The following is a 288,358-nucleotide window of genomic DNA, read 5'->3' on the forward strand; positions in this document are numbered from 1 at the left end:
ATGTCGTCGTCACCTGCGTCGGGATCCATCCCGACGGGCCGGTCTTCATCCACGCCAAGGCCGTGGCTTAAGACCTCGATCAGCTCTTCCTCCGAGGTTGAAGCCGAATCTACGACGACGCCCTGCCCCCCCTTTTTCTTCCCCACCGGGGATTTCACGGGGGTCCTATCGATGGGCACAAAAGAGGACTCCCTCCGAGGTGGCAGGGAGACTGAGCCCCGAGGTAGCCACCACTGGTGTAGCCTCCACAGGCTGAGCCAGGGCCGCCGCGACAGTATCGATAGAGGGCTTGGCCGGATGGATTAAGGCCTTCACCACCTTAGGTGCGCTCACCGCCTTATCCTTGAGGGGGGGGGGGGGGGGACACTGCCTCGCTCCCCCTCCGATGGGGCCTTCGAGCTCGACCGGGGCCTCTCCAGGAGCTTCGCCGGGTGCTCGCCCTTCCTCTTACCCGACCCAGAGCGTTGGCTCGTGGCTGAAGGTGCCGGGGAGGGTGCGCCCTGCCTGGCGCCCGTAGAGCCCGACCGTTCGGCGCTCCCGGTGCCAGCGGACTCGCGGTGCTTGGCCTTGTGTTGGACCCCCGTCGCCGGGGCGTCCTCAAAGGTCTTAGAAGACCGCTCGGATTTCTTCCTCTTCTTCTCGCCTGACGGGCTCTTCCCTTCCAGCCAGTTGGCGAGGCGTTGGTGGCGGTCCTTCATGGTCCGCTCCGACATATTGCCGCAAAACGCACAGTCCTTCTCCACGTGCGTCTTGTCCTCATGTAAGCAGTAGAGACAAAAGGAGTGTTCGTCCTCCTTAAAGACGTTCTGCAGCTGGCATCCAGGGCAGACCCTGAACAGCTTTCCGGGCGTCGAGCTTCCCTTCTCCTGGGCCATGTCCGGGCCTGAGAAGCTTCTGGAGTCCTCCAAAACGTAGCTCGACGAAATCTTCACCCTTGAGGGGCGCAGACGAATCCGACACGGGTCCCCGTTGATCGGATGAAGAGTCGGTGGAGCTTGAGGCTCTTTTGACCGGTAAAAACGAAGTTGAGAAAAAACGTGAAAAAAATAGCACTAACGCTCGAGAGCAATAGCACGAGGATCCCAACACATGAACGTGCGGTAAAAATCTGAAGATGGCTGCCAGAGGCGGTGCTTAGGTAGAGGGCAGTCATTGGCTGTTGTCAGTATGACGCAGAGACCAGTGATTGATTACTACTACGAAAGACAGATCAGAAACGAAACTGATACTGGTTTTTTCTTTACCAAGGATTCCCAGCCTGACGACGGGGAATATTCATGAGCATGTGAATCCATGCCAGACCCCATGCTGGAGAACCTGTGTCGGCAATGTCCAGCACCACTGATGGCATGGTCTGAAGCCACCTCTCCCTCCTGGAAGAGCGCGAGCGCCTCCATCCTCTGCCGTTGGGCAGGATCTCTAGAATCAGGCCCAGCTTGTACCACAGCTCCCTGTCGTACCAGGCCAGGATCACCAGTGTTGGCAGCCTTGATGGTGGATGCCGGTGTAAATAACCTTCCACCCCATGGCGTCAAGCGTTTGACGATCCCTTCCTTGCGGCTGGCGGTCGCCAAAACCAGAGTCTGGCGAGGTTTCTCCAGCCTATCCTGTTTGGTCAGGACTATGCAAGAATTCTTTCAAGAGGGCCAGGCCTTCCTCCCACACGTTCAGGAGGGGCACTGCCATGTTGGTGGTCTTGGCCTTGCGCCGCTGGTACAGGAAAGCCTCCTTGGTTTCCTCAGGCGTAAACTGGAAAAGTTGAGGCTTTGTCGACCTTGGAATGAAGCATCCCCACCTCATCTGGTGGGGAAGCTCTGTTGTGGAGCCCCGCCTGCTGTGACAATGTCGTGGCAGTATCCGTCCCCTTGTTCACTGGGGGTGTGTGGGTTGGTAGGACACCTGGCGTGGGTATTGATACGGGGCATCGGATGACGCTTCCTCTTTAGATGGAGGCTGATCTGGGGTTGCCAGGACCAGGGCCTGCAGCATCCTTTTCTTGATTTCTGACACCAAGGTGAGTAGGGTCAAAAGGATGTCCAGGGATACAGCTCTCAGCTGAGCTGGTATGGTCGGAATACTAGGCCCCGTGCAGCCTGAGTTGCTGTGTGCAGGGACTCCTTGTCATCTGAGGATGAAACTTCCATGGCCTGTGGTCGGCCCCGGACTTATCACCCCCCTTTTTTGCACCCTGAGGGGTTGGGGCTCAGACTACATCCTTCTCCGGCGTGCCAGCAGTCTTTGCCACCGCCCCAGCTGAGGCCTCCTGCCTCAGAGGCAGGGACACCCTGGCCGCGGTAGGGACTACCTTCACAGGGTCTTCCTCTTGGGCCTTAGAGAAAGCAGCCGCCACCAGCTCAATCGTATATGAAGATTTCTCCTGCACGGCTTGGGTCTGGACAAGTTGGCCGCCTTTTCCTACGTCCTGGGCTTTGGGTTTCTCCTGCAGTTTAGCCGGGTTTGATGATTTCCTCTTAGAGGATGAGTTTGATCGCTGGCTGGCAATGGATAATGGACATGCCCCGCCCATCATGGGACCCACTTGTGTGGCAACCGTTATGGTACTGGACTTGCAGTGCTTGGCCTAGTCTTGGGCACCCTCAAAGGACTTAAAATACTGCTCCACGGACCAGCCAGTCCTGGGTGAGGCATGAACCTGCTTGAGCACTAGGCAGAGGCCTTGGCATTTAGACATGCAGCCAGTCTACAATCCATCGTTTACTTGAAGAAGCCAAGGCAGATCTCGCACTCTTGTGGTCCGGATGAAGACAGTAGCACTGAAGGGCTTTGTCCTCCACAAATACGTTCTGTAGTTCGCATCGGGTGCAGAGCTTGAAAAGGGATCTTCCTTCAGTCATGGCCAGAGGTGCAGGGTAGGCTGCTTGCCTTCTGGAAACTGCGAAGAAACTTTGCCAATCTTTGCCCTTGCGGGCTGCTGAAATTCACTGAAACTGATCCCCGCTGTTGGCAGATGGAGCAGAGTACATGGCTCTTTGACAAAAATAGAAACATTTTCTGTCAAAAACCACAAAACTGTAGAAGCAGCACACGGAGGAAAACTCGAGGAGTCCCAACACTTGCACGTGCAGTAAAAATCTGAAGATGGCTGCCAGATGAGGGGCTTAGGGAGAGGATTGTCATTGGGTGGGGCAGTATGTACAGTGATAGGTTTAAGGACAAATACAGTTTGTAAGTGAAACTTCTCTTTTACTGAGGATTCTCAGCCTGACAGGGAATATTCACGAGCATGTGAATGCATGGCAGACCCCATGCTGGAAAAGTATAGGTTACCTTAGACTACTAGGCCAAGTGCAAACCTGGGCCCCCTGCACATCCAGTCTAAATGCAGATTTTGACCACTCTTAACTGGTCTGAATGCCGACTATAGCGCAGATCTCAGCTTTTAGGCCACCCTGCACACTTATGCAATGTGCAGAATTATTGTTATCTTAGGCAGTCGGCTGAATGTAAGCTTTGGTCATCTTGCCCACTTGGGCGAGATGGGAACTTTGGCTCGACAATTATGCCGTACATTTGTGCTACCTTTCAATCCACCGGCTAATTTTCAAACTTTGGCTATCTTATCTTAGACCAGCAGCTAGCTGCAAGCGGAGGCTACCTTAGACAATTTGTAAGATTCAAGTTTTGGCGACCTTACACGCCTAGTTTAAGTGTAAAACCTGGATATCTTGGACATTTGGCCAAATAGGAGTTTAGGTTGCGTTGTTCCCTTAGGCTAGTTGCAAGCTTTGGCTGTCTTTACCACTAAGCGAGATGCAAGCTTTGGCTATCCTAGATAATTTGTCAAGTGCAAACGTCGGCTACCCTACACACCCAGATATGGACACAAAATAGGAGTGTCCCACACCACAGGGTGGAAGGCAAAATAGATCTCAATGGATCTGAACACGAAAGTGTTCACACAATTACGTGAAAGCTGAATGTTTACCTCGCAATCTGGGGGTAAAAAACCAGGATCTGGCTGTGTCATACAATTATGCTAAATATGAAAAATTGGCAGTCTCACAACCAGGAGGAGTATGCGTATGGCTAACTAATATCAATGGGGTAGATGTAGCACCAACACAGATGGGCTACATGAGGATCTATGTTATAGTAGTTAAGTGGTGGGGCTTTACTGGAGTACAGTAATGGCTGTACTACCCTGCATGGATGGAGAGGGTGGCATGGGTGGTGGGGAAGCTGAGGCAATGCTTGGCCTGGCTTCATCAAGTGTGCATGTAGATCCAATCTGCTCACAGGAAACTCAAACTTTGTCTTGGTTATGGGAGAAGCACCAACAAGTACATGTGATGCCTGAGGTACACTGCACATTGAGGCTATGGGTTCAGTCTCCTTTCAAGGGGCAAAACATTACAGTGTGCCAAGAACACAAACAGAACGCATCACAAATTCAAACGCAAACAAAAAGAAAACCCAACTTGGACAACCATTAACATGGACATCTGCATAGTTGAGACAAGAAATCCAATGACCTCTGCTTCAATTTGATGCAACATTAACTACAAGTGTGCTCAAACTTTTAAAACAAATTACCTAGAATGATTTACGACAGCAAGAAGTGGAGAGTTAATTATCTGGCAGAATAAGTCACTGAGATCAGGGACATTTAATAAACATTTTATTTACATTTTATACGCCAATATGAAATACAGGAACAAAGGCTTCTCCTTTTGAATAATTGAGAAATCTTTAAGGACCATAATCTTCCTGGGTGTGAAACATGGAAACAATGGTGCAAGGCTAGAGCAGTACCGTGATGCCACAATTAAAGGAGAATAGTGGGAGTTCTTGGAAGATTCTCCTGGACCTGCAAAATAAGGGAGACCATTGTTTAGGGTGAATCAAATGGTGTACTCAGCAATCAACAGTGCAGGCAACGTTTTGGCAATGCAGAAATTATCCAATTAAAGTTCATGCAGACATCTTGGGGGAAAGAAAAGTTGGATACGATATACAGGGCTAATCTTTACCACAATACAGGGTACTAAAATACAGCCTTTAGTGCTAAAATTATTAAATGAAAAAGCTCCCCAGAATAACTCCCAATGGCTAGAGTAAATAAAAAGCTATGGCTAGATTGAATTAAAAGCCTCCTATTTACACTTCGATGTGGTCCAATTCTGGAGACTCCGTTAAACCCAACCCTTTATTTTCAATTATTTATTTCCATGCATCCTATCGGCAGCAGTGGCAGGCTGCAATAAAAGAAAACCTGCAAATTTTAGTCTTATGGTTCGTTACCAACTAGTTTGTCTTTCACTACACACTGGTTAAGTATAGCTGTGCTTTCAGACAATGGGTCTTCCTATAAATCCACATTCATCCTCACAGCGCTTCAAGGCCATACCAATGGCAGCAGGCGCTATACAAATGGCACCCAACATATCATCCGTTAAGCTGCTAATGGAGATATGCATAGCATAATGTGCAAACTGTGGTTAATAAACATCCAAAGCAACTTATGATAGCCAAGAACAAAACTCAGGTAGGGGTTTTAAAGCCATGTGACTAAAAGAAGATTCTAAAAGTGAAAACATGTTTTGCCAAGACAATTCTCAATTACTGAGAGCACTTGCCATATATTTTCATCATATAACCAAGAGCACATTTATTAGTTATTGTCAACACTTTCAGAAAAGTCATGCCACTTGTCAGGAAATGGGCATCCCAGGGGGTAAGCAAGGCTACTACCGCCTTCCTCGCCCACATCGAATAACCTCTTTGGCCTTGCGGTTGCCCTCGGTTGTTGCAGGATCCAACTGAGCACACTCTTCCTGGGAAGATGTTGCTGTGCTTGAAGCGCACCAACTCACTTACCTTTGGCCGGGACCAAAGGGAGAGTCGATTCAAGGCCCCACAAGTCAGGGAATCTCAGGCCATGCATCTGTCCCAGTGGTGGAAGCCTAAGCATTGCAAACAGTATGGCTCCATACACCAGTAGCAGAACCATGTCCAATTGCTAGAGTATTGAGACAAGAAGCTTTTCCCCCCAGACACTGATGACATTCTCCTCTTCTAATAGTTGCGAGAAACCTAGGGGTATTCTCCCATGTAGACTCTGAAAATCTTCTATTCAGGGGGCATGGGGTGGGACCTTGCTTTTGGATCCCTACCCTGGGGGTGGATGAGCAGGGGTGTGGGAGATCAGCTGGGTAGGGGAGACCAGAGTTGCCCTCAGAATACCCTAGGAGAGATGCAGTATTCCAACAGGATGATAGGTGAAGAGATCACAGAAGCCTTTATGGGTTAGGCAGGTCCCATTATCCCTAACCCAAGAGAGACAAACCAATTATTACAGAGCAACCCCAGGAAAAGGGTAAAGCAAGGTATGAAAGACAATCTCAATTCCAACGCTGATCATGGGAATGGTTATACAGGCCCGGGCTTGCATTTCTGGGTGGGTAACAAAAGGTGGTAATTTAATAGAAAGAATCACCTTTGGTCTACCAAACTAGACGAAGGAGGTCTCCCCCTATCCTTTACACGGCACTTTGTAATATATGCTGTAAAGGTCACTTCCCAGTCTCACCCCATCTCCCCCTTGCCATTTCCAACAAATACTGAGACGAGGAGGCAACTTAGATCATGAAAGGTTAGCCATAGGAATAACATGGGGAAATAAGGGAAACATACCCTAGAAAGAACGCTAGTTGTCCCACTAAGTCAGGCAGGGTCAAGCATTTACACCAGACTCCACTTGACTTTCTCACACTATAAAAAAGGTGTGGTCTCACAGATGGATGAGAGCTGGTAATGCATACTGGACCAGAGAAGCCACAAAGCAGGGAGCTGCAGGAAGGAGGAGATTGGAGGAGAGCAGCGTACTGCAACGCTGGCCTGGTGTTTGAGAGGCTGTAGCAGGGCTGGGGAGCTGTGTCTCAAGAGTGAGCCAGGCAGCTCAGACCCTGTTGGCAGTGTCCGTGCAATTGCTCGTTCCCTTGGTCCATGTGGCAGGCCCAAGGGCGTCTGAGGGGCAGTTGAGACCCTGACCTCGACCAAAAGCATCCCGGCGAGACCACTCGCCAGTGCTATGGTACCCGGCGAGTTTCGCATGAGGGACAAACTCAGGAGCGTTCAGGTTGCTGGAGCGGAAAAGGGAGGAAGAAAGCAAGAATTGTAAAGCGGCAAAGTGGAAAGCAAGGATAGTTTTAAGAAACAGAAAGGAGAAAGCGTGCTAGAGGCACATGAGTAAAGATACATTAGCGGCTCAGATTAAAAGGAGAGTGAACAACCTAGAAAGAAGGAAACTAGTGCAGGTGTGCACAGAAGAGTGAAAGAAGTGTGCAAGAGGCCAGATAGGAAGACAGTGCAAGTGTGCACGTAAAAGGGAAAGGACTACATTAAAGTGGTGCAGGAAGTACCTGAAGATGCAAAGTATAAAGGAAAGCAAGCATACGAAATAAAGGAGGGGCAAAGGATAAGAGTGGTTGTGCTTAAGAAAAGCAAGAGTCTAGAGTTTTCGAAAGCCTACGATTCTACTCCAAAGGCTGTATTTAAGGAAAATGCACATCCTGTCCAGCTGAACTTTTGTTTGGAACTAGAGGGGCCTAAGCTTGGGGAAGGGCACCCCGAGAAACCTAAAAAGGAACTCATTTTGTTTTAAATTGAGGAAGGGGCCCAAGCTTGGGGGGAAAGGAACCCCGAGAGGACTACCAAAGGAATCAAAGTGCAACCTGATAAAGCTGACTGTTTGAAAGCTGGAAGGGGCCCGATCTTGGGGAAGGGAACCCTAAGAGGATGAACCAAGTTGGAGACATTGGTTTTCTTAATAGTGTTGAAAGGATTGAAGCTTGGGGAAGGGAACCCCAAGGACCTCAGACACTGAAGGTATTTGAAATCACTTCTAGGGCCCTGTGGATAAGGTCTTACGAACAGCCCTTTTGATTGAACTTGCATTAACCAAATTGAATCTGGTGAGAAGACCACCTGAAACCAACTTCGGTTTACCACTTTTTGTTGAACTGTTTTCCTTTTTAAAAGGCTTCCCCATCACATTTTTGTGTAGAGTGAGTGCAAGCATAGGTTTAGACACTAATTTTGGCCTAGTAGACAGCGACGGCCATTAGAAACATCAGTTAAGGGAACCATCCCTTTAGAGTTCAAGCTAGTCGGGCATTACACCAACCCAGGAACCTTAGTAAATAAATGTTTTTAAAAAACTAACACCTTTGTGTCTGTCTCTCGTGACACCACGTCTGAAAAAGTAGAGGTCCTCTGGTTCCACTCTGGAGGGAAAGTCATCCATCATACCCTCAATCTGCATCCTTGGCAGAGTCAGTAGATACTGAAGAGCAATCAAGCACAGAAATTACGACTCAACTTGTGAACCAACTTGCTCAGAAAAGGATGAAAGGCATACAGAAAAGGCTAGAGAATTAATTTCACCTGGAACGTGTTGAAATGCTAGGAACATGTTCCGCTTGAGTGCCTGTTAGGGAGAATTTAGGGAGAATTCTCATTTCTGTGCCAATTCCCTTCAACCTTAGAGACTCGCAGCTCTTTTGCTGGACTTTAGGACTCATTTTAAAACTAGATGAGCCCTTTTCACACACTCGCGTTACCTGATTTGGATTATGCGTTTCCTTTGTTTTTGGAGTCTGACAAACTCCATAGGCATCTACTTTGTGTATGGCAACAGCACCTTCAGTGCAGTGTCACACATACGTATCCTAACGTTTAAATACCTTTCCTTGTGTCAACTACTGTTCCCAAGAATAGTTAAGTGAAATTGACTCTAGTTACCTTTTTACAGTGCTGGTGTTACCTAGTAGCCCCTTATCCTAATCATGCAATTATGTTACCTCACTACTTTAAATGGCTGGTGCCAGTGGTTTAATTTTCCTACCATTGTGTTTATCTACTGCAGGCTGAATCCTCGGCTGCAATATAGCACCCATGGGTGACCATTGTGTCAAAATGGCCTGGTCGTTTCCCCCCCCAGTTTGTGAGGTCTTTCTTGGGTTTTACTCTGCGCATCAAGACAGGTTTGAGCCCTTTGTTTTGCCATTGGCAGGGTTCAGTACTGAAACCCACCTCTGGCTCCAGTGTCTGGAAGGGCAGGAAGTGAGGGCGGTTCCTGAAACGCCCATGTCCTTCGTCTTTAGGAATGCCTGAAGGTACCCAGTCCTGTTTGGCTGGCTAGTTGACCTTTCAGGCCAGCCACCCTGCTGTTAGATTTGTCGCTGTTAGCCTGTTTTGATCTAAATAGTACACCCTAGATACTACTGTTCTACACTGCCAGTCTCAAATACCTAGAAATTGCTACTGCTAGCCTGTCTTGCCTCCAGATAGTGCGCCTTAGATACTACTGTATTGTTTCTGCCTGTCGCACACACTCAGAAATTGTTCCACTTAGCAGAATCTTGGTGCACTATTTAGATGTGAAAACAGGCTATCTTGATTCTTCTGGTCACATCTACTAAGAAATCATTCTGCTAGTGTTTCACATCAAGATAGCAGACCTTCGATACCTAGATATTACTGTGTTATATTCCAGTCCAAAACAACGTGAATTATTCGGGTTTAGCCTGTTTCTGATCCTATAAACACCTCTGACGGGGCAGTGTGATTTACCTACCCAAGCTACAGAATTAAACTGCTTCCACTCGTTCCCCCTACACAAGTGCCACCTGAGCTTGTACTGTAATTTACTTGCTTATGTCCTAGGCGGCAATTCATATAGCCCTCCACCCTAACCCAAACTCTTTAGCCCTCTCACTGGCAGTGTCCAGATCCCAGTCACAGGTTGTACATCCAGGGCCCTTAACCACCAATAATTCTTCAATCCCTAGCTTCCCACCATCGGATGGAGTCCCCAGCCTCCCCCTTACCCCCCCCCCCCATCTCATCGCTCAGCCCTCACGGCTCCTTGCCTGGCCTCCTGGCCTCTAGCACCAACCTTCAAGACTCCCCCCCTCTACCTCCCCTGAGCACAACACTAGACACATCACACCCCGACGCCGCTCACCCACTCTCCTACCGCCATCCCAAATCTAACTAAAACAGAGGCGATTGCCGGCGCGCCAACCACCTCCTTCCTCAGATGCCTATTCCCCACCCCCCTTCCCACCCTAATTCATCTTTCACCCTCCCTCTGACACCTATTGAAAACTGATATCCCTCGCCGTGACACTTCAACCCCTAAGCCAGGTGAGCCCTCTGGCACTGCAAACAGCACAAATCCACCTCTTCCTCCTCTCCTTCCAAGGAACATCCCTCCCTCCGTTCCACTGCCCCTTGTCCGTCCTCCTAAACCCATTGCAGAACTCGCCTTGCACGCCCACCCCCCTCTACCAACCACCTCCTCCCCCTTAACCACTTCATAACCCCACCAACAATCTACACCCTTCATATCCCTTCCCCTCACTGAATGCAGCACGTGTTCTCACACCCCTATAGCATCAAAACCCTCGAAATGCAGAAAGACTGGTCCTCTTCCTTGAATCTCTACTCACCCATCCTGCCAATCTTCACCTCCACTACCTCCTCACACTCCCCATTGCCCTGCTCCCACCCACTCCGACTTCTCATGCACACCAAAATCGGTCTCCTTCCACACAATTCCTAACCCCCTAAACCACCTCACACCCACCGACCATCTCTCCACTCGCCCGCTTCCCCCCGCTACTCTCCACACCCCTCATCCACCACCTCTTCCCAGCCTCCTCCGACATAACCCCATCTCCCGTCACTCTTAATCCACTGGTACCCCTGGCCTTCTCCCTAACCCACCCCAGCCTGTCTCAGCGAGCCAGAATGCTCCACCCTCATCCTCCTCCCATCCAATCTCATAATTCCACCCAGATTACCTCCACTAAGAAAACATCTCCTCATGAAGTCAACTGCATCCTTTTTAATGCTCGCTCTGTAGCAAGAAACAGACCGCATATTCCACCTCCTGTCCTCAGATAAGCCCGGCCTCGTCTATCACCGAAACCTGGTTCTCCGACTGTGCCCCTGTTGCACATGAAGCCTTCCCCCCGGCTACTCAATCATCCCCCTCAATAGACCCTCCAGAGGCGGAGTGACAGTCCTCTTCAATCCTGTCTCACTCATTGAATCTCAGACTTGCATTCCCTCATGTGAATCCATTCTATTTAAACTCTCGCGAGCTTCCTACTCCTCTACAGACGCCTGGTTATGACAGACATTTCACCAACAACCTGATTCTGTAGCCACCATTCAAGTAAATCACCCATCCCTCACACTCTTTGGAGATTTCAATATCTGGTTGGGCATCCCCACCAACCCCATGACTCATCCACTGGTCGAGAGTCGTGATGCCCTCAAGCATCTGGACCAACCACTTGGTCATCCACTTCATCATCACCCCTTCCTCTGCAGCCCCCCCCCCCCGGCCTCCTCTCCAAGACTTCAAATGCTGAACAAAGTGAAGATCCTTCCTGACCTTGCCAAAACCCTACTTCTTAAATCCCCTATAACGACTCCTCCAGCCAGAGCCTTAACCATTGACTTATTCGACTCTTGGCTCAACGACTCACTAAGTCCTCACACCCTTGCGCCCTGCATCCTCTTGCAATATACCATTCCCCAAATGGTTCACATCCCACATGAGGAACACCAAAAGACAAACAACAACGCAAATGGTGCGCATCTAAAACAGATTTCAGCAGATCCATGTTCGCCTTGCAGCATCGCAACTACAAAGCTTAAGTCCAAAAGGCCAAAAGAGCCTATTACAAACAACGAATTCTAAACTGTAGCAACTGCAGCAAAGAAATCTACAGACTCATATCAGAATTAAAACCCACTTGCACCTCCACCCAATCCTCCCCATCTCAATCACTCTGCGACTCCCTCTCCCTACACTTCTACACCACCGCTCTTGACAGGACAACCTACCTTAACAAAATGTCCCTCTCCCCCATCCTACCAACCCAACAACCCCCACCGCCAGAGGTATTGCTAGGGGGGAGGTTTAGGGGGGCTATAGCCCCGAGTCCTTTGGTTGTAGCCCTGGATGCAAACTCCGGGTCTACAGCCAAAAGGCTAGCTAGCCCAAAGTAGCCCCGGATCTTTCCCTAGCAACACCCCTGCCCATCACCCAGACCCCCAACTCCCCCACCTTCAAACCCATCTCCAGGGACTAGTTTCTTGACCCATCTGCCAGCAAAACCGCCTGGCTGCCCCGCCTCTGTCCTAAAATAAACTCTTATACCTGCACAAGAGAACATGCAAGAGCCATTCTAAATGACTCCCTCACCTCTGGCATCTTCCCTGATGCCTTCAAAATTGTGCAAGTCAAACCTCTTCTAAAAAAGCCATCCCTCTACCCCCTTCACCCCAAAAACTACAGACCCATCTCGAACAGCAGATTCCTTGCAAAACTCGGAACAAACAGCATACTCCCAGCTCAACGTCTTTCTAGAAGCCAACAACCTCCTCAGCCCCACACAATCAGGCTTCAGACCACGACATGGAACTGAAACCACTCCGACCTCGATATGGGGTGATCTTAAGGTCACTGTAGACTCTGAAGGATGCTCTGCACTAACTCTCCTTGATCCCTCTGCGGCCTTTGATACAGTTAACCACTCAACCCTCCTCGACTGTCTCCACGCCCTTTGAATCCATGGAATTGCTCTCAAGTGGATCGCCTCCTCCCACATTTATCTCAGCTGCTTGCTCGGTTAACAAGGCGCATGCCCTTCTGCTCTTCCGTTTAACCTCTATATTACCACGCTTCCTGGAATATTTTGCATGCACAACATCGTGCTACAACTACGCTGACGATACCCAAATCATCCTAAGAATCCCCAATTCAGGTATCAACACCCAGCCCGACCTCGAAGCCAGTCTTTGAGATATTGACCGATGGATGACAAACCAGCTCTTAAACCCCACTAAAACCGAAATCATGGTGTGCGGCAACACTGCCCTTCATCTCCCTCACATGGCCCCCGTCCCTGGGCCAAGCCCCCATCCCCTCCGACAGTAAAAACCTAGGCTGCACTATGGACTCTGGCCTAACCCTCTCCCGTCCAATCAACATGGTCAAAATGCTGTCACTACCATCTCAAACTCATCTTTCCCTACCTCCTTCCCAAGCAGACTTGCCGCATTTATGTCTATTGTAATGTTGAGAAGGGACTATGCCAACTCTCTATACCTAGGGGTTTAAGATGGTAAGCCAGGGCTCTAAGAGCGCAAAACGCTGCTGCTAAACTGCTCCTTGCCCTGGGTCCAAGAGACCACATCTCCAGCTCTCTGAACCCTCCACTGTCTCCCAGTCGGACGAAGGGCCACTTTCAAGACCCTGTTCATCATTCACTGTGCAGTGCACAAGACCAGCCCATTATACCTGCAAGTAAAGATAAAAACATACCTCCCATCCCGCACGTTAAGATCAAGCTCTGCCCTCCTAGTGATTCCAACCTCAAACTCGTCAGGATAGGAGGATCCACCTTCTTAACCTTGGCCCCAACTCTCTGGAACTCGCTGCCCCCACATATTCGACACACCCAAGACTACATGACATTCCGCAAAGCTCTAAAAACCTCACAACACCAACCACAATCTCCTGATGCGATTGAATCCTTAGCAACGACTAATGCTCAATGAAACTCCCAACACGGTCCATCAAAACGCTCATTAATTTGGGTATTAGGCACCCGCATGCCTAAAACACAGACTTATGATCTCCTTAGATCATATCTCCACGCAATATTCACATATCCATGCCAGTATCCCTACTGCCTACTCACCACATTTGACCATCAACATAGCCTCCATCAACTCCCTGCCCGCCTCAGGTACACTTCACAGCACTGTGATGTCCCCAAGTATTACCACCCCCCTATGCCTTCCTGTGTTGTCACTGGGTGCCCCTTCCCCCTCAGGTTCCCTATGATGTCCCTTTCCTTCTCCTCCCACATCTGAGGTCTCTAAAAAGTCAAATTTCCGACTGCACCTCAGAGGTCATCTACCTTTCCTCTCCTTCCCCCAGAAGCCCATGGTATCCCAAGCTCTGGTTCACTCTAGCTTGGACTATTGTAACAGCCTCTTTCTAAATCTACCTGCCTCTACTCTCAGCAACTAATCCAGAACAGGACTGCAAGACTTGTCCTTGGCCTCAAGCCCTGGGATTGTATCTCTTCAGCTCTGAAATCTCTCAATTGGCTCGCAGTGGATGCAAGGATTACATTCAAAACCCTCTGCATTGTCCACAAGGCTTTCTGGGGCCTGGGTCCAAAATACCTCCCCTCTCGAGCTCTTCACTCCTCTACTTCCAACTCCCTCAGGGTCAGTCGTTTTTCAAAGAAACTAGCTGGGGTAGATCTCCGTCTTTGGCAGGGGCCTCCCTCTGGAACAGCCTCCCTGCCACTCAAACTTGAGAACCATCTCCGGTTCCAGAAGCACCTCAAGACCTTCCTCTTTTCTTTTGCCTTCGCTCCCCCCTGCTGATCTGTTATCTCTTGGCACTGTGCACCTGCACCTGGCCACCCTCTGTCCTCCGGGCCCCAGGTACCTGCTCACCCTGCAACCCTCCCGCACTGCCTCCGGGCCACCCCTTGCACTGGGGTCTTTATCTGTACCCATACAGCCCCCCCCCCTTTCTTCCTGCACTTATCAGACCTACCCTGTCTGCTGTCTTAAACCTAGCATTTGCAAATTGCTGGCTGCACTACCACGGTTTGTTGCCTTTATTATTAATCTGTTTCTCCTCTGCTTTGCACTTTCCACTTCTCCTTCCATGCACTTTTCCCATCCCCCTCTCGCATGCACTTTTCCCCTCCCCTCTCCCATGCACTTGCGCGTTCTCAACGTCACTGGGCCTAGTAAGATCGCTGTTTTAATCTCCCCTGTTCCCTTGCCTTGTCGCATTCTGAAACACTTGTGTATGAGCGCGATAGAAATAAAATATCAGTGTCGCTCTATGCCCCATCCCCTCCTGTCCACTGTTTCCGCTGTGTGCCCCCCCCCTCTAGTCCCCTGTGATGTTGCGGTGTACCCCTCTGGTCCCGTGTTCTCGCTGTAGGGCCACCCCCTTCTAGTTCCTGTGATGTCCATGTGCCCCCCAGCCCCTTTGGTCCTTCGTGTTGTCACTGTATCCCCTGCCGTCTGGCTCCCAGTGTGTACCCCTCTGGTCCCCTAAGTGGTCGACGTATACCCAAACCCCTCTAGCTCCGCGATATTGCTATGTGCCCCAGCGGTCCCCCATGCTGTTGCTGTGTACCCCTGCCCTCTTGTTCCCTGAGATGATGCCGTGTGCCCCTCTTCCTGTCGCTGTAAGCCCAGCCCCCTCTAATCCCTGTGTGCCCCTACCCCCTCAGTTTCCATGTTATTGCTGTGTAACTCCAGCCCCCTCTGCATACCCCTCTGGCCCCCCCCGTTGCTGTAAGCCCATCCCCCTCTAGTCCCCGTGTGCCCCTACCCCTCGAGTCCCCTGTTATCGCTGCATACCCCCACCCTTCTGGTCCGCCTCAATATCACTGTACCCACAAACCCTTAGGTCCCCATGTTCCACTGTGGACCCTGACCCCCCCCCTCCCCCCCCCATCCCTGGTTCCCATCTTGTCACTGCGCCCCCAATCCCCTGGTCCACTGTGCCCAGCCCCTTGGCTCCCCGCGATGTTGCTATGCGCCCCCAGCTCCCCACCTGGTCCCCTAAGATATTGCTGAGTATGCTCTCATGTCCCATGTTGTATACCCCCAGCCCCTCTAGTCTTGTGGTCTCTGTACCCTCCAACCCCTGCATGCTGTTGCAGTTTGTCCCTACCCCTACCCCAACCCCCCAGTGTACCCAGCCCCTCCGATCCTAATCTACTGTTCCCTGGCATACCCTCCTGGCTGTGCTTTAGCACTTTCACTAACTGGGTGTCTCTATACATAGTGCAGCAGCTAGTTTTCACATTCGTTCTGTTCACGGCCTATGGGAGTGTCTTTGCATTCTCCCTCATTCCCTCCCTTGTCATCGAGCGCTTTCAAAAGCGCATTGTGCTTATGCACTGTGTGGATGAACCATCATATTATATCATATCACTATGCCCATTCTCTACTCTACACCATCACACAATTAGAGTACAGCTATACCGTTCGATCAATTAGCGGGTGCGAAGCATTGCACCTGAAACTGGTGTTCTCCCCCAACAACTCCCTAAATCTAGTAGTCATTTACAGACCACCGGCGATGGTTTCGGATTTCTGAACAGAACTCTGCTCACACTTAAACACCCTAAGATCCGTTAATGTGTCCACAGTTATGGGAGACTTTCACCTCTGGCGAGGGAACAAGAAGGATAAAGGAGCCATTGCTTTGGAAAAAGCGCTGAACAACCTTGACTTTAAAGTTTACAATGAGGATCCCACCACTCCTCAGGGAAACCAGTTAGACTGGCTGTGTGGATATACTGTATCCCTGCAAGATTGTACAACCACGCCCTGCATTTGGAGCGACCACTATCTGGTATCTGCTAATCTAAAACTGCCAATACACGTAATTCAACATAATCCCCATATCCAAGTAATTAATAGAAACTTTAAAAATCTAAACAGGGCTCAGCTTAAGTCATGCACTGATTAAATACTGTGCTTTCAGGATCACGATTCGTGCACAACTCTTAGACAAATACAATAAGCATGTTCTTGAGCTGGTGGAGGCAGAGGCCCCTCAAATCTAAATTAGCTAGAAAAAACAACTGCCAAAAATGGTTTACTACAGACCTCCACACATTAAAAAAGCAAAAACGAACTCTGGAGAGGAAATGGATCCTAGATAAATCAATGGATAGTAAAAATAATTGGAAAATAAAGGACAAGGAATACAGAGACAAAAATCAAGTCAGCCAAGGCCAACTTCTTTAATTTAGAGATTGAACATGCTGACAACAAGACTAGTAAACTGACATACTGAAGAGTATTGAAAAACCTGCTAGTCTCACACCCCCGTTTACGCCCACAGAGGAGGATTGTAATACTGTCTCTAATGCTTTTCAAGCTAAAACAGAGAAAGCGCGACAAATTATCATCAAGGCTAGAACCTCTGTTAATCAGGATACACAATCTATAGAAGTAGAGGCAACCATTAGAGAACAGCTATTCAAATTTGAATCCATTACAGAAGCAGAATTATTAGAGGTGCTGAACAATATGAAACCCACCACTTGTGCAGAAAACATTTTACCACCTAGCATTATTCTCCAAAGACATTTTTGCCCCCATTCTCCTGAGAAAATTGAATGCTTCGTTTCAGGAGGGTGTAGTGCCTAAGGTCACCATCACCCCTCTTGTAAAAAAAAGCCGGCCTGGATCCTAAGGACCCAGCTAACCTGCGCCCAATAAACTCCAATTTTGTTCTTAAATTATTGGACAAGGTAGCAACGCAGCAAGTACAGTATTTTGTAGAGAATCAGGAGGCCTTGCACCAGCAACAATCAGGCTTCAGAGCGTCCCATAGTACTGAAACAGCCATGCTGGACCTACAGAATCAGATGCTGAGCCCGTTAGATAAAAACAAGTTAGGGATGCCGATGCTTCTCGATCCAAGCGCCGCTTTCGATCTGGTAGATCATCAACTCCTCATTAAGGCACTCGGAGAGAATGTGGGTTGCGCCGAAGGAGCCATTGACTGGTTATTGTCATTTCTATCGAACCGCCAAGCCAGAGTCCATTGGGGCAGCACCTTCTCTGTTCCCTGTAACATCCTCTTCGGAGTGCCCCAAGGGGCCAGTCTGTCACCAATGCTGTTTAACATATATATGCGCACTTTGTGCAGCATTTTGGTGAAAGCTGGTGTGTCGTTTACGAATTACGCAGACACCCAGCTTATTTTGGAACTGGGGGTAGCCATCACGCCGCTGACAGCAAAGTGATTGCAAGGGTTCATAAGACAATAGACTGGATACAGGCTAATTGGATGTGCCTGAATGATTCAAAAACCGAACTGATGCCGTTTGGTTCCAGTCATCAGTTGGCTAATCTAGGGGCAGAGTATAAATCTTTCCAAATCAAGAAAGCCGTCATTTTGGTGGCCCCTAAAGTGAAAACCTTGGGCAGGATGGTTAACTCTGCGGTTGATTCTCATGCCCAGACCAGCTATCTCCAAAAAAATACGGCTTATCATCTTAGGCTAATGAGATATATCAAGCCTTTCCTTAATGAATGCAACCTGACCACCATAGCCAGAGCCATTATCCTGTCATGGCTCGACTATGGCAATGCACCGTCAGGGGCCTTGTCTAAGGACGTATCTAGATGTCAGGTTATCCAGAATAACGCGGTTAGGTTAGTCAACAATCTGAAGAAGAAAGACCATGTCACCTCCGATAGGATTTCCCGTCATTGGCTTAGAGTAGAGGAACATATAAAGTTCAAGGCCCTCTCCTTGGTCCACAAGTGCCTTTATGGTAAAGCACCAGAGTATTTGGAAAAACAGTCTAGTTCTCTACACTCCCAGGAGAAGATTACGCTCGGAAGGAAAGTGTCTGTTGGTTGTACCCAAGTTCAAGCTGAAATCTGGGTTGGGTAGATCTTTTCTGGTGCTGGCACCCAAATTGTGGAATAGCCTCCCTGATTCTCTGAGATCAGAAGCAAACCACCTTGTATTTAGGAAACGGATGAAGACACCTCTTCAGATAAGCTTTGGGATGCTAGTGGCTGTTGGATCTTCCGAGCCAACAGCTCATGTCATAGTACGCCTGTCCTCTTTATTCTGTGTCGTAATGTTCAAGCGCCTTGATGCCCTCAGGCTACTGGCGCTTTACAAAAATACATACATAAAATACACATACAATTCGGCCTAGCTGCTCACATACGAACACTACCCACTAATGAAAAACGCGGCTATATCCCCATGACAAACCGGCCTAGCTGCAAGCATCCTACAGGCCTAATGCAGCCAGAACCCAGCCTGTGTCCACCCAGCAGACTGCACACATTCAACTGATAACATCACAACCAGACCTAATGCTAGGATGCACCCACCATCAGGCAATTACATCAGCTGCACACAACTGTGCACCCAACGACACTCAACTGACCTGCAGTCCCCGAGGGCGTTCAACCTACCAGCGCTTTGAGGTCATACCAATGATAGAGTGCTATACAAAAGCCAAACAATTGAAACCCGCCTCTGGCTCCTGTGTGTCTGGAAGGGCAGGAAGTGAGAAAGGTTCCCGAAACTCCCCTGTCCTTTTTCTTTAGGAACACCTGAATGTACCCAGTCCTGTTTGGCTGGCTAGCTGCCCTTTCAGGCCAGCCACCCTGCTGTTTGACTGACAGCTAGGGTGTGCATGAATGGGAAAAAACCTGCTTAAAAAAGGTCAGGGTTATGGGACTAGAGGCAGAGTCAACCACTGGGAAGAACACCAACGAAGAAACTGTGACCAAAGGTTGATGCATCCTCCTGGACCTATGAATTGCCCGGTCAAGCACTGCTGCTGTGCTGAAACTCCTTTTTCTGATCAACAAGAGAAGCTCCAGAAGGGGAGACTTCCCTTGGGTTAGTGGGACCAACTAACCCAACGATTAACTCCACTAGACCAGCTTCCCAGACTGGCTGTACTGCTTTGCTGCTGTAGGAACTGAGTGCCAGGGGTCGAGAAATCTGTAGTAGAGTGCAATGTCTGCAATCTGGCCAGGAACCTCCAAAAATAGGATGGCCAGAGCTCGAGTCGCCTCTGAGTGCAGGACTCCATGAGTGAAGGAAGCCCAACTGGTGCCCAAGATTTACAGAGCGCTGAAACAGAAGTTATGCTGATCTAGATTGCTCCCTCTTGTCCCCACAACTGAGGTCCAGGAACCCATTATCTGCATCACTGCAACTAGTCAGAAGCCAGCGGGACCACTCTTCTAACCAAAAGGTACTGTTCCGACTTGGGGTACTTACCTCAGTGTCTTTAGCTTTGCACTTCGAAGTAGAGACTTGCAGTAGCGACTTTGCTAGAGTGGATTTCAGCTCTACCCGTAACAAGCCTAACAGCTTGTGGCGGCCCTACAGTGATTTTTCTTCAACAAACACTAACTTTGTGCAAGACTTATCCAAGTGCCTCAGCTCATTAGATTGGGCTCCAATTGACTTTAGATGTCCTCGCTCCCTGCAGACTCTTCAAGTCCATTTGACTGATATTTACTGTCCCTCAGACGTGATAACTTGGTTGTAAACTATTTTTGCTGGGAAAGCTTTTTGACTAGACTCATCGGAAGATTTAAGTGTGCACATGCTCTGAGAACCTGTTTAACCCATTTCCTTAACCGTTCCCTTCTACAAGCCTCAGAATCTACAAAGTGTACTAGGGATATATAAATGCCATTACTATCCTAGTTATTGAAGTCACCTCAGGGTCTAGGAAGTGTGAAATATCTACTAGCTTTGTGTCGATTCTGGAAAAGTATTTTAAAGTACATTTGATTGTTACATATATTGTCCTTTTTAAAGAATGCTCATTTAAAAAACTGATGTTAAATTAATAACTATTTAGAACTAAAACCTTGAGTGCAAGTGGTACTTGTATTTGCGAATTCTATTGCTACAGCTCACATTTACCCCTCTTGAGATAAGCCTGGCTGCACAGTCACACTACCAACTTGTGTAGTACAGGCCTATACCAAAAGGTGGATTACCCAATACCAAGAGGACAAGTGTTGTGCAGTCTCCCTCATCAATTCTTGCCCAACAGCGCCCATTTCCACATTGTTTGGGCTAGCCTGGACAGACCTCACTGCTTGTTCACGGCTTTCACTGTTTGACCTGTTAGATGCACCTGAACGGTTAGTAGGGCCTGGAGTACTGCTAGTAGCTCCAAAATATTGATGCAATTTTGGGCTGTGACCTGTGTCCACAGGCCATGCACTATGTGGTGACAGTAACTGGCTCCCCGTCCAGAGAGTGAGGCGTCAAGGGTTTTCCCATTGAGAGATGATCATTCCACTGACCGATTGCCCGAGACCACTGTTTTCACTACCCACACTTGCATTGGGCGCATGTGCAACTGTGTGCAGCACCAGGTAAATGCATGAAGCCATCATCAAGAGCATGTGCATTGCTTTGCGTAGTTATTTGGCGACCGGCCAGATATTGAATTATTTGCAGCAGTAGGTTTTATACTCTTTCCTTTGAGGGGAAGACTTGCCCCTCTTCCGTTTTTATGATCGCTTCTAGGAACTGTTTGGTTTTGTGTGGAACAAGACTATTTTTTCTCGTTGATTCAGAATCCCAATTGGAACAGAAGATTGTCGTTGGCAATTTTACTTGCAATTTTTCTTTTGGTGAAAACTTTTATATTTTCCAATAAAACATAACAGGAACAATAGGTAACAAAAGTTCTAACATTAGTATTTACAGAAAGTACAAACCATCAAGTAGTTAAATGAGTAATTCATAAACTATAATTATCCAATGAGCATATAAACATAACAATGCTCATTGTCGTCGACCCTCTATCACAATTGGTAAATTTGTATTAGATCTAAAAAATAGAGGGAAACATGAAAGAATGAAAAAACTAAGCAGCCTACATAAAAGACACCCCACACTCAGCATGCCTTACATTTGTAATTACCCACATGAACACGCAGCTGTCGGAGGTCATCCACTAAACCCACTTCTATGCAACATACAAATTAAAGGGCGACCACATATCCAAATAAACTCTTCCCGATTTCCCCTATAATACATATACTTATCAAAATCTGATAAATGCATATCATTGACCCAATCTTCCATCTGCGGCTTTTTCCTAGGTTTCCACAATCGCAAAATTTGTTTCACTGCCACTATAAAAGCCTTATTAATCCAACACCTATACCATCTAGCAGTCATATCTTCCTCTATCTGATAAAAGAATGGTTGACAAGGGTGTGCTCAGAAAGCATAGACAATACTGTAGCCAACCGATCTAACATCCCTCCAGAAACTCATTGATCTTGAGCAATTCCACATCGTGACCCATAGTCCCTCTTTCCCAAACCCCCAGCATCTCATTATCTAGGAGACAAAATCCATACATACGCACAGGTGTCCAATACAGAGCACCCAGAATTTTCTGATGAACTATGCGCAACTAAGTTCAAATCCAATTTACTCCTATAACCCGCATGTAGTATCTTCCTCCATTAGTCTTCTGAAATTGGGCACTGCAACTCATTTTTTTTCAGTCTATCACATGACTTAACATCATTATCTTCTGGAGGCATTAGGTTGACGTAAGTAGATACTGTGCATGGAAAGGATTTCAGTACTTCATAAGACAGGTTCAGTTCCGAGTGAACCGACAACATTCCTAGCCTTTGACAGAGAAGTATCTTAACTTCGTTATACCTAGCCAACTCGCTCATTCCCAAACCAAACTTCATCTGCAACGCTAAAAAGGGAACCATCCGCCCATCCTGTATAACATCCTCTACCCTTAAAATACCTTTAACATTGCAACTACTCCAATATAGAGTTTTGTTTGCCAGCTGAAGACTAGGATTACCCCAAATTGAACCCTTGGAATGCAAATAAATCTTCTGATCATTATCAAAGAAACTAAAGTCCTACTTGTTGCATTTAATTTGCAATGTAATTTGTCTTGATGAAATTCTTTCCATCAAGTAACTATTGTACAATTCCAACATGTGAAATATCTCTCAATTGTAAGCCAAATTGGCTCAACTATCTGTGGATACCATATAATGAGCAGCCTTTTTTTAAATGAAGCCCCTATGGTACTTAACCAGATCGAGGTAACCAAATCCTGTATTTTACGCAACATAATATATTAAGGAATTTGGCTTTCACCTTCTCACCCCATAGAAAACTCTGAAATGCATTATAAATCCTTTTTAATAATTTCTTAGTAAAAGGGAAGTAATTGGATTAAACACTTTTGGCAATAAAGTCATTTTTAAATGGCATTAACCTTAGCCCAAATTCCCAGATTCAAACTCTTCCATTTTCTGATATATCTAATTAGGTCACTAATCAACATTCAACCCAACAATTCCTTTCAAGTCCCTGGCGAGGTATACCCCTAAATACTATTTTTAAATCAGACCATTTACAGTTAAAATCCTCAAAATCACCCCTCATACATCTCTCTGAAGTTTACTTTGTGAACAGAAAGTTTACCTACTCTTTCAAAACTCATCAGGGAACTACTCCCCTCCCTCGAATTTGATAATATAAATACCATGACATCAGCATATGACAAGACTGATTTGTGTCCCCAAACATTAGTCCCTGGATACCATTATCCCTACATATATATGCAAGAAAGGATTCTAAAGCCAAGTTAAACAAGAACGGCGACAGGGGGCATCCCTGCCTTATACCCCTCTCCAATTTAAACGAAGCGGAAGCCTCATTGTTCACCCAAATTCCAGCTGTCACATCACCATGAAGACATCTGATAGCTTGCAAGAAATGAAACCCAAATCCTAACTTTTGCATCGTGAACTCCAAAAATGCCCAATTCACTCTGCCAAAGGCTTTCTCCGCATCAATAAATACAAGTACTGTTTCCTGAAGCACATCCCTTGGTAATCCCAAAATCTCAATAATGGTCCCCATAGTCATACCCAGACCTATTCCTCATAAAACCTACTTGCTATTCGTGTATTAAGCCCCCAATATATTTATCCAACCTATTAGCTAATTAGAGACATTTTTAGCATGTCAACAAATACATTTCATTTCAATATGATATATGGGTTTGTACTTTTTAGTATAAAAATAAACACTTTGTTTAACTACATTTCAATAAGTATATAATTCGAAGCATACTTTTACAATCCAACGAACCCCCCTTAGACACACTAAACCACTTTCAGTAAATGCAAACAATAACATTTTGAAAACATAACCACCACTCCCATCAGAAGTCATATACACACACACACACACACCAATAAAAAGAGCAAAGAAGAAAGATGAGAACATTTTAATATCCACATTAAGTAAAAAAGTGGGTCTAATTACCACACTTCTGATCCTTTCCTGGTTTCGGAATCAGCGTTTCAAGTGCTTGCCGCATTAATCAGCAAAATGGTTCCTTTGCAGATTAAATCATTGAACAGATCACACATAATGGGAGCTAGCATATCCCCAAACGATCTATAAAACTGACGGCAGCCCCTCCAAACCTGGTGACTTGCCAACATCAAGTTGTTCGATGGCTTTGAAAATCTTCATTTCAAATTTTGAATCTAATGCCTGTGCATCTTCAGTTTTTAATTTGTAAAGGTCCTATTTGCTTAAAAAAAAAGTCTAGTTCTGAATCTAATGGAAAGGTATCTTCCGTGTAAATCGCTTTGTAATTGCAAATTTGAAGCGGCTTCCCTGTCAGACAAGGGTACACTGGGGTTTATTCTCTGCACAAGTGCACAGCCACTACTGCTATGGAGCAGAGGCTATGCCGAAAGGTAGCACCTTGAATTGTTAGTGCTGATTTTCTATAAGCGCAGGCATTTTCTGTGCGCTGGGAACATTGAAATATGAACGTATGCATCTTTCATGTCCAAAGTTGCCAGTCCCCCCCCCACCCCCCCGTTTTAGCAGTGGGATTAATTACTGTAGCGTAGTAAAAATTTCTGAGGCTTGACATGTGTTTGTAGGGCGCAGGATTAGGACAGGGAGCATTGTAAGGTTTTTCTTTGGCACAAGGAAGTACATTGAAGAGATACCCTTGTTTACCTGGTTTGCTGGGACGATTTCTATGGCGTCCTTTAGTAGTAGTGCTTTGACCTCTTCCAGCAGAATGTGCTGTTCCTCTTGTGTAGTTTGTCTTTGGGGTGGCGTTTGTGTGAGTTCTATGGAACAGCTTTCCACCACGGTGTAAAGTAACCACTAGTCTGATGAGATTCCCCTCCCATGCGTGAGCAAAATGCAAAGTGGGGCCTGGAGCTGGTGGTCATTGCTTTGGGGGAATTGGAGCCTCTGGAGGAGGATCTCTGCCTCTACTTCTGAACCTTCTGTGGCCCCCTTTGAAAATGTTGGTAGGATTGCCCCTGCGAGGAACCCCAAGATGAAGTCTGCCTGCCCGGGTTGTAGTTGGAGGACTGCTGGGAGTTCTGTCATTTAAAACGGCGTGCATTAAATACGCCTCTCTGCAAAAGCTAAAGGCGCTCTTTTCCTTGTGGTGGTCACCACGAGAGAGTGGGGCTTTAGTTGTCCCGATATACTATGGGTCTGACAGGGCCGGTCTAATGATCTCATCAATGCAAGGGTTGACTGCCCTCATGTTGGGGTCAAGTAAAGAAGGCTGAACATGCCTTTGTATAGATCAGAGCAGTGGCATGAACTGTGCTGCAGATCTCTTATCCCTGTGGAGGTCCTCTAAGTCCTTGTCAACTTGTGCCTCCTGGGTATATGTTCTACAGCTTTTCTGCAGCTTTCAGGGACCCTCACGCGGGAAACCGGAAACAGTTGGGTCCCGAGCGCCCTCTGTCACTAAAGACGCTGACAATCGCTGGAGGCTCCCTCAACGTCCATGGTGGCCTCAGCCTGCATGGCGGGCTCAACGTAAAAGGTCCCTGTCCTTTAGTGTCTTGGGGCGAAACAGTTTGCAGGACTAGCAATGTTTTCGGGAATAGTTCCTAGGAAGGCAGAGATTACACACCCTGTGCGAGTCCTTCCAGGGAAACCTCCCGTTACAGTAAGGACAACATTTAAACGGCATGTTTCACATAGTCTGGAAAGATGGCAGTTCGATGTAAAAGGAAGAACAGGGAAGGAACAAGTTACTTACTTGTAACTATTGTTCTCCAGCATGGGTCTGCCATGGATTCACATGCTCATGAATATTCCCCCTCAGGCTGGGAATCCTCGGTAAAGAAATAAAATCAGTTTCACTTCTGAACTGTCTTTCTCCCAACAAACCAATCACTGGTCTGAGTCGTACTGCCCCCGCCAATGATTGTCCTCTACCTAAGCCCCTCTGGCAGCCATCTTCAGATTTTCAGATTTGGTAGCACGTAAAGTGGCAGTAGGACCAAAGAGAAGAGCCGCAGAGGGGGTAGGCGGAAGGTGAATCCATGCCAGACCCATGCTGGAGAACAATAGTTACAGGTAAGTAACTGGTTCCTTCTCCAGCATGGGGTCTGGCATGGATTCACATGCTCATGAATAAAAAAAAAATACATAGCAGTACACATGCACAACCACGGGCGGTGGCAAGGCTCAACATAAAGCAGCTCTTACCGGCTCACCTTCAAGCAAACTGGTTGCGCAGCACTGCTTGGCCGACTCTGGACTCTTCCCTGGAATCCCCGTCGATGCAGTAGAACTTTGTCGACCTCCACATAGTAGCCCTGCAGATGTCCAGTAGGGGCACAGCAGATATGAATGCTGTAATTGCAGCGATCGCTCTGGTCGAGTGGCCTCTCGGACGGCCAGGCAACGGTCAGTTTGCCAACCATTGACAATGGGTGATGCAGCCAGAGAACCACCTGGAATTGGAAGCCTTGGAGAGGGCCTTCCCATGGTTCACAGGGCCAAAGTTCACAAAAAGTTGCGACGTCTTCCGAAAACTCTTCGTGTGGTCCACCTAGAACTTCAGCGCTCTAGCCACATCCAGCGAGTGCAAAGTCCTCTCAGCTGGCAACAAAGGCGTCGGGAAGAATACAGGTAACACCAATGGCTTGTTTCGATGAAAGTCCGACAGCACCTTGGGCATGGGGGGGGGAGGGTGCGTCCGCAGGACCACCCTCATCTTGTGGAATGTCAATCGATGCGACCATAAGGACGATCGTCCGGGAGACCAGGTGTAGCGGCAGATAGCCACCAGATGAACTTTGATGGAAGCATGGGCCAGTCCTGCCTTGGCCAACGAGAAAAACAGAAGCACCTGCGGAGCACGGCACCAAACGGCAAACCTCTTCCACTTGTGCCCGTAGCATTTGAGATTAGACGAAGCTCTGGCCTTGGCGAGCACCTCCTTACAATCCGCTGGGAGACCATAGCCCCCAAACTCTAATGCTGCAGGAGCCAGGACTTCAGGTTCAGCGATCCTGGGTCGTGGTGCAGGATCACGCCTCCTTCCCTGGTGAGATCTGCGACCGCCGGAAGCTTGACTGGAGGGGACGCCGACAGGTCCAGAAAGTCTATGTACCATATCTGTCTCGGCCACGCTGGTGCGAAGAAGCTCATCCTGCTGTGGGACCTTCTGAGTTGATGGACTAGTCGAAGCAACGGAGGGAACGCACACATAAAACAGGCCGTCCCAGGGGAAAGAATGCGTCCCCTATGCTCCCCGGCTGGGGATACCCGCTGGTGAACCTCCGGCACCTGGTGTTTGTTGCTGTCGCAAACAGATCGAGCTGGGGAATTGCCCTATCTGCGGAACAGGTGATCCACTTCGTCCTGCCGAAGTTCCCACTCGTGGCACGAGCGCAGCTCCCTGCTGAGAGTCGACAACTGTTCTTCACTCCTGCCAGATCAAACGCGAGTAGGAACATCCCGTGGGCTACGGCCCAGTGCCAAAGGTCCTGCGCCTCTTTGGAGAGCGACGGGGATATGGTTCGTGCTGCTTCTGGTAGTAGAACATCGTGGTGATGTTGTCCGTGACTACCTGTACCACCTTGCCCTTGAGGGACAGAAGAAATGACTTGAGGGCCCAAAACACTGCCCGTAGCTCCAACACGATGTGTAACGTCTTCTCCGGTAGCCACAGGCCTCTTGCATGAAGGCTTTTGGTGTGCACTCCCCATCCTTCCGGGGAGGTGTCCGTCGTGACCGTCTGATGAGGTGGGGGTCTGGAAATCCACGCGCACTCCCACCATCGTATCACTCGATGGAAACCCTTGTCGAAGTGGGATCTGGTCCTCGAAGCTCCAGACACTTATCAAACAGGCGTCGAAGTACTCCTGCAGCAGATGCATCCGTAGCCTGCACAGCCGATGAGGTATATTCATGAAGACATCATGCCGAGTAGTGTCTTGATGGACCTCACACATGCAAACTTCAGGGCCAAAAGCAGTCGTACCTTGCCCAAGATGGCCACTATCCTTTCCTCCGACGGAGACGCAAGGCACAACACTGTTGAGTCAGGATCCCAGAAACCACGCATCCTGCGATGTGGAGTGAAGCAGGACTTCAATCCTTCACCGAGAACCCCAGCTCCGTCAGGAGTTGGCCAGGCTTCGCCATGTGTTCGACAGCGATGTCCTTTGAGCTTGCGCGGATGAGCCAGTAGTCCAGGTAAGGGTACAAGTGGATCCCTCGTAGGCGCAGCCACCAGTGCCAGGCACTTGGTGAACACTCTTGGCACCGACTTTAGTCACAAGGGAAGGGTCTTGAACTGGTAGTATTGTCCTTGAACCACGAAGTGCAGATACTTGCGGTGGCCCTTGTGTATGAAGATGTGAAGAGAGGCATCTTCCAAGTCCAGCGACGACAGAAAATCCACCTCTTCCAGCGGTCCTAGCACATGCTGAAGAGTCACCATCTGAAACTTATGAGACTATTTGTTCAGGCGGCGGAGGACCAGGATGGGCCTCCAACCGCTGGTCTTTTTGACAAGGAAGTAACTGGAGTACGCTCCGGAGCCTCTTTGGGACAAGCTCCATCGCACCCTTTCTTAGCATGGCCCGCACCTCCAGCAGCTTGCCACCAATGGTATACGGGGGACACTTTGTTCGATCTAGGATGTGTCCGTGGGCGAGAGGGTCCAGCACCCAACGGTCCGTGGAGATGGTCTTCCACGCGCTGACTAAGTTAGTCAGCCGGCCTCCCACCAGGGTACATGGGTGGGGGCCCGAATTCACAGCTGCTTCAGTCCAGTTTTGACATTGAAGCGCCACCATGGGAATCTTGGCGATGACAACATCCACCTCCAGACTTGGCGAGGGCCCTGTAGGTCTCCTGGGCCGACGGCAGGATGAATCACCTCCTCTGAATCCTTTAGAAGAACCATGGGATTTTCCTACAGAAGTCTGAAAGGACAGCCGTCGGTGGAGCTTGCCCAAAGCACAAGCAGCCTCAATGTCCGCCTTCATGGCCTGAAGAGACTCGTCCACAGTCTTCCCGAACAAATTGTCCCTGTTGAAGGGCAGGGACAATACCCTTGACTGAACATCCTGGAGGAAATTAGTGGCCCGCAGCCAGCCCCACCGAAGGCAAATGCCAATGCCCATTTGGCAGAATCCAGGGTCGGCAATGTCCATGGCCACCTTGCCTTCCTGTAGGATCTCCAATGCCTCCTCCCACTGGTCATTGGAAAGGTAGTCCAGGAGCAGGGGCCATCTTGAACCAAAGTTCTGTCGTAACTAGCCACGATTGCGAGGGCGTTAGCGGCCTTGATGGTCGTCGCTGCCGACGTGATAACTCTTTCCCCACGGCTGGGACTAAGCACTTGGGCGCAGAGTCCGGCACCCTGCATTTCTTCTTATAACAGTCTCTTTGCTGGAGCCGATGAAGGGTTCTTCATGAGGGACAGCCCCTCATCCCAAATGTCATCCAACAGCAGGATCTTCAGCACAGTGTTACTCTTCGCCTCCGATATAGAAACCTTCTCCTCCGGGACAAGCTGGAATAGCTCTGAGGCACTGATCTCGTCGGGCAGTGAAGATCTGGCAGGCAGCGATGGGAGATTCCCCCAACCCGCTGCCGTCCGTGCCAGTGCCTGTCATGGCCGTGTCAGGAGAGGGCGGCGAAGGGTGGAACGGAGAGGGCAAGGGAGGGCTAAACTCTCCTCTTGGATGGTGGTTCTTCCGATGGCTCTGGCGGCGCGGGTGGGGCCACTGGCATAAGAGGCATCCTTGTCCGGATATCCAAGCACAGGGTATGCAGAGCAGTAAGAATGTCAGATATCCCCAGGTGGCTGTTGAGGTGGTGGCGGCAATGGAGACCAGGGCGTTTGCGGCTTAGGTTTTTCCTCCACGTCATCACTGCCCTGCTGCTCCTAGTCATCACCTTCGTTGTCACCTTGGTAGTCGCCTTCGTGGGGAACCCTCCCGTAGGGCCTGCTGAACGAACCATCCCTCCTGGAGGATCAGGAGGTTGGTGAGCTCCTCCTCTGAGCTGTCCGTGCCATGAAGGGTTACCGTGACCCGCACCCCACCCCTTCTCTGAGACCAAGGCAGACAGTTTTGGGGAAATGGGCATCACCTTCTCCGGCGTCTTTTCGATGGGCTGGAAAGAGCATTCCCTCCTGGCAGGCAGGGATACCTTCGCCTTTGGGGCCATACCCTGTGGTAACGGCCACTGCCACCTTTGCGAGGGATGCCACCACTCCTTCAATCGATGGTCGGGCCTTCAGTCTTGGCACAGTCCTTCACCTTGGAGGTGGGAGTTGGGGGTAGGGTCGGGGCACCACTCCCCCTTGGCTTTCTCTGCTGGGCCTTCTCCAAGAGCTTGATGGTCCGACTTCCTCTTCGAAGATCCCGAGCGTTGGCTCGTGGTCGAAGGCGCTGGAGATTCTGTACTCTCCCTGAGGCAGTGGGCTTGCAGTGCTTAGCCTTATGTTGGGCCCCTGTGGGAAGGGCGCCCTCCAAGGTTTTAGAAGAATGCTCACCCTTCTTCTGGGCAGGGGAGCATGCTGCCGGGACTCGCCCAGAGCAGGGGCCTTGGCCTGCAACTACAGCCACTCATTGAGGCAATTGCGCTGATCGGTCCATGTGCGGGGCGCCATCTCCGGACAAGCCGCACAGTCATCCTCCAAGTACGTTGTGTCCAAGTGCAGGCAGTTAAGGCACAGGTAATGTCCGTTGTCCGAAAAGACATTATGTAGGTTGCAGCCGGGGCAAACCATGGAGATGCGCAGAGTCAGTCTTCTCATCCATCATGTCCACACGGGTTAGACCTTGAAGAAACTTATGAATTCTCCAAGAAGAAACTCTACGAAAAATCGCCCTTGAGAGGCACTGAATAATTCATAAACGGTTCCAGTTAATCTAAAGATGGATCTATGGAGCTTGAGGCTCTTCTCTTGATCCTACTGCCACTCTACGTGCTACCAAATCTGGAGATGGCTGCCAGAGGAGGGGTTTAGGTAGAGGGCAGTCATTGGCTGTGGCAGTATGACCCAGAGATCAGTGATTGTTAGGAGAAACAGTTCAGAAGTGAAACAGATCTCTTTACCAAGGATTCCCAGCCTGACAACAGGTAATGGATTGACATGAGCATGTCAATCCATGCCAGTCCCCATGCTGGAGAAATAGGCATTCTCTACCTCCCCCACTCTCCGTACTGCGCAGGGCTGAGCCCCTAGGGGCCTAGGTAGGCCACAGACAAAAATAATTCTTGACAGGGGAGTAGTTGTCAACAAATGCTCCTTTCCTCAAAATCCATCGCCGGATATCTCGCGGTATACGGACGTCAAAAGGACAGAAAGTCTACATTTCAACTTGGTATAGGTAAAGGCATTAGCCAGAAGAAGGAATTAGTTTTTTTTCCAGACAGATCTAGTTGGACGCAAGTTGCAATCTGAGGGACCTAGACGCGTGAAGCACCATAGGTACAGAAGACGTCAGACTAGGGATTACTATTACGCCTGTCTATGTAAATTTTTGACTTTCGAAAACAAAATCTGAAACTCAAGCGGCTACCACTAGATGCCAGCCTATGCCAAGCATGTGATCTAAGCAGATATATCTTCAGAGATGGAAACCCTACCTTTAAAGTTCAGACCCAAGATAAATGGAGCCTTGTGCTCAATGTTCGATGCGTAAAGTTCAAACTACTTCATAGGGAGCAGGAATAAGGGAAGAGTTGGGAGAGGATCTGCTACAGTGAACAAAGCGGTTCCGGAATTGGAGGGCTTTAGGAATCCGATACTACCCAAGCCAATGACTGAGTTTGAATGAACAAAGGGCAACTGGTAAGGGACTTCACTACTCACCGCAATGGTCCGTTTTGGTCCAAACTTGGCAGGTCTAGAGGGGGGTCGTCAAAGGTTCGATTTCCCACCCACGGTTCAGCTTCCAGATGCACAGGAGCTGCAGGTGCGGATACAGGTCTTGTTTGGAACAGGATCTGTAACTCGATTCGGATGAAGAATGAACAAGACCAATGCAGCAGGTCTGTGGTAAAGCCGCCCGCCTTCAGCGACAGTCAGTGACACCCAACTCTCAGTATGATACAGCCTCTCATCTCACGACCCAAAAGTGCTGGGGTGGCAGAAGGGCGCTTTGTTGAATAAGCTGGGATTTCCCCAAGGTCTCTGGTCGAAACAGCGACACTCCTGCATGGCAACCAAGGATTGAACCAAACGGGCTCACTTGCAGTGTTAGCAGGAAAGTGATTGGTCCTACCACTCAAAGGGTTCGAAGCACCTTCACAAGTCCGAGTATCTAGCGCAAAGCAGGGCTCATCCTGAACAGTGGGATTTGGGCATCTCTCAGGATCCTCCTTTGTTCTGTTTGGCTCTTCTTTGGATACTTTGTTCCATCTGCAGGTCAGTTCTGACCTGTTCCTGATCTGCTGGAATGAATGCAGGAACCGAGTGCTTGCAGCCAGCCCACCAATGGAAAGATTTTCTCCATGCATGCACACCAGCAGTGGTCCCATTAGGGACCACGGGGCTCTCACACACCAATAGTCTGGATTGGGACCAGAAAATCCCACCCTACTTCCGGGGTACCCACACGCTGACTTGCAGGGACCAGCAAAAGAAGCCACTTTCATGGGCAACTGTGGGGGGATGGTCAAGGGACAAAAAGTCCACAGGAACAGACAAGACCTTCTGGCACAGCCATGTTAGACACTAGCCACAGTCATGAGCCAAACGCGATAAGACTCAGAATAAAGTTACACAAATTCAAGAAAAGGCTACTGCTGCCACCAGTCTGTTCCAAGGCATGTTCACAATCACCAACAATTCCTTATAGGGTTTCTAGGGCCATAAAACAGACCCCATTGCGCAGTACTGTAAAATATTGTGTGCAACCATAACAAATTACCAACATGTGGACAACGAAGTTGAAAGACGAAGAGAAACAAAGTTTCTCAGTATGGACTGCCTGAAGGACGCGTCAGTTGCCCCATAAGGAACAAGTTACTTACCTGTAACTGTTCTCCAGCATGGGTCTGGCATGGATTCACATGCTCATGAATATTCCCCGTCAGGCCGGGAATCCTCGGTATAGAAAAAATAAAATCAGTATCAGTTTCGTTTCTGATCTGTATTTCTTAGTAGTAACCAATCACTGGTCTCTGGTCATACTGCCCCCAGCCAATGATTGCTTTCTCCCTAAGCCCCGCCTCCGGCAGCCATCCTCAGATTTGGTAGCACGTAAAGTGGCAGTATGACCAAGTGAAGAGCCGCAGAGGGGTAGGAGAGAGGGTTCGCATGTGAATCCATGCCAGACACATGCTGGAGAACAACAGTTATAGGTAAGTAACTTGTTCCTTCTCCAGCATGGGGTCTGGCATGGATTCACATGCTCATGAATAAGAGAATACATAGCAGTACACACATGCACAACCACGGGAGGTGGCAACAGGATCAACATTAAGCAATACAACAACGCAACATTAAACAACTCTTGCCTCCTCACCAGGCTCACCTTAGGCGAACAGGTTGCGCAGCACTGCTTGGCCGACCCTGGACTCCTCCCTGGAGTCCCGATCGACGCAGTAGAATCTTGTGAAGGTGTGCGTCGACCTCCACGTCGCAGCCCTGCAGATGTCCAGCAGGGGCACACCAGACAGGAACGCTGTGGTAGCAGCGACCGCTCTGTCGAATGGGCTCTCGGACAGCCGGGCAGCTGTCGGTTTGCCAACCGGTGACAGTGCATGATGCAGCCGGAGAGCCATCTGGAAATGGAAGTCTTCGAGAGAGCCTTCCCTTGATTCACAGTCCCAGAGTTCACAAACAGTTTTGACATCTTCCGAAAACTCTTCGTGCGGTCCACGTAGAACTTCAGCGCTCTAGCTACATCCAACGTGTGCAAAGTCCTCTCAGCCGGCGACGAAGGCGACGGGAAGAAAACTGGCGAAACACCAAGGGCTCGTTGAGGTGGAAGTCAAGACGGCACCTTGGGCATAAAGGATGGGTGTGTCCTCAGCACCACCCTCGTGTCATGAAAAGTCAAGTATGGAGGCTTGCAAGATAGGGCCTGGATCTCTCCCACTGGTCGTGCGGAGGTGATGGCCACGAGGAAAGCAGTCTTCCATGACAGGAACTTCAAAGGCGCCGAATGCATAGGCTCGAATGGGGCCCCCATGAGCTTGGTCAGCACCACATTAAACTCCCACGCCGGGGCAGGAGCCTTCACCGGCGGGAATGATCGGAATAGTCCCTTCATGAATTCTTTCACCAGGCGATGAGACCACAAGGACGCCCGTCCCGTCATCCTGGTATATCGGGATATTGCAGCCAGATGTCTTTTGATGGAGGCGTGAGCCAGTCCAGCTTTGGCCAGCGACAGTAGGTACGGCAGTACTTGAGGGGCCGTAACCCGCAGAGGGTTAATCTTCTGTGCACGACACCAGACAGAGAACCTCTTCCATTTATGTCCGTAGCACGAGAGTTGACGCCCTGGCCTTTGCAAGAATCTCTGCAGTCAGCCGGGATGTCGTACCCTCCAAACTCTAGTGCTGCAGGAGCCAGTCCTGCAAGTTCAGCGACTCCAGGTCGTGGTGAAGAATGGCGCCTCCTTCTCTGGAGAGAAGGTCTGCGTCCGTCGGCAGCTTGACTGGTGGGGACGTTGACAAGTCCAAAAGGTCCGGGAACCAGATCTGCCTCGGCCACGCCGGTGCGAGGATCATCCTGCACCGGGACCTCTTGAGCTGGTTGATGAGCCGGGGCAGTGGAGGGAACGCATAAAGAAATAGGCCGTCCCAGGGGAACGAGAAAGCTTCGCCCATGGTCCTCGGCTGGGGGAACCTGCTGGCAAACCTACGGCACTTGGAATTCGTAGAGTTCGATTTGGGGTTAGCCCCATCGTCGGAAGAGTCGATCCACTTGTTCCTGGCGTAGTTCCCACTCTTGGCACAAGCGCAGCTCCCTTCTGCGTCAGCGATAGTGTTTTTTTATTCCTGCCCGATGAGGAGGCACCAGAAACATCCCTTGGGCGACGGCCCAATGCCACAGATCCTGGGCTTCCTTGGACAGGGCCGGGGACCTGGTTCCGCCCTGCTTCCGGATATAGAACATCATGGTGGTGTTGTCGGTGAAGATCCTCACCACCTTGCCCTTGAGGGACGGAAGAAAGGACCCGAGGGCCCAGAAGACCGCGCGGAGCTCCAAGATGTTGATGTGGAGACTTCTCCGGGAGCCAAAGGCCTCTCGCGTGAAGATCTCCGGAGTGTGCTCCCCAACCTTCCAGGGAGGCGTCCGTCGTCAGTCACCTGGTGAGCTGGGGTCCGAAAGTCCGTGCCCGCTGACAGATGGGAGCGGGTACCCCACCACCGGATCGCCTGACGGAACGTCTTATTGAGGGATCCTGTCCTCGAAGCTGCCCGTCGACTGGATCCAGCGGGCGTCGAGGAACTCCTGTAAGGGTCTCATCCGAAGCCTGCAAAGGCGCACCACATAAATGCAGGACGACATCCCGAGGAGGGACTTGATAGATCTTACCCTGGCCATGTCCGTGGCCAGCAGACGCTGCACCTTGCCCAGAATGGTCCTGGTCCTTTCCTCCGACGGCGAGGCCAGCCGCGCCACTGTATCGAGCTTGGCTCCCAGAAACAAGGCAACTTGAGACGGAACCAGGTAGGATTTTGGAAAGATGGAGAATCCCAGGTCCGTAAGCAGCTGGACGGTCTTCACAGTGTGCTCCACGGCGAGCTCCCTTGTCCTTGCCCGGATGAGCCAGTCGTCCAGGTAGGGGTAGACGTGGATCCCCTGTAGGCGCAGCCGCTCCGCCACCGGTGCGAGGCACTTGGTGAACCACCCTGAGTGCCGACTTCAATCCGAACGGGAGGGCCTTGAACTGGTAGTGCCGCCCTTGGACCACGAACCTGAGGACCTTTCGGAGTCTTTTTAGAATAGGGATGTGGAAGTACGTCCAACGACGACAGGAAATCGCCCTCCTCCAGCTGTCCCAGCACATGCTGGAGGGTGACCATATGGAACTTCTGTGCCTTGATGTACTTGTTCAGTTGTCGTAGGTCCAGGATGGGGTGCCATCCTCCCGTCTTTTTTACGAGGAAGTACCTTGAGTAAACTCCGGAGCCCCAAAGCCTCTTTGGGACGAGCTCGATGGCACCCTTCTTGAGCATCGCCCTTACTTCCAACAGTAGTTGAGGGACGTGATTTTCCTTCCTGGCCACGGGTGGAACGCGAGGGCACTTCTGAAACTCGAGGGCGTGCCCTTGGGCCAGGGCGTCCAGCACCCAACAGTCGGTGGAGATGGACTCCCTCACGCTGACGAACCTCGCCAGCCAGCCTCCCACCAGGGTGCTTCGGCGGGGGCCCAACCCCACGGTCGGTTCAATCTTGTTTGGAAGCCTCCTTGACCTTGTCGACGGGCACCACCTGACTTGCCGCGTCCCCTGTAGGCTTCCTGGGACGAAGATCTTGCCACTTGGCGGTAAGTGGAGGAGCCACTGCCGGATCCTTTGGAGGCACCTGGTCTGCCTCCGGACCTCCGAAAGGAAGGCAGTCGTTGTTGGAGCACTCCCAGTGCCCGGGCAGTCTGTCTTGATGGCCTGAAGGGACTCATCAACCGCCTTCCCAAACAGGTTGTTCCCGTCGAAGGGCATGTCCAAAACCTTGGTTTGTACGTCCTGGCGGAAGTCCGTGGCCTTGAGCCATCCTCGTCGTCTCAAGCAAACGCCATTGCCCAACTGACGGAAACCGGTGTCGGCGATGTCCGTTGCCACCGTGATGGCGTGGAACCAAGCAATCTCCCCCTCCTGTAGGATTTCAAGGGCCTCAGCCCTTTTGGCGTCCGGAAGGAAGTCTAACAGAGGGGCCATTTTGAAACAACTCCCTGTCGTAGCGGGCTACGATAGCCAGGGCATTGGCCGCCTTGATAGTCGTCGCTGCGGATGAGCTGATCCGTCGTCCCATCGTGTCCAACTTCCTGCCCTCGCTGTCCGGCGGGGAAGTTGATGTCGAGGCCGATCCCCCCCCCCCCCCCCAGCTTTCTTCTTTGCCGCCACCGAGACGACCGAATCCGGGGTAGGTTGTGCCCGAAGGCACAAGGGGGCAGCGTCGGGGACCCGGTACTTCTTCTCGTACCAGTCCCTCTTTGCCGGCGCCGTGGCAGGGTTCTTGAGGAGGGCGAGCCCCTCATCCCAGATGTCGGCAAGGAGAGTTTTCTTTTAGCCTCGCGCAGTTGGTAAAGGAACCCTTTCTTCTGGGCAGAGCTGAAAAAAACTCAGATGCCCTGGAAATCATGGCATGAAAGGATCCAATCTCGTCGGGCGGGGACGCCCGAGCAGGGGGGGGGGGGCGACGGGGGACACGTCCCGTCGTCGCCTCCGTCATCTGTACCTGTCGTAGCTGTGTCCGTGCCTGTATCATCCACTTGGATAGGACACCGGGGGGGGGCGGGGGGGGAGGCAGAGCAGGCCGCAGAGATGGGAGAGGTGGCGTAGGATGCATCCTCCTTATGCGGTGGACTCGACGAAGGTCCTGGCTCCGGTTCCCCCGTGGCTCAGGTACCTCCGTCGGGGGAAGGGGCAACCTTGTCCTCATCTCCGAGCATAAGGACTGAATCGCTGACAAAATGGCCACCGAGGTGTCCTGCGGCGCCGGAAACGACGGGCGCAAGGGCTCTTGAGGAGCCTTGTCGGCGACACCGTCGCTCTCGTCATCGCCCTCGTCAGGATCCCTCCCGATGGGCTGGGCCTCTTCCACGACTTCGATGAGCTCATCTTCAGAGGTCGTGTCCGTATCCACAATGGCCACCAGCCCCTGCCTCACATTTTCCAACACGGACTTCGTGGGGGTCTTCTCAATGGGCCTGAAAGACGACTCCCTCCGCGGTGGCAGGGAGATTCTGGGTCCTGAGGGCGCCTCCACTGGTGTAGCCTCCACAGGCTGAGCCAGGGCCACGGCGACATACTCAATCGAGGTCTTAGCAGGGTGAATTAAGGCCATCGTCACCTTCTGGACGCCTGGGGCCTTCACCTTGGGGGGAGGGTCCGCGCCTCGCTCCCCCTCTGCCGGAATCTTTGAGATCGACCGGGGCCTCTCCAGAAGCTTCGCCGGGTTCTCAGACTTCCTCTTACCTGAGCTAGAACGTTGGCTCGTGGTTGATGGCTCCCGGTGCCCGCGGACTCGCGGTGCTTAGCCTTTTGTTGGGCCCCCCCATCGCCGGGGCACCCTCACAGGACTTAGAAGACCGCTCGGACTTTCTTCTTCTCGCCCGACGGGCTCTTCGCTTCCAGCCAGTTGGCGAGACGGAGGTGGCGATCCTTCATGGTCCGCTCCGACATGTTCCCACAAAACGCACAGTCCTTCTCCTTGTGCGTCTTGTCCTCATGGAGACGAGAGGCATAATGAATGCTCGTCCTCCTTGAAAACATTCTGAAGCTGGCATCCAGGGCAGGTCTTGAACAGCTTCCCGGGCATCGAGCTTCCTTTCTCCTGGGCCATGTCCGGGGTAGGCCTTGGAACTTCTGGAATCCTCTAAAAGCGCAACTCGACGAAATCTTCACCCTTAAGGGGCGTAGAAAACTCCAAAACGGATCCCCGTTGATCGGATGTAGAACCGGTGGAGCTTGAGGCTCTATTTAACTGAAAAATGAGAAAAAACTCCTGAAAAAGCGCGAAAACGCAGCAAAAGCTCGAGAGCTACAGCACGAGGACTCCCAACACTTGAACGTGCGGTAAAAATCTGAGGATGGCTGCCGGAGGCGGGGCTTATGGAGAGGGCAGTCATTGGCTGGGGGCAGTATGACCCAGAGACCAGTGATTGGTTACTACTAAGAAAGACAGATCAGAAACGAAACTGATACTGATTTTTTTCTATACCGAGGATTCCCGGCCTGACGGGGAATATTCATGAGCATGCGAATCCATGCCAGACCCCAAGCTGGAGAACAAGAGGTTGAGTGCAGTTGACGGCTGTGCTCCAATAAAAAGTCAGGTTAGGATACAAAAACAAATGCAAACGGTTTGGGGGTCCATGGACTATGGAGGAAAGGTTGCTTTTAGGGACATCTCCTTTCTAACCACGTAAACACATTGGACCAGGAAATAAGCGCAAGATCATGAAAAGGAAAAAAAAAACGGAAAGACTGGTGTTCAGACTGATTTTCTATACTCTGGCCTGGTGTACAGATGTATAGAAGGCCAACCTATATTGTGGCAGGGACAACTGGGACGCTGTAGCCAAACCAGTTTAGGTAGCAGCAACAGGCAGTTTAGGTTACGTTTTTCAACGGTATGGAGCGTGAGAGGTCCACGAGGTCACACAATGGGAATCACAAATTACATTTAGTGTTTTGACCAATAAATAACTTTAATACATCCTATCTATGAAATATGACTACTAGCAAGTATAGTTATCACACCACTATTATACATACACATCTATACATCACTTATAGGGCATAATACTCATCAAAAACTCCTGCAAGGGAAAGGTTATGCACTCAAGGTCCACAGATTATCCCAAACTAAAATTGTGCAGCCCCAAGTTGTATGGGACGGTTACCCCAATAGTTCAGGTTAAAGTGCCACAGAATCTTTAATGCAGGAAAATGCAGGTAGGGTCTCTGGGGGGGTCCAGTTAAGGGTTTAGCTCCAACTTTCAGAGGTCTTGTGCAGGCAAGTTATGGCAAAGCCAAAATTGTTAGAATAAAGGTTCATTATAAACCCACTGACTGAGTATAGGGGTAGATTTGAAGCGCTGTAACTTAGCCCCCGTACTCCGATTCTTCCCCGACATAGCAGGACAAAGGAATTTTGCCCTGACGTTGCTTTACCCAACGAAAGTCATTCCTAGATTCCCTGGGGTTGCAGGTTCGAGCTGATCTGTTGGCGTCTTTCACTGTTGCAAGGACTCTCGATGGAAGAATGCAGCAAAACACGATGCAGGACCACTCAGGACTGGACTTGGGTCAGGTAAGCAATTTCGGATGGTGGTCAGCGCAGTACGGCGATGCAGACACCCAGCCATCGGAATTTTCCTCCCATCTCGGGTCCTCTCGATGCTAGGACACCGACATTTCACAGAAGTCAGTCTCGTAGGCTAAGCGGAGGAACACACATCCCTCCAGTAGCCCACCAAAAGCTTTTCCTTTCCGCATGCATGGGAAGTCCTTAGAAGGCTTGTCCTGGCCTCTCAGGTCAGGAAGAAGGCTAAAGAACAAGTGAAACATCTCGTGGCATGGCCATGTTTGACCAGTAGCCACAGTTAGGCGGTAAGCGTGGTCAGGCTAAAACGAAAATTCCCAAAAAGTCACTGCTGCCAACAGCCCATCCTTTTAGCACACCTAGAGTAACCATAAATCCTAGGGCAAAACAAAAATGTACCCCATTTTACTGCAGTGCAAGCTGTATTATACAATGATAAAGTTACTACAAGTGATACAAAAGTAACCGAAAGTATTAACAGTAACATGACGAAGGAGAACAATATTTCCCAGTACCGACAGCCATAAGAACAAGTCAGTTTCCCATGACACATGAGCAAATGTTAGTGTGGTAAAGCTTAATTGCACTGCAAATAGAGCAGGTCCGAATCAATAAAAGCAAAAAGTTTGGGGGTTCCATAAAGATGGAAGGATAGATGCAGTAAAGCGAAATCTTTCACAACTGGTAGACATGCAGAAGATTTGGAAGGAACTAGTTACTTACCTTTAACTGTTCTCCAGCATGGGTCTGGCATGGATTCACATGCTCATGAATATTCTCCCCCCCCCCCCCAATCAGGCTGGAAATCGTCGGTAAAAGAAAAATATCAATTTAATTTCTGAACTGTCTTTCTCCTAACAGCTCTGGGTCATACTGCCCCTAGCCAGTGACGGCCTTCTACCCAAGCTCCTCTGGCAGCCATCTTCAGATTTGGGAGCACGTAAAGTGGCAGTGGGACAAAGAGCCGCAGAGGGGTAGGTGGGAGGGTTTGCATGACTCCATGCCAGACCCATGCTGGAGAACAACAGTCTTCTCCAGCATGGGGTCTGACATGGATTCACATGCTCATTAATACATAGCAGTACACACATGCACAGCCACGGCAGGTGGCAAGGCTCAACATAAGCATCTTCCCTCCTCACCAAGCTCACCTTTAAGCAAACTAGTTGCGCAGCACTGCTTGGCCAACTCTGGACTCCTCCCTGGAATCCGTGTCGAAGCAGTAGAACTTTGTGAAGTTGCGAGTCGACCTCCACATCTCAGCCCTGCAGATGTCCAGCAGGGGCACACCAGACAGGAATGCCATAGCAGTGATCGCTCCGGTAGTGTGGGCTCGCGGATGGACAGGCAGCGGTCGGTTTGCCAACCGGTGACAGTGGGCGATACAGCAGTGGGTGATCCAGCCCCCTGGAAATGGAAGTCTTGGACCGGGCCTTCCCATGGTGCACAGGACCAAAGTTCACAAAGAGCTGAGAGGTTTTCCAGAAAATAGTTGTGCAGGCCACAACTTCAGCGCTCTAGCCACATCCAGCATGTGCAACGTTCTTTCAGCCGGCGAAGGCGGCTTCAGAAAAAACACCAAGGGCTCATTTAGATGAAAGTCCAACGGCACCTTGGGCATGAAGGAGGGGTGCATCCTCAGCACCACCCTCGTCTCGTGAAAAGTCAAGTAAGGCGGTTCACAGGAGAGGGCCTAGATATCCCCCACTCGTCGTGCACAGGTGATGGCCATCAGAAAAGCTGTTTTCCACAACAGAACTGAGTGGTGCAAAATGCATAGGCTCGAATGGAGGATCCATGAGCCTAGTAAGCACCACATTGAGCTCACACGCCGGGGCCGTAGCCTCCACCGGAGGGAACGAGCAAAATAGTCCCTTGACAAATTCTTTTTAGATATATATTTTTTTAACGCGCCAGAGGGCATCCAGGCGCCAAAGACTGGGTGGGAAAAGCACAAGGAGAGCAATTTTATTCATTTTTCAGACAAAGCGGTTTTCAGCTGCTTTCTAAAAGCCAGGTGATAAGTGTTGCAGCAGGGCATTCCAGCCCCGTGATGCCTGCACATGAAAAGCACAGCCATATCCACGAGCCTGCTTTATGCGATCTACTGCCAACAGACAGGCCTTAGAGTAATAGATTTCCTTTGGGTTGGTAAACCTTTAATCTAGCCTTAAGATAGGCTGGGCACTACCAAAGACTTCTGGCAGATGGACAGCAGCTTAAACTGGATCTGCACCAATACTGGCAACCAGTGAAGCTTCTTTCGTGCAGCCAATGTTGCTTCAGAACGCTTCATCTGGTATATAATGCGGGCCGCATCCTTTTGGATCTTTTGCAATTTTTGAATGCGTCTTGTTAGTACCTCCCAACAGGGTATTGCAGTAGTCTACACAAGGGAGTATCAACACTCTAACAGGTTTTACACGGTTTTCTATAAACTAGTGGGGAGGCTTGCCGTAGCACCTTAAGATGGTAGTTGGTGCCAGCTACTACATGGACATCCCTGTCCAAACTGTCTTCCAGGTAAGTACCCAAGGTCTTTACCTTATGCACAACCATAATCTGGCTGCCAAAGATTTCAAAGCTAGTGTACAAGAGACCCAGTCTCTCTGGCGTGCCGGGGGCCGAAAAAAGTTCGGTCTTGCTGTGTTCAGAAAAAGCCAGTTTGTTGACATCCAGCTCTTAATGTTCTGGTACACTGATGCCAGCATCAGTTGATCCTTTTCGTAATCCCCACTGATCTCCAAGGTTATGCTGATGACTGTTGATTCCAAACATAATGGGAAAATATAAATATTGAACAAAGGAAAAAGGGAGTCCCCCTGGGGCGCAGTTGATGGTTTTTGCTTCAGACAGACTATCAACCCGGTGAACTTGTGAATGGCGGCCCTGCAAGAAAGACTTGAGCCATCTTAGCGCCTCAAGGAGAGGCCCTCCACGGTAGCCATCCAGTCCAGGAGAATACCACGGTCTGGCAAGTCAAAGACTGTTGATCAGTCCAACAACATGAGCAGCAGCCCCAACTTGCTTTGTTCCAGCTTAGAGAGCATATGGGTCTGTAAGTCGAGCAGTGCGCTTCCGGTGCAGTGAAAGCACAGCTTTTTTTATGTAGAACACCAGATCCCAAGACATAAGAGTGGAGCTGTAAGATGGTGACCTTATCAATTAAGGTAAGGAAGAAAAGTGTTTGTGATCGGCCCAAGATTGGTTCCATTATTAGGTTCCAAGCCCCTCAACGGCGTGGGCCAGTCCCGATTTGGCCAACGATAGCAATATGGAAGCATCTGAGGAACCTTGACCCTCAGTGGGTCGATCTTCTGGGAACGACAAATAGCAAATCTCTTCAGCTCGAGTACGTAGCATTTCAACACAGACTATGCTCTAGCCTTGGCAAGAACTTCCTTGTAGTCTGCCGGGAGATCATAGCCACGGAATTCTAGCACTGCAGGAGACAAGCCTTCAGGTTGAGACCCTGGATCGTGGTGAAGAATGGCACCTCCTTTCCGGGCAAGATCCGCGATCACCAGCAGCTTGACTGGTGATGCCGCAGACATGCTGCAAAGGTCCGGGTACCATATCTGCCTTGGCCATGCCGGTGCGTCGAGGATCATCTGGCACAGACACGGTTTGAGTATATGGATGACTCGAAATATGAACGTCAACGGAGGGAGCGCATATAGAAAGGCCTTCCCAAGGTAATGAGAATGCATCCCCCACGCTCCCCGGCTGGGGAAACATGCTCGAAAAACTTCTGCCACTTGGTGATTGCCGCCGTCGCAAACAAGTCGATCTGGGGATTGCCCCATTTGCGGAACAGATTCTCCACTAGGTCCTGCCGAATCTCCCACTCATGGCATGAGCGACATTCCCTGCTCAGAGAGTCGGCGACTGTTCTTTGCTCCGGCCAGATGAAACTGGATGATGAGCATCACCTGAGCGACTAAGTCCTATGCTTCTTTGGAGAGCGCTAGGGACCTGTGCGCCCCTGCTTTCCGTTGTAAAACTTTGTGGTGGTATTGCCGGTAAAGACCGACACCACCTTGCCCCTGAGGGACGGCAGGAACGATCTGAGGGCCCAAACGCCCGTAGCTCCAGCAGGTTGATGTGCAACATCTTTTCCCTGCAACAGCCACAAGCCTCTGGTGTGAAGACCTCTGGTGTGGGCTCCCCATCCCTCCAGGGAGGTGTCCTTCGTTACAGTCTCCTGATGTGGTGGGGCCTGGAAATTCACGCCTCCGGTCAGATGAGAGCGCACGTCCAACCATCTTATCGCCTGACGGAACCCCTCGTCGAGCACCATCTTGCCTGGAAGCTTACGGACTCTTGAATTCAACAGGCGTCAAGGAACTCCTGCAGTGGCCGCATCTGTAGCCTGTAGAGGCGGATGAGGTAAATGCATATCATGCTGAGCAGAGACTTGATGGCCCTCACCGTGGCGATCTTCAGAGCGAGCAGCCTTGCACCTTGCCCAGCATAGCCGCCACTCTCTACTCAGACGGTGACGCCAGGCATGACACAGTTGAGCCGGGATCGCAGTAACAGCGCGTCCTGAGATGGAGTAAAGCAAGACTTTGCATAATTCACCGAGAACCTCAGATACATCAGTAGGCGTATGGTCCTTATTGTGTGGTCGACGGAGATGCTCTTTGAGCTGGCCCGGATGAGCCAGTCCAAGTAAGGGGAGACGCTGCCACAAGCACCAGGCACTTGAAGACCTTTGGGGCAGACTTCAATCCAAAGGGAAGGGCCTTGAATTGGTAATGCTTCCCCTGGACGAAGCGCAGAAACTTGCGGTGTCCCTTGTGAATTGGGATGTGGCAGTATGCATCCTGCATGTCCGACGACGATAGAAAGGCTCCCTCTTCTAGCTGTCCGAGCATGTGCTGAAGAGCGACCATTCAAAACTTCTGGTACTTGATGTATTTGTTCAGTCATCGGAGGTAGAGAATGGGCCTCCAGCCCCTGGTCTTTCTCACGAGGAAGTACCTGGAGTACACTTGGAGCCCTGGAGCCGCTTTGGGACAAGCTCTCGCCCCCCCCCCCCCCTTTCCTTAACATGGCCCAAACATCCAGCAGCAGCTGAGGGATGTGGTTTTCCTGACGTGCCACAGGTGGTATTTGGGGACACTTCTGTTGAAACTCCAGGGTGTCGGTGGGTGAGAGCACCCAACGGTCAGTGGTGGTCTTCCACAGGCTGACAAGTTCGCCACGCCAGCCGGCGTGCATGGATGGGGGCCCAGAGATGGGCGGTTCTTTCTTGCCGGCGCCTGTCTGGGCCGAGGTACAGGAGGGCTGTCAGTACGAAGAGGAACTCTCGCCGTAACCCTTGGAAGAATGGGGAGACTGGCCTCCTGGGGATCCACAGGATGGCTGTAGCGTGCCCAGGGCACGTGCCATGCGCCTTGATGTCATGTAGAGCCTCATCTACAGCCTTCCCGAAGAGATTGTCTCCATCAAAGGACATGTCAAAAACCCTCATTTGGACGTCCTGTCAAACGCTGGTTGCTTTGAGCCAGCCACGACGGCTGCAAACACTGTTGCCCATCTGCCGGAATCCCACGTCTGATGTCCGTGGCCACTAGAGTAGTCCAACGCCATATCGCCTTCTTGCAGAATAACCAGCGCCTCTGACTGATTGTCGGGGAGGAAGTTCAGGATGGGAGCGATCTTGAACCACAGCTACGATAGCAAGGGCGTTTGCGGCCTTGAGGGTCGTCATTGCAGTGTCGATCACACGTCGTCCGATGGCATCTAACTTCTTCCCCTAACTGTCCGGAGGGGTGGTCGCTGCATAGGAAGAAGCGCCCGACAACTTCTTGGCCGCTGCCGAGACCAGTCTGGTGACGGTTGGGCCCGAAAGCACTTGGGGCACAGAGTCCGGCACCCTGTACTTTAAGGAGATCCCCTTTGCCGGGGCAGTAGAAGGGTTCTTCATGAGAGAAGCCTTCGTCCCGAATGCCATCCAAGAGTACAGGAGTGGGACCAAAGGAAGGTTTCTCTTCGTCTCATGGCGCTGGTACAAGAAGCCCTCCTCTGGAGCGAGATTGAAGAGCTCTGGAGATCATCGCATGAAACAAGCCTATCTTGTCAGGCGCAGAGTATCTGGGAGGCGGCGATGGGAGGTCCCCAAAGTCATGGTCATCAAAACTCAGAGCTAACAGATATTTCTCTTACATCACTCTGGTTACCCCTAGACTTCAACACTTGAAACCTGGGTGGACTGCTACAGAGGATAGATACAATAGCCATTCATATAAAGCATATTTTAATTTGTCCACCAATTAATTCAAATTTCTACAAAAATAATGCAGTATGTGCAGGTTAATCAGAAATTCATTCCACCAATACAAAGATTGAATCATAAAATCTACAATTCATCCTAAAAACAATGCTAAAAAGTGCAATGTGCTGCGTTCCACAATTATACTCGATTGTTTTATTCTCATACCTCCTAGCAAGAGTAATATTTTTGTGCAGGTATTGCACACTAGTCCTACTAGTGTTTCGTATGACTAATTACTAATTTTGGTTGGTTGCCATCATGTGCTGTTGTGCGAGACTGTATGCAGTTTGTTGTGCTTGGAGGAATGGATGTGTTGGGAGTATGAGCGGTGTATGCAGAGGTATGAGATTTTGGTAGGGTTGGTTAAAACTGAAACCCTCCCCCACTACTATTTACATTTTCGGTGTCCACTCCTCTTCAGAGCATGCGTTGTCAGTTCAGTCCCACCTACACGGGTTGGATCTGACGCAGCAGGGTCTGCTTTTCTTTTTTTTTCACCCCCTCTTCCCCCGTCACCCCCCTGCCCCCAAAGGCCATCATTACCAAACATGGGGAACAGGGAACACCCCCGCTCCCCAGGTTTGGAAGCGATTACCCAAATTGATAATTACCAAACAAATGGTACTGGCCGAATACAGCCACATTTACCATACGGTCAGTTAGAAACTATCAATTTGGGTACTACCGATATGACACATGCTAATCTTCACAATTGTGTGTGACGCAAGATTACAGGCCAAAGGACAAGCAAATAAAACATGTGGCCCTGCCACGTTTGGACACTTTCCAGTTAGTAGCCAAACGCAAGCTAATATGTGCATAGATGTGACATGCTAATTTTTACAACCCTGTCTAGGTGTGGTGCAAGCTGACAATTCTCTATAGATATGACGGAGGCTAATCTTCATAATTCTGTCTAGATAAGGACGCAAGCTAGTGTTACAGTTGTCCAGATACAAAAGCAATACAACTTTCACAATTCTGTCTAGATGTGACGCAATAAATTCTTCAGAGTGTGACACAAGGATAAACTTCAACTGGACAGAGTGTGAACGCCTACTTTGGAGGCACAACAGTAAGTGCAAAACTTCTAAATTCGAGGTATGTGGATAGAGTGAGAACAGTATGGGACACATTAAATAACATCACTGAACGTTGGTTTACAGCGGTGATAGGGGTATTCTTTACTAGCTGGCTGATTTTGGTATGCTATGTTGTGTAGGTAATGAGAGGCATGGCATTTTAGGAGTACAGTGATTGCTGTGCTCCCCACCCAGACCACACTTCTCTCGTCAGTCGCTGCTAGTTGATGGCTGGCTACTGGATTCTCGGGCAAACATGGTCTCAAGCTTTGCCTTGGGGCCCTTAGGGGCTGCCATAGAGGGTGTGGTTAAGAGCCTACCTCCTGGAGAGAAAACAGCCAATCACGCTGCGGGAGGGGGTGGGGGAGAGGTGACAGGTGCGGCAGAAAAAGAAATATCAGGCAGCAAAACTGGAATGGATGACAAAATGAGCGGGGAAAGCAGGGGCATGGAGAAGTGCAAGAGAGCAGGGCAAAAACTACAAAATGGAGGGGCGGCAGGAGCAAAAGTACAACACCTACCTGATCAAAGCTAGAACACTGGATTGAAAAGCTATGGTGAAATGGGGGTCTCTGTAGCCACGGGGCACTTACCCCCAAGTCTGCAGGCAGCAAGATTACGACTAACCCTGCCTCACCAACTGCAGCTTCTTTGCCCTTCAGCTTCGGACTCCGACTTGCAACTGTCTTGGGATCCCACCGTCTGTGGTTGTTGGAATTACAGCGCTTGCCAAAGTTCAAATTAAACTCCTCTGGAAAACAAAGCCACCTGCTGCAGAACTGCTAGGACCCAGTGCATTGCTTTACTCTTGGGAGCTGCTGGCAAGTCTTTTTTCACATCAACTGTCATCTCAAGACTCCTCTTCATAAACAAGGGTCTTGTGTGGCCTGAACTGCAGAAACTGCTTCCATGGACACTTTGCAGAAGAAAGACTAGCCAAAAATCACACTGGCCTAGATCAGAAGAACAAGTTACTTACCAAACTGGTAACGTTTTTCGATGGGATGTTCCTCCGACGTATTCCTCATCTTTGATGTTATCCATTCCAGCTAGCCGTCCTCGGAAAAATTTCAGTAGAGGGCGCTGCGACGTCCTAGAGTTGGTGTTCGACAGCCTCCGTATCGGCGCCGACGTCATCATGAGTATAGACTTGCGCAGCGTCCGTTGCTCAGTTCTGTTTTGAAGTTCAGATTTGCTTTGCATTAATTGGTTAGTAACCTTGAAGGAGAGTAATCTGCAACTACAAGGGAAGTTTTACTGCGGGGATGGGCGGGGCAATAAGGAATACATCACAGGAACATCCCATCGAAAGAACGTTACCAGTTTGGTAAGTAACTTGTTCTTCGAAGGGATTGTGTCCTCCGACATAATCCTCATCTTTGATAGACTACCATAGCAGTAGTGTAAAGAGGAGGTGGGGGTAAAGATGAAATATTTCCCTTTAAAGATGTACAGAATGCAACACAGGTTTCCCAAATCTCGTCTCCTGGCTAGAGGAGGAATCCAGGCTGTAAAATTTGGTAAAAGTATGTGCGGACGACCGTGTGGCAGCTGCACATATATCTTTAATTGGGACCCCTCTTTGGAGGGGCGAAGAGGTTGCGATACCCCTGGTTGAATGAGCCCCAAGATGTTCAGGGGGGGTTCTTTTCTTGCCAATTTGTAGCATTCCAGAATGGTTACAATGATCCATCTTGAAATGGTCCGTTTTGTGATTGGCAATCACAATTTGTGTCCTGTGTATCCCACAAACAATTGGTCTGCTTGCCTTATCCTAGCAAGTCTGCCAATATAAAAACTCAAGGCACGCCTTGGATCCACAGCCTGTGTAACCTCTCTCCCTGGGTGGGGAGGATGATAGAAGGTAAGGTTATTTTCTGAGTAATGTGGAATTCAGATACCACCTTTGGGAGAAAATTAGGCTTCACTTGTTAATTCGCTCACTCTTCTGGCGGAAGTTCGAGCCACTAGAAAAACTGTTTTAAAAGTGAGAAATCTTAATGAACAGGAATGAAGTGGTTCAAAAGGAGTACCCATCAGAAGAAAAGTTACTCTTACCTGGTAACGTTCTTTTGATGGGATGGTCCGACGACCTATTCCATAAGCATGACATGTAACCACCACAGCTATGCTGCTTCGGAAAATCTTCGGCGTCTGCGTAGATGTCGATACACCGCCCTTAAGGACCTCCTCCGACGGCCGACGTCACTGGATGTTACAAGTAGGACGCACGACGCCCACAGCGTCAGTTGTAGTTTTTTCCCCAGAACGTGTGGCACCAGTCTTCTGCCAGTCTGACACACAAAGCCTTGCGGAAACGTAAGCTGCAATCGCATAAGAAATTCTGTAGCGGGGAAGGCAGGGAGGGAGCGATATGGAATACGTCGGACCATCCCATCGAAAGAATGGGACCAGGTAAGAGTAACTTGTTCGAGGGGGATTGGGTCCTCCGACGTATTCCATATCTATGACAGACTCCCAAAGCAGTACCAATGCAAGGAGGTGGGAAAAGAATTTAGAAAACAGAAATTTAGAATGCGCAATCAAATTGCGGAGTAAAGGACCGCCTTGCCAAAGGCCAGATCCTGCCCCCGGATCGAATCGAGGGAGTAGTGACGTACAAAAGTATGTACCGAAGCCCAGGTGGCTGCATCACAGATGTTACGAATAGGAACACCCCTCTGTAGGGCAGTAGAGGCAGCCATACCCCTGGTAGAATGGGCCCGTAAGCCGACCGGTGGATCCTAACCCGCCAAGCGGTAACACTCAAGAGATAGCCAAAATAATCCAGTGAGAGACAGTCTGTTTCGTCAGAGCTTGTCCCAAACGCTTTCCAGCGTAACCAATGAAGAGTTGATCGTCCACTCTGACCCGGGACATGCGTGAAATATAAAAGCTTAACGCTCTCCTAGGATCAAGCCTACGGAGCCTCTCTTCCTTACCAGGATGTGGAGGAGGATAAAAACGCCAGAACCACCACCTTCTGGCCTAAATGAAATTCCGGCATCACCTTCGGAAGAAAGGAAGGACGAACTCTAAGGACAACCCTGTCCTTATGACACACAGTGAAGGGTGGCTTAACTGAAAGTGCCTGTAAGTAAGTCACTCTGCGAGCGGAAGTGACCGCAACCAGAAATACAGTTTGAAGAGTTAACAGTCTCAAAGGGCATGAATGCAAAGGCTCAAATGGAGCACCCATCGGGAACTTGAGAACAAGGTTCAAATCCCAACCAAGCACCTGGAAAGGTGATGGAGGAAACATTAGTGAGCCCTTTCAGAAACTGAGCAATTAAAGGAATTTTAAAATAGGAACACTTCAGACGAGCGCTTAAATATGGACAGCGCCGCCAGGTAACCTTTATCGGTAACCACTTGCAAGCCCCTGTGGGCCAAAGAAAGCAAAAAAGACAGAACCATGGGAATGTCACATGCAAAAGGATCCACATTCTTAACCCTGCACCAGTCGCAGAACTTACGGCAATGGTACAGGGACTTTGTTGCTGGCCGTCTGGCCGAGAGCAACACCTCCATCACTTCTTCAGGGAGGTCACAATCCTTATACCTCAACCTTTCAGAAACCAAGCGTGAAGGTTGAGGGATCTGACCTCTGGATGGAGAACCTGACCACCCTCCCGTGAGAGCAGATCATCTCGGTAGGGAAGACAACGTGGAGGGCAGCTGGACAAGTCGAGAAGGTCCGGGTACCGCGTCCTCTGGGCCCACGCCGGAGCAATGAGGATCATCAGGGAACCGAATCTCTGCAGTACTTGCGGGATGACGGGGACTGGAGGAAACACGTACAGAGGTGGGAATGACCACTCCACCACGAACAAGTCTCCTAAGGCTCCTTTTGGAGGAAATGCCCGCGAACAGAACCTCTCACTTCCGGTTGACACTGGAGGCGAAGAGATCCACTCGAGGGGTCCCCCCAAATGGCGAAGATCTCCAGAAGAATCTCCTGAGCCAACTCCCACTCGTGAGAGATCGCGGTCTGCCTGCTCAGAGCGTCCGCCGTCTCGTTTTCGTCTCCGGCCAGATGAACTGCCGAGCTGGATTGCCCAGAACCAGAGCTGCATCGCCTCCCTGCACAGAGGAAGTGACCCTACCCCCCCCCCTTTTTGTTGAGGTAGTGCATGGCCACAGTGTTGTCCGTCAGGATCACAACATTCTTCCCTCGCAGTCGGCAGAAAAGCCTTCAGGGCTAACCTGACGGCACTCAGCTCCAACAGACTGATATGGAGTCTGGACTCCAACGGAGACCAACGACCGCTGACTGTCAACTCGTTGGCATGAGCTCCCCATCCCGTGAGGGATGCGTCCGTCATGATCGTCACCTCCGGCCAGGGTAGCCAAAATGGAGCCCCCTTCATCAGATTGTCTTCAACGGCCCACCACAGAAGGTCCTGGTCGACTGAGGACGGCACCTGAACAGGGTCCGACATCCTGCCGGAGGACTGAGACCACTGGAGCTTGAGTGCCCATTGCAAAGATCTCATGCGCAACCTGGCCTCTGGCACCAGGAGAATGCAGGATGCCATGAGGCCGAGCAATCAAGAACTTGAACGCTGGGAGACTGAGCAAGCTGAAACTTGTGCACCATCTGCTGAATGTGATGAGCCCTCACCTGGGGAGGAAAACACTGCCCCAGGGACGTGTCGAGCACTGCTCCGATGTACTGGAGCCTCCGAGTTGGTGTCAAATGGGACTTCAAGGTGAGGTAAGCCCAGCTTGAGGGAGTGGCAGGTGACGGACAGATGATCCAGGACTTGCTCGGGAGAGCACGCCCTGATCAACCAATCATCCAGGTAGGGGTAGACGTGAATCCCCTTTCCTGAGGTGCGCTGCCACCACTACCATGAGATTGGTGAAGACCCTCGGGGCGGAGGTCAAACCGAACGGCACGACACAAAACTGTACTTCTTGTGCCTTGGATGTATCGGCACATGAAAATAAGCGTCTTTGAGGTCGAGAGACACCAACCAGTCCTGAAGTTGAAGGGCCTGGAGGACGAGAGAGTAACCATCTTGAACTTGTCCTTCCTGATGAGTTTGTTCAAACCGCGCAAGTCCATGATGGGTCTCAATCCCCAGTCTTTCTTGTAAATCAATAAATAAGGGGAATACCATCCCTTGTTTCTCTCCGCTACAGGCGTCAGTTCTATGGCGCCTTTCTCCAGCAGGAATTGAATTTCCTGCGCAAGGAGCGGATCCGGACTCTTCAGAGAGATTCCCCGGTGGATTGTCTAGAGGCCTCTGCCGGAAAGGAAGACAGTAGCCGTGGGTTATGATCTCCAGAACCCACACATCTGAAGTAATGGCGCGCCACTCTAGAAGATGCTGCGCCAGCCTTCCCCCAACCGGCGAACCATGGGACATGGCCTCATGACTGAGCTGAAGCGGCTGCGGCGTTGCCCAAGGGCAAAGCCCGAGCGGCCTTGGCACCTCGAGTACCTTATTTTCCACCTCTGGCACTCCTATGGTGGCCCCTTTGACTGGCAGCTCCTCTCGCTTCACCAAAGGAAGAGTAATAACGAAAGGAACCTCCCCTCCATTGCTGTCCCCTAGGACGAAAAGGCAGAGGTTGGCGAACTGCAGCGCCCAACGACTTCGCTTTGGAGGTCTGCAACCTCTCAAGGCTTTCGTCAGCCTTGCTGCCAAAAAGATGTTCCCCGTCAAAGGGCATGTTGAGGAGCCGGGCCTGCACATCAGGAGCAAACCCCGACTTCCGCACCCACGCAAACCTGCGTATCACGGTGCTCGCCGCCATGGACCGGCTGACGCAATCTGCCATGTCCAAACCCGACTGAACGGCCTCACATGGCATCCTTGCCATCCTGAACCATGGCAAGGAAACCATCCCGTTCGTCCCCTTCGGGAATATGTTCAGCAGCTAAGGAAACAGTTCCACAGAGTGTGCGTGAAATGTGACAAGGCACAAACTGAGTTGGCCGCCTGAAGCGCCATACCCCCTGAAGAAAACACTTTCTTCGCCCAGCCGTCAAAACGCTTGTCGTCCCCATCAGGAGGGATGGTAGGCTATGACGCCTGCTTTGCCGGGGCCGTAGCCGCCTGCACCACCAAACTCTCCAGAGTGGGGTGCTTGGTCAAGTAGCAGGGGTCGCTACTGGCTGGGCGTTATTTTCGCAGCAAAGACTAGCCCATTGTCGGGAGACTCTCCGGAGCAGTCCAAGCCGCTGCCACCCTCTGTAGAGCCATATGGAACGGCAGTACCGGGTCAGTTGGTGGACCTTGGTCGAGGATATCCTTAAGGTCATCCTGAAGAAAATCCCCTGGGGGAGCAGACCATCCCCCAAGTACTCGGTGACCCTGGACATAAGGCGCTGGTACGAGGAGTCGGCATGAGTGCCAGGCTCAGGCCTACAAAACTCCACCTCCGGAGAGGTGTCCAGCCCACTGGCATCGTGCAGGGACTGTCGCAGGTCCTCAATTTGGCTATGGCCAGAGAGAATCTCGTCCGGCACCGTATCCGGAACCATGCCATCAGAGCCCTCATCCACCTCTGAAATAAACTCAAGCTGGCGATAAGGCACAGAATGTGGAACAAAGCCATGCTTGACCTTTGCCAGAGCCTTTCTAGGTGGTTCCACAGAGCCCCGGGGAACCCCCGTCGAAACAGCCTCGAAAGGCATTGAGTGAATCGGCGTCGACACCGAATGCGGCGCCAACAGCATCGACACAGTCCTCGAGGCCGGAGCCCCGAGCGTGTCCCTCGACAGCCTGGGTGCCAATGGCGTTGACGACTTCTTCGGAGGCGGGGCCTCGAGTCAGTCGACTACCTCGGCGCCGCCTTCCTCCAAGACACCACAGGTGCAGACGGTCTCGAGTGCGTCGAGGACCGGGAACTGGAACGGGCATGACGAGAACAGTTCCCCTTGTCCAAGCGGGACCTCTCCCGCGAATAGTGCTGACCACCCGAGCCCGAAGGCGTGCAAGCGGTGTCTCTCAACCGATCACGACCGACCCCACTTGGAGGCGCGGACGGACCAGTGCCCTGGGATCGAGAATCACGAACATTTACTTCCCGAAGGAAGCCCATTCCCTCTGGCGTCGCATGCTTGGTGGGGTAAGCAACCTGCTGACAGGCGGAGTCCTCAGATGAGGAAGGCGACCGATGACGGCGCTTCCTGGAGTGCCTCGAAGAGGCAGAGGCGTGGCGGGACCGACTCCGGGACCGAGACCCACTGGAGAGTCGCCCCTCGAATCGTCCATCGAAAGCCCCACAGACATCGACTTCCGTGACTTGGACACCTTACCCACCGATAACTTCTTGCACTACCGCAAGGCTTTGGACGTGAGCGACTGGCATCCGACAAAGTCATCCGTGTCTTGGGCCTCCCCGAGGAACCAGAGGCACGCGTCGTGCGAGTCCATCACCTACATCTTGGACCCACAGTCCCCGCACTTCTTAGAGCCCGGACGCAGGGTGGAAGACGAGGTAGACCTCTTCACGAAGAATAAACTTCACAATACGAACAAGTTCGAAGAACCGAGAAAGAACAGAAACGCCAAAGAGTCGAGGCGCGCCGAGATCTCCGAAGCGAACACGTTCTGAGGCTACAGGCGTCGTGCATCCACCTTATAACATCCAGTGACGTCGGCCGTCGGAGGAGATCCTCGAGGGCGGCATATCGATGCAGGAGCCGAATATTTTCCGAAGCAGCACAGCTGTAGTGATTACATGTCAGAGGACCCAATCCCCTCGAAATTCTAATACTAGATTTAGGTCCCACAATGGGACTTGAAAAGGCTTTGGGGGATAAACATTAGTAAATCCTTTCAGAAATTGAATTATCAGGGGTATTTTGAAATATGAAGGCTCCTGCGCGGTACGCTTAAAGATACAGCGCTACGAGGTAGCCCTTGATCGTGCCAATTTGAGGACCTGAATTTGCTAAGTAAGGCAAGGAACAAGTTACTTACCTGTAACTGTTGTTCTCCAGCATGGGTCTGGCATGGATTCACATGCTCATGAATATTCCCCGTCGTCAGGCTGGGAATCCTCGGTAAAGAAAAAACCAGTATCAGTTTCGTTTCTGATCTGTCTTTCGTAGTAACAACCAATCACTGGTCTCTGCGTCATACTGACCACAGCCAATGACTGCCCTCTACCTAAGCACCGCCTCTGGCAGCCATCTTCAGATTTGGAAGCACGTGAAGTGGCAGTATGACCAAGTGAAGAGCCGCAGAGGGGTAGGCGGGAGGGTTCGCATGTGAATCCATGCCAGACCCATGCTGGAGAACAACAGTTACAGGTAAGTAACTTGTTCCTTCTCCAGCATGGGGTCTGGCATGGATTCACATGCTCATGAATAAAGAATACATAGCAGTACACACATGCACAACCACGGGAGGTGGCAACGGCTCAACATTAAGCAGTAGATCCAACTCAACATTAAGCATCTTACCTCCTCACCAGGCTCACCTCAGGCGAACAGGTTGCGCAGCACTACTTGGCCGACCCTGGACTCCTCCCTGGAATCCCGATCGACGCAGTAGAATTTCGTGAAGGTGTGCGTCGACCTCCACGTAGCAGCCCTGCATATGTACAGCAGGGGCACACCAGAAAGGAACGCCGTGGTAGCTGCGATCGCTCTGGTGGAATGGGCTCTCGGACGGCCAGGCAGCGGTCGGTTTGCCAACCGATGACAGTACATGATACAGCCGGAGAGCCATCTGGAAATGGAAGCCTTCGAGAGAGCCTTCCCCTGATTGACAGGTCCAAAGTTCACAAAGAGTTGTGACGTCTTCCGAAAACACTTCGTGCGGTCCACGTAGAACTTCAGCGCTCTAGCTACATCCAGCGAGTGCAAAGTCCTCTCAGCCGGCGACGAAGGCGACGGGAAGAACACAGGTAACACCAAGGGTTCGTTGAGATGGAAGTCCGACGGTACCTTGGGCATGAAGGAGGGGTGCGTCCTGAGCACTACCCTCGTGTCGTGAAAAGTCAAGTACGGGGCCTTGCATGAAAGGGCCTGGATCTCTCCCACCCGTCGTGCGGAGGTGATGGCCACAAGAAACGCTGTTTTCCACGACAGAAACTTCAACGGGGCCGAGTGCAGAGGCTCGAACGGAGGTCCCATGAGCTTGGTCAGCACCACGTTGAGCTCCCACGCCGGGGCCGGAGCCTTCACCGGCGGGAACGATCTGAACAGTCCCTTCATGAACTCTTTCACCAGACGATGAGACCACAAGGACATCCGGCCCGTGGTTCTGGTGTATCGGGAGATCGCAGCAAGATGAATCTTGATGGACGCGTGTGCCAGTCCAGCTTTGGCCAGCGTCGGCAGGTACGGCAGTACCTGGGGAGCCGTAATCCGTAGAGGGTTAATCTTCTGTGCGTGGCACCAGACAGAGAACCTCTTCCATTTGTGTCCGTAGCATTTAAGAGTCGAGGACGCCCTGGCCTTTGCAAGAACCTCTCTGCAGTCGGCCGGTATGTCGTATCCTCCAAACTCTAGCGCTGCAGGAGCCAGGCCTGCAAGTTCAGCGATTTCGGGTCGTGGTGGAGGATGGCGCCTCCTTCCCTGGAGAGAAGATCCGCGTCCACCGGCAGCTTGATTGGCGGGGACGCTGACAAGTCCAGAAGGTCCGGGAACCATATCTGCCTCGGCCACGCAGGTGCGACGAGGATCATCCTGCACCGTGACCTCTTGAGCTGGTTGACGAGCCGGATTAGCAGTGGCAAAGGAGGGAACGCGTAGAGGAACAGGCCCTCCCAGGGAAACGAGAAGGCATCGCCCATGCTCCTCGCCTGGGGAAACCTGCTGGCGAACCTCCGGCACTTGGAGTTCGTCGCCGTCGCGAACAGGTCGATCTGGGGTGTGCCCCACCGTCGGAAGAGGCGATCCACTAGATCCTGCCGTAGTTCCCACTCGTGGCACGAGCGCAGCTCCCTGCTGAGTGAGTCGGCGATGGTGTTTTTTATCCCTGCCAGATGAAACTGCACCAGAAACATCCTTTGGGCGACGGCCCAATGCCACAGGTCCTGCGCCTCCTTGGACAGCGCTGGGGACCTGGTTCCGCCCTGTTTCCTGATGTAAAACATGGTGGTGGCGTTGTCGGTGAAGATCCTCACCACCTTGCCCTTGAGGGACGGAAGGAAGGACCTGAGGGCCCAGAACACTGCACGGAGCTCCAGGACGTTGATATGGAGGGACTTCTCCGTCGGGAGCCAAAGGCCTCTCGCGTGCAGATTTTCGGTGTGCGCTCCCCACCCTTCCAGGGAGGCATCGGTGGTCACTGTCTCCTGGTGGTCTGGGGTCTGGAAGTCCATGCCCGCCGTCAGATGCGTGCGGTTGCCCCACCACCGGACCGCTCGGCGGAAACTCTCGTCGAGTGTGATCCTCTCCTCGAAGCTGCCCGTCGTTTGGATCCAGCGCGCGTCCAGGAACTCCTGCAACGGGCGCATCCGGAGCCTGCACATGGGAATGAGGTAGATGCAGGAAGACATCATTCCGAGGAGGGACTTGATGGACCTCACCTTGGCCGCGTCGGAAACCAACATCCGCTGTACCTTGCCCAGGATGGACCTGGTCCTTTCCTCCGACGGGGAGGCCAGAAGAGACACTGTCGAGCTTCGCTCCCAGAAACAGTGCGTTTTGCGCGGGTACCAGGTGAGACTTGGCGTAGTTCACGGAGAATCCCAGGTCCGTGAGAAGTCGGACGGTCCTTGCCGTGTGATCCAGGGCGAGCTCGCTCGTCTTGGCTCGGATGAGCCAGTCGTCCAGGTAGGGGTAGACGTGGATCCCCTCGCGGCGCAGCTGCGCCGCCACCGGTGCAAGGCACTTGGTGAATACCCTGGGGGCCGACCGTAGTCCGAAGGGGAGGGCTTTCCGTACCCGTCGCTGCCGTGTCAGTCCCCGTATCATCCCCTCGGGTGGACGGGGAGGAGGGCTGGAAGGGGCGCGACGGCTGAAAAGGAGGCGGAGGGTGGATCCTTTTCTTGGTAGGGGGAACACCAGAAGGTCCCGGTTCTGGGTCCCCCGACGGGAGAGGTTCCGTCGGCAACGGTAGTCTCGTCCTTATCTCTGAGCATAAGGACTGTATAGCCAACAAAATGGCCGCCGAGTTGTCTCGCGGCGCTGGCAGAGGGGAATCCGACGGGCGATCAGGGGCCCCGTCGGTACCCTCGATGATGTCGTCGTCACCTGCGTCGGGATCCATCCCGACGGGCCGGTCTTCTTCCACGCCGAGGCCGTGGCTTAAGACTTCGACCAGCTCCTCCTCTGAGGTTGAGGCCGAATCTACGACGACGCCCTGCCCCCCCTTTTTCTTCCCCACGGGGGATTTCACGGGGGCCCTATCGATGGGCACAAAAGAGGACTCCCTCCGAGGTGGCAGGGAGACTCTGAGCCCCGAGGTCGCCACCACTGGTGTAGCCCCCACAGGCTGAGCCAGGGCCGCCGCAACAGTTTCGATAGAGGGCTTGGCCGGATGGATTAAGGCCTTCACCACCTTAGGTGCGCTCACCGCCTTATCCTTGAGGGGGGGGGGGGGGGGGACACTGCCTTGCTCCCCCTCCGATGGGGCCTTCGAGCTCGACCGGGGCCTCTCCAGGAGCTTCGCCGGGTGCTCGGCCTTCCTCTTACCCGACCCAGAGCGTTGGCTCGTGGTTGATGGTGCCGGGGAGGGCACGCCCTGCCTGGCGCCCGTAGAGCCCGACCGTTCGGCGCTCCCGGTGCCAGCGGACTCGCGGTGCTTTGCCTTGTGTTGGACCCCCGTCGCCGGGGCGTCCTCAAAGGTCTTAGAAGACCGCTCGGATTTCTTCCTCTTCTTCTCGCCTGACGGGCTCTTCCCTTCCAGCCAGTTGGCGAGACGTTGATGGCGGTCCTTCATGGTCCGCTCCGACATGTTGCCGCAAAACGCACAGTCTTTCTCCACTTGCGTCTTGTCCTCATGTAAGCAGTAGAGACAAAAGGAGTGTTCGTCCTCCTTAAAGACGTTCTGCAGCTGGCATCCAGGGCAGACCCTGAACAGCTTTCCGGGCGTCGAGCATCCCTTCTCCTGGGCCATGTCCGGGCCTGAGAAACTTCTGGAGTCCTCCAAAAGCGTAGCTCGACGAAATCTTCACCCTTGAGGGGTGCAGACGAATCCGACACGGGTCCCCGTTGATCGGATGGAGAGTCGTGGAGCTTGAGGCTCTTTTGACCGAAAAAACGAAGTTTTTGAGAAAAAACGTGAAAAAAATAGCACTAACGCTCGAGAGCAATAGCACGAGGATCCCAACACATGAACGTGCGGTAAAAATCTGAAGATGGCTGCCAGAGGCGGTGCTTAGGTAGAGGGCAGACATTGGCTGTGGTCAGTATGACGCAGAGACCAGTGATTGGTTGTTACTACGAAAGACAGATCAGAAACGAAACTGATACTGGTTTTTTCTTTACCGAGGATTCCCAGCCTGACAACGGGGAATATTCATGAGCATGTGAATCCATGCCAGACCCCATGCTGGAGAAGAAAGAGAACACCATTTGTGTATTGCATGAAAAGGGTTCAATATTCTTTTCTCCACACCAGCTGCAAAATTTGTTCCAACGGCAGCGGTATAAAGTCTTTGTTGCTGGCCTTCTAGCCGAAAGCAACACCTCCATGACGTCATCCGAGATATCCCAATCCTTGCATCTCAACCTTTCAGAAATCAAGCGTGAAGGTTGAGGGTTCTGATGTTTGGCTGGAGAACCTGACCTCCTTTCTGCAAGAGAAGATCCTCTCTTTGGGGAAAACGAATCAGAGGACAGATTGACATGTCTAGAAGGTCCGGGTACCACTTTCTCCTGGCCCAATCCGGGGCAATTAGGATCATGGCTTTCCGAATCTTCTCAACCTCCTGATCATTTGAGGAATGGTAGGGACTGGAGGAAACGCGTACAGAAGTGGAAACTCCCAGTCCACTACGAACGCGTCCCCTAGACCGCCTCTTGGGGGAAATTCCCTTGAACAAAACTGATGGCACTTCCTGTTGATGCTGGTGGGGAACAGATCCACTTGAGGGGTTCCCCAAAGGGTGAAGATCTCTTGAAGGACTTCCCCGAGATAGCTCCCACTCGTGGAAGACTGTTCTCTGCCTGCTCAGAGCGTCCGCTGTCAAGTTTCTCTCTCCGGCTAGGTGAACTGCCGATAGAGAGATTCCTTCTTGAATTGCCCAAAACCAGAGCTGTATTTCCCCTCTGCACAGTGGTAGTGACCCTACGCCTCTTTTGCTGAGGTAGTGCATGGCCACTGTGTTCACGTCATTATCAGGACATTCTTTCCCTGTACTGATGGCAGAAAAGCTTTCAGCGCTAGTCTGATTGCTCTCAGCTCCAACAGGTTGATGTGTAGTCTGGACTCCAATGGAGACCAACGGCCCCTGATTGTCAAGTCGTTGGCATGGGCTCCCCACCCCGTGAGTGAGGCATCCGTGATTACCATCATCTCCGGCCATGGTTGCCAAAACTGTTCTCCTTTCAAGATGTTCTCCCGACAGGCCCACCACTAAAGGTCTCGAGCTACTCTGTCCGGGACTTGTAGGAGATCTGACTCTGAGAATTGCGACCATTGGGTCCTTAGTGCCCACTGGAGGGATCTCATTCTCAGGCAAGCCTCAGGCACTAGAAAGATGCAGGATGCCATGAGGCCTAGCAACCTCAAAAAGTCGAAGGCTGGTAGACGTTGGGCATTTTGAAACTTGATGACCATCTGTAGAATATCTTGAGCCCTCACCTCTGGTGGCGAGGCTTTTCCCAGGCAAGTGTCCAGGACTGCTCCAATGAACTGTAGTCTCTGATGGTATCATCTGTGACTTCTTTAAGTTGAGTGAGAAGCCCAGCTTGTGAAGGAAGTAGCAGACATAATCTAGCTGGATCGGCGCTTGTTCCGGAGATACTGCTCTGATCAACCAATCGTCCAACCTTCTCTCAGACTTGCAGCCACTACCGACATTAGCTTGGTAAAGACCCTCGGGCGGAGGTCAGCCCAAATGGCAGAACTCAAAATGGATAGAGAGTTGCCAATTACGAACCTCAGGTATTTCCTGTGTTTGAGATGGATTGGCACATGGAACTAAGCATCCTGAAGGTCTAGAGATACCAACCAGTCCTGAAGCTGGAGGGCCTGAAGGATCTGAGAAAGGGTTACCATCTTGAACTTGTCTTACCTGAGGAATTTGTTCAATTCTCGCAAGTCCAAGATGGGTCTCAGTCTGTCATTCTTTGGTACTAGGAAGTAGGAGGGGGGGGGGGGGACTACCGGTTCTATGGCACCCTTCTCTAGCAGGTCTAAAATCTCCTGCATAAGGAGCGGGTCTGGAAGCTTCAAAGAGTTGTTCCCTGGTGGATGACTGAGGAATGTGTAGGAAGGGCAGGCAGCAACCTTGGGCAACTGTCTCCAATGCCCAAGCATCTGACGTTATAGCCTGCCATTCTGCCAGATGTTTGAGTTAACCGGTCCTCTACTGGTGTCTTGTGAGGGGAGACCTCAGAGGGGTTTAGAAGCGGCTGACGCAGATGCTGAGGATAAGGTGGCACCTGCTGCTGCGGCTTTTGTACCTTTGACCCGTCCACCACGGGTGAATCGTTTCTGGCCCCTTTGAGCTGGCTGTCCTCTGTCTTTTCCGAATGCGGAGTAAAAGCGAAAGGACCTACCCCCTCCAGGAAGCTCCCGAGGGAAGATTTGGAGTCTGCCGGATTGCAGCCCCAAGGGATGTCGCTGCTGCCTTGGATGTCTAATCTCTCCAGGCTGTCATCAGCCTTCTTTCCAAATAAAGTGCCGTCAAAGGGCATGTTCAGAAGTCTGGCCTATACATCTGGAGCAAAACCAGACTTCGCAACCACGTAAATCTGCGGATTGTGGTACTTGCCGCCATGGCCCTGCTGATGCTGTCAGCAGAATCAATACCTGTTTGGAGGGACTCGCACATTGCAGCCTTTCCATCTTTGATTAACAATGCATCCCTTTCTTCTTCTGGGAGACATTCGGCTGCAGATGAAGCACACTCCCAAAGTGTGTGGCTGAATCTTGCTAGCGTGCAAGTGGCATTAAGTCGACTCAAGCGCCATGCTACATGCCGAAAATACTTTTTGACATGGCATCAAATCTTTTATCATCCCTGTCATGTGGAATAGGGTATTTGTTTTGTTTTATTCGTATTTATATAGCGCACAACAGCCCGAGGACATCGTGGAACTTGTTACAGTACAAAGCTTAGTTACATGGTCATTAGCAATATATACAGGTTGCAATATAGTAAGTCATTAGCAGTATGTTTACACAGGTTACAATATAGTTACATTTGTGTTATATTACAATATACATGGCAGAATTGGAGGAGGCAGTCCACTTCCTAGTTGAGGAGAGTGGCCTTGAGGTTGTTGCGGAAGACAGATGGAAGTTTCAGCTCCAAGGGTGGCAGGGAGTGAGTTCCAGAGTTTCGGTGCACTATAGGAGAAGCCTAGACCTCCCGCTGTGGCTCTCTATGCGTGGTATGTGTAGCTGGTTGGTGTACTGAGCTCTGGAGGGGCAAGTGGATGTGGTCCTTGATATTGCTTCAGATGGGTATGCTGGAGCGGTTTTGTTGATGCACCTGTGAGTGATGGTGAGGATTTTCAGAGTAATAAGGTCTTTGACCTGGAGCCACTGTGCTTCACGTCTGGCGTGGGATAGATGGTCTCTACTAGGGATGCTCATAGCGGCACGGAGGGCATTGTTTTGTGTGGTTTGCAGTCTGAATGTTTTTGGCGGAGGTGCCAGCTAGAAGGGCGTTGCAATAATGGGAGTTTGGCTCCTATAGTGGCTCTAGCTATGGCCAAGCAGTTGGGGGTGGATAAGTAGGGTTTAAATGGCATTGAGGAGTTTGGTGCTGAACGCTGATGCAGAGGCTATGGCGCTGACTTGTTTGTTCATCGATAGATTTGCATCAATGTGAACACCTAGAGTCTTGACAGAGGATGATAGAGATGGTTGAGTGGTCTGTGTGTAAGTTGTTGTATTGGGGGCTTAGTTTCGATAATGTGTTGGTCTGGCCCAGGATGAGAATTTCAGTCTTCTCCCCATTAAGACAGAGGCCATGGATTGCCATCCAAGCTTGGATAGTGGCATAGTTGTTGTGAGGTGCCGTGGCGTCTTGGTGATAAGAGTCCAGATAGGGGTAAAAGTACTTGTGTCATCTGCATAGTTTGTATATGGAACACCCATGGAGTCAAGTAGGCCGAAGAGGGGTTTTGTGAAGAAGTTAGAGGGTGGGTGCTGTACAAGATCCTTGGGGACAACGCAGTTTATAGTGGTAGGATCTGCGTTAGCTGTGTCGGAGTAGACCTTCATGGCTCTTCCTTCAAGGAAGGAAGTGACCCAGGATGCTGCTTGATTAGAGAAATGGGCTGCATGGGTGAGGTGGATGGTGAGTGTTTGGTGATCGTTTGGTGATCTACCAGGTCAAAAGCAGCTGATAGATCAAGGAGGAGCAAGGCAGGTTTGCCTTTGTCCACGATCTGTGAGATTTGATTTTTTTTGTTGGTCTAATAAGGCGGATTCTGTTCCATGCCTGACATGGAAGCCAGATTGTCTTTTGCCTAGTATGGAGTTCGCTTCTATGTATGATCTGGATGTGAGCTGCGTTGTCCAGGATTTTTAGGAGGAATGGGACTGTTATCGGTCTGTAGTTGTTGGGTTGCACTGGGTCAAGTGTGGCCTTTTTTTTAGAAGTGGCCACACCCAGGCTTCCTCGAGATTGTTTGGGACAGTTCCCGTTTGTAAAGATGCGTTAATGAAGGCAGTAATCAGGGGCGCTAGGTCAGTGGCGCATTCCTTGATTTTGGGAGGGCAAATGTCTGCTTTGCAGAGGGATGGTTTGAGGTTTTTGATGAGATTAAGGACCTCAGGTTCAGTGACGTTTCTGAAGGAGAATTGTGTGATTGAGATTACTACGCTTCTCTTGTGTAGGACGGTTGTTTTTTTTGGTTTGGGAGGACTTTGCAGTGGTTTTGGATTTTGTTCTGGAGGAGTTTTATTTTGTTGAGCATGGCGGACTGAATGCTGGCACACCAGGCTTTGTCTTTAGTTATCTCGTCAGCGGTAGCCAGAGGAGTGACTAATTCATTAAAGATTGTGAATAGTTCTTTAGCTTGGGAGTTGGGCTTTGAGGTATGCCGACTTCCCTGTTAGATGAAGTGGCAGCTTGTACAACCAAACTCTGGAGTGGGATGCTTGCTCAGATATTCAGGATCTGAAGCCGATACTCTGTATTTAGTAGAAAGTTTTACTGCAGGGATAACTTCAGGAGTTTCCCAATTAGCAGATATTTTTCTTTGCAGAGCAGTATGAAAAGTAATAAAAGTATCCTCCTGTGGACCTTTATCTAAAATATCAGTAAGATCATCCTGCTGAAAAGGTGCATGTGAGCCCACCCCATGAATTCGATTCTGGCCATCAGAATCCTATAAGGTGTCTCAGCATGCTCTTCAGGGTCTGGTTTAGCAAACTCTACTTCTGGAGAAGTATCTAAACCACTTGCCGCACGTAGAGACTCTTGAAGGTCTTTTAACCTGTTGTCCTCAGATTAATTCCTCTGGCATGGGTATAGTAGTCCTTTGTAAAGCAAAGGGTCTCATTGTCAGAATCCTCCCCTTCCTCATATATAGGACAAGGCTCTAAAATAGTCAGACCTAGGATATGGTTTAAAACCCCATTTCTAGGGCAGAAGGAGCTAAATTTGTTTTCACTGCCTGAGAAAGCTACGAGTTTGCCAACGTGGACGTTGTAGGCTTCGACAATCCTGAAAAAGGTGTCGAAAAAGTTTGCAAAGACCTCGATGCACTCGAGAGGATCGTAATCCTACTCGGCATAGTCGAGATTGTCGGTGGCATCCTTGACGTCGTGGTCGAAGCCTTCGACACAGTTGTAGGTTTGTTCTTTATCAGGGTCGACAGTGGCGTCGAAGACGGTGTCGATGAAACCGATTTATGCGTCGATGGATATTTCGACAAAGGTGTTGATGACGCCGATTTGTGAGTCGAAGGAATCTTAGCGACGTCGATGACGCGGTCTTATTGCTTTTACTCAAGGGTTCATGATGCTCTCGAGTACTTTCTCTCGCCGGGTTCAAGGACTCATAGCGTTTTGATTTTTCGGGTCCTTCATCCAGGGTATCACCTTTAGACATCTCGAGGGGGTCGAGGCCGCTTTCTCAAAGACGCTAAGCATCTTTTTACGGCATTCCTCCCACTTAGCCGGAGAGCTGTGTTTCGTGGGACAGGTGACCCTTTCTGGAGAAGTAGAGGAAGAAGAAGAGTTAGATCTAGGACACCTCTTAGAATGTTTTGTTCTCGAAGAGTGGTGGGAACCGTTTCGAGACCTTGAACGAGAAGGTTTCTCATGTCGACGAGGAAACTAATGTCTCGACTCAGCCGAAGAAACTTTCGAGGGAGTAGAAGTTTTAAAGTCCTTAACTCTTTCCAACTTCCCCCTATGCTCCTTCAAGGATTTCGCAGTCATGGACATACAGTCCTCGCATTCCGAACAGTGATGCTCCGATCCCAGGCACCACAAACAGATCCTGTGAGGATCTGTTAACGACATTTTCTTCCCAGTCACGACATTTTTTGAAACCGGCCCATGGAGTCGATGGTTCGGATTAAGAAGCCATTGTGTAATGGTAATCTTCGAAGAATAAGAAGGGTTTTCTGAAAAAGGGAACCAAGCGTTACGTTTCCGAGGCCCATGAAGCGCGGAAAAACAGAACTGAGCAACGGACACTGCGCAAGTTTATTTATACTCATGACGTCGGCGCCGATACAGAGGCTGTCGAGGGACACCGACTCGAAGGATGTCGATGCGCAACACCCTCTACTGAAAAAATAATTCAGAGGCCAGCAAGCTGGAATTGATCTCAATAAGGAATACGGAGGGCACAATCCCTTCGAAAAATGTTTCGAGTTCATTTCTTGGAAGAGTTTGAACTCACAACTCTCCTGACACTGTTGCTACTCGTTATAGTGCTAGTTCACTTAGTGCAAGTTCATCTCCTTCCTATAAAGGGGATATTTTTTAATAAAAACTGGATCTTCTAATTTGGCAAGTATGAAAAGTGGGTACTGTATCAGACAAGTACTCCACCTCCCGAGTTAGGCCTGGGCTGCTCTGCTACAATATCACCCAAAGAGCAAGGTGCGCTTGAGGGAATAAGCTTCAGGGAATTGCTGGTACCGCTAAATCAGGAAGACATGCCTAAAGACCCCTACTACAAGGCTTAAGGGAACTCGCCACAAAGAAAACACTGACAGCACGATTCAGCACTGCACCTCAATTACTCATCAGCTGCAGAAAGCCTGGGGCACTGGCGCCTTTCCAGACAGTGCAAATTCCTCACAGTAACTTACTGGCTTTAGATTTCCAAGGCACATTACACAGATTGGTTGCAGCACACTTAAAATGGTTGATTGTGCAGTGAACTTCTTTAAACTGGGTGTATTTGCATGCGCATTGCAGATATGATCCACTAAGTTTAACGATACACAGAAGGAGTGGTTTAGAAGATAGGAAAGGTGGTGTGGAGCAGAGATGCTTTCCTGAGTCCACTAGTTCAGACAAATCTGAACCACAGGGTTGAGGTTGTGTATGTGCCATTTATAAGGGTAGAACATTGCAAAGGCACAATGGGTGAACACCACTGAAAGATCTTAGATTAGAGGTCTTCAAAGTGTGGGGTATAGCCCTGCCGGGGGGCAAGAGTCCAGCATGATATGTAAATTATTGTTCATTTTTAAAAAGGAGGAAATGGGCAGGGGCAGCACACATGCTTGAACGGGAGCATAAAACTGTCTCAGCCACCAATTAAAAATTGGCCCGCAGTTGCAAAAGGATATTCATTCCTTAGTCACAGACTGTGTGAATAGTACCAAAGGGGGTGTTTTTTGTTATAAAGTAAGCAAATTGCGATATGGAACACATTACCTGGATTCACATACTCATGAATATTCCCCGTCAGCCTGGAAATCCTCGGTAAAGAAAAAAAATCAGTTTCACTTCTGAACTGTCTCTCCTAACAACCAATCACTGGCCTCTGGGTCATACTGCCCCAAGTCAATGACTGCCCTCTACCCGAGCCCCTCTGGGGGCCATCTTCAGATTTGGTAGCACATAAAGTGGCAGTAGGACCAAGAGAAGAGCCGCAGAGGGGTAGGCGGGAGGGTTGCATGTGAATCCATGTCAGACCAATGCTGGAGAACAGTTACAGGTAAGTAACTTGTTCCTTCTCCTGCATGGGGTCCTTCATGGATTCACATGCGAACCCTCCCGCCTACCCCTCTGCGGCTCTTCTCTTGGTCCTACTGCCACTTTACATGCTACCAAATCTGAAGACTAAGCAGAACACATTCACAATCAAGGCACAACATTAGGCATCTTACCTCACCAGGCTCACCTTCAAGCGAACAGGTTGCGCAGTACTGCTTGGCCGACTCTCGACTCCTCCCTGGAAACCCAGTCGACGCAGTATCTCGTGAAGGTGTGCATGCCCCCCCCCCCCCCCCCCATGTAGCAGCCCTGCAGGGGCACACCAGACAGGAACACGTAGTTGCAGTGATCGCTCTGGTGGAGTGGACTCGGACAGTCAGGCAACGGTCGGTTTGCCAACCGGTGGCAATGAGTGATGCAGCCGGAGAGCAACCTGGAAATGGAAGCCTTGGAGAGGGCCTTCCCTTGGTTCACAGGGCCAAAGTTAACAAACAGTTGTGACATCTTCCGAAAACTGTGTGGTCCACAGAGAACTACAGCGCTCTAGCCATATCCAGCGAGTGCAAAGTCCTCTCAGCCGGTGACGAAGAAATCGGAAAAAAATACAGTCAACACCAAGGGCTTGTTTAGATGGAAGTCTGACGGCACCTTGGGCACGAAAGAGGATTGCATCCGCAGCACTATCCTTGTCTTGTGGAATGTCAAGTAAGGTGGTTCACAAGAGGGCCTGGATTTTTCCCACTCGTCGTGCAGAGGTGATGGCTACAAGAAACGCTGTTTTCCACGACAAAAACGTCAGTGGCGCAGAATGCATAGGCTCAAATGGAGTACCCATGAGTCTAGTCAGCACCACATTGAGCTCCCGGGTCGGAGCCTTCAACTGCAGGAAAGAAAGGAAAAGTCCTTTGCTGAACTCCTTGACCAGGCGGTGGAACCATAACGACTTCCCCAGAGTTCTGGTGTAGCGGGAGATAGCCGCCAGATGAACCTTGGAGACATGAGTCAGCCCCGCTTTGGCCAGTGTTAGCAAATACGGCAGCACCTGCGGAGCCATAACAGCAACACAGGGAATGCATACAGAAAACAGGCCATCCCAGGAGAAAGAATGTGTTGCCCATGCACCCCTGCTGGGGAAACCTGCTAGCGAACCTCGGCACCTGGTGTTCGTCACTGTCGCAAACAGATCGATCTGGGGATTGTCCAAGACAGAACAGAAGATCCACTTGGTCCTGACGAAACTCCCACTCATGGCAAGAGCGAAGCTCCCTGCTGAGAGAGTCAGCGTTTGTGTTTTTCACTCCTGCCAGATTTAAGAGGAGTAACATGCCCTGGGCAACGGCCCAGTGCCATAGTTCCTGCACCTCTCTGGAGAGCGCTGGGTATCTGGTGCCCCTCCTGCTTCCGGATGTAGAACATCGTGGTGGTGGTGTCCGTGAAGACCCGTATCACCTTGCCCTTGAGGTACGGAAGGAAAGTCTTGAGGGCCCAAAACACTGCTTGTAGCTCCAGTACGTTGATATGCAATGGCTTCTCCTCCGGTAGCCACAGGCCTTTTGCGTGGAGACCTCCAGTGTGCACGCCCCTTCCTTCCATGGAGGCGTCCGTCGTGATGAGGTGGGGTCTGAAGTCTGCGCCTGCCGACAGATGTGCACGGGCTCCCCACCAACTTATCGTTCAACTGAACTCGTTCAGATCTTGTCCTCAAAGCTTCCCGATACTAGATCTGATGGGCATTTAGGAACTCTTGCAGTGGCGGCATCCGCAGCCTGCATAGCTGAATGAGGTATATGCATGACATGCCGAGAAAGGCCTTGATTTCACCCTTGCGGTCTTCAGTGTCAACAGCTGTTGTACCTTGCCCAGGATGGCCCCTATCCTCTCCTCCGACAGACATGACACTTGAGTCGAGACCACAGAAACAGTGTGTCTTGAGATGGCACCAAGCAAGACTTCGCATATTTCACTGAAAACCCCAGCTCCGTCAGCAGCTGGACAGTTTCCGCCATGTGAGTGACAGCAGTCTCCCTCGTTTTCGCTCGAATGAGCCAGTCCATGTAGGGTTAAACGTGGATCCTTCGTAGATGCAGCTCTGCCGCCACTGGCGCCAGGCACTTGGTCAAAACCCTTGGCGCTGAATTCAGTCCGAAGGGAAGGTTGAATCACAAAGCGTAGAAACTTGCGGTGTCCCTTGTGAATGGGGATGTGAAGGTAGGCAGCCTCCAAGTCCAATGACCATAGGAAATCCCCTTCCAGCTGTCCCAGCACGTGCTGAAGGGTGACCATCCAAAACTTTTGGGATCTGATGTACTTGTTCAGATGGCAGAGGTCCAGAATGTGTTTCAACCGCCCGTCTTCTTGACGAGGAAGTAGCAAGAGTACACTTTCTTCAGCATGGCCCGCACCTCCAGCAGAAGCTGAGGGACATAGTTTTCCTGCCTGGCCACTGTGGTATGCGAGGACATGTTGGAATTCCAGGGTGCGCCCGTGGGCCAGAGCGTCCAGCAGCCAATGGTCGGTGGAGATGGACTTCCACATGCTGACGAAGTTCGCCAGCCGGCCTCCCACCAGGGTGCGCATGTGGGGGCCTGACGACATGGCCGGTTCTATCTTGCTTCGTCGCGGAGGCACCGCCTTGGGGAACTTGGCGACGACGGTGCCCTCCTCCGGACTTGCTGCTGCCCCTGTAGGCCTCCTGGGCCGAACGTCGGGACTGTTGACGGTAGGACGATTAGCTTCCGCCAAAGCCTTTGAAGGAACCTTGGGATTTCCCTCCGGAGGTCCGAAAGGACAACTGTTGCAGCGTGCCCCAGGAACGAGCCGTCTCGGTGTCCGTCTTGATGGCCTGAAGGGACTTGTCCACTGTCTTTTCGAACAAATTATCCCCGAAGGGCATGTCCAATACCCTCGACTGCACCTCCTGGTGAAAGTTGATGGCCTTCAGCCATCCCCCGCCGCCAATCTATGTGGGCACTAATGGCATGGTCCAATACCACCTCGCCCTCTTGCAGGATCTCCAGCGCTTCCAATCTCTCATCGGGAAGGAAGTCCAAGAGGAGAGCTATTTTAAACCAGGGTGTCCCTGTCGTAGCATACCACGAGGGCGTTGGCTGCTTCGATAGTCGTTGCTGCTGATGTGATGACTCGTCGTCCCATGGCGTCCTTGCTGTCTGGGGAGGGGGTGGGGGAGGTCACTGATTTAGCCGAGCCAGAGGATTAGGTCCTCACCACCGCCAAGACTAAATCCAGGGCAGGACGGGACCTCCAACACTAGGTGCAGAGTCCAGCACCCTGTACTTTTCATACCGGTCCCTCTTTGCCAGGGCCGAGAACAGATTCTTCATAAGGGACAGCCCCTCGTCCCAAATGTCATCCAGAGGAAGCGACAGCACAGTCTTCCTCTGCCTCGCAGCGCTGGTACAGGAACCCCCCCCCTCTTCCTCAGGGGTCTGCTGAAACAGGTCCGAGGCCCTAGAGATCATGGCATGGAACGAGCCAATCTTGTCAGGCTCTGGGCAGCAGGTCTCCTAACCCGTCCGTGCCCATGGTCGCCGTGTCCGGGTCTGTATCCTCTCTCGGTGGAGTGGAGCAACGGGTGAAAAGGCAGTGGAGGGTGAATTCTACTCTTCTTGGTAGGGGGAGCACCTGATGGCCCACGGGATCTACCGGCGCAGTGTGATCCTCCGTCGGCAGAAGGGGCATCCTCATCTGAATCTCTGAAGGTGTGGAGTGCCTGTAGAATGTCCACCGAAATGTCAGTTGGGGTGGAGGTGGTTGATGTGGGAGCGATGGAGGCAGCGGTGTAGGGACCGCCAGCTCCTCTACAGCCTGCTCATCCTCGGTCTCGTCGCCACCCTCGATGTCTCCCTCGTCAGGGTCCCACCCTTAGGCCTTGGCCTCGATGAATTTCTCTGCCAAGATGGTCTGGCGAGTAGAAAACTCCTCAGAGGAGATATCCATGCCCTGCAGTGCTACTGTGCACTCGCCCCTCCCCCTTGTCGACCAGGGGAAGACAGTTTCAGGGAGATGATGGGCATCACCAACTCCGGCGTCTTCTCTATGGGCTGAAACAACAATTCCCTCCTGGCAGGCAGGGAAACTCTTGCCTTGGGGACTGTACCCTGCGAACCCCCATTAGCGGCCTTCACTAGGGATGCCACCACGCCTTCAATGGCAGGTTTCGCCGGGTGAATCTGGGCCTGCATGACCTTGGTTGAGCTAGGGGCCTTCACCTTGGGGGTCCGTCTGGGTGATCCAACTTACTCTTCGCTGAACCGGAGCGTTGGCTCGTGGTCGAAGTGTGCCGGAGATGCTGGGCCCACCGTGGCCGACCGTCGCAATGGTGCTCCCGGTGCCTGCAGACGCGGTGCTTGGCCTTATGTTGGGCCCCTGTCGCCGGGGCACCCACAAAGGTCTTAGAAGACCGCTCAGACTTCTTGTGGCTGGGTGAGGCATGCTGGTGGGACCCACCCATAGCATGGGCCTTGGCGTGGAGCAACTCGGGTGAGTCGCCTGCGCTGGTCCTTCATGGTACGGGTGGGGGGGGGGGGGGAGGATATCATATCCTGGCAAAATGCAGTCTTCCACGTGCGTTTGGTCTGAATGCAGGCAGCATAGGCACATGGAGTGCCCATCATCCAAGTAGATGCTCCGTAGGCCGCATCCTGGACAAATCCTGAACAGAGGTGTTGAGTCTTCCTTCTCTGCCATCACGCGGGATTAGGCCTTGAAGAAGCTTCTGGAATCCTCCAAGAGGAAACTAAATGAAAAATCGCCCTTGAGGGGCACTGAAGAATCCGAGAACGTGTCCCAGTTAACCAGATGATGGATCGATGGAGCTTGATGCTAGATTGACTGGAATAATAGAGTAGAACTCTAATCGCAGGACGTAGTAAAAGTCAGAGCTAAGCACGAGGACTGCCAACACTTGAATGTGCGGTAAAAGTCTGAAGCTGGCTGCTAGAAGAGGAGCTTAGGTAGAGGGTAGTCATTGGCTGGGGGCAGTATGACCCAGAGACCAGTGATTGGTTGTTAGGAAAAACAGTTAAATGAAACAAACAGATTCTGTTTACTGAGGATTCCCAGCCCAACGGGGAATATTCATGAGCATGTGAATCCATGCCAGACCACATGCTGGAGAAAGTCAATTTCACTTTACTGCTCTGGGAAACAGTAGTTTATCCCAGAGAAGGTATTTAAACCTCGGGAAGTCGGAAAGACTTCCCTGTGCCATTGCAATGAAAGGTGCTGTGTGACAACTGTAAAATATGGAGTTTGTTACACTACAGCCAAAAAGAAACTGGTAAAATCCACACAAAAATACGAGAGTGGGGAAAAAGGGTCACTCCAGGTTAAAAAAAATAATAAATCCAGCAAAGTTGCTGGGGGTCTGTAAGGGGGAGGGAATGAACTCCCCAACAGCCCTCCAGCTCCAACTGCAAACCGTTTTTTTTTCGTATTTTATTTTTTTAAGTATGCTCTAAAATGCTACATTTCAACCCATTATTTCTCCCCCAACCCTTCCCGCATTAGTTCGGGCTCCCTACTCTGTCGCTAATATCTGGTGGAAATATTTACGCTCCCCCACTTAAAAAATTGGGATAGTGTTGGGAGCAGGGTCTGGAGAGCCCAGGAACTGGGCAAGTAGTGGGATGTGGGAGTCCATAGACTGATGGGGTGGGGGCAGGTGTGAGAGCCCAGGGACTATACTGGGAGTAGGGTGCAGTGACAGCATGCATTTGGACTTGCTGTCCATTTGGCATTTTGTGAGGGGGGGGGGGGAGGTGCCCGGCCTGCCCACATTTTGCCCAGGCTTAAAAGTTTGAAGACCACTGTCTTAGATAAAGCACACATTGTCTAGGCAATTTTACAGATTGAACTGCAGTATCACTCCCAATTCCAAACCAGTTGGAAGGACCAGCAATTCAAGAGACTGGATGTGTAACCTGCCGAGTGTCCCATGGTGGGTGTGCAACTGGCAAAATGTCAATTAGGGACCCTACACAAACCCTCAAAGGTAGAGGCACTAGTAAAAGCATAAGTGGACACCTTGGGCATGCCCTGGGGATTATCTCAAGTCACAGTCCAGAAAAAACCTCCCGACTGAGGTACATCAACATCCCTGTGCCAGGTGCCTGCAGCAAAACCCTTGGTGTAATCTAGTGAAAGCACACATTCACCACTTCAGAATGAATGAAAATGTATAGAGCAAAAGACTGTGCCCAGGAGCGTTCTAGTCCCATGCACAAAGCACAGGAAATGATGGTCCACTTATGAAAAATTCCTGCCACACGGCAACTCGTTGCTTGCAAGTTTAAAGTATAAACACGGGTCACAGGGTACAATTGCAGCTACGTACTGAGCTCCAGCCCCACCTGGCAGACAAAACAAAAAAAATGACTGCCCGAATGTGCTGATTTTGGCAAAAACCCAAACATGGCCCTGTGCCATCTCATTCTAGGGTACAGTCTTCCACAATAGAATAGAGGAAGGTGCGTAAAGTGCAATTACCCCCCCCCACCACCCAAAGTCCCACATACAAAACTATTCCACTGAATGGTGCCAAAGGAGCCATAAAATGCAGAACTAAAAGATCATTCAAATATCAATGTAGAGGGTTTTCTTAATACTGTAGGCATGGGAAACTCCCCGTTGGCAACTGAACCAACCTATAATTAAGGGGGAGGTGGCGGGAAAACACATTTTAAAATATGGCATTGAGCATTTCACATCAGAGACCGTAGTGAACTTTGCAAATTGAAATTTGGGATGGTTATCCAACAGCAAACCACCTTTATGCGTGCCCATTTCACCAGTCCCAGCCAGATCCAGCCCAAGGAATGGGCATGGTCTGCTGTTGCATGGTCAGGCAGCAGTGCCTGCCTCTACAATACCAAGCAACATGGTTTTAAAGAGGGGCTGTGCTGTTTCCATGTACGAGGCTCACTGAACCTCCCTACAAGAAGTATCTGTCCTCTCTTCAGGCACACATCTTGTTGCAGTATGGTCACAACTACTGGTGTGAAACCTGGTGCTGTTTCGGGCCCGCTTTGCTAGTCTTGGCCAGTGTTTCTTTGCCCCCGGCCCTCGCCTTCTCTGGCACCTCCAATTCCCTCTCAGCCCGCCCCCGGACCCTGACTGGCTAGGCCGGGTCTCAATACACCTTGCCAGGGCAGCCCCGTGCAGCACTGTGGCAAAGGGCCGCAAGGCAAAGGACGGCTCCTACAAGAGGCGGCTCCAGTGTCTGCAGGTGTCAGCAGGGGAAGCCAGTGGGCAGCCGTCAACCAGCAACCACTAGTACGGTAGGAGTGGCCTGGGTGGAGAGTAGAGCAATTACTCTACCCTGGAAGCCCGGCCACTTAGCAAACTTACCTTCGGTGTCCAGACATTTGGTCGACCTAAAACTGGTCGAATGACATTTGGTCGACGCAATTTGGTCGAAAACCAAATGGTCGAATTTTTTTTGTTAATTATTTATTCTTCGGGTTTTCGTTTTTTACAAAAATGGGTTTTTAGAAAAAAGGGGGTTTGGGGGACCCCCCCCCAAAAAAAAAAAAATTCGACCATTTGGTTTTCGACCAAATTGGTTCGACCATTTGTCTGGTCGACCAATTTTTTTCGACCAAATGTCTGGTAACCCTTACCTACACCTGTACAATATTGCGATTACTTTCCTCTGCCTCCCTCTCTCCCACTATACAGGACTCAATCTAGCAGTGTTCACCTTATACACAAAGGCAGATCTGCTATACTTTGTACTCAAACTGCATTGTGAAACTTAGGCCACAACCGCGCAACAGTCAACTAGGCACCATGTCATCACAGGTCACAAAAATGCAGCTCCCTGGCGAACCACTAGCACGAGACCCCCTGCAGCCTTTCACCATCCCCATCACACAGCCCACCCTCCTTCCACAGTGCACCAGCTTGCATCCCTCACCACACCTAACCGCCCCAAACTGTCACCCCTCCCACCTGTAGATCCCACTTTGCGCAAATAAGAGCAGCAAGATAGAAAGATGGATTAGAGAACACCCTCCCTCCCCCACGGAACACAAGAGCATGCAGCAATACACCCATTACACTTCAACTGTGCCAGCAACCAACCCCTCCAACCCCCCCACCCCCGACACCTCCCGCTCATTCTCCCCAATCAACTACTCCCCACCCCCAACTCACACTACCCCAACCCTTCACGCAGCAAGAGAAGCCCTAGCCAATACCCCATCCACCAGAGAAGGAACAAGCTACGTAAATGTTCTCCATCATGGGTCTGGCATGGATTCACATATTTCCCCGTCAAGCAGGGAATCCTCGGTAAAGAAAGAAATCCGTTTCACTTCTGAACTGTCTCTCCTAACAACCAACCACTGGTCTCTGGGTCATACTGCCCCCAACCAATGACTGCCCTCTACCCAAGCCCCTCCTCTGCAGCCATCTTCATATTTGGTAGCACATAAAGTGGCAGTAGGACCAAGAGAAAAGCCGCAGAGGGGTAGGTGGGTGGGTTTGCATGTGAATCCATGCTGGAAAACAACAGTTACAGGTAAGTAACTTGCAACTTCTCCAGAATGGGGGGTCTGGCATGGATTCACATGCTCTTGAATAAATAATACATAGCAGTACACATGCACAACCTCGGGAGGTGGCGAGGTTCAACATTAAGCATCTTACCTCCTCACCAGGCTCACCTTCAAGCGAACAGGTTGCGCAACACTGCTTGGCCGACTCTGGACTCCTCCCTGTAATCCCGGTCGACGCAGTAGAATCTCGCGATGGGGTGTGTGTGTCAACCTCCACGTAGCATCCCTGCATATGTCCAGCAGGGGCACACCAAACGAACGTCCGTGGTTGCAGCAATCGCTCTGGCCGAGTGGGCTCTCAGACAGCCAGGCAACGGTCGGTTTGCCAACCGGTGACAATGGGTGATGCAGCCGGAGAGCCACCTGGAAATGGAAGCCTTCGAGAGGGCCTTCCCTTGGTTCACAGGGCCAAAGTTCACGAATGTTGGGAAAGATTTCATAATTGTATGTAATTTCCCCTCATGTGTACACCCCAAACTTTTTGCTGCTGTTTAGACACCATTGGCTGACTTTGCCAAAGAAGCACAGCCTTCAGCTGCACTCCTCTGGGCTTTCGCTCACTTTTTATGGGGAAACTGACATTCCTTTAAAACAGTAAGTACTGGGAGACTTTGGAAAAGGACCAAGGGAAACAATGTTGCAACTTTTCTGCAACATTTAACAAATACACAATGTACCTTCCAGTACACTGTACTTGGGTCTAGTCAATTTCCAAAGGCCCTAGAAACTCAGACTTTATGAACCGCGCAGATGTGTCATGGACAGGACTGGTGGCAGCTATCTTTTCGCATTATTTTTAACCCTTTCCTGCCATGTTTAGCACAAATAGCTGGCCTGGCTCCAAAATGGCCATGCCACGAGGTTCTTCGCCCTGTCCTTTGGCCATTTTACCCCTTCGCCTTCCCCAGGGCGAGTCGACCCGGGTCAGTACTCATGTGGTCATACACTTTTCCGTGAAACCCAATGCTTTCGTGGGCTTCTGCATGCCTTGGGTGTGCGCCTCCAGGATGTGGGCTGGAACGTCTGGTTCCAATACACATCCTGGGTGCCAGGGAGTCTGGAGTGCCATGAATGACTGGGACCACTGTGGTCCATGAATGGTCCACGTATGGTGTGTGAGCAGATCTCCCATTGGGTCCTCTCCGTTTTGGCGCGAAGGGAACTTTGGATAAGAGGAGGCTGGAACCACCACTACCATGTCGTTCCCCTGAGTTCTCACTGAACAAAAGATAGGATCCAAGTATCCTGCAACTACGAAGCAGAGTTGAGGAACAGCTGGTGACCCATTGGAAGGTTTGGCACCCTGAGCCCGCTGTTGTCCCGTGGGACCCCTCTGCATCTGATCGGTCTGCGAAGACGCTTTGACCCATTGGAATAGTGGGACCAACTATTCTCGGCACCTTCATCAAACCCTGCAAGTAAGCTTTCTCAGAAGTGTCCCTGGGCCAACCAGTGGACCGACCAGCTTACCCAGTTTCATTGAGGCCCTCTAAACTTGGTATACTGTTAGCTCTGTGCCCACAGGGCCCTGACACCGAATTTCGTACACTTCAGCATTCCCAGGTCTGAAGCGAGACGAGTGCACCAGGATTGGAGTGAACCCGCTAGGGCCCTTTTTTTTTTAAACACAAGTGGCCCCTGAGGGTCCCTCTCCTTTCTACTGCTAGTGTGAACTAGCGAATCCATCCTGCTCTCAAGAACTGCCTCCGCCTTCAAGTGGAGGTCCTCCCTGAATAGTGGGAACTTGTTCTTCATCGCCTCATCCACCTTCCTGAGCTGCTAGAGACCCTATATTACCAATTGGCACAACCGTGTGCACCTGCATTGAATGTACTATTGAGCACAAGGCTCCTCTCGCCGAAGGGCTTGGACTGCCTCTTAGTTAGGTGTCGTCGAAGGGGCCGAAAGCCTCATCTGCACTGCCCGTTTCCTTCCCATCTAGGTTGTCGACATTTTGTGCATTTAACCACAATTGTCTTGTAGATACATTGTATTGATAGTGATGTGTTGGTTCACTTAGTGTTACTGTGATTCTTTTGCTATGGTCTATGTTACAATGGCCTTGTAATAAATGTGTATTTTTGATGTAACACCTGTCTGGAGTAATTTGTAAGGGTCCTTGCTCTGTGTGCTCATTGAGGTCCTTCAGTCACCCTCACCCCTCCTGAGACTTCGACATGACCGCCCGCCATAGCTACCCAGATTGTCCGGCTTGTCCAGAGCTTACCCTGTTCCAAGAAACTAAGCTGGCCTTCTGAACCTCTGCCCCTCCAGGTCAGAGTTCAGAAATCCATCTTAAACAGTTGTGACGTCTTCCGAAAACTCTTCGTGCAGTCCACGTAGAACTTCAGCGCTCTAGCCACATCCAGCGAGTGCAAAGTCCTCTCAGCCGGCGAGGGGAAGAAAAGAGGTAACACCAAGGGCTCATTGAGAAGAAAGTCCGACGGCACCTTGGGCATGAAGGAGGTATGCGTCCATAGCACTACCCTCGTTTCGTGAAATGTCAAGTACAGGAGGTATACAGGACAGGGCCTGGATCTCTCCCACTCGTCGTGCGGAGGTTATAGCCACAAGAAACGCTGTCTTCCACAATAAGAATTTCAGTGGCGCTGAATGCATAGGCCCCAACGGAGGACCCATGAGCCTAGTCAGCCCCAGGTTGAGCTCCCACACTGGGGCCGGCGCCTATGCTGCCGGGAACAAACAGAAAAACAAACAAAAACAAACAGAAAATTCCTTTCATGAACTCCTTAACCAGGCGGTGCGACGACCACCCCGGAGTTCTGATGTAGCGGAGAGATAGCTGCCAGATGAATCTTGATGGAAGCATGCGCCAGTCCTGCTTTGGCCAGCGACAGCAAATACGGCAGCATCCGAGAGGCCATAATCCGTAGAGGGTCTACCTTCTGTGCACCGCACCAAACGGTGAACCTCTTCCACTTATGTCCGTAATATTTCGGTGTAGACGAAGCCCTGGCAAGTACCGCCTTGGAGTCCGCCAGGATCTCGTGTCCTCCAAACTCTAGTACTGCAGGATCCAGGCCCGCAAGTTCAGCGACCCTGGGTCGTGATGCAGGATCGCGCCTCCTTCTCTGGCAAGAAGATCTGCGACCGCTGGAAACTGAGGGGACGCTAACAAGTGCAGAAGGGCCATGTACCATATCTGCCTTGACCATACCTGTGCAACGAGGATCATCCTGCACCGGGACCGTCTGAGTTGATTGACGAGTCGCAGAAGCAACGGCAACGCTCCGGCTGGGGAAACCTGCTGGCGAACCTCCGGCACGTGGTGTTCGTCGACGTCGCAAACAGATCGATGTGGGAATTCCCCCATCGCCCGAACAGAAGATCCACTTGATCCTGCCGAAGCTCCCACTTGTGGCACAAGCGCAGCTCCCTGCTGAGGGAGTCAGCGATTAAGTTTTTCACTCCGCCAAATGAAACGGGACGAGGAAAAGCCCCTGGGCAACGGCCCAGTGCCACAGGTCGTGCGCCTCTGGAGAGCGCTGGGGATCATGTGCCCCCCCTGCTTTCGGATGTAGAACATTGTGGTAATGTTGTCCGTGAAGACCCGTACCACCTTGCTCTTGAGAGACGGAAGGAAGGAACAAGTTACTTACCTGTAACTGTTGTTCTCCAGCATGGGTCTGGCATGGATTCACATGCTCATGAATATTCCCCGTCGTCAGGCTGGGAATCCTCGGTAAAGAAAAAACCAGTATCAGTTTCGTTTCTGATCTGTCTTTCGTAGTAATAACCAATCACTGGTCTCTGCGTCATACTGACCACAGCCAATGACTGCCCTCTACCTAACCACCGCCTCTGGCAGCCATCTTCAGATTTGGAAGCACGTGAAGTGGCAGTATGACCAAGTGAAGAGCCGCAGAGGGGTAGGCGGGAGGGTTCGCATGTGAATCCATGCCAGACCCATGCTGGAGAACAACAGTTACAGGTAAGTAACTTGTTCCTTCTCCAGCATGGGGTCTGGCATGGATTCACATGCTCATGAATAAAGAATACATAGCAGTACACACATGCACAACCACGGGAGGTGGCAAAGGCTCAACATTAAGCATAGCATCAAACTCAACATTAAGCATCTTACCTCCTCACCAGGCTCACCTCAGGCGAACAGGTTGCGCAGCACTGCTTGGCCGACCCTGGACTCCGCCCTGGAATCCCGGTCGACGCAGTAGAATCTCGTGAAGGTGTGCGTCGACCTCCACGTAGCAGCCCTGCATATGTCCAGCAGGGGCACACCAGAAAGGAACGCCGTGGTAGCTGCGATCGCTCTGGTGGAATGGGCTCTCGGACGGCCGGGCAGCGGTCGGTTTGCCAACCGATGACAGTACATGATACAGCCGGAGAGCCATCTGGAAATGGAAGCCTTCGAGAGAGCCTTCCCCTGATTGACAGGTCCAAAGTTCACAAAGAGTTGTGACGTCTTCCGAAAACACTTCGTGCGGTCCACGTAGAACTTCAGCGCTCTAGCTACATCCAGCGAGTGCAAAGTCCTCTCAGCCGGCGACGAAGGCGACGGGAAGAATACAGGCAACACCAAGGGTTCGTTGAGATGGAAGTCCGACGGTACCTTGGGCATGAAGGAGGGGTGCGTCCTGAGCACTACCCTCGTGTCGTGGAAAGTCAAGTACGGGGCCTTGCAGGAAAGGGCCTGGATCTCTCCCACTCGTCGTGCGGAGGTGATGGCCACAAGAAAAGCAGTTTTCCACGATAGAAACTTCAACGGAGCCGAGTGCAGAGGCTCGAACGGAGGTCCCATGAGCTTGGTCAGCACCCCGTTGAGCTCCCACGCCGGGGCCGGAGCCTTCACCGGCGGGAACGATCTGAATAGTCCCTTCATGAACTCTTTCACCAGGCGATGAGACCACAAGGACGTCCGTCCCGTGGTTCTGGTGTATCTGGAGATCGCAGCAAGATGAATCTTGAGGGACCTTGCCCAAGATGGTCCTGGTCCTCTCCTCCGACGGGGAGGCCAGAAGGGACACTGTCGAGCCTCGCTCCGAGAAACAGTGCGACTTGCGCGGGCACCAGGTGGGATTTGGCGTAATTCACGAAGAATCCCAGGTCCGTGAGGAGTTGGACGGTCCTTGCAGTGTGAACCACGGCGAGTTCCCTCGTCTTGGCGCGGATGAGCCAGTCGTCCAGGTAGGGGTAGACATGGATCCCCTCGCGGCGCAGCTGCGCCGCCACCGGTGCGAGGCACTTGGTGAATACCCTGGGTGCCGACCGTAGTCCGAAGGGGAGGGCTCTGAACTGAATGTGGAAGTAGGCATCCTCCAAATCCAACGACGATAGGAAATCCCCTTCCTCCAGCTGGCCCAGGACGTGCTGGAGGGTGACCATCCGGAACTTCTGCGCCTTGATGAACTTGTTCAGACGTCGGAGGTCTGCCACGGGGGGGACACGCGGGCACCTTCTTTGAAACTCTAGCGCGTGGCCCCGGGCCAGGGCGTCCAGAACCCAACGGTCGGTGGAGATGGACTCCCACACGCTGACGAAGCCCGCCAGCCGTCCTCCCACCGGTGTGCTCCGGTGGGGGCCCGACCCCACAGCCGGTTCAATCCTGCTTGGACGCGGCCTTGCCGCCTTGACCTCCTGGGCGACGACGGCGGGGTCCGCTAGACTTGCCTCGTCCTCTGTAGGCCTCTTGCGACGACGAGCGGGCCGCTTGACGGTAGGAAGCGAAACCGCCGCCGGAACCTCTGGAGGCGCCCTTGCCTCCGCTGCTCCGAAAGGGCGTCCGACGTTGCTGCAGCACTCCGAGGGCCCGGGCCGTCTCAGTATCCGCCTTGATGGCCTGAGGTTGTTCCCGTCGAAGGGCATGTCCAGGACTCTGGTCTGGACGTCCTGCCGGAAATCCGTAGCTTTGAGCCATCCACGACGTCGAAGGCAAACGCCGTTGCCCAGCTGGCGGAATCCAGTGTCGGCGATGTCCGTCGCCACGGTGATGGCGTGGTCCGAGGCCACCTCACCTTCCTGCAGGATCTCCAGGGCCTCCGCCCTCTTGTCGTCCGGCAGAAAATCCAGCAGGGGAGCTATCTTGTACCAGAGCTCCCTGTCGTAGCGAGCCACGATAGCCAAGGCGTTGGCCGCTTTAATCGTCGTCGCTGCCGACGAGATGACTCTACGTCCCATAGCATCCAATTTCTTTCCCTCGCCGTCCGGCGGGGAAGTCGATGTGGAGGCCGCACCACCCCCCGCTTTCTTCCTGGCTGCCGCGGAGACGACGGAATCCGGGGTAGGCTGTGCCCGGAGGCACAGGGGGGCCGTGTCCGGGACCCGGTACTTCTTCTCGTACCGGTCTCTTCTAGCTGGCGTCGTGGAAGGGTTCTTGAGGAGGGAAAGGCCCTCATCCCAAATGTCGTCCAACAGAGGCACTGCGAGGACAGTCTTCCTCTTGGCCTTGCGCCGCTGATAAAGGAAGCCTTCCTTTTTCTTCTCCTCAGGGCAGAGTTGGAAAAGCTCGGAAGCCCTGGAGATCATGGAGTGGAAAGATCCGATCTCGTCGGGCGGAGAAGCCCTGGCGGGAGGCGACGACGGAATATCCTCGTCGTATGCCTCGTCGTCCGTACCCGTCGCTGCCGTGTCAGTCCCCGTATCATCCCCTCGGGTGGACGGGGGAGAGGGCTGGACGGGGCGCGACGGTTGAAAAGGAGGTGGTGGATGGATCCTTCTTTTCTTGGTAGGGGGAACACCAGAAGGTCCCGGTTCTGGATCCCCCGACGGGAAAGGTTCTTCCGTCGGTAACGGTAGTCTCGTCCTTATCTCGGAGCATAAGGACTGTATGGCCAACAAAATGGCCGCCGAGTTGTCTTGCGGCGCTGGCAGAGGGGAATCCGACGGGCGAGCAGGGGCCCCGTCGGTATCCTCGACGATGTCGTCGTCGTCACCTGCGTCGGGGTCCATTCCGACGGGCTGGCCTTCTTCCACGCCTAGGCCGTGGCTTAAGACCTCGATCAGCTCCTCTTCCGAGGTTGAGGCCGAATCTACGACGACGCCCTGCCCCCCCCTTCTTCCCCACGGGGGGTTTCACGGGGGTCCTATCGATGGGCACAAAAGAAGACTCCCTCCGAGGAGGCAGGGAGATTCTGGGCCCCGAGGTCGCCACCACTGGCGCAGCCTCCACAGGCTGAGCCAGGGCCGCCGCGACCGTTTCGATAGAGGGCTTGGTCGGATGGATCAAGGCCTTCACCACCTTAGGTGCGCTCACCGCCTTATCCTTGAGGGAGGGGGCACTGCCACGCTCCTCCTCTGCCTTAGAGCTCGACCGGGGCCTCTCCAGGAGTTTCGCCGGGTGCTCGGCCTTCCTCTTACCCGACCCAGAGCGTTGGCTCGTGGTTGACGGTGCCGGGGAGGGTGCGCCCTGCCTGGCGCCCGTAGAGCCCGACCGTTCGGCGCTCCCGGTGCCAGCGGACTCGCGGTGCTTAGCCTTATGTTGGGCCCCCGTCGCCGGGGCGCCCTCAAAGGTCTTAGAAGACCGCTCGGGTTTCTTCTTCTTCTCGCCAGACGGGCTCTTACCCTCCAGCCAGTTGGCGAGACGTTGATGGCGGTCCTTCATGGTCCGTTCCGACATGTTGCCGCAAAACGCACAGTCCTTCTCCACGTGCGTCTTGTCCTCATGAAGGCAGTAAAGGCAGAAAGAGTGTTCGTCCTCCTTAAAGACGTTCTGCAGCTGGCATCCAGGGCAGACCCTGAACAGCTTTCCGGGCGTCGAGCTTCCCTTCTCCTGGGCCATCTCCGAGACCGGGCCTGAGAAGCTTCTGGAGTCCTCCGAAGTGTAGCTCGACGAAATCTTCACCCTTGAGGGGCGCAGACGAATCCGACACGGGTCCCCGTTGATCGGATGTAGGATCGGTGGAGCTTGAGGCTCTTTTGACCGAAATTAATCGAGTTTTTGTGAAAAAACGCGAAAAAAATAGCACTAACGCTCGAGAGCAATAGCACGAGGATCCCAACACATGAACGTGCGGTAAAAATCTGAAGATGGCTGCCAGAGGCGGTGCTTAGGTAGAGGGCAGTCATTGGCTGTGGTCAGTATGACGCAGAGACCAGTGATTGGTTATTACTACGAAAGACAGATCAGAAACGAAACTGATACTGGTTTTTTCTTTACAGAGGATTCCCAGCCTGACGACGGGGAATATTCATGAGCATGTGAATCCATGCCAGACCCCATGCTGGAGAAAGACGAGAGCCCAAAACACTGCCTGTAGCCCCAGAATGTTGATACGCACCGACTTCTCCTCCGGTAGCCACAGGCCTCTTGCGTGGAGACCTCCGGTGTGTGAGGCCCTTCCTTCCAAGAAGGCATCAGTTGTAACCGTCTCCTGATATGGGGTCTGGAAGTCCGCGCCCGCCGACAGATGCGTGCGGGCCCCCCCCCCCCCCCGCCACTGTATTGCTCGACAGAAATTCTCGTTGCGATCTTGTGCGCGAAGCTTCCCGGTACCTGGATCCAACGAGCATCAAGGTACTCTTGCAGCGGCCGCATCCACAGCCTGCAGTCGAACAAGGTATATGCATGACGACATCGTGCCGAGAAGGGATTTGATGACCCTTGCGATTTTCAGGGTCAACAGCAGTTGTACCTTGCCCAGGTTGGCTGCTATCCTCTCCGACAGACACCAGGCACAACACAAGCCCCCAGAAACAGCGAGTCTTGCGATGGCACCAAGCAAGACTTTGCATAGTTCACTGAGAACCCAGCTCCATTAGCAGCTGGATGGTTTCCGCTGTGTGCAACGGCGATCTCCCTAGACTTCGCTCGGATGAACCAGTTGTCCAGGTAGCTGTAAACGTGGATCCCCTCAGACGCACTGCCAGGCACTGTGAAAACCCTTGGCACCAACTTTAATCCGAAGGGAAAGGCCTTTAACTGATAGTGTTGCCCTTGAACCACGAAGCACAGGAGCCTTCAGAGTCCCCTTGTGGATGGGTATGTGAAAGTAAGCATCCTCCAAGTCCAACGATGACAGGAAATCCCCTTCTTCCAGCTGTCCTAGCACGTGCTGAAGGGTGACCATCCGAAACTTCTGGGTTCTGATGTACTTGGTCAAGCGGCACAGTTCCAGGATGGCCCTCCAAACGCCCATCTTCTTGATGAGGAAGTACTGAGCGTACACTCGGAGCCCCAGTGCCTCTTCGGGAACGCCCTTCTTCAGCGTGGCCCACACCTCCAGCAGAAGCTGAGGGATGTGGTTTTCTTGCCTGGCCATGGGTGGTATGTGAGGACACTGTTGGAATTAGAGTGTCCGTGGGCCAGAGCTTCCAGCACCCAACGGTCGGTGGAGATGGTCTTCCACACGCTGACTAAGTTCACCAGCCGGACTCCCACCACGGTGCGCGGGTGAGGGCCCGACGTCATGGCCAGTTCAGTCCTGCTTCACCGTCGTGGCGCTGCCTTGGGGACCTTGGCGACAACAGCAACCTCCTACGGACTTGCTGCGGCCCTTGTAGGCCTCCTGGGTCGAAGAGCAGGACTGTTGATGGTAGGATGAAGAGAAGCCACCGAAATCTTTGGAGGAACCCTGGGACTTTCCTCTGGAGGTCCAAAAGGACGGCTGTCGCTGCTGAAGCGTGCCCAAAGCACACGCCGTCTCGGTATCCGCCTTGATGGCCTGAAGAGACTCGTCCACAGTCTTGCCGAATAGGTTGTCCAGTTAGTGGCCTTCAACCAACCCTGCCGAAGGCAACCGCTGTTGAGCATCTGGCAGATCCATGCGTAAGCGATGTCCGTGGCCACCGTGATAGCATGGCCCGATGCCACCTCGCCTTCCTGCAGGATCTCCAGCACTTCTGCTCTCTTGTTAGGAAGGGAGGGGAGCGATTTTGAACCAAAGCTCCCTGTCGCAACAAGCCACAATGGACGCCTTGATTGTTGTCGCTGCCGACGAGATGACTAGTCGTCCCATGGCGTCTAGCTTCTTTCCCTCGCTGTCCATGGGAGGGGGGATATGGGAAGAGGACATTGATGCAGACTTCTTCCTAGTCACTGTCGAGATCACCGAATCCGGTGAAGGCAGGAATCTCAAGCACTTGGGTGCAGAGTCCTGCTTCGTGTACTTTTTTCGTACTGGTCCCTCTTTGCCGAGGACGGGTTCTTCAGGAGGGACAGTCCCTAGTCCCAAATGTCACCCAACAGCGGATAGAAAGCGTTGAGCCTCTCGACACTGGTACAGGAAGCCTTCCTTTTCCTCAGGCCCTAGAGATCATGGCATGAATCGAACCAATCTAGTCGGGCAGGGAGGCTTTGGGCGGCGGGGACAGGAGATCCACTCTGCCGTCGTCCATACCAGTCGGCGCTGAATCCAGTTCCGTATCGTCCCTCAGCGGAGGGGAGGGGGCGATGATGGCAAGGAGGTGGAGAATGAACTCTTGGTCAGGGGGGGGGGTGGAACGGGGGGTCTCCTGCCGGTGACAGGGGCATCCTTGTCTGAATCTGAGCACAAAGCATGAAGGATGTCCACCAAAATGTCTGCTGGTGGCAGTGGCTGCAGCGGAAGCGATTGTAATAGTGGCGTAATGTCCTCCGGGTCCTCAACACCCTGCTCCTCGTCGGTTTCTTCGCCACTCTACACATCTGCATAGTCCGAGTCCCTCCTGTAGGCCCTGGCCTCGACAAACTTCTTATCCAATACGGCCTTAAGAGCAGAAAGATCCTCCTCGGAGGAGAGGTCTGTGCCCTGCAGGACTACTGTGCCCCCCCCCCCTTCTCGATCAGGTGAGATGGCTTCGGGGAAATGACGGGCATAGTCTTCACCGGTGTCTTCTCCACAGGCAGAAAAGATGATTCCTTCCTGGCAAGCATGGAAACTCTCAGCCTGGAGGCAGTCTCCTGTGAACCGCTTCCGATTGAAGGTGCCGGAGACGCTGCGCCCGACATGGCCGACGAGGAGCCCGCCTCAATGGCGCTCGCGGTCTTGCGGTGCTTTGCCTCATGTCGCTGGAGCACCCTCAAAGGTCTTAGAAGACCGCTCAGATTTCTTCTTGTGGCTGGGTGAGGCATGCTGCCGGGACTCACCCGCAGCAGGGGCCCTTTGTCTGGAGCCACTCAGTAAGCCGCTTGCGATGGTCTTTCATGGTGTGGGGACCATATCCTTGCAGAACGCACAGGCCTCCTCCACATGTATTTGGTCAGTATGCAGGCAGTAGAGGCACAGGGAGTGCCCATCGTCCAGAAACATTCTGTAGGCCGCATCCAGGGCAAATCCTGAACAAAGGTGTCGAGTCTCCTCCATCTTCAGCCCTGAAGATGGAGGTGCCAGTTTTAAGCCATGCCTTAAAACTGGCACGCTCCGAATCCACTGCTCCCTGTGAATACACCACTAGCAAACGCCCTCACATCAATCACAACTCTGGGGCCGGCAGCTCTCGCAGCGGTTTCGCCTGACACCACCACACATTGCTCAGCAACACTCCCAACCAACAGTACTCCAGGTAACAGCAGCTTTTGTTGTGGCACACCTGATCCATCAACCCACCCACAACTCCACTGGACAAGCAGTCCAGGTAAACCCGCAGCTTGTGCTTCGGCACACAACATTCTCATCGTGCCCCAGTCCGCTGGCCCACAAGAGACTAACGGAAATAAGTAGCCCAGAGTAGCTCACGCCCATCACCAAGTAATTCACTACCACTTAACCTGCATCGCTCATTCAGGGAAGCTTTCAACACTAGCAATCTCCCACTACAAAGTTATTACCAAATCTATGTACAACAAACCACCAATGTTACACTACAGGAAACCTTCTGTACTATAAACTGAAACCCATGGCACTGAAGCCTAGTCCCCCAGACCCCACGCAGGATTCCCGAATCTAGGTGTAGCCTCCTTTTGTTTATTATATTATGAGACCTAGGCCTCTTGCACATTATACGGGATTCTCAAATATAGGTGTAGCCTCCATCTTGGTTTACTGTATGAGTAAACCTACTGCATTGTGATACCCATGCCTCTCCCACTGTAAAGGAGTCTCAGATCTAGGCGTAGCCCACCCCCACCTGCGTTTACCATATGCCTAAACATACTGCACCGGGAAAAATAGGCCTTGCTCCCACTTGAAAGGATTCTGAAACCTAGGTGTAGCCTTCATCTCAGTTTAATATATGCAGATACCTGCTTCAGTATGAAAGCTACGCCCATTGCTTATAGGACTCAATTCTAGGCCTACGGTACGTACATCTTCACACCACTAGTGTGGACACAGGTATGTTCAAGCATCCATGCACAACAGAACATGGCTATGGCCAAGAACATCCGGTCTAGTTAACACATCCATCAGGCTGAAACACCCGACTTACCTCAACACCCATCACTAGCAAACAGCAACCACCACCTGAAAGGAAACCAGTATAGCTGGTTTCACACTCTAACCCAAAACAGCACCCACCCATGTGTCTTACCTCTTGGCTGCTTGGTCAAGCCTTGCCAGCCACCCAAGTCTTAGAACGGCAACATGCACACACGCATCTCCTAAGCTAAACTCCCTAGAATTTCCAACCAAATAGACTACGGTTACCAAGGGCGTTCCAACTGAGGGAAAAAGCACATTGAGGCCACACAAGCGTGGAAAGAGCGTTATATAAAATAACCAAATACAAAATAGGTAGGAAGGGGCGGGACTTCCTGCAGAGGCATTCGGCTGCTCCTCTACACTAGAAAAAAAAAATACGATTTACAGGAAGGTAGAAACATCTCAGTCACCTCAGCTGCCTCCAACATTCTGCAATAGGAGCTCCAACTTCTCCTGCCCAAACAATTTTGACCTGCTCACCCCTTCCAATCAAGGCACAGGTACATTGAAGAGACTCCCTTCTAATAAGCAGGCAGCACTTGATAATTGCACAATATGCATGCCAACACGTCACCAAGAGGAGCACAGCATTCAACCCCGATGTTTGTCCTGTTTTTGGTTGCCCCATGCAAATACTTTGTAAAATCGCCACAAAGTCAAAATAACTCCTGCCCCCTTTGTTGGAGAATGAGTGCAACTGTGCCCTCTGCCCCTAGGAGTTTATTATTCAGCCCACCCACTTTTTTAGGACGTTATCACTTCATTTTGTTATTTGAAGACGAACAAAATTGCTTACTCACTGCCTCAAGACCTCACATGTGAATACGCTGTATCGCATCATTATGTAATCTCTCATTTCTTTGACAATAACAATGCTTTGTAGCAAAAGCATATTGCTAGTATGGACAATATTGCCAACTGCAAAGTGTTTATGAAACCTCAGCAGCACAAAACAATTAACATGTTTTTGCAATGCCCAGTCAGAAGGTGTTCTCAAACCAAAGTTTCAAAAGGACCTTTCGCAAAAAATGTCTACCAATTACATCTGGGAAGAGATGTGCTCTTGAATTGGACTAGTCACGAGCAGCAGGTTTGCCACCAAGTGTGTGCTCTCGAGCAAAAAGCCTTATCGCACTAAACTATCTGTCAAAATTATTCTCCACTACACCGTTGCATATTAAAGACTCATTCTGTGGTATCATGTTCAGCATTACTGATGCCAATCTTTATGCAAATAAGGGGGACACGTCTTTTGCTGCACAGGACCCCACAAAACCTAGGGAGGGCCCTGCTCCCAGCACATAGAAACCGTACTTCGCCTCGAGCATTACTCTAACGTTAAATGTTCATAAATGCCCAGGTAGGTAAAGTGAGGCTGCTGTGCCTCGCGTACGTGCAGGGTGGGGGCAGGTTTACCCATGCCCAGTCACCACGATTGCACGCAAGTCTCCAGTTTATAGCCTGACTGTGCGAAGCTTGTAGTAAAAACCACAGGGATCTGGTGTGCCTGCATGAGACGCTCGAACGTTAAGGTTCGATGTCTGAGGAACTCAAACCAGAAGTTTCACGGGAAACTCGATGCTTATGCAAAAGCCATGCTTGAAGATTGAAGGCGCGTGCTCACTGCAGAAAGTAAAGCCTGGCATAGTTCTACACCGTCTATAGACTGCGTCAGCTTTTCTGCTGCTGCAGAATGCCGCATGGGCTGGAGACGGGGAGGGGCTACCTACCTACCACACGACTCGAGCGGAAGATGCTGCAGTGAGAGCGACAGACTAAGCTGTAAGCCACCTCAGTGGGGAGGGGCTTCAGCAAACGAATGATCTCAGCACATAATGGCCAGACACTCGGTGTTAAGTCACTCAGTCTCACGCAAAGCGCACCTGGAAAGGCAACCGTGCGCATCAAAAACTGCAATGCTGCAAATTACCATGCACAGCAAAACATGTAATGCGGACACACAAGCTGCTGGCCGTTTACCAACACGTGGGGGGGGAATAGCAACGAATTGGTGACGAACCAATACAACCCGAACAAGTAACACTTGTAGCAGCGTCGCCATATTTCGTGCATACAGAGATTGTTAGTCCATGAGGTTGCAGACTACTACACTTTGCCAGAAACGGGCCATTCTACAAGGTGGACTCCACTAAACCGTGTCACAGTTCGTCAATGACGAGTTCACAGCTCTAGCAAGCAGAGGTCCTATGGTTAAACTGTTTTTTTTTTGCCTAACGAAGACAACCGGCTTATTGTCAAGGTCTGTTGAAGCGTGACCAGTGTTCGAATACTTCTGCTCAGACAAAGATCGTACAAGCTGCAAACAGCAGAAACACGAGTGATGGAATTCGCCATCTCTCTCCCTCTAGTGCCACCGCATAAACTCGTCAACTGCGCACCGGTTAAATTTAGCCCAAGATGTCTGCCAATAGGATGAGTCTCATTGTATTCACAAACCATGAACAGGAGGGGCATTCTGCCAGCTTCCAGCGAGAACAAAGCCGCTTTCCAGTAACACTAGCATAATGCCCGGTTTTAGCAATCGCATCAATGCAGCCTTTTGTATACATAATCTACACTGTGGAATTCCCTCTTTGGGAGAACAAAGCTGCACAATCAGATGGAATCTACAACGTGCTGGGGTCTAGAGCAAGGCACGAAGCCGCAACCACACAACATCCCAGGGAACGGTAATGGACATTTTCACTTTACGGCGACTCGGTCCCATTGCTAGTGATGCATCATCAATCATAGGACTCTCGACATATATATGCCTCCATAATGTATGTCTCCAACAGTGGAATAACTTTGCTTATCATGTTTGGGGAGAGTGGTCCCATGACATCTAAATGAAAGGAGCCCCTGCCAAATGAGCGGGACAAAATGGGACACCACCCCTTAAAATTAAGCCCATGCCCTTCAACCAGAATAACGCACGACCAGTCAAATCAGGCGATAACATTTGCTATGTCTTGGATTCACACTGCTTGGCAGGACACAATATAGGAGCAAAAACAAACATTGCTGACTGAGCTTCTTGACCAGTGAACCTGCCTGGATCCGAGTCAAGGTCTTGTCCACTCCAGTACATTTTTGCCACGATTCGAAGCAAACAGTCTCTGCAACCCTCCAATGAGAGGCGTGATTGTGCATCTGCCACGCCTCAGACATTGCAGCGAGCCAGAGCCGATTCTTGGACAATTGAAAACTACTGTAGTATCAGTTGAATCCTACAAGGCTACACGATTTATGGAGCGTGAGCACTGAGCACAAGACTTCTGTGACGTTGCCATTTGGCAAAGGTGTGACAAACTGATGCAGTTACTATCTGAAAAGAAAAATCTGATCAGATTCCCCTTTCACAAGTTCCATGCCAAAACCATTGGCCACATCTGGACCCTGTTGCATCAGTACCCCGATATCGCAGCAGCTGCAATACCAGAGGGCACAGCTGGCCATTTGACAGCTGCAGTGACAGCATGCAGCACAGAGGCAGCATTTGCACCCCTGTACCAAAACTAGGCTTGTCATAAATAGCCCAGGATGGTCCGTTCAGCTGTGGAAGGTGTGTATTCTCGCCCGACAGGCCAAATGACTGGACAGAAACCTGAATGGCCATGTCTCTGAACTGTGTAGGTAAAGCCCTCCACTAGCAACAGCTGCCCAGAGCCCAGCCATCAAAGGAACACACCCATCCAAAGAGTAGCCTCACACCAGGTACCTGCATTTCTTAAGGCCTTTGATCCCAGTGGGAAGAGGAAGAGCAGTATGGAGGCCTTTGTACAGTGTAACAAGACTGTTGCTCTGCCGCCCACTCCTTCCTGTACCCATACTCTACCACATCTGGGTGAGGTCAGCAGGGGGCAGGCCCACTAAGGCAGGCTAGTTGATCCAATCACCTGTGGACATTTTCTTTTACAAAAAGAATGGGTCTCCCACTACTTTGATTCGCTGTGGAACACCTGAAAAGGATTCACCGGATCTCTTTTGGGAGAGTTGCATTTGTTAGGGAGAATTCTCAGAAATGTGCCAATTCCCTTTACCTTAGAGACCCCCAGCAACTTTGCTGGATTTTGAGGACATTATTTTTTAAAACTTTCCCCCCACTCTTTCATGTATTTTGATGCATTTTACTCTTGTGTTCTTTGATTATGGAGTTTAAGATAACTCCATAGGAATCTTTTCATGTGTGTTAAACAGCACCCTCAGTGCAGTGACATACCTAGTATCCCCCCGGGTCTACAAACTCATGTAGCAGTCAAATGCTACCCTTTCCTATCAAAATGGCTGGTGGAAGTGGGTTTACAACAAACTACCATGATTTTTCCGATCCGCGAACACCGGTAGCGTTAAATCGCAGGAGCTATGTTTTTCAAGATGGCATCTGAGCCTCCTTTGTTTAAACAGGTCCTGGTCTTTTCTCACCATTTCATTTTGGAAAGGTCCTTCTAGAATGTCTCTGCGTGCCAAACCAGGTTTGGTCCCTTTGTTCCTTCACCTTTGGCGGCTTCAGGACTGAAGACCGCCTCTGGTGACCGAGTGTCTGGGGTGGGCAGGAAGTGAGGGAGGTGCGCGAAACTCCCTGTGCTCTAATGCACTCTGACGTATTTGACTGGCTGACTGTCCAGCAAGGACAACCACCCTGCTGGGTGAGTGGAAGCTATGCTGGAATTAAAGGGAGAAAACTGTTTAAAAAGGTTAGTCTCTTGGACTGGAAAGCAGAGTCAACCCCTGGAACGAAAGAAACAGACTAGCTGGAAGAGGATGGCTGCTGCAACTCCTGGACCGTTGGTTTGCCCGATGAAGCTCTGCTGCAGGTCCCAATCGCCAAGTTCCTGAATAGAAACCCTTCAAGGACGACTGTTGGTAGGACCAATCAACTCGTAAGCCACCTGGATACCATTCTCGGAGCTGGTTAGGATTAAATAAGGGGGGGGGGGCGACACCAGCTTGTGTGCTTGACTACAGCTACTCGAACTGAAGTGACTCCATTTGGCTAACGTTTTCCAACGATCCCGTGCAGTAGTCCAACGCCCTCCCTCTTGTCCCCACGACTGAGGCTCAGGAACAGTGAGATCTGCAGGAACCAACGTCTCCAGCTGCATCTTTTGCTGCATCTTAAGCTACTGTGCCAACCCGATTGAGAGAACGCATCTCTCGTGGAACTTTCCCAACTTGCAAGCCTAATCAGCTTGTGACCCAACATATGATTCTTTTTCGTACAAACTACTTCTGAGAACTTTAGCAAAGACTTTACCGTTTACTACAAGAACTGCCCTTTCCTATCCAAGACACTGGCCGGTACGATAGCACAGCGAGTAGAGGGCTCGCTTTGACATCCGGGCAGAGCCTGCTGACGCAGGTTAGAATCCAGGCAGAGCCAAAATCAGCCTTTCATCCTCCCGAGGTCGATGAATGAGCACCACACACCATGGGTAATAAGCAGCGCTCAGATACCCGAAGGTTCGTAGTGCTATGTAAATGCTAATTTTTATTATTTTTAATTATTATTAGCCCATTGACTTTGGCCTAGGCCTATTCAACTGAATAAAGTCCTCTAGTGAAATGAAACTATTTGCACTGCCAAAGAAAGTATTAGTGAACTATTCTATTAACTTGTGCCTTTTTACTCCCATTTCAGGGGAGCCTAACTTACTCAGAAATGTATTGGTTTCGTATTGAAGTATTTATGTATAATATTATGTTGTCTCCTTCAAGTGAAGGTTTTCTAAATGACTAATAAATTAAGTGTTTTATCAAGAAACCTTGAGTGCAAGTGTCTACTTTAACCACTGTGATTGCAAGACCTCTGTGTAACATCCTTGTACTGCTCACATTCGCTCTTGAGATAAGCCTCTTCGCTACCACAAACTTTAGTACAGACTTACACCAAAGGTTAGTTTTGCTTACACCTGTAGTCCTAATTGTATGTGGTGGTCCCAGAGGGTACTGCATGCAATTCTGGCCAACAGTGGGACCAACTATTCTCGGCACCTTCATCAACCCTGCAAGTAAGCTCTCTTAGAAGTGTCCCTGGGCCAAACAGTGGGCTGACCAGCTTATGCAGACTCTTTGCCATGATAGTGTCGCTGTTCGAGTAGGCCCTTGAAAATTGGAACTTTGCTAGCTTTGTTCACGGCACTCACACTGAATATCATACAATTGGCGTTCCCAGGTCTGGAGTAAAGTTAGTGCGCCTGAACCGGAGTTGACAATGCATTACTTACCGTAAAAGGATTTCTGATGGTTGTATCTGCTTAGATTCACATGCTGTGCATAGTTCGACATCCAGTGGTCACTGCGGAGTATTGCTTTTTGTTTTTCGTAGTCGAAAAATGGGATGTCGACAAGGCGTGTCTGTAACACTATGCCTATAGTGACGTGCAGTGTACCCACAATCCCTCACGCGTCGAGGCCTCTCTGCATTTTTTCTTCCCTGAGGGAGCCTTATAGACGTGAGTACAGAAGAGATAAAAAGAGGTCTATGTTCCTTCCATCCGAGCGGGGAGGAAGGGTGGGCGCATGTGAATCTAAGCAGATACAACCATTAGAAATGCTTTTACGGTAAGTAATGCATTGTCTTCTGATGTTTGTTAATCTGCTTAGATTCACATGCTGTGCAAAGACTAGCGAGCAGTACCCGGAGTTGGAGGTGGGTTGTGAGAAGGAACAGTAGAGAAAATATGTCTTAATACTGCTTATCCCACCTGGGAATCAGATCTAAAGTGGGCATCTGGACAGTAGTGTTTTGTAAAGGTGTGTACAGAACTCCAGGTTCCCGCTTTGCAAATGGACTCAAGAGGGATATTTGCAATGAATGCTATGGAAGCCCCAGTGCTTCGAGTAGTGTGCTCTTGGCTTGAAGGGTAGTTCTCTCTTGCGAAGAGAGAAACAGGGTGATGCATTGTACGATCCATCTAGATATAGCGGATTTTGAAACTGCATCTCCTTCTCTTCCTGCTGCCACCGAAACAAAGAACTGATTAGTCTTTGAGTGGCCTAGTTCTTTCCATATAAAACATAACAGCCCTGCGCACATCCAGTGTATGCAGGCTTTTTTCTCCCAAGTTTAAAGGGTTTTGAAAGAACGTTGGTAGTTTTATAGATTGGTTCACATGGAACTTAGAAATGAATTTAGGTGCAAACCTAGGGTGTGTGCGTAGAACCACCTTATCTTTGTTAACTGTTACAAAGGGGTCTAGAATAGATGGCGCTTGTAGTTCACTTACTCTCCTGATGGAGGTGATAGCTATTAGAAAAGCAGTTTTAAGGGTGAGGTCCTTAAGCGTTGCTTTGTGCATGGGTTCAAAGGGTGAGCCCATGAGCCTGGTTAGTACCACAGTTAGGTCCCATCGGGTTAGCTATGGGAGGGTGTATTCTTTTAACTCCTTCCATGAAGGCTTTAATAACTGGGACTTTCCACCACAACACTTTAAGTTGATAAGTGGTGTACAACCTTAATAGAATTAAACACTAATCCTGAGTCCAGTAGGTGAGTCAGGTAGAGAACAATTTGTGTGGGAGAGCTGTCAACCGGGTTGATGCTCTTATTTCTACACCATATGACAAATCTTTTCCACTTGCTAGAGTAACTGACTAGTGTTCGGCTTTCTAGCTTCCTTGAGAATGTCCATGCATCTCTGCGGGAGTTGTAAATTACCAAATTCTATGATCCCAGGAGCCATGCAGCTAAGTTCATGTCTGTGGGCATGGGTGTAGTGTCTTGCCCTTGTCCTTTGACAGCATGTTGTACGGGCAGGGTAGTTTCACCGGTGAAGACAGACATCTCCATCAGGTGAGCGAACCATGGTTGCCTGGCCCACAAAGGGGCCACTAGTATCATGGTGACTGGTTCCTGGTGCATCTTGTGCACTATCCTGTTGAGAAGGGGAGTTGGGGGGGAAAAAAGCGTTAACAAATTTCCCTGACCATGGTATCGATAGACCGTTCCCCATGAATTGGTTCTGGGTGTACCTGGAGGCGTAATCTTGGCATTGGGAGTTCTCCAGAGTTGCGAACAGATCTATTTCTGGGAATCCCCATTGTGTGAAGACTTCAAAGATGATGTCTTCTTGTATCCGCCATTCGTACTCTGCAGAGGGAAGTCTCTGCTGAGTTTGTCTGCTAGCAGATTGAGTTCCCCTGGTACATGTTGTGACAACAGGAACATGCGTTTGAGAGCCCACTTCCAGATGTTCTGGGACAGCTTGGACACTCCTGGAGAGTGAGTGCCCCCTTGCTTGTTCAGATAGTACATGGCTATGGTGCTGTCTGTGAGGACCATCACTGTCTTCCCTTGCAAGTGTGCCTGAAAAGCCTTCAGTGCTTTGAAGACCGCTAACAGTTCCAGCAAGTTTATGTGTTTGGACGCTACTCTCGGAGTCCAGACTCCGTGAGCAGTCTGATGGGATAGGCGAGCCCCCCATCCTGTGAGGGATGCGTCTGGTCAGAGTGGCCTCTATTGCGGGGGTGGCCAATGGTTTCCCTATTACAAGGTTTTCCTTCGACCACCACCGTAGCAAGAGAACCAAGGCCTGCGAGACCACCACTAGATCGTCCCATTGTCCGCTGGCCTGACACCACTGGCTGTTGAGCCACTCTTGCATTGGGCGCAGTCACGCGTGAGGTACCAAATATATCCATGACGCCATCATTCTCAGCAAACTCATTGCTTTGCGCACCGTCACATCTCGACCAGCCACATATTGAGGGATCTGAAACAGTATATTTTGGACCCTCTCGGAGGGGAAGACGAGGCTGTCCTTGGTTCGAATTAGAGCCCCTAGGAATTGTTTGATCTGGCTGGGCTCTAGGCTAGACTTCTCGTTGATGGAGAAGCCCAGTTGGAACAAAAGGTCTACAGTCTTTTGGGTATTTAAGAAGCATGTCTCGTGTATGAGCCAATCGTCGAGGTAAGGGTATACTGGGATGGACAACCTGCGCAGGTGGGCCACTGCCAGTACTTTTGTGAATACCCTCAGCGCTGACGCTATGTCGAAGGGTAGCACCCTGAACTGGTAGTGTTCGCCCTCTATCATGAACTGGAGGTATTTTCTGTGCGCTGGCAACATTAAAATATGAAAGTATGCATCTTTCATGTCCAGTGTGGTCATGTAATCCCCATGGTTAAGTCCTTTAGGGTACAAGGAAGTACACTGAATAAATACCTTCAGTTACCTGTGATAGAGGCACAACCTCTATAGCTCCTTATTCTAGTAGCTGGTCCACTTCTTGAAGAAGGATGCCGAGGTGTTCTGGTGACAGGCGTAATCCCCTTGGAGGTCTGTACGTCGGGGAGCGGTTGAATTCTATACAGTATCCACGGGCTATGGTTGATAGTACCCAGCGGTCTGATGTTATTCCCTCCCATGCAGGAAGAAAGGATGTTAGCCGGCCCCCGACCGGCGATGCATGGGAGGGGATCCGAATCTTGGGGTCATTTGGTGTTGGTGGCTTGGGAACCTCTAGGGGTGGAACCCCGACCTCTTCCCTTGCCACGACGCGGTCCTCTCTGGGTGTATTGTCCACTGGTTTTTTGATTCGAGGACCAGTTGCCTGCAGAGTATTGCTGCTGTTGAGGTTGTATTTGGCCTCGAAAAAAGCGTCCGTTTCCATAACCTTGCTTGTTGGGAGGCCTTGCAATCTGATCTAGGGTCTTAATGGTGTCAAAATCCTTTTTGCAGTCTCTAGTGCGTCATCCACCGCTTTCCCAAAGAGGTTGGCATCCTCTATAGGTTTGTTAATGAGAGATGCTTGTGTTTTGGGTTTAAACCCCCGAATTACGTAGCCACACATGACGTTTGAGGAGGATTCCTTGGACTAGGGAACGGCTAGCCGTTTCTGCAGCATCTAGAGTATTCTTAATGATGCTCTGGTTGACTAAGGTTCCCTCAGTAACCGTGGCCAGAAGCCGAGTTCTTAGGGGTTCAGGTACCTCAATGTCTTTGCGTAGTTTGCTCCATTGGGCATCTGCATAACTTGCCAGTAAGGAGTTGTTGGCAATCCTGGTGGAAAAGGCTGCCAAGGCTGTAATCCTTTTACCTAGGGCATACAGCTTTTTACCTTCTTTATCTGGAGGTGCCTCGCTGGTTGATAGCGGGACCCCTGCCCTCTTTCTTGTATTTGTTACTACTAGGGAGTCCGGTACTGGGTGGCCACTGATGTATAACAGGTCCGACGGAGAAGGACTACATTTTTCTATCCTTGGGTTGACCCCTCTGACCAATGCGGGTGTAGATAGCGAAGGAATAATTTGTCTCTTTACTGAGGCAAGGAGGGGAATGGTTTGACTAACAGGGGGTTTCTCCTTGATGATCTTTTCCACAAAGTTCATGTCAGGAGAAATTTCCCCAGTCTCGATTTCAAAATGCGCTGCTGCTTTGCGTAATAGTGCATTAAAGGTAGGTTGATAGTCTATAGGTGACGTATTCCTGATTGGTGAGTCTTTGGGGGTGGGGGGGGGTTGACAGGTTTAGGGCGTCATGGTCTGTAGACACTGATGGGGACTGCCAGGGCTGTGAAGCACCTTCTTCTGGGTCTTCTTCAAAGCCCCCTCCCCCCCCCCCCCCCCATCACCCATGTTTGGGTCATCCTCGAAACCTTCCTGGTCCAGGTTTAGTTCTTGTTCGTTAAGAAGTCCTCATCTTCATGAAAGTGGGAGTCCTCTTCAGTGAGGTCATAACTCTACATCCCCTGTGGGGGGGCTGTCTAACCCCAACAGCCTAATAGCCCTAGGATCCTCCTGAGGCCCCTCTCTTGGGTGTGGGCAGGTATTGGGTAGACAAAATTCTCCATTTTGTCCATGCAAAACTGGAGTCTCTCCAAGGTCCAGTGTGGTAGCCCAGAGTGGTCGGGGGGATGGGAGGCTTTCTGCCTGTAAACGCTTTGACCTATCCCATAAAGTCGAAGATAAACTCCCATCGCCTTCTGAAAAGCCTTCTAGTAGGCTAGGAGTCCCTTTCGACGGAGGGGGCAGTTCCTGCCTTCCTTCTGTCCGTCCCTTTTGGCGTTTCCCTGGCCTAACGAGCGGTATTCGGTGTCTCCGCCGTCCGTCTCTGGCTATCGGTGGAAACAATACACGCCAGGCTCTCGACGACTAAATGGTCTGTCAAGGGTTCCTCTGGTCTCGACGTTACAGGCGTCGCGTCCTCTACGCCGATGGGCGCTCGCTGACGGGGCACATCGTCTGGCGGTTTAGTGATAGCGCCCTTATCTGGGGGTAGCCCAGTCGCTGGTCACGTCTGCAGTTGCGAGGGGGGCTTTGGACCCTTACGGTCCGTGGAGGACGCCGGTAGGACCTGCGTCTGTTGGCGCTAATGCTTTCTTCGTCGAGGAAGAGCCGTGGGCCGTGTGCTTATGTGAGTGCTTGTGTGCATCTGTGTCGCCGGGGTGTTCATCCCCCATAAGCAGGGCGTGAGCCGAGCTTGTCGGAGCCGGGGACAGACAAGGAGCATGACCGCTCCCTAGAGGGGTGTACAACCTCCGATGCGGAGGTCGGGTTATCACTTTCCTCGCCACTTCAGCGGTGGGTGAGGAATTGGACCTAGACATGGTGTAGGCTGCCCACCTCTTGACCCTGCGGTCCTTTAAAGTCTTAGGCTTAAGAAGCTTACAGGCCGCACAACCGTCTTCTTTGTGGTCAAGGGGTAAGCAACGGTTGCACCGTTTGTGCTGGTCTTTCCAGGTGAATTTGCCCTTGCAGCGCGGGCAAAACCTAAAGGGTGTCCTCTCCATAGCTGAGGGAACGGACAGACATGATAACCCCGAAGGAAAAGGTGGCGAAAGAGAAAGGCATTCTTAAAGAGAAGCAAGAAGTGTCCCATGACCCCACTCTCCCTACTGTTTGAGGCCGGCGAGGCCAGGCCACGTGTTCGGTGACACCAAAGGGTCTCCTCCATCGAAGGCACAGCCTTCGAAGATTGTCGGTGAATAACAGCTTTGTCCAAGGAGGAACCCCAACGTTAAAAAACGACCAAATGGTCGAGTGAATATTTGCAATGTCTCTCGAGGAGCTCCGCGTAAAGGCGACCAATATCTGGGCAGAAAAAAACAATCTGAGGGACCTCGACGCGTGAGGGATTGTGGGTACACTGCACATCACTATAGGGATAGCGTTACAGACACCTTGTCGACACCCCCTTTTTCGACTATAAAAAACAAAATGCAATACTCTGCAGTGACCACTGGATGTTGGACTATGCACAGCATGTGATTCTAAGCAGATTAACAAACATCAGAAACACTGTTACGGTGTCGCCCAGCCGTGGGGGGGGGGTGAACTTTGCAGGTGTGCTGCATTTGTGCCATGCTTGCCCCTGAAACCTGCTGCAGTGAACTGGCCTGATCCATCCACCAGGAGACGAGAAATTGCCACTATCCAGTTTGGGAATCACAGCTGCATCTTCGATGCTGAAAGCCGCAGTGCCTCCAAATTGCTGCATTTGAGCCTATAACCGAAGTGGACTCGACTGCCGAAGTTTGGTCTGGAGTGCACCAGGGGTCGGCGAGTAATTGCAACCCTAACCGGTGGCCCCCAGCACCTCCATCCATTTGTACGCACGAGTGACCCCCTCCTTTCCACTGCTAGTGCGAACTATTCCCAACTCTTGGAATCGACTCTGCCCTCAAGTGGAGGCCCTCCTCCAATAGTGGGAACCTATTCATCACCTCACCTACCTGAGCTACTACAGACCCCTGAAGAGACCCTGTTTTTCCCCATTTGAACTACCACGTGAGCCAGCAGTGCAAGTACAATTGAGCAATAGGCTCCACTCTACTTAGGGATTGGGCTGCATCTTAGTTAGGAGTGTGTTGGATGTAGAAGGGGCTAAAGACTTTTTGCACTGCCTGTTTCATCCCCTTTTAGGTTGTGGACACATTTCGTTCGTGCATTAACCCTTTAGACCCCATTGGTCTAAAAATTATGTATTTAGATAGGATTGTATTGGCTTAATAGTATTACTGTGATTTGAGTACTGAAATTCCAAAGGCCTTGAAATAAATGTATTTGTATTTTTAATCTATCTACACCTGACGGAGTGATTTGTAAGTGTCCTTTACTCTGTGCTCATTGAGGTCTTTCAGTCACCCTCACCCATCCTGTGACCTAGTCTTGACCACCGCCAAGCTACCTCGATTGGTCTGGCTTGTCCAGAAGGTTACACTGTTCCACAAAACTAGGCTGGCCTTCTGAACCTCTGCCCAGCAGGTCAGAGTTCAGAAATCAGTCTTAACAGCCACCACTCCTTCGTTGGAAGGTTTGGCCTTTGACAGATTAACCTGGGCCTTTGCAGCCTTGGTCGAGCCTGCGGCCTTCACTTTAGGGGGAGGGTCTGTGCCCTGCTCCCCCCTGGCCTTCTCCAGAGGGCCTGCCTGGGTCTTCTCCAAGAGCTTACCCGGATGGTCCAACTTCCTCTTCGAAGATCCTGAGCGTTGGCTCGTGGTTCAAGCCGTTGGAGATGCTGTACTCGCCCTGGCCGTCGAGGAGCCCGTTGCAACGGCGCTCCCGGTGACAGTGGACTCATGGTGCTTAGCCTTATGTTGGGCAACCGCGGGAGGAGCACCCTCAAAGTCCTTAGATGACTGCTCAACTTTCTTCTGGGCAAGCGAGGCATGCTGCCAGGACTCACCCAGAGCAGGGGCCTTGGCCTGCAGCCACTCATTGAGACCCATGCGCCGATCGCTCAGCGTGCAGGGCACCATATGACAAAACAGTCATCCTCCACATGTGTCAGATCAGAGTGTATGCAGTAGAGGCACATGGAATGCCCGCAGGCCGCAGCCTGGGCAAATCTTGAACAGGGGCGAGCCGAGGCCTTCTCATCCACCATGTCCACGCGACATAGGCCTTGAAGCAGCTTCTGGAATCCTCCAAGAAGCAAACTAGACAAAATTCGCCCTTCAGGGGCGCTGAAGAATCTGAAAAACAGGTCCCAGTTAATCAGAATGTAGATCGATGGAGCTCGAGGCTCGATTGGCCTAAAATAGAGCAAAACTAGAAAAAGCGCAAAACGCAGTAAAAGCCAGAGAGCTAAGCACGAGAAACGCCAACACTTGAACATGCGCTAAAAATCTGAAGATGGCTGCCAGAAGGGCAGTTAGAGGGCAGTCACTGGCTGGTTTCGGGGGGGGGGGGGGGGAGGGGGGCAGTATGATGTATGATCCAGAGATTGGCTGTTAGGAGAAAGATATTAAACTGATTTTTTCTACAGAGGATTCCCAGCCCGACGACGGGTAATATTCATGAGCATGTGAATCCATGCCAGACCCCATGCTGTAGAAGGAATACGTTACTTGTAAATATTGTTCTCCAGCATGTGTCTGGCATGGATACACGTGCTCATGAATATTCCATCAGGGCAGGAATCCTCAGTAAAAGAAAAGATTCACTTGCACTCTGTACTCTGGGTCATACTGCCCCGCAGCCAATGACAGTCCTCTCCCTAAGCCCCTCTGGCAGCCATTTTTAGATTTGGTAAGCACGTAAAGTGGCAGTATGACCAAGAAGAGCCACAGGAGGGAGGGTTCACATGTCAATCCCCATGATGGCGAACAATAGTTACAGGTTATTATCTAGTTCCTTCTCCAGCATGGATTCACATGCTCATAAATCAATACATAGCAGTACAATATTACACAACCACGGGAGCTTGCAAGTCTCAACAGAAGCAATCACCCTTACCCCCTGGAACAGGCTCACCTCAAGCTCAGGTTGCGCAGCACTGCTTACCCAACTCAAAACCCCTCCCTGGAATCCCTGTCGACACAGTAGAGGTGTGGACCTCCACATAGCATCCCTGCAGATGTCCAGCAGGGGGCACACCAGGCAGCAACGCTGTCGTAGCAGCGATCGCTCTGGTGGAGTGGGCTATTGGATGGCCGGGCAACAGTGTTTGCCAACCGATGACATGCGTGATGCAGGAGGAGAGCCACCTTGATAAGGCCTTCCCCATCGTTCACAGGACCAAAGTTCAAACATTTAAGAAGTCTTCTGAAATCTTGTGCCACATAGAACTTGCACCTTCCAGCGAGTGCAAGGCCCTTTCAGCCAGTGATAAAGGCTTGAGAAAAAAACTGGCAACACTAAAGGTTAACTGAGGTGGAATTTCGACAGAACCTTCAGCATAAACCAGAGGTGCATCCAGGATAGGGCCTTGATCTCACCTACCCTCCTGGAAGAGGTGATGGCTACAAGGAAAGCAGTCTGCCACAAGAGGAACGAGAGGAGCCTACTGCAAAGGCTCCAATGGAGCTCCCATGAGCCTTGTTAGCACCACGTGGAGTTCCCAGGGCAGGAGCCTTCACCTGCGGGAAAGATCGAAATTAGGAACTCCTTGACGAGACGGTGGGTGCAAAGATCTTCCTGGAGACCTGGTGTAGCGGGAGATTGCTGCCAGATGCACCTTGCTAGAGGCGTGCGCCAGTCCCAACTTGGCCAAGGACAACAAGTAAGGAAAAATCTGCGGGGCCGTGACCCTCAGAGGATGATCTTCTCAGACCGTCACCACGTATCGAAACGCTTGTCCTAAGACGATGCAATTTTGGGAAAAGATTTGTGAACGGTTGAGTCTGGTTCTGGACATTGCAATCCCCATGAGTGCATCTGCTCATTCTAGGAGAGATTTCCATGCTGGATGATATTGAATTTGTCAAGAAAACCTGGTTGCTGCATGCATGTATGATTGCGAAAAAGATGAGGTCCTGGAACTCGAGCCTTTCTTTTAATATTGATGAATGGGTGGAAGAGCTTCTTACTGTCTCGATGTAAGAGAAAGCCATTTATAAATGCAAAGATGAAATTGGACAATTGGGGATGTTTTCTTGATGTTTATGGATAATCTTGACCTTTCATTTGGGATTGTGTCCCCGATTCTGTGGATTTCTGTCATCGGTCATTGTTCATGGTTGTATAGATTATACTTCTGATGCTCTTGTATTTGCTGTATGAATTTTTGCCTTCTTCCCGTTTTGTTTCTTTCCTCATTTTCTTTTCCTTGCGTTTCTCTATTCTTTTCCCTTTAAAGAGTTGCTTAATAGTAGTTTATGATTTGTTGTTTTTTATACTGCTGTAGGGGAGGACTGGCCGCGAGGCCCTCCTCACCTGCAGCCTTCTCCCCAGGTGAGGACCATGACTCGGCGGCCGTTCCCTCATGCCACCCGGGCCCAGGTGGAGGAGGGGTCACCCGCCGACGACATTGCCCACACATATCCGTTCCCTACATATACCCAAATTCAGTTAGGCCTAGAAGCCATCTTGTTTAGCAAACATGGCGTGAGTTCAGCACACTGTAACGAGGCCCCCACCTTTGGAGGACCTTTCATGCATCTCTGCCGCCGCAGTAGCCCTGGTAGATCCGCTGCGAGCGCGTTCCCATGAGAAAGTCGGATATGAGCTAACCCGAGATGCTAACACTGTAACATTATTCTCATCCACAATGTAATATCGCACCCTGCATGACCTGGTCCGCGAGGCCGGGGTGACGGAAAAAAAAAAGCTGAAGCATCACTATCTGAAGAAAGTAGAAAATAATTCAAGTATTGGTATTAACGAACTACCTCGGTTTAAACAGATCATGTAAACTGTGAATAAACCATAAAGATGTAACGTTACATGATACCACCCTAGGTCTGGACTAGTGCTGCTACAACCACAGAGAAAGATGTCGACCAAATGTATAGCCTTTACTTACTCATATATGTTTTCTTAATCACCTAAAGCAGCGAGCATCAATTTCTGTAGGCCATAACCTAGAACGACCTCGTGTAACGTTTAATGTACATAAAATAATCACCTCATGTAGTAAATATAATGTTAGGTAACGAAAAGGTACTCGGACCGACTGTATTAAAGAAATGTGTAGCGAAATGGAAATATATATATGTGTGTTTAAATAACATCAAAATAAGGCGGAACGTTATAAAAGTTCTGCATTTAAAAGTTAGCAACGCACGAGGAAAAAACCTTTGTGAGTATATGCAAGGCCATTCTCCCTCCCACCCTGCCAAGCCTGCCAGATAAGGAAGCTAAGGCCTGTGCCGCGCTCCCTCACCTCCCCCAACCAAGCTGGAGCCGCTTCAGAGAGTCAGAGGCCCCGGTACCGCACCCAAGGCCACAGCCCACCACCTGTGTTATTTACAGCACGGTAATAAACCCACGTTTTGAATCCACTGATCTACCAGCACCCTCTCGTAAAGTCCACAACCCTCCCCCTAGACCACCCCAAGAACGACCCCCATCACTGGGACAAGACACAGAGACCCATTTATATAATAACTTCTAACGCGGCAGACAGGCATGTACCAGTCGGCTCAGGCCCCAAAACTCAGCCCCTCGACCTAAAATACCGGTCAATAGGACACAGGTAAATCTCACCCTAACCAACAATCACCGGACCTCTCAAGAGGTGCATTCCTCATGCGTTGCGTTTATTGTATAAGACAAACTGCCGAGCGATTTATTGATGAACTTAGATGTCGTTTCTTGAATAACTGCAGTGTGCATGGCCTAGGGCAAACGAGTCAGGAGAGGTATTCATCTTTGTCACAGGCTGCCCCAGCATACCAACACCGCTCGGATGACCTCAAGCTGGCCTGCCAGGCCCAACCCAACCCACGAGGCTGACCAGTGACGTCCTCACGCCAAGACCAACCACGCTGCAGCAACACCTATAGTTAGTCGACGCCACCCAATCCCAATTAACTTGTGCCCCCTATAGTGTGTAGGTTCTGATGACGTTTTTTGTATTAGAAATACGCCTGTCTTTGCTATTGTCAGACAGAGCGCTCTCGGAGGTTGCAGAGTTCTTTGCATGCCCTATTCTTTGGATAAACTCCCACTTACGCTCACCCGCACTCTGTCTTGGCCTTATTCCCACTACGGGAGAGTCCCTTATTGTGTCTCATTGCGGGGAGGATCGTGCTGAAATTGGGGGCGCTTCCTTTCACTGCTTACTTTTGCTGTTGATTACTGTTGTGAAAATAAGTTTTTGAACCCAGAGAAAAGTCCTAGACAGTCCAAATGTAAAAAGTAGCTTTAACCAGCTGTAAAAAAAAAAAATTCCCACTTGTGGCAGGAGCGCAACTCTCTGCTGAGGGAGTCAATGGTGTTAGACTCCCACCAGGTGAAAGGCGGATAAGGAACATCTCTTTGACGGCCCAGTGCCACAAGGCCTGCATCTCTTTGGAGAGCGTTGGGGATCAAGTGCCCCCCGCTTCCTGATATAGAACATTGTGGTGGTGCCAATTAAGATCCTCACCACCTTGCCCTTCAGGGACAGGAGGGACTTTAGGGCCCAGAACACTGCCCGCAGCTCCAGGATATTAATGTGGAGATCCTGCTCCTCCGGTAGCCACAGGCCTCTGGCGTGCAGCCGTCCGGTGTGGGCTCCCCCAGCCCTCCAGGGAAGCAACCGTGGCAACAGTCCGGGAATGGAGGGTTTTTAAATCCTGGACGATGTAGGAGTGTACGTCCCACCATCTCACCGCCCAAGAGAACTCCGAGCAGAATCTTGTCTGCGAAGCTTCCGGACACTTGTATCCATTGGGTGTTCAGAACTCCTGAAGAGGCTGCATCACCAACCTGCATAGCTATAAAAGATGCAAAGGCATCATGCTGAGCAACAACTTGATGGCCCGCACCGAGGCAGTCTTCAGTAACAAGACATTGAACTTTCCCCAGCACGGTCGCTATCCTCTCCTCGGAGGGTGGCGCTAGGCAGGAGACTGTGTTGAGCCTGGCTCCTACGAGCAGTGCTTTCTGCTGTGGTGTCAAGCAGGACTTTGGATAATTGACAGCGAACCCCAGATCTGTCAACAGCCAGATGGTCGCTGCGTGTGTCCAAAGGCTACCTCCCTTGAATTAGCCCGGATGAGCGAGTCGTCAAGGTACGGGTACATGTGTATCCCTTGTAAATGGGCGGCCACTGGTGCCAGGCACTTCGTGAACACCCTGTGAGCTGACTCGTAGGAACTTCCAATGCTTCCTGTGAATGGGGAAGTAGGCATCCTCCAGATCCGAAGTTTCCCTCCTCCAGTTGACCGAACACTTGCTGCAACGGGACCATCCTGAATTTTTGGGAATCGAGATGCTGCAGGTCTAGAATGGGCATCCAGCCCCCCAGTCTTTTTTGACCAAGTATATGGAGTAGACTACAGAGCCCTGGAGTAGTTCTAGGACTAGCTCGATCGCCCCTTTAGGATGGCCCTTACCTCCTGCAGGAGCTGAGGGATGTGCTGCTGCTGCCAGGCCACCCGAGGGATCCACGGACACTTTTGCTGAAACCCCATGGTATGTCTGTGGGCGAGAGCATCCAGCACCCATCTGTCGGTGGAGATCTCCCCCCATCCCTCCCCATCCCCCCCACCCTCGCTGACAAATCCCGCCTGCCGGCCTCCCACCAGGGTGCATGGGTGGGGGCCCCAGACGTCCTGGTCGTTTCAGTCCTGCTTCGGCACCTACGTTATGCATTGGAGGGTGACAACGACACCGACCACCTCCACCAAAAGCCTTGGAACGGCCTCTGTAGGCCTCCTGGGCCATATGACTAAGAGCCTCCACCAAAACCTTTTGCCAATCTGCCCGAAAGGAAGAGCGGTGCTGTGAAGTACCCAGGGCACGAGCCGTCTCTGTATCGGTCTTGATGGCCTGCAAGACTAGTCGACTGCTTTCCCGAAGAGCAGAAGATGTTATCCCTGAAAGGCATGTCCATCACCCTCATCTGGGCCTTCTAATGGAAATTGGTGGCCTTCATCCAGCCACGTCGAAGGGAGACACTGTTCCCCCACCACCAAGCCACCCCTGGCGAAAACCTGTGTCTGCGGTGTTCAGGGCCACTGATGGCATGGTCTGAAGAAACCACCCCCCGTCGCTCCCTACCACCTTGGAGGAGGAGCTTGAACCGATGGAGGCAGATGTTGATCACGCCCTGCTCATCGTGGACTCCACTTTCGCGCAACCCTGACGGAAACGGATTTGGGGTACTTGGCCTGGTCTTCGGCCCCCACAGATGGAGTACCCTCAAAGGACTACGAAGCCCACTCCTCGGACCGGCCAGTCCTGGGTGAGGCATGAACCTGCTTGGGGCAGAGGTCTTCACTCTTAGCCACGCTGCCAGTCTATGACAATGCTTCATCGTACTCAGAACCCGAGGAAGATCTCGCAATCCCCTTCTTTGTGGTCCGGGTGACGACAGTAAAGGCATTGAAGGAGTTTGTCCTCCACAAACATGTTTTGCAGGTCACAGCAGGAGCAAGAGTTTGAAAAGGAGACTCCCCTCCTTGTCCATGTGCCATGGTTGGAAGTGTGGAGTTGGCCTGATGGCCTTCTGGAAACTGATGAAACCTCAACGATCCTTGCTCTTGAGGGGCGCTGAAAGGCACAGACAAACGGATCCCACTGGTCGGTTGAGAAGAGCACACAGGCTCTGTTTTGACAAAAATAGGACTATATCCTCAACAAAAAAAATAAAGCACAAAAACTGTACAATGGCTCATGGAGCAAAACTCAGACTCAACACCTGGCTGTGCGGTAAACATTTGAAGATGTCTGCCAGAGGCTTAGGGAGAGGGCAGTCATTGGATGGGGGCAGTATGACTCAAGGAGAACTACAGGTTGTAAGTGAAACTGAAACCTTTTTTCTTTTACCGAGGATTCCCGGACGGATGACGGGGAAACCCCTACAAGAAAGACGATGCTAGGTGGAATAGAACGCGAGCAACAATCCCATGAGGACAATAGCAAACAAGCCTAACGCTACCAACAACCTTACCAACTCAGAAAGGACGCAGGGTGCTGGCATAGGTCGCAAGCAAACCGATCCGAATGTACTAGGTTGCAGCAACGACAAACTGGGATAAAGAGGTGGCCAAACACAGATGGAAACAAAGAGTAGCTGGTTTAGCATAATGAGAGATGAGACTACCTCATCATACTAAAACCTAATCACCGAAAGGAAGACAGCCTTCTGTAAATCACAAAAGAGACAGAATAGGAGTGTGCATTTCTCCCAACAAGGCAACTAAACCACTCCAAAAACGAAAAACCTCAACTCCTCACACACCTCACCCTCTTACCAAACAACCACACCTTAAAACCGCAGCAACCTGCACACACTTCACCACAACACCACACACATACACACCCGACTGACTCAGAACCGAATACCACACCAATATGCTTGGTGAATGGTGTTATCTGAACTGAAGCTGCCAACAGTACTTCTCAGCTCCCTTGCTCTTCTCCAAAAGTTGCCCTACTTACACGCCTAACCTACCCGCCCCCTGACCCCCTTTGTTTCAGATTCGCCAGACCACCAGGGTACCACTCAAAGGATATACAAACTGCATGATGCCTGATCAAACAAATCTATCAGACTGGCAAATGCACACATGCAGCCAGGCATTATTCACCATCAACCCTTAATGCTCCGCCTTTCCTTTATACATGCTGCTGAGATCAGTGAGACATTGACAGTCTTGCTGTGGCATCGCTGCACAGCAGAAACCACATCTTTTGAAACACAAAGTACTTCCGGGTGGAACCAATTTTGACATTACGGAAACATAAAAAGCATACAAACCATCTTTTGAAACTGCATTCGCTCATCAGCCCATCGTGCATGTTCGGGTAAATATGGCTCCTCCACGCTAAAAAGCTACCAACATGCAGTCTAATACACTCTGGGCAGTGCAAAGCCCTAAAAGGAGGACTCTTCACAGAAAACTAGAGACCAATCAGGAGGCAGCACAATAAAAAATAAAAAAAATTGCAAGCACAGTCCAGGCTGATTTTCTATACTCTGACCTGGGGGACAGATTTATAGAAAGCCAACCTATATAGTGACAGGGACAACTGTGGGAGCTGTAGCCAAACCAGTACACACAAGGGGAGCAACAATTTACACTTAAACAATGTGCTTAAAAATAGTTATTTTTGGCCATACACTATGAAAAATGTATCGGGATCACACAACACTAATAAAAGACACAGTCCGACCATAATACAGATTAGACCCCTGCAAAAGAAAGTATGAGAATGCATTACTTACCGTAAAAGCATTTCTGATGGTTGTATCTGCTTAGATTCACATGCTGTGCATAGGTCCGACATCCAGTGGTCACTGCGGAGTATTGCATTTTGTTTTTCGTAGTCGAAAAGGGGACGTCGACAAGGCGTGTCTGAAACACTATCCCTATAGTGACGTGCGTTGTACCCACAATCCCTCACGCGTCGAGGTCCCTCTGTTTGTATTTTTCTGCCCTGAGGGAGCCTTCTAGACGTGAGTACAGAAAAGAGAGAGATATATAAAGGAAGTCTATGTTCCTTCCATCCGAGCGGGGAGGAAGGGCGGGCGCATGTGAATCTAAGCAGATACAACCATCAGAAATGCTTTTACGGTAAGTAATGCATTCTCTTCTGATGTTTGTTAATCTGCTTAGAATCACATGCTGTGCATAGACTAGCGAGCAGTACCCGGAGTTGGCGGTGGGTTATGAGAAGGAACAGTAGAGAAAAGGTGTCGTAATACTGCCTGTCCCACCTGGGAGTCAGATCTAGAGTGTATCTAGACAGTAGTGTTTTGTAAAGGTGTGCACAGAACTCCAGGTAGCCGCTTTGCAGATGGACTCAAGGGGAACATTTGCAATGAATGCTATGGATGCCCCCGTGCCTCGAGTAGAGTGTGCTCTTGGCCTAAAGGGCAGTTCTCTCTTAGCAAGAGTATAGCAGAGAGTGATGCATTGAACAATCCATCTAGAAATAGTGGATTTTGAAACCGCATCTCCTTCTCTTCCTGCTGCCACCGAGACGAAGAACTGATTAGTCTTCCTCAGTGGTCTGGTTCTTTCCATGTAGAACATGACCGCTCTGCGTACATCTAGTGTGTGCAGAGTCCTTTCTCCCAAATTGGAAGGATTTTGAAAGAACGTTGGTAGTTCTATAGATTGGTTTACGTGGAATTTAGAAATAAATTTCGGAGCAAACCTAGGGTGAGTGCGTAGAACCACTTTATCTTTGTGAACTGTAACGAAGGGGTCTAGAATAGAAAGAGCCTGAAGTTCACTTACTCTCCTGATGGAGGCGATAGCTATTAAAAAAGCAGTCTTAAGCGTGAGGTGTTTAAGAGATGCTTTGTGCATGGGTTCGAATGGAGAGCCCATGAGTCTGGTAAGTACCACATTAAGGTCCCATCCGGGAGCTGGGTCAGCTATCGGGGGGTGTATTCTCTTTACTCCCTCCATGAAGGCCTTTATAACAGGGATCCTCCACCACGACACTTTGAGTTGGGAAGTGGTGTATGCAGAAAGTGCAGCTAGGTGGACTTTAATGGAGTTGACCTGATCCAATAGGTGGGTCAGGTATAGGACCACATGTGTGGGAGAGCAGTCAATAGGGTTGATGCTTTTACTCCTGCACCAGATGACAAATCTTTTCCACTTGCTAGAATAGCAGTGGCGAGTGTTCGGTTTTCTGGCTTCCCCGAGGATGTCCATGCATCTTTGCGGGAGTTGTAGATGTCCGAACTCTATGATCTCAGGAGCCAAGCTGCTAAGTTCATGTTCTGGGGGCATGGATGCAGAGTCCTGCCTTTGTCCTGAGACAGCATGTTGTACGGGCAGGGGAGTTTTACTGGGGGGGGATAGAGACATCTCCATCAAGTGAGCGAACCATGGTTGTCGTGCCCACATTGGGGCCACTAGTATCATGGTCACTTGTTCCTGGTGCATCTTGTGCACCACTCTGTTGAGAAGGGGAGTCGGGGGAAAAGCGTAAACAAATTTCCCTGACCATTGCATCGACAGACCGTTCCCCTTGGATTGGTTCTGGGGGTACCTGGAGGCGTAACTTAGGCATTGTGAGTTTTCCAGGGTTGCGAAGGAACAAGTTACTTACCTGTAACTGTTGTTCTCCAGCATGGGTCTGGCATGGATTCACATGCTCATGAATATTCCCCGTCGTCAGGCTGGGAATCCTCGGTAAAGAAAAAACCAGTATCAGTTTCGTTTCTGATCTGTCTTTCGTAGTAATAACCAATCACTGGTCTCTGCGTCATACTGACCACAGCCAATGACTGCCCTCCACCTAAGCACCGCCTCTGGCAGCCATCTTCAGATTTGGAAGCACGTGAAGTGGCAGTATGACCAAGTGAAGAGCCGCAGAGGGGTAGGCGGGAGGGTTCGCATGTGAATCCATGCCAGACCCATGCTGGAGAACAACAGTTACAGGTAAGTAACTTGTTCCTTCTCCAGCATGGGGTCTGGCATGGATTCACATGCTCATGAATAAAGAATACATAGCAGTATACACATGCACAACCACGGGAGGTGGCAAAGGCTCAACATTAAGCATAGCATCAAACTCAACATTAAGCATCTTACCTCCTCACCAGGCTCACCTCAGGCGAACAGGTTGCGCAGCACTGCTTGGCCGACCCTGGACTCCTCCCTGGAATCCCGATCGACGCAGTAGAACTTCGTGAAGGTGTGCGTCGACCTCCACGTAGCAGCCCTGCATATGTCCAGCAGGGGCACACCAGAAAGGAACGCCGTGGTAGCTGCGATCGCTCTGGTGGAATGGGCTCTCGGACGGCCGGGCAGAGGTCGGTTTGCCAACCGATGACAGTACATGATACAGCCGGAGAGCCATCTGGAAATGGAAGCCTTCGAGAGAGCCTTCCCCTGATTGACAGGTCCAAAGTTCACAAAGAGTTGTGACGTCTTCCGAAAACACTTCGTGCGGTCCACGTAGAACTTCAGCGCTCTAGCTACATCCAGCGAGTGCAAAGTCCTCTCAGCCGGCGACGAAGGCGACGGGAAGAATACAGGCAACACCAAGGGTTCGTTGAGATGGAAGTCCGACGGTACCTTGGGCATGAAGGAGGGGTGCGTCCTGAGCACTACCCTCGTGTCGTGGAAAGTCAAGTACGGGGCCTTGCAGGAAAGGGCCTGGATCTCTCCCACTCGTCGTGCGGAGGTGATGGCCACAAGAAAAGCAGTTTTCCACGATAGAAACTTCAACGGAGCCGAGTGCAGAGGCTCGAACGGAGGTCCCATGAGCTTGGTCAGCACCACGTTGAGCTCCCACGCCGGGGCCGGAGCCTTCACCGGCGGGAACGATCTGAACAGTCCCTTCATGAACTCTTTCACCAGGCGATGAGACCACAAGGACGTCCGCCCCGTGGTTCTGGTGTATCGGGAGATCGCAGCAAGATGAATCTTGATGGACGCGTGTGCCAGGCCAGCTTTGGCCAGCGTCAGCAGGTACGGCAGTACTTGGGGAGCCGTAATCCGTAGAGGGTTAATCTTCTGTGCGTGGCACCAGACAGAGAACCTCTTCCATTTGTGTCCGTAGCATTTAAGAGTCGAGGACGCCCTGGCCTTTGCAAGAACCTCTCTGCAGTCGGCCGGTATGTCGTATCCTCCAAACTCTAGCGCTGCAGGAGCCAGGCCTGCAAGTTCAGCGACTTCGGGTCGTGGTGGAGGATGGCGCCTCCTTCCCTGGAGAGTAGATCCGCGTCCGCCGGCAGCTTGATCGGCGGGGACGCTGACAAGTCCAGAAGGTCCGGGAACCATATCTGCCTCGGCCACGAGGGTGCGACGAGGATCATCCTGCACCGTGACCTCTTGAGCAGGTTGACTAGCCGGATTAGCAGAGGCAAGGGAGGGAACGCCTAGAGGAACAGGCCCTCCCAGGGGAACGAGAAAGCATCGCCCATGCTCCTCGTCTGGGGAAACCTGCTGGCGAACCTCCGGCACTTGGTGTTCGTCGCCGTCGCGAACAGGTAGATCTGGGGTGTGCCCCACCGTCGGAAGAGGCGATCCACCAGATCCTGCCGTAGTTCCCACTCGTGGCACGAGCGCAGCTCCCCGAGTGAGTCGGCGATGGTGTTTTTTATCCCTGCCAGATGAAACGGCACCAGAAAAATCCTTTGGGCGACGGCCCAATGCCACAGGTCCTGCGCCTCCTTGGACAGCGCTGGGGACCTGGTTCCGCCCTGTTTCCTGATGTAAAACATGGTGGTGGTGTTGTCGGTGAAGATCCTCACCACCTTGCCCTTGAGGGACGGAAGGAAAGACCTGAGGGCCCAAAACACTGCACGGAGCTCCAGGACGTTGATATGCAGGGACTTCTCCGTCGGGAGCCAGAGTCCCTTTGCGTGCAGATTTTCGGTGTGCGCTCCCCACCCTTCCAGGGAGGCATCCGTAGTCAGTCTCCTGGTGGGCTGGGGTCTGGAAGTCCATGCCCGCCGTCAGATGCGCGCGGGTGCCCCACCACCGTATCGCTCGTCGGAAGTTCTCGTCGAGCTTGATCCTTTCCTCGAAGCTGCCCGTCGTCTGGATCCAGCGCGCATCCAGGAATTCTTGCAACGGGCGCATCCGGAGCCTGCACAAGGGAATGAGGTAGATGCAGGAAGACATCATCCCGAGGAGGGACTTGATGGACCTCACTTTGGCCGCGTCGGCCACCAACATCCGTTGCACCTTGCCCAAGATGGTCCTGGTCCTCTCCTCCGACGGGGAGGCCAGAAGGGACACTGTGTCGAGCCTCGCTCCCAGAAACAGTGCGACTTGCGCGGGCACCAGGTGGGATTTGGCGTAGTTCACGGAGAATCCCAGGTCCGTGAGGAGTTGGACGGTCCTTGCCGTGTGAACCGCGGCGAGCTCCCTCGTCTTGGCGCGGATGAGCCAGTCGTCCAGGTAGGGGTAGACGTGGATCCCCTCGCGGCGCAGCTGCGCCGCCACCGGTGCGAGGCACTTGGTGAATACCCTGGGTGCCGACCGTAGTCCGAAGGGGAGGGCTCTGAACTGGTAATGACGCCCTTGGACCACGAACCTGAGGAATTTTCGGTGCCCCTTTAGGATGGGAATGTGGAAGTAGGCATCCTCCAAATCCAACGACGATAGGAAATCCCCTTCCTCCAGCTGGCCCAGGACGTGCTGGAGGGTGACCATCCGGAACTTCTGCGCCTTGATGAACTTGTTCAGACGTCGGAGGTCTAGGATGGGGCGCCATCCTCCCGTCTTCTTCTTCACGAGGAAGTATCTCGAGTAAACTCCGGAGCCCCGAAGCCTCTTTGGGACGATTTCGATGGCGCCCTTCCTGAGCATCGCCTTTACCTCCAGGAGAAGTTGAGGGACGTGAAGTTCTTTCCTGGCCACGGGGGGGACGCGCGGGCACCTTCTTTGAAACTCGAGCGTGTGGCCCCGGGCCAGGGCGTCCAGCACCCAACGGTCGGTGGAGATGGACTCCCACACGCTGACGAAGCCCGCCAGCCGGCCTCCCACCGGGGTGCTCCGGTGGGGGCCCGACCCCACAGCCGGTTCAATCCTGCTTGGACGCGGCCTTGCCGCCTTGACCTCCTGGGCGACGACGGCGGGGTCCGCTAGACTTGCCTCGTCCTCTGTAGGCCTCTTGCGACGACGAGCGGGCCGCTTGACGGTAGGAAGCGAAACCGCCGCCGGAACCTCTGGAGGCGCCCTTGCCTCCGCTGCTCCGAAAGGGCGTCCGACGTTGCTGCAGAACTCCGAGGGCCCGGGCCGTCTCAATATCCGCCTTGATGGCCTGAAGGGAATCGTCCACTGTCTTCCCAAACAGGTTGTTCCCGTCGAAGGGCATGTCCAGGACTCTGGTCTGGACGTCCTGCCGGAAGTCCGTAGCTTTGAGCCATCCACGACGTCGAAGGCAAACGCCGTTGCCCAGCTGGCGGAACCCAGTGTCGGCGATGTCAGTCGCCACGGTGATGACGTGGTCCGAGGCCACCTTACCTTCCTGCAGGATCTCCAGGGCCTCCGCCCTCTTGTCGTCCGGCAGAAAATCCAGCAGGGGAGCTATCTTGTACCAGAGCTCCCTGTCGTAGCGAGCCACGATAGCCAAGGCGTTGGCCGCTTTAATCGTCGTCGCTGCCGACGAGATGACTACGTCCCATAGCATCCAATTTCTTTCCCTCGCCGTCCGGCGGGGAAGTCGATGTGGAGGCCGCCCCCCCCCCCCGCTTTCTTCCTGGCTGCCGCGGAGACGACGGAATCCGGGGTAGGCTGCGCCCGGAGGCACAGGGGGGCCGTGTCCGGGACCCGGTACTTTTTCTCGTACCGGTCTCTTCTAGCTGGCGTCGTGGAAGGGTTCTTGAGGAGGGAAAGGCCCTCATCCCAAATGTCGTCCAACAGAGGCACTGCGAGGACCGTCTTCCTCTTGGCCTCGCGCCGCTGATAAAGGAAGCCTTCCTTTTTCTTCTCCTCAGGGCAGAGTTGGAAAAGCTCGGAAGCCCTGGAGATCATGGAGTGGAAAGATCCGATCTCGTCGGGCGGAGAAGCCCTGGCGGGAGGCGACGACGGAATATCCTCGTCGTATGCCTCGTCGTCCGTACCCGTCGCTGCCGTGTCAGTCCCCGTATCATCCCCTCGGGTGGACGGGGAGAAGGGCTGGACGGGGCGCGACGGTTGAAAAGGAGGTGGTGGATGGATCCTTCTTTTCTTGGTAGGGGGAACACCAGAAGGTCCCGGTTCAGGATCCCCCGACGGGAGAGGTTCCTCCGTCGGTAACGGTAGTCTCGTCCTTATCTCGGAGCATAAGGACTGTATGGCCAACAAAATGGCCGCCGAGTTGTCTTGCGGCGCTGGCAGAGGGGAATCCGACGGGCGAGCAGGGGCCCTGTCGGTATCCTCGACGATGTCGTCGTCACCTGCGTCGGGGTCCATTCCGACGGGCTGGCCTTCTTCCACGCCTAGGCCGTGGCTTAAGACCTCGATCAGCTCCTCTTCTGAGGTTGAGGCCGAATCTACGACGACGCCCTGCCCCCCCTTCTTCCCCACGGAGGGTTTCACGGGGGTCCTATCGATGGGCACAAAAGAAGACTCCCTCCGAGGAGGCAGGGAGATTCTGGGCCCCGAGGTCGCCACCACTGGCGCAGCCTCCACAGGCTGAGCCAGGGCCGCCGCGACCGTTTCGATAGAGGGCTTGGTCGGATGGATCAAGGCCTTCACCACCTTAGGTGCGCTCACCGCCTTATCCTTGAGGGAGGGGGCACTGCCACGCTCCTCCTCTGTCTTAGAGCTCGACCGGGGCCTCTCCAGGAGTTTCGCCGGGTGCTCGGCCTTCCTCTTACCCGACCCAGAGCGTTGGCTCGTGGTTGATGGTGCCGGGGAGGGTGCGCCCTGCCTGGCGCCCGTAGAGCCCGACCGTTCGGCGCTCCCGGTGCCAGCGGACTCGCGGTGCTTAGCCTTATGTTGGGCCCCCGTCGCCGGGGCGCCCTCAAAGGTCTTAGAAGACCGCTCGGATTTCTTCTTCTCGCCAGACGGGCTCTTACCCTCCAGCCAGTTGGCGAGACGTTGATGGCGGTCCTTCATGGTCCGTTCCGACATGTTGCCGCAAAACGCACAGTCCTTCTCCACGTGCGTCTTGTCCTCATGAAGGCAGTAAAGGCAGAAAGAGTGTTCGTCCTCCTTAAAGACGTTCTGCAGCTGGCATCCAGGGCAGACCCTGAACAGCTTTCCGGGCGTCGAGCTTCTTCTCCTGGGCCATCTCCGAGACCGGGCCTGAGAAGCTTCTGGAGTCCTCCGAAGTGTAGCTCGACGAAATCTTCACCCTTGAGGGGCGCAGACGAATCCGACACGGGTCCCCGTTGATCGGATGTAGGATCGGTGGAGCTTGAGGCTCTTTTGACCGAAAGAATCGGGTTTTGTGAAAAAAGCGCGAAAAATAGCACTAACGCTCGAGAGCAATAGCACGAGGATCCCAACACATGAACGTGCGGTGAAAATCTGAAGATGGCTGCCAGAGGCGGTGCTTAGGTGGAGGGCAGTCATTGGCTGTGGTCAGTATGACGCAGAGACCAGTGATTGGTTATTACTACTAAAGACAGATCAGAAACGAAACTGATACTGGTTTTTTCTTTACCGAGGATTCCCAGCCTGACGGGGAATATTCATGAGCATGTGAATCCATGCCAGACCCCATGCTGGAGAACAGGTCTATTTCTGGGAATCCCCATTGTGTGAAGACGTCGAAGACGATGTCTTCGTGCAGGCGCCATTCGTACTCTTCGGGCAGGGGGAAATCTCTGCTGAGACTGTCTGCCAGCAGATTGAGTTCCCCGGGTACATGTAGTGATAGTAGGAACATGTCCTGTTCGAGAGCCCACTTCCATATATTCTGGGCCAGCTTGGACAGGCCTGGAGAGTGGGTGCCCCCTTGCTTGTTGATGTAGTACATGGCTGTGGTGCTGTCTGTAAGGACCATTACTGTTTTGCCTTGTAGGTGTTCCTGGAAGGCTCTTAGCGCCTTGAACACAGCTAGTAGCTCCAGTAGATTTATGTGTTTGGATGCTACGTTCGGAGTCCACACTCCGTGAGCAGTCTGATGGGATAGGTGCGCCCCCCATCCTGTGAGGGATGCGTCTGTGGTTAGAGTGGCTTCCGCCGCGGGTGTGGCAAAGGGTTTCCCTTTTTCCATGTTTTCCTTTGTCCACCACCGTAGCGAGAGAACCAAGGCTTGCGAGACCACAACTAGATCCTCCCATAGTCCGCTGGCCTGACACCACTGGCTGTTGAGCCACTCTTGCATTGGGCGCATGCGCAGGCGCGCGTGAGGTACCAAATAAATACACGACGCCATCATTCCTAGCAAGCGCATTGCTTTGCGTACCGTCACCTCTCGACCGGTCACATATTGAGGGATTTGAAACAGCATGTTTTGGACCCTCTCTTTGGAGGGGAAGACGAGGCCGTCCTTTGTTTGAATTAGAGCCCCTAGGAATTGCTTGATTTGACTGGGGTCTAAACTGGACTTCTTTTCGTTGATGGAGAAGCCCAACTGGAACAAAAGGTCTACTGTCTTTTGGGTATTGGAGAAGCATGTTTCGTAAGAATCCCCTGTTATGAGCCAGTCGTCGAGGTAAGGGTAAACTGGGATGGACAACCTGCGCAGGTGGGCCGCTGCCACTGCCAGCACCTTCGTGAATACCCTTGGTGCTGATGCTATGCCGAAGGGTAGCACTTTGAACTGGTAGTGTTTGCCCTCTATCATGAACCGGAGGTATTTTCTGTGCGCTGGCAACATTAAAATATGAAAGTATGCATCTTTCATGTCCAATGTTGTCATGTAATCTCCCTGAGAAAGCAGTGGGATTACTTCCTGTAAGGTTACCATACGAAACTTTTGGGGTTTGATAAACTTGTTCGCTGGGCGCAGATCTAATACAGGGCGCATGGTTAGATCCTTTTTGGGTACAAGGAAGTACACTGAATAAATACCTTCCGTTACCTGAGATAGAGGCACGACCTCTATGGCTCCTTTTTCCAGCAGTTGTTGTACTTCTTGGAGAAGGATGGCAAGATGTTCCGGTGTCATGCGACGTCCCCTCGGGGGTCTGTAGGATGGGGAACTGTTGAATTCGATACAGTATCCGTGGGCTACGGTGGAAAGTACCCAACGGTCTGACGTTATCTCCTCCCATGCAGGAAGAAAGGATGTTATCCGGCCCCCGACCGGTGTTGCATGGGAGGGGACGCGAATCTTCGCGTCACTTGGAGTTGTTGGGGGCTTGGGAGCCTCTGGGGGTGGATCCCCGACCTCTCCCTTTACCCCGGCGTTGGCCTCTTTGGCTGTACTGCCCACTATTGGTCTGGTAATTGGTCTGGTAATTGGTGGCAGGGTATTGTTGATGCTGACATTGTTGTTGTTGGCGTTGGCCACGAAAAAAGCGTTTGTTGCCATAGCCGCGTCTGGCAGTGGGCTTAGAGATTTGGTCAAGAGTCTTGATAGTATCGAACTCTTTTTTAGCCATCTCTAGAGCTTCATCCACCGCTTTTCCGAAGAGGTTAGAGTCTTCCACAGGTTTATTTATTAAAGACGCCTGTGTCTCCGGTTTAAACCCTGAGTTGCGCAACCATACATGGCGTTTTAGGAGTATTCCCTGCACCAGGGAACGTCCCGCTGTTTCTGCCGCGTCCAGAGAGTTCTTTACAATGCTCTGGTTCACCTGGGTTCCTTCGCCAATAGTTGAAAGTAGGCGTGTACGTAAAGGCTCCGGTGCTTCCTCGGCGTCCTTGCGCAGTTTGGCCCACTGCGCGTCTGCATAGCTAGCAAGCAAAGAATTGTTGTTCGCAATTCTTGCTGAGAAGGCAGCCGAGGAAGTTACTCTTTTTGCAAGGGCATATAGCCTTTTGCCCTCCTTGTCAGGGGGTGCCTCACTGGTGGAAAGTGGTACCCCTGCCCTCTTTCTAGTATTAGATACTACTAGGGAATCCGGAATGGAATGTCCCCTAATGTAGAGCGGGTCTGAGGGAGAAGGAGTGAAAAGTTTTTCAATTCTCGGATTGACCCCTCTGATCAATGCGGGAGTGGCCAGCGAAGGGATGATTCTTCTCTTCACTGAAGCTAGGAGGGGAATGGTTTGGCTGACCGGGGGTTTCTCCTTAATTACTTTTTCCACAAAGTCTAATTCTGGAGAGAGCTCCCCAGTGTCCAGTTCGAAATGTGCTGCTGCTCTGCGCAACAGTGCATTGAAAGTGGGCTGATCGTCAATTGGAGACGTGTTCCTAACCGGTGAATTGTCAGGAGGATTTAGGTTTAGGACATCAGTGTCGGAATATACTGATGGGGATTGCCAGGGGTGCGAAGGTCCTTCTTCAGTGTCTTCTCGGAAGCCTTCTTCTATAATGTCTGGCCTGTCTCCCAGACATTCCTCCTGGTTCTGTCCTTCATCGTCCATGAAAACATCCTCCTCCTCCAAGTATTCTTCCTCCCCAGTGAGGTCGTATACGTTATGGAAGTCTGAGGCTGTGTCCACCTGGGGATCGACTAGCCTCGGATTTTTGGCCCTGGGGTCCTCCTGAGGCCCTTCTCTAGTCCTCTTGGGAGTTTGAGAGGTCTGGGTATTCATAAACCTTTCCATCCTCTCCATACAGAGGTGGAGTCTTTCCATGGTTTCATGGGGTACCCCAGAGCGGTCTGGCGGGGGAAAAATAGAGTCATCTAGCTGGAAATGGCTCGACCTCTCCCAAAGCGTCGAGGAAAGTGTCCCGTCGCCCTCCGAAAAACCTTCAGGTGTGCTGGGTGACCCCCCCCCCCCGACTGAAGGGGGTAGTCCCTGCCTTTCTTCGGGCTTTTTCGGCGTGTCTTTCGACTTATGCGTAGCGCTCGACGTGTTCTTCGGCGTACGCTTCTGGGCGTCGGCTACAGCGATCCTCGCCAAGCTTTCGGCGACTCGTTTGTCGGCGACTCGTTTGTCGGCGGAAGCTTGCGTTTGACGCTATGGGTGTCGAACGCTCTACGGCGGTATGCGCCTTCTGTTGATGCGCGCCGGCCGATGGTTTGGGGGCGGCGCCCTTATTTGCCGAAAGCCCAGTCGCTGGTCGCGGCTGCGGTTGCGGTTGCGAGAGGGGCTTCGAACCCGAACGGTCCGAGGAGGCCGCCGGTGGAACCTGCGTCTCCTTGGGCGCCGAAGCTCTTTTCGTTTTAGACGAAGAAGAGCCATGGGTTGTGTGCTTATGTGAGTCTTTGTGTGCGTCAGTGTCGCCGGGGTGTTCATCCCCATAAGCAGGGCGTGAGCCGAGCCCGTCGGGGCCGGGGACAGACGACGAAGCGCGCAAGCGCTCCTTAGAGGGGGTTTCGACTTCCGTAGTGGAGGTCGTGTTATCGCGTTCCTCGTCACTGTCGGTGGTAGCAGCGGCGGGTGAACCTTCGGCATCGCGTAGGCCGCCCACCTTTTAACCCTACGGTCTTTTAGAGTTTTAGGCTTAAGAAGCCGACAAGCCGCGCAACCTTCCTCCTTGTGATCGAGGGGCAAGCAGCGGTTACACCGTGAATGCTTGTCCTTCCAAGTGAATTTGCCTTTGCAAAGCGGGCAAAACCTAAAGGGTGTCCTCTCCATAGCCGAGGCAATAAATCGCGATAAGCACCCCAAGGGAAAGGAAGGGGAAAGGGAGAGGCATTCTCAGAAAAGACCCAGAGATGTCCCACGACCCCACTCTCCCTACTGTATATGGCCTGCGAGGCCAGGCCACGTGTTCGGCAGCGCCGAAGGATTTCCTCCGCTCGACCCTCCGTCGAAGATTTTGCTCGGCGGAGAACAGCTTACAACTGCGTCGAGGGAGGGATTATTAATATTATGTGAAAAAAACGACCAAAGGTCGAGGAGTTGCAATGTCTCTCGAGGAGCTCCGCGTGAAGGCGACCAGAAGCTGGGTGGAAAAAAACAATCTGAGGGACCTCGACGCGTGAGGGATTGTGGGTACAACGCACGTCACTATAGGGATAGTGTTTCAGACACGCCTTGTCGACGTCCCCTTTTCGACTACGAAAAACAAAATGCAATACTCCGCAGTGACCACTGGATGTCGGACCTATGCACAGCATGTGATTCTAAGCAGATTAACAAACATCAGAAATTAGTTTATGCACTACATATCCACAGAGAATGAGCCCTTCCCCCCATGTGGTCTGGGGCCTTCTTCCCAACAGTTCAGGCACAGTAAGTGAATATAATACATGTAACAGTCAAGATACAGCAAATGGGCCCGGCGGTTTATTCAAGAGCACAATAAGGGGTGAAGACAGGGGAGAACAGACAGACTATCTTCAGGCAGAGATGTGTTCAGATCGTGCAAGGGAGGGGTGGGGGTCAAAGCGCACCCAGTCGGTAGAGACTGGGGTTAAAAGCAGAGGGAGAAGCTCAGAGAGGGAGAAGGCGCGGGAAAGCGGACACAGGAGTCCCAATGCAAATGATCTCAGTTTTCCTGGCATTGAGGCAGAGGTCGTTTGCAGCAGACCGTGACTGAATAGCGGACAGTCCGGTATGAGTGAGGGGGAAGAGGCGGCTGAGGGTAGCCTAAAAGTTAGTTGCAGGTCATCTGCATAACACTGGAAATTAGAGGTGAAAGTGGCGATCACTTGTGCCAAGGTAGCCATTTAGAAGTTGGAGAACCGGGGGGATAGGTTTGATACCTGGGGAAGGCTGCAGATTGAAAGAGTGATAGTTGAGAGAAAGGCTCCAAGTTCCACCTGGGATGGGCAGTCAGAGAGAAGGGGTTAACACAACAGAGCCTGACCTGCGATTCCCAGGGTGTCATGAAGACGTGCAATCAGGATGTTGTGGTTAACTGTGTCAAAGGCAGAGGAGAGATCAAGGAGAATGAGGACAGAGGGAGTGTTGTCTTCATGGGTATTCAGAAGAGCAGTCTGTGCCTCTGGAAGCTCTAAATCCAGAGTGATGGTCATGAAAACCACCAATTGATTCAGTGTGGAGGTTCAGCTGAGAGATAGCGAACTTCTCCAGGAGTTTGCCAGTTAAGTTTATAAAAGTTTGCAAAACATTTAAAGGGGGTTCAGGGGTCATCCCCTCCCTGTACTACAGATTCTTCATAGGGCTTGGCAGGTCAATGGAAGGTCCGAGGTCGCTTCTCCAGTCAGCCTCAGCCCTCAATTCACAGGTGTTGCAGGTTCAAGCAGATCTGCGGTCAATGTCTTGGCTGGTGCAAAGACTTGCATGGAAGCATGCAGAAAAACATGATGCAGGACCCCTCTGCTTTGTCGAACGGCAGTCACTGCAGCACAAAGACACTCTCCCATGTCGCTGTCGGGCTTCCCCCTCCTAGATCTGGTCCACTTGACGCTGATCTCAGAACGGCAGTCTACAGCATAGCAGCCCAAACTAGACATGTTCAGCCATAGGGCAGTCCCGGGCACCCCCGAAGGCTCTTCACAGGGTACCGAGCAGATGTCAGGAATGGATGTTCCCTCCACTCAAAGGGTTGCAGCTCCCTCACAGTACTGCTGGACATCGACAGCAAGGCAGGGCTCTTCAAGGACAGCAGCAGACTTCGCCAGGCCTCCTTCAGATGGGTCACCAGTCACCTCACAGGTCTCACAGCTGGACAGAAGTCTTAGCTCCATCAGGTTTCTCCAGGATCTCTAGAGTGGGTGCAGAGGTCATCTTATCCCAATCCAGGTAAGAGCAGGTAAGAGCAGAAACTCCCACTAGCCAAATAGTAGAACTATCTCCCAACACACACCAGCAGTGGTGGTGGTCCAATCAGGACCACTGCCTGAACACTCATGTATCACTCAGACACACAAACCAGTTTGTGGATTGGGACCAGTCAGTCCCAGCCCACATCCTGCCAGCAAACACATAGCCCTCAAGTAGCCCACCAAAAGCCCTTGCTTTCCCATAGAAGTCCATATAAGAATTTTCCTGGTGTCAAATGCCAGGAGGAAGGCTAAACGACAAGATGGCCCAAGGAAAAGCGAAAAACCTTGTGGCATGACCAGCTTTGGTCACTAGCCACAGTTTGTATCCAAACACGTTAAGGCTAAAACGAAAAGCACCAAAATAAAAAAAACAAAAAAACATGTTTAAAAAAGGTCACTGCTGCAACCAGCTTGTCAATTTAGCACACCTAGAGTAACCAAAAATCCTCTGAGTGCTAGTCTAGTGCTTGATTATTGTAACATATTACTATTAGGAACTTTTAAAAAATACAATTACTCCAGAACAAAGCACTAAGAGCAGCACTAGGCATAAAAAAAGGGATCGCATCTCTCAACATAGGAGAAGCCCATTGGCTACCTATTCAAGCCAGGATACTCCACAAAGCTCTCACCCTCACCTCAAATGTGTCTCAGGCAACACCCCTAGCTACCTCAACAAAAGCTTAAGCATTAAAACAGATACCAGAACTCTTAGATTCCAATGCTAACACACAGCTACTCATCCCTCGTTTCAAGAACGCAAGATCAGGCAGCTCTAGTTTCCCAATAGCAGCCCCCAGAATCTGGAACTCACTACCAGGAATCATCAACGAGCCTTCCCTCAACAAATTTAAGAAGCTCCTCAAAGCGCTGCTATTTAACAAATACTAGCTCTCTATATATAGCTCTGGAGGATGTTAGCGAACGTGTAATTGTAACAATTGTTTTACTGATTGACCTCTTATTTACAAATGCATTACTTAAGTAACAAGACTGCAATAGTGTGAACAAGCGAATGCACTATGTAACAAAGTTATTGATTTGCCCTTGAAACCAGATTCAACAATTGGTATATTCTTGTAACCACTAAAATATACTGTAATCTACGCTGGGCGTACAACAAATGAAAAGTAGTAAGACTAAGGGAAACCTGTTTCCCAGTACCGACAACCTGAAACATGTCAGTTTACCCATAACAGATGGGCAGACTTCACTAAAACAGTAGGTCAGATTCAAAAATAAAAGGGAACATTAAAATGGAAGGAAAGGTGCAGTAAAGAGAAATCTTTACTAACATTCAACACCCTGCGCACAGAAAGCTCTTTGCCCGGATTACAGTTTTTAATTTCTCAAAACAGGGTTAAAAGTGACGTCGGATAAATCACGATCTAAACCCGGTTGTGTGCAAAAGATTAACCCCCGAGACCTGAGGTGGGACATTTTCATTTATATAGCACCTTTATTGCAAGCCATGCTCCTTCAAAGCATAGGGGCATACAGAAAAAGGCAAATAATGGGATAGTGCAATATACAATCTTCATGCCGCACAATCCTGTTAAGCCAAACCAATAAATAAAATTAATTCCAGCCAGATATTCACAATTGGATGAAAGTGAAGGGAGGGTGGGGGACCTTTACGGTCGGGAAGTCTGTTTCCATTGCTTTTGCGTAACCCATTGAAAGCAGTTTTAAGGGTTGGCTGATGGGGCGGTTTAGGTTTATCCAAAACTCCGATCTTTCTTTTAGTCGTTAGTTTTTGAGACGTTGCAAAAACGGTGCAATGGAAGAAGCCGGGCCTTCCGTCTTACTTTTTCAGTCAGAAATGTTTTCTCTCTTGATCCTTTGGTTCTGCTTCCAGGTAGTGTCAATTCTGGCCAGTTGAGACATTCAGGGGGCTAACTTACATTTTTACACTGTTGAAAATGCTAACAAATGCATAGATAAGAGTTGAGTATAGGTTGTCAATATGTATGACCTAAAACAAGGTTTGGGCCCTTGCGTACTTTAAAAATATTGTGCATTAGGTTTCCGGCATACAAATATGTTCATTGCATTTCTTTTCATGTTGCATACCAAACAAAAAGTTAAGATGGTATGGATTGTGCCCAAAACAGTCTGCTCCGCTCCATATGATCTAATCAGCAAAACTTGTTATTTACATTTACTGTCCCAAGGCAACATTTTGATAATCTGGCCCCCAGTAAGAACGTTTAATTGTTTAGCAACTTTCCCCTCCATATTCTATGGGCTTCCGAATTTGCTTTTATATGATGTTCTGACTTTATACAGTGAAGTGAAGTGAAACATTCAGCTTCACTAGACTAGCCTTTTGCCAATTGTTATGGGGAAACCAACTAGCCCTTCATCTATGTTCCTCCAAGTCTTTTGACTTGGTTGCCAGTATGGGTAACTTTATTGTACAATGCATCTTCTAAAGCAGTGCAATGGTGTTTTTGTATGACACAGATTTTTTGGTTACCCAAGATGTGCCCAAGTACTTGTATCAGTTAATTTCTACTGCATTTTTCTTTAGCCTGAACGCATTTGGCTACCAATAGTGGCTAGTGTTTCAACATCCACGTGCCACAAGGTTTTTCGTTTGTTCCTTGGCCATCTGGTCTGCTAGCCTTCTTCCTGCCTTTCCAGATCTGGAAAATTCCTTCTATGGCCATGCATTTCACCCGGGAAAAGCAATGGTTTTTGGAGGGATAGCGGATACCATGTAGGGTGGCTCCCAGGAACTGGGATGGGACTGTCTGGTCCAATCCACAAACTGGTGCCTGAATGTCTAGTGTGTATGCACAAGTCAGACCCACAGGGGTTAGGATGATTTCTGAACTGACCTGTTGGGCAGAGCTTCAGAAAGCCAGCCTAGTTTCTTGGAACAGGGTAACCTTCTGGACAAGCCAGACCAATCAAGGTAGCATTGGCGGCAGGGTGGGGGGGGGAACCCAATGAGCACAGTCAAGGACACTACAAATTATTCCATCAGGTGTATATCGAAAACACATACATTTATTAAAGGCCTTTTAAATCAAACACAAGCAAATATCAGCAGTAATACGTAAACCCACACACCACTACTCTAAAACATAAATAGTAACAATTGGCCTAAATAATGGCACACAGTAAAGGTCCACAACCTGTAAGGGAAAGAGGCATAAAGTGCGAATATACTTTAGGCAATCCTTCACTTATCAAATCCTAACTAAGAGGAAGTCCAGTCCCCAAGAGTGGAGTCTAGCGCTCAAAAGCACTTTGTGTAAACACATGCGATTGTGCGGTAGAGCAAAAAACAGGGTTTCTTGCAGGGGCTGTAGCGACTCAGGAAGGTGGGTGAGGCAGTGAAGAATAAGTTCCCACCCACTATTGAACAAGATCCAAGAGTTAGGACTAGGACAGTAGCACAGGCTACCTCGATAAAGCAGAGTGGCCCTCAGGGGATAAATGCGTAAAGATAAATGGATGCATCAGGGGCCACTGGTAAGGGTTTCAGGTGTACTCCTAATTCCAGACCTAGGGGGCCTCGGTGTACGAAACACAGCAGGACAGTGCCTTATACCCAGTGCTTACGATCAAAAGTGTCAACATCTAGACAATGGCGGTTCCAGAGCAAAAGTCCTGTGCAAATTGGTTAGTTCACTGGTTGGTCCAGGAACACTTCTGAGAAGGCTTGCTTTCAGGTTAAGGTGGAGAAGCCGTGAACAGTTGGTCCCACTATTCAAATGGGTCAAAGCGCCTTTGCAGACCTAAGTTTGATCAGAGGCAAAGGGGTCCTGTGGGACAACAGCGGGCTCAGGGTGCTAAACCTTCCAGCGGCTCACATCAGTTCCTCGACTTGGATTTTTAATAGGATGCTTGGATCCTATCCTAGGTTCAGTGAGAACTCCAGAGATCGACCTGGTATTGGTGTTTGGGCCTCTTATCCAGAATCTCCATTGCGCCAAAACGAAGAGACCTGCTCACATACAGCCATGCCAAACATCGACGGAGCACTGGGTCATTCCCAGCACACCAGACTCTGGGACCCAGGATGTTTATTGAAACTAGACAGTCCAGGCCACATCCTGGAGGCACACACAAGTCATGCAGAAGCCCACGAAAGCTTGGCATTTCGCAGGACAATGCATGACCAAATAAGGGTTTTCCCCGGGTCTGCTCGACCTGAGGAAGGCAAAAGGGACAAGATGGCCAAAGGACAGAACAAAAGACCTTGTGGAATGGCCATTTTGGGGCCAAGCCACTGTCCAGGGCCAAACGTGGTAAACGTGATATGGACCACAAGGGTTACAAATATATGAAAAATAACAGCTGCCACCAGCTCCAAGGCACATTTTTACTTCTGCCGGAAATTCCTTTGAGGGTGCCTAGAGCCTTTAGAAACAAAAGGAAGACTCCAGCGCACTGTACTGAAAGGTACAGTGTGCACTGGTAACAAGTTGCAGAAAAGTTGCAACAATGGGAAGGACTAAAGCAAACAGTCTCACAGTACTGACTGTCTTTATATGCCCATAGTGAGCGAAAACCAAGCGGGGTGCAGCAGAAGGCTGTACTCCACTGGCAAAAGTCAAGTTAGGCTTGTCAGACAACAGCAAAAAGTTGAGTGGTTCACAACAGGAGAGAAAATTACACAAAATTGAAATCTTTCCAAACAGTAGTCCATGATTGGACTACTGTTGGTGTGCATGTGAGCGGTAGATCTTGCCATTGGAGGGAGAGACTGATCACTCACCTGACTTTGGGATAAGAGGAGCCCTGCAACCATTCCAGCAGATCTGAAGAGGAGCCAAGTATCCTGTCATAGCAGTGAAGACTGGAAGACACGTGGACAATCCTTTAAGAGGCCTGGTGACCAGATCTTGCTGCAGCCCTGGTGGAGCGCAGTCTGGCTACTGATCAAAGAACCTAAACGGTGCTTTAACCCACAACTAGTCCTGGCGTCTTCTGGTAAACTAGCATGATGGAGCCCTCGGAAGTATCCATGGGCCACCCATTAGACTGACCAGCTTTTTAAAAAAAATGACTCATTCAGGGTTTTGGCCTGGAACTCCAGGGGTCTTCAGCGTGTCCAACAGGAGACGTGCCACCAGAATTTAAGCACCCTGCCATCAACTGGTCCCGAGAAATTAGGCTTCTTCGACTCGCCACACAATGCAACAGTGACCATCCCTGAAACTGACTTTCCTGCATCTGGTTGAGTGCCTAGAAGAGACCTGCCTCTGTTTGCTGCATTCATCCACATGAACAGGTTGCACCAGCTCCTTGCACCCACAGCTCCTGGGCACCTGCAACCAGAACCAAAGGCGGGGAAACTTACCTCAGGCAACCCACCAATGAAACGCCAAGTCTGAGGAGAAACCAGAGTACGGGTGGTAAATTGTAGGGATACTTACCTGCCCCCAACTTCACCCCCATCTCCACCCTTAAAAGTGTGAAACGTTTACAGCCGTTTAGCTTTGGCAACACTTGTTGCAGAAAGCTCTCAAAAAATGAGGTACAGTCTTATTTACCAATATAATTCTGGATGCATCTTCACAACCCCTCTCTAAATATGCCCCCCCCAAACTCCTAAAACTCTGGGAAAACTGAACCTTTGGGCACAAGGCCTCATACAATTTAGGGTTTGACTTCATAAGTTAGGATTTGCAATTCCTATGGACAGTTGGTGTTAATCCAATTAATTACCTTCCTTTTAAGGTATTGAGGGGGGGTGAGAATAATTATGGTGCACCAACTATAGGTTTCATTGTGTAATATTACTTATTACATTTTCCAGAGTGTTCTGAGCTTAAAACAAATCTAGTATTTGTATAACTAATCCATGGGGGGTTTCACTGTATGGTCTCATTGTGGACCCAGACACATGATATTTAGCCTTGGCATCTCTTCATGCTACTTTGATTGGTTTGGCTAACTCCCAGGCGTGGCTCCTTGTTCACTAAACAGCGGGCCTCCTAAACGTCAGTCCACCTGGTCAGAGTTAAGCAATGTATTTGGAATGATTTGTAGTGGTGTTGACTTTAAACCAAGATATGTTATTAAATGCTCTAGGATGGAAAGTACTAATGCACTGTTAGGTCAATTGTTTGCATCACTTCGAGGTAATGTTCATTATATGATTGCAGGAGATGAAAACTTGTGCTGCAGTCGAGGGGTTGCAAATATAAGCAGACTCAGGCAGTGAACCACAACAAATTACAGGGAAGATAAAAGTTTTGATCCCCACATTGTACCAAAATGAGGGGAGGTGCAGGGCATTAGGCCTCCAGACGGATTAACAAGATTTCTGACCAGCAATAGTTTAAGGTGGTTCTGAAAAGTGGCCTAGCCATTCGTCATGAGCATTTGTCAAACATAAAGCTACGAGCATTGCCATCTTCTAAAATCACAAACTGGCAGAAGACAAAGGGATTGGGAAAGGCTATGGTTTTACCTGAAAGCCGGGTTGTTTTATGCTTACTGCTTCACTCGATGTGCTGCTCGGTTCCCTTTTGCGGTGCAAATTTATCACCCAGTCCAGGCTTCTGGCATAATTTCTGGTGTGAAGGTACACTGTAGAGATCAGATGAAGGGAAAAAAATGTCATCAAGCCACAGTAGCAATGTGGAGCAGTGTGTGCTGCGCCGAAGCGATTCTGGAATGGATGGCGCCTGTTCAGGTTGGCCATTGACAGAATTTCACTAATTATATTCTACCAAAATTGCTTTTAAGCAAACCAGATAAAGCTTAGTGCGCGAGAACACCATACCTAGTTTGCGGAAACTTGGCATGGATTCTACAAAGAAGATAGCATGTTTACTTGGCTGGGCAGCACTTCAAGAGGCAAGGCTTTGCCACAGGGTGAGAAAATACCTAGATTCCAATTTCTTGCAGGTGCTGCAGAGGGGAACAATCTTCCTGTCCTTTAAACATTTTCATTAAGGGTGATCCTTGGTCTAGCTTATTTAACCACCCCACCTCCCCCAACTACCCACCCCCAAATGGTACAAAAACCGTTAACTCATGAGTGCCAGAGGGGAAGGAGTGGAAAATTAAGTTTGTACAGTGGCTCAATGTTTACTCACAATGTGTCTAGTTGAGAAGACTGGTGAAGCAGCAGGTGGATGTAGACGCATAGAGCGAGTCACAAGGGTGCCTGCAACAAGCCTGGAACTTTTCATCTCCTGTAAGTGATGCAGATTAATAACCCCCACACCCTCAATGGAGGGCAATTTGAAAGTTGATTTGGCACGCAAATGGGTCAAGCTTGTGTAGGCGCCAGCTCCGGCAAATTGATATCTTTGCAGTCGAAGCGAGGAGTTACTACAGTTCCTGACCAGATCAGCATGAAGGAAGAGGGGCTTGGGAGGTGGGGTGGTGGGGAGTGAACAGCAGTTGGACAGAGCGCTGGAAGCTGGCAATCGTTCAGGGAGGCTGCACTAGTTACCAGGCAGCTTTATAAAAATGCAACTCTTCTGTTCAAGTGTTAACCGTTCTTGTATTGGGAGTTAAACATTTACAAGACATGAAGCTCAACTTACCTCAGACTAAAGTTAGCGAGGTTGTCTCCATCTTGGCATCACTTTTCCTCCAAGAAACGATGTAGGTGGCTGGTTTGCTTTTCGTCGTGTTATCAGTTAGGAAATCACTGTTTGCAGCAGAAGGTACAAGAGAAGTCGAATTGAGGCACAGTAAGTAACACTTGGTCGCAGTGAGATTGGGGAACCCTTATAGTAAATAGTTTGACGTCCCACCTTTTATTTAAGTGATCATGCCCGCTCTACCCATTTATATCCCACATCAAGATCAAAGATGAACTAACAAATGACGTGACAAAGCAGGTCCATCGACCTTTCTTGACAAGGTGAAGGGCCAGGCATATAGTCCATCTACATTCCACACGCTTACGTTTGAGAACGCAAGATGGCAACATCCTAAGCATTCTGGGAAATGCAGGAGGTCTGTACAGTACACGATACTATCACCAAAGATAAGTAGGCAAAACCTACAATGTTAAAACTCCCATGTCGCATACTACACAAACAGGGAACAGACAATTGCTTCTAAGGATTACTTTAACGCAACATTAGTTGGTAAAACAGGGTACCAAAGTGTTCATTTAAAAGCAATTTAGATGGTTTAACATGTCCCAGGATGCATTTGGATCAACGACTGCCCAGATCCCCCCCTCCATCCTTTGCTAGACCAGTACTTTTAAAATACAAGCAGTCCCCTGCTTCTGTTTAAACGCCCTTCAAGCTTGAAAATGTAATCATACAGTAAACAAAAGTAAACTGTTCTTACCATAACCGCAGCGAGATCAATCTCGAAATAAGCGCATCCATAGAAATGGGTAAAGCATACCCAGTAACCATTAAAGACACCGTAAAAAACAAAACGACACAAACACCTGTGATTATGGGATAAGACTGCCACTCAGGGAATCTACTGAAAACAGGAGTGACCCTACACTTTCAGGATCCAGGAGTCCAGATCACCATTTCTCTGCAGCGTTCATGCTTTAAACTCAACAGTCTCTAATGTGAATCCATTAATACTCAACACCACTCAGTAAAAGTACATATATGCGTCAAATGTTATTGGATTCCAGCATCGAGACGTTTGTGGCCATTCATCACAGCATTCAATTTACAAACGGCCAATCCATAAGTGAAAAAGCCTCATCTGCACTCCAAAACCCAACAGACATGTCACTCAAAAGCCAGACAGAAAAGAGCACATTACGGCCTTCAGGGGCTGACAGATATGGTGGCAAAGGCTACACAGCTTCTGCCCTCGTGCATTAAGGTTGAAAGAATAGGGTGCCATCAGGGGAATGGATGAGGAAGTGTGATGTTATAGATCTATGCAAACTACACACCCAAATTGGAGGAGCAGTCAGATTTTACAGTCTACATGGTACCTGTAGTTATGATGCCTATCACATTTCTCAAAGTGCTTTCCAAAGCGGTTGTGCACCTAGAGCCACTGGTGTGTTCACCAACAGAATCATGGTCCCAGAGGCACCCATTTGGAGGCTGTGAAGAGAGCACCATAACCAATATAGTGGAAGGACAGTGCAAAGTGACAGTTTAAGTCATAGGCCCACAAAGGCCAATTCATACCTGTCTTCTACACAGCGTTCAGGACCAACACCTGCAAAAGCTTGGAAAAAGCCAGAATTGCACTTTTTGGAAATGGGGTAATACGGCTCAAGGGAAGTTAAGGATATAAAAACAGGCACGCGTTCCTAACCAATGAAGTGAACACATTTCCTTTCAAGTTTCATTATATAGCTCACCTGCAATCCGAAGTGGTCCGTGCAAACATGAGGAAACAACCAACCCAACCATTCACCACCCTCAAAACAGGATTACAATCCATAGTTCGGGATAAACATATACTATCAAAAACAGGAGAGCGAAAAGGAAAATAAAGCAAGCTGCTGGATGCAAGAATGGGGGAGAAAAAAAATAAAATTACCTTGTGGACCAGGTTTGTGGGCTGGTAGTCTTCCGGATGACTGCAAGATTTTATTGAGGTTTTTTGTGTTTTTTTTTACATTAAACCACATGGATATAGGGGTTTTGGGTTGGGGGCACAGAACTCTTAACCCCACTCTCATCAGGGATAGGATTGGATGCCTGCAATGTTGGCAAGAAGAGCAGTGGGTAGGGTTAGAACAAGGATACAAAATATTTTCCATTCAAAGCACATTTGGCCTGGGGAGGCAAAAACAGTAGGGTTAAAGGCAAACTTGAAACACAAGCAATCAAACCAATATGCATATTTTTCAAGAATAGTTTTAAAATAAAAAACTCCGGCGCAATTATGGCGTTTCTTCTGCTCTCAAGGTGCAAACCTACACTAGGTCATAAAAAGCATTTCAAACTATATACTAGAAATATAAACCAGCCACAATGAGAGAACATTAAGCAATAACAGATGTACAGAAGTAGGCGGGGTTACCTGCAGGTCAAACTTTATGCCTGGGAGGAGTGGCAGGATAGTTCTGACGATTTGTCTTAAGAGCAGCAAAGAAATCCTGAGCCAACAAGCAAAGTCAGGCCGTGCCAGACCCTGGTTCAACTTAAGTATAGATAAAAATGCACGGTCAGTTGGTTTCCCTTTTTGTTCCACAGATTAAATATGTGAGGGCTAGAGGGGTTGAGGAAATGATAATCTTGGTGTGAAGGGTTTCTTGAATAAGACCACTAAGGGGACCCAGGAAAGCTGTCTTTTGCCAAGGTCGACAGGTTTGCACAACAGAACCAAGGAGAGCTAAAGAGGGTTGGGAGTGCTTACTCAAGAAGGAAAAAAAACAACAAAAAAAAAAACACAAGAGACAGTACATAAGACAAGTTCTCTTTACAAAAATACCACGTGACGGGCTAGTGCTTCGCGGCCCCTTATCCTCACCCACGGCAGCACGCATACAAGCACAGAAAACCTGAAAATAAAAAGCATTAGAGTGAAAAGCAGTTTCAGACTCCCTGCCCACCTCCCTCCCTTTAGCCATATCCCACTGCTGAATAAATATCGGTCTACCAGGTAAGTGGTAAACGAGCAACAGCAAGAAATCCAGATGGACACCACCACCGCTTGGAATACTAGTATTGCCCCACCCAAGACAGAACCGACTGGCCAATCCAAGATCGAAATCCAAGCTTTCCGGTTGGGGCTAGGACGATAGCTACTGCCAACCCATACAATGGTCCACATAAAAAGAATGTTACACCAGTACAACCATCTAAGATTGGGACAAATTTAAAGCTTCCCTGGAGCCTATGCCACATGAACCTAATTTAGAAAATTAGCAGAACTCCTTCCAAAAGTAGGAGTCATCTCCACGGTTGGCCCAGTTCTCACTTCTCCATCAAGGGAAGAATGCCACATCAGCTTCCCACTCGGGTGTGAACCTCACCAATGTTGCTCACTGAAATATGGGCATCACCAGCTGCTGGACTGGACAGGAGATACTATTGCCCTAGAAAACTGAACACCACACACTCGATGCAGATATTCGGCAAAGACTAGAAAGGTCAATCCTAAAACTGGGAGTATCCCTTTCAAATACTGTACTGCCATCATAGATCCACCCATTGCTTACCCCTTAACGAGCACAACGATGCTCCCCACCAACCCAGAGGGAGAATATCAAACAACCCACAAGTCTAAATTTGAAACCCCTCCCCACCAAGGTTAGGAAGGCATCTTAACGCAAACCGAATTCCCATCCATGTATTCAATGAAGCTTTCCTCACCCAAATGATTCTAGCTCTGCCCAGCAAACAATCCACTTCAAACCACAAAAGCGCCTCCCCAAGCTACTCACCCATTCCGCCCATGTACTGCAGAGGTCTGGTAGACGGCAGATTCTAGCACCAATCCAGTCTTGCTTTCCAACTTCGTTGGCAATGCCAAGTGGACTCCCACTGGTTGCACAACACATCCTGATCTGAGTGAGTGAATAAGCTGCTTCCTTGAGGAGCTCTGCCTCCAATTTTGCAGGTTGTGGCTTCTCTTGTACCACTTACAGGAATCCAAGACGGTCCTTTTAGACTGACCAGGGTATGTACAAACCTGAACATGGCTGCCCTAACTAGAGGCTCACACCTAGAGGTGCAGCAAGACTTCCTTTCCGCATTTCATCTCATCACCAGATCTCAAGGTGAGAACAACCCCCACTAATTGAAACAGAACGTTTTCCCAACAGCCTCAACACTATTATGAGGTTGGGACTAGAGGTTGGGACTATGGGCTGCACACGAAGTCTCAAACATACTAGTACCCTCCCAGCCACAGTGCTTAGCCAAATGCCAATATGTTGATTGCTCACCAGCAACAATCAAACCATACATTCAACTTTAATAATTGCATTTAATGCTACCAAAAAATTCAATAGTTTCTTCCTTTATTACATTCTGTTTTTTTTAAATTAAAAAAAAATTCAGGAAACTGTACAGCAGGGTTTATGATTGGACCTTTGCCAGTTAACTGTTCCGTATGCCGCTTGAAGTCAGTCGCTCCTGTAGTGTCCATTGGGTTTCTCCTTTCATTTAAAAAAAGGTCCAGAGAAGGCTTTCCACAGCACAGGTGATGAGATGGCAGCAGTTTGTGGCGGAAATGAGCCGGCAGACAAGGCTCTTCATGTCCATAGTTTTCAACCGAGTGACCTGTTGGCTGAGGTAGAGCAGCACCCCCAACCCTCTTTTACAGAGACCCCTCCACCCCTATTCCCAACGATGGGAATCTCCTCACCCATGTGACTTTATTCTCAATGAATTCTCGAAGTGCTTTGAGCCATTTAATTGCTGGGGTAGGGATGGGACAAGCAATGGAAGGGGGCGTGGGGAGGGGAGAACTAGTAGAGCTAAGCGAAAGAGTATGGTAGAGTCAACATTGACATCTATAGGCAGCCGATAGCCAAGCTTTGAAATGAACCTTGTCCCCCTGTAAACAAACAGCCTTTCGTTCAGAATAAATGAGCTACACTGCGAAGTAAGGAACTGGGCTGCCCAAGTTACAGCCATGAACAAACGTTAGGGCAGGGTAACCAAGAACCCTACCCGCGTGTACACAATGCAAAGGAGCATTTCTGCTTGCGGTTTTGATGGTGGAAGCTGGTCTGGTACATTTTGGTCAATTAAAGGAACTCCTGTATTATGGATGGGAGACTAACTGCCAAGATTATTACACCTTAGTGTGAACTAAACAAGCGGGCTCTAGTGAGGAGTAGCAGGAAGCCTCTTTATCCTTACATAGGAGCGGTTCTTTGATAAACCTCACCTGTTGTCACAAAACTCCGCTCTGGTACCAAAAAAGAAGTGCATCGAGTTTTAAAAAAGCGTACAGCTTTGTGGATGTTAAAATGTTAAGTATCTGCGGACAGGGGCAGCCTTACAAGTTTCAAGCATAGGAATCAGATCTGGGCTTGCAAGTATATTAAAAAAACAACAAGGCATTTATATATTTATATAGAGAATGAGTCTAGAAGCTTAAAAAAAATAGACTAAACACTAACACATTTAGAGGCAATCCACAGCCAACTCGTCATTTTTCTGTCTGCTTCACATTTCATTAAACACTATTTTACAACCAAGCACACAACACAGTTTTAGCCCGAGGGTGGAAACCATTACATAAATCTACCAAATCTGATGGCAAAACCCACATTTTGTAAACTATTGACTTTGGGTGTACTAGGTCGAAGGTTGGCCCATCGCAAAAGCCAACGCTAGCCTCAAATAATTCATCACCAAGCACTTGTGGACAGGACCCTTGCGAATAAACACCCCACATTTTCAAAGCAATGTTTTATGGATGCATTTGAACAGACTGTTGTGCATCTCCTACGCAACGTGTCCACATGCAAATGGCAAATTAGTTTTTTTGGTGACCAGAAAAGGCAGGTTCGAGTGAAATCTCCTGACCCCGGTTTACCTGGGTAGTAACTGAAATAAATGCATTTGCATATTCCCAATCATACTGCTCTTCCCCACCACCTTCACATGGTAGGAAGTGTATGGTGTTGGGGAGGCTTTCTGAACCAAAACTGAAACATTAATATTAAAAAAAAAATATGAAGGCGACTCCTTCGGACAGGACAGAGCAACTCACAAGCCCATTTCGCAGAAGCAGGGTGAGCACAGTTTCTTTTGGCAATGTCCAATCGTAATTATTAAAAAAAAACAATTTTACACACATGTACATATATATATATTTATAGTGAGCACCCCTGCCCCCTGGAGGCGACAGAGCAACAGCCTGCAGAAGCAGGAGCACGGTAAATAAATACTGGAAAAGGACATTTTCAGCTTTGGTTGCAGATCTTGCTGATTAGCAACTATGCAGACGTGCCATAAGGAATTTAGTCGCTTCTCCCACCCGAGTAATGACAACGTGCTTGGCTGAAAAACTGTGTTGTGGCTTGGTATAATGAGGGGGTGGCTTTCCACCCACCCCGCTCACACTTACTCCACAAGGAGTTTCATCTCACTGGCTAGCAACTGGTTCATGTTGAACAGGCCACCAGAGAGCTTGGCAAGAGGGTCGCGTTCCGCCGTCTCCGGGTCGCTGTCGACAGAGCTGGAGCTGGCGCTCATGTTGTCGACAGCGTCGGGGGCGGCATTGGTCGAGGGACAGAGTTCAGGCTCGCTGGTCTCACTGGTGCTAGACACCACAGAGAGGAGGGACATCCGCCGTGTCAGCCTGCCAGGCAACAGAGAGATGGCGTAGTCCGCCACGACACCCGCCACGTCAAGATTACAGGCCTTGTCAAAGGCAATGAAACCTACATTTGCGTTGGCCTCGCAGACGCAGAAGGAGCCGTCCTCCTTCATGAGGAGGTCAATGCCGCACACATCCATGCCCAAGATGTTGGAGACCTGGATCGCCAAATGCTTGCCCTGTTCACTGAGCGAGCACATCATCCCCACACCTCCTGCAGAGAAAAGAAGGAATACGTTGGTGCCACCGTTTAAATTATGGATGGGGTGCAAAGCTCTTGAATGGCGCCCTTGGACAAATTCATTAATTTGGGAAAATGACACTAAGAGTTTAACATCTGAGGCTGCCTTATGCAAACCAAATACAAATGAGACCTACCAAGCGAGCAGTTACTCTGCATGCGGCCATCCGTCGAGCAGCGCAACATGGTGCCAATGACACGCCCCCCGATGACAATCACCCTCACGTCGCGACCATGAGACTCCTTCACATACTTCTGGAATAGGTATGGGGCCTCGTGCCGAATAAGATGGGTTAAATCAGCCAAGTGGTGCTTGTCACGGGCAAGAAAGACTGCTTTACCTACAAGGAAAGGGTGGATGTGATTGTGGGATTAGCTTTAAAAATAAAAAAATAAAAAAAACAGTACTGCTCAAAAGGTTTTAATACCGCCAGAAAACTTTAGAATAGGGACTTTAAATATCCTCTCCTAAAGTGGACAAATGAACAGCACTTTCTACCAGTATATCAGTAGACAGTATACATCTTGAAAATGAAGGTGTGTGGAAGGAGGGTCCTTGATTCATTACACTAAGATTAAGTAGGATGCATAAGCATCTTTGAGACCATAAACGTTTGAACAAGATTGTATACTGCATGCTCACCCCTATATGAGAAAAATGAAAAGACAGCACAAGCATTTATACACCCTGTCTACATCCATGAAGAAAGATTTTGAAATGAGGTTGCAGGAAAAAAAAAGTTCTAACAGAGGAAAGGTACATTTACATCAAGTTGCCCCTCCTTCCCATGCATCACAAACCTCTGTGCCCCCGTGTGTTCTTCACAACCATTGGAAACTCCAGCACCTCCGCCTCGTCAATCATCTTTGAAAAGTTCTCATGACCGCCTGCAGGAGCAAACCGTATTGATTAAATTCAAATCACATTGACAATCGACTAACAGAAGTGTAACTGCAGTGACAGTGTATACAAGTATGATTATTGGTTTCTTGCAACAAACCAAACACTCACTCTGCTCTATGAAGGCCAACAGGAGACCTGAAATCGATGAGGAAGGAGGCGATCCACCTATTGCATAAGAATCACTACATGTCCAGTCAACTGTTTTCTCCCCCCGATCCTACATTTTTCAGGCCAGCATTTTTAATTTCCTTTGCTCCTGGGGTTTAGGCATCCCTCACTTGATAACATTTCTAAACCAGTCTGCTTAATTTCTGCAATTGATAAATTGCCAGAACAAAAATGTGGCATCTGATGCCAAAAGGCACATTTAGATATAGTTCTGTTTAAAAAAAGTCAGTCTATACTTGAAATACTAGCAACGTCTTTGGTGAGACCACATTGAATCCAGTTTACATCCCAGATAGGCTCATGCCATGGTGTACACATGAGAACAAATATTTTTAGTCTGCAGCTCAGCAAGTGGTTATGGTGGTCTTCCTATATTCTGATGGCACGTTGTGTGGTAGGCTCTTTAGACCCTACCACAAAGGGCCTCAGCCTTCTAAAAGCTACTCACTGGACCACTCCAATTTGCAGATAAAAACCACACAATTTTACCGGTGGAAACTTGTTGGTGGAAATCTTGTCTAGAGTTTCACTCTCAACTTGGAGTAGTTAAATACCAAAAGCTATTTGATGCCACGATGTTTGTAGAAAACTGAACCTAGGCCACGATGTACCAAATGGCCATTTTCAAATTATCCAAGGTTATCGCCAGTCTACGGTGCTCCCTTCACTACCTTTAGAAGGTTCTGAAGCCTTGAATCTTTTCTCCCAACAATCAAGGATATCGAAATAGAAGTTGCCAGGAACTTTATCTATACTTTCCCTAGAAGGGATAGCAGACAGAAGGGTTCAGTGTCCTTTTGCTTTGAAGAAATCAATATGCTCCCGCTCCTCACTATGCAAAGACCAAAATATAACCCTGGATACTATTGCAGTCAAGTTGAATTTCGCACGCACACCATTTCACTTGCCCCATGGGTCTTTACATTTGCAGACCTGTTTACACTTTGATCAGTAGCTTCCAGCCGATAGCCGACCCTCCCATTGATGTCCAAGGTGCTGGAAAAGGTGACAAGCCAACAACGTTGGAACTTCTTCCAATACCATGGATTAGATTTACGGAACCTCTTTCAATACAGCCTCTAACCTAAATAGGGGGCCATGACCACTGTTGTCCAATAGGATCAAGACGTACCCAGATAGGCCTATGCTCCTCCTTATATTTTTCCATGGACCATTTGTCAATTGCCACTCGAATCCAGGCCTCCATGCTGGACTTCACTTTTAAAACACTAGCAGCAGATGGGAGTTGCCCCCCACCCCCACCAACTATATGACATACGCAGACATGCACATTTTTTCTTACGACGGATCAAAGGTGAAGGCGATGATTTTTCCAACAACCTCCGGTCCAACTCTAGAATGAACAATGCTTTCAGGTAAATGCATCTAAAACAGTAATCATGAAATCAAACCTTAGTTTTGCCACCCAAATTGGAGCAGACACAAAAAGTGGCTTCTTAGACATGCTCTTCCCTTCGTCCCGAATGAGCTGCAATGTTTTCGGCAATCTTAAGTCCAGGTTAAACTAAACGTACACCCTCAATGTGGGGAATCCTGCCCATCACATTCTTTGTCTGTGCAGAAGGGAGCAGTTTAAACCAGATTTCATCTGTCCTTAGAGATACCAGCTCCACTAACTGCCCCTTCATAGCAAAATACTTTAAAATCCGCTTTTCTAGGCGTGATACCATGGGTTAAAACTATTCCTGTTCCATCTAGTTGAGTGGATAGTTTCTGCTATGTGGACCAGTTCCCAGTCACACCTAGGAGGCATTTGTGTTTGCTCTGTACATTACAAGTAAGCAATTAAATTACAGGTGGAATTTCAGGGTGGGAGAGGCAGCAGTCAGGAAAACAGGCAGCCCCACATCCTGGCTTTCCTACGGGTCATTTTCTTGTAGTATTCCACGGTCTAACCTCGCAATGAAAAGCACCAGTATTTGAAAGCGTTAATAAGTGATTGGTTTATATACTGCATTCTGCTGCCCTTTGCATCGTCTTTTGGCGGGATGGGTGGGGTAAGCATGGACAAATGAGAAATCCAAAGTAAAACAATTAAATAATACAACGGGAAAGTTAGAATTTGTACTGAGCACAACACCACTGCAGTGGTCACAGTGCAGAGGATGGTGGCATACTGTGCCCTGCCACAGTAACCAGCCCACGGTTTGTGGTAGAAGAAAAGTGCAAATTGATAAATTAAACAGGATTAGGATAGAAAAACCAATTAGAAACTTCCAAGGAGTGATGTGCACTAAGACACTTCCGGTGCACTGCACTCTAGGTGGATTTATGCGCTGAAAGGGTTGCATGTGTCATGAATATCAAATCGAAAGCAGATAAGTGGAAATAAGTTGCGTGGTACTAGAATTAGAGTGCAGGTAGGTAGGAATACTCATGTTCTGGGCACATGCTTTTTTTGTAAAGGAAATATGGGTCTAGGGTGCTCAAGTTGGCAGTAACTAGAAGGGTGTCTGATGCAGACCAAGCCACAGCCGGCTGTGAGTGTTGCACTATCCCATTTTATGAGATCTCTACTTTTTACTGGCCCTCATCCCCCTTTAGTTTCCAGGATCCAAAGCATCGTTAAAGGATATTTATACCGTGCACCATCACCACCGTAGTGGTCCCTTGGCGGACCTGAAAGAAAGAGTAGGTTAGGGCATGTTAGTAGGACACATTTTAGAGAAAGAGCAAGGGAGCTGTGATGTTCTGTTGGCAGCTTCAGTTTGTTTAACACTGTTTGCTGAGCTTTTTCGTGTGGCATCCGGTCAGTCTGTCGTGTGCTGCATTTGTTGCAGCGTGGTGAAGTGCGAGCGGATTTAATTAGGGTTAGAGGTGTGCGAGCAGGGTGAGGTTTAGTAGGGTTGGTTATTGGCATGGTTGCCTGGAGAAACACAATCTTTTGAGCTTTAGACAGGATTTCTTCCTTAGTGATCTAGTTTCAGCATGACAAGGCTGTCTCATCTCTGTCCATATGTTGCGTTAGTTAATCTCTACAATTCTACATTTGCTCTTACTCCAGCCAGCCCCTACATCCCAGTCTGCGCCTGACGCAAGCTGGTCTTCCCAGATCTATCTAGTTTGTGGTCAGAGTAACTTCTACTAAAGCCCCCCTTTAACTCTTCAATAGATTGAGCTACCATAGGCCAAATAGCTTGATGGGACTTGTGCTTTTTAAGCACCCAATTTAAGCCCCATCATGATTTTATAACCCAACTGTGGTTTTGTAAGTAGGCTAGTGCGAGTTTAGTTTTGGCTTCACCAAGGGTGTAGCAGAATTCTGCATTAATAGCCTAATGTACCTTATCAAGTACCTGCTATCAGACTTTTGGTTTTGGGGTCATTAGTTTGGGGAAAAACATAGAATGGCTGTGGTGCTAAGACAAGACCCCAGATCCCTGTATGACAATGCATTACTTACCGTAAAGCATTTGATGGTTGTATCTGCTTAGATTCACATGCTGTGCATAGTCCGACATCCACGATCACTGCCGAGTATTGCATTTTTGTTTTTCATAGTCGAAAAGGGGACGTCGACAAGGAGCGTCTAACACTATCCCTATAGTGACGTGCAGTGTACCCACAATCCCTCACGCGTCTAGGTCCCCCCCGTTTGTATTTTATCTGCCCTGAGGAGGAGACTATTAGACGTGAGTGAGTACAGAAAAGAGATATAGAAGACAGTCTATGTTCCTTCCATCCGAGCGGGGAGGAAGGGTGGGCGCATGTGAATCTAAGCAGATACCATAAAAGCATTTCTGATGGTTGTAAGTAATGCATTGTCTTCTGATGTTTGCTAATCTGCTTAGAATCACATGCTGTGCATAGACTAGCGAGCAGTACCCGGAGTTGGAGGTGGGTTGTGAGAAGGAACAGTAGGAGAAAAGATGTCTTAATACTGCTTGTCCCACCTGGGAATCAGATCTAGAGTGGGCCTCTAGACAGTGTTTTGTAAAGGTGTGAACAGAACTCTGGGTTGCCGCTTTGCAAATGGACTCGACATTTGCAATAAAAGCTGTGGAAGCCCCGGTGCCATGAGTGGAGTGTGCTCTTGGCTTGAAGGGTAGTTCTCTCTTAGCAAGAGAGAAACAGAGTGATGCATTGTACAATCCATCTAGAAATAGTGGATTTCGAAACTGCATCTCCTTCTCTTCCTGCTGCCACCGAGACAAAGAACTGATTAGTCTTTCTCAATGGTCTAGTTCTTTCCATATAAAACATCACTGCTATGCGAACATCCAGTGTTTCACCTAAGTTTGAAGGATTCTGAAAGACCGTTGGTAGTTCTATTGACTGGTTGACATGGAATTTAGAGATACATTTTGGTGCAAACCTAGGATGTGTGCGTAGAACCACCTTATCCTTGTGAACTGTAACAAAGGGGTCTAGTACAGAGAGCGCTTGTAGTTCACTTACTCTCCTAATGGCGATGATAGCCTAAGAGTGAAGTCTTTAAGTGTTGCTTTGTGCATGGTTTCAAAGGGAGACCCCATGAGCCTGGTTAGTACCACATTTAGGTCCCATCCAGGAGCGGGGTTAGCTATGGGAGGGTGGATCCTCTTCACTCCTTCCATGAAGGCTTTAATAACTGGGACTTTCCACCATGACACTTTAAGTTGGGAAGTGGTCTATGCAGAAAGTGCTGCTAAATGGACTTTAATAGAGTTAAACACCAAGCCCGAGTCTAGTAGGTGAGTCAGGTACAGAACAATGTGTGGGAGAGCAGTCAACTGGGTTGATGCTCCTTCCCCTACACCACATGACAAATCATTTCCATTTGCTAGAATAACAGTGACAAGTGTTAGGCTTTCTAGCCTCCCTGAGAATGTCCATGCATCTCTGCGGGAGTTGTAAATGTCCAAATTCTATGATCTCAGGAGCCAGGCTGCTAAGTTCATGGTCTGAGGGCATGGATGTAGTGTCCTGCCCTTGTCCTGTGACAGCATGTACGGGCAGGGAAGTTTCCCTGGAGGGGATAGGGGCATCTCCATCAATGTGCGAACCAAGGCTGTCTGGCCCACATAGGGGCCACCAGTATCATGGTAACTTGTTCCTGGTGCATCTTGTTGAGAAGGGCAGTCGGGGGTGAGAGCGTAAACAAATTTCCCTGACCATGGTATCGATAGACCGTTCCCCTTGGATTGGTTCTGGGGGTACCTGGAGGCGTAATCTTAGCATTGTGAGTTCTCCAGAGTTGCGAACAGGTCTATTTCTGGGAATCCCCATTGTGTGAAGACGATGTCTTTGTGTAACCGCCATTCGTACTCTGAGGGCAGAGGGAAGTCTCTGCTGAGTTCGGCTGCTAGCAGATTTGAGTTCCCCTGGTACATGTGACAGTAGGAACATGTGTTTGAGAGCCCACTTCCAGATGTTCTGGGACAGCTTGGACAGTGCTGGAGAGCGAGTGCCCCCCCCCCTGCTTGTTGAGGTAGTACATGGCTGTGGTGCTGTCTGTGAGGACCATCAATGTCTTCCCTTGTCGGTGTGTCTGGAAGGCTTTCAGTGCCTTGAACACAGCTAGTAGCTCCAGTAAGTTTATGTGCTTGGATGTTACGCTCGGAGTCCAGACTCCGTGAGCAGTCTGATGGGATAGGTGAGGCCCCCCCCCCATCCTGTGAGGGATGCGTCTGTGGTCAGAGTGGCTTCCACTGCAGGGGTGGCGAATGGTTTCCCCATTACCAGGTTTTCCTTCGACCACCACCGTAGCGAGAGAACCAAGGCCTGCGAGACCACCACTAGATCGTCCCATTGTCCGCTGGCCTGACACCACTGGCTGTTGAGCCACTCTTGCATTGGGCGCATGCGCGCGTGAGGTACCAAATACATGAAGCCATCATTCCTAGTAAGCGCATTGCTTTGCGTACCGTCACCTCTCGACCGGCAACATATTGAGGGATTTGAAACAGCATGTTTTGGACCCTCATTGGAGGGGGAAGACGAGGCCGTCCTTTGTTTGAATTAGAGCTTCTAGGAATTGTTTGATCTGGCTAGGGGTCTAAGCTGGACTTCTTCTCGATGGAGAAGCCCAGTTGAAACGAAAGGTCTACAGTCTTTTGGGTATTTGCGAAGCATGTTTTGTAAGAATCCCCTGTTATGAGCCAATCGTTGAGGTAAGGGTATACTGGGATAGACAACCAGCGCAGGTGGGCCACTGCCAGTACTTTTGTGAATACTCTTGGCGCTGATGCTATTCTGAAGGGTAGCACTCTGAACTGGTAGTGTTTGCCCTCTATCATGAACTTGAGGCATTTCCTGTGCGCTGGCAACATTCAAATATGAAAGTATGCATCTTTACATGACAACACTGGACATGAATCTCCCTGAGAAAGCAGGGGGGGGGGGGGGGATTACCTCCTGTAGAGTCACCATACGAAACTTTTGAGGTTTGACAAATTGGTTTGCTGGGCGCAAATCTAGTACAGGGCGCATGGTTAAGTCCTTTTTGGGTACAAGGAAGTACACTGAATAAATACCTTCCGTTACCTGGGATAGAGGCACGACCTCTATGGCTCCTTTTTCTAGTAGTTGGTCCACTTCTTGAAGGATGGCGAGGTGTTCCGGTGACATGCGTCGTCCCCTCGGGGGTCTGTACGTAGGGGATCTGTTGAACTCTTTACAAAAGCCACGGGCTATGGTTGATAGTACCCAGCGGTCTGATGTTATACCCTCCCATGCTGGAAAAAAGGGTGTTAACCGGCCCCCGACCGGCGTAGCATGGGAGGGGACCCGAATCTTTGAGTCATTTGGTGTTGGTGGCTTGGGAACCTCTAGGGATGGGACCCAGACCCCTTACCTTACCACATTGTCCTCTTTGGTTATATTGTCCACTGGTGCCTTGGTTAGAGGACCAGTTATCTGCAGAATATTGTTGCTGCTGGTGGTGGCCTCGAAAAAACCGCTTATTGCCAAAACCACATTTGTTGGGAGGCCTTGAAATTTGATCTAGTGTCTTGATAGTGTCAAATTCTTTCTTCGCGGTTTCTAAAGCCTCATCCACCGCTTTACCAAAGAGGTTTGCATCTTCTATAGGTTTGTTAAGAGATGCTTGCGTCTCAGGTTTAAAGCCTGAATTACATAGCCATACATGGAGTTTCGTAGGATTCCTTGTACTAGGGAACGCCCAGCCATTTCTGCAGCATCCAGGGTATTCTTGATGATGCTTTGGTTGACTAAAGTCCCTTCAGTCACTGTGGCTAGAAGGAGTACGTAGGGGTTCCGGTACCTCCTCAGTGTCCTTCCGTAGTTTGCTCCATTGTGCATCTGCGTAACTTGCCAGCAAGGAATTATTGTTGGCAATTCTTGCGGAAAAGGCAGCTGAGGCTGTAATCCTCTTTCCCAGGGCATATCATTTTTTACCCTCTTTATCTGGTGGTGCCTCGCTAGTTGACAGCGGCACCCCTGCTCTCTTCCTTGTATTTGTCACCACTAAGGAGTCTGGTACAGAGTGGCCCCTGATGTATAAAAGGTCCGATGGAGGACTACATTTTTCTATCCTAGGGTTGACCCCTCTGATCAACACAGGAGTGGATAGTGAAGGAATAATTTGCCTCCTTACTGAGGCGTGGAGGGGAATGGTTTGGCTGACAGGGGGTTTCTCCTTAATGATTTTCGACAAAGTCTATGTCAGGAGAAGTTTCCCCGGTTTCGATCTCAAAATGCGTTGCTGCCTTAAGTGCATTAAAGGTTGGTTAATCATCTATAGGCCATGTATTCCTAATAGGCGAGTCTTTCGGAGGGGACAGGTTTATGGCTTCAGGGTCTGAAAACACTGACGGGGACTGCCAGGGCTGTGAGGCCCCTTCTTCTGGGTCTTCTCCGAAGCCCCCATCACCCATATCAGGGTGGTCTTCAAAACCTTCCTCCTGTAGGTTTTCTTCCCACTCATTGCCTAGGAATTCATCATCCTCCTGAAAGTGGGTGTCCTCTTCAGTGAGGTCATAAATCTACATTTTCTTGGGGTAGATCAAACAGCCTTGGGTACTTGGCCCTGGGATCCTCCCGAGGTCCCTCTCTTGATCTCTTAGGTGTTGGAAGGTTCCGAGTCTCCATAAACCTCTCCATCCTGTCCATACAGAACTGGAGTCTCTCTAGGGTTTTGTGAGGTACTCGGAACTGTCAGGGGGGGGGAAGGGAGGGCCTTCCGTTAGGAAACGCTTCGATCTATCCCATAACGTCGAAGAGATGTCTCCTTCGCCTTCAGAAAAGTCTTCCAGTAGGGTAGGAGCCCCTCTCGACGGAGCGGGAGGTTCCTTCCTTCCTTCTGGTCTTTTCGGCGTCTCCCGGGCCTTATGAGCGGTAACAGACGTATCTTTTGCCGTCCGTTTTAGGCTATCGGTGGAAATGATCCTTGCCAGGCTCTCGACAACTAAGCTGTCTGTCGAGGTATCTCCGGTGTCGCCGTTACAGGAGTCGTTTGCTCTACGCCGACGGGTGCTCTGGCGGTGCGCGTCTGGCGGTTTAGTGGTAGCGCCCTTATCAGGGGTTAGCCCGGTCGCTGGTTGCATATGCAGTTGCGAGGGGTGCTTCAGACTCTTACGGTCTGAGGAGGCCGCCGGTAGGACCTGCGTCTCCGTTGGCGCCAACGCCCTCTTCGACGAGGAAGAGCTACGGGTTATGTGTTTATGGGAGCGTTTTCTGGGTGCGTCCTTGTCGCCGGGGTGTTCATCCCCATAAGCAGGGCGTGAGCCGAGCTTGTCGGGCCAGGGACGGACGAGGAGCGTGAACGCTCCTTCGAGAGACCGAATCGGCCCTACTAGATCTCAAAATCCAACTAAATGACATCATGGACAAAGGCAAACCAGCACTCCTGCTAGACCTATCTGCCGCCTTTGACCTGGTCAATCATGATATTCTAGGCACGCAACTCAAAAATGAAGCCCACTTCTCGCCAGAAGCCATCTCCTGGGTCAAATCATTCCTCGAGGGTCGACTTATGAAAGTCTTTTCTGACTCTGCGAGCGCTACCCCCACCACTATCCACCGTGGCGTCACACAAGGGTCCTGCACTGCCCCCACCTTATACAACATCTTCACCCTCCCACTGTTCAATGACCTGGACCGTTGTCACATAGCCTACACCAACTATGCTGACGACACGCAAGTCCTGTTCCCTCTCACAGGGGTCTATGAACAAGGCGCAGCGGCATTAACCAAGATCTATACAGCCATCCAAACCTGGATGGCAGCCAACGGCCTCTGCTTAAAAGGGGACAAAACAGAGATCCTACTAGTTGGCACCAAAGAAACACTAAACAAACTCCCACTGCGGTACAAATCCTTTAATATAAGTAATTCCAGCATCACAGTCTCCACTGCAGTAAAAACGCTACGAGTATACCTTGACTCCACTCTCTCCATGACTCGGCAAGTCAATGCCATAGCCTCCTCTGCTGCACTTACCATGAAGGTAATCAACGCCGTTAAACCCTTCCTATCCACTGAAAACTGTCTGGCCGTAGCCAGACCCACATTAGGTACCAAATTGGACTACTGCAATGCTCTCTTCTTGGGCACGTCGGCACAAAACCTAAAAAAAAGAATGCAAGTCACACAAAACAATGCTCTAAGAGCAGCCCTAAGCATCCCTAAAAGGGAGCACATCTCCCAAGCCAGAAAAGAAGCCCACTGGTTACCAATAAAAGAACATACTATTCAAATCCATGGCCATCACCCACAGATGCCTCTCCGCCAAATCTTTCTGAAAGAAATCACCCTTAATACATCCACTAGACCCACTAGGTCACACATGACTAACCAGACCTATGTACCCAAATTCAAAAGAAGCAAAGCCGGAGGGTCTAGCTTTCAACACTTAGCACCCAAAAACTGGAACGCACTCCCCACCACTTTAAGGAACGAAAATTCATACCATGCCTTCCGCAGGCTACTCAAAGCCACAGTGTTTAACTAACCTCTCCACCCCACCTATCCTACTGTATTTTCACAACGGTATGTAAACACGCACAACTATGTAAATATGCAAATATCCTCTGCATTGTATCTATATATACACCATGTATGCCTGTAACAAGACTGCTTTCAGCGTCACGATACCCCTGGGCAAATGTGCGCTATACAAATCCAAAGAAATAAAAACATTTAAAAAAAAAAAAAAGGTCTGCGACATCCGAAACAGACGTGTTGTCACATTCCTCGTCACTTTCGGCGGCGGTTGATGAGTCAGACCTAGACATGGCGTAGGCCGCCCACCTTTTGACCCTAAGGTCTTTTAAAGTCTTCGGCTTAAGTAGCTGACAGGCCGCACGGCCGTCTTCTTTGTGGTCGAGAGGCAAGCAACGGTTACACCGTTTATGCTAGTCTATCCAGGTAAACGTGCCCTTACAACGCGGGCAAAGCCTAAAGGGTGTCCTCGCCATAGCCGAGGAACAGATCGCATGTGACAACCCAGAGGGAAAAGGGAAAGGCATTCTCAAAGAGAAACAATGTCCCACCACCCCACTCTCCCTACTCTCCCTAGTGTATTTGGCCATCGAGGCCAGGCCACATGTTCGGCGAACACCGAACAACCTCTTCCGTCAGAGATCTTGATCGGCGGTGAACAGCTTTGCAACGACGGAGGGGTGAAGAAATGAATAATTAAGGGCGACCAAAGGTCAAGTAAAATTTTTGCAATGTCTCTCGAGGAGCTCCGCGTATCAATATCTGGGCGGAAAAGAACAATGAGGGACCTCGACGCGTGAGGGATTGTGGGTACACTGCACGTCACTATAGGGATAGTAGTTCAGGAAACGCCTTGTCGACGTCCCCTTTTCGACTACGAAAAGCAAAATGCAATACTCCGCAGTGACCACTGGATGTCGGACTATGCACAGCATGTGAATCTAAGCAGATTATCAAACATCAGATAGTTATTTATCCTGGTTTAGATCAGTTCCTATCGTCAGACAGGCCAATACACCAACCGTGTGTGTGGACCTGGGTGTGTTGGTTTAAGGGCCAGTCCAATCGTCTTCAACTGTGCTGGCAGTTTTGGAGGTTACTGGCAAACTGATTTTTGCCATGAGGCTGCGCTGCTGCAATTTTAGGACGATACTGTATGGGCCCAGTGCCTTTACTCCAGCTTTCATTTTTGGCTTGACTTCCTTCCTATGCTGTCCTCACCAGGTTCTCACTGGATGGTCCTGATGTCCTTGGTATCTGGGCTGTTTTTTCACCATTTCCTTCAATGATACTCCTGCACCTTGGAAGATGCATTTTCCAAGAAGTGGGTCACCACTATCCCCTGGGCTAGTGTGGGCCATCCTGGCTAACCCCCACCATGGGACCATTTTCGGCTGACTGGCTACCCAGTTTGGCGAGTCATCTGGATGTTCACATGGTCTGGCTGTTCAGTCTTCCTAGTGCCTTCCTATTCCTCACTGGCGGCCAACCTCCTGGGAAAGGTCCAGATTTCTTTTGCCTCACCTGGGCTTTCGTTGGTTTGGGGTTGAAGTCCTTGGGTGACCAGCCCTTGTAACAACCTCCATAGTATTTTTACTTACTGTGTCAGTGGGAAGTAAGGATACAGGTCCCTATAGGTTTCTGCAGGTCCCCTACCACAATAGGCTTCCACTGGCAAATTCTGTTGTGCTTCCTTTCATCTCCTCGTACTGGAACTCTTCACAAGGGCTTCTTATGGCATCCATGGTATATAGTTTCTTCCTTCTTTGCACTTATACTGTAGGAATGCCGTTGCCCCACAACCAAGGCATTTGCTTAAGGTACCTGTACTTGACAGGTTCTTGGATCCTTGAAGTTTCAGGCCAAATAACTGGAATTTTAGCATGTACCATTATTTTGGAAGTTCTACATTGCACCCCTCTATTAGAAATAACTTGCTGGGTTTCAGGTCTTGTACCATTTCTCTGTTCGTTTCTAGGCATGATGATACCTTGGGGTCCGTTACTCCCAGACGTGAGATTATCTGTTGGGTTTAGAAAGTATCAACTCTGCCCACCCCATCTGTAATCCATGGTGTGCATTTGTACTGTATGATACCTATTCCAGCCAGACTATGCCGCCATCCTTTTCATTCCAAACGTTGTATCCTGAAAACATTGCAACAATGCCCCTGCCTCCCATTTGAGCTGAACGCTGCCAAAAACGTTTGCCTAGAGCCAGCATTTTATAAAAGTACACTTTTTTAAAATGGTACTATTAAAGTATTGTGAGTTTTCTATGTGACATTTTAGAGCCTGACCAGGACTTAAATGGATATTTTATGGTTTGAGTTCATTTTCTTCCAACACTTAACCATGTATTGTGACAACTACCAGGAAGTGGACAACATTAAGACAATCCCAGTTCAAACAGTATTGTTGGTTACCTGAACCTTTCGAATCATTGGTCAGTGCTTGGGCCTTGAGCAAGATATAAAAGCACATGAACATTTTTCATCCACAAGTGTCAACCACTAACACGTTTGTGAACTCTCAGGGAGCTGCTGGTTTAGACCAAAGGCAAGACCAGTATACATAGGGGTCCTTCTTTCCATGAACCTCTGGTACTGTTGATGTTCTTTTCGAATAGAATTTGAAAGCAATCTTTAAGATGTAATGATGCCTCCCAGTCGCCAGACTTTAAGCTGCCAGGAACTGTTACCATTCGAAACATGGCCACAATAAGTTCCAGGAATATTTACCAGCGCTTTCTGTGAAATGGTCCATGCCACCATAAGCACACTTCAAATTTGGTGCAACGCTGCAAAGCCAAAGGCTAGCCATGCACATTAAAAATCATTTGCCTTTTACTGCAAACAGTTTTTGCCAGCAAGGTTGAGCACCATGTAATTCGCCATTTCATAACTTAGATGTTGAGGGCCCTCTTCTCTTTCTTCAACCCAAAGACAAATGCATCTCCTACGTCTTAAAATTCTTAATCCTCCCAATTTAGAATATTGAATCCTGGTAAAACTGCAGCCACAATTCCACTTCTCAACTTTACGGGAGCATTAAAGCCTTCTTTCCCTAATTCTCCAAAGCATTTTACCACAGACACGGTTGAAGGTGTTAGACCGTTGCGCATTGGCCTCAAGGCTGCTGAGGAGAATTTCTTCTAAACAGTTTGCTCTACTTAAGGTTACTAAGGCGGTGCCTTTTGGCCAATAGAAATTTACTTGTGGAATCCACATAGTGATTTTTGCACTAAAACAGAGATCCAAAGACCACAAAACGATGTGTGTGGGACCTTACATGGTTTGTCTGCTGGAGAGATTCACATCTTGTATGCATTTAGAGTCGCCAAAAAACAATTTTGATGGCCAAACAGACCTCATCCGTATCATTGGACAGTTTTACATTTAGGGGCTATACTATGTCCAAGTCAGAAGGAAATGCTGTTGCTACAAGTGGAATTGGTTGGGCACTCTCCACCTCCCCTCCCTCCATGTCAGAGCCACTACGGACCAGACATACGGACCAGCATTCAGGGCCCAACAGGAGCCACTGTGTCTACAGGACAGCAACCCATCAATACGCACCAGGACCCCACAGGGGGCAACAGATTGCACACAATAGCCTTGATAAAGACCCACGGGTCGAAACACGTGTCGGCTGACAACCAGGGGACATAATTGCCCCAGATGTACTAGATGCATACCAACTGAATGTAGAACAACCCATCACTTGCCCAAATAAAAGCGAAAACTGTATCGCAATAACCAGTGTTAGAACTATTCTTGGAATCACTCAAGCAAGATAGCCAGGAGAACACTCTCCCTTCCTACTCAACAATTGGGGTGTTGGCTAAACCCCTACAGCTCCTGTGATCTTGCGACATACGAATCCTATCAGTACGCAAAAGGAACAATAGAGCTCAGCACAGGTCGCTTCCAAAACTAGAGCCAACCACGTTTCTACTTATTCTATGGCTAATTTCCCTATCTAGCGAGTCCCTCAGCAGCTTTGCTAGATTTCTGGAGTTTATTTCTTTCACTTGGTAAGAGTGTGAGCTTTTCCCCCACTCTTACCTGTGTTTTGCCATGTGTATTTCATCTGTTTTTGTGATTGTGGACTCTGGAGTACATCACTTCAGTAGCCCCACACTTGTGCGTTACACAGCACCTTCAGTGCAGTGACACAGGGTTGTCGTTTCGACTTTCAACTGACTCCATTTCTGGGGCTGACTACTGTCTCCCAGAAAAGGGTAAAGTTGCCATTAACTTTACTGAGTTAACCAGTGATCCAGTGCACCCCATCTTATATGGCGTATTGGAAAGGGTTAATTCTTAGCCCTTTTTATCTGTACCTCTTGGAGCATTGTTTTGCTCCCTTAACATTAGGACTTGGCTGGTGGCAGTGGCATCTACCCTAATTTTCCTACCGCGATTATATTACATAACGTGGTATTGTTTTAGGCTATTTTAGTAGCCTCGAACTTTAAACCTGCTAGCCCAAATACTTATTTCGGCTCCGGTTGGGTTTAATCACTATTTCTTTTTGTCAACATTCTTCTTGGGTCTTTCTTTGCGTGGCAAACCAGGTTTTCCCCCTGTTCGCTGACCTTTGGTGGGCTTCTGACCAGAAGCCCTCCTTTGGCGTCTGGATGTCTAGATGGGCTGAATGTGAGGGCGGGGTGTAGTCACCCGCTGCACAGGGTCTCCTTGGAGACCCAAGTTGCACTTTGTATTGAGTGGCTGAGGTGGTTGTCCGGGCTGGACAACCCCCCTGCTGAGTGATTGACAGCCAGGCTGTGTGAATGGGGGATTTTGGCATAAAAGGCAGGACTCTTGAGCTAGAAGGCAGAGTCGCCTCTGGAACTACAAGGAACCAAAGAAGCAGAGAAGACAGCTGCTGCAACCCCGAGTCCCAGTGAAGCCCTGGTGCAGTCCTGAGACATCTCCCCCTTCAACGACTAAGAAGATCCAGTCCGGAGTCTTCTTCCCTTGAGCCTAGTGGGATCAACCAGCTTGTCTATTCTTCAGACCGAGAATCCTCTCCTGGGTCGAAATCACTGCTGTGCTGTAGTGGTCCGGATAGCCATCAGAAGAGCCCTCTCCCGATTTAAAGGTGCGCACCTTTTATTCATTGTGGTCTTTCTCGCTGCTGCCGGCCTCATCGCTGGGTAGTGCAGATCGCTCCAGGCATCCTCCTTGTCCCCACGACTGAAGCCGCAGGAACCGTGAGTCTGCAGGAACAACTACCATGGCACCAGCTTTTGTTCAACAGAATAAGGTACTGTGCATACTTGGTCTTTCTCTCCGTCTGACCAGCTGGAATCAGGGCAAACCCTTTTCCTCCACAAACATTTGTTCTTTCTTCTCTCCTTCTAATCTTCACAACTCTTGGCATCTCAAATCTCAAACTGTTCACTGTGTGATCCTCGGCAACTGAGCATCTGCTCCATTGACACCGGCCCAGGCCTATCGACTGTAATCTGTATCTTTGAACTGGTCCTTGAGTCTCCTTCCCTTGAAAAAGTATTGCCTTTGATTTTTATCCACTTTTCCCTTGTTTTACATTCTTAAGTACAAAGTGTGTTTTAACTTTGAGCATTTCTATCCGCGGTTATGCTTTAGTATCGCAACACCGGTCTGTCAAATCCTAATGTACTTACCTTGAATTTACTGGCACAAGTGGAATTGGTTGTGTGTGGTGTATGTTTTCCAATCCATAGAAGTGAAGCGTTTTATAACAGATGGTTTAAAAATAAATTTACTTCTATTTTTTTACCTGAAACCATGAACCAGTGTTTGCTCGAGTCACAGTAATTGTGGTCCTTTGTGTAATCCCTGCTACTGCTCATATACTCGAGATAAGCCTGGCTGCTCCGCTACTGCTACCACTTTAACATAGTAGTACAAGCTTGTACCAAAGATGAACTTTTATTACCACTTGTAGTCTTAATTGTGTGTAGTGGTCCCCAAGGGCACTGCACAGGATTCTGCCTAACAACGATGGCCACTATAGCACATGGACCTTCTCCATACAGACACTTAAAAGCAATGTCTTTTCAGAGACGACTGTACCAAAAACTGAAGGACTAGTCTTTCCTGTGGTTTTTCTCAGTACAGGACACAATAGTAACTGGACTGGGTAGAGGAGAGCACCACTACAAGGGGTTTCAGTGTGAAGCAAACAGATCCTGCTAGAGCAATAGTTGGATCAACACTGAACCAGCAATAACGCTGAGGTAGCAGAGCTTTTACTCTGTACCCTAGGCACCATCAGGTTTTGAACTGTTTGCCCAGTACTAAGGCATCGACTTCTGCCCAGCAACCATCGGGCCAAGGTGTACTTGCGTTTTTTCACTAGGAGGTACACCATCTTTGCCCTCTGCCAAATGTTTTGTTGTTGCTGAAGCTGGATATCGAATATCAAAGATGAAGATGTTGGTGCTGGAGGCATGGGTAGGAATTAGCTAGTTTGGTTAAGTAGTCTATGGCAACCATAATCATATTTTCAGAGGGGCTGGGGGGATTGACAAAATCAGCTGAGACTGCAAAGGGAGTAGTGCAAAGGGAGTAGTGGGAAGGGGAAGATAGAACCAGGTTGGAAAGTTTTTTTTTTTGCATCCGACCGTTGCATTTTGACCGTTAAAACGCTGCCACAAAATCCAACATTCACCCTCATTTGCAGCCATCAAACGTACCTTAGATTTTGCTCAGAGGTGGCCTGGATTCTCTGGTGCATTGCTGCAGTGCTATGACAAAACAGTTAAGCAGGGGTCTTTGTAGTAGGTTTGGGACATATCATCCTGGACTACTTTAAGCACAGATAGAATTAGATGCAATGACTATGAAGGGTCTTTCCGGATTAGGTTATTGCGTAACTGGGCTGTAGAAAAGTGTTATGGCAGAGGAATAGAGTACCTGCTTGTAGCAACCCAGTAATCTTTGTATTTTTTGACAAAAACCAGGGATGAACTCCGATAGTTAGTGAAACCAAGAAATGGCTTGGGCCAAATTGGTACTGCAGTAACCTTTTCCGAGGTCCATGCTGGTTCCAGTGGCAGAAAGAATACATCCCAGATACAAGATGGTCGGATGAAAGACACGTTTTAGGTTTGGCCAACTAATGGTTCTCTGAAGTATCATGTTTTTCATGTTCCTCTTCGTACTTCGAAGCAGAGGGAGAGTTAGCCAACCCGAAGATCATTTGATCCTCGTACTGACTAAGGAGTGGGAAAGACCGGGTTCCATTCATCCCCAGCATGGACCGGGAACAGGTGATGGGCACCTGAGGCCCAACTTGGTGAACATTTTTGACTGTCATACTGGTGTAAGTGGTAGAGGGTATCTTTGCAGGACTTTACATTGTTCAAGTCCAGGTAATTCAAACCTCAGTTCAGTAGCATTTTTCTTGGGGACAGAACAATGAGGGACCAGCAGGGGACTGACCTAAAGCGCAGATGGGCTTGAAGATTTGTCATGCCAGGCATGTTTTTCCAGGGCAGAACATTTTTTTTTTACCTATATCCAAAGGGCAGCAGTGCTCCAGGGAGCTCTGCCTCTGGGCGATGCAACAGTAATTCTCAGTTGGAAAAAAAGTCACAATATTCATGATAGAGGTCTGGACTCACTGGGTAGTCTCTAGGTAAACTATGTAGCCACACAGTCTTGGCAGGGTTCAAAATTCAGATTTGATGAACCTGGAGCTAAAAACAGCTCCTGGGTGTCGGGCATCACCCAGTATGCAGGTGCTACCATTAGGGAACCAGGAGAGAGTACTTCACGCACTGCATGTCTAACTAGAAGCACACTAACATTTTGACCATTATGTATGATCCATTTTATTTCAGTGCCTTAGAATGTAAATAAAGAATTAGGATAAAATTCTAGGTTAATATCATATATGCATGTTTGTAAAATACTAATTTGACTGGGGGACAAAAGTACTTCCTGGTAACGGTTTTAAGTTAATCATGCTCTATAGTAGAAGCAGGAGCTTAATGGCCCCCAACTTGGTCTCGGGAGGATAGCTCAGGGGCAACGTGCTCGCCTTGGTAGCAAGACACGGAGCACCACAGGTTCGATTCCCGGGTCTGCGCTTAGAAACCTCTGGGTATTAAGCACGTTATAAATAACCCATCATATCATAACTTCAAACCCTACCTTGAAGACAATTGGCCACACAATATTCAGAACCTATGAACAAGGTACCAGATGTCCAGTTTAGAGAAGTGCTCAGGGTGCGAAGCTAAAGTAAGCCCAGAATAACTGGATAGTGAGCGGTCTTGGTGTGAAGATAAGGGTGAACCCGGACTAGACACCAATTCTTGTATAATCCCGGCAATTATGGCATTGTCCATCAACCCCATCCGCGGGACGAGAATGTTAAATAGTGTGGGGTATTCTGGTCTAAGCCCACTGATTGTCAATGTTCTCTACAGCATGGCAGTAAGGTGTTCATTAGCACCAGGTGTTCTTTTGAGGCACAATCCGTGCAGGGATCATTGGCACACCTATTCCTTTCTGTAAACTATAGTGAACCACAGGCTGTGTCCACTTGCATGGCTTCCGACCCTTCGGTAGTACAGGAAGCTCGGGGGGCACTGAATGATTTTCTTAGCCTAGGGTTGGATGGTTTATGCCTGCAAGCAGCCCTCTTTCTCAACAAGTTTGTGGGACGGTTTGAGGATTTGTGAAAACAAGGTCCCTGTGGGGAGCTGTAGGGACTGGCTGTGGCAAGCAATGTCACTGACTGCACCCACTGGTACAGGACTCTAGGACTCTGGCTCACACATAGTAAGGTTGTGAGTTTTACCCTTAAAGCACTACCTGAATATTTGACCTGGCCAAAAATCTGGCACTTCGGCCCCAAGGACACTTGGATCGACATTACTACTCTGGCTCTCAAAATCACAAATCTGAAAATTCTGAATTTGAAACGGGGAGCGAGGGACACCACCACTACCCCTTGTTCAGCATTACGGGAGTCGACATTTGTCTATGCCGAATGTGCTGTAAATGCGCATTTTTTTTTCTCCCGGCCTTAGCCTGCCATGGCAGTATGGAAAAAGTTACCTGTAACTGTTCCCCAGCATGGGTCTGGCATGGATTCACATGCTCATGAATATTCCCAGTCAGGCTGGGAATCCTCAAAAGAAAACCAGTTTCACTTTCATTTATATATGGTCTTTCTCCTATAAACCAATCACTGAGCTCTAGGTCATACTGCCCCCAGCCAATGACTGCCCCTCCTCTGGCAGCCATCTTCAGATTTTTTAGCACGTAAAGTGACAGTAAGATCAAAAAAAGCCACAGAGGGGCAGGAGGGAGGGTTTGTATGTGAATCCATGCCAGATCCATGCTGGAGAAGAACAAGTTACTTTCTTACCTGGTAACGTTCTTTCGATGGGATGTTACTCCGACGTATTCCACATCTTTGACATTATTCCGAAGCAGCACAGCTGTGGTAATCAATGTCAAAGATGTGGAATACGGAGGAACATCCCATCGAAAGAATGTTACCAGGTAAGAAAGTAACTTGTTCTGCGAGGGGATTGTGTCCTCTGACATATTCCACATCTTTGACCGACTCCCAAAGTAGTACCAACATAAGGAGGTGGGAAAATAATTTAGAAAATTTAGAATGCCCAATCACATTGCAGAATAGAGGACTGCCTTGCCAAAGGCCAAATCTTGCCCATGGATAGAGTCCAGGAAATAATGTTTCACAAAGTATGGACAGAGGCCCATGTGGCAGCTTCGCAAATTTGGCGAAGCGGAACACCCCTCTGTAGTGCAGTGCAGGCAGCCATACCACTAGTAGAATGGGCTTGTAAACCTACAGGAGGGTCCTTCCCCGCCAAACGATAACATTCAGAGATCGTCAAAATGATCCACCTAGACAAAATCTGCTTAGAAACAGCCTGACCTAAACTCCTTCCAGCGTAACCAATAAAGAGCTGATTGCCCACTCTGACCCGGGACATCTGTGAGAGATAGAAACTCAAAGCTCTCCTAGGATCCAACCTGTGGAGCCTCTCCTCTTCCTTACCAGGATGTGGAGGAGGATAGAATGCCGGAAGAATTATCTTCTGGCTCAGATGGAATTCCAACACAACCTTCTGAAGAAAATAAGGCCGTACCCAAGGACAACCCTGTCCTTATGGAACACAGTGAAGTATGGTTTGGCGGAAAGTGCCTGCAACTCACTCACTGTGTGCAGAAGTAACTGCAACTAAATGCAGTATTAAAGGACAACAGTCTCAAAAGACAAGAATTTAAGGGCTCAAACGGAGCTCCCATTAGGAACTTTAAAACCAAATTCAAATCCCATCCCGGCACCTGGAAAGGCGACAGTGGAAATACATGAGTTAGCCCTTTTAGAAACTGAGAAATCAAAGGGATTTTAAAATAAGCGCATTCCCCAGACGAGCGCTTAAATATGGACAGTGCTGCCAGGTACCCCTTAATGGTACCCACATTCAGGCCCTTGTGGGCTAAAGAAAGCAAAAAAAGACAAAACCAAAAGTAATGGAACATTGAAAAGGATCCACATTCTGTCCCCTGCACCAGTCGCAGAACTTCCTCCAACGGCAACGGTACAGGGATTTCGTTGAGGGCCTTCTGGCCAAAAGCAACACCTCCATCATGTCCACAATCCTAATATCTCAGCCTTTCAGATACCAAGCATGAAGGTTGAGAGACTTGACTTCTGGATGGCGAACTCCGCTCCCCTTCCTGTGAGAGCAGATCGTCTTGGTAGGGAAGACGATGTGGAGGGCAGATGGACATGTCTAGAAGGTCCGGGTACCACGCTCTGGCCCATGCCGGAGCAATGAGGATCATCCGGGAACCCAACCTCCGCAACACCTGCGGAATGACGGGGACTGGAGGGAACGCGTACAGCAGTGGGAAGGACCACTCCACTACGAACGCGTCTCCCAAGGCTCCTCTTGGAGGAAATTCCCGCAAGCAGAATCTTCGCACTTCCGGTTGACACTGGTGGCGAAGAGATCCACTTGTGGGGTTCCCAAAAGGGTGAAGATCTCCAAAAGAAATTCCTGAGCCAGCTCCCACTCATGAGACCGTGCTCTGCCTGCTCAGAGCATCCGCCGCTGGGTTTTCGTCTCGTGCCAGATGAAATGCCGAGATCTAAATTTCCTGCTGGATGGCCCAGAACCAGAGCTGCATCGCCTCTCTGCACAGTGAGAGTGACCCTACCCCCCCCTTTTTGTTGAGGTAGGGCATGGCCACTGTATTGTCCGTCATAATCAGGACATTCTCCCCCCTCCCCCCACAGATGGCAGAAAAGCCTTCAGGGCTAGCCTGACAGTCCGCAGCTCTAACAGATTGATGTGGAGTCTGGACTCCGGAGACCAACGACCGCTGGCTGTTAGCTCGTTGGCATGAGCTCCCCAACCCGTGAGGGATGCGTCCGTCACGATCGTCACCTCCGGCCATGGTTGCCAAAACAGAGCCCCTCTGAACAGATTTCCTTCAACGGCCCACCACAGAAGGTCGTGGGCGACAGAGGGCAGAATCTGAATGGGTCCGACATCCTGCCAGAGAACTGCAACCACTGCATCTTGAGTGCCCACTGCAGAGATCTCATCCACAGCCTAGCCTCTGGCACAAGTAGAATGCAGGATGCCATGAGGTCGAGCAATCACAAGAACTCTAATGCCAGGAGACTCTGGGCACGTTGAAATTTGTCCACCATCTGCAGAATGTGGTGAGCCCTCACCTGGGGAGGCGAACACTGCCCCAGGGATGTGTCTAGCACTGCTCCGATGTACTGGAGCCACTGGGTAGGTGTCAATTGGGACTTCAAGTTGAGGGAAAAGCCCAGCCTGTGAAGGGAGTGGCAGATGATCCAGGACTTGCTCGGGAGAGCGCACCCTGATCAACCAAACCTCCCAGTAGGGGTAGATGTGAATCCCTGCCCCCCTTTCGTGAGATACGCTGCCACCACCACCATTAGCTTGGTGAAGACCCAAGGGGCGGAGGTCAATCCGAACAGCAGGACCCAAAATTGAAAATGTGAGTCGCCAACCACGAACCTCGGGTACTTCCTGTGCTTGGGATGAATCGGAACATGAAAGTAAGCATCCTTGAGGTCGAAAGACACCAACCAGTCCTGAAGTTGATGGGCTTGAGGACTTGAGCGAGAGTAACCATCTTGAACTTGTCCTTCCTAAGGAGCTTGTTCAAACCATGCAAGTCCATGATGGGTCTCAATCCAGAGTCTTTTTTCGGGATAAAAAAAAAATATGGGGAATACCATCCCTTGTTCCTCTCCGCTATAGGCACCAGTTCTATGGCGCCTTTCTCCAGCAGGGATTTGATTTCCTGCGCAAGGAGCGGATCTGACCCTTCAAAGAGCTTCCCCGGTGGAGTGTCGCGAGGCCTCTGCCGGAAAGGAAGACCGTAGCCGTGGGCAATGATCTCCAGAACCCAGACAACAGGTCAGGAACCTCAGGAGGCACCTCTTCCTCAGACCCTTCCTCAGCCTCTGAAATGTACTCCAAGGGTTGGAACAAGTCCACCCTGTGAGGAGGAACAGAGTATGGGTTGAGTATAGGCCGCACAGACTTGCTGAGCGCCTTCCTAGGAGCCTCCACAGCTCTCCAGGGTACCTCTGGCAAAAATTCTACAAAAAGGCATCAAGGGCGCTGATGGGAGTGGTGTCGACCACTTCGAGTCCGGAGCCCTGAGTGCATCCTTTGACGGCCTTGGCACCGATGGCTTCCTCGGACCGGAGCCTCGAGAAATTCCCTCGACTGACATGGCGCCGATGCCTTCTTCTAGGGCCTCACAGGCTCCAGTCTCGACGGTGTCGAGGACCGGGAACTGGAGCGGGCACACTGGCGATCCTCCTTGTCCGACCGGGACCTCGAAGGTTCCCGGTGATTGCCCGAGCCAAAAGGCGTGCGAGAGGTGGCTCTAGAGCATTCCTTGCCGGCTTCTCTCAAAAGGCGCAGACGAAACGGTGCCCTGCGACTCAAAAATCGCCATCTCCTCCTTGCGGAAGGCATCCCATTCCGCCAGATATGAATGCTTGATGGGACAAGCAACCAGCCGTCTGGCTGAGTCCTCAGACAAGGAAGTTGACCAATGACGGTGCTTCTGTTCATGCTTCGAAGAGGCCAAGGAACGGTGGGACCCACTCCTGGAACAAGACCCCCTGGACTTATGCTGAGAGTCGCCCCTTGAATCGGCGGTCAAAAGTCCAGCGGACTTCGACTTGCGGGATTTGGAAACCCTACCCGCCGACAGCTTATTCTTGCGCTCCCGCAAGGCCTTTGACGTCAAAGACTGGCATTCGTCGCAGTAATCAGTGGCGTGGCTCTCACCGAGGCACCAGAGGCAGACGTCATGCGGGTCCGTCAGAGACATCTTGGAACCGCAGTCCCGACACTTCTTGAAGCCCAACTTCAGGGTAGCAGAAGACAGACATATTTTCGTTTAACGATATTCGAAGAACCGATTCACAAGAGAAAACCGAGGCGCGCTGAGATTTCAAAGTGAACACGTTCGCGGAAAAAACGGAACCGAGGCTACGGGCGACGTGCGTCCTACATATAATCTCTGGTGACGTCGGCCATCGGAGGAGGTCCTCAAGGGAGCGCAGCGACATCGACACAGGAAGCCTGCGCCGAAAAAGTTTCCCAAAGCAGCACAGCTGTGGTAATCCATGTCAAAGATTTGGAATACGCCGGAGGACACAATCCCTTCAAACAGTTACAGGTAATTAACTTGTTCCTTCTCCAGCATGGGGTCTGGCGTGGATTCACATGCTCATGAATAAAGAATACATAGCAGTACTTACATACACAACCACAGCAGGTGGCATGGCTCAACAGAAGCAATTACTCTCACCTCCTCACCTTCAAGTGAACAGGTTCCGTAGCACTGCTTGGTCAACTCTGGACTCCTCCCTGGAATCCCTGTCAACGCAGTAGAATTTTGAGAAGGTGTGCATAGACCGCCATGTAGCAGCCCTGCAGGCAGGGGCACGCCTTTGTCGCAGCGATCGCTATGGTAGAATTGATGGCCAGGCAGCAGTCGGTTTGCCAACCGGTGACCATGAGTGATGCAGCTGGAGCCACCTTGAGATGGAAGCCTTGGAGCAGGCCTTCACATGGTTCACAGAAAGCGGTTAAGTCCTCCGGAAACTTTGTGCGGGCCACATAATTTCAGCCTCAAGCCACATCCAGCGAGTGCAAAGTTCTTTCAGCCAGAAACGAAGGCGTTGGAAAAAACACAGGTAACGCCAAGGGCTTGAGATGAAATTCCAAGGGAACCCTGGGCATGAAGGAGGAGTGCGTCCGCAGCACCACAAGTCAAGTAAGGCGTAATGAACTTGAGCAGAGCTTGATCCATCGGCTCGAATGCCCCCTCCCCCCCCCTCCATGAGCCTAGTCAGCACCACGTCGATTTTCCACACAAGGGCAGGCAACTTCAACTGCGGGAACAAAAAGAACAGTCCTTTGATTAACTCCTTCACTAGGCGGTGCGACCATAAGAGTAGAGAAGACCATCCCGGAGACTTGGTGTAGCGGGAGATGGCCACCAGATGCACCTTGATCGTGCACCAGCCCAGACTTAGTCAACAAGTACAGAAGAACTTGGTGGGGCGGGGGGGGTTTAGAGGCTGTGACCACCAGAGGGTTAATCTTCTGCAACCGTCACCAAGTCGCGAAACGCTTCCAACACTTCAGAGTCTACGACGCCCTGGCTTTGGCGAGCAGGCAGCTCGTAACCACCGAAGTCTAATGCTGCAGCGACCAGACCTTCAGGTTCAGCAATCCTGGGTCGTGGTCTAGGATTGGGCCTCCTTCCCTGGTGAAAAGATCAGCGACCACTGGTAGCATGTCAGCATCCACTCTGTTCAAGCGGAGAAGGTCCAGGTACCAGATTTGCCTCGGCCACGCTGGCGCGACGAGGATCATTCTGCACCAGCACAGTCGATGACTTGCAGTAGCAGTGCCAACAGGAGGGGGTTGGGGGCTCCTACAACAGGCCTTTAAGGGAAGGAGAATGCGCCCCCCCCCCATGCTCTCCGGCTGGGGGAAACCTGCTGGCAAACCTCCGGCACTTGGTGTTCATTGCCGTCACAAACAGACCAATCTGGCGATTGCCCAACCTGAGGAAGGGGTTGTCCACTTGATGCTGCCGAACCTCCCACTCATGACAAGTGCGCAGCTCCCTGCTGAGGGAGTCAGCAACAGTGTTTTCACTCACGCCAGATGGAAAGGAATGAGCAACATCCTCTGGGCGACGGCACAGTGCCCCAATTCCTGCACCTCTCTGGAGGTCGCCAGGGGAATCTGGTGTCCCCCTGCTTCCAGATGTAAAACATTGTGGTGGTATAGTCCGTGAAGACACTCAAAACTTTGCCCTTGGACGAAGAAATTACTTGAAGGCCCAAAACACAGCCCGTAGTTCCACCATAGTTCCAAGACTTTGATGCGTAGCACCTTCTCCGGCAGCCTCTAGCGTGGAGACTTTTGGTGTGTGCTCTCCATCCATCCAGAGAAGCATCAGTCTTGACTGTCTCCTTGTACAGGGCCGCACGCAATGTCTGAGCGCACGCCCCACCACCTTATCGCTCGACAGAATTGAACATGATCCGGTCTTTAAAGCTTCCGGACTACAGGAGTGCAGGAATTCCTGGAGCAGTCGCACCCACAACCTGCAGAGCCAGATCAGGTAGACACAGGACGACATGCCGAGCAGTGACTTGATGGTCCTCACTCTGGCTATCTCCAGTGCCAACAGCCATTGCACCTTGCCCAACATGGCCACCATTCTATCCTCCGATGGAGCCACCAGGCAGGATACCGTGCTGAGCAGGCATAGTTCACCGAGAAACCCAGATCCGCCAGCAGCCAGGCAGTCCTCTGTGCGATCGACGGCGATGTCCCTTAACCTGGCCCGGATGAGCAAGTCATCAAGTTATGTGTACACATTAATTCCCTGTAGTCGCAGATGGGCCGCCACCAGAGCCAGGCACTTTGTAAAGACTCTGGGCACAGACTTCAGTCCGAAGGGGCGCACCTTTCACTGGTAGAGTTTCCCCTTGTACGACGAAGCACAGGAACTTGAAATGTTTTTTGTGAATGGGAACATGGAAGTACGCGTCCTCTCGATCTGACGACGACGACGACAGTCTGCCTCCTCCAGTTGGCAGAGCCATCCGGAATTTCTGGGACTGGATTTACTTTTATGCAAAACAGAGGGGGGGGGGGGGGTCTGGGAAACTACCAGCACAAACAGAGCCCATTGACTTGTTCTTGGGTGGATAGCCCCTGGGAGAGTATCAACCAAGTCTTTAGCTCACTGTTCTTTTGATTTACTTTTCTAGTCGTAGATCGAGATGGGCCTCCAGCGGACGGCCTTTCTTACTAGAAAGTATCTTGAGTAAACTCAAGGAGCCCCGGAGGTCGCTTTGGAACCAGCTCTATCGCCCCTTTTAACATGGCCAAACGTCTAGCAACAGCTGAGGGATGCGGTGTTCCTGCCAGGACACCGGTGGTATTCACAGGCACTTGGTTGAAACAAAGTGTGTCCCTGGGCAAGAGCATCCAGCACCCATCGATCGGTGGAGAGATATTCCCACATGCTGATGACGGTTGTCAGCCGGCCTCCCACCGGCACGCAGGGGCCAGACATCCCAGCCGGTTCTGTCCCGCTTTGAGGCCGGCACGCCCTGGGTGCCTTGACGGCAGTGGCCACCTCCAAAGGGCTTAGAACGATCCCTGTAGGCTACAGGGTCGTGGAATGGGAAGGTAGGGGGGGGGGGAATCAGGGGAGTAAGAGGAGGCTCCACCGCCAAAACTCGAAGCTTGACCCAACTTCTGTCCTGAGGGACGAAAGGACGGACGGGCTGTCTGTCGGTCTTGATGGCCTGAAGGGATTCATAGACTGCCTTGCCAAAAAGGTTGTCTCCAGCAAACGGCATGCCCAGGACCTAGTTTGGACCTCCTCCCTGAAGTTGGTGTGCTTCAGCCGGCCACGACGACTGAGGCAGACCCCGTTTCCCATCTGGCGGAACCCTGTGTCTGCAATGTCCAGGGCCACGGTGATTGCGTGGTCCAACGCCACCTCGCTATCCTGAAGGATCTCCATTGCCTCTACCCACTTGTCCTCAGGGAGAAAACCCAGGATCGGTGCCATCTTGTACCATAGCTCCTGGTCATACCTGGCTAGGATCGCAAGGCACAAATTCGTTTTCAAGCATTGATTAATAGTTTGCTAATGAAAATCATTTTGATTAGCAAACAGACCCATTTGATTAGCAATTTTGTTAATGTGATCCGAAATTATTTGTACCCAAGACACAAAATGAGCAACAATACAGCAGTTTTGCATACGGCTGAAATAAGACAGAGGAGTCGAGCCTTGCAAATTCTTTAAAATTCAGCTGGACCTGCAGGTCGGGTAACTAGTTTCCCTATTCAACCGAAGAGAAATGCACTCTAGCCATAGCAATGGGTGACAACAAATTCATTTAAAATGCTATTAGTGTACAATGGTGCATGTCACTACAAACCCGCTTTGTTTGGTACAATGATGCCACCCAGAGGCCAGCCATGCCCAGTGAAACTTTGACAGTAACTGCAAACAAAGTAAATGTTATATACATGTTTCAAACGTCTCTTGCAAATGCTACTGGTCTGTCATAAAATGTAAACAATATGCGAGTGGGCGAAGAGACTTTGCGAACCACAGCGGAGTGTCTACAAAATGTAAAAGGTTAGCTGCATGAATGGACACAAATAAATAGATATGTTAAAAAGGGCTCTAGAAACAGTTTTCCAGCTGTCTCCTGCAGGTGGGAATATATAATGCAGTCATAATCAAAGCAAAGCGAACTCTGGAAGCTAACTACAGTGTTTGGTATTTACTAGATCTGTAGATGTACATTTTTTATTATATTGGATGGAGCAATTGATCACTACTTTGCGTAAACATCTAGTTTGCTTTGTTTATTCATTATGTAAGAGGAAAGAAAGACGTAAGAGTGGATTGCTTAGCAGGCGGAGAACTAAGCAAACTAGATGGAATATCGTAGTTTGTGGTAATCTCAATTTCAGGGTAGCTGGTATAAAGCAACTGGGTGATAATAGAATGTCAAGGAGTAAAAAGGCTCTGAAAACAGTTTGGTCAGCTGGCTGCCGTAGGTGCTAACACAATGTAATCATAGAGCAAAGTGAGCTCTGGAGGATAACTACAGTGTGCGGTATTGCAGCAGATGTGTCTATGTACAGTCTGGGCGGTACTGTGGTTCATTTTTTGCATAAACATCTAGTTAGCCTTGTATGTTCATTATTTAATAGGAACAAAAGTAAGACTAAGCAGAGTAGTAGGTGTAGCAGGCAGAGAACTGGTCAAACTGGGTGGAATATTCTAATTTGCTGCCATCCACTTTCAGGGTAACTGCTATAAAACCGCTCATCGGATGAGCACAAGATGTATGCAACCTGCAGGTTACAGAACTAGGTTTGCCATCCAGTGCATTCGATCATGTGATCATGTACATTTTCAAAAGTGTTCACTCGTCAATATGATGCAATCAAGCATTATGTAACAACCTACATTTTAGGAATGGACTGCATGACCGTCTTATAAAAATAAGAAGTTGACACATACTGGTCTTTGCGAGGCAGCATATAGTAGCATCCGATTATTTCTGGATTGCAATTATATGAAAGAAAAATAAATTCTTGCCTAGCACTCCCACACATGCCTTGCCACAAAGAGTGGAGGAGACAATTACTGCTGCACTTACTCTTCTCACTTCAAGTCCTAATGAAGAGAAAGAGCACAGAAGGCAAGAGAAGTGGAGGGTGAGGTGTGCTTTCATTGAAGAGGGCAACTTAAAGAGCTATCTTTGCTACACAAGTGTCTAATTAGCAAATGGAGAGAATTGCATAGCAAATTGCTATGCAACAGCTTATTTTATGCCTTGGATCGCCAAGGCATTGGCCGCCTTGACCGTCATTGCAGCTGAATAAATAACCTTCCATCCCATGGCATCCAATTTCTCCCCCCCTTGTCGTCTGGGGGTCAGAGGTTGCCCAGAGTCAGGCGATGGTTGTGACCTCAGACATTTGTGTGCAAAGTCCAGCACCTGGTATCTCTTTTATAGCCAGTCCCTCTTTGCCGGGTCTGAAGAGGGGGTTCTTCACAGTGCCAGTACTTCAGCCCAGAGGTTGCCTCCCGGCACTGATACAGGAAGCCCGCCTACTCTGGGATGAGTTGGGAGAGTGACAAAGGCGATCATGGAGATCATGGAGTGGAAAGAGCCCACTTCCTCTGGCGAAGAAGCCCATGGGGGCGGAGAGAATCCACTGTTGCCGCCGGTATCGGTCATCACTGTGTCCATCCCTGTATCCCTAGAGGGGATGAGGGGCGCCCAATGAATGTTGGAGTGGAGTTGTAGGGTATTTCCTTTTCTCAGTGTCCACATCACTGGCGGTGCCGTTGGCATCTCCAACACCAGTGAATGGAGGGTCAAGAGAATATCCTGAGACGTCTCTGGAAGGTGCCTGGTGAACAGGGCCGCCCCCACTGAATCTCCGACATTCTTGTCACCACCACCACCTCGGGGATGGTGTGGACAGAAACTGTCTCTCGTCGGACAAAGAAATCAGTGCCCTGGAGCTCTTCCCCTCTTTGGGTCTGGGAGGAGGGGGGGGGGGGGTCAGCCTCGGGTTAAGGTCAGTGATACGCTTTTCTGGATTCCACTGGTCTGGCCAAAGCCTCCCACCAGCCACCCTGACCGCTACCGGGGTACCCTCTGGGTCAGCCCCTTCGCCTTCAAGAGGGCAGCAGCAACCATATCGATCGAAGAGTATGTCTTGGCCTGGATCACCGGGCCCTTACTGGCAGGTCAGACCTGCTTGGCCTTCTCTCGCAGTTTCCCCAGGGTCTACTTTCTTAGACAAAGAGCTGGAGCAATGGCTGGAGATGGAGATGAATGCACCCTGACCGTCGCGGGACCCGCTTTCGCAGCGAGCCAAACGGAAACAGACTTACAGTGCTTGGCCTCGTCTTTGACCCCACAGATGGGGCACCCTCAAAGGACTTGGAAGCCCGCTGTAGCCGGATGAAGCATGCCCTCGTGGACCACGCCGCCAGTCGTACGTGTCGATCCTTCATCGTGCACTTGGAAAAGACACAGCAGATCTTGCAGTCTTCTTCCTTGCCCGTGAAAATATCACAAAACCATAACTGGTGCAGAGCTTGAAGAGGGAAGACCCGTCCTCCGACATGACCCGGTGTGGTGTAGGCCTGATGGCCTTCCTGAAACTTCCAAGAAGAAACACAGGACTATTTTGCCCTTGAGGGGCAATAGGTCGAAAAACAGATCCCAGTTAACTGGATGAATAAACGATGGAGCACACCGGCTTAACAAAAATAGGGTTTTCCTATCCAAAAAAGTGCAAATACGCAGAAAGCTAAGAGCGAAACACAAGGACTCAACAATTGAACGTGCGGTAAAAATTTGAAAGATGGCACCAGAGGGGCTTAGGGAGAGGGCAGTCATCGGCTGGGTCAGTATGACCCAGAGCTCAGTGATTGGTTTATAGGAGAAAGTGTTAATAAATGAAAGTGAAACTCTTTTACTGAGGATTCCCAGCCTGACAACGGGAAATATTCATGAGCATGTGAATCCAATCCAGACTCTATGCTGGAGAAGTAATGTGTCGTCCGTCACATATCTGCAATCTGTGGCTCCCCAGGGGTTTTGGAGGACAACTTTCATGATTGCTCAACATTGACTCTGCAGAGTTTGTCAAACACACCTAGAGATGCCAACATTGCAGACTACTGGCCTACAGCGGGCATTCCCCACAAGCTCCTTGTGAGGGGCCGCAAGGGCCCTCCACACTCCCTCAGTAAGCTTGCAGCACAGGATGGCACAAATATCTCAAGCCACTCTAGTCTAGCAAGATGCAAGGAATTAAGTCATCTGGATTGGGTGACAGCAATCAGTTGAACTTACCTTCGACGTGACAAATAGACCTTTGAAGGAGATCTATCTCACCATTCAGAGACCTATATGAAGGTGTCAGCGCAAAGAGGCCACAGGTGCTCAGTCACCTCTCAACATATCTACATGCAACATGAAGGTGAGTTAGGTGATGCTATTGACGTCACTAGACAAATGCATTTACTTGATGAAGGTTTACTGGGCAGGCAAGTCCACCGAAATCTCCGTTGGAAAGTTGAAAAATGTGTCCAATGCAGAGGACATCTTCAATGTTGAGGTAGGTTGCTGCTGCTCCAGGGAGGCATAGAACGGCAGGACATTTTAAGCTTTACTCTCCGATGCCCAATTAAAAACCTGCCTGGACGGAAAGTTTCAAAAAGGAAACCGGTGCAAGCACCAGGAGCACATGCACGATAGGTCACCAAGGACATGGTTTTGGACAACCCCATTCCAGGCAAGACATCCCTTCTGCTCTTGATTCAGTCCTATGAACTTCCCAGGGACAACATCCCACAGATCTGTGGTAAAGAGGATGGGGTGGCACAGTGACAGGATTGGGTAGGGTAGGCAAGGCTGAAGAAAATCCTCACGAGGCAAGAAACCAATGACAAACTGAAAAAGTAAACTTAAAAATAATTTCCACAAGTACAACAAACTGAAAGTGTGTGCAGTGTGACCGGGTGAATCTCAAACCCAAATCAGCAAGCTTGGTTAATTTAAAAAGTACAGGCAGAGAGTTTATTACATGAAGTTAGGAATTGCTAAGTTAGCGCTCTATTTTTAGGAGGAAAATTAGTGCCATAGTGCCAATTGTATTCGCTTTTTTACAAGAATTAGAAATGCCAGGCAACAAATGAATACAGAAGAAAGATGGGCTGCCATCCTCAGTGGAAAGAACAAATATATATCCACAATTTCCCTATACCTCTCTAGCATCCGTGATCTCAATGGAAGAAAAGCCTGAATCACAGCAAGAGACAGGTTCTTTATTTTTTCCTCTTCTGTTTTCTCTCTCTCATACTATTTCACACTCAACTCACAATGATGGAAAAGTTTGTCATCAAACAAACATCAAAAAAATAAAAAGAAATGTTAGGCCCCAAATAAAGTCTACTCTTTACAGTATATAGACAGGCTAAGTCCATGAAAATTAAGAGCCCATGATTAGCTTCTACAATCCAGAGCACCATTAACACTGCACACTTGCCAGTGTGTGCACTGTGACTCCGAACTGCATCAACGGATTTCAGTCATGACCTGCAACCTAAAGCACTGCCATAAATGAGACCACTATGATTCAGTCACCTCCCCCTGCCCATTAGCAGCTCACCATACGAGAAGGTATCTGGTAGAGGAACCCCATGTCCAGCCAGCTCCTGGAAAGTCCAAAACTTGTTTATACAGTTGAGTATAGCCTGCGGTCGGTTCATCAGTCGGCAGCCCATCTTCTCCAAGTGCCGAAGGACTGTGATGTCGCTATCATTCTGAACCCAGGGCGTTGGCACACGTACCACGACAACTTGTGGGTATGCAGTAACAAGCTCACCATTGATCCGAAGACCTAAAAGAAAACAACGTGTAAACACTCAAAGCACTATTCCAGTCACACATACTGTCCCCAACAACCAGGAGAGGTATTTTTTATTTATTGGTTTACAGTTTTCATAAATCTTTACCATTGGGCATCATAACATGATAACATGCTAGATGCCAATACATTTAAACATGCAAGTTTCTCTAAAACAGTTTCTAAAAATATAGCTAATGCATATGATATGATAGTTTATCTAGCGCCTATACACTGTTTCAAAGCACTTCAAGGCAAAGGAGGGAACAAGGGGGAAAAATTACATTACAGGCCATGAACAACACAAATGTGAACCTGGCGACATTTTAGATTGTGTCTTAGGAGTTCAAGAGCTATGACAGATAGGAAGGAAATGGGGAAACAAACAGGAGACTACCGTACTAGGGCTGACGACATTTCTGGTAGAGCCAGAATATTACAAGAGGTGAGGGAGAGGGGAGGAGAAAGGAGGGAGAGGAACAAAACAAGCGACTATCAAATAGGGCTGGATGGGGGAGAACAAGTATGGGCGGGGTGTGAGGAGAAACAATTGTTACTATCATACTTGGTCCAAGTGCAAAGAAAAAGTAAGGGAGGGAGGAGAGTGGGGAGAAGGATGAGGCACAGAATAGTGAAAAGAGCAGAGAATCAGCGGGGAGAGCAAAAAACAGTTGGAGGTCAATAAAACAAGGTTGCAGGGAACAGAAAATGCAGGCAAGGATTAAAGAAGGCAATGGGCACAGCATGATTCAGGGCCAACATGAGTATGCGATCCAGCACGAGTTCAGAAGGTGAAGCAACAAGTCAATGTGTCCATAAAGTCAAATCAAAGCGTTGGCATCAGGTCAGAGGTGGTGAAAACCATAGCGAGTCAAGAGCACTACTGCAGTGAATTGGGGGGGGTGGAACTGGAGCGCGGGGTGGGGGGGACATAAGGGCCAGGGGCGGACCAGAGGGGGCGAGGGGTCCACAGGCATCATGGGCACCAGAGGGGGACCCAGAAAGGGGGTGTTCACACAAGCATCACAGGGGACCAGGGGGGTGACCACTAGGTCTCTCCCCTGCAGAAAGGGCCTCCCAGCAACCTTCAGTGTCTAAACCAAGCAATGCCACTAAATGATTACTCAGGTATACGGTTCTTAGACTTCCCAGTTCTGGGCAGAACAAGATCAAGTGATTAAGCGACTTCTTTCAAATCGCAAAGTCTGCATTTTGGATGTGGATTTAAGCCATATCTGTGAAGACTAGTATTGTTAAGAAGAATGTTAAACCGGAATCTCATTAACAATTGATCTTGGCAGGTAGGCTGGAGAGAGGTTATAGGCGCCTAACAAACTGTGCATCTTTGAGAGGTCTCTGTTTCAGTCTCTTGCCAGTCCCGAGTCTACACCATTTTCTTTACATAGCATGGGTTTTTTGACAGGGTTTCTTTCGAAGTACCGAGATCAGTCAAGATCGGGAGGCATGCTGGAGACCAGATATCTAATGGCCAGTCCATGTAACTTCCAGAGGTATTTAAAACATTGGGGTTTGGCATTTTGAGGGGCAAGATGAAGATTGTGTAATGCTAATCATTGGTAGGGTACTTGAACTGGAAAAGACAATTAAGAACTTAATTGTGGCACCAAACTTCAACCCGGCCACTCCCCTGCAATCTACACACTATCACAACAATTATGCCTTCCCTTCCCAGATACCCCCCCAAAAAAAAGGTGCCAAATTGAGAGCAAGGTGCTCTTTTAATTTGGAATAAAACAGCCCAACTCCAGACTGCTGGAATTTGATGCATTCGAATATCATCCATGACAGTTTTCAGCCTGAAGATAATGCCACGAATGACCCAAAAGGGGGGAAAAGGGAGAATGTCATGAGGGGAGGGACACACTTGTCTAGCCTGTGGGAAATTAAAGTGGCATTCAGGCGAACGTTGAGGCACCCATGGCACTTACTGAAAGTGCTAATGGACTTCAGCACTTAAAGCAGCGGGTGAGGAGAGAAATCGGTAAAACGCCCTTACTGTTAATGTTAAAGGACATTTGTACCGCGCACTATCACCACCGAAGTGCTCCCCAGGCGCTATGGCGGCTCTGAGAGCAGTGATGTGCTGTTGGCAGCCTCAGCCCGGTGGGTCAGTTGGCTGGGCTTGGGGTGTTTTACGGTCCGTTGTCGTGTGCTGTTGTGCAAGTCTATGTGTGGTTTGTTTTGTTGTTGTGAAGTTTGTGCGGATTGCTGCGTTTTAGGCTTGTGGTTGTGTTTGGATTTAGTTTGAGGGGTGTATTTAGACGAGGGATGGAATTGTTGGTTAGTTAGTTGGCATTGCTGTCCTTGCAATTGTGGGATTCCATCTAGGTGTGGTGAATGCTAACAGTCGCATTTCAATCTAGATTCGACGCAAGCTAGGTTCAGAATTCTAAGTGTGGTGCATGCTAAGAATCACATTTCTGAAAATTCCGTCGAAGTGTGGTATATGCTAACAATCATATTTCTATCTAGATGCGACGCGGGCTAAGCTTGAGAATTCCATCTAAGTGTGGCATATGCCAACCACCACATTTGTGTCTAGAGTAGGCACAGACTAAACTTGAGAATTCATCTAGGTGTGGCACATGTTAACAGTCACATTTCTATCTAGATGCGACGCAAGCTAGGTTCAGAATTCTAAGTGTGGTGCATGCTAAGAATCACATAGGCCAACAATCCCATTTCTGAAATTCCATCTAAGTGCGGCATATGCTAACAATCAAACAGAAATAAACGTTAAGGAGGATGCCTAAAGTCCTACAAACAGGGCTCCTTTTAAATATAGCTTCACCTTAAGGCAGCAGTCGCCAATTTTCTAAACCAGGGTGTGCCCACCTCAAAGTCAGGGAATATTTAATGCACAAGTGAGTACAAAAGATTCAATGTTAAAGTACTTTACCTCCGATGGAAATCTAGCCAGTTTTGAAGCACCGCTTGACTAAATTTCATCCATGCAGTCATGCTTGTTTATGGCAGATTGAGAGGCCCATGTAGCGGTCTTGGTAACGGCATCCCAGCAGTATTTGAGATGGGGACCACAAGCACTGAACCTTCGTGCCTTTGTCTTCCTCCCCCACCATAGGATTATGAGATTGCAGATTGAAATTCCCTTTTAGGACCCAATTCTATGTGGAGATCTGCCAGTTTGCTCCAAAGGAGAAGACAGCTAGAGACGATTGGCTCCAGGTTGAGGTCAGATCCATATGCATTTGCCCAATTTGTATCTTGGCATAAGGTACCAAGCATGCAGGAGCCCATAATCCCCACCAGTCTCTGAAACTACCACAAGGCTACTCTGTTGTGGTTGAATAAGAGCAAGTCAGCAGGAGCATGCCTCTCAGTGTCACAGAGTAAACACTTAATGAACCTCCGAATCAAAGGATGATTTCTTTGGTTACACAGACCCACCTGGAAGAGAAGAATGAACGGGGGGGGGGGGGTGAAGTGAAAGGTTCAGAAGGTAGAACCACCCCCTCCCCCAACCACCCCTTGCACCATAGGCACGATCTAGGTGGCATTGGAAGTTATCCCCCATCCCTCGTCCCTCCCAGCCCTCTCCACACCGACCTGTGCAAAGTGCCAGGGCAAGCACTTCTCCCAGAGTTTGTGTGCAGGCCATAGTTTTTAATTGAATTTTGGCCCAAATTGAAAGTTTCTACAGACGCCGGCACCATCTTGCCTCCTGCTACAGGCCTGGTGTTGAGTTTCCTTGTTCCCCCCCCCCCTCTCCAGACATCTCCCACAGCCCTCTCACCGCCCTTTGATTGGCCCCCTCTACTAAGAACACTTGGCAGGGAAGCCCCTATGCCTGTTGTAGCCTCCTTGAGGTCAGCTCCCAAAGCAGCAGGTCCAGACCGCGTTGGCCTGTATAAGCCTGTGAGACCTGCAGCAGTCAACTAGCAACTACTGACAAGGCAAGTGCAGTTGGTGCAGCCATTACTGCACCCCACTAAACTGGCCAACCCAATCTTATCTCATTGTATTCTCCATTAGCATATTAGTCTGATGCCTACAGCCTAGATTGTGTATAGTAGCCACATCTCCAATTTAGCCCACGGCTTTGGTAAACCATATGTTTTAAGTATTACTGCATCTACTGTTGTACCCCGGGCCATTCACCCTCTAGCCGGACGTCAAAAGCCCTTCTGTTGTACATCATTGTAGGCCTTTCTCCCGCTTTACAGGCATCCCACATCTAGGTGTTCCTACATCTGCTGCTCTGCCCATTTTAGGTCCAGGTATCCCAGATCTGAGAGTTACTGCATTTACGTTGCACAACCATTCTAGGCCCTTTCTATCCAGGCATCCCAAATCTTGGTCTTTCTAGATCCAAAATGGCCACAATGTAGTCAGCAATTTATGCCATCTAGACCAACTGTATTTGCAATGTCCTCGATGTGACCTCTCCTCCTTGACAGGCATCCCCAATCTAGGTGCTACCCCATTCTCTCCTAAATCGAGGACTCCCACCAGTAAAGCTAGGCATCAACGCCTTTACGATTTGACCACAATCCCAGGCCCATCCACTTACCAGGCACCCCCAAGCCAAGGACTGCTGCTTTGCCTCAAACGTCACCTGCACCAACCGCAGGTTTATCATCTACCTAGCACAACGCCACAATCTAGGTTGTCACCGCACCGTCAGCAGTGCCCCCATCCCAAACGCTCTTCAGCACTGCACACAAACCACGAGGTCTATCAACTAAACAGCTAGCTAGTCGCACGACCTGCCTCCTACATCAACCAAAGTACACCAAAGATGAACACAAAAGGAAAAATCACATTGGAGTTCTCCAAATGGCGAGGATATACTACTCCTGGTTCAACAACCACAACCAAAAGAAACACCAAAAACCAAACTGGAAACAATGGAAATAGCAGTAAACAAAACCTCGCAGATATACAAACCCTGGTTCAAACCAATAAAACAAACTCAGTAAACTTATATGCCACGACAGAAGGTGACAATGCAAGAGAAAACTAGAATAAAAATGGAACTACACCATGGCACCCCACCAATAAACAGACATCAGAAGGCACCCATAAGCATGAAAAACAAACTCCAAGAGCAGGGAAACATCGTTATATCCAACACCATATATTGTAATGGACCTCCAACCAGAACAATTCACAACCACCAACGATGCGATATGCAGAGAGGTCATCAAATAGATAATGCAATTTTTGACGAACCCAAGACATTGAGAACAAACAAATTTAAGAAGACCAATTAAATGTGGTTGGGAATGGGAATAGAAGTTTAAGGGGTGGGGGGAAATTTGATTAAAGGAGAGGGGGAATTCTTTTTTTTTGTTTGTTCAAAATTAATTTGTCTCTTTCGATAAAATCACATGTAACCGCTTGATGCTCCAGCAATATACCAGGACTGCACAGAACCAGAAACACCCAGTAGGAGCAAGAGGGATAAAAGATGTCGTCGCTCCACATCCCACCAAAACTCTAGGTCACCTACAGCCACAAGTTACAGAAGAGGAAACCGAGGAAGTCAGGAACCCAATACAACCTAGCAGATCTGCTCAATGACGAAACAGACCATACTGAGCAGAGAAGAAAACCTGCCAACAAGACCACCATATGAAGAATCCTGGGACAAGACAAAAACAAAATACACTGCAATCTAATCAACGCAAGATCAATGTTCAAACACGATTCACAGATCTACGATTGGGGAATAGACCTCTTGTCACAGAAACCTGGTTAGACAACTACAAAGACACTACACAGCTGCCTAGCTGCCAACTTCAAAAGCACACAGGTTAACAGAAAAGGAAAAAAGGAGGACTTGCAATAGCCTAATAAGACCACCTGCAAATAAAAACAGATGACTCACTGATCAGAAACTTCAAATCCCTCGTCCTTCACCCGAATGCTAACTCAAAAACAAACCTCACATTCTTACTCTTCTATAGACCAACAGACTTGTAGACACCTTCATAGAAGCCATCATGAACATAACCATCAAACACGACCACCTGGTAATCCTTGGGGACTTCAACATATGTTTTGAGGAAGATAAAGCAAACTCTCAAAAATCATTAATCAAGCAACTAGAAACAATGAAACTACACCAGATGGTAAAAAGGAGCAAGACACTTCACACAATCTTCTCTGCTGCGCTGCCAATACAAATACTACGCAGCGATCACCCCTTCATGCCATTCATGATCCGACTACCAGCTAAAGAATCCAAAGAGCCCCAAAAGCTTCCTGCGATCTGGAAAAGAAAATGGAATATCAAAGTAGTAACTTAAAGCAACTGGAATTCTCAAACCCTTCAGCCACAAGCCTGGACAGAACCAACCTTGAAGATCGGACCTAATTCAGAAATGGATCGTTGAAACAATAGACCGCCTCTCTGAAAAAACACTTAACCCCTTCACAAAAGAAAGCAGTGGCAAAATGGTTCACACTGCACTGCACTACAATAAAAAATAAAAAAAAATCATGGAGGAAAAACTACAACCAGGCAAAAAGAAAATTCGCAAAGCCAAAAAGAAAATCACAATAGCCACAAACACCCAAAAAAAAAAAAACTATCATAAATAAGATGAGAAACCCACCTGGATGCAAACACACCAGAACGTTCACAAAAACTGCAACGACCACATTAAAAACATCAATCACTGACATACATCGGTCATTCGGCCAGACAGCACCATGCCTCACCGACCCCGGAACCACAGAATAACCTGCAAAGCTTCACAGAAATATCAGTAGACATTTATCAAGATGGTGAAACTTGGCAATAAAGCAGGATCACCAATGGCCTGCCCACCAGACGTCTAAACCAATCCTCACACAAGGCATGCCATTTGAATACCACATAAACCTCCTCAAACAACCGCTCTCAACAGGGAGAGTAACGCGGTCTCTCAAATCTGCTTACATCAAACCACTGAAGTATACTATGGGTGAAGACCTCCAGACCGAGCGCAAACATCCCCTATGCGGCAAAACTGCTAGAAACCCATGTCTACGAACCAACACTGGAACGCGTAGAAATACACCAACTATTAGTTGGCTTCCGAGCTATGAGAGGGACGGAGACGACACTTCTCTCCATCTGGGATGACCTAAAGACCAACGAAGACTCCAACACAAACTCTGCAGTGATGATACTCTCCACAGTGTTTGACAGTCAAACAATATCTTCACAGATACACAGATACCGCACTACTCTGGATGAAATCGTTCCTATCTGAAAGATTTGAAACTATGGATAAAACCATTCAAATCTCTGCAGCAGGACAGCTGCAGAGTACTGCAAGGATGTCCTCCATCCCCACTACTCTTCCACATCTACTAGACCCCACTAATCAACATTGTTAAAGGCACAGCCTCACCTGCTACACCCAAATCATCTGCAAAAATCGAAGATGTACAAGGAGAACAACGCTAGTAGACGTCTGAAAGAACTCTACAATTGGATGAACACAAACCGCCTGAAACTCAACACGGCCAAGACAGAAATCTTGATCATATCTACAAACCAGGAAAGCCACCAATAAATCCCATGGCCACCAGAACTAGGAACAGCGCCAAAAACATTGAGATTCTACCTTCACTTGAGACATTTACGTTGTCATACATTTACTTCATGCCTTTACTGCCCTTGCATCTTCAAACTGTGAAGGTAGCAAAGCATATGGTTAAGGCTAGCTAAAGGTGTGGGTTGGGGTGGGGGGGGGGAGGGGGGAGTCAAGGTTGGGGGCCAAGGTGAGGCAGGGGTAGAGTGTGGGTAGGGGGGGGGGTGGAAGAGGGATACAGTGGGCCTTCCCCTTTTAATGAAGTGAATGCTAAGGGCAGTGATAGACAGGCTAAGTAAAGGTACATCCGAGCAAGCCCAGGAGAGGATGCTTAAAGAGCTTGGGGAGGACAGCCAGTCTTCACAACTAGTCCCACTTCATAAGTAGCAATCTGGTAATTATGGTTGAAAATACACTAGTCCCTACCAGAGAAATGTCAGCCATGTTTGACAGGGCACGATTCCATTCTTGGTGTTCTTGCCCAACGTGAAAGGTTTTTTTGCTCGATTCCTGTTTCTTTTCCTCCTAGTCAGGCTTAACCCAAAGCTTGACTGTGGCTCTTAAAGTGCTCTGCTTTAAGAGTCCTCATGACCGTGTCTGCCTAAGGTGCTCCATAACGTCCCAGAGAAGGTACCCCTTCTTAGTCACGTGGCTATGCTGGGTGGTGGCTTTTTAGCCTGTCTAATATAGCTCTACTGGATAAAATCCATGTTACTTGTCTGGGTCAGTTTTCATCCCCTCCATTGCCCAAAACAGAGGTTTCCTCATTTGCCTCCAAGACCCATGGGTCAGGACTGACCCATTCATCCAGTATGCAGCATGGTTCAAAATAGAGATTCAATCATCAGGAGCTAAAACCAGCTCCTGGTTGTCGGGCATCACCCTGTAGGCAGGAGGCAACGCAGGGGGACAAAGAGCTACCAGAGATGCACCTATAACTTTGTCCATTTTGTGTGAACCATTTTGTTTAAATGTGTTCCAATTGTTTATTAACAAAGGCAGTCACATTTACACGTTGAAGGCACCAGTTGGCACTAGGAGCCAAAAGGTAGCTCCTGCTAGATGTTGGTTTCAAGCTAAAAAGGCTACAGTATGCTAGAAACAGGAGCTAAATAGCGCCCGGCTCACCTCAATTTCATACCCTGCAAGAAGAGGCTTTGATCGCTGGATCCTGCATCCCAGGACTGGGGCTGTAGCCAACTGGAAACCAGTTCTGAACAGCATAAGCCAATGCCTCTCTGGGATAGTGTGGACTCACTTCCTTTGTGTGGGAGCCTTCAAGAATGTATGGGCGAGTTTGGAAGGCGTGTTTGGAGGGATAATCGCCCATTGGACATCAGGCAAACACCCAGGTTCATCTCTCATCTGGGAAGCTCCAGGGGCCTGGGCTGGCAAGGATCCTGCGACCACCCCACCAAATAGTGATTTTTATTTTACCATTACCCTGAGCAAACCACAAACAGTACCAAAGTCCAGAAGATTTAACTAAAATCCCTGGCCAAAGGGCTAACAACTGATCAGGGAGCATGCAATGGAAGATCCACCCATGTGCATTATCATATGAATGCTACTGTATTTGTAGATTTATTATTGTGAATAATTTGATCGTGGGTGCGTGTGAAACGGCACAAAAAACCAAAAGAACTAAGTGCAGAGTGTTACAGGGTGTGAACACAAAGGAGACAAGGGGACACAAGAAACATCCAACTTACAAAGATAGCGTTAGCCTACGGGGGCAAAGTGCTTAAAAACCTGCACTGTTTTTTGTGTATGTTTAAAATAAAAATGTTACAATTAATGAGCAACTTCATTTTATAATTTCATGTGTGTTTTGTATGCTTCAGTGCCCTGTTAGCAATAATCGTGGGAGATGAGGAATGGAGCAAAGTCAAGCTGCATGACGGAATGTAGAAGTAGGAAAAAGAAGCCAGTGACAGCTCTAATCCAGGAGCGAGAGGGTATATGGGTGAGAGGGAAAGGTTGGCTGGAAAGGAGCAAGTGTAAGTTGAAAGATGGGAGAGAACGGCGCTAAAGGGGAGAGAAATACAAGTACTGAAGACAAAAACAGCAATGCTACTTGGATCCTGTCCTTAACAAAAGCTCTGCAGTGGAGACACTGGGACTAAGGATGCTTAGGAGTCGGGCAAAGTTAGAGCACAGCAAAGTTTTGGCATGAGCAGGGTTTCTTTTCTGGCTATAAGCTCCTTCAGGGTCGAACAGTTACCGCTGTTCTTTACCCGCAGACACCCAACATGGACATCCAGGGAGCGATAACAATTGAAGCAGTGTGCCACATTACTGTAAAATGGCTTTCAAACAGGATGCAGGCAGTAGTCCATGCTCTCGACACAGGGGGGCTTTGCTGTAGAGGCGCGACCATGTGCCCCCAGTAGCCAATGTAGCTGCGCTGGAAAGGACCTCAAGACTGACCTGGCATTGGAAGGCTCAGATGCCTTCACTTTCAAGGCTTATTTCGTATGGTGGACAAATGTACAGAATGCTAACCTAGTTTAGTAACTAGGGACAACTCGGGAGCTGTAGCCAAACCAGTTTCAGGTAGCAAAGCAAGTGGCCAAGGCCAAGTCTCAGGAGGGGCGAGCCTGGTAAGAAGTCCCTCAATGAGTACACTGAAAAGTCAAGGAACACAATCAATCAGTTCTACAAATACTTATTGTAACACTAAGAAAAATGTCTACTAGTATGTAATATCACACAAGCATTACAAAGATAATCACTGGAGGAAGGCAAAATACATAACATACCCCTTCAAAGAAATAGTATTAGTATGCGGCTGAAAACATGTGCCCAGATACAATGCTAACTTTAAAAGTCCATCCCTAAGATGTATGTGGCCCTGTGCCCAAAAGTTCAAAGTTCGACACAATGAGTAAGGCTTCTGTGGAGTTCCACAGGGTAGTTATTATAGCTAATAAAAATGTGTCCCCCCCCCACTATCGGTATGCTTGCACAAGCAAGCAATGGTAAAGCCAAATTACTACAAGTTCCAAAACATTTAAAATTGAGTTATGGGGTTAAGGTAAGTACCGTTAAAATTGTTCTTAGGACTCACCATAATCTTATTTCTGATTGTATCCGCTTAGATTCACATGCTGTGCATATAGTCTGCTAAGTTTCCTGGGTGGGGAGTCCTACATTCTCATGAGAGGAGAGAACCATGGCTGTCGAGCCCACATTGGTGCCACCAGGATCAGCATGGCTTTATTTTTCCTGGTGAATCTTGTGAGCTCTTGTTGAGAAGGGGAATCTGGGATAAACGTAGGCAAATCTCCCAAACCACGTTATCCCGAGAACATTCCCTTTGGGGGGTATCTGGAGGCATAATCTGGGCATTGGGCAGTCTCCAGAGTTGCAAACAAAACCATGACTGGATGAGCCCGTAAAGACGTTGTGTAGGATATGTTCTTGCAAGTGCCTCTTGTGCTCTAAGGGTAGGTTCAGTCTCTGCTGACTAAGTCAGCCAGTAGATGGTGTTCACCTGGAACATGTGATAGTAGGAACATGTGTTTGAGTGCCCATTTCCAAATGTTCTGTGACAGTTTTGACAACCCTGGAGAGGGAGTGCCCCCGTTTATTCAGCTAGCAGATGGTGGTAGTGCCGTCTGTAAGGACTAGCACCGTCTTCCCCTGTAGGTGTTTGGAAGGCCTTTAGGGCTATGCATGCAGCAAGTAGTTCAAAAAAGATTGAGGTTTGGATCTTACCGATGGGAGGCCACATGCCATGCGCAGTCTGAGGTGTGCTCCCCAGACAGACATCTCGGAGGTGAGAGTGGCTTCTACTGCAGGGGGTGGTAAAGGATTTACGTTAGAAGGTTTTCCTTTGACCATTACTGCAGAGACTGAATGTGGGCTGTCGAGACAACCACTAGATCATCCCACTGGCCTGACACCAGTGGCTCAAGAGCCACTCCTGCATGGGGCGCATGCGTAGATGGGCGTGTGCAACCAGCAAGTAGCCGCATGGCTTTTCGTACGGTTATCCAGCGACTGGCTACATATTGAGGGATCTGCAACCATGTTTTGGACCCTCTTGGAGGGGAAGACTAGCCAGTCTTCTGTCCAAATTAGTGCTCCTAGAAACTTAATTGACTGGGAACTATAGCTATTTTTTCATTGAAATCCCAGATTGAAAAGACATACTGTCTTGAGTGTTAACACGTCTTGTACGTCTCCAGTTATGACTTAGTCAAGATGATATGGCTACACTGGAATGGATTGCCTGTGCAAGTGGGCCGTCGCCATTGCTAGTACCTTTGTAAACACCCTTGGAGCTGAGGCAATGCCGAAGGGGAGTACCTTGAACTGATAGTGAATGTCATCCATCTTGACCTAAAGTACTATGTTGGCCAAGCAACATTGAAATACGACAGTACGCATCTTTCATAGCCACGGTGGCCATGTAATCCACTGTTGTAGCAGTGGGGTTACTTCCTGTAGAATGGTCATCCTGAACTTTTGAGGTTTTGCCATTTGTGTGCAGGACGCAAATCTAAAAACAGGGCGCATGGTTAGATTTTCTTTTGGCTTAAGGAAGTATATTGAATACCACCGTTTACCTGAAGATCTGGGACGGCCTCGACCGCTGCCTTCTGCAGTAGGATCTTGAATTCTAGCAGGAAGTGTAGATTTTCAGGCGACTGTCTGCTCTTGAGTGGGTGATATCAGGGTGGTTGCAGGAATCCTATGCAATAACTGGCGCTGAAGGGTTTGAGGACCCACGGATCCAAGGTGATGCCCTCCCATGCATGGCCAAAAGATGTTAATTGCCCTCTACTGGGGAAACATGAACGGGGACCTGTACCACCAAGTCGTTTGTTGGCTAGGGGTTTCTGACCGCAGAGTTTCTTACCCTACCCTTTCCGTGCCAAAATCCCTGTTGAGGGGTTTGGAAACTGCTTTAAGTGCCCTGTCCAGTATACTAGACCCTTCTGTTCTGTAGTTCTATTGGGAGGAGCACGAAAAGGATTGCCCGCGAAAGGATTGTGGGCGACTGCCCATTAGACAAATTGCTTGGCTAAGATTTGGTTCAGCTACTTCAGCGTTTTGTGCCCTTTTTGCTGTTTCAAGGGTGTCAACCACCTTACCAAGAGGGCAGAAGAGAGTGCCACAGGCTCATTAATCAGAAGCCTGCGTTTCTGGTTTAAAGACAGTTTTTGGGCCATGCATGGCACTTTAACAGCGTTAACATGGGCCCTTCATCCAGTACCAGTGTCTGCTGAATCCACGTCACTTGACGCCCTTCAGTGACCACTGCCAACAGTTGTGTCCGAGTAGGCTCTTGGGACGTTTTGTTGGCCCCCTTGCACAAGCCCCCACTGAACATTGCTATAACTTGCCAGAAGTGCTGAACGCAGCTGAGGGGGCGATAAGTTTACCAAAAGAATAAAGGTTTGTACAGTCTTCGTCTGGAGGTGACGCGGCCAAGGATAGTGGTATCCCTACGCATTTGCTGGTGGTGGTTACAAACAAGGAGTCAGGAACAGCATGTCCTCTGATATATAGAGAGGGCATTGGACGAAACATCTTCTCAACTCTCTGGATGACAGCCCAAGTGTGTATCTAAAGAGGGGGCAAGGGGCTTAACGGAGGTCAGAAAAGGAATTGCCTGACATACTGTGTTTACGGATATCCTAACTAATCCGTGTCGGGTAGTGCTTTGTGTCAGAATCTGGAAATTGTCAGCAGCCTTCCTGAGTAGCATCCAGGAAAATATTGTCCTGGTCAGGTTTGTGGGCAGGGGTAGTGGACCTAGTTATCTGGAGACTGGATCGTTGACTTATCTGGGACACACAATTTCCTCATCTCGATCATCCTGGAAGATACACAGACATCTTGGGTAGACGTTGTCCAGGCGGAGAGGAAAACTGCACCAGTGCCTTGGGGACTTGCAAGGTATAGAACAAATATCCACAGGTCAACGCCCTATGCCACAAAGGGGATTCAAGGGGAGCGGGGTGGGTGGGGGACAAATAGCTGGAGCAGGATCCTGCTGCATGGCCTTCGGGGAGAAGAGGCTGGAGAATAATCCACAGACAAAGCAGAGACCTTGGGACAGAGCCCCGAGAACAGGCCATGAAAGGTTTGACATAGCTTTGGAAGGGCCTGTTTTGGCACCACAACGAGGAATGAAGATTTAGAGGAGGCACCCGGTAAGGTTGAAGTCTTAAGGACTTGTGCATGCTGCAATGGCAGGTGTGCAGCGGCCTTTGAACCACAAGGTTCAGTAGGCATTGAACTTTGATGGGCATCGATTGCTTCTTCTATGAATCCATCAAGTGAGGTCGGGGGGGGGGGATTTCTGTGCATTTAGGCTTAAGGGTATGGGTGTGTACTTGTCGCCAGGGTGTAGACTCCATCATATGGGAATCTGTTATCTCCACAGCTGCCAAACTCATCCGAGGTGACGGCACCGCAGGAGAGCATGGCATAGGCCACCCACCACTTGGTGCTCAAGTCTTTCAGGGTCTTGGGCCGAAAGAGCTTATAGGCCTTCCAATGCCGCTTGTCGTGGTCACGAGGGAGGCATTGATTGCACTCTTTGTGAAGGTTATTGAAAGGGTCCAAGGGTTATTAGCCATTACACAACAGGAAAATTCTAAAAGATGTTCGCGGCCAGAAGGAAGAAGCTGAGGAGCAGCGAAAAGGCATTCTCAAGAGAATAATCAAAAACGTGTCCCCCCACTATCCCTACTGTGAGGCTGGGCCTGAGAAGAAACCGCCGTCGAATCACCAGAGGCGTAGAAGCAAAACAGGAGCAGCCATTGAAACCATATTGGTAGCAATATAAAAGTAGACACGCTCAATAAGCGACCGACCTAAAAGGCAGGAAAAAAAAAAAAGTATCTGGTCGGACCTCGACACAGGAAGGATAAGGATTTTGGGTACACTGCACGTCACGTTAGGTGTTAGTCGCACCCATGTCAATGTACCTTTTCGATCTTCAAAAGAAATATGCAATACTTTGCAATTACCACTAGATGTCATACTATATGCACAGCATGCGATTCTAAACAGATGCAGGAGCATCAGACTTATTAAGCAGCCTTCTTCCCCGGGTGGTATAGGGCTTAAGCATAAACAAAGAGGCTGCTTTGCCATCTGCACACTTGGGTAGATTCATTACACTATCCAGCGAGCATGGTCCGTTTTGAGGCCAGGACGTTAGATCGGACCAGTCATTAAATATAATGGTTAGATTTTCTGAAATGTTATTTTCCAAATAGTGCATCAAGGCCTTAACATCCACGCATAAAGGATGGTGAACTCTGCTGAACAGTAAAGAGGGCAATGAAATAGTTAGGGGTGGGGCATTAAAGACCACCACATTATTGTGAAGCACATGTAAGGCACAAGACTACAAAAAGGACTTGGATCTCGCCAACCCTTTGAGCCAAAGTAATAGTACTGAAATGGTAATTCGACAGATGGTTATAAGTTCTGTATCTGAAATGGGTTCAAATAAGGCCCCCAAAATGACCAAGACAAAATTGATTTGCAATGGAGGATACATGACTAAATGTGACAGATCACCAGAAGAAAAAAAAATATTCCTCAGAAGGGTGTCTCCTGCAGGCAGGAATAGCTGCTAAATGAACCCAATATGGAGGTTTACTACAAAAGAGAGACAGCCAATAAAAGGAAATAAGGAAACGGTTGCAGTGTCATCAGGTCTGCCTTTGTCCAGGCACCACAGGAAGTTGTAGGGAGAGGAGGCAGAAGGGTATTATTGCCTCTCAGAACCTCCATAAAGTCAGGCAGAGGGGAGGGTTCAGTTGTCCGTATTGCATGCCCTCGATCTCTGCTGTTCAGTGTAATAACTGTAGAACGTGGTTAAACCGTTCTTTCCAGACAGATCAGTCGGTGCAGCCTCCGTGGCAGGAGATTAAAGAACCAATACTGGCAAGGCCAAGAGTGGGCAACTAGGATCATTGCAGTAAATTCCCTGAACTTTTGGATCCCACTTTAGGCAGACGAAAAGCATACAGAAATGCATTAACCAGTTAATTAAAAATGGAATCATTTGGCATTGAGAGTTGCAAGAACAGTATATTTCAGTGAAACCCAAAGCAGAAATGCCCCCTAGTAGTCTTCTAGAGGATCCAGATATGGGTCTGCCATATTGCTTAAATTAAAGCAGTTGTACATGTAGGCCATCTACAACCTTCATGTTCTGAAGGAAAGAAACCCCATAGAGCCAAGTGCCCATCCTGAGCTCCAACACCTTGCGACGTTGTAAGGTGGCACTTCACCGCTGCAGCGTTCAATGGATTTCTCCATAACCAGGGTCTGGGGAACAAGATTTCTAAATCAGTGCCCTTTAAGAGGATTACAATTATGAGCGTCCAGAAATCTGATACCACAGAGAACCAAATCACAATCCTATAAACTGGGATCACGGATTTCCTTCAGGAGCAAGTGAGGAGTCGTGTGAAGACTGACTTGCAGAATAATTAAACAGCATGAGGTTATTGACCACAGTAGGGACGTTTGGCTTGCAGATCCAGCATGGCTTCTCAGGTGGCACCTTTGAAATAGGCAAGTTACAAGTTTTCATCTTTGACAGAGCGACTAAATTGCTAAAACTGCTCCTAAAAATAATCTGGTTTGACTTGCAATCCTAGCTGGATGCACGCACTGTGTGAGCTCCAAAGGCGAGCCAGGGCTTCAGGCACAAAACTAATGGAAATAAAGTCTGGTTCCTCCCAATACTGGAAAAGTGGTATGAAGTGATTGGGCATTGCCTGGCCGAAAACTGGATCGCTGCGACAAATCCGTAGACACGGCTACGGACTGATGAATGGGTCCTGTGTACTCTCAGTGCGTGAAGGTGCGGAACAGGCATTGAGGTCGCTTCCTGCTGTAGTGGCGTGCAGACTCTCGTGAAGTCTACAACTCTGCTGGCATACGCCTGGAGAAGGGATCAGGAGCAGCCCCTCTGACCATCTCCCGGTCCACGGACTGCTCAAGGTTCTAGTGGGTGCAAGACACGGTCTTAAAATTAGAACGGACACCTCCACATAAAGTGAATGTCTTGCCGCTATATCGTCCACCTAATACCATGCCAGATTGAATAGCCTGGTCCTGTCCCAACTCAAGGGACCTGCCAAATGGTTTAAAATAGATTTTAATCTCTGGAAGGATCACCTAAAGATCTAGCAGCCAAGGAACTTGTTAGATTCATGAAGGCTATGGGCTACCTACAACACATAGATAAACCCACACACTCCAAGGGCCATATATTAAAAACATAAATAAATCAGCATTTTGTGCCTCTGGTCGGACCATACCTTCAAAACTGGATTAAGTTTACAAATCTGAAGAGGGTTAATTTGGAATCCGGGGGGGGGGGGGGGACACAGACTCAGGAAGACTCACCGTCCTTGAACGTGGCAGGCATGACAGACACCCTCTTGGATACCTTATCCAAAGCTATTGATGCAATAGCCCCTTTAAGAAATAGGAAGGTTACTGTCACACTAATAAGTGGTTTTCAAAGGAACTTAGACACCAAGAGTAGAAAAAGGAAAACCTTCAAATGGAGAAATTCGAAGGAGAAGATTTATCTGGGAATGGCAAATAGTTTTAAATTGGCAGTCATAAAAGCCAGCAAACAAAAACATGAAGCACGGATCCAAAACGCTCAACAAGATTGCAAGGACATTTTCGCAATCCTCAGAATTGGAGAAACCAGATCAAATATCAGTAATCTATAAAGATCAGGAGTGGTGTACTTCAATTCAAGAAGCTATGGTAACCAAGACAAAAAAATTAAAAATGATATCGAACAAACCCTGAATTCATGGCTTACAGATCATCTTATGGCCCCACAGGAAAAAATACCCACTATCTTGCAGTCTTATACTTCAGGAGCATCTCAGAAGAAGAAAGAAGAACTTTTGCACCATCTTCGCTAAACTCAAGCCATCCAAGGGGACCAGTTTCCAGCTATGGCTATTAAGGCCTGTTCTGAGCTCTTGATTGGCTCAATTACAAGGATCGTGAATACCTCGGAGTTCCCACATGATTGAAGGGTTCCTTGATCACACCCCTGCTAAAAAAACCTGATCTCGACCCTAAAATTGCCAATTACCAGCCGATCGCCAATTCTCCCTTAATTTGAAGATAATAGAGTGGCCCATGAACAACTTCTTTGCCACATAAAAGATGATCCTATCCTGAATGAAGGTCAGTAGAGTTTCAACCAGGTTTCAGTACCGAATCAGCGTTGCTGGAAAGTCCAACATGATGACTAATATTAATGAGGGCATAACAAAGTTGATATGATGGGACCAATCGCCCGCATTAAATTTAGTGGATCATCCTCTCCTCCTGGATAGACTGCAGAAGGTAGCACATTTTAGTGAGCAAGGGACTGGATGCAATCTCTCCTAGGGATGAGGACCATGCGGTTTTGTAGTAAGCAAGCGGAATCTGACCCCGTTTCAGTTAGTTATGGTGTTCCACAAGTGGCCTCACTTTCCCCCGGTCTTAAACAACCTCTTTACAGCCCCTTCCATTCACATGCTAGAAGAATGGAAATCTGCTTTTCAAACTATGTTGATGACTTGCAGTGTCTCATCCCCCTAAGAGGCATCTACAAGAAGGACGTCATAGCAGTGTCATTGGTATACGACCGTATATACAAGCAGCTGACATGAGTGGGATGGCGTTTAACCATGGCAAGACCATTGGCTCGAGACCTAGACTCGCCAAACTTGACTCCGTATGAATCTTTCCGCATTATGGACCATGACATTCCGACAAAGGGAAAAAAAGAAAAATTCTATGAGTGGCACTTGATCAGAAGTTGAGCATGTCTGCTCAGGTCAATAGCTTGGTATCAGCATTGGCCTATTATATTAGGCTTCTCTTGCACATTTGCCCAGTTTATCCCAAAAGGGCTGCAAAATGATGCTTGAGCTATTATCTCTGCAAAAATTGATTGTGGTTCCCCTTCTCATAGGGGTAGGAAACCTTCTCGTAGGGGTAGGAAAAACAGAACTCAAACTTGTGCAGAACAGCACCATCAGAGCAATCATAGGTTTTGTGTCGGAGGTGAAAAGAAAATTGCATTGGCTATCCATTGCAGAGGATAGAGTTTAGGTTGCTCACCATCACCTAGAAGTCTCTTAACGGATCTGTTACTGCTTACATTGCCAAAAGACAAAAAATAAAAAATAAGTGGTGCGCTCCCTTTGTTCAAACGGACCTGCAAATTCTGAAAACTTCACTGGCACTGGTTAAAAAGGGGTGCCTTCCCCAGCTAAATGGATTGCCCCGCCTTCAGTTCTGAGAAATTACCAGACACGAAAAACTCAGACACATGTATTCAAATAATGGGTATTGCTCAGACCGCTCTAATTTGAAAATTTGGTTTGTCTTCCATCAACGTGTTATGTAGGTACATGCAAAATAGGACTACTCTGCATGCATCAAGTGTAATCAATCTCTCCCCATGATCCAGGCTTTCATAAAAAGTGTTGGCTCAATTGACTCATTTCAAAATTAATTTTGGCGAAAACCTTGCGTTTATTCTCAAGAACACTTGTCCTGGTGCATGCCTACAATTGTAGCCTGTAGCTCGTTTGACCTCCTTGAGGAGAAGGCCATTAAAAAGTACTTGGCGTATCAGCCACCAGGGGCCGCACGGACGATGATCACCTCCGTGTGAGCTCCCAACCCACGGGCCCCAAAAGTGACCCAAGCCCCCACTTTTGCCCCCCCTCCCCCCGTGCCGAACAGCTGATTGAGCCATCAGAAATACCCCCCACCCTTCGAGCAGAAATCGGACCTCCCATCCAGTAGAAAAGTCAGTCTGAATGGGCCTCCCTCCCCCCCCACGCGGGCACCAGCTGAAGGCAGGCCGCGATCACACGCGGCCCGCGGTACTCTGTCCCTCTCTCCATTCCCCCTGTGGAGGGCGCGGATCCCGTGGTGACTTCCTGGACAGCCGCAGCCACACCACCGCTCCAGTGTGCTTCGGGGGCCGGACAGACGCCGTTTGCATGCGTTCCTGTGCGCACGCCCTGTGCGGCCGCCTGCGCCCCTCCAGATGCCAGCCCCACGCCGAACAGAGCCAGCCTGCGGAGCGGGTAAGTGTCCACCCCCCCACCCGGATCAGGTCCCATTTCCTTCCGAGGCGCTCCCTACCCTGGGCCTGAACTCGCAGCGCTGAATGTGGCGTGCAGACTATGCCCCCACCCCTCCGCTGCCACTGTGAATCAGGCGGCGCCGCACCCAGAGAGTGCACAGGCCCACGTAGGCCTTTCATCGGCTGCCTTCACCCACACAACGAGGGCCCCCAGGGCAGGCCAGCCACACGCCTGACCCTATCGGCACCCTCTTCCCGATACCCCCAGGGGACCCCATCCGACAAAGCACTAAGGGCCCACAGAGGGTGGCCCCAACGAAGCAGCGGGCCCAGAGCACTCCATATACGGACCACAACGCCGGTCCCCGCCCAACAGCAACTCCACGGACCACTAAAGCCACCCCCAGCACACTGTGTCCCACGCCCACCTCTCAGCTACGGGGGCATCACATAAAGTTGCCCCGGGGTTATCCCCACAGACATACCCACGGGGGCAGACTCATCAGATACCCCCGCGCAGAGACACGACTTACGCAAGAGAACGGCTCAGGAGGACCCATGCTCGGCTGACACCACCCCCCCCTCCCGGAGGTCAGCGATACCCTTACACCCAAGAAATCCCTCAGCCTCACCTCTCCCAACCAGAACTACCCACATAATCCCCTCGGAATCCATCACCCGAGGCCACAGTTCACACGGCAAAAAACTCAATCTTGCACCAAGGCTACGCAGAGGGTTGGGCCCCCACTTCTGGGGCGTGTGCCCTCCTCTGGAAAAGCACCAAGCTATTGCCCGACCAGGACACGGATAGGTGGACCAACAGAACGTAACGAAATACCCTGAAGTGCTCACCCCCCCACTCAGACTGAAGCCAAGACCCCCCCCTCACAGGGGCTTTACCTCACGCAACCCCCCCGGAGCCTCTGTACAGGCCTGCACCGATATCTGGCCTCCCTTGGCACAGCACCAGGCTCACCGACAGAAATTGACCTGGACGTAGGGTACAGCCCCTGGATCCAGGGCGTGTGCCTCCTCCCATCTAAGGACTTCTGATTCAAGGGACACCCTCCCGGCGTCCCACAACACAGCCCACGTGCCACGCAGCACAGCAGGGCAGAGGGTAGGGCCCCCACTCCTGGGGCGTGTGCCTCCTCACATGCAAGTACCTTATGAACGTTAAAAGCAAATTAGCCAGATACGCCTATACCCCGCTGCCTCGGGCCCCTGAACCAAGAACAATAATGTCACTAGATGCTTCGGAGACAGGAGCAGCAGCTAGCAAGGGAGACATCGCCACCCTTCTAAGTGAAATCCGGAACATGAGGGCCAACCTTGGCGGTAAAATGGACAAGATGACCCAGAGGGTGGATAATAAATATCGAGGAGCGGCTAGAGGGAGTCGAGAACAATCGAGCCTCAATCGACACCCTGGAAGCCTAAATAGAACTCAGAATATGAAACAGAAGAGGGAGGACGAAAGATTGATGATTTGGAAAATAGAGAGAAGAACAACGTATGTTTTTTTGGGAATCCGGAACAAGAATGAGAAACGGAAGACGACCTCAAACAAACAATACACAACATCGTCAATATTCTAACGGCAGACGAAGACATCGATGAACTTAAGACCGAGAGGATACGCGAGCTGGCGGCCCTCCAGGTGGCCCGCGATCAGTCCTTGCCAGATTCCACAGATCAGGACAGAACGAGGCTACTCGCTAAAACCAGGACCGGGGGCACCCTCACTCTTGGGGGGCCCAAATCATCTTCCAGGATCTATCCTCACTCACACTGGCCCTATGCCGTCTCTGTAGCCCCCTCTCGAGATGGCTCAAAGGTTCAAGGCACGAGATACAGATGGGGATATCCCTTTCCCCCCCCCCCCCCCCCTCGCGTTTGAACATGGTAGCAGGAAGATACTACTCCGCTCTGAGGAAGAAATCATTGCAGATCTCCTTGGGACGGCCCCGGGGAGGAAGCACAGGATGCCCCGGCACAGGAAAGATCGAGATGGGAACACCAGGGCCCGAGAAGGAAACAAGTAAAGGGATCCAGAAAGTACAGGCAACCCAACGACACGCCAAGTGACACTGTTCGCCCAAGTCCTGTATTCTTGCGATGTTCACTTCGAGAGTTCCTGCAAAGGACCTACTTATTTTCCGGATCTGGGCACTCTTGCCTGGAGCGCAAGCGCAAGCTGCCGACGAACGTCCGGAAACCGCATGTATCACCATATATGCTAGTTCACAGTATAAGTTGTTGTTGAACATAATGTTTGTTATACAGTTCCACATAAAGGGGGGGGAGGGGCGGGGGCTCAAAATGTTACGTCGATGAGTTGCTGACGGGGCCGTGCGGTTACATCCCTTGCTGGTGGTCCAATAGGCTGTTCACATCCAGTCCAACTCAGACGCCACTGCAATAAGACAGACCCTCAATGAAAGAGCGAAGAGCAACGAGACAAGACCGAGGGCAATGGGTATGATGTTCAATACCCTGAACGGGAGGGTAGGGAGGCAGAAAAATGGTACAGCCTCACTTCTTCATAGGCGCCCATTTGATCACTTCCTTCACGGCGCCCTTCCGCGATGAGCAACACAACATGATGAGCGAACACAAAGAGCACACCTCTGATCGACGGACATGACAATCGAAGTGACAATCATGGCACACTCAAAATTGGCACATTGAACGTCAAGGGATTGAATTCACACACCAAGAGATCACTAGTCTACAGAGTTTGAAAGAGCAAAACTTGACATCCTTTTTACAAGAAACCTGATATACCAAAGGAGAGGAGAGGAAAATTCTAGGCATCAAAGCTGGCATCGAATACTGGGGCTCCAGCCCCCTTAAGAAAGCCCGAGTCGGCATCTTAATCAACAGAGCAGTCTGGTTCAAACCCTTTAAAACCTGGGCTGATGTAAGTGGTAGAGCGCTCGTGCTGGTCAGTAAAATACAGGACACCATTCTTACGCTCGCATCCATATACGCACCAAACGCTGGTCAGTCCAGGTTCCTCCAAACAGTCCCCAAGATCATGATTGAAGCAGAAGGCGGAGTGATCCTGGGAGGAGACTTAAATTCATGGATGGATCCAGACCTAGATAGACAAGAAGGCAACCCACGTGCATCCCCCCAGCTGGACCTGGTCGCACACAGGTCACGGATATGATGGAGGCCTACAACCTCAAGGACGCATGGAGACACATGAACCCAAATTCAACAGGATTCACCTTCTACTCCGCACCACACGCAACAATGACCAGAATTGACTACATATACCACACCCCTCAAATCACTGAGGCTATGGCTGAATCCAACATATCTCCTGTAACATGGTCTGACCGCGACATGGTCACAGTTGACCGGATGGCCCTCCCCCAGAAGAGCTGTAAATGGCGATGCAACGAGACACTTTTCAAAGACCTGATTTTTCGGGATCAGCTGGAGCAGGACATCACTCACTACTTTGAACAAAATAACACAGGCGAGACCTCTAAACACGGTATGGGAGGCAGGTAAAGCCACCTGGAGAGGATTACTCATCAAAGAAGGGGCCACTAAGAAAAGAACGCCAACTCATAGAAAATAGGCTCCGAAAAGAAATTGCTCAACATCGCCCGATCCTCAGCCCCAATAGACTACAAAACATAGAACAAGCCAAGAGGGAAGAACTGCGGCAACTAAAAAACTGGTAGCGTTGTGTACAGAATCCAATGTCTAGCAGAAACAATACGAACATGGAGACAAGGAAGGGCCTTAATAGCCGCAAGACTCCGAGGGCAGCGCAAAGAGCGATGGGTCCCAACAATACACAACGGTGAAACATCCCATGGCCATCGTCCTCCCTATGTCCCGGAAGCCTTCGCCGACTACAAAAAGCTGTATACTTCCGATGCCACCCCTCACCCGGAGGCATCAACGAATATGGACAAAGGGTCCCGCCCGTCCCTCCCCCTGGACGTGGCAAAACCATAGACGCCCTGATCACGGGTGAGGAGATCAAAAGACTTCCGCGGGGAAAGCCCCTGGTAACGATGGCTACACAGCAGGCTTCTATAAAAGCTTTAAGGATGCCCTCCTTCCATTCCTCGTCAAGCTTTTTAATAATATACTTCAATCAGGCGTTGCGCCAGAAACCTTCTCAGAAGCATTAATAACCGTCATACCCAAGGAAGGCAAGGACCCAACCCTGTGCGCCTTCTGTCCAATTTCCCTCTTAAACATTGACACAAAGATTTAAACGAGTCCTCACTGCGCGCCTTGAATCTCACATGCTGGCGATAATCCTTAAGGACCAGGTGGGTTTCATCCTTGGGAGGCAAGGTGTGGACTCTACCCGGAAGACCCTCCACCTCATACACGTGGCTAGAAAAATGCCAAACATGCCCGCACTATTTTCGATCGATGCCAAGAAGGCATTCGACAGTCGAGTGGCACTTCCTAGAAGCCACACTGATGAAAATAGGCCTGGGACCTGCTCTCCGACGAGGGATCAAAGCAGTCTACACGGCACCACGTGTCTCGGTAGCAGTAAATTCCCAATACTCCCGCTGGTTCCCCCCCCTTAGTAGCGGAACGAGACAAGGATGCCCTCTCGGCAATTCTCTTCGCACTATCGCTGGAACACCTCGCCCACACACTCCGTGCAGACCCCGATGTAGAGAGACTACGAGTAAGTGGCAGAGAGTACAAACTGGCCCTGTAAGCAGAACATCCTACTTCAGGTACTAAATCCGATGTCACCGATTCACTGAGCGATTCGCCTGATAGAAGAGTATGGCACACTTTCAGGCTTCAAAATAATCAAATCGATCCTCTTCCCGCTCCAAGAACCCTCCCCGGACCACCAAGCGGACCTTGAGACCCTAGGATTAATCATCGGAGGCCCAACACTGAGATACCTGGGGGATCAACCTAACAAGAGATCTTGAACATCTTTACGAGGCAAACTTCCCCAAACTCCTCGACGCCCTCAAAGCGGACCTTACAAAATGGAAACCTCTTACGATCTCCTGGATGGGACGTCTGAATGCCATCAAGATGGTGAGCCTCCCACGTTTCTTGTACCCCTTCCAGGTCCTTCCCATCACAATCCCGGAACAATTCTTCAAACAAGTCAAGAAAGCCATATTAGATTTCCTTTGGAATGGGAAAAACCCAGAATATCAAATGAAACCCCGATACTACCAAAAGAGCAGGGGGGAGTAAGCCTACCGGACATAGAATAATACTACCAGGCGACCCAGCTTAGGATCCCGATTCCTCACCTACGTGACAGAAGAGACCTGCAATGGATCCAATTAGACAATGATAATCTGACCCCCGTTACCCTCGCTAAGTGGTTATGGGTCCCCAGACCAAAACTGACGAGAAGACTGCACAACCACACGATACTGGGGACGCTGTGGAACATATGGAAGGAAGGGAATGTCTGGAGTCACCACATGGCCCTCTCCTCTGAGCCATCTCTGGTCTCCCGGGATCAGAGAAGAGATCCCGGAACACGCCAGATACCAAGCCTGGTTCGACGCTGGACTTGAGAAGGCCAGCTGTGGAGAAACAAAATTAATTCTAATTACAGACCTTGAGGAAGCCCTCCAATTACACCCGATCCCGGTTTTTCTGTACCTCTGAAAGAAAGGCGTATTATCCAGGAATGAGTGGAAGGCCAAAACACGAAGGGGGCTCACGCCTTTCGAGACAATCTTGGACACGACCACCACAAATAAAGGCCTGATCGCACAGCACGCATGTACAGTGCTCTGATCTCAAAGGATCAACCCTCGAGTTCCCACCTGAAAGAGATGGGAGAAAGACTTCGATAGAGAATTTGACCAACAGGCCTGGGACAGAATTTGTGCAACTCCATCTAAAGTGTCAATAGCAGTTCAATATAAGCTACACGCAACAAAGCTACTCCACAGATGGCAGTATGACCCACAACGGCTTTCCAAAAATGTTCCAGTCCTCCAGCCCCAGGTGCTGGCGTCAATGTGGCATGGATGCAGATTACTAGCACATGTGGTGGGGCCGCCCCAAGGCCCACATCTACTGGCAGGAGGTCCTGGGATGGATCAAACAGCTAGACGGCATAGAAAGGGAACCGCCCCCCCCCCCTTCTGATCCTCTTCGGTCTGGAAGAGGAGGACGATGAGCTGATTAGAGTCAGAGGACTGGTATCCACCCTGCTATTGGCTGCTAGAGCGAGCATAGTCAGCAAATGGAAGTCTGTACATCTCCCGACTAAAATAAGACCGGATACAGATTGCAACAAACATCTACACAATGGAAAAAATTACGGCAGCACTCCATGACAAGGCCGCACGACATGAAGATGCCTGGTGCGACTTTGCCAACCAATACATTTTGGGCTCGGAACGACCCAACGCACCAGCAAAGTCTAGCAATATCCAGCCCTGGCCCGGATAGGACACCTCAGGATACGCCACCAATTTAACATGCCCGTCACAAACCTACACTATGCATCCAACGAACTTCAACCCAAACGTTGATCAGCGCCACACATGTCGCTCGCTACAAATTGCAACAAACGCCGAAGTACCGGCAGTTGTACGTGCAAGGTCAAGTGGTGGGTGGGAGGGGGGGGGTACGGGTTCAAAACGTCCCACCATGAGGAGGGGACGAGTATTCGATGTTAAAAGCCTACTCAAGTGGTAAGGAAAATGTGTCTTGGTGTTACTATGTGAATATAACATGTACCCACCTGTATGTTTAATACTGATGTTTAAAATAAGTAGTTGGCACGCCGGATGTTTTAGTGAACATTTTCGGTTTCGATCAAACCGTAGCAACAATAGTCTGCACAAATTATTTAAATGCCAGCTGCAAGTAAGACAAGCTATTGGCAGCTGTCCTTCGATGAAAGTTTTAACAACTGATACCTTCCATCATAAGGTTATGTTGCGATAGTATGGAGCAAGTACTATGACATGTACCTTCAGTGAATGAATTGAAAGCCAGTCCCAAAAGTCAAGTAGACGTGACATCTGACGCAGTTTATTTTACTAGGTGGATATCTTGTTCTCTACACCAAATCACGGACAGTTTGTTAAAATTATGCGTCAGGTTTGTGACCTCCCTGGGGATGGCCACACATCTTTGGAAGGTGCTTGCGGAGGCTAAGGCTACAGAAGAGCAGCTTTAAATATCCAAATGCTACAAAAGCCACACTGCCAAATGCATCTTTTGTGGATTTGGGCGGGCTACCAGCTGGATTATGGTGGGGGGAGCTTGCTTGGGGTTTTCACCACCACAAGTGGTAGGAGAGGAGGTAACACTTTATGTGCCCATTTTGGAGCAAGTACAACAGGAACGCTTGACAGATTCCATTTTCAGCCATACCCTGTAGCATAGTGCAAGGGACCCTCTTTGGGGAAGCTGCACAAAGCTGTGGCATTTTGCATTTGTAATGCAAGAATTAGGTTGAGTGCCCCACTTGGCAAAATTAGTCAAGGCCTCCTTGTACTGAGCTACCCACTAATGTGCTGGTGGGAATTATGAATGAGGAAGGATGGTAACTCTGCAGCACGCCTGGTCATATCCAAAAAAGATCATACTAAAGGGTTTGTCTAGTTATTGTATTAAAGGGAAGTCTGGGACATCTACTGAAGGACAGTTGGTCCAAACCCAATTACATAGCTAAGAATTATTCTGACAATTGTTAAAATGAACACATGAATATCTGAAAGAGACCATCTACGTTTGAAGGATTTCACTATTCCAAGTAGTGTTATGAATAACCCTTTGTAATGCACAATAAAGGTTTGATTGGATTCTCGTTTACTTTGAAGCTAAAATATTGTATATTGAAATTGGCTGGGTAGCCTTTTGGAGTGCAGCACTGCCCTTAGCATTTTGAGGCAAGCCTTTGGTTAATTTACCACCACGCCCAACAGAAACCACATCTCAACAACCAATACATTTCACAGTCCCTGTAAATGCAGTAAAGAACCACAGGCATGCAAGGCTTCCAGTGGCACAAAACTCTTAACACCTAGAAAGAGGCCAGCTCAGGATACTGCCCTTGTGCAGTCAACCCCAGAGTCCTGCATGTTCCCTCTCTTCACCAACCTAACCCACAGAGCACTGGAATACCAAGCAAGTGGCAGTGGAGAATGGTATAACATTTTGAGCAGTTACACACCTCCAGTTGAGCAGTTTCAAGCACAGGCAGCGTCTCGGTAGAGAGGGCTAGTCGGCCAAGAGGAAAATCTAGATCTTCAATGACCCACCAAACCGCTAGGCATCAGTTCTAGATTTAGTAAAGGGCTCAACCATCGAAAGACCTACTCAAGCGACATCAAGAGGCGGGGAAATCAGACTGCCTTGATGGCTGGAAGGATCTTGGGAAGTAGTGTGCCTGGTCATGAATAATTTTGCAGACTAAAAATCTTCAAGTCTGTAATCCGTGTAGCATTTTCATACCCAGAGTCCAGTGCTTTTTAAAGCATACATTGAGACCAACAGCAGTTTGTTAGCGAGGCTGGCAAAGCTGTTGTGAAATCCTGCACAGAATTCTCAGGAGATAGAAAGTAGACGATTGAATAAGGTTAGCGAAGGAACACCAAAGGTTGGGAGGTATGGGGAGGAGCATAACTAGAGGGAAAGCCACAGGGCCAAGGCATAGTCAATGTCTCATTCAAGCTTGGGTGGCTAGAAATGATAACCAGTTGTCAAACCCCAGGGCAAACTGCTTAAAACGGAAGGGGCAGTAATTCAGGCATTGTTGGGTGGGAGACAAAGTAGACAATTGCCCTGCTCCTCCAGTCTAAAAGGGGTAGAGGATACATTTGTACCCAGGATCAGTTACTTTGTAGCCCATGCACACCAGTCTGTAGTAAGATTTAATGATTACACAAGCTAGCAAATATAGATCCTGCACAAGGAAAATAAAAAATAAAAATTGACAGATGAGATCTCCAACTTCAGGAACATCCATCAGGGTGGATTCTTTGCATCAGCATGTTTGAAAAGCAAATTCAATTAATTGCGGATGGGAGGAGCTGCAAACAGATTCATGGGCTTCTGCCACACAATGCATCTGAGAGATTGGCTACAAGTCATGCAGAGCTTACCCATGCTTCTGAAGCACCGTTGAGATGAACGAAGTGCCAACTTTCACAATCAAGTGGTGCAAATACCAGAAAATAAGGTTTTAACATGATTCAGGATCTTGTTAGCAGAAATACTGGGACAGGCGGAAGAGGTCAGGAAAATTTGAGGGGTTGGTGGTGTGAGGAAAAACAGTAGGCAAGTAGCGACAGTCTGGTATTGTCTAATTGCATGCAAAGGCTCCCATCAGGGCTACATATTTTTAAAAAATTTGCAGTTAAATTGGTAAAAATGTTTGCAATATAAGAGAAACTTGAACCAGATTAAAATTCTAATTCGGTATAAGATTTGAACTTTCCATTATAACTCCTTGATCAATGGTTCAAATTGTTAGTGCGATCACATGAATGGTTTTAAATCCGGAAATTAAAAGATTCCAGCATGTATCCATGTCTTGGCGTTGGAAATCAGACATGGTGAAAGAAAGCTGTCCGTCTTTCGATGAGAGCTGTGCAGGTTGTTACCCAATGCTTTAAGTTTGTCTCTGAAGCGTTGAATGACAATGGCTCGAATTTCTGAGGCCCCCTCCTATGTTTTACTTCGTTTGTAGTTATCAAGTTCGATCGACTTCAAAGAATTGGTCTCTTGTGGACTTGTCCGGGCATTGATTCAAGTGTTCACAAGTGCTGCCCAGTCATCGAGATTCTGCAGAAATATGAGCTACTGGGTGATACTCGTTCGCCGACTCCAAGAGTTTTGATCTTGGAGCTTTTTTTTTTTGCATTGATGGGGTTCGTGGCCAGTATTTCAAGTGAGCGTCCCATTTCCCTCAATATGAGGCAAACGTTGGCTTGCCATTGTAGCAACATCAGAGTGGACGATGCCAATATTTCGCAGCATTTCAAGAATCTCGATGTGATTGGATGAAAGACATTTTGGATACAAAGCATTTGTTGATCAAACCGAATCTCTTCCATGTGACATATGAAGCAAGAGAAGACAAACCCAATTCACGCCGTATAATTGAGATGGAACAGATTGCAGGAGGTTTAAAACTATTTTCCAAAATAAACCCTCTAAGGATGGCCATGTTTTTTCAGGTATGTGCGGCATGGCATCTGCACCATATGTTATATGGGGAGGACTTTAACACGGTAGAATGAAAGGAACAACAAGTAAAACTTTCCATAGGTCAGATTTACTGCACGCGCCCGACTCAAGGCTTGTGTGGAAGCTTAGACGGCTGATCATTGGTGCTTCCGCTACTGTATCACTCCAAACTCAGATATTTAAAGGCCGTAACTTGTTCAATTTGCTCTTCCAAGTTTCCAAGGGTAAGCGTTCTTGCCTTTGTTAAGAGTTACCAAAAAAGATTTCAGTTTTGGATTTATCTCAAAGTTGTTGGCGGTGATGAACTGCTGTAAATTGTTTAATTGCTGTTGCAGCCCAACTGGAGTCTGGTCTACGAGTACAATATCATCTGATTACAGTAGTCGATTTAATGGAGCCCTGCCGATTGACCGGGAATTCTCACATGTGGATCAGGAGATTTCAAATCTACCATGCATGAAGAAGTTGAATACCGCAAACTCCATCAGGCAACCTTGCTTTACACCTCTGGCAGGGAAGATTTGATCTGATAGCAGACCATTGCGGTTCAAACGTACCCGCAATGATGCATTGCAATGCATGGCTTTTAAGGGTTCGGAAATAGAGGTCAGGCTATTTGCCAATGACAACTTTTTCCAGAGTTTGACGATCAATCTGGTCGAAGGCTTGCACCAGATCGATGAAAGCCATGAAACACTCTTTGTGGGTGCGGCTTTTTAAGGGGTTAATGATTATGTTAATGGCAGTACCAACCCCTCTAACAAAGCCTGTTTGTAGGGGATTGATTTTATTTATTTGTTGCACCCCATGTGCGAAAGTGTTCCAAAACGATTGCCCCATACATTTTCCCCGATCACGTCTAAAAGCGATGGGGCGATAGTTTGTTGGGTTGCCCCTACCGCCTTTTTTAAAAATGGGACAGATTGTTGCTTCTTTCCATTAAGCAAGTATTTGGTGAGAGTGATAAAATTATTTGTAACAGGGTGGGTAAAGTATGCCCGATCTCTTGTGTTGTCTTTTAACATGGCGTTAGTTAGCCCATCCAGACCACACGCTCAAGAGTTGAGCCACAAAATTTGGTGGATGATGTTTGACGCGCCTAGGTGGGGGAACCCAAGTGTGCGTTGTCTATTGTCAGTTGCTCCATTTTGCCCGTTTGATCTGGGGCTGTGTATAGGCCTTCAAAATGGCCTTGCCAATTCGAGGTGTCCAATAGGATTTAACTGTGTGACTAGTGGTTGACTTCTGGTAGATTTAATTAGGGCCCAGAAGTCTTGGGCATTTCTGCTGACTAGGACTTTCAACATATAGATTCCTCATCTTGTTGGTACATCAAGTGTCTCGTGGAAGAGAGCCAGTTTTTATAGTGGTTCTTGGTTTCACGCCATTTAGTATAGGCGATTGATTTGTTTTCTTGGCTATTCTGGCCATTTTTCTTAGTTTTTTCCTTCGATTTACCAATTCCCGATTATAAACGTGTGTATGTTTTGTTAGATTTTTGTCGGTAAGGTTCGAGAAGTGGAATGTAGTCAATCATGACTGGAGCGTCCTGCAAGTCTCCCACCAGGTGCGTGATGTTTTGTTGCACCAACTTTATTCTTGATCCATTATTACTTATGTAAATATTGTTTGGCATGTTTTCCGTATTTTGTTTGAAGAACCCAGCCATTCCACCCTTAACAGATAATCACTGTTTTTCGTTTTTATTATTTCAAATGATATGACGTGGGGTAGAAAAGTTTTGGAAACAAGTATGCAATCAATAGTGGAGGAGGGGCCCATGCCCCTCCTCCACTATTGCATTTGTTTGAAATAATCTTCAGTCTTTTCTCACCAGAACATTCCTGATGTGGTCAAACCCCTACCCACACCCCCACCCCCTTACTTCCCTTCAATTCTGTCTCACACCATGTCACTGCGACACCAGTTCCCTTTAGCGTCCGGTCAAATGTTCGAAAACAAAGGGGCGAATGACCTTTTGTTCGAAAGTAAAAGGATCTAAATGTTTTATTTATATATTTTTTTAGTTTAGAATGTAAGTTTTTTATAAAAAGACTGGGGGAACCCCCTCCCCCCCTAAAGAAAAAAAGGATCTTTTTTCGGTCCTTTGACTGTCGAGAAAAAGGCATTCGAGCTTTTTGTTTTCGAAACTTTGACTGAACCGTGCCCTTTCACTTCTGTGATCGGGAACCGACACTGCCTTGTCCGTTCCTTCCCCCCCCCCCCCCTTCGGCTTAGCTATGCGGGTGTCCCACGCAACCCCCCGCTCACTATACTATATAGTATGCGGGGTGTTGCGGGGACACCCCTGCAGCCTTTTTCTCTTTATTTTCGTTGGGACAGTTGCAGGGGTGTCCCCCGCAACCCTAGCTCACCATACTGTACAGTATAATGAGCGGGGCTGTTGCAGAGGACACCCCGGCCACTTTTTATTCTGGACTGCAGGACAGCTGCGGGGGAGACCCCCCTCACAGTATAGTAAGCAGAGGTTGGGGGTACACTCCCGCATCCCTAAACCGAATCCAGATGACCTACCCAACCAAAAGTCCGAAAGAAGGTACCACCAAATGTTCAACCTTCGTTCAGACTTTTGGTTGGGTAGGTCATCTGGATTCAGTCATTTTGGCCCGAAACCATTAACTACACTAGCATACACTCATACAGATACATGTAAAGACATAAAAACGGCAGCAACTATGCTACACCAAGAACCAACAACTGTCTCATTGCCACGGCACTTCCTTCGGTGCAATAATCTAGATGCAGAAGTAGAACACATCTCCGCCCCCACTTCAATTCTCCCACACCAGCTTCCTAATTTCATGGACAAACGCAACTACCAAGGGCTGGGAAATCTGAGGGTAACGGACTGAAACCCAGGAAGGTAAACTCAGCCACTCTTACTAGCAGGGCTTTTGTTTGTTAGTTATAGCGGCACATGGACAGTCCATTTACAATACATTCCCAGAATACACTGCACATAGCCTTGGGTGCATAAGTGAATCCTGTGGGTAAATAACATGACCACCTCCATATAATGTATGAGTCAAAAGGAACGGTGGAAGAGTAAAGCAGAGTCTGTGCACCCATGCCACAGATATTAACTACAATTGCCAAGGTACCTGGCAGAGCAATCCATCCTTACCCAAGTTGCTTTGTTCTATGGTTAACACAACCTCATCCATAACCATTGCACGAAACTCCAGCTCGTCGTCACAACAGCGTGCCTTCAGAGCCCGCAAGATCTCCTGCTGGGGGTAGTCTTCCATGATGCGACGATCAGTCAAGAACCAGATTTGAGGTGTGGAGCTGCACATCCTGGCTGCCTCAAGAACCTCCCCTATTTTCCCACAGAGGGTCAGCTGGAAAACAAGAGAATGCACATTAAAAACGAACAATCAGGCCATGCATATCATATCACCAAATTATTCCATTAAACCATAACAGAGGAGAGGGAGCAAAATCAAGAACAGCTCAAAGAGGTCTTCCACTGAAAATCCCAAAGCTTCAAATTACAAACAGTTGGGTACAAAAAGTCACTCCTAATTTTGCACATGACAATTGGAGGCCCGTGTACAAGGTTAAAGGATTCTTGGTTCCCAGCTACGTTGTGAGTTAACAGTGCTCACATAAATACAGCTAGAGTTGAAGTGTCATTAATAACAACCCTATTGAAGACAGTTTGTATGATACAGCTCCGAATTCACGGCAGAATTTAAACTATAGATACTGAGGCTGTCTAATACTCCATCAGGACACGCACCGGTCTCTACCATGCCAACTCTGCCCTTTCCTCTACTGGTCCCCCACTGGCATCACAGCCATTCAACAGTGAAAATAGTAATGGCCAGGCTCCACCTACTAGCCAGCGAAAGGGTATCCACACAAGCTAACAGCTGAACAATTCAAAATAGGTACATATCTACTCATGCATCTACTTGGACAATGCCTACATGTACATGATCATCAGATGTACTATTAAATGTTCCCCATATTAGGGGCAACCTCCTACTAAAAACTGACAACGCAGAGCCACTCTGAAAAGGAGCAGTTCTCTGTACTGCACTTCTGGTTGAAGTGACAATCAAAGAACTGCTTCAGGCAGCATAGGATGCCACATGTGAAATTCTCCATTAACGATGTCCCTGCATCCCAGGGTTGTCAAAGCCCACACGCAAAATTACTACCATGCATTTCCCACGCCAGACAAACTTGTGATCCCCCACCCCCGAAACCCTCTGTCAGATACGGGAACCCAGAAGAACTTTTACCAGTGAAATTGTTAACAGCACAATCTGCCATGCTTGGGATGCCAGAGATCACTCAAGACTGTCGACCTTGCCAAGGAAAGCGAAATAAGCGCGCCTGTACTTGCATCCGGAGTGGTTATGAAAGTCCACGCCTCCCAGAACCCAACAGAGTGCCCAGACAGCCTTTTCCCTTAAGTTGCCATTCCCGATCCTTGCTGTGCAAAGTCTACAACGAAGTGCGCTGGACAGTGGCGAAGTTAAAGACAATTGGACCCGTCTGCACAGAAGTGTAAGATGGTCATTAATATTCTGTTATGCATATGTTGCTCGATTGCTCCATAGGCCGTTTTGCCCCATGATACCATGTTACACCCACTAGAAATGAGTGTGCTGCTTGTTTATAGCACGATTTCTTTCCTCCTGTTGTATGAATGATGTTTTGGTACCCAATCTGCAACCTAGACTCACAACTAACTGATCTCACTACATACAGCCACTGAGGAATTCTACACATAAACCAAACAGAATTCCAGACAATCTCACGACCTTCATGGACACTTGGTAACACCAAGGACACCTAAAAAACGACTTTCCTTGGGTTGTTTGTGATGCATGACCAAACCTGTTCCCTTCCACCTCCAAAGCACCAAGAGACCATGACAAATGAAGGCAGCCAGGACACCAAGTGTAAACATCGCATCAAGCACCATACCACACTGTCACGGTGGAAAAAAAATAGTGCCAACTTTCTGCTGTACACCAGTGTTGGAATCTCAAGATGGCTAAAGCAGTGTTCTGACGTGCTCAGAGTAGAGTGAGCGTGAATAACAGGGTTTTGATAGCACGAAACGGTGAGATGGGGACAACAGTACCTCTTAGCACTGGACGTTTTATACCAGGTGACTCAAGTCGAACACCAAAGCCAAAAGGTTGCATGCTTGCAGAATTTTAAGCGATGGATTCAAAGTAACATTCATAGCAGAAAAACAGATGTGACCGAGGAAAACTGGTCAAGCAGCACATCAGTAGCGTGGGTGTGCATGATATATGGTTGGAAGAGGCTTTACCAGTTGGGTAAGCATGAGGCATATTTATTTGCTTTACACTTGGAGCAACAACGCTCCAGTTACAGCAACTGCAAGGAGCACCAATCAAACACAGCAAGAATTAATTACACTTCCAACACTATAGCCCAGTATCACACGATGTGCCTCAGCATGCTTAGCAGTAACTCCTAGCTACTCAAAAGTGAAAGCAGATTTCACAAACACTAGGCGAGGTTGTGCCAAACGAATCAAAACAAATCACATTTAGGGGGCAATTCATTCAATTCATGGAGGTCTTGTTTGGAGCTTAAACACAATCGAAGTATTAGTGGCCTACAAAGGAGGGGTGGTCACCTGCACCCAGCACAGATCAGTAGGCGGCTAGTGTGCGCAGAAAAGAAAAACTGATGGGGAAGCGGGCCGTCGAGTTAAGCGGTCAGGCAGGAAAAATGCAAACAAACTTATTGCGACAGTGGGGAATTTACTCAAACTTCATACTCTGGAACACACAGATAGGCATACATTGGAAAACACTACAGGGTAGAGACTGCCACTCCTTTGCAGTCCTCCCCCTTGCCCGCTCCCTTTGAGCCCTGTGTTTTAAATTAATGTTCTCTCCCGCACCCCCATTTCATCATTTCCCCCCACAACTCACCCGTCTAGCCTCCCTCCCCACACCCAGACCAGTGGGATAGACCCACACAGTATCACGTGGCCGGAATCACACAAGGTTACGAACTTCACATGAGCAGCATTGATTGGGCAGCTGGCTAAGTGCCACAAGGCAGGGGCAGCTCCCATTTCCCCCAAAAACCTAAAGCGACAACCAGAAGGTGGTATGGGCGAGGAGCACAGCCCCATCACTGTGCTCCGGAAAACCCTGCACTTACTACTACCTGCTCTTAACACTGCTACTCCAGCCCTCCCTTTTCGCCAGAGCAACAAGAAGCCATGTAAGTGGTAGGACTGCGTGGTACAAGACCAATATAACATGACTAACTGTAAGATTCACACCAATGGCTGTGGCAATCAGACCACAAGATCGCATTATAGTTTGGATACTCTCTCAAGGGCGAAGTTTCTCTTCACTGCCGGCCTCAGGTGAACTGTAAAAGTTCCATCTTATCCAGCAGGAGAATGGCGTAGCTGTCAAGCCAAGGCCTGGAGTAGCCACACTAGAGTATGGCTACAAGAGCCAAGTGGTCGTGGCAAACTGGAAACCACCCCCCCCCCAAAACCACAGGATTCCACCAATAAGGGGCGTGCTCTACCACTTATGTCAGAGCATTCAATGACAGTGAATAACCTGCTGCAGGATATAGAGTTGCCATACCACCACCAGGGAAGTGGGTATGCGTGCAGAGGGAATCTGCAATTGATGTGACAGACTAGCCATGTGGGGCACAGAGAAAGACTTGGAGGATAAACTTAAGACCGGGAATTCTGGCCCCGTCCACTTTTCCATCTCCATTTTTTTTTACTTTTGTTGTCCTGCCCACACTGCCTTCCATAGACCACCAAGTTACCTCTTCACGTCCTCATCCCACCTCCCTAACCCGTGAATGGTTGTTTCCTGCAAGAAACAAAACTGCCCCAACACCGAGGCTAGAGGGTCCCCTTCCATCTGCAAACCCGTGGGAGCAGATCATACTGCAGGCTCTACAGCCTGATTAGACCCTGTGAACACCCTACCCGCGCCAGTCCATATTTCACTCCATTTTTGTATGTCATGTTGTCTTATACCACACACTGTTACCACCACTGGGGCAGTCTCCCGGTGCTCACTTGACTCTGCAAGAAAGAGGCTGACAACAAGGAGAAACTGGCATCTGTTGGCTTGCAGATGGGTTGATTGCGTGCACTGGCTTGTTAATGTTAAAGGATACTTATACCATCACCACCGTAGTGGTCCCTTGGTAGACCTGAAAGTTTGGGGGGTGGGTTAGGGTGCGTTAGTAGGACAAGTTTGGAGAAAGAGCAAGGGCGTTGTGATGTGCTGTTGGCAGCTTCAGCTCTGTTAATACTGTGCGCAGAGCTTTTTGGTGTGCTATCCGGTCGGAATGCGCTGTGTGCTGTTGTATAAGGATGAGTGGTGTGTTGCGGTGTAGTGAAGGGCGTGCAGGTTGCTGTGGTTTTAAGAGGCAAGGTTGTGGTTAGAGTTTGAGAGGTGTACAAGGAGGGGTGAAGTTTTAATAGGGTTGGTTATTAGCATTGTTGTCTGAAGAAATGCACACTCATTGAGTCTCAAGATTTTAGAATAGTTTATTCCTTATAGTGATCCAATTTCAGCATGAGACAAGGCAGTCTATTTCTCTGTCCATATGTTGCGCTATTCAGTCTATACAATTCTATCATTGTTGTTACTCAGGCCAGCTCTTACAGCACTGTCTGTGCCTGATGCAAATGGTAATGGCCCAAAATGTTGCCCTCAAAATTACTTTTTTGACCCCCCCTTACACCATGTATTTATGTGGAGGTGGAGGCATGGGATATAAGAATGGGGTGCTGCAGGGTCCCCCCCACATGTATGGTGTAAGGGGGGGAGGGGCTAAAAAAGTAAAAAAAACAAAAAAGTCAGCATTTTCAGCCGTCTGATTTCCAAAGGTCATAGTGATCACATAGATCCATGCAAACTGCAAACTGGCCGTCGGATCTGTTGGGTTGTGACTTATGTCCATTGCTCTGTGTGCGACGCAGTAGAGTTCAGTCCTTTCAAGCATGTCTAGATTGACACATGGGAATCGCCATACCCATGTCTCAAGACAATTTTTGTAGCGTGTGTCGTTGTCCGTCCATCTCCAAGAATACTGCAGGTTTGTGTATGTGTATGTCAGTCTAGTGCATTCCATCTTCTACCAACTAGCTACGGTGTGGGTTTCTTAGTGTGGGGATAGTGGTATCGTTTTGGCTGGCAGGATAGCTTATATGGAGGGATTGGTTTGAGGATGGTGCTTTTGTGAGCGTGAGGTAGTTGAACAGTGGATGTACAGTTGCATTGGGTTGTGGTTTAAATGCTAAAAAGAATTTAAAATAAATGGGTCATGTGTCTGGGGACGCCTGGTAGTGGGTAAGGTCGATAGTTATGCCCGTTGTTATCAGCCTTGCTAGCTCTTGTTCTGAATTGTTGCTTTTGGTCTGTCCAGAACTGCACCAGTTTTTTTTTTTTCCTTCTCTTGCGGGTGGTCCCTTCAGTGTTCTGTATTGTCATGTGTTTATGGCAACTGGATCTCTTTGCATTCTCCGTTTTGTTGTTTCCTGGGTCTTGAAGAGCCAGGTTTTGAGTAGTTTCCTGAATTTTAGGTGGTCTTGTGTTTCTTATTTCTTTCGGGAGGTTGTTAGCTCTTTGTGTTATGCACACGATATGTTTGATTGGAAGCCAATGTAGCATTTTTGGGGCTGGTGTGATGTCTCTTCTAGATAGTTACAGGAGAATTCTGGCTGCTGCGTTTTGGATGCGTGGCAGTTTCTCCAGCAGGTATTCTGGCATTCCGAGGTAGAGGCTTGTTGGTGTAGTCTTAACATGAGGGTGACAATTGTCAATGTTTTGAGGGTGAGGGACAGAATGGTAGGATTCTTTTTGTTGAGGGGAGGAAGAAACATTTCTCAATTATTACGTTTACTTGTGGTGCTAATGTTAGTGTGTTGTCCATTAGGACTCCCAGGTTTTAACTAAGTTTGATGGAGTGGGCGCGGGTCCCAATTCTGTCGGCCAAAGTAGGTGTTCTCTTGGTTTTTGGATATATTCATGATTTCTGTCTTTTAGGTTGTTGGCCTTCATCCAGTCGTAGATTTCTTTGAGACATTCTCCTAGAGTTGCGTGTTCTTGTGCATCTTCGATTTGTAGACGAGTGTCTGCGTAGTTGTAGCACATAAGAATGCATTTTTTGAAGATTTGATATTCTGCTCCAATTTCCAGTGCTATGCAGATGACACCACATTTTCAGACTTCTCTCATCTCCAATTGCCTAACTGCCATTCAGGGTTGGTGTGTTGCCAACGATCTCTGCCTGAATGCCAGCAAAACTGAGATCCTCCTCATTGGTACACCTTCACCCACCTTTCCCCTCACTCTCTGGCTGGCCTCCCTTGGCCCTCCACCTGCGAGGCTAAGAACCTCAGGTCATCTTTGATTCCACGCTTTCCTTCTCTGCCCACAACTGAAGTCTCAAAAACTCAAACGTCCTACTGCATCTCCTTAGAGGTACTCTGCCTCGTTTCTCCTTCCTCCAGAAGCCCACTGTCTCCCGAGCCCTGGTTCTCTCTAGGTTGGACTATTGCAACAGCCTCTTTCTAAGTCTACCTGCCTCTACTCTCCGCAACTCATCTAGAACAGGACTGCAAGACTTTTCCATGGCCTCAAGCCCTGCAATCGTATCTCTTCACTGGCACCCAGTGGACTCAAAGGATTGCATTCAAAACCCTGCATTGTCAAGGCTTTCTGGGGCCTGAGTCCAAAATTCAGCTATCCCTTCGTAAATACCTCCCCTCTCAAGCTCTTCACTCCTCTACCTCCAACTCCCTCAGGGTCAGTCATTATTCAAAGAAACAAGGTGGGGTTCGGCTGGGGACTCCACTGGAACAGCCTCCCTGCCACTCTGAAACTTGAGCACCGGTTCCAGAAGCACCTCAAGACCTTCCTCTTTGCATCAGCCTTCGCCCCTCCTCTCCCATGCTGATCTCTTGGCACTGTGCACCTGGCCTACCCTCTGACTTCCGGACCCTGGTACCTGCTCACCCTGCCCTGAGGCAGTGCGGGTGATCTCCTCCACTGGGGTCCAGATCTATAACCATATAAGTCCACCCCCCCTTTTTCCTGCACTTATCAGACATACCCCGTCTGCTGCCTTAAACCCAGCACTTGCCAATTTGCTGGCTGCACTACCACTGTTTGTTGCCTTTCATTATTGATTTTAATACTGGTTGTCCTTTGCTCCGCACTCTCCAATTCTCCCCCTTCCGTGCACCTCCCTCCCACCCCCCCCCCATTTACCTCCCATGCACTTGCGCGTTCTCAGTGTCACTGGGCCTAGTAAGACAGTTGTTTTTTCTCCCTGGTTTCCCTCCCTTGTCGCGCTCTGAAACAAAGTGTGCGCAAGCGTGATACAAATGAAATATCTATCAATTAGCGAAGCCTGGTAGATGTTGAAATACAGTGGTGATAGTGAGGATCCTTGTTATGTTATGTTACTTTGCATTTACATAGCGCCTTATGTACCATTGGTATGATCTCAAGGCGCTGGTAGGTTGAACGCCCTTGGGAAGCGAAGTTCAAGTCAGTAGAGAGAAGAGAGTCATAAGGTGCGTGTGAGCACCGGATATGTGTGCAGCTGGTGTGGCATTCGTGTGATAGCTGCTTCTTAGCGGTAGGTGTGGTGGTTGAGAGATCAAGAGTATGTGTTTGTTCTAGCAGGTTGTTATCCAGACCGATTCTGGCTGCGTTAGGCCTGAGGAGAACGCCTAGTCTGGATGGATGGTGTGTAACCAGCTGTGTTTAGTTAGGGTGATGGGGAGTATGAGGCAAATGATGGAATGAGAACAGCTATACCGAATGGTGTCATAGTATCGCTGTGTTCTAGTTGAGTGGTGGTGTAAAGAAGAGTAAGCGTGGAGATGTGATATGGTGGTTTACCTTAAGGTGCTTGAGATCGAGCACACTCCAATAGTTCCATGCACTCCAATCATTTTTGTACAGTGTCCAATCCATGCCCTCTGTTAGGTGCATTCCATCCGTTGCATGCACTTGCTCAGTTCTATGTACACTATCAGTTCGATCAGTTCTATGTTTTCCTTCTGATCAATGCACTTCGTCCGATCTATGCATGTTATCCCTTCATCATCCGGTCTGCTCCTTTCATTCGTTCTACCAACGTTAACCTTTCTCCATGCATCATCCATCCACATGCTTGACCCGTTCCATACACCCCGTTTCACCAGTTCCATCCACATACGTCATCCGTTCGTCCACCTACATCCATTCCATACACCTCACCCATTTCGTCCACACACTTTTGCTCCACACTATACCCGCTCCACACCCATTCCATTATCGGCTCAACACCACACCGTACATCCATTCAACACCCTAAATCTGCTCAACACCCTACATCCGCTCCACACCCTACACCACGCTCTCATCCGCTCCATGCCCTCATTCATTCTGCACTCATCCGCTCCACCGACTTCATCCATTCATCCTGCATTATCTGTTCAGCCCATAGCACTTGTCGCACGCACTCTATCCGTCTCATGCACTCGAATCATCTATTCTATTCATTCCATTTATACCATGCACTTACATTCCATGCCATCTATCTGTGCACTCATCCTGTATTCATCTTTCCATCCTCTTCACTTTATTCCTCTCGTCCATTTTGTTCCTTTCGTCCATTGCAATAATTTCATTAATTTTAACCGCTTTACTGCTTTCATACCATTTATTCTTTTTATCCACTTCATTGCTTTGATCCACTTTACTCATGCTATGCTCTTTGTCCTTTTTAGTTTACATTAGAGGTTATTAGCTTTCAATTTCTCACTTAGATCTTGATGTTGGATTGTTATTTATTTTATGATATAGTAGTTTGGGTTAGTTGAATTGCTGTTATCCACTTTATTCCTCTCGTCCACCGATCCTCTTGTCCATTACATTTATTTTGTCCATTTCATTAATTTCAGCCACTTCTCATACAACTTATTCTTTTTATCCACTTCACAGCTTTGATCCTTTTTACTCATTCTATTTCGTTTGTCCTTTTTAGCTAACCTTAAAGGATTATTAGTTTTCAATGTATCGCCTGGATCACGACGCTGGATTGCCATTTATGATCTAGCATTTTGGGCAAATGTCATTGAGTTGCTGTTATCCAGTTTGAGTCGGTTTTAGGAGAAGAGCCAAGTTCTCAGTGATTTGCGGAAAGGCATGAGGTCTTCAGTGAGTCGGATGTGGAGTGGGAGCGTGTTCCACAGCGTGGGGGCCCAAGGCTGAGAATGATGATCCACCCAACCTGACAGTTTGTTTTTGGTACGATGTAGTTGTTAAATCGTGTAGCAGAGTTGAAGGGCTTTATCCTGACATTCTGTTCTGTCTGATGGGAATGATTTTATCCAGGGTAGTTAAGTCTTATACCCATTTCTTCTAATCTCTTGATGAGGGTGTCATGACTTACTGTGTCAAATGCTGCAGAGGTCGAGCAGAATCAGGACTGAGGTTGTGTTGGAGTCAGCGCTTGCCTTTAGGTCATGCCAGATGGATAGTAGTGCTGATTTTGTTCCTCTCGCGGGTCTGAAGCTGACTTGTTTTTCTACATGGTCTTTGTTTGTTTATTAATTTGTATAGCGCACCTGACCCAAGGGTATATGGGCGCTTAAGCTTCGAGTTACAGGCAAGGTAGGGCACAATTGTACAGTGATGAAGCAAAGGTATACTTGACAAGATAGCAATTAGTGCATAGACAATAATATTCTGACATAGTGCAAAATACATTCTTGCAGAGGGTATGCATTCAATCATGGTAGGTTAATTGTTGAGTAACCAGGTGATGACCTTAGTTCTGAAAGGCTGGAAGGTGGGTGTAGATTTGATATCCAGTGGAATGGTATTCCAAAGTTGTGAAGCCAGAGCTGGGAAGCTGGAACCACCAGCTCTTTTGAGGGAGAATTTGGGCACAGTCAGTTGTAGTGTATTAGAGGATCTAGTGGTTCTAGTGTTCTGTCTTAGTGTAAATTTGTTAGTGAGATAGGGAGGGGCAAGGCCGTTGAGTGCTTTATAGGTGAGGCAGATGGTTTTTAGATCTATTTTTTGTTGGATGGAGAGCCATTTGCATGCAATTCTGGTAGCCGAAATATGTTTCTCTTCTGGGAATATTCAGGGCGGCACGGAGTGCATTATTTTGTAGAACTTGCAATTTATTAATTACCGTTTTGTTGGCACCTACATAGAGACTATTGCAGTAATCTAGTTTAGATTGTATAAGTGCTCTGGCTAAGGTGAGGCAGTTGTTAGGGGAAATCAGCGGTCTACAGGCCATGATTAGTTTGCCCGTGTAGGCCGTGGCTGAGGCAGTCATATTAATTTGTTTGGCTAGATTAGTATTCGTGTCGAGGTAAAAACCAAGGGTTTTTACACTCTTGGCGATAGGGATGGTGTTGCCGTCAATGGTAAAGCTAGTGTAGCTGGGACTAAGTTTCCGAATGGTGTTGGGTGAGCCGACAAGGAGCAGTTCAGTCTTGTCATCATTCAGGCAGAGGCCATGTGTGGCCATCCATGCCTGAATGATGGAGAAGACTTCATTGATCCAAATGGCGTCCGAATTATAGTTGCCGGATAAGGTGAGGAGTATCTGGGTGTCATCTGCGTAGTTGGTGTAGGTGACACCCAGATGGTCCAGCTTGTCGAATAGGGGCTTTGTAAAAATGTTATACAAAGTAGGTGATACACAAGATCCTTGTGGGACACCCCAAGGAATAGGGATAGGGTCGGCAGCTGCTAGGGGTGAGAAGACCCACATGGTCCTATTGTCCTGGAAGGATTGGATCCATGAAAATTGCGGAGTGGGAGAAGTGTACTGCCGATGACAGATGGTTGCACAGGATCAAAGGCAGCGGATAGGTCAAGAAGAAGAAGGATGCCAGCTTTACCTTTATCTTTGAGGTCGTCTATCTGGCACTTGAGATCAACCAGGGCCGTTTCTGTCCCGTGTAGTGGACGAAAGCCGGACTGGCGAATTCCTAGTAAATGGTTAGTCTCGAGGTAATCCTGGATTTGTAGATAGGCCACTCTATCAAGAATTTTTAGTAAGAATGGGACAGTGGTGATGGGTCTGTAATTCGTGGGTATATCTGGGTCGAGGGTAGTTTTTTTTTAGTAGTGGTAGGACCCAGGATTGTTTCAGATTGCTGGGTACCGAGTTATCAGAGAATGACAGGTTTATTAATGTTGTAATGAACGGGGAGAGATCCCTTGCAGCATCTTTTATGATCTGTGCGGGACAGCTGTCCCCCTTGCAGTTCGAGGGTTTCAATGATGCTATAATTTTTTGTACTTCGGGTATGGATACCTTTTTGAAGGTAAACCCTGGGCTGGTGGCTGTAGGGGGGGGGCTGGAAGTCGAATCATAAGTGAGTTGTTGTTTATTGTCAATTTTAGACTGGAGCCCTGACATTTTGTTAACAAGGGCATTCTGGATCCCTGTGCACCATGGTTTATCTTTAGTGCAGCTATCCGTGGGAGGAATGGGGTTTTCTAATTCCTTTAGGATGTTAAAGAGCTCCTTTGAGCTGGAACTTGCCTGCGCGATCCTGGAGTTGAGCGATTCTTTCTTTGCGCGTATAATCTCATTTTTGTAGAGAGTGGAGATATTAGTGAGATTCGTTTTGTTAATTGCTGAGGGCGCTGATTTCCAAAGTGCTTCAAGTTTACTTTTTTGTTGCCGGAGGAGTTTAAGTTCTGGGGTGTACCATGTATTCAGGTGCGCTTTTGGTTTCCCTTTGCGCATTTTTAGTGGGGCAATAGTGTCAACTGCTTTGGCCATGGAATCATTATAGACGTTGACCAGTTGGTTCAGGTCAGTTGTGGCTGGTAGTGCGTTCAGAATAGGGGTCACCAAGGGTATTAAGGCTTCCGCTGTGATGTTACTCTTTTTCCTAGTTAGACAGGCTGGTGCAGTAACAGGTTTGTTATGCACTAGGTTACTAGTGTTAATGTCAAATGGGAGGAAATGATGATCAGTCCATACGAGCTGTATGGGATCCTTCATGGTAATGTTGCAGTTAAGGGCGGTTACCCAATCGAGGATTCTACCCTTCGAGTGGGTAGGTTTGGAGCAGAATTGTTGGAGGCCATGCTCCTCTAATGCTGTGGCCAGGGCAGTGGCTGGGGTGTCGAGGGGGTCATTAAACCCAAGATTGAAGTCTCCAAGTATAATCATTTGTGCTGAAAGTTTGGAGCTTTCAGCAACTAGTGAGGTGAAGTCTTCCTCAAATGAGCCTGGTGGGCCCGGGGGTCTGTAAATTAAATGCATCGTAATAGTGCTCTTAGGGGACGTTTGTAATTTGAATGTGAGATGTTCACATGATTTAAGTGGAGGAGACGAGGTAATATTAAGCGAGGACTTGAAAATGATAGCTACACCGCCTCCTCGTGCGTTGGGTCTATCTGCTCTGAGGATGGTATAGTTGTCCGGTATAGCTAGGGTGAGAGATGGACCTGCAGCATCATGCAACCAGGTTTCGGTAACAGCAAGGAAGTCCAAGTTGTTAGTTAGAATAATGTCGGCTACTTCTATGGAATGGGCGACTAGTGATCTAACATTTAGAAGAGCTCCTTTAGGAATGGAAAGGGTGGAATTGCTAGGTATTGCAGTGTGATTGATAGTCTTATTGGGTCGCTTAGCTAGGGGTATGCTAGTCTTATGGTGGGTTCTGGCACCAAGTCTCTTGTTCCGATCAATAGGGGTGAGGGTGGTGGTTCGAGAGACAGTAAGGTCAGCAGTTGTGGAGGTACTGGGGCTAAAGGTGGGGCTTGAAGTACTTATATTGGTAGGGTTCCTATGTTGCATCTGTACGGGTAAGGCCCAATGCTTGGGTTGTATGCAAGTGCTATGTTGGGTGTGTGTTTGATGTGTAGTTTGGCTGGTAGTTATGGTTGGGCACACTGGCTTGTTGCATGCGTACGGAGATGGTCTAATGCCTGGGATTGTTTGCTGTATGCAAACGTTGTGTTGGCGTGAGTTTGTGTAGTTGGCTAGCCCACGGGTGTGTATAGTACTGGTATGTTGGAGGGAAGCAGGATCGTTAGCATATTGGCTACCCTCAAATTTCTTCCAAGTGCAAGGCATAAATTAGTTTTCAAAAATTGATAAGAGTTTGCTAATCAAAATGCTTTTGATTAGCAGACCCCTTTGATTAACAATGTTGTACCAGTACTGTTAATGTTACCAGAGGTTATTTGTACCCAAGACATGAAATGAGCAATACAGCAGTTCTGTACCACTGAAATAAGACATTAGTGAGAAGAGTCAGGCCTTGCAAATTCTGTAAACTTCAGCTAGACCTGCAGGGCGGGTAGCTTAGTATTTTCCTATTCAACATAAGAGAAATGCACTTGACACATAGCAACGGACAACAAATTTAACATGTGATTTCTGTAAAATGGTGCAGACCCACTTAATGTTTGGCACACTGCTTCCACCAGAGGCCAGCCATGCACAGCGAAACTTGTATTAAGTTTCAAAACTTGTATAAAGTTTCAAACATCTCTTGTAAATGCTACTCGCCCTTTATAAAATCTACTCAACTGTGAGAAGACAGACACTGCGAGCCATAGGCGAGTGTCTAAAATGTAAAAGGTTAGCTGCATGAATGTTCACCAATAGATATGATAAAAAGGCTGTCTCCTGCTGCCTGCTGGTGGTAATATAAAATGCAATCAAAGCAAAGCGAACTACAATGTTTGGCATTGCAGTAAATCTGTGGATCTACAGACTGGATGAACTATTGAGCACTACTTTGCGTAAGCATTTAGTTTGCTTTGTGTATTCATTATGCAAGAGGAAAGAAAAGAGACTAAGCAGAGTGGATTGTGTAGCAGGCAGAGAACTGGCCAAACTAGGTAGGATATTGTAGTTTGCGGTCATCTCACTTTTAGGGTACCTGGTATAAAGCAACAGGGGGATGGAGTATGGGTGGGTTTGGTCATGGGCTGAGTATGCCACTTGCAGGTTACATAACTAGGTTTGCCATCAAAAAGATGTGATCATGTACCTTTTCAAAAGTTCACTATTTAACATGATGCATCCTTGCCAACAAAATGAAATATAGTTGACACTGACATTCAGATACACTAACCTAAACTGTACTCTGAAGCATTGAGATACATAATTTCAGTATTGATACTGTAAAAGACTGCTCATTTAACAACTTACATTTTAGGAATGAAATTGCATGTCTTTTTAAAAGAAAGTGGACAGATACTGGCCTTTGCCAGACAGGATATAGAAAGCTTAATAAAAGTATAATCCCAATAACTTGTGGTTTGCAATTATTTGAAAAATAAATTCTTGCCTAGCACTCCTACACATGCATTTGGCACTTAGGAGTGGGGGAGATTACTGCTGCATGTTCCCTCCATTAGCACCTGCAGTAAACAGTGAAGAGGGGGCAAGAGGACTGCAGGGCAAGCTGTGCTTTCACTGTGAAGAGGGCAACCTAAATGGCTAACTCTGCTACACAAGTGTTCATGTGATTAGCAAACCTACAGAATTGCATAGCAAATTGCTATCCGACACTGTTTATGCTATGCCTTGAAGTGTGTCTGCAGAGCTCATCTAGCCTCAACTCATTGGTAGCCTTCAATATTTCCAAGTGCAATAGAAGGGCCACCCCACCACCCCTCCAGCTCACACTAGCCACTCCCACAAATTTCTCAAAGTGCAAAAAGTTGGCTACTCCCACTAGCCCCTCTGTGCAGCAAGAATTACCAGACAAAGCGTGCTTCTGGGTCCTGCAAGATCATACCTCCAATGTGACGCATGGCTTATCTAAACATGTCTATCTAAATGCGACAACCACAAGCCAGTGCGCCCAACCACAATAAGGACCTACCAGCCAAACTATACATGAACCCCCCTCCTCCCCAATACAACAACCCAAACAACGGGCTTCCCCTTACGGAAGCAACAAGCCAGGGGGCACGATCAATACTACCAGCCAAGCTACACACGAACACACACCCAACAAACGTGTGCATACAACAAACACAGGCATTGGTCTTACCCTTACAAGCCAGTGCATACAATCAAACCATCTACAAGTCAACACAAACTCCAGTTTCTCCGGGCCCCAAACCAACCCAATCATTCTACCCTCACTAACCCTGCCCCCTTGTTCTTGCAGAATCATGCGAGCGGCAGGAGACCACCCCAGTGGTGGCAACGGTGCACTGTATAGGACAACATAGAAGAGCAACAGATCGGTTTTCACAAGGACCCACTAGGCGCAGCACCAGAGTAGGTTTGACAGGGCTCTCACCCTGCATAACATCAGAAAATATTTTTCATACCAGTGGCAGCTCTTCACGGAATCAAAACCCACCATTTGACTTGATGCAATGATTATTGCTTTAACTCAGGCCCTGTCAGCTCGTTCGTGACTCCCCTACCCTTGTTGGACTTGAGCTACTTGCAAAGAACAGTAATCGGGGCAAAGTCATTTCTCCTTATCCCCATGTTGTTTGCACTTCAATGGCCTGACCACCACTACACATTGACTAGCAGTCACAATGAAGGTGACCACATGGTAAAACAGTTTCCCTCTACAAGTCTCCCATCAGCTTGTGAGGCACCACCCACTGGCATCGTTGCTAATCCCGGCTACCAGGACATACCATGCAAACAGCACTATACCTGAAAATGGGACTGCCATTTAGTTACAGATGGCCTTGCAAATCAACTAAAAACGCAGCACACTGGGCGTTTGCCCCCAAACTGTCCTATGCAAGACCATATTACATTACAGCAGGAGTCAACGTTGCTGAAAGTTATTCAGCGTCTCCTTGGAGTAGAAAAACATCTGGTTAGTTTGTCACCCACAGCTAAGAGTACTTTGGGTTCCCTGACAGATACAAATATTCCTACCGATTTAGAAATTGGTATAAAAGAGTACTGCAACATCTTGGAGAATGGGGGGCATAATAAAACATTTGGAACATGATTTTACCAGATCATTTCCCAGAGCAAGCCCCAAGCCAATGAGAGGCTTTTAGTACTTGGTCCATTAATTCTTTATTTCTAACCATTTTACAAAAATAGCCTTGCTGGCCACTCCGTGGTATGCCCCGCCACCTGTAGTCCTCCAGATGTTTTGTCCTACAACTCACACGATCCATCACCATTGACTATCCTGGCTAGTGTTGATGTGAGAGACATTGTGCAGGTCTCGGGTCTACAGAGTCAGCACTGCATCAGGAAAAACAATCCAAGTGAAGAATATCCCACAAATAAATCATAGAAGGGAGAATCCATACAGCAAGCAAACTGCCGGACAGAAGTCATCATTCCGATAAACACTGCATAACTAATGCCAACATGAGGTATTACAATACATAATGACCAGCAGGTCGCAGTTAAGATGGCAGTCCCGATTGTAATCCACAAAAAGCAGACTTCACTGCAAAGCTGTACAATGGTATTAGTTTTCACTGTGCGGGTTGGTAGTGACTAGCCAGTTTTCTACCTGCAAACAATCAAAGTACTACTTATTACTGGTCGCCCTCGTGGCAAAGAGCTATGCAGCATTTCACTGTCAAAGACAGGTGGCACTGAAGGAGAGGCCATATCAGTTACACTACCTGCCTGGTGCACCTGGCAGGTCAGAGCCGTCATGTACCACTGGAAAACAGATGAAAAGGTACAAATAATGAAAAGTCTTACATGCCATTAAAAAAAATGCCTTATGAGGGCATCGTGTGTATTCAATGTTTGCATGAAAAGGCAACCCCAAAACCATACAGCCATTATAACCACGGTGTTTCCTGGGGAATGACCCAAGTACTCATTTGGGAGACAAGATTCCCACCAGCAAGCACCTCGGAACAGATCACCGCCAAAGTATTCCACGAGTGGTTAAGCCGGCAAGCAGGCTCACGGCGGCGTTAACAATAACAGACCAATGACAAAGACGGAATGAATCATGAGGCGTCATGCCACACGATCCCGCCTACTGGTAGATTCATACAAAGGATAGGCCAACCAGAGCACCAGCCAAGGAGTCTCGTTGGACGATCCTCGGATTCGATATCAATTGGATTAACAAATGGCTAAAGTAGCGTTCCCTCTAGGTGAGATGCTATGAACAGCAATATGTACAGTACCAGACAAAATGGCTCAAATTTCCATCCGCGATACAGTCCCATGCCCCTTACGTAAAACTAATGTGTATGTTTTCTCCCAATGCACGCGAATTGGTCTGACGGAAAGCTTGCAACCTGGCACGTTTCACCCTGGAATGAGCTGCAGATGCCAGTCACTCGCATACATACGGTCTTAAACATATTTGTCAGCCCGTAGTAACAGACCGACAGAAATTACTTTGAGGGCAGGTTACGCGGACGAATTCTAATTGCAGCATCACGCTACCAAACAGAAAGGGATTCTATTCTCCACGCAGACACCGGCCAGTCTCAACAGTACGTGATTTCCGGCGGGATATCACGGCCCCAATGCCCGGTGTCATATGTACAACGATCGCCGGTTCGCAGCATCTAGCTACTTGGCGCTCCTCCCAGGGACGCCTCGCGGCGTCGGCAGACAGATTCACATCAAGCCTGCAAGACATGCACGTCAGGGCTGATCACACCCCCGACGCTAGCCCATCAGGGCTGAGGTAATGCGGGCGGGGCCCTATAACACCCATTCTGCCCGAAGGCATCCAAGCTATGCCTTCGCTTCCCGCAGCGGGTAGGAATAGGCATTGCTGCAGGGCGCCCACTAGACGTGGGGACCAGCCCCTTTGTCCGCCCGCAAATGAATCGAATTTCTCTTCGGCTGTGTAAAGGGAAGACTTCACCCCAATTGTAAGGGATGCTGCTTTCTGGGCGCCTAGGTCCACTTCCTATGCCACAAACACGCTACATTAGGTGACCGACCAACACATTATGCAAGTACAACGAAGACACATCCCAAGATCCTCCAACCGGACACGTATGCCCAATGTAGGGCAGGCCCACGGTAGCAGCACGGCGTGGTCGATCTAAAGCATGAGGTTGGAATCAAGTCGGCCTTCTCATCCCTTCCTCCCCCCTCAGCGTTGACATCACGACCAGTTGACCCCTTTCCTTTCTGATAGACCTTACCACTGAGCCCATTTCACTCCTCCACCTCACCCTCTACCTGTTGAAGAGCCAAGACTAGAGGGGCAACACAACCACCTTCTCTCCTCCCTTCCAGTGTTGTGCTGATGACACCGCGCTCCTTTTAGCTCCCCTCATTTCCCCGACTTCTATTCAAGGATGGTGTGCTGCTAATGATCCATGCCATAATGCCAGTCAGGCGGATCCTTCTCAATGGGACTCCTGCCCCATCCTTTCCTCCTACTCTCTGGCCACCCTCCTTGGGCCATCTCCCCTCATCCTCGAAGAAAAAAAACATGGGCGTCACCTTCAACTCATAGCTGACTTGGCCCACTGTCAACTTCACACTAGGCATTCTCCCCTTCCTCAAGTCTCTAGAGCTTTGGTTCTCTCCAGGCTGGACTATACAAACTCCTTCTCAGCAAACGTCTTTGCCCCCTCCACCCTCTTCCTCCACTAAACCAGAATAGGACTGCAAGACTTATATACTTGGCCTCAAGCCCAGGGGCCGCATCTCTCCAGTCCTAAGGTCTCCCCACAGGCTTCCAGCAACTGCAAGGATCAAACTCAAGACCATTTGCATCACCCACAAGGCTTTCTGGGACACGGGAACCCACTTTATCTGCCTAAATTCTAACCTGCTAGAGCCCTTCCGGTTCCAACTCTGCATGTCAGATGTGTTTCCAAGCAAGGTGTGGGATAGATCTCTCTTCAGCAGGGCCCTTCCTCTAGAATGACCTCCCAGCCCCTCTCAGACTTGAGCCAGAGCTCCACAAGACCTTCCCTTTATCCACCTCTTCCTGCCTAACTAATGCCCCTTGCCTTGTGACTGGTCCCATGGGAGTAACTGGGGCCAGACACTCCTCGACCAGCCCGCCCCCTTCCGCAACTAGCCCACTAAGGCTGGTCCACCCTACTCACAGGTACTTGCTCCCTTAGCACTTGCTTAGCCCCTACACTACCCACTTCCTTTATCCTACCTGACCCCAACCCCTTTAGCACTTACTATTCTGTACTCCCACATTCCGAATGTCACAAGGCCTAGTAGGGAGGTCATCATCATTGGCCCTCCACCCTGCATTAGGGCGCCTGAATACACCTTGGCTCTATAGACAAAGGTACAAAAGAGGACGCGCACAACATTCATAAGCCTGTTGTGCAGTTCGGGGAATTGTTAAACGACGCATATACAACCACATCCTCCTACCCCCTAGAAACGTACCAATCGAGTCACACAGGAGGGCATTTGATACCAAATAATGTACCACCGAGAACCGACAGCATGCTGATGTCCCCTGCATTCACGCCAAACCTGGAAGAGTGAGCCTGTCCAGAGTGTCACTATTCAAGGGGGGCGGGGACTTCTGGCAATGGGCACGCGCAGGGCTGTTCAATATGGGCTAGAATATAGGGGGTAAGCACGTTTTTGAGAGTGCACCCTGAAAGGAGATACGGAGGATGGAAGGCTGCGTTTTCAAAAGGGTAGCAGGCGCCCCTCTCCAGGAAGAACATGGCATGATGAGTGATATGGCCGCCGTCCGTAATCGAACACAGGGCGGGAACTCGGCTTTATAGCTCAGCGGACGAACGCACATGTGTCCAGCTTGTTTCCCGTACCGTAGCGTGCGGGAGAAAAAGATGCACTACCCGAATCACGACACCCGCCCCCGCCTCACCAGAGCACCCGCAAGCTCATCTAGTTGTACTGGGCAGCAGCACTGTTGTGGGAGTAGTCGGCGTGGCAGCAGCCGGTGTAAACCGGATACAGCCTGGAAACTAGCGCTGCCCTCAAAACATGGCGTCACGTGCCGAGGAGCAGGCGTGTCCCGCCGCCTGCAGGATGCTCGCAATACAGCCCCACCAAACGGAATGCTGGGGGCCAGTGGTCACCCAGAAACTGATGTGGTTACCAAGGGGTCACCAAAGAGAAAAAGATGTGTCCAATACAGTAAAATGGCTCACGACAATGGGACGTTACAGCTGCAAAAGTGGGCCATTAATGACCGGGCAGCAGCATGACGAGGACAATCCAACCAAAGCACGGGAACGGGGCGGCTCGTGGCCATCCTGCGTCGGCATGGGGTGGGGCGCTGTGCCCCTCTCAGCAAGGGACTTTCGATAAATAGTACGCGCACAACAGGGGTACTTCATGTATATAAGCTTCGGTGTTGCCCCACATACATCATTTCTGAACGAGAAAAAACACCGACAGTCAACTCGGCGGGGCCAGTCACTAAAAATACGTGCAATTAAGGAGAGTGGAGGGGCATACATGACTAAGATGCGCAATCCATGGCGGGCAGCTTTCCCGCCCCTCACCGCCCACCAAGGAGGAGGGCACGAGTAATTCATGACGGGGCAGCCCCTCTGTCAATAGGGGGCAGTTGAACGGGGTGCCTCGGTGCAAACGGACGCACGCCACTCATGATTGCACTGCATAGCTCCGCATCACTTGCGTCGCCCTGGGGCAAGTCGCGACGGCCAGAGCGGGGGTCACTAGCAACTCCAGTTGCAGGGGACATCATGAAAACGACCAAATACAAACCCGGCTGCTACATAACACTGAGGGAGCCATCTAGTGCGCCGGCAGGTCAGCAATGAAGCGGGCATTTTGAGGCTAACAGAAAATGTATGTGTGGGGGGGGCATCAGGTGAAACCACAGGGATGGGGGTGAGGTGCATCTGGCATAACATGAAGGGGAAAACTGCAATAGTCTCCGTAGCAAAAGGCGAAATTATAGTGCACCAGAATGGCGACTCTAACAAAGAAAGGCGGTCACCATTTTGGAGACGGCAATTGGCTTTGTACGCCATGCGCGTGTCACATGAGGCTCATACAGAGGGGGTACCCATCAGCAAATGATGCGATTATTAACCTCAGACAGTCTGGGCATATTGCGACGGGAGACATGAACAAGGACGGCCATTGATGGCAGAAGAGGAAGCTGCAGTCACAGATAGTAAGACGTCAATGCCCTACCACAAGGGGCAATTACTCCAAATCGCATAAGTAAAAAGGCAGTTAAGCAGATACGCCATGCGCATTATACTCGACATCACCTCACCAAGCACTCCTCCAGTCACCTTTCACTCCCCACGCAAACCAAGATGTCTCACCGCGAGGCAACTAGAGCCCGCTCCTGCGGAACTGGATGCTCCCTCCTGAACAGGCGTCGCAGGTAGATCAAATTTGGCTGACGGTCCTTGTCAAATCCAGGGGCGATGGATGTTCTTTCTGTTGGACAGCAGCGGCTTGAACACCAGCTGGCCACGTGCTTCCTCCCTCCGCAAACGAGAACCGAAGGGGCGTGTCACCGGGAGCAAACACTGGCAGCAACCCCTTGACTCAACGTCTGCGTTGCACCAGAGGACCCCCCCAGACCAGCCAATCGCGGAGCGACACCGGAACGCCCCCTCTCCGCAGCTCAATAGGCTAGTCCGAGACAAACTCAGGAACGAGCGGAGGGCGGAGCCAACTCTCAAAGGGGGGGGGGGGGGTTACCAATACTATAAACAACGAGGGAGGAAAATAAGACAACAGAATATTCACCAGTCAGGGAAAAAACGTTTTTATTACTATTCCACTGACGTTTCCAGCGAGAGTGTAATGTAAGACAGAAAATAAAGAAAAGGGATGAATAAAAAAAAAAAATTAAAAGCAAGGTAAAATGGAGAGTGTTAAATGACCGACCGTCAACAAAAAGACACGTTTCTATTAATAAAAATAAAACGGACGTTTCTAATGACAACTGAGGAACACAATATAAATAGTGGTGAAAATACCCGCTTTCTCTTCTAGTACAAAAGAAGCAGCGAGTGGAGAGCGCGCGCTCGCCTGAGGAGAGTCGGGAGCCAGGAACACGACCACCGTCCTATCCCTCCCGCGACCCTCGTACAACTAAGCGCGGCGTGGGCAGATCGGGACCTCAAGAGGAAAGCGGCGCATCCAATCAAAGGGTTGGGGAGGTCCGCGAGGGACTGTGTAGACTGGCCAATTGGGGCCGTGCGCGCAAAAGTAAAATGGAGGCAGGTGGCGACTTTCGGTTAAAGAAGGCGTTTCAAGCCTCGTTTCTCATAAAGTAGGAGCGTACTAAACGGCATGGAACGTGTATCAGCGCTAGTAGCCACGGCACCACCCTCCTAATTCAGGGGAAGGGGGCTCAACGAGCCAACCAATCATGATCGGTTCCTGTAGACACACCTTCCTCACGCTGCGCAGCTTTCTCTGGTGGTGAAAGACAACTTTGTTCACTGCCGCCGAAGAGTGCGCCCCACCTCGTATGCGCATGCCCGCGACACGGCACCTGGTGTGGCACATGTCCGTCGATTTCTCAACGGAGAAGGCGCGCGACGTGGCCGTTGTTTCACTTGCGCGTGATCCCCAATGTTAAAGGGCCTCGGAGAGGGCTCTGTAAAGTAGAAGTGAACCAGCCTATAAGTGGTATTAAATCAAAGTATGCAGTACATCATTTTGCACTTTGGTTAACATAATTTATAAACATCAATGTCTGTCTCGGTACACAACAAATTTAATTACAACTTGTAGGCCGGTGTTATGTAATATTTAATACCTGGACCACCTTTATTGTACGTTCGTGTCCTTTCTCATCAAACTAATGCCGGTTTAATTTGGCGCCAAAGGTCGTGTGGGCTCTTGAGATAAAGTTGAACTCCTTCCTTCCAGAACCCACCCCGCCATCGGCCATTTTGAAGAAGGGGTTGCACTTTGGTAAACTTTAAAAGTCAGCCTCCTCGTTAAAATTAATCTCAACTGGAAACAGAGCTCTCGCCAAACACACAATAAAAGCAACGCAGCACATTCAAAATAGCCAACAGAAAACACAAGCATAGTCATTTTTTAAAATAAAGTATGCTTTTTTAATGTTATAATAACATGGTTTACACACATTCTTTCATTGATGAATTTTACACAATACTTTAATGCAATAGCTAAAATGCCAAATTTCTAATAAAACTCCACAATTTCTAAAGTCAGTTATTTAAATACCATTCATCAAACATCAACAATTGTTATAGTTTTTAGCAACTGAACATAATAAAAGGCTTAAAATATAAAATGTACAAATTGAAGTAACCGAGGTGATGGTTCTTCCTACGAGTACCATGCAGGAAGCCAGGTATGTTAGATACATTTATTGTGCTCATATGTTAACTGGAAGTCACAGCACAGGACAAACACTGGCTCATCCACACAAACATTCGGTGTCCAGACAAATGGTCGAATAAAAACTGGTCGACTGCAATTTGGTCGACGCAATTTGGTCGAAAACCAAATGGTCGAATTTTTTTTTTATTTATATATTTATTTTTCGGGTTTTCGTTTTGTAAAAAAAGGGTTTTTTAGAGAAAAAAGGGGGTTGGGGGGGGGGACCCCCCAAAAAAATAAAAAAAAAGGGTTAAAATAAAAAAAATAAAAAATTCGACCATTTGGTTTTCGACCAAATTGGTTCGACCATTTGTCTGGTCGACCAATTTGTTTCGACCAAATGTCTGGCAACCCAAACATTCCACAGCCCAGCACGTTCCACTGACTGTAACACATTACTACACTTCTCCCTCCGTTACTTATGCCACAACACACAAAAAGGTAGAACACTCGGTGTGGCATAAGATACACACCACAAAAATAATGTAGAGGTAGGACAAATGTAGAGAAACCCCTTACGCTCATACCAGAAAAAATACAACCCACTAGGGAAAAAAGCCCAGCACACCTCTTGCAAGAAAAACAAACTTTTATTTCCACAAAAATAGTAGTGCACCAGCAAAGAACTCTGCTGCCACGGAACGTTCTGGCAAAGTCAGTACGAATACCAGTTTATGAAGGCATACTGCATCACCAGTGGTGTAAATTACATAATGTGCAAATCCGTGTGGCTGGTTGGTTGATACCTTATACAGAGGCTACCTGCTCCATAAGGGATGCCAGGCCATTGGTCCCAGCCCCTTCTGTCCATCTTCTTCCAGGTGGGATCCTCCTTTCACGTCATCGGGTGTAAGGATGCCACTGACAGGGCTGGACTGCCCCATCGGGACACCAGGACTTTCCCCGGTAGGCCTGGTGGAATAGGGCCTCTTTGGGTAGCGGAAGGATACCTACACGAAAACGATCACCTACACCCAGCCAGCCTGGGTAGTTCACATGAAATTGGCTGCCGCTGGTGCTGGCTGTGCATTTATTTTCTCACAGGGCTGGCTGATGACAGCCCGGGTTGGGTTTGCACCTGCGCCTTTGGCACTGCACTCCCCGGGGATCTGCACGTGCCCTGCATTAGGCTACAGTGGTGCGTGTGTGCGATGAGTTGATGCTCTCCCACTGTCTGCATATGACAAGGTGCGCAGGTGCAGGGCTGGCGCACAGGCACAGCGGGCAACCTCAGTGCACTGGCCTGCTCTGAGTGCTGTTCTAACAATGACGATTGGCGAGGTGAGGTGAGCTGCAAGCAGGGCAGCAGCATACAGAATTTCAGGTGCAAAGGAAGCTTGGGGGGGTCTGTATCTCCCCAAACCCAGTGAATACGTGTACTTTTCTCATAGGGAAGGATAGGCAGAGAGGATCAGGACGGGTATACGTGGGATGCACAGAACCTGAACTAAGTCCTTGGTGGTGGAGCCCAGGGAGTAAGAGGGTATGGTGGGGGCAGGAATGGAAAGTGGTCAGCTTGTGGAGAGAGCGTGGTTAAATCCAAAGAAAGGTGCCGCTGCCAGCGAGGGTTCAAACCCATTCCAGGACCTTTCATTCCTTGCAGAACAGTTTATGGAGCTGCCTGCGTCTCCCCTTTATGTGACCCAACCAGCAGTGTACCTCATTGATCTCATCATAAGGGTCCTTAATGCAGAGAGTGACGCTGTGTGGGAGGTGACAGTGTGGCTGAGGTGGCGGGATGGGGGGTCAGGGTGGCATTGGGTGTTTGAATGAGAAAAGACCAAGATTGCAAGATCCCATTCCGACCCTTGGTGGGCTCGGTACCAGCCTCCGATGACCACCCACAGAGGGCCTTCCTCTCCAGTGTCTCGCAGACCTCGCTATGCCCTGGGTGCAAGTATGGACTACGCTGAGGTGTGGGACACTCTGGGAACTCTCTAGCTCGACTGGGGGTCTCCTGTGAATGGCTAACACTCTTGCTCTGTGCCTTTGGCCTGCACCCCCACTTCTTGTGCTGCAACTGAGTGCTACACCTGTGTTAGGAAAACCCAACGGTCATACTGGAGAACTTGGAAAGTGCACTATTCTTACTATATGAAGCAGAAACCAAGATGGCGCCTATTTGGTTCCCTTTTTGCTAGTTCCATGTGCAGGTCTAGTCTTCCCCAAGATGGCGACCTCCTCTCGCCAAACACCATATCTTTTCAGTAAGGAAACAGGTAGGTGCGTCGCTACTCGCTCCACACCTTGTGCAGCTCTTTAGCATTCGCTTGCCTGCTTATTGAAAGCCTTTATACCTTTTTTTTCCTAGCTCCAGACTTCGGTCTAATCTTTTCTCTTCCTTCATTATATCTGTCTTTTCCTTTCCTTTTCTCCCGTCTTCCCAGTTGCTGCTGCCTCCCTTCGCCGCTTCCTTCCTTTCTTCCTGGTGCTCCTCTCCGGGTTCCTCTCCTTTCTGGTTAGCGTCCTGCTTGAGCGCTTCCTACTTCCTTACCGTGCTCCTGAGTACGGCTCCCCGGCTTCCATTGCCGACCAACTTCCTCAACAGATCCTCCGTTTATGGCCCGTTTCCAGTGCCGTGCAGTAGTTTCTCCAGTGCCGTAGAGTGGCTTCTCTTCTGAGCCTTTCTTCACAGCGACACGGCACCCATTGCATTTCTACACCTGTCGCTACTGGATACTTCTGTTAACAGCACTGTTAGAATCCAAGGGGCAAAGAACTTACCACTCCAAATCCTTTGCCAGAACCACAACATCTATCTTGGAGTATCCCTGAACAACTGATCAGGTTTTATTCCCCGGAGGGTTTTCCGAGGGTGTCGCCCACAGGACGCTTGGAGCCCAGACACTGGTCTCTTCAGCGCCTTCTGGGAGGCACACCACAACTTCAAACAGAAGGCAGAACAGAGGATCCAGTGGAGAAAGACGCTCAGTCCTGTGAGTACCTTGATATACTGTTGATAAAGCTAAGAGATAGCGACGCCACGGATCAACAAGTCCAACAACTGATAACCGCGGTTCAGGCTCTCAACACGGAAGTACAGTCACTAAGAAATGAGAATAACGTCTTACGCCAAATGGTTAACTCCCGGACAAAACTCCCCGCTGGACCCTTACCGATGGGAAAATATGATGGTAATCCAAAGAGATTAAAAGAATACTTGGATTCATGTACAGTCGCCTTCACCCTGAAGCCCACCTTTTTCCCTACAGATAGAGCCAAGGCTAGCTACATGATCTACAACATGTCAGGTAACGCATTGGCTTGGGCCACTCCCCTTGTTACCACCAATAACCAATTAATGGATTCCGCTGCAGGATTTATTAACAGTGTTCAGGCCATGTTTGGCAGAAAAGAATTGGTGGTGACGGCTCAGGAACAAATCTTAGATTTAAAACAAGGAAACACTGACCTGCTCTCCTTAATAACCCAATTCAAACAACTAGCCACAGAAACCGCCTGGTCAGACGATGCGCTCATCACCATCTTTAGAAGGAATGTCTGCGAAGAACTGAAGCATGAAATATCCCGGGTAGCTCGTCCTCAAAACTTGGCTGAAATGATATCTCTAGTCCTCCAAATGGATTATCGGATACAGGAAAGAAACTCTGAACGGCACAAGAATCGGAACAAACTTCCAGCCTTCCTTCCACGTAACGAATCCACAAAAACCTCCACTAGACGCGAAGAAGGTGAACCCATGCAATTAGGATCAACCCGCGGACCGTTAACTCCAGAGGAGAGAACCAGAAGAAAGACATTGGGGCTATGTATGTAATACGGATCTGATAAGCACACACTACCCGATTGCACGTAGGTACCTCCCCGACGTTCGGGAAATGCGTCCACCCATCCATGAAGGGAACTATGAACGGGTACTGTAAGAAAAGTTCCCTGGACTGCCTTTCTACCTCTCAGAATATGGTGGTTTTACCAATCACACTACAGTTCCAAGACATCACATTAAATGAAGTGTCAGCCCTGATTGATTGCGGAGCAGCAGGAGTGTTTATGGATTCTGACTGGGCCAGACAAAATCAACACAAAAGGCTAACCAAATCCGTTGCGATAACAGTTGAAGGGGTGGATGGAAACCCCCTACGCTCGGGACCCATAAAAGAAAACACTCTGGAACTTACCATGAAAATAGCTTCACACCAAAAAAAAATTGTTTTTGACTTGATAAAAGCAGCCCATTATCCTGTGATTCTAGGACTACCCTGGTTGGTGAAACACAACCGTTACATTAATTGGGCAGCAGGTACACTGTTCCTGGGTTCCGAAGGTTGCCTGTCAAATTGTCTACCCAAAGGTGCAGTGGGCTTATTCACAACTCCTCACCGAGAAGAATCAGCCTCCCAACCTCAATCTGTCTCCAATCTTAAGGTTCTACCTGAATGTTATCGAGAGTACCATAATGTATTCTCTAACGAGGAATTTAAGGAACTCCCACCTCATCGCACGGACAACTGTTCCATTGAACTCTTACCCAACAAACAAGTACCTTTTGGCAGAATGTATACGCTCTCAGGACCTGAAAAAGAGGCCTTGAAAGAGTACCTACAAACCAATCTTCATCATGTATTAATTACTGAATCCAAAAGCCCTGCGGGTGCTTCATTATTTTTTATCCCTAAGAAAGACTGTAAGGAATTGAGACCTTGTATTGATTATAGGGGTTTAAACTAAGTGACCCGCAAGGATAACTACCCCTTACCACTCATCCAAGACATTTTGGAAGCAGTCAGAGGCGCATCCATATTCACCAAACTGGACTTACGAGGAGCATATCACCTCATCAGAATAAAACAAGGGGATGAGTGGAAGACTGCATTTCGCACGCCCTTTGGGCATTATGAGTATCGGGTGATGCCTTTCGGGTTAGCTAATGCACCCTCAGTCTTCCAAAGATTTGTAGACCATCTCTTCTCTGATTTGCTTCTGCATTCCCTTATAGTCTACTTAGACGACATTCTTATATTTTCAAAAACCCAGCAAGAACACGTCCAACACGTGTCTGAAGTCCTAAGGAAACTACAAACTAACCACTTGTATACTGTTAGGAAAGATTTCGTAATTGTAGGTAATTTTCCTTCCATGTGGCAACCCCTAAACTTTTTGCTGTTGTTTTTCACCTTGTTCTTGACTTTGCCAGAGAAGTGCAGCCTTCTGCCGCACTCCTCTGGGCTTTCGCTCCTTTCTTACGGGGAAACTGACATGCCCTTAAGACAGTCAGTACCGGGGAACGCTGTTTCCCGTAGTTTCTTTTATCATGTTGCGGCTTTCGTGCAACATGACACAAGAGGGCACTGTAAGCTAAGTTACAGCTCTCTTGGGTCTCTAGCCTTCTACAGGCCCTAGATACTCGTTTAGGATTGTATCTGATCGGTGCAAGTGATTCAGGGACAGGAATGGTGGCAGCGATCGTTTCTTGTGTTTTGAGCTCCTTTTGGCGTTCTAAGCGCATTTTCCACGCTTAACCCAAAATGGTGGCCTGGCTCCCAAAATGGCCAGACCACGAGGCTCCTTTGTCCTGTCCGCTGACCGTCTTGCTCCCTTCACCTTCCCCAGGTCGAGCCGACCCGGGGCCTTCCTTATTTGGGCATGTACTTTCCCGCGAAACACGGATGCTTTCGCGGGCTTCTACATGTCTTGTGTGTGCCTCCGGGATGTGGGCTGGGATGTCTGGTCCCAATACACATCCTGGGTGCCAGAGAGTCTAGGGTGGTGTGAATGCCTGGGACCACCGTGGTCCGTGATTGGTCCACGAATGGTGTGAGTGTTGATGAGCGGATCTCCCATTGGGTCCCCTCCGTTTTGGCGCGAAGGGAACCGTGGATAAGAGGGGGCTGGAAACACCACTACCATGTCGATCTCCTGAGTTCTCACGAACGAAGGAATACAGGAGCCAAGTATCCTGCAACCAAGAGGCTGGACCGAGGAATCGCTGGTGACCCGCTGAAGGACTTCTCCTCTGCACTGCTGTCGCCTTGTGAAACCCTTTTCACCTTTGATCGAACCAGAAGGCGTGTACTGGTACTTCGACCCTTGGAATAGCGGGAACAGCTATTCTCGGCATCTTCACCATCTCCTGCCAGTAAGCCTTCGGAAGCGTCTCTGGGCCATCCAGCTGACTGACCAGCTTACACGGGAGTCTTGCTCTGTAACCGCCGCCAGGTTGTGTAGTATTTCGAGTCCTTGTCACTCTCACACGCTTTGTACACTTGGCGTTCCCAGGTCTGAAGTGAGTAGTGTACATTTGGCTCAGATACACACGGCCGCTCCATTGCCCTGCTGTGGTAACAAACTGTGCCGGTTTCTTCGATTGGGACGTCTTTTTACTCAACACGACGACGAGGCGTTCCCTGCTCTTCTGAACCTGCCAGCTGCTGAAACTGACGCGGAGAAGCCTGGGTCTGCTTGCATCGGGGACCGGTGAGTAGCATAGCTAGGATCTGGTCGCCCTCCTGCAGGAGCCCATTGCTTTTCCCCGCTGTGTCAAACAGCACCCTTTTCCGTACTCGCGCTCTGCTTCTGCCCACTGTGGAGGCTGCGTTTGAGTCGCGGAACTTGTTCTTCTTTTGTGCACTAAACTGAACTGCCTGATTTCCCTCGAAGAGCTTCTCCTTTTGCCCGTTGGCACCAGCGCGTGCAGGTACTTTTGAGCACAAGGCTCCACTCTTCGCAGGGCTCGGACTTCCATCTAGTTAGGTGCCTCTGAAGGCGAACTGGGTCTAAGCATTATTGCGCACTGCCTGTTTTCCCTCCCTTTTAGGTGGACTACACATTTCGTGCATATAACGCTTGAGACTTGTTGTATTTGTATATATATTGTGTTGATATGGTATGTGTTGGTTTACTATCGTTATATTGTGATTTTCTCGCTACGGTCATTGTTTTAAAGGCCTTGGAATAAATGTGTATATATTTTTAATATAACAACGGTTTGGAGTAGTTTGTAAGTGATCTTGCTTTGTGTGCTCATTGCGGGCTTTCAGTCACCCTCACCCCTCTTGAGACCTAGTCTTGACCGCCGCGATCGCTACCTTGATTGGTCTGGCTCGTCCAGAGGTTACCCTGTTCCAAGTAATTAGGTTGGCCTTCTGAACTTCTGCGCCACCAGGACAGAGTTCAGAAATCCGTCTTAACAAATTGGTGTACAGCAGTGGGATACGACTGAAGGTATCCAGTGTTGCGCACGAACTAAGGCATTTCAGGTTATTCCAACCAGGACACGTAGTGAATTGTTGTAGTATAACTTTAAAAAGGCCATAGTCCTATCTAACAGTATGGAAACAAATACCTTGTTAACTTTAAATGCTTCCAAATCAGAAACATTGAAAAAGATGTGTGCGGAGAGAGGTGTTTCCTCTCAAGGCACGAAATTGGAAATGATCCAAAGAATCGTGGCGTGGCAAGAAGCGCAGCTTGACGCTATAACTTCTGAGGACAGTGCGGAAGGTGGTGGGGCTGCTCTCACTGGTAGAACCGACGGTTCTGCCGCTGCACTGATCCATCGCGACCACGAGGACAGGGAGGACGATATGTCTAATGTTTCCTCTGCCAGTGCTGATGGGGAGGCTATGCTTGAATTCAAGAAGCAAGAGCTGCGGTTTAGGCAGCAGGAGCTTGAATTCAGCATAGCCAAACTAAAAATCGAACAGGCAGAAAAACAAAAAGACAGGGATCACCAGTTGGAACTGGCCAAGCTTCAGTTTGCAAATGGGTCCAAGGGTCCTGGACATGGGTCTGGGGCCTCCTCTCATCCACGGTTTCCGAAAGATCTGCTCAGTGTGTATGAGGAAAGGAATGACATTATGGACTGGCTGAATGCGTTTGAGTATGCATGCGAAGTTCAACAAGTTGACAAGGCTGATAAGATTGCCTGGTTACTCAGCAGACTGCCCCATTCTGGCTGTAGTGCCATTATGGAAATGTCGAAGGCTGAGCGAGCTGATTTCGCAATGTTAAAGCAAACTCTCATTTTAAAGTTTGGGAAGACTCCGGCCCAATATTTGAAACGTTTCAGAGAGTATAAGAAAAAGGAAGGTGGTACTTGGGTATCTTATGTCACTGAATCCTTGAAAAACTTAACTGGCTGGGTCGAAGGTTATAAGGTTTCTACCTTCGAAGGCATGATAAATCTTGTCATGCTGGAACACATTTTTGCATCTTCTTCCCCGGAGCTTAAGCAGCATTTGGCCGATTCGAAGGAGATAGATCCTAAGAAGCTGGCCATTGCAGCCGACTTATGGGTGTCACATCGAGTGTCCCATAAGGACAAAACTCATCCTGGTAAGCAGGAGGAAGGGAAAAAGTCCAAAGATAAGGAGGGTGGAGAATCTGATAAATCTTCTTCTCATAAGGGCCACAAAAAGAAAAATAAGGGTAAGACACAAGAGAACTCACAGGGTAGTGGAGGTCAGCCTCCGAAACAGAACTCTGGTTACAATAAGCCTCCCTATGTAAACAGACCCAATGGATCTTGTTTTGCTTGTGGAGCAACTGACCACGTGAAGGGGGATCCCCGGTGTAAGGTTAGACCTTTGGGGGTCCACTCCGCTAATCTGGCCTTCTCCTCCTAAGAGGAAGAAGAGATTACAGGAGCATCCTTCTCCTCAGACTCATTTCCCAGCGGGATAGAGGCTGAGGTAGTTTTAGTTTCCCTGGGTTCCTGGGAGCCTAAAGTCTCAGAGGCTTATGCTAGGATTCCGGATAATACCAAGCACTACTTTAAAGACAGTGTGCTGATCAATGGAGTAGATACTCCAGCTCTTAGGGATAGTGGGTGCAGTCGCACTGTAGTGGATTCTACCTTGGTAGACTCAGAGGAAGTTGCCAGAGCTACTCTGATGCCCACTAAGTTGGCTGATGGCCCACTCCGTATGTTCCCAGTAATACCTGTAAATCTTACTTTAAATGGTACAGCAGTCAGGATTCCAGTGAGCATTCAGAGAAACGTCCCGGGAAAGGTCTTGTTAGGTAATGATCTCAGAGCTTTAGGGCTCGTAGGAGACACTGCCGAAAGACCCTACACACGGTCTCAAGCACGGGCAGCATTGGCCAAGACCAATACGCTGCCCCAGCCGAAGGGGAAACCCAAGGCGAAAGGAGTCGACAAGTCAAGACGAGGGAAAGAGAATATTCCCCCGAGCTCGCCTACCACTGCGGTGGAGGAAGTTGGTCAATCGCCCGGGCCTGACGAGGAGGTGGTGATGCCTGAAGTATTTGACCCCAACGATCATCCTGAACTAAAAGACTTGTTAGTTGAAGGAGGTCCTGATAGGGACGAATTCAGTAAAGGCCAACGTGAGTGCCCATCTCTGGAAGGCCTAAGGAGACAGGCCTGCTCCCAGCTTGAGGGTGAACCTCCTGGGACGCATAGGATTTATTGGGAAGGTGGACTCCTGTATAGTGAGCCCACAGAGTCTACAGAAGGAGACCATAGGAGGTTGGTGGTTCCCCTTGCTGTTAGGCCCTTCCTCCTGCAGTTGGCGCATGAAGTTCCCCTTGCTGGTCACCTTGGTATGAAGAGGACCAAGCAAAGGTTATCCATGCACTTCTACTGGCCCAAGATGGGGGTGCAAGTAGAAAGTCACTGCAGGAGTTGTGCCTCCTGCCAGTTGTCTGGTAAGGTTGGCGCGACAATCCAAGCTCAGTTGGTACCGCTCCCAGTTGTGGGGGTACCATTTGATAGGGTAGGGATCGACATCGTTGGTCCCCTTGACCCGCAAACATCCTCGGGCAATAGGTTTATCCTGGTGCTGGTCGACCATGCAACCAGATATCCTGAGGCCATCCCATTGAAAACTGTAACTGCCAAGTCAGTTGCAAAAGCTTTACTTGGCATATTTACTAGGGTTGGCTTCCCTAAAGAAGTTGTGTCGGATCGTGGCAGCAACTTTATGTCGAAGTATATGCAGGCTATGTGGAAAGAATGTGGGGTCACCTACAAGTTCTCTTCTGCATACCACCCCCAGACCAATGGTCTGGTGGAACGTTTCAACAGAACGTTAAAGAGCATGATTGGGGCTCTGGAGGAACCTCAGAGAAGAAAATGGGATCTTCTTTTACCATGCTTACTGTTTGCCTACCGAGAGGTACCACAGGAGGGTGTTGGCTTCAGCCCCTTCGAACTTCTGTTCGGTCATCCCGTACGGGGACCCTTAGCCATCGTCAAAGAGGGATGGGAGATGCCCACTCCCCCTGTTACTAACAACGTAGTTGATTATGTGCTAGGGCTCAGAAAACGGATGGTACTTCTGATGGGCTTGGCTAGTGATAAATTGAAGGCAGGACAAGCGCTGGTGAAACATTGGTACGACCAGAAAGCTTCCCTCATCAACTTTACACCTGGTCAGCAAGTGCTGATCATGAATCCCATAAGGCCTCGAGCTTTACAGGACAAATGGTCAGGCCCTTACACAGTGGTGGAGCCCCTGGGTGAGGTTAACTATTTAGTGGACCTTGGAAGGCCTGGACAGGCTCCAAAAGTGTTTCACGTGAATAGGCTGAAGGCTTTCGTCCCAAGAGTCGAAATTGCAGCACTGCTACTGGCTTCAGATGTTGAGGAAGAGGAGTCGGAACCTCTCCCCGACCTGTTCCAAAGCGGTCCTTCAGATAGCTCCTTTGAGGGTGTCCGAGTGGCTCCTCACCTGACTTCTGATCAGCAGGCTGAGGTGAAAAGTTTGCATAGGCAGCTTTCCCCACTGTTTTCACAGTCGCCTGGTTTGACACCTTGGTGCAAACATAACATTGACACAGGAGACAGTGTACCTACCAAAAGTAGGGGATACAGGATGTCAGACAAAGTACAGTCTTATATTAAGACCGAGGTCAACAAGATGTTAGACCTTGGGGTGATTGAACCCTCTAGTAGTCCTTGGTCCAGCCCTGTGGTTTTGGTTCCAAAGGCAGGCACTTCTGAATTGAGGTTCTGCGTGGATTACAGGGCTCTGAATGCTGTCACCAAGACAGATGCACACCCCTTGCCTCGAACAGATGAGCTGGTGGATACTTTGGGTGCCTCCAAGTACCTCAGCACGTTTGACCTCACTGCTGGCTATTGGCAAATAGCTTTAGCAGAACATGCCAAGGAGAAGACAGCATTTTCTACTCCAGACGGCCTTTACCAATTCCGGGTAATGCCGTTCGGGTTGAAGAATGCACCTGCCACTTTCCAGAGGCTTGTGAATCATGTGTTGAATGGGTTGGACGAATTCTGTCTTGCATATCTGGACGATATAGCAGTTTTCAGTGCCACCTGGGAAGACCATGTGAAACACCTCGGGATTGTGCTCCAGGCTCTTCAGAAAGCACACCTGACCATAAAGGCTAGTAAATGCCAGATTGGACAAGGCTCAGTGGTTTACCTTGGACATGAAGTAGGTGGAGGGAGGATACAGCCTCTTCCCAGTAAAGTACAAGCAGTACAAGACTGGCCTACCCCCACTACGCAAACCCAAGTGAGAGCCTTCTTAGGACTCACGGGGTATTACCGCAATTTTGTGGCAGACTATGGCACCATAGCTGCCCCTCTGACTGCCCTCACAACTCCGAAGAAACCCAAGAAGGTAACTTGGACCGACGAGTGTGAGAAGGCCTTCAATGGCTTAAAAGACTCCTTGTGCCAGGCCCCTGTCCTCAGGGCCCCTGATTATCAAAGACCTTTTATCGTGCAGACAGACGCCTCTGACACTGGGATAGGAGCTGTACTATCACAAGTAGATGAGAAGGGTAAGGAACACCCTATTGGTTTTATTAGCCGCCAGCTTAAGGACAGAGAGCTCAGATGGTCCACGGTAGAGAAAGAATGTTTCTCTGTTGTGTGGGCCCTAAGGAAGCTGAGGCCCTACCTCTATGGGACCCACTTCACTGTGCAAACTGACCATAAGCCCTTAAAGTGGCTAATGAACATGAATGGGGAGAATCCAAAGTTGCTTAGGTGGTCCATAAGTCTACAAGGCTTCGACTTCACTATTGAGCATAGGCCAGGTGTCCAACATAGCAATGCTAATGGGTTGTCCAGAATGTTTAACCGACCTGAACAAGAGACTCATCCAGGGGTGGATTAGTTCCCCCTGTCCATAGTCTGGGAGGGGCGAGTGTTAGGAAAGATTTCGTAATTGTAGGTAATTTTCCTTCCATGTGGCAACCCCTAAACTTTTTGCTGTTGTTTTTCACCTTGTTCTTGACTTTGCCAGAGAAGTGCAGCCTTCTGCCGCACTCCTCTGGGCTTTCGCTCCTTTCTTACGGGGAAACTGACATGCCCTTAAGACAGTCAGTACCGGGGAACGCTGTTTCCCGTAGTTTCTTTTATCATGTTGCGGCTTTCGTGCAACATGACACAAGAGGGCACTGTAAGCTAAGTTACAGCTCTCTTGGGTCTCTAGCCTTCTACAGGCCCTAGATATTCATTTAGGATTGTATCTGATCGGTGCAAGTGATTCAGGGACAGGAATGGTGGCAGCGATCGTTTCTTGTGTTTTGAGCTCCTTTTGGCGTTCTAAGCGCGTTTTCCGCGCTTAACCCAAAATGGTGGCCTGGCTCCCAAAATGGCCAGACCACGAGGCTCCTTTGTCCTGTCCGCTGACCGTCTTGCTCCCTTCACCTTCCCCAGGTCGAGCCGACCCGGGGCCTTCCTTATTTGGGCATGTACTTTCCCGCGAAACACGGATGCTTTCGCGGGCTTCTACATGTCTTGTGTGTGCCTCCGGGATGTGGGCTGGGATGTCTGGTCCCAATACACATCCTGGGTGCCAGAGAGTCTAGGGTGGTGTGAATGCCTGGGACCACCGTGGTCCGTGATTGGTCCACGAATGGTGTGAGTGTTGATGAGCGGATCTCCCATTGGGTCCCCTCCGTTTTGGCGCGAAGGGAACCGTGGATAAGAGGGGGCTGGAAACACCACTACCATGTCGATCTCCTGAGTTCTCACGAACGAAGGAATACAGGAGCCAAGTATCCTGCAACCAAGAGGTTGGGCCGAGGAATCGCTGGTGACCCGCTGAAGGACTTCTCCTCTGCACTGCTGTCGCCTTGTGAAACCCTTTTCACCTTTGATCGAACCAGAAGGCCTGTACTGGTACTTCGACCCTTGGAATAGCGGGAACAGCTATTCTCGGCATCTTCACCATCTCCTGTCAGTAAGCCTTCGGAAGCGTCTCTGGGCCATCCAGCAGACTGACCAGTTTACACGGGAGTTTTGCTCTGTAACCGCCGCCAGGTTGTGTAGTATTTCGAGTCCTTGTCACTCTCACACGCTTCGTACACTTGGCGTTCCCAGGTCTGAAGTGAGTAGTGTACATTTGGCTCAGATACACACGGCCGCTCCGTTGCCCTGCTGTGGTAACAAACTGTGCCGGTTTCTTCGATTGGGACGTCTTTTTACTCAACACGACGACGAGGCGTTCCCTGCTCTTCTGAACCTGCCAGCTGCTGAAACTGACGCGGAGAAGCCTGGGTCTGCTTGCATCGGGGACCGGTGAGTAGCATAGCTAGGATCTGGTCGCCCTCCTGCAGGAGCCCATTGCTTTTCCCCGCTGTGTCAAACAGCACCCTTTTCCGTACTCGCGCTCTGCTTCTGCCCACTGTGGAGGCTGCGCTTGAGTCGCGGAACTTGTTCTTCTTTTGTGCACTAAACTGAACTGCCTGATTTCCCTCGAAGAGCTTCTCCTTTTGCCCGTTGGCACCAGCGCGTGCAGGTACTTTTGAGCACAAGGCTCCACTCTTCGCAGGGCTCGGACTTCCATCTAGTTAGGTGCCTCTGAAGGCGAACTGGGTCTAAGCATTATTGCGCACTGCCTGTTTTCCCTCCCTTTTAGGTGGACTACACATTTCGTGCATATAACGCTTGAGACTTGTTGTATTTGTATATATATTGTGTTGATATGGTATGTGTTGGTTTACTATCGTTATATTTTGATTTTCTCGCTACGGTCATTGTTTTAAAGGCCTTGGAATAAATGTGTATATATTTTTAATATAACAACGGTTTGGAGTAGTTTGTAAGTGATCTTACTTTGTGTGCTCATTGCGGGCTTTCAGTCACCCTCACCCCTCTTGAGACCTAGTCTTGACCGCCGCGATCGCTACCTTGATTGGTCTGGCTCGTCCAGAGGTTACCCTGTTCCAAGTAATTAGGTTGGCCTTCTGAACTTCTGCGCCACCAGGACAGAGTTCAGAAATCCGTCTTAACATATACGAAGCTCAAAAAATGCTAATTTCACCAATCCACCATACCTTATCTAGGATACATCCTTTCTGCAGACGGAGCAGCAATCGACCCCAGAAAGGTCGGGGCTATACTTCACTGGAAAACACCTCAGAACAGTAAGGAAATACAAAGATTTCTAGGGTTTTCCAATTTTTATAGGAAGTTTATCCCTAGATTTTCCCAGGTTAACAAACCTTTGATCATCCTTCTCAAAAAGGCAATACGATTCCATTGGAGTAAAGAAGCTCAACAAGCATTTGACTTCCTAAAAAGTGCCTTTTCCTCTGCTCCCATTCTAAGACTTCCAGATCAGTCACAACCTTTTATTTTGGAAACTGATGCCTCTTCTACAGCCATTGGAGGGGTACTCAAACTGAAATCTCCTAGAGCCATTGAACATCCTATTGCCTACATGTCCAAAACACTTACACGCTCTGAGTGCAATTACATGGTGTTGGAATAAGAATTATTGGCTGTAAAGAGATCCTGTCAAGAATGGATACACCTTCTTCTAGGAGCAAAACATCCTATTTTGATCCGGACAGACCACCGGAATCTGAGAGCTTTGCAGAATTTTGAGTGCCAGAACAGTCGACAAGCCCGTTGGGCTTCTTTTTTTCCTCTTATGGCATGGTTCTTACATACATTCCAGGAACAAGCAACCAAATAGCGGATGCCCTTTCACGCAGTTCCTCTGAAGTGGACCTTCCAACTAAAACAGAAAAAATATTTCCCCAAACACCTTTCATTTATTTTGTGTCCTCTTTACTACATGAAGTTCGAAAAAACAAAGTAAAGACATCTCTCCACAAGACGTGACACAATATGATCTGACACAAGAAGATGGGTTATATGTTACACCCCGCCGTGCACATCACTCCAGAAGACGGGCTTGTTCTTTAAAAGGTACGCACAAACATGTTTTCCTTCCTTATGGTATGCGGCGCTTCATTCCCCCTTTCCTTTCACAATGGAGATTGCGGCAGGGATTGAACAAACTACGAGTACCATGATGCTCCACTGCACTATCATGTGCCCTGCGCCTCCAATCACCATGCTCTGACGTTTTGCTTTCTCTTTCGGATAAATGCAGTCTTTTCATTCAGCTCGCTGCTTCTGATTGAAGTTGCTGACACCTTTGAAGTTTCGTCTTCGTCCTTTCTTGATAATCTGGAATTCTTGACCTTTGCCTGCCTAACGGACCGTCTTGTCTGCTGCTTTGTACTTTACTGCCAGGTTAGTGTACCAGGAACTATTTCTTATTTTCACGGACTGCCTTGCCAAATCGATTTTGGACTTCTGCTGCCCGCACGTTAACAGGACCCTTTCAAGTCTTGCTCTTAGCCCCGAACAGCAAATCTAACAGGATTACCCTCTGGGATTCATTGACATTTCTATCAAGTCTGATATTGGACATTGGGAATTGTGTTTACCTTTCTTCAACAAGTGCACAGGGGGACGCTGCGCAGAGTGTGCACCAACCCGGAACTAGTGCGCTCCTCGTGCCATTCGGGTTAGAACCCTCACTAACTTTCCCATTTATTATTTTATACTGCCGTTTGTTTCACCTTGGATTGATCCCAACACTACTAGTGGTAAGGAGTGTTTCCTTCCTATTCCAACCTATTGTCATAGTTCCTTGAATATTCTTGACAGGGATATTGTCTTGAGGTAGAAATAATCCATCCCCGGTCTGCAATTATAGAACTCATCTCTTCTTCTTTATTTTTACAGCTGGTAAACCGTGGCGGTGTGTTCTCCCCGCTCTTTTGGGTGATCGGGCTCTTGTACTGTTTTAATCAGTAGGGGGTCATATCATTTTAAAGATCTATTCCCTCACAGAGAGGAGGCTCGGTTGGAGGCCCCATCCGAGCTCTTCAATCAAACCCTGCGAATACCGGTCCTGGTCACCTCCTTATCCTCATCCTGGTTGGTGAGTAACATTATATTACTATAACAAACATTTGTATGTCCCTAATCATAACCTCAGAAAGAAAGTCTTACACCTTTGTCATGATCACAAAACGGCAGGACATAGAGGCATTTCTACCACACAAGAATTAATTGGTTGATATTTTTGGTGGCCCAGTTTATGGAAGGACGTAAAAGACTATGTTGCCTCTTGTACCATCTGCCTCCAATCCAAGACTCCCAGAAGGCTACCCATGGGTAAACTCGTCCAACCGATGTTACCTGCACAACCTTGGGAAAGGATTTCAACTGACTTTATAGTTGAACTCCCTCCATCATCACATCACACCACCATAATGGTAACCATTGATTCTCTGACCAAGTTAGCCCATTTCATACCTATGGCTAAAATACCTTCTGCTGCTCAAATGGCTCAATGTTTCTTACATACCAATTTCCGTCTACACAAACTTCCGAAAAGTATTCTATACGACAGAGGACCCCAATATATCTCTGCCTTCTGGAAGAACATGTGCCAATCATTGGGAATACAACGCAGTCTCACTTCCGGTTACCATCCTCAATCCAATGGCCAGACAGAAAGACTTAACCAGCATTAGAACAATACCTACGGGGTTTTGTGTCGGCCTCACAAGATAACTGGAGTTCCTTGCTACCTTATGCTGAATTCGCATATAACAACGCCCATCATTCTGCCATACAAATGTCTCCTTTCTACTGGTCCTATGGATTCCATCCTTCTGTGTTTCCAACAACCTCGCCTCCTCTTACCAAGATTCCTTCAGTGTATGCTTTGGTTGAAGAAATTCAAACAGCACACTCTACAGCCCTTTCGGCTATTTCTGAAGCCAGAGCCAAAGCCAAACAACAAGCCGATAAAAAACGGTCTCAGGTATCCCTTTATAAAACAGGGGATCTGGTATGGCTAGCATCAAAATATCTTCCCAAGCATCTGATACCTTCAAAACTTTCTTCCCGCTACTTCGGTCCTTTTTTAGTCATCGCGACTATAGGAAAGGTGGCATATCGAATTCAGTTGCCCAAATCTTGGAACAGGATACTGTCATGCCTGCGCCATGGGTGCAGACATTGGCGACCATCATGGAATAATTGTTATTCATTTACCTACAGAATACTCTTGGAACAACCCCTATTCACATTTTGGTCCTTAATTCCCATTTGCGTGACTCTGGTGCTTTTTTTTTTTACTCAACTAACTACATGTACCACAATGCACTTTGCTACAACTATCTATTCCTGGCCATTCCCATTCGTCAGCATCGGAACCACAATCCCCAGAAGCCCTACGGACCACCATCTCAGGACCAGAGAGGGAGGAGGCAGATTGTATTCAGGTGTGCTGCTCCAGGTGCTGCCAATTAGCCTGCCTCAGTACAGGTCAGGGCGGTATTTAAGCAGCTGCCTGCAGGAGCTCAGTCTCTTGCATTAAGAGTCCTTCCAGCACCTTTTTGCTTTGAGCCACAAATTTTGTATGCTGTTCCTGCTTTTGATCCAGTGCCCTTCCGGGCTCTCTGCATTGCAGCCGATCACGCTCTGCTGCCTTCTACCTACCGCCCTTGTCTTCCGGGCTCCTGCCTTGCAGCCAATCACGCTCCGCTGCCTTCTACCTACAGCCCTTGTCCTCTGGGCTTCCTGCCTTGCAGCCTACTACAGTCCTCTGCAGCCTTTCTACAGTCAGCTGCCCTGCTCCTCTGGGCTCACACCTTGCTGCCCTGCTCTTCTGGGCTCCTGCCTTGCAGCCTGCTACACCCTGCTGCCTACAGCCCTAGCCTTTTGGGCTCCCTGCCTCACAGCCCTGCTCCTCTGGGCTTCCTACCTTGCAGCCTGCTACACTCTGCTGCCTACAGCCCTAGCCTTTTGGGCTCCCTGCCTAGCAGCCCTGCTCCTCTGGGCTTCCTGCCTTGCAGCCTGTTACACTCCGCTGCCTACAGCTATAGCCTTCCGGGCTCCCTGCCTCGCTGCTCTGCTCCTCTGAGCTCGCTCCTTGCTGCTCTGCTACGCTGGGCTCCCTGCCTTGCAGCCTACTACTCTTTTCTGCTTTCAGCCCTGTTCCTTTGGGTTCACTCCTTGCTGCCCTACTCCTCTGGGCTCTCTGTCTGCCGCCTACTATAGCTCTCAGTCCTGCTCCTCTGGACTCTCTGCCTTGCAGCCTACTACAGTCCTCTGCAGTCCACAACAGTTTATCTGCACTTTGTGCCATCGGTTATTGCAGGCCCCCTGTTTTCTGGCTGCTGCTCCCTTGCTTTCTTCCTTGTTTTCTATCCTCTGTTCTTGATCCCTGTCCATTTCAGTTATACTGCTTTTCTTTCATTTCCTTCTGCTAGTTTACTCATCAACTTCCTTTTCCCTGGATATTTCTGTTTTTGTCTTCTCTTGTATTGTATGTAGATCCCTTTGTACAGAGCTTGACTGTTGGTTTCCGGCAGGCAACCTCTGCCCTTACCCTTGTCGCATTTCAGTGTTACAGACACCCGCAGCTGTTGTTCCTAGCCATGAGCATACAGCGTGGGCCTCTGTTATAGCAATCTGTGCAGAAGGCTGGAGTTTTCTAAGGTCCGTGGAACACTCTTTCCCATTTCTGCATACACCCCAAGAGGGAATCCAGTTTGTTTGTACCTTTTATTTTCCTGCTACACTTGCCTCTTTGTTCTGTTTTAACTTCCCGCTGAGTGTGTACTTATCTGTCCAACTTACATAAGCACAACTACCCAAACCCTACCTGGGTGCCCGGTGCCGCTCTTGACAGAGTGCCATCCGTGACAGATAAACAACGTTTTTCATGTTTCTCAACTGAAAAAACACATCCCTGACAAGTTCCACAGAAAACAAACTGCCCTTCACCCACCTATACTCACTCCTGAAGGACCAGAATATGAAGTTGCAGCCATCTGTGATTCCAGATATCATCGAGGTACCTTACAGTACCTTGTTGATTGGAAGGGCTATGAACCTGCTGATCGCACTTGGGAATCTGCCTCTATTGTACATGCACCTGCCTTAGTACACAGATTTCATCGCACACATCCCTGGAAACCCGGACCAAGAGCCCACGGAGAGGGCATACTGTTAGGAAAACCCAACGGTCATACTGGAGAACTTGGAAAGTGCACCATTCTTACTATATGAAGCAGAAACCAAGATGGTGCCTATTTGGTTCCATTTTTGCTAGTTCCATGTGCAGGTCTAGTCTTCCCCAAGATGGCAACCTCCTCTCGCCAAACACCATATCTTTTCAGTAAGGAAACAGGTAGGTGCGTCGCTACTCGCTCCACACCTTGTGCAGATCTTTAGCATTCGCGTACTTGCTTATTGAAAGCCTTTATATCTTTTCTTTCCTAGCTCCAGACTTCGGTCTAATCTTTTCTCTTCCTTCGTTATATCCGTCTTTTCCTTTCCTTTTCTCCCATCTTCCCAGCGGCTGCTGCATCCCTTCGCCGCTTCCTTCCTTTCTACCCGGCGCTCCTATCCGGGTTCCTCTCCTTTCCGGTTAGCGTCCTGCTTGAGCGCTTCCTGCTTCCTTACCGTGCTCCTGAGTACGGCTCCCCGGCTTCCATTGCCAACCAACTTCCTCAACGGATCCTCCGTTTACGGCCAGTTTCCAGTGCCGTGCAGTAGTTTCTCCAGTGCCGTACAGCGGCTTCTCTTCTGAGCCTTTCTTCACGGCGACACAGCTCCCATTGCAGTTCTAAACCTGTCGCTACTGGATACTTCTGTTAACAGCACCTGTTAGAATCCAAGGGGCAAAGAACTTACCACTCCGAATCCTTTGCCAGAACCACAACATCTATCTTGGAGTATCCCTGAACAATTTATCAGGTTTTATTCCCCAGTGGGTTTCCCGAGGGTGTCGCCCAAGAGGCGCTTGGAGCCCAGACACTGGTCTCTTCGGCGCCTTCTGGAAGGCACACCACAACTACAAACAGAAGGAAGAACAGAGGATCCAGTGGAGAAAGACGCTCAGTCCTGTGAGTACTTTGATATACTGTTGATAAAGCTAAGAACCTGTCTTTCCAGATGCTAAATGCTGCGTGTGCTGTTATTTAATTTCTTGTCACGTGGGGACCCTGAATTCCCATACACTCGCTGTATCCGTCAAATCAGATGTCTCTTTGGCCTCCCTCAATGTCGTCTTTGTCAGTAGCTGAGATTCACGTTATTTGTTGGAGGTGCTGGCACTCTCTATTTTTCTCTCTTTCACTCTGTCTCTCTCATCGCCTCCTCTCTCTCAATCTTCCCCTTTCATCTGCCCATCTCTCTCTCTCGCTCTCTCTCCCTCTCTGCCTCAATCGTGCGCTCTCTCTCTGTCCCCCTCAGAGTTCCCTCTCCTCTCTATCCTCTCTCTCCCCCACTGTCTTCCTCTAACCACTTTTCAATATCTCTCTCTCTCCCTTCCATTTCCCCTTTCCCTGTCTCCCTCTTTCTCTCTCCCCATCCCCTCGTTCTCCCCTTGTCTTCCACTAACCACCTTTCAATCTCTCTCTCTCTTTCTCTTTGTCTCTTTCCTAAGAAGGTGTGCGCTGGGGCTAGAGCGTACGTGCTCATTTCACAATGCACAGATATCCTTATGCTTTTATAGATAGTATAGATTTCCCAACCTCATTGCCCCCTCGCCTCTAGTTTCTTCCACTACAGGTAAAGTAACACTCACAAATTAACTCTTTCCACCTTGGTTTTTACCAAATAAATGTTTTGTTTTTCATACTGTGAAATGCAATTAGGCCACGCTTCCCTTTATTTTCACCTATAATCTAGATAAAGCACAAATATGTGTTAATTAATGAAGGTGTTATCTTCTAAGAGAATATGTTACCCTCAGCTGCTGGCCACGCTATCCTGTGTCAGAAAGGAGAGGGGAAGGGCAGCACCTGACCTGGCCTGTTTGACAGCTGATGACCCCAGGGTCACTCTGGAAGTGAAGTGGGGCGTGATATCACATTGGAATGAGGCAGCATCAGTATCTGACAATGCCCCAACCCTGCCAGACTTTCAAATGCATGAGCTTGTCGTGAAATCTCCAGGTTTCAATAAAGGCCAGTCAGCAAAAAGGAGCTGAACGAAATGTGCTGGGATTTTAACCTGCAAGTTGCGACGTAGATTTCTGCTTCAGGCGCACATTCACCAACTAAGCTAGCACAACAAATATCATGAAGAGCAATGAGCGGTGCCCCTTAGTAGGGGGGTTCTATTTTCTAACTGTAGGCGTTTTATTAACTTCTTTTGCCGCATATCATTGACTCTCCGAAGTAGCTCACTGGAATAGCACACTATGCTTTGCATTTCATAAACAGATTTCTGTGTTTGGTGGCTTGCTGGAATATAGTCAGTAAATTTCATGTTCGACCCAGCATATGCCTTAACTCATTAAATGATCATACCGCAATTGCCTTTGATACTAATTCTCCAGACCAGCCGCTGCATCAGAATGATTAACTCACTGAATTATCTTACTGGGACTGCATCCTGTGATATGCATGTCACACTCATCTGGTCACAGTCATGTCTCTGCACAGCACATAGGGATTTTAATCTGTGTTGTTCACTTTGCACAACATCTCCGCTTAGGTACATTAGCGAAAGAGGAGGGAAGAGCTGGCCAAGCACTGTGTGCTTGAAGTGATTCTGATATGAGCGTTTCTAAACGTTGCCCTGGTAATTGAAGTAGAGGGAACATGTCTAGAATATTATCCCCCAAGTTACAAGAGTGTAGGTGTTGTAATCAGTTGAAATACATTGCTGGTCCTGCCTGCCCAAGAACCTGGCAGCTGAACCTTGGATTGAACTCAGAGCTAGCTGCATACATGGGATCTTAGCTATCCCGCCATAATAGGGATGGATAACTTGGCTCTCCATCACATAATTGGTGACCCTTCTGCCCCATGCGCTCCTGAGCTTGCAGTCACATTGGCTTTTATAATTGCTGCCACATGGGCTCCAGAGTTCAAGCTTACTGGCTATTGGGGTCCCTGATGTGCCTCTCCGTTTGCATTCTTATGGGCTCCTGGGCTTGCTGTCACGTGGGCTGCTGAACCCTCAGTGCTATTGGCTGCAGGGATCACTCCCATGGTTTCCTAATTTCACAGCCTTGTGGGATTTCGGGATTACTGTCAGATATTGCAGTCACATGTGCTGCTGGTTTCAGTGACACAGGGGCCACAGATTTTGCAGTCTTACGATTGTCTTGAATTGCTGTCACGAGAGCTCCCAATTCTGCAGTCTCATTGGCTTTTGGTACTGCTGTCACAGACTGTTGAGATTACAGTTTTATGGACAGCTGTATACCTGTCCTTCCATATCCACACGTGCCTCTCATCCACTTCATACATTTCCTATATGTCACTGTGATTTACCCCACTGAATTCCTGCGCTCATCCTCACACTCTCTCACCATCACTCAACAGTCCTTGCACAATGTCACCCTCTCAGTCATCATTCACACATACACTAGACAGTTAGCCACTTTGTCATGATACTGCCAGTGCTTCATCGGCATGACTCACTGATCTCATACCAACTGAACCTTTTGTTAGTGTTGGCCAAAGTGCCACCTATATGCTGAAACTATTGCATTAGAGTACAGCTGAGGAAACATATCATATGATGTGGGACACAAAGCTAGTAGGACTTGTTTTGTTATTTTCCCACCCATTGACTTCCCAAGGCCATGCTAATCCCCATGGCCATTTCCACCTGCTTTCTGCCCCTCTGCATCCAAAACACGTGCTACTGGGATCTCTTTAAGCTAGCTTTATCAAGCCTTACCATCAAGCTTTGTGCTCAAAGTGCCTGCCAGTGTTTTCTCAAAGCAATCTTTATAGAGTTAAATACTTATTTGTAACTGTAAAAGCGCTACTGGTGCAATAAAAATGCCAGGTCTGACTTCAGCCACTTGATTTGTAAGCACAATGTCTGTCCTTCACTGAAGACCTTTTAAAAACAAGCATTGACAAAGCCAACAGTTTAAGCTTGTGTATCAATATTAGGCATTCACCAGGCACTGCTATTATATGCCCAGGTACTCTGATCACTTTGCAGGTGCTACAATCCAGTTAATACCACTATGGCAGTGCCTGGCAAATGCCTTTCCCATGCCTACAAAAAAGCCAAAACTATTGGTATTCCCAATGCTTGTTTAAGAATACCTTTTATCTGTGTGCCCTTCCCAGCACAGAATAGGACAACATGAATTAGGGATGCATGTTGTCTGGGCACCTTTAATACCATACTAATTAGGTTTTCTCATCTGCAAAATGTGAAACGTCCCAGGTCCTTCTATCATTGGAGATCTACTTTGAGAGATCATGAATCTATTTAAAACATCACTTTTGAATCCATATATGTTTAAAACATGCTTTAAATGCACTCATTGTAACTCATTTTATTCAACATTTTCTTGGTGATACTCCCAATCCTGACAGAAGGGTTGAGCTCACATTTTGGCAAAATATGGGCCACTTTGAAAAGAAATTCCAGGGCCACTTTTGGTTCGCAGTCCGGCCCTGGCCGCTGATTGGCAATTATGTGAATAAAAAACAATACATGCTCTATCTCTAATCCTGATGTGCGCCTGGTACTGCAGACATGGACTAAGAGAATACTTCAAGGCCACCAATTCTAACAAATTATTGCTTGATTCCTGACACGCTGGTGCCCAACCATAGTTTCCCACCCTTGTTTTAGCTATATTGTATCCCTCCCGGCACCTCACAGCACAACTCGTGCAACCTATGGTGAAGGCAACTGATCCCTGTTTTCAGATCTTTTCTGATTGATAGGGGTCTAACAGTTTTATGGTTGGTGGTCGGTGGTCTGGGACGAGCTAGTATCTTGGATCTAGTATCTTGGAATGCCGGGTGCTATTATTACTAAGAGCTCGGACAGGGACGGTCAGAGGCTCGTGCCCCCCTTCTAATGGGATCGCTTTTCTCAGTGACCTCTCAACCCCTTTGTGGCTTTGTAGGGTGCATTCCTCCTGCTATACAAAATGTTGGCAACATGAGACATTGAAGGGTCTATGAATCTGCAGTTCTTGCCTACATCACTGGTGCCTAACCTACAACCTATTCCCACCTGCATACTCTCTATCTCTTTGTGTGTGACTTGGGCCTGAAGCCCTGGCTTCAGAGCAAACTAGACCTCGGTTCCAATATGGCTGCTACTATTTAAGATGTCATTTTGATTCCATAGGCATTACTAAACCAGGGTGTCCACCCCTCTCCTGTATTGTGGCTCCTAGGAATAACCCTCCTCTCACCTGTCCCCTCCCTTAGCCCCTACTGCACCTTCACAGGCCTCTGTTTCCTACGAAAAGGCTGGGGGGCCGGGGTCCAGGACGATTGTCCCTCCTTCCCAACATTCCTCCCTTTTTGTTAATAGTACATTAACAAACTCCCATGCCAACCCTTCATCCTTTTCACTCCTTTCCCTTTCCAATCTCTCAGCTTCTTAATATGGAGGTAGCCCTTCCTTCGGGACCCAGGCTCTACATACAGACCGTAACCTTTCTCCCACCTGTGCATATTGCTAAGGGGTGCATGTCATATATATACATCCTCCATTACCTGCTAAGTCTATCCAGTGTTCTGTGTAGTACTTGGGGTTAGGTGGGGGAACTGTGTTCGTGCCTGGAAGGTGAACACGGTGCTCTATCACAACCATGCATGACTTATTTGGATCATCAGTCTGAACTGTGCTATCTTTTGTACCTCAAGGTGCCCCTTGTCCCCCAATTGAAACCATTGTCATTGTGCTGCTTTGGCACAACACTGAAGTCCCAGCTGGCAGGTGCAGAATATCACCAACATGAACACGATCACAGGAACCAAAAACTTTACGATTGCCCCAATCCAGAATGGTGCCCATGAAAAAAGTCCATCAAACCAATCAGTCTCTTGTATGCCGGCTTCCGTTTGCATATGTGGGCCCAGAACATGCAGGGCACCTATTATATTGGTATGGGACCCGTTGTCTACATTGTTAGGAGGTAGGTAGGTGCAGCATGAATCACCAACTTTTTTGCAGATCCCTCCCCTCCATGGCAGTGAGGAGGTCCAGCATGTATCTATTCTGCAGCGTCATCAGCCTGATTGCGTGCATTTCCATCTTAATCGCGTTGAAGCCTTGCTATGTGTCATTGGCCAACTGCATCACTTCCCACTGCATGATCTGGTCCACTTGGCATTCACAGCCGTCTGCACCCGTGGTGAAAATAGTGATGCAACAAATGTTTCTTCTTTGCTATACAGCCAGTAGGTGTCCAGTCATTTGGTCGACTGAAAACTGGTCGAATGACATTTGGTCGACGCAATTTGGTCGAAAACCAAATGGTCGAATTTTTTTATTTATTTATATATTTATTTTTCTGGTTTTCGTTTTTAAAAAAAAGGGGTTTTTAGAGAAAAAAAGGGGTTGGGGGACCCCCCCAAAAAAATTAAAAAAAGGGGTGAAAATAAAAAAAAAAAAAATTCGACCATTTGGTTTTCGACCAAATTGGTTCGACCATTTGTCTGGTCGACCAATTTTTTTCGACCAAATGTCTGGTAACCCAGCCAGTACTGATCTGGTATTTCCTTTAGTAATTGTGAGGAATCTTGCAACAGGTAATTCAATCTTCTCCTCCTCTGCAATTGTTCTCTTTTCTCTTTCTATGGCAGGATGCAAAAGATATGTTTCTGCAGTCGTACTGTTCTGGGGGGGTGCCGAACTCTGGCATGGTTGTTGGGACCAACAAACCCCCTGGTTCCACTATCAAATGTTCCTCAGGGACCACCAGAAGCGCTGAATGTAACAAAGCCAGCAAGCAGGTGCCCCTCCATGATGATGAGAGGTGCATGAATGCCTACTGGTCACACACCCAGTAGTTGTCTATTACGGCAGCGGTCCCCTTCTTGAGAGCTGGGATGTACAATGTTTTGTTGCACCTATCATTGACCCCCACAAGGACGCTCCCTTCGCTGTAAAAACACAGTTCGTATTCTTCCTGCTTTTGTACTTTTACAGGTTTTTCCATTGCCTCGATCCATGTGTGTTTTGCCATTTTACTCATTTCTGTACCTGCTGCACACACGGTTCATTTATCTATCACGTCTTCTTTGAACCCTGCTAGTCCACCTGCAATGCAGCTCATTGTTATCTCTTGCCATCTGTTCACCACAAACTTGACACTTTGCAATTTTAGATATGGCCTTCGCAAACACTGCACGCTCTTGGTGTTTTGGGCACAAGCCCTTGATCAGGTTCCACCACTTCTAGTCATATACTTCGTGCCTGGAAAGTGCTTTACAGCCTACACAATGTCAGATGCAGTAAGCATTGGGCCTCCACAATCGGAATGTCTTGTGGCATTAACACTTTGGGGGCTCCCTATGCGTGTGGAATCATGGAGCACACGTACCAACTTCGATTAACTTTCATTTTCCTCACTGAGCTGTCTGCGTACCAACTATTGCTCAACTCTGGATGGTGCTGTTGTGACTTGAGTGTTGTGTAGGCAGAAGAGTTCTCCGTCCCCAAATGCTGCACAGAGAGAACCCAAAGTCACTCTCTTTGCAGCCGTTGAGGCCACGGGCAGAGATGTTCAAATCCGGGACCGCGAACCTCTGGGACCCCAAGCTGCTGCAAGAAAATGTGGATTAAGTACCAAGCAATAAGCAATAAAGCACAGTGTTAGGAAAAACGTAAAGGTCTTACCTAAGGAGGTCAAGGTAGAGATGATGAACCTAATGGGGAGGTCCGGGACCCACGTGGACTGAATTACCCCAAAAGGAGTAGTAGTCGGCTTATCCGCCTGTTAGCAGGAGTAAACTGTGGAGCTGAGAGACAAGAAGTCCAAAGAGTCGAAGTGCCAGAGGGAGAATCCGTGAGGCAGTCCAAACAGTCCGTGGTCGAAAACCAATAATCACCAAGTAACAAATCCAAGGGGAAATCCAAGAAGAGTCCAGTAGAGCAGGCCAGGTCGATTCCGTGAGTAGTCAATGATCCGAAGTACGTAACGCCAAACAGGATACAGAGCACAGCTGTGAAGCAACGAGTACCTGGGTTTCCTGTGTTTAAGTACTCGCGCTTCTGGTCACGTGATGAGCGCTTCTGGTCACGTGATGAGCGCTTCTGGTCACGTGATGAGCGGCTGGGTCACGTGATGCGCGGCTGGGTCACGTGATGCGCGGCTGGGTCACGTGATGCGCGGCTGGGTCACGTGATCGGGCAAGCGCGTCACGCGACCTTACAGTCCCGCGACGCGGAAGCCCAATGCTAGTCCTTCGTGATCCCAGGCGCCAAGGTAACTGCCAGTGAAGAAACAGCCGTAGCCTGAGAGCAGTCCTGTTACGGACCAGGCGCGGCTGCGCGTGCAAGGCATGTGAGTATCCACGTGAGTCCCAGAAAGGAGAGGGAGAAAGGGATGAGCGAGACGGGGGGCGGGGGAGCGCTTTGGAGACCACACGATCCCGGGCCAGTGGTGTGCATGTGGGAGGAATCGTGACAGAGCCCCCCCCAAAGGCCCACGACCCCGTGGGCAGGAAGGGTGATCCCGGTGAAAACGAGCCACCAACCAGGGAGCGTTGACATCGATAGCGGGGACCCAAGAGCGCTCCTCGGGGCCATAACCAACCCAATCCACCAGGTACTGCAAGCGCCCCCTGTAGAACCAGGATCCCAGGATGGAGGACACCTCGTACACATCAGAGGACGCCAGGGACACCGGGGCAGCAGAGGCGCGCAAGCGGGAAGGGGCCGGACATGGCTTGAGAAGGGAGACATGAAACACAGGGTGGATCCTCCACGACCCCGGGAGAACAAGACGGTACGTGACAGGATTGATTACCCGGGACACCACATAAGGACCCACAAAACGGGGCAAAAGCTTCCTGCAACCCACTAACCTCAAGCTTCTTGTCTGCCTGGACCTTCATAGAAGACTGGGCCTCACGGAGATGCAACATGGTCTGGGCGTGGATAGATGACAGATCCCTAAGACAGGCACTAGCGGCCGGATTGGTGGAGGGCGCGAGGTCAGGGATCGGCAATGTGCGGGGATGCTGGCCATAGAGGACATAGAAGGGAGAGAACCCAGTGGATGCATGAACCGCATTGTTGTAGGCGAATTCAGCATGTCGAAGGCCACGCAAACCAAGAGCATTGCTGCAGCAGGATCAGACAGCGCAGATACTGCTCCATGGTCTGATTTGTTCTTTCGGTCTGACCATCCGTCTCCGGGTGGTAGGCCGAAGAGAACCGGACATCTATACCAATTAACCTGGTCAGAGCACGCCAGAAGCGAGAAGTGAATTGAGAACCCCGGTCAGAAATAAAGACAGAGGGCAACCCAAAGAGACAAAAGAGAGAATCAAAGGTCAAGGTGGCCAGGACGGAAGCGGAAGGTATACCCTTACAGGGGATGAAACGGGCCATCTTTGAGAAGGAGTCCACCACCACCCAAATAGTATCATAACCCTGCACCCGGGGAAGTTCTGTAACAAAATCCATGGTTAATGTATGCCACGGTCTCGGAGGCACGGGTAAAGGGAGAAGTAGGCCCAATGGGCGTCCCCTACGGGTTTTGCATTGTGTACATACGGTGCAGGTGTTGACGTAGCAATCCACATCCCTCTTCATGCCTGGCCACCAACACCAGCGTTTCAGGAGAGATAATGTCCGGCGTTGGCCAGGATGACAGTTCACAGGGGCATCGTGCGACCATTCCATGGCCATATTGCGTGTATCGGCAGTGGGCAAGAACAGGCGGTTCAACACACACGGGAGACCATCATGGAATACCGGATCCCACTCTGATAACTGGTCGGGGTGCAAGGAAACCCAATTGCGTACCGCGTCCACTAAGGGCACTTAGGGGGTACATAGACAAATTACCTTGGTGTTGTTCAACAACGTGTCAGGGAATTCTGGCAGAGAAACCCCCCCGGGAGAGCGTGACAATGCATCGGCTTTGCCATGTGCGGAACCAGCCCGATGTCGGATCTGGAAGTCGAATGCCGCGAAGAAAAGATGCCACCTCACCTGTCGACTGTTAAGACATTTTAGGGACGCCAAATCCTGCAGGTTTTGGTGATCTGAGAATACCGTGACTCGATGCTTGGAACCCAAAAGGTGGTGTCGCCAAACGAGGAACGCGTCCATCACCGCTAACAGCTCCTTCTCGGTCACGGTGTAGTGGGACTCGGGGGTAGTAAACTTGGGGGAATGGAATGCAACCGGGTGCAGGCGACCCGTGGACTGACATGCTTGGGACAAGACAGCACCAAGAGCAGAGGAGGAGGCGTCGGCCTCTACAATAAAAGGGAGTTCTGGGTCGGGATGCTGGAGAACAGGGGCTGTAGTGAAAGCAGTCATTAATGCATCAAAGGCCTTCTGATGTGTATCAGACCAAAGAAAGGGGACGTTAGGGCTGGTTAATGTGGTGAGGGGGGACACGATAGAAGAGAAACCAGAGATGAACCTCCTGTAGAAATTTGCGAAGCCCAAAAAGGACTGAAGAGCTTTCAGGTTCGCAGGAACAGGCCAGTCCAAAACCGCTTTTACCTTGGAATGGTTCATGGACAACCCTCTGGGAGTGTTATTGAACCAGAGGAAGTCAATGTTATCAACGTGGAACAGACACTTCTCTGGCTTGGCATATAATGAGTGTTTTTGCAACCGTGACAACACCTCACGAACATGGCGTACGTGCTCTTCCAGAGATTGAGAAAAAATCAGGATGTCATCGAGGTAAACCACAATGTAGACATCTAGGATATCACTCAAGATGTCATTCATAAACCTCTGGAAGGTCGCCGGGGCGTTGCACAGCCCAAAGGGCATGACTGTATACTCGTATAAGCCGTACCGGGTACAGAAAGCGGTTTTCCATTCGTCCCCGGAACGGACGCGGACCAGGTTGTATGCTCCGCGGAGCTCTAATTTGGTGAAGATAGTAGTGTGTGTGAGTCGGTCAAGCAAGGGCGTGATGAGGGGAATAGGGTATCGGTCTTTCCTCGTGACCGCATAAAGGCGTTTATAGCCTACGCATGGGCGCAGATCGCCTTCTTTCTTGGGCACAAAAAATATAGGGCTCGCTGCCGGTGAGGTGGATGGCCGTATGTGCCTTAGGCTCAAGGCCTTCCGAATGTACTCCTGGAGAGCCGATTCCTCGGATGGTGAGAGGGAATAGATCCGCCCTGAGGGAGCCACAGCGTCAGGGAGCAGATCGATGGGGCAATCGTATGGACGATGAGGTGGAAGTTTTTCGGAGGAGCCACGATCAAACACAGTCACATAATCCTGGTAGACTTGGGGGAACGTCTGTCGCTACTAGTCCGACTATGTGGTCCGATAATGTTTCCTGCGGGTCAAGCACCGTTAACTGAGCTATAGCCTGAGCAGGGTTATCGCTGACGGTGTCTGTGGGAAGACAGAGATGTTGGCATATGTCCGACTCAAAGTGAACCAAACCCAATTTCCAATCAATGAGGGGGTTATGTTCCTGAAGCCAAGGGATTCCCAGTAGGAGTCCGAACTGTGGCATGGTGATGAGATCAAAACTTATGGTCTCCCTGTGTTTGGATTGAATCGTCAATAGCAAAGGGACTGTTTGTTGTTTTACCGGGCCTGAAATCAAAGAAGAGCCATCTACAGCATGTAGTGGTTCGGGCCTAGTCTTGGTCACGAGGGGCAGATTCAGGGAATGGGCCAAGGAAATGTCGATGTAGTTACCAGTTGCCCCGAATCGATAATCAGGGTAACAGGATGCGTGACAGATGCTGTGGGCTGTAGAGTGGCTTGTACATGGATGGGGCGGATCCGCCCAAAAGCGGGTGTTGAGTCCGGGGTGTGAGTGATATAGCTCTATCCCGTCCCCGGTACTATGATCGAGCTGTCCGAAAACCCTGTGGCTTGAGTTTGGGGCATCGCGGACATTCCTTAACAAAGTGACCTAGTGTGCCACAATAGTAGCAGGCGTTATCCACCCCCCCTACGTTCCCTTTCTAGGGGAGTTATCGGGATCCTGATGCCCCCGATCTGCATGGGTTCTTGTGAGGAGTCAGGAGAAGGAACTGTCGTGTGAGGAGTGGTGGACTGAGCGAAACCCGCTTCCGCTCTTCTTTCGGACCTACGTGCGTCCACCTGAAGAGACAAATCAACAAGAGCCTGGAATGCAGTGGATAACGAAGGGACTACCGATAAAGCGTCCTTCATGGAATTACTGAGACCCCTATAGAACACCACTGCCTTCTTGCTCTCGGGCCAGGAGGTTTCAGCAGAGAGATGGTTAAAACGGGTTATGAATTCAATGAGGGAACCCCTACCCTGACTCAAGTCCAGGGGTTCCAGGTCCCGGGACTGGGCTTTGTGTCTTGTATCAAAGACCCTGGACATTTCAGTGACAAGGAGTTCAAAGTCATATAGGGCCGGGTTGTCATTCTCCAACAAGGGGTTGGCCCATGCAGCAGCCACACCAGCCAGATGGGAAAGGGTGAACGGTGCTTTTGTAGTGGAATCTGGGAAAGCCTGAGGTCGGCACAGAAAGTGCAGTTTGCATTGGTTTAGGAAGGTCCTGAATTTCTTGGGATCCCCATAGTATCTCTCAGGAGCTGCCAGCGGGAACGGGGTGGGTAACATCACGGGAATGGGATTCTGAGGTGAGGGAACCGGTGGCGGAACGGGTTGAGGGACAGGGGGTGTATCTCCGAACTCCGCATCTGGGGGCGAAGGGTGTCTGAGACTCTGTATGTTGTCAAGGCGTTGATGGATAGCCGTGTTGGCTGCTGCCATGTCGGCTCGTAGCACTGTGATGGCTTGGACTATAGCAGTCATGGGATCTTCAGCGTTCCCCTCCATTGCCTACACGACAATAGGCTTCACAGTCTGTTGTGACTTGAGTGTCGTGTAGGCAGAAGAGGCCTCCGTCCCCAAATGCCGCACAGAGAGAACCCAAAGTCACTCTCTGTGCAGCCGTTGAGGCCACAGGCGGAGGTGTTCAAATCCGGGACCGCGAACCTCTGGGACCCCAAGCTGCTGCAATAAAATGCGGATTAAGTACCAAGCAATAAGCAATAAAGCACAGTGTTAGGAAAAACGTAAAGGTCTTACCTAAGGAGGTCAAGGTAAAGATGATGAACCTAATGGGGAGGTCCGGGACCCACGTGGACTGAATTACCCCAAAAGGAGTAGTAGTCGGCTTATCCGCCTGTTAGCAGGAGTAAACTGTGGAGCTGAGAGACAAGAAGTCCAAAGAGTCGAAGTGCCAGAGGGAGAATCCGTGAGGCAGTCCAAACAGTCCGTGGTCGAAAGCCAATAATCACCAAGTAACCAATCCAAGGGGAAATCCAAGAAGAGTCCAGTAGAGCAGGCCAGGTCGATTCCGTGAGTAGTCAATGATCCGAAGTACGTAACGCCAAACAGGATGCTTTTACAATGTTGCCGGTCGTGCAGATATGAATACCTCCGTCCCCAAGTACCACACAGGCAATTATAGGAATACTGCCTGTGCAGTCCTTGGAGCCACAGGTGTGGTAGTTCGTCGAGGCTGTAGTCAGGAACTGCCGGAAGGACCCTTTGAGCGCTGTAAGGCAAGGAGGGATTAGTACAGGGCGAAATGCAATTCACAGAGTATCTAGAAATAGAAACTAAACGTTCTTACCTATGTGCACTGTACGTGGGTGAGTGATTGGACCTGAAGTCAGGTTAGGATAGGTGCTGATCAGGCAAACGCCTAGTGAAAGGCCATAGGCCCAGGATCCAAAGAGTCGTGGTTCGTGGAGAAAATCTGTTAATCAGGCCGTGGTCGAGTAACCAAAAGTTTCAATAGTGTTCAAAGCAAATTTCAGGGCGTAGAGGAAACAATCCGTTAAGCAGGCCGTTGTCAAGTAACCAAGAGTTCCGATAGAGTTCAAAGCAAGTTCAGGGCGTAGAGAGAGCAATCCGTTAAGCAAGCCGTTGTCAAGTAACCAAGGGTTCCGATAGAGTTCAAGGCAAGTTCAGGGCGTAGAAAGAGCAATCCATTAAGCAAAACCGTTGTCGAGTAACCATAAATTTCCTGGTAGATTCAAAGCGTAGCAATGTCCAAGAGAAAGACCAGCTGTGAAGCACCGTGTCGGTGTTTCTGAATGCATTTAAAACATTGGGGAAAGTCACGTGATGTTCACCAAGGAACGTGGAGGCGTGGGGGTCGTCACGTGATACCGATTGCGTTTGGTCTCTTCGCGTGACGATCAGGTCCACATGGGCAACGGTGATTGCGGCCAAATGGTAACCTCCAATTACATTGCCAACGGAGAGAAGGGCGATAGACACCGAGTCTGCCATGGACCCCCCTGAGATTACGAATGCACTGGTGTCGCCTTGTCTGCGCGCCCAGAGGTAAGCCTCGGGGGCTGCGTAATGTGGGTGTGTGGAAACGTGAGTCTGTGGGAAACACAGGAGTTTGTAAGGTAGAGGACGTGGACGTGGAAGATGTAACAGATGCAGAGCACAGCTGTGAAGCAACGAGTACCTGGGTTTCTTGTGTTTAAGTACTCGCGCTTCTGGTCACGTGATGAGCGCTTCTGGTCACGTGATGCGCGGCTGGGTCACGTGATCGGGCAAGCGCGTCACGCGACCTTACAGTCCTGCTACGCGGAAGCCAGATGCTAGTCCTTCGTGATCCCAGGCGCCAAGGTAACTGCCAGTGAAGAAACGGCCGTAGCCTGAGAGCAGTCCTGTTACAGACCAGGCGCGGCCGCGCGCGCAAGGCATGTGAGTATCCACGTGAGTCCCGGAGAGGAGAGGGAGAAAGGGATGAGTGAGACGGGGGGCGGGGGAGCGCTTTGGAGACCACACGATCCCCGGCCAGTGGTGTGTGTGTGGGAGGAATCGTGACAGGTGCACATCTTCTATTGTATCTAATCCAAGTCCTTGGTATTGATCATACTTAACCCTTCTAATTTGTCTCTTAAGACATTTCGATCCATTGGAAAAGAAAGTATCATTCACAAGTATGTTCGAGAATGCATTAGGAAATAATGATAACATAGGCAAATTTGCAGCACTCTTTGTACGTTGTCGGGGTGACAAGTGTATTATTTAAAGCTATGTCAAATGTTTTATCATGGACTTTGGCTGCAATGTTTTTTGTGTGAGTTGTATTTGCACTTGTAGTTGTAGCATTCCCATATGCTAGATATCTCACAAGGCCCATAGTATGCAACCCGTTACCACAATTTGCATTTCTTACAGCCCCCTTTTCATACCACTACTCCATATAAACCTACATCCTAAATATATTCCTAATCCAAACATAGAAATAGCAAATATACTATCTACCCAATGCATTACGCACATATACGTTGGGGGAAACACAGTACAAGAGTATCTTGCTGAAAACGTAAACATTGCTTGTTATAAGTGGAGTTGTTGGACCATTGCACATCCATTGCAAGGTAAATAAATGGAGACGAGACAATTGAGAGGAAACCGAGAGAGTGCTTTCAGTGCAAATAATGCATAGCAGTGCTTTTATCTATCACAGAGGTATACTTGTTGTGGTACATATGTATTTTTATATTTTGTATTGTTATTATTTTTTGTTCTTTTTTTAAAGAAGTTAAAACAATCTCGATCTGCAGTTGACCATTACTTTATAGAATTTTCACATGGGGACAGGGTTTGGCAGTAACTTAACGCACGCTGCTTAGTGCTTTACTGATTTTGGGACGGGAGGTGAGGTTTGAGTTGCTTTGCGAACATCAGATAAATGCACCAAGTACCATAATTCCCGTACTTTTACTGCAAGCGAGGTAGCATAGACCCCCTCAAAAGGTTCATTGTATCTGGGATCGTTCACAGGCGGACATTTTTTATAAAAACTTGGTCGCCAGGGAAAAGCTGAAGAGGAGGCATTGTGGGTGGAGGATCAGATGCAGCGCTGGTAGTTTCTTCATTCCTTGGCATTGTAGGGAAGACATGGTTTCATAAGTATAACACTGACACAATGGGTACATTTGTAAAACCTTTATTGAAATTGTTGGGGCTGGAGAAACTCCTACTGTGCCCCATAACTAAGATGGGAGTAGTCTGAACCATCAAATAATAAATAACACAGTCCTAGTGGAGTCTGTCAAATCAAAATGGCAACACAACCTAATGCCTGCCCTATCTCTTGTACAAAAAAGTGTAAAAAGGAGAAATGTATGCAAAAGGAAAAATCAGTGTTCAAATGATAATGTGGTTGAACCAGCTCTCCTCCTGACGTTAGGTCTCACGTAGTAAAGCGGTTCCTGTAGGCAGGATGACACACTCTGGCTCGGTTTCCAACCCAATACATAGTTCAAAACCGTGAATCAAAGCCCGCCTGGCCTTCCACAGTAAAGTCTCTTTTACTGGCGCAATCGGGTAGCTGTCTGTGAGAGAATATTGACATGAGAAAAAGAGAGAGAGACGCGCTATTTCTTTACTTTGCGCTCATTTAAGTGCAATGGTTTATTTCAAAAGGAAACAAAAAGCCGGGTAGGAATGACAACACAGAATTCTTTGCTCCTCCAGTGATTTCAGTGAAGCAATGTCATTCTTGAGATGGATTGCCTTACTCCTTGACAGTTTGCAGAAATAAAACATGCAGGGCTGTGTCTAAATGGAGTGCACATTTTATAGTGTTTCAAAATGAAAGAAAGAGCAAATTGCAATGCCTTTTCGAATGCGGTGTGCAGCCTCGAGTCTTTAACTGACAGAACAGCAATGTAGCCATTCTGAATTTCAGTTATTTTCTCTGGATTCACATGAATTAAAACAAAATGCAGCCATTCTTGGGGTGGTTGTGTTCAAATCTTGCCACACATGTGCTAAACAGACAAAAGCACTGTTGTCATTGCGGTCCTGTGTAAATGCGGTTTTTGTGGTTGTAGGGGAGTTCTGTTTTGGGCTTTAAATGTACCCCAGCGACGCCCCGCTCTGCCGTGACTTTTTGTTGAGGGAGAGTAGGGCAGAGTGGGTTTCATTTGGCAGAATCCTCCTTCAACAGGGAGTGACACTCCAGGATTTCCTTCCAAGTTTCAGTTGGAGGGTATGGAGCGGCACCCTCTTTCCTTCCTCTCCTTCCAGGTCCCTGGGGAAGTCCTCCCCAGGCTAGGAGGTAATGGAGTCAATGATCTAATAGGAGATAGATAAAAACACGTTTTAGGATTTTTCAATGATAGTATTCCCAGAAGATTTACAACAGCGGAACAATGATTACAGTTACAATTTTTCTGTGATCTTTTCCTCACATTTTGACAGTAACATCAAACAAATTACTCAACAGGACCAGGACAGCAACTTGACTTTCAAAACACCTTCTTTTTTTCATGTTTACAGTAACATTAAAGAAAAATACTCCCTGTTATATAGATATACCTCTACATCTAAATACTTCCCTCTGCTCTTTTCTTTTCATTTCTTCTCATTCTTCCGATGGTTCCTCTGTTTGATTTTCCCTTGGCTCATTAATCCGCTGCCAAGTGTGTCTGGGGTAACAACTTTTTAACTTATTGATGTGGACCCATTTCTAATCTGATAGCTCTCCTCTGGGGATGCAGATCTTTTAGGCGACAGGTGAAATATTGTCTACAATTTCAGAGGGACTGTGCCAGGAGGGGAGGAATTTTCTCTCCTTAGTCTGGTTCCTCTGAAAAGTGTATAAGTAGACCCTGTCTCCTACTTGATATTCTTTTTCAGTTGTTTTTAAGACGTAGTGGGTTTTAATTACCTCTGCTGATTTCTCCAGATTCCGCTGAGCATATGAAAAAACACGCTGAAGGTGTTTTCTTAGATTCACAACATATTCATGTGTTGTGGAGGCGTTAACCAGTGTCTGCTCTTGTGTTATATAGAGCAGACGCTGGAGTAGCACATCCTTCGTCCAGTCATTAGCTCAAATGGAGACATTTTTGTAGCAGAAGATGGTGTAGATCTGATGGCCATCAGAACAAGCGGTAATCGGATGTCTCAACTTGGCCCAGAGTCCGTCACAAACTTCAGTGGGCAGTATGCAATATGGAGTTTCCTGTTTACCCCAAGTATCTCTCACATCTTTGTCATCACTTCGCTGGTGAAGTGACTTCCTCGGTCTGAATCAATCCTTTGGGGAAGACCAAAACGCGAGATGATGTGGTTGATCATCAGGGCAGCTCCTGTTTCTGCCTTGCAATTTGGGTCCGGGAGACATTCCACCCATTTGGTAAACAAGCATGTTACTGTTAACATGTACTTGTATCTCCTAGAGGAGCAAATCACGGGCCTGATTAAATCTACTTGTAAATCTGACCAAGGCAGTGTCATCCCCCTCTTCTGGAGGGTAGCTCAGTGTGTGAGTGAACTTGGCTGAAATTGTGCACACACAAGACATCCCTTCAAATATTGGTCGATGGCCTGCCCCATGTGTGGCCAGTATGCAACCTCCCGCAAGATTTCTAAAGTAGTGTGAAACCCCTGATGACCGGCTGCACCAAGGGCATGACTTGGCATCAAGCTTCGGAATGAGGTAGGTACTACCCGCTGGTCACATCCAGAGATGGATCTCCTTACCAACAAACTGTCTTGGATTCAGAACATTTTGGGAAACTTCATCAACACCTGGAGATTCTTTCCCAATGTAATCGGTTTCCATCAGAGGAAAGTTCACAGGGTCCTCAATGTGTTGGTAACCTTTCCCAATAATCAGATCCCCTTTTTGTGACGTAATTAATTCAGCATCTGGGGTCTCTTTACTGCACTGGGCAAGTGTTTGGGACCTTTTCTTACTGAGTTCATTGTGGGCAAGTGTTTGTGACCTGGTGACGGTAGTGACCTGGATTTCCCCCATGTTCTGACTTGAGTGTCGTGTAGACCGATGAAACCTCCGTCCTCAAGTGACGCACAGGGGAACTAAAAGAAACCCGCTGTGCGACCTTTGGTGCCACAGGTGGGAGATGTTACTTCCCGGATCCACGGAACCTCTGGAACACCAATGCTGCTGTCAAAAAGAACGAGGTTAAGTACCAGGCAATTACAATATATCACAAGAACCAAAGGATCTGAATAGTCTTACCTATCTGGTGTTTGGAAAACCCAGAAAACCTAGGAAGGAGGTTTGAGACTCAGATGAGGCGGTCCCTAGAACAAGAGGACCGCAGACAAGCGTGGATGCAGGATAAGCCACCTGTAGAACTGAAGGCGTGACTTGAATCCCAAAAGGGAAATGGCGTAGAAGTTCAACAAGGTACCAAAGGATAATCCGAAGACAGGTTAGGGCCGTGTCAGAAATCCAGCAATAGGTAAGCAGTTCCAAGCAAAGGTACAAAAGGGTAATCCGAAGGAGTCCAAGAGAGAGTTCCAAGATCAAGGTAAACCAGTAGTGTAATCCAAACGTAGCGCCAACCAGGGTCTGAAGACAGCTGAGAAGCAATGAGTGTTCCGTGCATCAAGCCTTATATACTATGCGTTTCGGGGTCATGTGACGTCCACCAAGGTCACGTGGGAAACGCCACTCTGGATCACGTGAGCAAGTGAACGATCGGCGTGAAGGTGTAACGCCGCCCCTTCTGCTGTATGTTCTCCATGGCAACTGCCAGTACAGGAAGGGCTGCAATCGAGCCCGTAAATCGTACCTGGTACGGAGCTTTCGGTCCTTTGGGAAAACCGACTCACATGAGCCTCGAACCCTGGAGGGAGGTGTTGGGGAAATGTGAGCAGTGTTCTGGTGTGCAGTGGATCGGTGTGCAGAGGATCGCCTAACACCCCAGTAGGGACTCGATCTCAAGGAGATCCCCCTGAATTGATCTGGTTTTGTCCAACTGATCAGCCAGGTCGTTTCCAGTTTTGTCTGGTCCCTCTATTCTGGAATGACCCTTAATCTTTTTCCAATAGATGGCTATCCCATTAGAGGTGACAAATCATCAATATTTTGTATGTGTTTGCCATGCTTGAGTGGTTTATTGTTTGCACACAGCATGCCTCTGGTTTTCCAATTAATCAGGTGCTCCAAGAACCCGTTCCGGACATAATTTGAAGCAGTGGTTATGACCAGTTTGTGGCGTCAGTATTACACGGAAGTGAGGATGGCCTTGGGAACTGCCATCAACTCCCCCACCTGACTACTGCAGGGACCGATCTTGTACCCAGCAGAGGGCTCCGGGGCATCATCCACCCAGGCATTCCCAACACCGGCCACAAGTTCCTTTTCCCTGTTGTTGTCAACATGATAGGAGCACCCGTCCACATAAACTGTGGGCATCCCCTTGCACGTGTCTTCTTCATAGACCTTGTGCAGGGAATTCAGGTACGCCTCCATGTTGTCTTGGGTTTTGAGACTTTCGTCCTTGAGACAGTTTTCTTGGGCACAATTGTGCAAGTCAGCCAAACCTTTGCGTGGGACTCTTCTTGTTTTGGCCATATCTGACCTCCACAGGAAAGCCTTGCATGGATAGAATCCAGGAAGTAATTCTGGAATTACTTACATTTCCTGCCTGGATTCTGTCACTTTGGAGGTATTGCAAAGGCTGGTACGGAGTCTCCACTATGATGTGCTCCCCCTGGATGAACCGCCGGTAATGTTTCAATGCCCACACCGTTGCCAGAAGTGCCTTCTCACAGTCGGTGAATTGTTCCTCCACAGAGGTTAAAGTCTTACTCGCACAGGAGATGACTTTATTGACCTTGTCATGCTTTTGATGTAATACTGCTGTTAAGCATGTATTCGAGAACCCTGTCTCCAAGAAGAACTCCTTGTTTTTGATGGGGTAAGCTAGACAAGGCGCCTGTGAGAGACTTCGTTTTGAGTTGTTTTACTGCCTCACCTTGTTCTGGACCCAACTCCTACTTGACCCCCCCTTTAATAGATGGACCAGGGGTCTCGTGACCTCTGCATAATCCTCAATGAACTTCCTACTGCAGTTAGTCAGTCCAAGAAGGCTCCAGAGTTCATGCAGAGTTGTGAGGTTGTTTAGTTTTAGTAGCGCTTCCACCTTCTTCGCCTGGGGACAGAGACCCTCAGGGGTGATTTCATGTCCCAAGAAGTTTACAGGGGTCCTACACCACTGTGCCTTCTGGAAGAACAGTTTAGCTCCAGCAACATTCAACTGGGTCATAACATAGCGGATTTCCTCTATGTGTTCCCACACAGTTGAGCTTTTAATCAGGACATCATCCACATAGGCCAGGTGACCCCTTTCACCCAAGTCGGGCATGGCCTTGTGTAGAAAGATGTTGAATTCATTGCCAGAGTTTATGTATCCAAAGGGAGTCCGGGTCCATGTGTACTGCTGCCCCCCGAAGGTGAAGGCCAGGCTGTACTGGTCCTCCCTACTGATGGGTACTGTCCAGTATCCATTGGTCAGGTCAATGGCGTTGTACACCTTTGACCCCTGGATCTGGGCCAGTCCCTGGTCAATGTAGAGAAGAGGCCATCGGGACATGTGGACCCATTTGCTCAGCTCCCTAAGGTACAAAGTCTCAATTGGCCGCTTGGTTTTAGAATCCCCAGTAGCGGATTATTAAAGTTACTGTGGACTGGACGAATGATCCCACGTGACTATAGGTTTTTTATGATTTCTGTAAGGGACTCCATAGAAGCGAGAGGCAATCAGTATTGCCTCACAAATACAGGAGTCATTCCAGGGTCCATGTGAATTGAGGTAGAATGTATTTCGGTGCGATCGCAGTCATACAAGTCCACAGCAAAGATATCTTGAAAATCTAAAAACACCTGTTTCAACTTTTGCTTTTGTTCCTCTGTCGCACCGGCATCAGCGAGGTTGACCCAAAACATCTGTCTGAAGCCTGAGAAGATCTCAGGTTTTGCAATCTCAGCGGTCTCCTCCAGCTGTGTGGAGAAATCTCTGGTGAGGGTGTTGACCTGGATAGAGGGTTTCAGGTAGGAGAGGCAGTCATTATGGATCTGTTCTCCACCAATATTAGAATGGTGTTGTGTTGTAAGTTAACTAATGGCGTTGGGTTCAACCCCAACCCCTGCTGTTGGAGATGGGAATTGAGGTGTACATAAGCATCTGGGTTTTGGAGTTTCTGTCCTCTTTTAATTTTTAGGTAAAGTGAGAATTGTCAGATCCGTCCTGGGATGGTGACCTCCTCTCCAATTTGAACTTCAACTGCATACGGTAGCAATTGAGCTGACCGAAATGCCTTTTCAGAATCATCAAAGCCCACTAGTCGGGACCAGGCCTTGTCATTTATAAGGTCCAAATTAGTTGCGAACCGATTGAGAATGTCACTGCCTAAATAAAATGCAGAGGGGACATCTTGCACGACCCAATAATTATGCTCTATGCTTTTATCACCTATGCACATTTTTAGCATGCACCTGATGTTTGAAATTGGGAGTTTCCAGGCCAGTTTCCCACTTATCAACCAATTTAAACGTGGGAATGGTCGGATCTTTTGGGAGTTTCCTGAACAACGCTTCGCTGATGAAGCTTTTTCCATTATTCAGGCACACTCTGGCGAGAACAGCCCCCCCCCCCATTTAACTGAATAGGGAGGAACAGCTGTTCACCCATTTTCTGAATATTAGCCAAGCCTTGAGCTGGATTTTCATCACTTTTTACTACAGCACTTGTACTTTCAAATTGTGGATCAGGATAAAATGTCAAGGTATTTCCTTCCAGTGTGGAATGCCACTTGAAACTGGAAGGAAGGTTGATTTTCAGGAATGGGGAGGACTTCCCATCACCAGTTTGTTGTCCTACAGCAATTACAGTAACGTTAGGTATTGGATTGTTTTGAAAATGGAACTCAATTTGGTCAGATCGTTGTTCAACCATGTGGCATGGACCATTTAAACTGACATAGTTGATGCTTTGTTTTAATTTTATTGGCCGGTTAGCCTGAGTCCAGAGTACCTTGTTCACACAGTCTATTAGGGGAGACAACCTCTGAAGGAGGTCATTCCCTAATAGACAAGGGTACCCTCTGGAGTCATGACTATGACCGGGTGTTTCACCTTGTGTCGCCCAATTTTAATCTTCAGAACCGCAGTCCCCTCAATGGGAATTTAATTCCTGTTGAAGTCCTGAGTTGTCCAGGAAGAAGGGTGAGAGGGATCTGGTGTCTCTCTCCCCTTCCTGAATTTAGCTGTTCAAAGGCCCTTTTGGACTGAAGAGTGGCTTGGGATCCAGTGTCCACCAGTGCCAAAGATGCACATTGCCCGTGCACTTAGACTGGGGCATAGAACCTACCTTCTTTCTCCTCCAAGGGGCAAAGGAAATGGGCATTTTGGGCAAGCTAGGCGGTTAGTTTCTTTATTGTGGACTCAGACACTGTGGGATTTTGGACAGTATTCTGTGTCAGAGTTCAGGAATCTGTAAGGAAAATTTGGCATTCTGAAATGGGTGGGATTTCAGAATCCCCATTTTCCCTTAGCTCTGTGCTGTCCCCCTTTACCTAGAGACAGTCACTAGAACCGGTTTCTGGGGAGGATCCCTCAATTATCGTTATGTTCTGTGGATGACATTTCTGGGGTTCAGGGATGGGCAATCCGGAATCAGTCCCCACACCTACCCAGTCTGGGTTATGGTCTTTTGGGATACATTTATCTTTGGGAGGAATTCCCCCGTCCTTGAAGGAGAAGTCTTTCTTCCCAGAATCCTCCAAGGATTCTTCCCCTTCAAACTGGGGGACACTGACTTCCTTGACAAAATAGGTCTTTTTGGTCTCTTTGTTTCTCTTACCCACCCTCTGTTCTCTGGGTTGCAAATTTCTGGGGGCAGGAGATTTAAGTTCTGGTTCCGGGGTGTCTAGGGGCTTTTCACGGTTGAGGAATGAAGCTTCCTCTGAGGCTTGCATCCCCCTTCCTCCTGTGCCTCCTCCTCTGGAACCGGCAGGTTCATCAGGGTTCTCTCCCCGTCATTGTTCCGAGGTGCCAGACCCTTGGTTTGAGTTATTCCAGGGCGCCATGTTCATCTGAGGGATCTGCTAAGGCCTCAACCTGCGACTCAGACCTTGAGTTAGGTTCTGGACCTGGGGCTCCAGTTGGGACACCCGCTATTGCTGCTACTGGGGTCTTGAATCAACTCTGGTTGCTCCCGGGAAGGGTAACTATTCCTTCTCCCAGAGTAACCTGGGTACTGGGGGTGCCCCTGCTAGCTCTCCACCCTTGGCCTCCCCTCTCCCAGATTTGGTGGTATAGACTCCCGAAAGCGGGAGAGTAAGGAGGGCTGTCCTGCATATTGGGTTTTGAGGGTACGTAGGGAAGAAACCTAAACCAGCATTTGGGAGATTACTGCCCTCCTGGGGGAAGTTTTGAGGGAAGTTTTCTGGGGCCAGACTCACCTGATTGGACCCCCCCCCATTGGGCTGGTGGAATCTACACGTACCCTGAGATGGGTCTGTTGCCCTTGTACCTGGGGCTGATGTAATTAGCAGAGTTGGGGGGAACATTTGTGGGGTATCCTACCTGACTTCCACCTGTTTGTGATTGGTCAGAGGGTCTTCTCTGCCTCTGATTTGGTTGGTTTTGGGAAGGTGTATTTTTAGGGTTCCCCATTTCAAGGTCCAAAATGGGTGCAACCTTCACCTCCGCCACCTTGGCAGCAGCGGGGGTGTTGGTTGGTTTGGGGGTTTTGGTTGGCTTTCTGTTTTTTATAGGCTTTTGGACCTTGTAGATCCGAGTAGCTTGCTGTATTACCCAGTCCAGGGTCCTGTCATCATGGAAATCCCATACCAACTCGGTCATGATGTACTTTGGGAGTGCATGAAAATAGGTATTTATAAATTCCCTACTATTCGTGCGCACCCGCCTAGTACTTTGCGCAAATGCCTGTTTTAGTTCCTGTACAAATTCTCTTGGGGCCTGATCCTCTCCACACTGCAGAATGTAGGCTGCCTTGCGGACCTCCTGGGGGTTTCTGTGCATGGAGAAGTGCTTCAAAATGGCCGCTTTGTAGGTGGACCACCTTACATGGTTTTGGTCTTCCAGCCCAGCCAGGAAGCTGGAGTACTCTGGAGAGAGCGTCCATTTTGCGAATTCTATACAATTCTGATAATTTTTAATGTCAAAAGATGTCATCATCTGGTCGTATAGCTCCACATGCTCCCAGACTGAATATTTGGTACAGGGTCATGAATCTCCTAATAGCTTTTATCTGTCTGATGGGATCTTTCACCAGAGTTTTCCTTTGTTTGTTAGCCTTCTTTTGCTGCTGCACCCTCAGGCTCAGAGCTGCTGCTATTTGAGGTTCCATTTCTATCCTCTAGGTGCTCCCTAATTCCTTGAGCTTGGGGGTTTCTCCCAGAATTATGGGGCCTAGTCTCATCTCCCTGTTGTACCTTGGGCTCTCTGGGTCAGTCCCCTTGGACTTCCTCTTTCGCACAGAGGAGTAGTCTTCTGACTCCTCCCTGCTTCCAGGGTTGGTGGAGAACTCCCCCCACCTCCATAATTGGGTGGAGGTTTTTAGAATACTCTTTTGGGGCCTCAACTCAGACTCCTTTTTCTCTGCAAAGCGAACCAAGTGGTTCCTTTGTAGCTGATGTTTCTGCAAGTTTAGCTCCTGGATTTCCCCATCGCAGGAGCTTTCCTGGTGAGAACCATCAACCATGACATTTTTTAACCTGAACAGGGACGCCCGTCCATCAGTCTCTAATGGGCGCTGACCTGTCAGCTCAATCATGCTAAGCCTATTTAAGTCTGGTCGCCTCATGGTTTCTGGCTCACGTGAACCTGTAGACATGAAGTGAGCAATGTCTTGGGCATACAAGGTGGTAAATGAGTTGGAGGCCCTTGGTACAGAGGGCACCATACTGTGCCCATGGGTTGCCCTACCACTCTTGGACTGTTCGGGGTCCCTCAAGTTTTGATTCAACCTAGCACACTCTCTTTCTTGCTTCCCAAGTTTTTCCTTCTCAGCCCCTACCTCTTGATAGTAGGCAAAGGCCTGAGCCTTTGGCTCTGCTATCAAGGCTTGGCCGACCTCTACTGCCTTCTCTTGCACTGCTACTTGGCTCTGGAGTCCCCTGTTCTCATCAAAAAGGGCCTCACTGTCTTTATGTGCCTTTTCTATTGCCTGGAAACACTGAGAACATGTTTGTTGCAGGAGATACATCTCTTGGCTTGGGTGGTCTCTTCTAGATCCCCTTCTACTTGTCCCACATGCCCCATTAATTTTGCATACTATGTTTTTAGGTCAGTCAGTTCTTGAAGGTCTGTCTCTCTTTTCTGTAGGTCTGTTTTTAACTTGCACACTTCCTGGTATAGGGCATCCTTTTCCTGATACAGAGTGCCAATCTTTTCAGTCAGTTCATCTCTTTGTTGTTTTATAGCGCCTAACTTCTGACGCTCTTGGTCAAATTCTGTTTGGGAATGGAGTTCCTTAATGACCAACGTATTACTCTCCTCTTCCAATTTCTCAATCTGTTTTTCTAAAGTAATTATCTGCTCTGAGCTGGCTCTATTATATTTTATTTGTTGATTCAATTTTAGTTGACTCTCTTCCAGAGAGTTATCCTTTTCCTGACACTCCTCTTTTAATGTATCTAATTAGGCCTCTTGCTCTGAATTCTTTTGTCACTTTACAGCCAACTCTTCTTTGAGCTGCTTGACGCTATTTTCAAATTCTACCTCCGAGTTCTGACCCTCTTGCTATTTTTCTTCCGCCTGCTTTAATCCACTCTGGGCTTGATTTAAGAGGTCAGACTGATTTTGTGCAAAGGTTTGTTATGGATCATCGTCATAGATGGTCTTTGTGGCATCGCTGGCGACGAGTGCTATCCTTACAACGTGTTCTAGCAAGATGGCTACGTTTCCTGAGAGTTATGGTACAGGCTTTCCACAGACAGCAACGGTGTTGGCTCAGCCCCTTCAGGCAGTAACAGTATTTCAGGAAGCCAGTCCTGTACCACAGTGCGTTGCTACTCCTACAGTTGCCACGCTAAGTGACTATCGGTGTATCTATAGGATTCTGCCTTTCTTGCGATCTATACATTTGCTACTACTCTCAATCTATTCCCTGTTTCTTTCCTTCTACTCTCAGATTCGAAGTCTTCACTCTGGCCATGCCGTCACATTGGGCCTCATTACGAGGTTGGAGGTGGCTGCCTCCAAATCCTTACCGACTCCGCCCTGGTGAATGGAGCTGTTACCGCCCCATTCCAAGGTTGGCGGGGGCGTTAATTCCCCATTCACCAGGGCCCTTCCCCATTCCCATTTGAGCCCCCGTAGGGCTCAATGGGAATGGGGAAGGCGCTGAATTGCGGTACCGTTATTAGCTCCAAAGTCCCTTTGCGGGTCCCGTCCTTAACGCCTGGTAAAACCAAGCGTTAAGGGAGGACCTGCAAAGGGAACTCGTAGTAGGGCGGTAAGGGATTACCGGCGCTGGTGCTCTTACCGGTGCCGGTAATCCCTTACCGCCCACCTCATAATGAGGCCCATTCAGCTTAACAACTCTCACCCTCTGGTGATACAAGTATTCACTAAGCGGTACGTTCCCATCTTCCAACCCACTCCTCAGTATTAGTATCAGACAAAAGGATTCCATTTCATTTATTCATCCGTTTTCCCAGAAGCTTCCTCGATTCACACACAAGAACTACCATTCCCATCTTGCCTTGCAGTGGAACGGCTGATATTTTCTTTCTGTTAAACTTGGGAGGCAGATCACATCCCGACGACTGGTAGGCACATTCACCTATTATTCATACAGTTTCCACTTTCCTTTCATTCTCTATTTCTCCTTTAATATTAGCATTCCATTCTGCAGTGTTAAAGCAAAACCCGACACGAATACCGTCAGGACTCCTCCCACTGGACTACTTCTCCATACCACTTTCAGCTAAAGGATAATCATGTTTTCAATAGATCAATTCAAGCTTCTAAGGATTCGGCTCACTATCTTCTTTTCTTTCCAGTTTATTTACGGAAGTGGTGGAACTTCCATTTTGGGAAAGAAGATTGAGACGAAACCGAAGGCGCTCCAGGTGACATTCTCAGCGCACACAATCTATCCCCGGTTTTCTTCCCCAAGAGGGTTTCCCTGGCCGCCTCTCACTTCTCTGACTTTGATGTGGGCGGTGAGGGGAGGTTAGGGGAATTCTCCACTCTTCAAATTCAAGTCCCAGGAACAGGTTAGTGGATTATTTGTTGCTGTGACTGTGTGTTATATCAGTTATATTATTATTTGCATCATAGTGATGACAGTTAGCAACGCCAGATTTTGGGTTTATTCCTGGTAATTTAACTGGAATAAATACAGCACAGTCACAATTACAGTTTATTAGAGATGCAACAACAGGTGCAACAACTTTTTTCAGCCGTTCAGGCACTGTCAGCAGAGGCCCAACAGCTAAAACAAGAAAATGCCGCTCTAAGGCATCAAGTGGGACGTTCACCTCAGTGTTCAGTGTTACCTCCCGGTCCTTTGGCATCAGGGCGGTTTGATGAGAACCCCCATAAGGTAAAGGAGTTTTTGAAGTCTTGTAGCGTTCCGTTCATTTTTAAGGCAGCCTATTTCCGCACTGACCGTGATAAGGTGGGACATATGATTTCTCAGATGTCAGGTGCCGCATTAGCTTGGGCGACACCTTTTGGTCACCAGCAATAATCCCATCTTGGATTCTTACCAAGCTTTTTGTAATAGTATCAAAAGTATGTTCGGGAGACAGGAGATAACTATCGCCTCTCAAGAACGAATCCTAGACTTTAAACAAGGAAACCAAGATATCCTCAACTATATAACCAATTTCAAACAATTAGCTGCAGACACAGCCTGGTCAGATGATGCCTTAATAACCATATTTCGTAGGGGTCTCACAGAGGAATTGAAAGATGAAGTATCCAGGGTTTCTGTCATGAGTAGCCGGATTCGACCCTTATGGACTTCATGGTCCATGATGCACCGCGGCATAAACACTGCAATTCATCCAAGATGGCCGACAAGTCAGAACTGTTGTGGTCTAGCCTTTGCATGCAGTCGCCAGCTTCCTAGAAAACCGACACGCCACTGCGGCTCCGCTCAACTCAACTCTACCCCTACGAGTTACTAGACGTTGTTCGAGTTCGCTCTCTACGTTGCCGTGTATTTCTATCTTCCTTCTCTGTTCCTGGAACCCTCTCCCTTCCAATCCTTACCTTCCTACACCTTCCTTCCTGGATTCATTGACATTTGTTCCTGGAATTCGAACGCTACCAGCTTGGCAGCCGGCTTCCACGCTGGAACCCGATGACTCGCGTTCCAGTCTGTACAAGTCACGGTCGGTGAAAAAGAAAGAAGCCTCATCCCGGAAGAACACAAGCAAGGAGAAAAAGGTGAGAAAGAAAGAGACTTTTGACAGATTGAGACGCCCAGAACCTGATACGGAAACAGATATGGAAGCCGTATTCCAAGACCTAATGCGATGTATGCAAGAAATAACTACCGAGGTTCAAAATCTCAAAGATAAAAATGCAGCTTTAAAACAGCTGGTCTTATCCCGTGATTCTGTAGTCAAAGAAAGCATTTTAGTAGGAGGTGTTGTGGACAAGTATGATGGATCCTCTAGGTCCCTGCGATCATTCCTAGATTCATGCTTAGTGCACTTCACTTTCAAACTCTACTATTTTTCTACACCACGAGCAAAGGTCGGATTCATGATTTCACACTTAATGGGCAATGCTTTAACCTGGGCAACTCCCTTAGTTAATTCGGGAGATCAGTTCTTGGATGACTACGAAGGATTTGTGGATGCCCTAAAGGCTATGTTCAATCGACCAGAGCTTGTCTACAGTGCACAAGAAAGACTTCTTGAATTTAAACAAGGGAGTCAGGATATGCTCACTTATGTGACTCGCTTCAAGCAGCTAGCTAAGGAAGCAGATTGGTCACAAGAAGCCAGTTTCACTCTCTTCAGAAGGGGATTAAATGATGAAGTAAAGGATGAGCTAGCCAGAGTAGCACGTCCAGGAACCTTCCAGGCCCTTATGGATCTTTCCTTGCAGATAGATTTCAGAATCCAGGAGAGAAAGGCTGAGAAAAGAAAGGTGAAAACATTCCCAAAGACAACTACTGAATACCCAAGTACCAAAGAGAGCGCTGCTCCACGTACCCCGGATCCCAGACCCATGCAACTAGGCGCCTTCAGGGGTCCAATTTCTCCACAAGAAAGGCTCCATAGAATCAATACGGGACTCTGCATGTACTGTGCCTCTGACAAACATCTAGTCAGAGAATGCCTTATAGCACCACCCCGGCGTTCGGGAAACGCCAGCTCCCGATCCTAAGCGGAGCACAGCTTCGGGAGAAAGATGCCTGCTCCGCATCCATTCCTTCCTTGAATGCTCCGGGACAGAATACCTTAGTGATTCTACAATCTGTCCTGACATCCACCGAGAATGAGTCTTTTTCCATCCTGGCTCTCGTGGACTGCGGTGCCATGGGGATTTTCATTGATCACGAATGGGCCACCACTCATAACATCCCTAGAGAGCACAAACAAGTGATACAACCCGTGGAAGGAATCAACGGTAGACCGTTGTCTTCAGGCCCCATTACTCACCAAACAAAAGAATTGCAACTATCTATAAACAACCACCAGGAAAGGATACGATTTGACATCATAAAGGCTGCCCACTATCCCATGGTTTTAGGCATGCCCTGGTTACAGAAGCACAACCCATACATCAATTGGATATCAGGTTCCTTGTTCCTTGGCTCAGAGTTTTGTATGTCTCACTGTCTATGTCAGAACACGCCCGGATTCTTCCAGTAAACTCCCAGAACCGCAAACCATCCTCCTTGAGCGTGTCCAACATTATCCATGTACTAGAATCATACCAGACATACTATGACGTATTTTCAACAGATATTGTTTAAGCTCTTCCACCCCACAGACCTGAGGACTGCGCCATAGAAACTGAGTCTTCCGCCGTGATTCCATTTAGGAGAATGTTCATATAATCCGAACCTGAAAAGAGGGCTCTACGTGATTACCTGTATACCAACTTGGCAAATGGAACTATCCGGCCTTCAAAGTCTCCCGCCGGTGCCTCCTTGTTTTTTGTTCCCAAGAAAAACACAAAAGAGCTATGACCCTGTTTGGACTACCGTGGTCTTAACCAATGTACCCTCAAGGACCGCTATCCGTTACCACTCATTTCTGATATTTTGGAAGCTGTGCGAGGAGCTGTTATTTTCACCAAGCTCGACCTCAGGGGTGCTTACCATCCCATTCAAATTAAGGAGGGTGATGAATGGAAATCTGCCTTTAGAACCCCTTTTGGCCACTTCAAATATTTGGTCATGCCCTTCGGTCTTGCCAATGCTCCTGCGGTATTTCAACGATTCATGGACAGGGTCTTCTCAGATATGTTGTTCCTTTTTGTTATCGTATACCTGGATGATATACTGATTTATTCTAAAGATCCCCAGATCCATGAAGAGCATGTTAAGGCAGTTCTGCAACGATTATGTGAAAACAAACTCCTGGCCAAGCCTGAAAAGTGTCTATTTCATGCTCAGACTGTTCATTACCTTGGATTTGTGCTCAGCCCTAATGGAATAGGAATGGATCCGGGCAAGTTAGATTCCATACTTTCTTGGCCTACGCCTACCACTGTGAAACAGATACAATCCTTCCTGGGACTTGCACATTTTTACAGAAAGCTTATTCCGAAATTTTCTGAAATTGTACATCCCATCGTGGCACTTCTAAAGAAGGATACACCGTTTATTTGGTCTACAGAACAAGAGGAGGCTTTTCAACAACAAACGAAAATTCACTGAAGGTCCAATCCTGGCTCAACCCGATACAGATCGAAGCTTCCTGGTGGAAACAGATGCTTCTGACTATGCCATCGGGGCAGTCTTAAAACAAGAATTTGAGGACAAGATGGAACATCCTATTGCCTACCTATCTCGCACCTCGACACCTAGTGAATGCCATTATTCAGTCCTTACTGGCCATCCAACAAGCATTCACTGACTGGCGTCATTTACTCCTGGTAGCTAAATATCCAGTGCAAGTGCGTACAGATCATCGAAACCTGCAAGTACTGCAATCCATGGGATGCAGAAACAGTCGCCAGGCCCGTTGGGCCTTCTTTTTCACTCAGTACCAGTTTCAAATTAACCACCTTCCTGGAATCAATAACATTGTCGCAGATGCCTTATCCAGATGTCCTGACTACAAATCTGTCGAGGTCAGGGCATTTCCCAAGATGTTTCCTAAAACCGTGTTTGTGGCACAAGCTCAATTTCTCCTGGAAGACATCCATGCTCATACCCCTTCCTCTGATCTCTGGGAAGATTACACCCAGAACAATCAATGGAACATGAACACTAAGGATGGTTATCTCTTCAAGGACAAATGACTAGTCATCCCTACACAAGAACTGAGAAACAAAATCATGACTCTCTGTCATGACACCTTTCATTCAGGACATCGAAGCATTACCACTACCCTTCATCTCATACAGAGGCAATTCTGGTGGCCTAGAATGATTACTGACATAGCAACCTACATCCAGTCCTGTGCTGTGTGCAATCAAGACAAACATGACAATAGAAAACCTGCTGGTCTTCTGCATCAACCCACATTACCGACACATCCTTGGGAGATCATTGCCACTGATTTTATTGTGGAATTACCCCCATCCTGGGGATATACGACTATTATGGTTACCATTGACTTGTGTTCCCATACAGCTCATGTCACACCGCTGTTTAAATTACCCTCCACACTTGATCTTGGTGGGATATTTATCGAACACACATTTAGGCTCCATGGATTACCTTCCAAGATCATCTGCGATAGAGGTCCTCAGTATGTTTCCCAGTTCTGGAAAAAACTATGCCGAATACTAGGCATTCAGCGGGCATTATCTTCAGGTTACCATCCCCAAACCAACGGAATCACAGAAAGAGTCAACCAGACCCTTGAACAGTATCTCCGCTGTTTTGCGAGCAAGGTCCAGGATGATTGGTCACTATTGATTCCTGTGGCCGAATTCGCTTACAACAATTCAGACCATTCAGCCATCAAGACAAGTCCATTCTTCTGCAGTCAAGGATTCCATCCTTCAGTTTTAGCATCAGTTTTACCATATCCAACCTCGGTCCCTGCAGTTGATTCCTGGATTGAAACGTTGGTAAACGTTCACAGGGATGCCAAGGAACATCTGGAAAAGGCCAGGATAGCTGTTAAGCGATATGCAGATGCCAAGCGGAGACCTAGCCCTTCTTATTCAATAGGGGATGAAGTCTGGCTGTCCTCCAAACTCCTTCCTCAACATCTACGGCCCAATAAACTGGCTCCCAGGTACTACAGACCTTTCACCATCAAAGAAATCATTAACCCAGTGGCATATCGACTGCAGCTCCCAGAATCCTGGAAAAGAATTCCTCCAGTCTTTCACACCTTCTTATTGAAGCCATATATACAATCCAATCAGACTATTCCTAGACCTAATCCTGTGCTCATCAATGATCAGGTTGAATTTGAAGTCTCCAGGATATGTGATTCCAGATATAGATGAGGCCAACTACAATATTTGGTAGAGTGGAAGGGTTATCCCCCCAGCGAGCGTACATGGGAACCAGTCTCTAACATGAATGCTCCTCGTCTACTGCAGAAGTTTCATCGAATACACCCGAGCAAACCAGGTGGGTCCGGGCTCAGGAGGAGGCATACTGTCATGAGTAGCCGGATTCGACCCTTCTGGACTTCATGGTCCGGCATAAACACTGCAATTCATCCAAGATGGCCGTCAAGTCAGAACTGTTGCGGTCTAGCCTTTGCATGCAGTTGCCAGCTTCCTAGAAAACCAGCACGCGCTGCGGGTCTGCACGTCTTAACTCTACCCCTACGAGTTACTAGACGTTGTTCGAGTTCGCTCTCTGCGTTGCCGTGTATTTCTATCTTCCTTCTTTGTTCCTGGAACCCTATTCCTTCCAATCCTTACCTTCCTTCCTGGATTCATTGACATTTGTTCCTGGAATTCGAACGCTACCGGCTTGGCAGCCGGCTTTCATGCTGGAACCCGAGGACTCGCGTTCCAGTCTGTACAAGTCACGGTCGGTGAAAAAGAAAGAAGCCTCATCCCGGAAGAACACAAGCAAGGAGAAAAAGGTGAGAAAGAAAGAGGCTTTTGACAGTTTCCCGACCTCACACTCTAGCGGATTTTATCACCTTAGTCATGCAGTTGGATTATCATCTTCAAGAGAGAAGACTTGAAAAGAAGAAGGGGAAAGTCTATCGATCCTTAGGTGAAGGGTATCCTATTCCTCCGAAGGTGCATCCTCAAGAAGAACCTATGCAATTGGGATCTGCCAGGGGCCCGCTCTCAGGGGAGGAAAGAAACAGACGAAAGACGCAGGGTCTGTGCATGTATTGCGGTGCTGATTCACATACAATAAGAGAATGCGCGATTGTGCCTCCCAGAAAACAGGGAAACTCCAGCACCCGACCATGAAGGGAGCGTCGGTTCGGGAAGGCAAAGTCATTAATCGTTCCTCTATGGTAGCCCATTCTTCACAGTATGTTCCTCCTTCTTCTAACACTATGATGGTTTTGTTAATCTCTTTAGCCTGGGAAAATAGAAAATTGGTCAACATCCCTGCATTGATTGATAGTGGAGCTGCAGGTAATTTTATAGATGACCTATGGGCTGTTTCTCATCATATTCCTCGCTATGCTAAATCGGTAGCCATCCCGGTAGAAAGTGTTGACGGGAGTCCTCTCACCTCGGGACCCATCAAGGATCATACATTGCCTGTCAATATGATAGTAGAATCTCATTAGGAAACCCTGGTATTTGATGTGATAAGAACTGCACATTATCTGATCATTCTAGGCCTGCCCTGGTTAAGAAAACACAACCCGCATATCAACTGGGCTGCAGGTACTTTCTTTCTGGGGTCAGAATATTGTGTACATCATTGTTCAGGGGAAAATCAGAACACACATCTTGAGATCACCTGTCATAAGTCTGAAATCACTAATAGCACCACTCTGAACCAAATCACAATACTTCCACATGAATATCAGGACTATAATAGCATTTTCACTCTCACTGAATACTCAGAACTTCCTCCACACAGAAAAGATGATTGTACCATTGAGTTAATTCCCGATAGCCCCTTGCCTTTTGGACACATGTACATACTTTCAGCGAAGGAAAAAGTGGTACTCAAGGACTACCTGCATACTCATCTCAAAAATGGTCTCATTACAGAGTCTACTTCTCCCGCGGCCTCTTCATTAATTTTTATCCCAAAAAAAAATACATCTGAGCTCGGCCCTTGCATTGATTTTAGGGGTCTTAACAAAATCACTGTCCCGGACAAATACCCGATGCCACTCATCCCAGACATTTTGGAGGTGGTTAAAGACACTACTATATATACTAAATTAGATCTACGTGGAGCCTACCATTTGATACGTATCAAGGAGGGGGATGAATGGAAGACGGCATTCCGGACCCCCTTCGGACACTATCAGTACAGGGTGATGCCATTCGGATTAGTAAATGCTCCGTCTATCTTTCAAAGATTTATGGATCATTTATTTGCTGATATTTTACTGCATTATGTGATGGGTATTCTCCTCTTCAATCCTAGACCATGTTCAACATGTATGAGAGGTATCCATCGATTGCAATCGAACCATCTATATTGCAAGATCGAGAAATGTGAATTCCATCAACCCAGAGTAGCCTATTTAGGGTACATATTATCCGCCCAAGGGATAGGAATGGATCCGACAAAAGTCTCTGCGGTAATGGAGAGGCCTGTTACAGTGTCTGTCAAAGATATTCAAAGATTCCTAGGATTCGCAAACTATTATCGTAGGTTTATTCCACATTTCTCATCTATCACCCTACCTATGACTTCTCTTCTGAAGAAAGATGTTCGTTTTGCATGGTCATCTGAGACCCAACAATCCTTTGATACACTAAAAGAATTATTTTCAAAAGTTCCTATTTTGATTACTGCAGACCAGACGCGCCAATTTATTGTGGAGTCGGATGCCTCGCATCATGCATTAGGAGCAGTGTTACTACAAGTAGATTTTAGAGGAGAAGAAAGACCTGTTGCTTATCTATCCAGAACATTATCACCAGCTGAACTTAACTACGCCGTGCTGGAGAAGGAACTGTTAGCGATTAAGAGAGCATTTGAGGAATGGCGTCATTTACTTTTAGGAGCTCGTCATCCTGTGGAGGTGAGAACTGATCACCATAATCTACAGATTCTTCAGTATGCTCATACAACAAACAGTAGAAAAGCCAGAATGGCACATTTCTTTTCTCCCTATCGCATCATTTTCACCTTCATCCCAGGCAGATGTAATCTTAGAGCTGATGCCTTGTCCAGAACGGAGCACTCGGCAACTCATTCCTTTAAATCTGAAGTTATCTTCCCAAAAGCCATTTTCATTCCAGTCGTTCGTAGTTTCCTGCAAAAGATTCAAGAAAATTCCCAAGGGGTGTTAGAGAATGACTCCGACTTTATTACAAAACATCAATTTACCAAGAGTAGAGGATGTTTATATAAGGATCATAAGGTGTATATCCCCACTGAGACACTGCAAAAGGAAGTACTACGATTGTGCCATGATACCAGAGCAGCCGGACATCGGGGTGTTCAGAATACTTCTGATCTGATTCAGAGACATTTCTGGTGGCCGTCACTAGAACGAGATATTCAGGACTACATTGCCTCCTGTCTCATATGTTTACAGACCAAATCTCCTCACAGACTTCCTATAGGCGAACTAGTCAAAATGAAGATTCCTACTAAACCGTGGCAAATCATTTCTAGAGATTTTATAGTTGATCTACCCCCCTCAGAGGGTTGTACCACAATCATGGTTACTGTGGATTCCTTAACAAAACTGGCCCATTTTATCCCGCTGTCCAACATACCTACTGCAGCCCATATGGCCCGAATCTGTTTGGCCCATATCTTCTCACTTCATGGATTGCCCGAAATAATAATTTCGGATCGAGGCTCCCAATACACTTCCCGTTATTGGAAACAAGTATGCAACATCTTGGGAGTCTCTAGAGCTCTAACTTCAGGATATCATCCACAGACCAATGGACAAACTGAGCGATTATATCAGACTCTGGAAGCCTATCTCTGATGTTATGTATCTTCGGCGCAAGATAATTGGAAAGCCCTGTTACCTTTAGCAGAATTTTCATACAATAATTCATCACATTCTTCCATCAAATCCAGTCCTTTCTTTTGTACTTGTGGGTTTCATCCTGCATTTTTCCCAACTCTCACTTCACGCCCTTCCTCGTTTCCGGATGTTGACAAACTGGTTGTATTCAAGAAGGACATCGGCATGCTCGTCTGGCTCTTCAGGATGCACAATCACGGATGAAGAGGTATGCAGACAAGCATCGCACTCCAGCTCCTATTATTGGGGTTGGCGATTTCATTTGGCTGGCCTCTAAATACTTACAGAGACACTTAGTTCCATCTAAATTGTCTCCCCGATTCTTCGGTCCTTTTCGGGTACTGGCAGAAAGGGAGCCTGCGGCCTTCAAACTGCAACTAGCTACGTCATGGAATCGTTTTCATCCCACTTTTCATGTGTCACAACTGAAGCCTGATGTACATAATCGTTTCCACCCATCTGTCACAGGGTCTCCTCCTCCGGTTCTGACTTCATCTTGTCCGGAATATGAGGTGGCTGGGATTTGCGATTCCCATGATCACAGGGGTGCCCTGCAATATTTGATTGACTGAAAGGGGTATTCCCCGGCTGAACGTTCCTGGGAGCCAGCATCGGCGGTTCACGCGCCGCGTCTGGTTCGCTCCTTTCATCTCCGTCACCTGCGTAAGCCGGATTTTCCCTCTCTTCAGAGGGGGCATACTGTTATGGATCATCGTCATAGATGGTCTTTGTGGCATCGCTGGCGACGAGTGCTATCCTTACAACAGTGTTCTAGCAAGATGGCTAGGTTTCCTGAGACTTATGGTACAGGTTTTCCACAGACAGCAACAGGGTTGGCTCCGCCCCTTCAGGAAGTAACAGTATTTCAGGAAGCCAGTCCTGTACAACAGCGCGTTGCTACTCTTACAATTGCCACGCTAAGTGAGTATCGGTGTATCTATAGGATTCTACCTTTCTTGCGATCTATACATTTGCTACTACTCTCAATCTATTCCCTGTTTCTTTCCTTCTACTCTCAGATTCGAAGTCTTCACTCTGGCCATGCCGTCACATTCAGCTTAACAACTCTCTTCCTCCGGTGATACAAGTATTCACTAAGCGGTACGTTCCCATCTTCCAACCCACTCCTCAGTATTAGTATCGGACAAAAGGATTCCATTTCATTTATTCATCCGTTTTCACAGAAGCTTCCTCGATTCACACACAAGAACTACCATTCCCATCTTGCCTTGCAGTGGAACGGCTGATATTTTCTTTCTGTTAAACTTGGGAGGCAGATCACATCCCGACGACTGGTAGGCACATTCACCTATTATTCATACAGTTTGCACTTTCCTTTCATTCTCTATTTCTCCTTTAATATTAGCATTCCATTCTGCAGTGTTAAAGCACCAACACGAATACCGCCAGGACTCCTCCCACTGGACTACTGCTCCATACCACTTTCAGCTAAAGGGTAATCACTTTTTCAATAGATCAATTCAAGCTTCTAAGGATTCGGCTCACTATCTTCTTTTCTTTCCAGCTTAATTACGGAAGTGGTGGAACTTCCATTTTCGGAAAGAAGATCGAGATGAAACCGAAGGCGCTCCAGGTGACATTCTCAGCGCACACAATCTATCCCGGGTTTTCTTCCCCAGGAGGGTTTCCCTGGCTGCCTCTCACTTCTCTGACTTTGATCTGGGCGGTGAGGGGAAGTTAGAAGAATTCTCCACTCTTCAAATTCAATCTCAGGAACAGGTTAGTGGATTATTTGTTACTGTGACTGTGTGTTATATCAGTTATATTATTATTTGCATCATAGTGATGACGAGGTTATACTTTCTTGGTATTTTTCTTCCCTAACCACCATGTGGAGGTATATGTAGGCAGTGAGTTGGACCATTTTAAGCTGTTCCTCTTTAATATTCTGAGTCATATAAAACTCAGTCAAGGTTTGGTGCAACAGGCCACTGTCATATAAAACTCAGTCAAGGTTTGGTGCAACAGGCCACTGTCCTGCCACACATCTGTGCTTGTGGAGGTGACCTGCTGCATCATCCTGGATAGCCAGGCTTCCTGCTCCTGCTCTGCCCATTTCCCTCTAACGAATAGTTTGGACAGAAGGTGCTGCCTAGCTATATTGATCTCTACAGTACTCATTATGAAGAGTGTTCTTCCTTTATTTAATTATATATGCAAGGACAGATCTATGCTCTGCTTTTGTCTAGTTTAGGGTTCCAATTGACTTTATTTTGAAACACACAAGCCTGTTACCTAGGGTAGAAATTTTGGGATGGCGCTTTTACAGTGTAACACAGTTTTCTAACCACCAAAAGTATTACTACCTTAAATGGGTTAGCCTGCTGTGTTAAGCTGTCAGCAGGTGGAAACACTTATCTCAATCCCGGCATGAGCCCAGAACGTGTAACGGTTTTAGAACACAGCAGACCCCAGCTATGGACTCTTTCCACTGGCAATGAATGTAGCGTACAATAAAAATGCTTTTTATCTTTACTGATTCTCGGATTGTACTTTGAGAAGGCACCCAACCCGTCTCACACCCACCTTAACAAATAACATCTGTTGCAATGGACTATGAACAGGGCCGGTGTGTAACAATGAAATATTTATTAATTTTTAGAATTCAATGAAAATCAAACTAATCAAAATTAGGGCAACAGCCACCACTGTGTGGCAGTATACATGCAAAAATCCCACAATACAGTTACTTCACACTCCTAACATAAGATACATACACCTTTAATAGAAATTGAAACAAAATCACTTTTCTTCACAATCACAGATGGCACATAGTTTACGCACTCCCCCTGCAACACTTGCCAAACGCCTGCTGACTAAATTCTTTGTGGATGGAAAGCTTTGGCAAGGAGTCAGTAGGAGGAGGGAAAAATCGAAATGACAATCCAGCCCACCACCCCAAGATGGGAGGCCAGAAACGAAATGAAAACCTTCAAAAGCAGCAAAATGCCATACTCGGATTTTACTTGTTACTTGTATCTCAGTTTTGCGGTAGGATAGCTAGAAATTCGTGTGGCTGCACTTAAGAGACAAGAAAGCTTACAGACTACTAAGCAGGGCACCAATGCAACTTGAACACAGGTGAGAAAATCGATTTTGGGAGGAAAACAATGCACAATAAAACACAAGCGGCAGAATTGCAATTCTTATTTGACACAGGCTTTAAAATGAGAAGCAGCTAAGAAAAGGGGCTTAGCTGTCAAAATCGGAAATTGTTTTTTGGGATGAGAAACAAAGGCACATCACAAATAGGATTCTGAGGGAAAGGGATGACTCTTAATAGGATGATAGTATGGGTTTTTCTATGGGAAATGCAAATCGGATTTTAAAGAAAAGTGCAATACACAGGCAAATTCGGTTTTATTAGCACAATTACTAGTTCTACTAAGACTACATTCTAAGGACTATAATTATTAAAGAAAGGCCCTTGACATGAGGTGGTTGATTTCGAATTGCAACCAGCTCACCATGAATCTCTTTATAGGGGATTTAATTGATTTAATTCAAATGATACTAAGGATTTACACAGATAACTGAAAGAACAGGAATACACTAACGG

At 49.0% G+C, this 288,358-nt stretch overlaps 1 protein-coding gene across 4 annotated transcripts; it reads right to left on the reverse strand.

The window, feature by feature from the left end:
• Positions 1-4,622: 4,622 nt before the first annotated feature.
• On the reverse strand, positions 4,623-227,273 carry RIMKLB (ribosomal modification protein rimK like family member B). 4 transcript variants are annotated; one of them, XM_069650582.1, is made up of 8 exons: positions 226,478-227,273; positions 205,366-205,582; positions 172,119-172,349; positions 139,628-139,714; positions 138,964-139,167; positions 131,898-138,799; positions 130,811-130,929; positions 4,623-4,828 (listed from the first exon to the last, which is right to left on the reverse strand). In XM_069650582.1, the coding sequence occupies exons 2-6, from the start codon at positions 205,535-205,537 to the stop codon at positions 138,330-138,332; spliced, it is 1,164 nt and encodes a 387-aa protein (XP_069506683.1). In that variant the 5' UTR covers positions 205,538-205,582; positions 226,478-227,273; the 3' UTR covers positions 4,623-4,828; positions 130,811-130,929; positions 131,898-138,329. The 4 variants fall into 4 exon arrangements, with proteins under 4 accessions (XP_069506683.1, XP_069506685.1, XP_069506686.1 ...); XM_069650584.1 differs by having other exon boundaries at positions 227,144-227,271; XM_069650585.1 differs by lacking the exon at positions 226,478-227,273 and adding an exon at positions 225,037-225,125.
• Between the last annotated feature and the right edge of the window lie 61,085 nt (positions 227,274-288,358).

Source organism: Ambystoma mexicanum, chromosome 3p (assembly GCF_040938575.1).
Source record: "Ambystoma mexicanum isolate Mex_15411 chromosome 3p, UKY_AmexF1_1, whole genome shotgun sequence".
NCBI classification, from domain to species: Eukaryota; Metazoa; Chordata; class Amphibia; order Caudata; family Ambystomatidae; genus Ambystoma; species Ambystoma mexicanum.

Coding starts and splice junctions, on each gene's coding strand:
- RIMKLB (XM_069650582.1), bottom strand. CDS start 205,537: ATGTGCAGCTCCACACCTCAAATCTGGTTCTTGACTGATCGTCGCATC. Junction 172,350..205,365: donor CATAGAACAAAGCAACTTGG/GTAAGGATGGAT, acceptor GTTTTCTTTTAG/GTCTTCGGATCAATGGTGAG. Junction 139,715..172,118: donor ACCAGATACCTTCTCGTATG/GTGAGCTGCTAA, acceptor TTGCTCCTGCAG/GCGGTCATGAGAACTTTTCA.